Consider the following 286,829-nt stretch of genomic DNA (forward strand, 5'->3'; position numbering starts at 1 on the left):
CCACATCAATAAACATTATCTAAAAGCCAAATTCACTTTTTTTTAAGCCTAAACTTTTGGAGAGGCTATGAGACCCATGGTGCATGGCACATGGTAAATTCCCACTGCCAAATAAATATCTACATAAAAATGCCACTTTGTCCCTGCACTGCACAACTTCCACCTCTGAGCTGGCTGGTCTCAGGCTCTGGCTTGAGCCAAGGAAGTCAGACACAAGAGGTTTGGAGGCACCCGTGTAATGAGGGGAGCTGCAGGCACTGATGTTAGAAGTACATGTGCGTTATCCCATCAGCTCACGTGGCCAACCTGTCAAACGGGGCAACGGGTCAGAGATGGCCTATTTTACCCCAGTGCTCCTCCCGCTTCTTCCTTAGCAAAAGGATCCTAATTTTATCTGGACACGTGGCTGCTGCAATAAAGACTGCATTCCTCAGAATTCCTTGTTGCCGAGTGGGGCATGTGACAAATTCTGTCTGAACGTACGTAAGCTCAGGTGTTGTGTGTGGCTTCTTGGAAGTGTTCTTTAAAGAACGTCAGAGAACCCCAGTGTGCTCCTTACTCCTTCCTGCTAACTGAAAACAGGGCATGATGGCTGGAGCTTGGCAGCCATATTGGGCCCCGAGGTAAAAGCTTCATTCTGCAGGTGGCAGAACACTATGAGAGAAGGGGCCTGGGTCCCAGAAGATTATGAAATTACCGTGTCAGCCTGGGTCTACTTACCTGTAGAATTTTAGATGAGAGAGAAATAAATTTCTATCTTGTTAAAAAAACAAAATAGTGTGGCTGGACTTTTGGAGCCCTGGGCTCTCTCCATAGATAACTCCCTACTATTAGGGAATGTTGTTAACATTTATTGAGTGTACCACTTGCCAGGCATATTATATACTTTCTCCAATTAAATTTAATGTAATTTAGCTTAATTTAATTTTCCCAACAAACCTGCAGTGTTAGTATTATTATCACCATTCTATAGACACAGAAACTAAGGCTCAGAGAAGCTGAGGAACTTGTCTAAATCACACAGACAATGATGGAGTCCGATTTCCCAATTTCTGTTCTTCTCACTTTCTGTTACTGCCTCCCAGATTCTTCTGGATTCATTTGATTTTGCTTCTGAAAAGAAGAGCTCCTACCTGAGAAAGTCAAGTTCACTAAGGGTGGCTTTTTCTCCTTGTTTTCTTCCAGCCTCACTTTTTTTTTTAACATCTTTATTGGAGTCTAATTGCTTCACAATACTGTGTTAGTTTCTCTTGTACAACAAAGTGAATCAGCCACATACATCCCCATATCCCCTCCCTCTTTTTTTTTTTTTTTTTTTTTTTTGTGGTACGCAGGCCTCTCACTGTTGTGGCCTCTCCCGTTGCGGAGCACAGGCTCCGGACGCGCAGGCCCAGCGGCCATGGCTCATGGGCCCAGCCGCTCCGCGGCATGTGGGATCTCCCCGGACCGGGACACGAACCAGCGTCCCCTGCATCGGCAGGCGGACTCTCAACCACTGCCCCACCAGGGAAGCCCTATCCCCTCCCTCTTGCGTCTCCCTCCCACCCTCCCTGTCCCACCCCTCTAGGTGGACACAAAGCACCGAGCTGATCTCCCTGTGCTATGCGCCTGCTTCCCACTAGCTATTTTACATTTGGTAGTGTATATATGTCAATGCTATTCTCTCACTTCGTCCCAGCTTACCCATTTGAGATGAAGTTCCAGAAACTGATCTGTTTCTCAGGGGTTTGAAGGAAAACTTAAACCATGTTTTAATATCGGTAAATTATTCTTTTTCTCTACTTAACGAAAAAAAAAAAGTCCGTCATCAGCTATAATAAATCCAACTCAGTTACCCTTATTATAGCGATTACTGTTCATGCCACTCTAATTGGCTTCTCTCCGTTTTCATTAAGAACCCGCATCTTCAAAGGTTTATAACTCAGACTCATTTTTACTTCGAGCTGACATTTGGCTTTGACGGCCAGATTGGGAACCCAGGCGCCGGAGGTGCTGCCACAGAAGGAAGGAAGCCCAGCCTCCGAGCGGCCCTCTGTGCCTCGGAGGGTGCCAGCAGGTCTGCCCGGACAGCCGGTCACTCTGCACACTTGTCTCCACACGGATCTGAGTCTCGTTGGGACAGGCCCCTGGGCTTGTCGGACGGCAGCGTGGCCACAGCCTGGCCAGGCTCCCGCTGGGGTTCTGACAGCCCATCTCCCTATGAAACAGCCCCTCCCCAGGGACCCACCCGGTGTGGTGGAAGCAGGCGGGACGGGGAATCAGAAAACCTGGGTTGCAGTCGTCACTTGGCCCTGCCCCCATCCTGCCTCCATGCCCCTGCCCAGCTGGCCCGTCCGCAGCGCCCATGCATCAGACCCTGCTGGAATGGCCCCCTCACGCCCAGCTCCCAGCACCACCCAGACAAGCCCCCTGATCCCTCCAGGGTGAGCGCGGCTGCCTGACAGGGCCGCTGCACTTCCCCAGCCTCAGCCCTGGCCTCCCTCCAACAACAAAAAATTGCTCCTGGCCGCCTGCCCTGTCACTTTGTTCTCACACCTGCTCCTTTGTTCAAGCAGCCCCTCAGCAACACGTCCTTCACCTCCTGCTTCTGTTTGGCTGACACCTACTCAGCCTTTAGGACTTGGACCAGGAGTGCCTCTCTATCAGGGCCTCGCTGACCCTCCTGCCTTCCCAGGTGCCTCCAGGTATGTCCTTTCAACAGGACAGAGTGCGGGGGAGCCTCAACCAGGTGTTCGTGGCTCTGCACGGCAGGGGCTGGCAGGTCTTGCTCTCCCCCAGTTCCACTGGGCACCATTCAGGGCCGAGCATTGTGTGGTGTCGGGTTCCAAAGCTCACAGGGGCACAGACGTGCCAAAATGACCCCAAAGGCTGCGGTGAGCCCGGGAACCCTGGGGCTCCTAGCAGGTCTCCTTGCCTCCGGTCTCCTCCCTCTCCAGTCCTTCCTTCCCTGGGCCAGGTCTTTCCAAAGTCCTTTAGATGGTGTGACTCCCCTGATCCAATGAGCGGACCAGCTCAAACGAATGGTCCACTGCGCTCCAGGCACAAAGCCCGAGGCTTAGCTTTCAGGGCCCCTTATCATCTGGCTGCCGTCCTGCGCCCCAGCCTTGCCCCCTCACTCTCTGCCGTTGCTCTGTGGGCTGTTTCTCATGCCAGGAGTGCCCTGCCTCACTCCTCTGTCCACTGGGCATTCCTACAGGGCACCCCGGCCCTGGGGTAGGTGGTGAGGATAAAATGATGACCAAAGCATGGCCCTGCGCTGGGGACTCAGAATCCAGGACCGAATGCTCTCCGTTGTATTGTCTGTCTTTATCCAATGAATAAATGAGTGAATCAACTAATAAGGTAAGCAGATGACTGAATTCAAATAAAGTGTCCTGGGAGAACAGGTAGGAAGACATTAAGGGGTGTATAAGTAATGTGCTTTGAGGCATTCCCATAGGGAGGGGGGCAACAATGTAATTTCTGCTCAGAGGAAGGTGTGAAGGCAGGTTGCTACGGACTCAGTGTTGTGTCACCTCCCCACCCACATTCCTATGTTGAAGCTCTACCCACCACCACCTCCGCCGCCCCCCATGTGATGGTATTTGGAGGTGGGGCCTTTGGGGATAATTAGGTTTAGATGATGCCATGAGGGTGGAGCCCCCACGATGGGAAGAGGGACCATCGTTCTGCCTCTACCCTGTGAAGACAGAAGGAAGTTGGCCATCTACAAGCCAGGAAGTGGGCCCCTCACCAGGGCTTGAATTGGCCAGCACCGTGATCTTAAGAATTCCAGCCTCCAGAACTGTGGGAAGTAAGTGTGTGTTGCTCAAGCCACCCGTCTGGTGTATTTTGTTATAACAGTCCATGCAGACTAATACACAGGTGAAATACCACAATCACACCTGCAGTGAATTCTCCTGCTAACAGACAGTGGCCCTACATGAAGCACACCTGCATCGGGTGGACAGTGTGCCCTCAGATACACCTGGGAATGTGCCCGTGATGGATGCTCAGGGCCCCGGGGCTTACCATATAGAAAGACATCCGTGCCCTGGGACCATAGAGTGACCTTTCAAGGCTCCACGCCCTTTGATGAAGCCGTCACACGGGCTCCCAGCTCCCTCCTCCCTCCTCGTTGACCTGATGCAGCTTTGACCATGAGCAAACACATCCCAAGTTTAACTCAAGTCTCCATGTATTCTGTCTATTGAAGGACTTTCATCTTTTGTATTTTGAGAACAAAAATGTACATTACGGAGAATTTGGAAATTACAGAAAGATACAAAAATATTAGAATCACTTGTAGCCACACCATTCAGAATTAATTAAGGTTAACATTTTGCTGTATTTCTTTCCATTTTGCTCCCAGTATTTTCCTATGGGCATTTCCCCCCAAATTGTTTCACATTATAGATATAATTTCATGCCCCTTCATTCACTGGCATGATTCTTTTTTTTAATAAAGTTATTTATTTACGGCTGCGTTGGGTCTTTGTTGCGGTGTACGGGTTTCTCATTGCAGTGGCTTCTCCTTGTTGTGGAGCGTGGGCTCTAGGCACGCAGATTTCAGTAGTTGCGGCACGTGGGCTCTGTAGCTGTGGCTCGCGGGCTCTAGAGCGCAGGCTCAGTAGTTGTGGTGCATGGGCTTAGCTGCTCCGCGACATGTGGGATCTTCCCGGACCAGGGCTGGAACCCGTGTCCCCTGCATTGGCAGGCGGATTCTTATCCACTGCGCCACCAGGGAAGTCCTGGTGTGATTGTTTAGCTTAACATTGTATCATGAGTATCTTCAACGTGTCAGTAACTATTTTTCCATTTGTGGATTTTGATTTTTCATTCTTTCATTCACTCAGCAAATGCAGATTCCGGGCCAGCTGTGCATGTGCCGGACACTGATAACACAGAAGCCATAAAACAGATGTGGTTCCTGCCCCTGAGCAGGTTCCCATCCAGTGGGAAAGTCGAGTGGTAAATAGTCATTTGAAGGGTGACAAGCATTATGAAGGAGAAGTATGATTGCTCTGGGTGACAACGAGAGGAGCGCCCACCTGGTCAGGAGATTCTGTCAGGAGCTGGTGTCGAAACTAAGATCTGAAGGCTGTGGGGAAGTATTTAAATCAGGGTGTGGCTGGGAGGTAACATTTTAGGCAGGTAGCTCAAGGTCTGGGAAGTGCGTGGCATACAGGAGGAATGAGAAGAAAAGCGTGTGGCCAGCATGGAGAAGGCCAGCCCCCTCCTCCCTAAAACATCCTCACAGGGATGGGTTTCTGCTCATCCACACACCCTGCCACCCCCCACCCCAACTCACCAACTTTGGGAGGTCCTGACTGTCACTCACCAGGCCCCCAGGACTGAAGACCAGAGATGTCTTGTCCATGTTGGGATGCGGAAACGGGGTTGGGGGGTGGATTGTTGCGCAATCACCGGTGGGTTCCCAGATTGAGGTCTCCAAGGACAGGCCCAGCTATAAATCCTGTAAAAGACAGGTACTGTATCTACCCAGCAGGGGAAGACAACCACTGATGCCCATCAGACTTCATCTTCAGAGGGCTACGCACCCAGGATGAGTGTGACCAGAAACAAACTTCCCTTCTTCTCCCACTTTAGAGATTACAAGGACCAGTTTCTTGACACTGAGGAGGTCAGGGGAGAAGTTCATCCCTGGGAAGTTGTAACCACATGTTAACCCTTGTGTAGACTGGTAGCCTACATTCACATCATCTGAAGGGGCCAAAAAACTTCAAGAAGAAAGTTTAGAATAAAGTGATCCTGGAGGGGACATGATCCAAGGTCCATGGCAGAAGCAAGTGCAGATCCTTTCTGGAAGAAGTCACATTCATCCCAGTCCTCAAAAAAATTCCCACTAAGTAATTTTTCAGGAATAGTAAGCAGCACTCAGTGAAATATAATGAAATACTCAAGGAAATGAGGCGATAAGAGCAAGAATAAGCAGAAAAAAACACAGCTGAGCTGACCCTCAAATATTTCATATAACAGAATGATAGAAAAAAATTATAAAACTGCTTATTATGTTAAATAAAATATAAGATTAAAAATTGGCAGGAAATAGAGAACTATAAAAAACTGATCTGGCAGATTTTTTTAAAAGAATCAAATAGATCTTTTAAAAATATAAATGTAAAATACAATGACTCACATTTAAAACTCAATAGATGGGTTTACTAGGAAATTAGATATAGACAAAGAGAGAATCAGTGAACTGGAGGGTAGGTAAGAAGAAATTATCCAAATGACAGCACAGAGAGACAAAAAGATAAAAATCATGAAAACGAGATGCAGGGACCAGACAGATAGCGTAAGGATGCCCAAATACATATAACTGAAGTTCTCCAAGGAGAAGTAAGAGAGAAGGGGCAAGGGTATTGTGTGAAGAGGTCATGCCTGAGAACTTTTTGGAACAGTTGAAAGATGCCAATCCATAGATTTAAGAAGCCCCAAAAATGCTAAAGATGAGAAAAAAAGTAAAAAGGAAATTTAGATTTTGAGAGCCCAGGATAGCCCTGTCTGTCTCTTACTGGCAGGGTAGCCCAATGATGTGTCCAATGGGCTTATATTACTTGGTCAGTCCTAAGACATGGAGCTCCTGCCAGGGAATGAGCAAAGCAAGTATAATTGCCTCTGCAAAGCCCTTCCCTTCTTTCTTGGCCTAGGTCTGCTGAGGGCCATGATCAGCATGGCAGCTGAAGTGTGAGTACATGCAGATCCTCTCCCGTTTATTATTTATAACACAGGACAGATGGGAAAAATTGTGGGGACCCCATTCCTCCAAGGCTAGATTTATTTATTTATTTATTTATTTATAAATATATAAATAAATTTATTTATTTATATATTAATATATATATTATTTATAAATATATAAATATTTATATTTATATAAATTTATATATATATTTATATAAATTATATATATAATTATAAATATAAATTATATTTATATAAATTTATATATATATAAATATATATATTTATATAAACATATATATAATATATATATTATTTATAAATATATAAATAAATTTATTTATATAAAAAATAAATTTATTTATTTATTATTAAGACATCTAGCAGGAATCCATTGTTTCCCCCACCCTGCCCTTTAACTTAATTTCCATGTCCACCTCTATAGTGCCATGCACTTAGGATTTGATAGCAAACACTCTGAGAACTGTTGCCTAGCAAAAAGACTCTCATTGAGAAAAGTTTAATATTGTAAATTCTTTGAATGTCAAAGCTTAGGTTTGATTTAGTCCAACATCTCACTTTAAGGTGGAGAAACTGAGGCCAGAGAAGGTAAGCAACACGGGGGCATCTGTGTCAAGGCCAGCCTGGGCTGGGGTCTCCTGACTCCCAGTCCAGGGTGCAATCCACCATTCAGCTGCTCCCTTCTCAGAGAACAAGGAGGCAGGTAATTTCATTCTCAGGGATGGCATTTCAACAATGGTTTGTTATAACCATTGAACCGGTGAATCACTGCCGTGTAATGGAAAAATCAGATTGGTCACTAGGAAAAGTAAAAGGATCACTATGGTGAGTCACTGGGCTCACCCTCCTGTGGAGTCTCTGAAGCACTACACCTACTGGTTGATTCAGAGTCTGGGTTTTGTCTTCCTTTCTTCCACATCGATGTTTCGATATTTCACAACGGAACTTCACAAGTGAAGTAAATTTCCAAAGAAGGTTGGGCCAAAGCTCTACAATGTGTCTCTGGACTATTCTGATGGGTGGGCTCTGCACCTACACCCAAGGGTGATGGTAGTTTAAAATGGAATAATAATAGCTAATGTTATTGGGTGCCTACTGTGTTCCAAAAAGATACATGGACTCTTGAGATTCATCATCCTGATTAGTCCTCATAACAACTCTATGAGATAGGCATTGTCCCCATTTCACAGATGAGACAACTGAGGCTAAGGAAGATGAAGAACCTGCCCAGAATCTCACAGTTAGTAGGAACTGATGGAGGTGGGATTCATCCCAGGCAAATCTATCCTAAGGCCTACGCTTTTCCTACCAGAACAGAAGGACTCCTCCAGTCTTATGACTGCCTTTGTGATGTAGAGAAAGGCAGACCCCCAGGGTGTCATAGGAAAAAAGAGAGAGCAAGTGGAGAGGGCCCTGCCTCCCCCCAACCCCGTACTCCCAAAGGCTATGCAGGAGGGATGGGCTTCCCCTTTGGTAGCTTGGAAGAGTTGAGGTGGGGGAAGAAAACCAGGCACGTCTCTTGGAAGAGGACTTTTTGTTCAGTGGAGAGCAAGGTTTAAACTGATCTGTCAGTCCTTTGGTAGACCATGTTTTAACTTAGCCATCCGAGACCATGTGGAAAGTTCTGGAAGGCAACCTTCAATTCAACACCGATAAGAAGCACTTAGAGGGAGGTCTCCTGGCAACTCCCTGCTCTGGCCTATGCCACGTAGTGGAAACTCACCCAGCATAACATTTTCCAAAGCAGCTGCTCCATTGGTGGGCCTGGTGAGGAGAATTACCTCTTCCTCAGGAATTGCCAGCTAGGCCACATCAAAAACCAGCTATTTTGATGGCTTGAAGGGTGATTCACTTATTTATATACATCACTGGTGTGACCCACTTTCTCAGGCACATCTCTTTTTAATATTCAAATAGTCAACTGAGCACACATCTAACCAATTTCCCAAGAGCCTCAGAGAACTCAGTCTGAAAGGGCTGGACACTCTGCTTCCAGCTGTAGAGAAGTGAGGAGCTGACCCAGTTTCCCTCTGCAGTGGTTTCATCGTGGCCTTGAAGGATCATTGCCAAGCACAGGTCTCATGCAGTCCAATGGTTTTCCCTCAGCTGGCCTGGAGGTGGTTCCATAGGGTACAGGAGAGGAGGAGGGGTCTTTGCCTGCATCCGTTCAACTGTGACCGCCCCTCGCCTCTCTGCTGCCATGGGCACGCCGGCCTCCCTCAGCAGTGTGCCAGACCAAGGCCACCTGTGCCAATGCTTACCTGAGTATCTGGCTCCCAGCCCCTCCCACCTCTTCATAGCCTCCGTCACATTGGGTAGTGGCCAGGTCAACAGCGTAGTCTAGTCGGAGACCCACGCAGAGCTGAAAGAGCTCATGCTGCCCAGCCACACCCGGCCAAGTCCGCTCCCTCCTGGTGGGACCTTGTCTCTCCCACCCTCAGAGGCTCCAGTGATGTTGAACTCCACCTGCCTCACTCCATACATTCACAGAGATCAATTCCAAATGTATAGCAGATCTAGATGTGAAAGGTGAAACAGTAAAGTTTTCAGAAGAAAAAAATAGGAAAACACCCTCACTGTCTTGGGATTAGCAAGGATTTCTTAAACAAAACACAAAAAGCACTCACCATAAGGGAAGAAACCAATAAACTGGACTTTACTAGAAGGAAAAACTGCTCTTCATCAAATGGCACCATTAAGAGAATGAAAAGGTCAGCCACAGAGTAGAAGTTACCTGCCATACATACTTCTTTTTTTTTTAATTAATTCATTTATTTATTTATGGCTGTGTTGGATCTTCGTTTCTGTGCGAGGGCTTTCCCCAGTTGTGGCAAGTGGGGGCCACTCTTCATCGCGGTGCGTGGGCCTCTCACTATCGCGGCCTCTCTTGTTGTGGAGCACAGGCTCTGGATGTGCAGGCTCAGTAATTGTGGCTCAAGGGCCCAGTTGCTCCATGGCATGTGGGATCCTCCCAGACCAGGGCTCGAACCCATGTCCCCTGCATTGGCAGGCAGATTCTCAACCACTGCGCCACCAGGGAAGCCCCCTGCCACACATATTTCTGACAAAGGACGTGTCCTAAGAATATATATATTTTAATTCCCACAAACCAATAACAATCAGGCAAGCCAATAGAAAAATAAGCAAAGGACTTGAACAGGCTCTCCACCAAAGAACAAAGCCAATGGCGAGTAAGCAAGAGAAAATGTGCTTTATTAGCCATCGGGGACATGCAAGTAAAACCACAATGTGGTTCTACTATACCCACCAAAGGGGCTAAAATGAAGACAGACGAAACCATGAGTTGACAAGGACCATTGTCAATACACACACACACACACACACACACACACACACACACACACACACATATATCTGAATCACTTTGCTGTACGCCTGAAACTAACACAACATCTTAAATCAACCGTACTTCAATTAAAAAAATAAATAAATTGAGGTATATTCATACAATGGAACAGGACACAGCAATGAGAATGAACAGTGTGTACAAGACACCAACATAAGGCTGAATAAAAGAAACAGATGCAAGGCTTCCCTGGTGGCGCAGTGGTTGAGAGTCCGCCTGCTGATGCAGGGGATGTGGGTTCGTGCCCCGGTCCGGGAAGATCCCACATGCTGCGGAGCGGCTGGGCCTGTGAGCCACGGCCGCTGGGCCTGCGCGTCCAGAGCCTGTGCTCCGCAACGGGAGAGGCCACAACGGTGAGGGGCCCGTGCAAAAAAAAAAAAGAAGCAGATGCAGAAGAGAATGTGCTGCATGCTTTTATACACATAATGTTCAAAAATGGTGAAACAATTTTTGGTATAAGAAGGGTGGTTTCCCTTGGGAGAGTTAGTGACTGGGAGGGGGCATGAGGTAGCTGCAGGAACATTCTGTATCTTGCTCTGAATGGTAGCTGTACCTTTGGAAAGTTCATGGACTTGTTTGCTCAGAATTTATGTACTTCCTGATGTAGTTTATAGTCAACAAAATTTTTCTTAACAAATATGAAAGGGAAGGAGTCAAGGTCTCCAACTCCTTTCTTCCAGGAGGTTTCTCACTGTTTATGAATTTGCCCACCTTCTCACCCTGCTGTGACCTTGAACTCTGTGTTTCAAGGATTATTTTCCGGAATGGCCTTTGTCCAGACGATGAACACCTGTGACTCTTCCGTGTGCATTGCTATGGAGGCTGACCCTGAGGCCTCTGCCCAGAATAGAGGCATGTCTTTGCTTTTCCTGCTCAAGAAGCATCTGGCAGCTTTAAGACAACAGCTTCTTTCACCAAAGCAAACAACAAACAAGTTTTGCCTCATATCCTGCACACGCACACACACACACACACACACACACACACAAAACAAAAAAAAACCCCACTGTTTTTTGAATATCTAAGAACTGCAGACCCATTGAGAACATTTAGAAAATGTAGAAAAGAATACAGGAGAATATAACAGCGTCCATAATCCTATTACCCAAAGATAAAAGAACTTACTGTTTTGGCATGTTTTCTTCCAGTCTTTTCTACACATATATTTTATGAATATATATATATATATATATATTTTTTTTTTTTTTTTTTTTTTTGCGGTACGCGGGCCTTTCACTGTTGTGGCCTCCCCCGTTGTGGAGCACAGGCTCCGGACGCGCAGGCTCAGCGGCCATGGCTCACGGGCCCAGCTGCTCCGCGGCATGTGGGATCTTCCCGGACTGGGGCACGAACCCGTGTCCCCTGCATCGGCAGGCGGACTCGCAACCACTACGCCACCAGGGAAGCCCTATGAATATATATTTTAACTGCTTTATTGAGGTATAATTTTACGTACATTGAAAGTCACCTGTTTTAAGTGTAAAATTCAACGACTTTCAGTAGATTTACATTTGTAAATTGATGTGCAGCCATCAATCACCACAGTTGACTTTCATTTTTTTTTTTATTTTATTTAATTAATTTATTTTTTTAACATCTTTGTTGGAGTATAATTGCTTTACAATGATGTGTTAATTTCTGCTTTATAACAAAGTGAATCAGCTATACATATACATATATCCCCATATCTCCTCCCTCCTGCGTTTCCCTCCCACCCTCCCTATCCCACCCCTCTAGGTGGTCACAAAGCACGAGCTGATCTCCCTGTGCTATGTGGCCGCTTCCCACTAGCTATCTGTTTTACATTTGGTAGTGTATATATGTCCACGCCACTCTCTCACTTCGTCCCAGCTTACCGTTCCCCCTCCCCGTGTCCTCAAGTCCATTCTCTACATCTGCGTCTTTATTCCTGCCCTTAGGTTCTTCAGAACAATTTTTTTTTTTTTAGATTCCATATATATGTGTTAGCATACGGTATTTGTTTTTCTCTTTCTGACTTACTTCACTCTGTAGGACAGACTCTAGGTCCATCCACCTCACTACAAATAACTTAATTTTGTTTCTTTTTATGGCTGAGGAATATTCTATTGTATATATGTGCCACATCTTCCTTATCCATTCCTCTGTCGATGGACACTTAGGTCACTTCCATGTCCTGGCTATTGTAAATAGAGCTGCAATGAACATTGTGGTACATGACTCTTTTTGAATTGTGGTTTTCTCGGGGTATACGCCCAGGAGTGGGATTGCTGGGTCAGACAGTTGTTCTATTTTTAGCTTTTTAAGGAACCTCCATACTGTTCTCCATAGTGGCTCACAGTTGACTTTTAAAGCATCCACCACCCTCAAAGGATCCCTCGAGAACGTATGACATCTGTCTCCATTCCCACCCCCAGCCCCAGGCAACCACCTATCTGCTCACCGTCTCTGTAACTTTGTCCTTTCTGGATATTTCATATAAATGGGATTATACAGTATGAAGTCTTCTGTGTCTATCTTATCTGACCGTAACATTCCCAGGTTCATCTGTGTTGTATCAGTTGGTTCTTTTACTTGTTGGATATTATCGCAGTGCATGAACAGACCACATTCTGTTTATCCATTTATCAGGTGATGATCAGTTGGATTTCCTCCATTTTTGTCTGTTATGAATAATGCTTCTATGAAAATTTATGTACAACTTTTTGTATGGCCGTATTTTTCATTACTCGGGCAGAGAAAATTCCTGGGTTATATGGTGAAATTATGTTTAACTTTTTAGGAAACTGAAAAACTGGTTTTTTTGAAGTTTCAACATATTTTCCCACCAGCCATGTTGACACTTTGTATTGCAAGTTTTAAAAATGATAGCCGGTGTAAAGTGGTATCTCAATGTGAAATGGTTTTAATTAGCATTTCTCTAATGACTAATGAGCGACTCGTGCATCTTTTTTTTGATGAAATGTCTATTCAGATATTTCGCCTATCTTTTAATTGGCTGTTTGTCTTCTTATTGAGTTATATATTGTGGGTACAAGTACTTTATCAGATATATTGATTGACAAAGAGTTTTCTTCCAGTCTGTGGCTTGTCATTTCATTTTCCTAATGGTGTCTCTTAAAGTACAAAAGATTTTAACTTTTAGATGAAGTCCCATTTATCAGTTCTTTTTCTTTCACAGTTGTATCTAAGAACTGTTTGCTTAGCCCAAGTTCACAAGGATTTTATCCTATGTTTTTTCCTAGAAATATTAAGCTCTTATACATATGTCTAGGATCTATTTTGAGTTAATTTTTGTGTAAGGTGTGAGTTAGGGGTCTAAATTCATCTTTTGGCACATGGATATATAATTATTTCAGCACATTTGCTGAAACACCATTCTTTACTACCATACACATATACATATCCTTATGCCAGTACTATACTGTCTTAATTATTGTAACTTTATAATGAGTTTTGAAACCAGGGAGCATGAGTTCTCCAACTTTGTTCTTCTTCTTCAGAGTTGTTTTGACTAGTTTGGGTTCTTTGCATTTCCATATAAATTTTAGGATCAGCTTGTTAATATCTGCAAAAAAATGCCTGCTGGGGTTTGCTAGGGACTGCACTGTACCTGCAGTTCACTCTGAAGAGGTTTGACATCTATCCAGTATTGAGTCTCCCAATCCATGAATGTGAAGTGTGTTTACATTTATTTAAATCTTTAGTTTCTCTCAGGGAAGTTTTATAGTTTTGGTATATAAGACTTGTGCTTCTTTTTTTTTTTTTTTGTGGTACGCAGGCCTCTCACTCTTGTGGCCTCTCCCGTTGCGGAGCACAGGCTCCGGACACGCAGGCTCAGCGGCCATGGCTCACGGGCCTGCCTCACAGGTGGTGCTAACGGGAGGGGCTGAGCCACACCCCAGGGGGTCAAGGTCCAGGCCCTACATCAGCCCTGGTGCTGAGCCTCCAGGGGGACAGCCAGAGAAGCAGGGATATGACTCAGGTGGGGGCCAAGCAGAGGATGGCCTCCCAGGCGGCCATCAGGCAGAGGCCAGAGCTGGGAGCAGCGCCCTTGGTGCCCCTCACTGACACCCGGCCCTGGGGATAGTGATGCCCTCCATGACTGCTGGGGGCCCAGGGCCCGCCCAGAGCAAGGGCTCCCCAACGGCCGGTTTCTCCCCCTTTCCGCAGTGATGGAGACCCCAGGGACCAACCCGGGAGCACCACACCTCAGAAGACCTACCCTGGCCAGAGCAGGAGGTCAAAAGAGGCAAGGCCAATCCAGGACTCCTGCCACCTTTGTCTGAGCTTGAAATTTATGCAAACCACAAGTGAGGTCAGAGCGCCGGTGATCCTGAGCATTGCCTAGTCCAAAGAGCCCATTTTACAGATAAGCAAGCTGAGGCCAATCAGCTGGATGTGGAACCCCATGGTCCCGAATCAGGGGACCATTTCTGCTCAGCTGTTGTCTGAGGCCAAGGAGTTTTGACTTTGTGCTGGTTTTTCAGTCCCTTTCTTAGGCTGGCCTGTGACTGGATCCTCCTGGGTGTTTATTTCAAGGCACGCGTCAATAAGGAGTTTCTGACGGAGGTTCTGGGGAGAGGGGCTGTGAACGGGGTTTCTCTTGTCTCTTGTAGCCTGGATGAAACTGTGCACGTCACACCACTGACCTCTGCCAGCCTGGAGGGAAGGAAAACAAACATTTATTTACCTGCATTTATCTACCGTGAGGCTGACCTTGGACTGAGGGCTTCTACTCGGGGACAGCAAGGCTCAGAGGTGGGAATCTTTATCTCCTTTCCACAAAGATGGGAAGAGCCCAAAGTCACACAGCCCCTCAGTGAAGGCCTGGGATTTGAACCTTGGCCCTTGGACGTCAGGACAGAGCTCCAGAAAAGGAAGAGAGAAATCCACAATGTTTCAATATGTCAAGTTGAAGGATGAGCCAGCAAGCAAACCCCAGGTCGCATGCTGTGGTCAACAGTTTTCCAGGCGTCTGTACCTAAGTTTCATTTCTTAACCATGACAGTTCTGTGAAGGGGATGTTGCCGTCCCCAAGTGCTGACAAGGAAGCACATGTGCCGCGTGGGGTCACCTGGCTATAAGGATGGAGGCAGTAAGTGTTGGAGCCCGATGCCATTGGCCGCCCCTTCCTGCCCCCGCTCAGAGCCCTCTGGCCAGGGAGCGGGGTCAAGGGCGATGCCAGGGCTCGTGCTGCAGGTGCCTCCTGTCCTATGCTCAGGGAAACGGGGGCTTGGAGCAGAGGCCTGACTTGCCAAAGCTCGCACCACTGGCACAGAGGCTCCCACCAGCCGGTCGGTCCAGGCTCAGCATCTTTTCCTAGACCTCGCCCCCTCCCAACCCCACTCTAAACCTCCGCGCAGCCCTTCCAGATGGATGCAAGGTCGGCTCAGGGGGCCGGCTATGCAGAGAGGGCAGAGGGAGGGGGGCCACGATCACCCCGCAGATGCAGCCATTCAGTACTTTCAGCTTTTTGCAAATCCTGAAATAGCACCTTTTAATTGCTTAATTTTCTGCATTCGTTCATTTTATTTGGACTAGCCTGGGGCTCTCCAGTCTGGCATATTAGAGAACTTCTTACTTTTTCATAATAATACTTAGCATTTATATAGTGTGTTTCATGTTCAAAGCACTTTACAGAGTTCACTAATTAATTGGAACACTAACTACCGCCTTGGGCAGGTCGGACCAAGTTCTCAGGTTCCTAGTTGTGGGGATGGGATTCTTCCTGTGGCCCGACCCCCATTCCCTCTCTGGACCGCCATTGCCATCCGCAGCAGAGACCCTGGGCCGTCGGTCACGGCTTGGCCCCTGTGTGCTGGGCCGTGCCCACGGCTGGGGTCAGGGAGCGGGGTCAGACCGGCTGCCCGCTCCGGGAGCCATCCGCGCGGTGAGCAGAACAGATCGTGCGCACACGACCCTTGTGCTGGAGTGGACGCCATCGAGGAGAGAAGGCGGGAGGCCGGAGGGGGCGTTGGACGGTGGAACAGGCACACAAGACGTGGGCCCGGATGGGCCTCCTGGAGCAGAGCTCCTGGGAAGAGGAGGGTTTGAGGAATGGAGAGGGGCTCCCCAGGCGGGTGAGGCAGGAAGGGCATCCTAGGCAGAGGGAACAGCCAGTGCAAAGAGGCGGCATTGAGAAGTGGGCGTTCAGTGTTTCGACAAGGAGGGAGAAGCAGGAGGGGCCGGAGGCCAGTGCCAGGTGGCAGCAGGCTGAAAGGCCAGCAGAGGACTGAGGAGTGGAGAGGAACTGGGGCAGAGGGACTGAAGGACAGACCCCAGGGTCATTTGGCAGGAGGTGAACAGGACTCGGCGGCCAGTTAGGTGGGAGTGGAGGGGCACGTGGCAGTGGGCAGCTGAGGTGCCCAGTCACTGAGGGAGGGGCCCGGGAGGACGGCGCCTGCAGACTTCCTGCCAACAAGGCCGCAGGGAGATGTTTACTAAACTACTACGAATGGATCTGCGGGTCTAGGGCTTGGAGGAGATTTGGAAAGAAGGTCTAGAAAGAGCAAGACTTGGGCTCCAGGTGGCATGGAGACCTGGAAGTATCTGGGCTCTCTGGGAACATCCGTATTTAAGGAGTGGTTGAGGAAGGGGGCTGAGGCGAGGAGGATAGAGTGGGGCACGGTCGGGCCAAAGTCAGCTCAACAGAAGTTTCCACCGAAGCAGAAGGAGGAGGCTTTCAGGGCAGGAAAGGAGGCCTGGAAGGGCCAATTGCATTTGGTCACCGGGAGGCCAGAGACCAGTGAGAATGATGTCAGAGGGCAGAGCGCATGGGCAAGGGAGGGCCAGCTGACATGTGCGATGGGTGTGCAGGGGAAGAGGTGGTCGGGCGGGAGAGCCAGTGGAGGAAAGGGCAGAAAGACGTTTCAAACATCACGCGTGGGCTTCCCTGGTGGCGCAGAGGTTGGGAGTCCGCCTGCCGATGCAGGGGACGCGGGTTCGGGCCCCGGTCCGGGAAGATCCCACATGCTGCGGAGCGGCTGGGCCCGTGAGCCATGGCCGCTGAGCCTGCGCGTCCGGAGCCTGTGCTCCACAAAGGGGGAGGCTACACGGTGAGAGGCCCGCGTACCACAAAAAAAGAAAACATCACGCGTGACCAAGTCCAGAGGAGAGAAAAGAGATAAGCAGGAAAGAGGAAGGAGCTGGCTCCGTGTGCAGGGGAGGTGCGGAAGAGCCCAGGGGGTCCGCTTTCCGCGCGCTGGGGACATTGGAGGCTGGGCGGGCGGGAGCAGAGGGGGCTCCCACCTGTGGATGCTGGTTGCCCCGGTGGAGGAGGACAGAAACTCTTCTGCGTGGCACAAGGACTAGCCTGGCACCGGAGGCCATGAGCCTGTCCTGGACCTGCCCAGCCCTCTTCCTGTAGAGCCAGTGGGAGCCTGGGGCCATCAGGGTGGAGGGCGGGTTTGTTGCTACGGGAGCTTGTCGTCAACTTCTCAGGGACCAGCCGTGCCCTCGGAGGGCTCCAGCGTTCTTCCTCCTTCCTCCAGTGGGGCGGGGACAATGGCCCAGCTAGCGCTCTCTGCCCTCCCCGAGGTTCCCCTGAGGACGGGGCTCAGCTGTTCTGCTCACTCCATCCCAGCCCGGACCGGCGCCTGGGCTGCTCTCTCAGGAGTCGTTGAGGGAAGCTGACTCAGCTCTGCCCAGTGGACCCTTGGTGTGGGAGCTCAGCCCAGTCGACCCTTGGTGTGGGCCGAGCAGCAGGGCTCAGGCAGCCCGTCCACATTCCAGTTCCCAACTCTCCACCCACCTTCCAGCAAGAGGCTGGAGATTAGGCTTGAAACCCGAGTTGTGGGCCTGGAGTGGGGCAGGGCCTCAGATCCCACTTCCCACTGGTCAGATGCACTCACAGCTGGATGCACCCCAGCCTGAAGCCAGTCCGAGGAGACTGGGAGACAGCAGAGGGACCGAAGAAGGGCTGGAGAGCAGGGCTGGAGAGCAGGGCGGGCCCTCAAGCCGGAGGCTGGATGCAGTGCAGCTCTGTCCTGGCCGGGGGCACCGGCAGCGCCAGCCCCTCCGCCTTGTGACCAGGGCACCAGGGGACATACAGGATGTGGAAAGACAAGGAATACAGAGGAGGAGGGAGCGGTGGGGAAGGAGAGGAAAGGCGCCCGGAGGAGAAGGGGCAAAAGCAGGACAGCTGTCCCGCATCCCCGTCTGATTGTCCGGGACTGGTCAACAACAAAGTAGGGCAGGAGAGGAGGTGCTGACTCCCGCGGGCCGCGGCTCTGACAGGTCTGCGGCGACTGGGGGACGTTGCCGACCCGGAGGGAGGGAGGAGCGCAAGGTTCCCCGTCTCCTCTCAGGGCTCTGACTAAGGGGGTGCTCAGGGCCCAGGCCCAGCAGCCTCCTGGGCTCACGAGTCCCCAGGGCTGGGAAGGAGAGGAAAGTTAACTGAACAGCTAATAGGTAATGGGCCCCGGACCAAATAACAGTAACTAACTTTGACTGAGCAGTGTGCTGGGTGCTCCTCTCAGCCCTTCACATGAATTATCTCATTTAAGGTTCACTGCGGCCCTATGAGAGGGGTGCCACTGGGGTTGCACCCACTTTACAGGTGGGGAAACTGAGGCAGGAGTCTGCGGCCACAGCACCAGGACTGAAACGAGTGCTGCACTTTGGATGCTGCTGTCTACCTGTACAGGCAGGACGCCAAGGCTCAGGACACCCAGAGGATGTGGGTGTGTGGGTGTGAGGGCGTGTGTCCAGAACGACTTACCCCTCACCCAGTCATGGGCTTCCTCACAGGCAAAATGAGCACTTTGGACTAGAAGTGAGTGTTCCAACCTTTTAACCACAAACTCTTACTCAATGGAAATCTTATATGGGATCCCCAAGTTATAAGACAGATCAGCAAGGAGTGTTTCCACGTGTGGGTCAGAGCTGACTGGCCTTCTTCTTTGGCCCCCCTGGACAAGCCCAGACATCTGGGAAGGGATGTAGAGACACGAAAGGCCCCTCACGCTATCAGCCTTTGCCTTGAAGACCCCTGCTATCGCTGAGAAATTTCTAACCTCCATGACTAAGAGTTACCATCTTTGAACATAACGCACGCTTGCAAATCAGAAAGGCAAAGAACCGCAGTATAGGGCTTCCCTGGTGGCGCAGTGGTTGAAAGTCCGCCTGCCGATGCAGGGGACACGGGTTCGTGCCCCGATCCGGGAGGATCCCACATGCCGCGGAGTGACTGCTGTGCTCCGCAACGGGAGAGGCCACAGCAGTGAAAGGCCCACGTACCGCAAAAAAAAAAAAAAAAAGAGCCACAGTATAGAGCTGTATGTGAGCGATTCACAGCCACACAAACTAGATAGGAATAGCCCCAGCACAAAAAGTTCACTTTATTTTCAGTATAAGGACACGCAGGTTATCATGAGATAGTGATTGTTTTACTTATCATTTTGCAGCCTCTCCCTAAAATGTAAATTGAAACCAAAGCCACTTTATAGAAAAAACCAGCACCAGCATATTTGACAAATATTAACCCAGCGATTCTCTCCACGAAGGCCCCAGGGCCCAGCTCCCACCCTCACTGCCGCAGGAGGCTTCAAGGGTGGCCTGGCAGTTCTGAGTGGCTTCAGGATGGAGGAGCCCCAAGGAGCCCAAGGGCATAGTTGTGCGGTGTGTATTTTTCATTCATCCATGATATTTATGCATATAAATTCAACCTACGTACGCTGGGCACAGCCTGTGTTGGACAATCACCATTTGGGGGCCAGGGCGGGAGCAGCTGTGCCAGCTGGCGCAGAAGTGTGTCCCTATTGTAACAGTATAGACGAGCTGGGGTGCTTGGGGTGCACACACACACCCCGTCCCCGCCGCTCTTCCTCTTCTGCTCCAGGCTCTGCTCCCCACGTCCCCCAGGATCCAAGGTGATCGGGAAACAGCTGGGAGAAGAGCCGGCCAGGCCAAGGACCTGCCCAGGTTCCCAGAGCAACACGCAATCAGCTTGGGATGACAGCTGGCTTCCCCAGATGCGCCTGGGGACACACCTCCCTCCAGTCACCCTTCACTTCCTTCTGCAGGGGCCTGGCCCCGTTCAGTGAGGTGATTCTCATTTGCATGGAAAGGAATTTTGAGGCAGTGGCTCAGTACAATAACCTAAATGGGTTTGTTAAATCATAATCCTTGAGTTTCACCACTGGGAAGTCCCCTAACCTTATGCAATCCACGCTCACGTGACTTGAACCGGTGGCCGGCCCACGACAGGGACATCACTGCATTTAAGGCAGCCCCTTCCACTTCTCAATGGATCTTATTAGAAACCGTTTCTTGAACGTTCCCCTTATTATTTTACACCCATACATCCTTAGGGTAGCTCCGACCAACATTTATCCTTTTCCTTGGAACATTTCAAGTGCTAGAAAAACAGGACTCACATGGGCCAACCCAAACTGACATCACTTCCACATGCTCCTCACGTGCCCCACTCCCCACGCGTGCAGGACCAGCGTCCACCTCTGTCCCTTCCATCAGGCGTGATCAGGCCCTTTGCTCCAGCCCCCCAGCCCTGCCAGGTTCTTGGCTTGCCCGCTGTTCCATAAGAACTCTTCCAGTCTCCCTTTTATGACTAGAAACACTGATTTTGGTTTTTAGAGTTTGCCCACAGGTCCATTAAGCTGACGTCCCGCTGTAAGACCTTTGCTGGTAGAGAAAGTTGGTGTCGCGTGGGAAGGAGCACGAGGCTGGCTCCCCAGGGCCCGGCTGTGCCGCCCACTGGCCGTGAGATCTCAGAGGCAGAACAGGGGCGCCTGCCAAGAAAACGCTTCTCGCCAGGTCGTGTCTCCTGGTGGGAGGCTGCATCTTCCCAGAGGTTCAGCCTCTTCTAATTCACACAAAGGCGGCTGTGAGCCCCAGCTCCGGCCTCGCCTGGGGAAGTCAGCTCACCTCTGAGCCTCTTATCTGTAAAACGATGCTAGGAGTGATGTCACCTGGCAGGTGGTCAGAAATATTTAAGTGAATGAATGAATGGATGAATAAATGGACGGATGAATGAACGATACCCATCTCACTGAGCGGCTGTGAAGACTCAGTGAGATCACGCAGGTGTTTACACCGCACCCAGCTCCCAGTAGGAAATCAAAACATGGTGCCCCCTCCCTTCATCTCCTTCTCTAGGTCCAAAGAAGAAAACCCTTCTTCACGCACCGACAGCCTGCTTTCCGGGTCTTGCCCGCTTTGCTTTCTCTTCCCACACGTGCTCTGCGCCAGGACCGACCTAGCAGTCCATCTGGTCCGAGGCTACAGGGGCGGCAGCCGGGAGTGTGGGCTGATCCGTGGCGTGCTTGATGTTCGGTGCCTGGCTGGTGGCCCTGGCTGTGGGCACTGCCACACCCACCCTCTCCAGCCGTGGAGGCCATTAGAGGCTGTTGACAGAGGAGGAAAGTTAGCCAGTCTCCCCGCCAACCAGCCGCTGTAGCAGCTCTGTTACATCACAGCCCACACACCCGGCTGCCTGTCACCCACTCAAACGCGCTGGATGACGCCCCGGCCCGGCCCCGGCCAGTGATCCGTCATGACTGTAGCTCCCTACCGCCTCCCCACACAGCTGCGGCCCCGTCTTGCCTGGATACCGTCAGCTCCTTTTCTTACCGAGATCACTACGGTGAGAGTGGCGTGAGTAGCCTCTCTGCCTCCTGAGGCGAGGCGGATCAGAGCGCTCGCGCAGGGCTCCGTGGCATCCGGGGCTCCCTCCCAACTGGCCCCTGTGACCAGCCACCAGAGACCCAGGGGACAGCTTCAGATGATCGTTGGTTTAAATTATGCAAATGGGTCGGGTGGGGCTGGGGTGTCAGTGGGAGTCAGCTCTGCCACTCACCTGCCGTGACTCGCATTTCTAGAACCTCAAGCCTCAGTTTCATCAGCTGTAAAGTGGGGATGATAGCAGCACCTGCTCTGCACCCTGCTTTAAGTTAAAGGAGATGATGCTTGATGCAGAACCAGGACGTAATCGTAAACGGCTTCCATCAATTGCCGTAATGACGCTTGACTCTTCCTTCCCTTTACTGTGGGTCAAATGGCCAAACGCAAACGCTCAGGCAAGGTCACGCACGTGGAAGACCTCGGCATATGTGAAGCACACATGTGCACAAGGGGAGGGTGAGTCTTACTGGGCAACGCTGGCCCCAGTGCGTGGGATGTTCTGTGGTGCTTCCTCCCTCAGGTAAAGCTTAGTGTGTCAAGGGTCAGTCTCCATGATTCCACCGGCACAGCCTGACATTTGTGAAAGCTGCCATGGTCTGTTTTCCCTTGTCTCTGTCTCCATCTCTGGGGGCCTCATCTGCCGTGTGGGTGTTTCCAGAGCTCGCCCGAGTCCAAGGCACCATCCCACATTCTGCAAAAGTAAACACCGCTCAGCCTTGCTGGTTCCCTGAATGGGTTCTGGGTGAATCAGCCGGACAGCTTACACATCCTGTTAAGTAATCATCCTCTCTCCTGGGGGTTCCCCTCTTTCCAGGAAGTGGCCTGTAGAAAGTCTGCTGTCTTGGGATGTGCTGCCCCAGCCCAGTCACTGCCCAGATTGTGCAAATAGTCAAGCCGGTGAGCAGTGCAAACAAAGGCCGGGCTGCCGAGGTGGATGCTTCCAGTGAAAGGAGCGCAGGGCCTGGTGCAGGTAAAATCCAGGCTCCTGAAACGGCCCCTGGCAGTTCTCACCTCGGGCCCATGTTCTCCAAGGGCCAATTCTCTTTATTTGATTTCTATTTGACTATCAAACTGCTGGCTCTGGGGAAAGACAGACATTGTCTCCAAACCTATGAGGTGGAGTCATTTCCAGAATGGAACACTGGCTTCCTTGTGGTTAAGGGATTCTGTACCTTGAAGGCAGCACAAGACTTAGGGTCTAGGAGGGTAAAATTCATGGCTAAGTCTATTGAGGTACAACTGACAAATAAAATTGTAATATATTTAAAGTATACAACATAACGATTTTTTAAAAATTAAATTTTGATGAAGTTTATTTATTTATTTATTTTTCTTTTTTTTTTTTTTTTGCGGTACGCGGGCCTCTCACTGTTGTTGCCTCTCCCGTTGCGGAGCACAGGCTCCGGACGCGCAGGCTCAGCGGCCATGGCTCACGGGCCCAGCCGCTCCGCGGCATGTGGGATCTTCCTGGACCGGGGCCCGAACCCGCGTCCCCTGCATCGGCAGGTGGACTCGCAACCACTGCGCCACCAGGGAAGCCCGATGAAGTTTATTTTTTTACGTTTGTCCCTCATGCTTTTGGTGTTACGTTTAAGAAACCATTGCCTAATCCAAGGTCACGAAGATTTATATCTAAGAGTTTCATAGTGTTAGCTCTTACATTTAAAACAACCTTTGATCCATTTTGAGATTTTTTTTTTTTTGATATGGTATGTTTGTGGGACGCGTCCAACTTCATCATTTCACGTGTAGCTATCCATCAGTCCCAGCACCATTGAAAAGACTGTTCTTTCCCCCACTGAATTGTCTTGGCGCCATTGTGGAAAATCAATTGCTCATACGTGATTTATTTCTGTATTCCCAATTCTGTTCCACTGATCTACATGTCTGTCCCTATATTACTACCATACTGTTTTGATTGCAGTAGCTTTATAGTCAGTTTTGATATTGAGAAGTGGGAGTCCTCCGGCTTTGTTCTTCTTCATCAGTGTTGTTTTGGCTATTCTGGGTCCCTCGAATTTCCATGTAAATTTGTGGATCAGCTTGTCAATTTCTGCAACGTAGCCACCTGGGTCTTTGATAGGGATTGCATAGACTCTGTAGGTCAATTTGGGAGTGTTACCATCTTAACAATATTATGTCTTCCGATCCATATACTGGAGATGTCTTTCTATTTATTTAGGTCTTTAATTTCTTTCGACAGTGTTCTCCCTCTCCCTCTTACCCCCAACCCCAGCCTTTTCCTTCCAGCCAAAATAGCAGCAATCTCTTCGAGGTAACACATCAGACGCGGTTATAAGCCCCTCAGCCTCCTGGATGGTCCTCTGAGATGTGTTCCTGTTTGTCCGGGTCCCTTTGATGCTGTGGAACCAAGAACCCCTGAGCACAGAGGTCTCACTCCGACCTGCATGGCAGGGGGGAAGAACTGTGCCTTTGGGGGCTCCACAGCACCCTAGGACACCACACTGACCTCCAGTAACCCACATGCTCCTAGGGCCCAGCATGCTGGTCCTGCATTGTTGTCTGCCTGCCCCAGGACGCTATGAACCCATTCGAAGCAGAGACCCAGGCTTGGCCAGCTCTGTGTCTCTAGGGTCTGACTCCACTTTTTCTGTTAATGTTTATGCAGTAAGGCAGCTCCCTGGATCTAAACAACTATTAATTCCACTGAAGAGTACATTTGGGGACGCTCCAGGACAGGATTGATCCTGTGGCACGTCCTGTGAATGAAAGTCCCTCTCTCTTTGGAAACCAAGCATTCTAAGTATGGTTGGAGATTGCCATTCATCCTCTCATCCTCTCATTCCACAGCCTGCTTCCAACTGACAAGACTCAGGGCATTTAGCTCTAACTTAGGTGCTTAAATGGGAGCATTGTTTGCTTTATGAGCACCCAGAGGCTCAGAGATGGAACACTTTAAATGTGATAAATAATAATAATATATATTAATAATAATAATACTCTCTTCTCCTGGGCGCTAAGCCTTTAAATTGAATGTTTCATGTGGCCGGTGCCTTCCAATGCCCGCAGGCAACTTGCAGCACTTTCAGATAGGAATTGCAAACAATGAGAACCATGTGACTAAGTTGCAGGAGAGCCTCGGGAGACCGCCAGGAGTGCTGTTTCTGAGATACAGCATCTCAGGGAACAGAAGTTTCCTGGTAGGGCAGAAGCAGGATCAGTCAGAACAGAAGACACTGGACAGTCTAGGAGAAGAAAGACAAGCAAACTAATGGCCTAAGGCAGGGAGCCCAGTTAGAAACAAACCCCCAAAAAAGCAGTCTAGAAAGAGGAACTGAGAAAACAGGAGAGGAAATAATGGATAACATAATTCAAGAAAAATTTCCCAGGCTAAAGGGTCTGAGTGTCCAGAATGACAAGGCCCCTGAGTTCCAGCACAATGGAGGAAATTTGACCAGTGACCAAGGCTTTCCTGGGAAAGTGGCTTGCTTTTATTTCCCTGAAAACTTGTAAGCAGCCACTTTCCCCCTGAAATGTGGGAGGAAAGAGGCCTCTGGGAGTTGTTGCTAGTTCTGGTAGGTGAGAAGGCTTTGTAGCAGGAACTAAAGGGAGGTTTAGCATGCCCTACCAGCTACCCCACCTCAGCACCAGGGCATACACTCTGGGCCCCCAACACTCCCTCCTTACCACCTTGGGGTCTCCTGATATTTTTCTTTGAAGGACATTTCATGGGATGAAACATTGACTTGAAGGGGGTGTCTAATCAGTGGAGAGGTTTACTAAAGGGGAATGAGGCTCAGCCTGGGTGCAGGAACTTGACCATGGCGGGAGGGTCCAGGCGCCCTGCTGACTGTCCCTGGGGAACTGGGGAAAAGATACCATTTTAGGAACAAAGGCATCAGGAGCTGTGGCAGGAAGGGACCTCTGACAGTTGCCACAGGGTGCACCTGTGTTGGGTGGGGGAGGAGTGCTTTAAACGCATTTTGGCTGAAGGAACAGGTGATGCCATAGCATCATCCTCTGCTTGGCCTTTTTAAAATCCCTCATCCGACGGCACACCTGTCCACGGAGCAGCGTTTCAAGGCTGGATGAGCAATCCATTCATGTTTACTCTGTGGTTGAGTATGAAGAGACCAAAGCAAGGATGACAGCCCTGGCCGCTCGTTTGAATCATGGTAGAAGGAGCCGAGGGCCTTTCTCCAAGCACAGGATTGATCTGTGATCCCTGAGTCACGAGCAGGTGAATGGGAGAGGCTTTCAAACTGGGGCGTTGGAGGGAAGCTCAGGTTAGTAATAGAAGCATAGTGAGCTGTTCTTGATATGACTACTACTCTCAGTAATTATTATTATTATTTGACCTACTCAGATGGATCCAATTAAATAAGAATTGTTTTGCAATCAGGATATTCAGATTATGACAAAGAGCTCTCTCTTTGGAGGCAAGGACAATCCCTTGGGTTTATACTACTCTGGGTGGTTTATAAAGCAGCTCTGCCTGTAGGGTCTCCTTTAGATTTTGATCCACACAACCAAGAAGACCAGACATTATTGCCTCATTTTATGAGCAAGGAGTTATTTTATGCTTCAGAGAGGCCAAGTGACTTGCCAAGGTCACACAGCAGGAAAAAGACAGAGCCAGGGCTGGTCTGTTCTTCTGGCCCCCATTTCAGATTTGCTCCACTACTGTCCTGGGGTGGAGGGGCAGCAAGTGCTGGAAGGAGCAGGGATTTGGGGTTAAATAAACAACTGTAATATAGGTCCTGATAATGGGACCCACTGGGTGGCAGTGGGACCCCGATCCTTCCAGAATCTGTAAGCCTCAATCCTCCACTAGGCCCCAACTAGGCTGTGCTGTGAAAACTCTGGGTGTTGTTTGCATCTGAAGGAGACATAAGATTCTTGTTACTGACATTTCAAAATTAAAATGTGGTTTTCCTCCTGATTATAACAGCATGACAAGTTTATTACAGAAAATCTTGAAAATACATAAGACTATGAGGAACAATAAAAAATCACCCATATCTCTCTTAACACTATATTTCCTTTCTGAGGTCTTTCATGTATAGATAGGTATTTATTTTTTAAAGAATTAGGATCATGCTATCTATGGTTTTGCATTCTATTTTTTTCTCCACTTTAACTTATTTCACCATTCTCTTCTTATGACAATAGTCTTTGAGAATATGTTATTTGAAATGATATTGTATTCCATCATATGCAAATAACTTTTTGCTTGATTTTTGTCTTTGGAAAACCGTAGAGATGAATTAACATAAGAAAGAGAGACAGACTATATGCCTGTGTAAATTTCCAAGCACAAAAGTCTCTTGTTTAAAAACAAAGTTAGAGCAATTTTAAAAAAAAATCACACACACACACACACACACACACACACACACACAATTGAGTTTAAAAGGCATTTGAAAAAAACTTAGCATCCTTTCCTTGAAAGTTCTAAACACTATATTATGGAAACTTTAGAAATAAAGATCATTTACCAAGAACCAACAGAGAATATTTTTCTAAATGGTGAACCTCTAGAATAATGTTCATTTAAATCAGGAACAAATAAAGATGATATAATCACCATCACTATTATTGAACATGATCTTGGTGGTTCCAGCAAATGCAATAAATTTTTTTTAGAAACTATAAAACTGGTTTGAACCTTGGAAAATAAGAGAGAACTTTGTCTATTTTTGTTGATGATATACTTAGAAACCCAAGAAATTAGTAAAAGTGATCAGAATTAATGAGTATTTGGTGACATAGCTAGATACAAGATAAATGTACAAATATTGACAGCTTCTCTCTAGTCCAGCCTTAAGTAACTAGAAGTGGGAAAAAAATTATTCACAGTAGCAACCAAAACTACTGAATATGTAGGAACACAATATAACAAGAAAAAAGTCTTACATAAAAACAATAAAATCTTATCAAATGACATAAACAAAATCCTGAATAAAGGGAAAGCCATACCTTATTCTTGGATGGAAAGGCATAGTATTTATTTAAAGTCATCCCTCCTAGAATTAATATATATATTTAATGCAATTCCAAATAGAATCCTAACAGAGTTTTTTTAAGGGACAGATAATTGGATTAAAATAAATTATAAAGCTTATTTGGAAAAATAAATTCCTAAGAATACCAACTTTTTGAAAAAGAATAGAGGAATTTGCATGATCAGATCAGGACATACCAGAAAGCTACTCTACTCAAATAAATATGGTATTGGCATAGGAAGAGAAACTAGCTCTAGAACCAAACTGAGAAAGCAGAAATAGATCCAGTATGTTTAAGAACCTAATACATGAAAAAGATGGTCTAATACATGAAAAGATGGATTAATTTGTTCTCAGTCTTACAACTTACACAGGGATCAATTCCAAATAAAAACTTAAATATAAAAAGCAAGACAATAGGGATTTCTCTGGTGGTCCAGTGGTTAAGAATCCACCTTCCAATGCAGGAGACACGGTATCAACGCCTGGTCGGGGAACTGAGATCCCACGTGCCGCAGGGCAACTAAGCTCGAGTGCTCTAGAGCCTGTGTGCTCTAGAGCCCGAGCACCATAACTAGAGAGCCCTTGCACTACAAAGAAAGGTCCTGCATGCCGCAACTAAGGTCCCGAGTGCTACAACTAAGATCCAATGCAGCCAAATAAATAAATAAATATTTTTTTAAAAAGCAAGACAAAAATCTCACAGAAAAGATTTTTTTAAGGGGCTACACAATAATTTAGCAGTAGGAAAACCCTTTTATCAACAATGAAAATTTCTAAGCTATTAAAAAATCAGTGACTTCCCTGGTCATCCAGTGGTAAAGAATCCACCTTCCAATGCAGGGGGCCTGAGTTTGATCCCTGGTCGAGGAACTAAGATCCCAAATGCCGCAGGGCAACTAAGCCCTCACGCCACAACTACTGACCTTGCCCGCCTCAACAAGAAAGAGAAGACCCACATGCCGCAACTAGAGAGAAACCTGTGCACCAAAACAAAGAGCTCACGATGCAGCGAAAGATCCTGCATGGCTCAACGAAGATCCTGCGTGCCACAACTAAGACCCGATGCAGCCAAAAAACTAAAGAAGAAACCCCACAAAAACAGAACTAAACAACCATAAAAAAACCAGACAGACATGTTTGTCAATATTAAACCATTTAAAATTTTTTATGGCAAAATATATCTTAAATAAGGTGCCAATTATTTGCAGTTCAGAGGACAGACAGTAGCTTAGTATCCATTATTTACAAAGAGTTCTTAGAAATTGATGAGAGACAATTACCTGATAAAAAATGGACAAGGATATAGAGAAGCAATTTACAGAAGAGAAAATCCAAATGACTAACAAAATTTTTTGTAAGATTCTCAAAACTCTCGAGTATAGGAAAAGTAGTTTATATTAACAGTGAGATAATTCTTCACAGCTATCAAACTAGCAAAATTTAAAAACAGAAATAGTACCTTTTGCTCTTGGGGATATGGTGAAATGGGTACTCAATTACTGGTTACAGCTTAATTGAGAGGCAATCTGGCAACATCCATTAAAATAATACATATATATCCTTCAGCCTAGCAATAACCCCATGTCTGGGTATCTAATGCATAGAAATAAAAGCATCAGCACATAAGACTTTATATTCAAGAACTGCAGCTCTGGAAAAATGTGGGAACAAAGTGAATACCTATCAATAGGATAGGGTTGAATAGAGCATACTAATTCTCACCTTAGAATATTATATAACCATTAATAAGAATAAATTAGGGCTACAACTAATTTAACTTCTTCAAAGTTAAATTCAGGTGGTTAACTTCTTTGAGAAAAGTAGGATGCAAAAACCTGTATAAAGTATGACCTTGTTTTTATAAATAATATTATTAGAACTTTGTATACGCTTGTATATTATTATATACAAGGAGAATATATTTTAGGTTGTTAGCATAGATGTCCAGAGGAGCTGTGGTAAGTGGAGCTAGAAGGGGCATGAAGGGCTGCCAGAAAAAAGGCAAAGGAAAGAATTACTACCCCCAAAAGGAAAATAAACCAAAGGGGATGGTGGAAATTGTGCATTCTGGGCCTTCTTCCTTGGCCTGGGCCCAGGGGAAGTCCAGTGAGATCTGCCATACCTGCCAACAAAGACACAGCATGGAGGTTTTTCTCTAATATTTAGCAAGTAGGAATGAGAGACACAAGCTTATCAGCTTAGCCTACTCTGACCCAGTACTATTCAGTAAAATCATTCTTATTGTATCTTCTTCAGCAACAAGATGGTAGTGAAAAGTCTCACCTTGCCCTGTCCCCGTATGGGTGATGAAACGTAGTCTTTTATTGCCTGTCCCACCACGAGCACTTTCTCGGACAGCCTCCCTCCCCGAAATGCCTGCTTCCCACAGGGGCCACTGGACTCAGGTGTCAACTGCACTCAGGGTACACGTGAGTGGAGAAGAGGCCAGGACCAGTCATTTGGTGATGGTGAGCTCTTGCACTGGAAGGTTGTGTTGAGTTGGGGCTGGGGCGACCATTTGGAGCTGAGGAAGCAGGATTGAGAGAGCGATGGGGGAGAAAGCACAGACTGCAGTGAGAACCACCACACATCCCCAGAGAGAAATCGAGAGAATAGTCACCAAGCTTTCAATGGCTTCCCAGCCCCCAGCTTCCATTCCTATGAACTGGACTTTGTTTCCATGAGCTTGCCCTGTGCACCAGTTATCTACTGCTGTGTAACAAACATCCCCAGGGTGTAGTGGCTTAAAACAACGATTTTATTTAGCTCATGATTCTGTGTGTCAGTGATTCAAGCTGGAGTCTGTGAGGTTGTCCCTCTGGGCTGAGCTGAGCTTGGCTGTGCTAGGCTTGGGGTCACTCACTTGTCTGGGCATCCGTCCATGTGTCTCTCATCCTCCAGCAGGCTAGCTTGGACTTAGTGGAAGGGGATTCCCAGCCCAAGAGCAGAAACTGCAAAACCTCTTCAGGTCCAGGCACGGAACTCTAATGTTGCTTCTGCCAAAGCCAGATTCAAGGGGTGAGGAAGAGGCTCTACCTCTTCATGGAAAGAGCTGTAGCCGTGTTTGCACACCCTGTATCATTTTGGTAACTACATTCATTCCATCATGTGAAAAATTTTCTGACCCCTGAAGCCAGAGAGCTTTGGCTACAACGTGGATAGAGACACAGAGCCCTTAAAAGAGGTCAAATCCTACCTCTCTCTGTACCCTGAACCCTAAAAAATAATAATAGTTCCCATTTGTTGGTCATAGGAGGGAGCAGGCAGTTACAGCGAGTGGACTCTGAGGAGGCTTTGCAGCAGTTGGCCCGGGCCCGGAAGGAAAGGCAGGCGTCCTCCCAACTGAGGTGAGGGGCCAGCAGGGGCCAGTGAGAAGGCAAGGGAGGCACTGGGGAGGATGCTGTGGGAGGAGGGCTGTGTGCCCCAAGACCTCCTGGTCCCCGTCCTGTTCAGGCTAAGGAGGGAGAACCTGACTCCAACCCCCCATGGGTTCTGGAAGAGCAAGGGCCATGTGCCTCTGGCATCTCCATCCTCAGAGAGTATCTTGTGCAGGAACAGGTTCCTCTTGGTGCTGAACCGCCGGGATGACATAGTTGCCTCCATGGAGCTCGCCGTGTGCCAGGCACTGCTCCACCTGCTTTCCCTGGAGCGCGACACGTACGGACTCGGGCGCTAGGTACCCCGAGTGCTTCATTTCACTTCCTCACTTGTTAGCTGATGATGGCACCATACCCCTCACGGTTCTCTGCCAAGGGAGGCATCTCAGTACTTAGCCCAGGGTCTGGCACTTGGGAAGCACCAGGTAAACATTGTAGTTACTGACGACCAAGTCATCGCTCGTTCATTGACCAAACAAGACGATGAACGGGTTTCAGTGGCATTGCATATTTGTGTTTACCTCTCTTTCCTGGCTCCCCAGCTAACTTGCATGGAAGTTGGCAGACTTTAGATCACTTTATGCTACTAAAGGGTGTCATGATACGCCACTGGGTGAGTGTGTGGGTTTTGGCCATCTTGAAACAAAATGGCAGCTGGTAAGTGTTCTTAAATTAGCATATCTATTGAGGCTAAATTGAGTGAGGTTAGAGGCCCCCAAACTGCTAAGTTGTGATTGTTCTTACTCAAAAATGCAGGCATCACCTTTAAATTAAGAAGTGGCTTATTATCTATATGAAGACTTTTTAAGTTACAATTGCTATTAGCTCTAAATCCATTGTAACTTTTAAGTTACAATTGCTATTAGCTCTAAATCCATCTGGCCTATAACCAGAGAAATTTATTTCTACTATCTTGAGAACAAGAGAGTCTCCATTTTTCTGTTCATGAAAAGTTTTAGTGATTTTTTAAAACTGAAACTTCCAGGAGAATATTCCACAGGCACAAAGTTTATGACCTTTAAATAGTGGCAACTATGTTGTTTTATTCTTACAAGAGGGGTACCCGGATTCACATTTGATAAACGTTTTCCCTCTCCGCTCCCCTCTCTGTGCTCCCACCCCTTCTCCAATTTTCTGCCACCACAAAGGTCAGATGAGCGTCAGTGGCTCCCATGAGAAAGGAAAGCTGAGCACTTCTCATCTCTTGTAGCAGGAAGACATAGGCAAACACATGGTGGTTCTGCTGGGGTTGATATATGGGGCACACACCCACACACGACTGTGTGGACTTGCTGTTCCCACAAAGTGAGTCTTTCATGGTGGGAAGGGAATATTCATTTATTTGATTGGATGCCTGTCAGCATTGCTCTGTGGGAAAAATGCCAAAATGGCGCCAGAAAACAGGCTTGACAAAGTATGAGCTGAAAATCACTCCTTTATCCACCTGTTCACTCTTACTTCCTGTTGCCCTTGGCACCTCTTCACTCTTACTTCCTGTTGCCCTTGGGCCTACATCCACACACTTCATTCATTCATTCAGTACTTATCCAGTATCTTCCCTGTGCTGGGGATACACAGACAAAGAACCCAGGGTTCCACCTGAAGGAGCTCACACTTAGGGTTGGGCAGTAGGGGGAGAAAAACAAACAAAGGGCCAGTGGCCCATGTCCTGTTGAGGGAAGCTAAGGGGGCCCGGGCCGCTCAGCGGACAGACGGGTCACCAGCTCAGCTTGGGACAGGGGAGGCTGCCAGGGTGAGTTGACACTGCCGTTGGGTCTGGAAGGATGAGTAGACCTCACCAGGAAAAGAATCAGCAGATGCAAATGTTCAGAAGAGGGGAGAGGGTGGCAGTTCCGATCCCTCCAGCCGTGGGGCGGGGGTGTAGCACACAGGCACACAAAAACACCATAATTATTTGTTCAGTTGTGTCTCTTGCCCACTGGACTGTGAACTTTAGGGCACAGATGGCATTCCCTTCCTCTGTGGCAGCCCCGGCACCTCACAATGGGCTTGATGCTGGTGAGACCACTCAGCCAATGGAGAGTGAGTCAAACAAAGGCCCTCACACAGCTGACCCTGCAGTGGGCTCCATCTTGTCCTGGCCCAGAGGGGACCTGGAGTCCTTTCTCCTTTCATGGAGCTGGGACTTGGGATTCTGATCCCTGAGTGCTTGCTGGGTGCCTCAGAACCCCAAGATTCTTCCCTCTGTACCAAGTTATAGAAACAACAGTGAAAAATGCAATATTTTAAACCTGACTCTGAAATGCCAATGACATCTCCAAAAGTGGGAGGTGCTTCTCCTTTCTGGTCTATAAGTTAATGTCAAAGGAAGACATATGGTTAGAACATCACGTCCTTGGAAAAAAATTAATTATTTGATCAAAGAAGATTGTTTGGTAAACTTGCCCAGAGTTCAATTAATTGGTTTGGGAGCAGATAGAATCTCCCTGAGATGTTCTGCTGCTAGATTAGTACGGGTCAAGATGTTTTGTTTTGTTTTGTTTTGTTTTTAAATTAGTTAATTAATTTATTTTTGGCTGCGTTGGGTCTTTGTTGCTGCGCATGGGCTTTTTCTAGTTGCGATGAGTGGGGGCCACTCTTCGCTGTGGTGCGCAGGCTTCTCATTGTGGTGGCTTCTCTTGTTGTGGAGCACAGGCTCTAGGCACTCGGGCTTCAGTAGTTGTGGCACACAGGCTCAGCAGTTGTGACTCGCGGGCTCTAGAACTCAGGCTCAGTAGTTGTGGCGCACGGGCTTAGCTGCTCCACGGCATGTGGGATCTTCCCAGACCAGGGCTTGAACCCGTGTCTCCTGCATTGGCAGGTGGATTCTTAACCACTGCGCCACCAGGGAAGTCCCTGTTCAAGATGTTTGAAGTTCAGAGGAGAGCAGATTCTCAGAGGAGAAGCCCATTTGAATAATCGGCATCACGTGGGTTCCCAAACACTGTCTCCCAACATGAAACCCTCCTGGAAAGATGAAAGAGACATAACTGAGCTGGCTTTGCTGTCAGTGGAGATGTTCTGGAAACTTTTAAGAACAGGTGGCTTGGACTTCCCTGTTGGCGCAGTGGTTAAGAATCCACCTGCCAATGCAGGGGACACGGGTTCGAGCCCTGGTCCGGGAAGATCCCACATGCCGTGGAGCAACTAAGCCCGTGCACCACAAGTACTGAGCCCGCGCTCCGCAACTACTAAAGCCCGTGCGCTCTAAGGCCCATGCTCTGCAACAAGAGAAGCCACCGCTCGCCGCAACTAGAGAAAGCCCATGTGCGGCAATGAAGACCCAACGCAGCCAAAAATAATAAATAAATAAATAAACCTCCTAAAATAAAAAGAACAGGTGGCTTATGACTTTCTCTTGAAAACTGAGTGTTTGAAGAGCACTAGCAAGTGGGAAGAGAAACAGGTTTGGAGGCGGAGGCCTTCTCCAAAGTCTAGGCCACAGCAGGGTTTCTTAACCTTGGCACTGCTGACTTTTGGGGCCAGACCATTCTTTGTCATCCGGGCTGCTCTGCGCATTGTGAGACATGCGACAGCATCCCTGGCCTCTACCCACAAGATGCCAGGAGTACATACCCCTTCCTTGTCGTGACAACCAAAACTGTCTCTGGACACGGCTGAATGTCCCCTAGGAGGCCAGAATCGTCCCCAGCTGAGACCCACTGGGCTAGACCAATAAAATCTATTCTTTGTCTCTGAACAGAATTAGGTACCTGGAGCTTCAATCCATAAACTTCCTTTGTCAGGGAATGTTTCCCCCTCTAGCTGCTTGCTGTCCTCTTCCTAACCTGTAGAGCGAAGATGGAGATTGAAATTACAATTCTCATGACTGATTTGCAGTATTGCAGGCTAGTCCAGACTTGTGTCTCCTCATTCCTGTGACATTAGCAGGCCATTCATCTCTCAGAGCCTCAGTTTCCCCACCTGTGAAGTACAGAGGATGCCCATTTCATTGGCATGGTGGAGATTCCATTAGCTGACGTAGGTGGTGCCCAGCACACAGCAGGGATTAATACTTGGTAGCTAATCTTGCTGTGTGTACACTTCTCTCTTTAGCCAGGAGAGGATGGGACCATTCCCAGGCCAGAGGATCCGACCTGCTACTAAGCGCTTTGCTGTTGGCTTAACTCGTTTACAGCCTGTCTCACACCTTTAGAAAGAGCCAGGAGACCATTCTCTCCATGACAGGTGCACAGGGCTCAGGGAAGAAGCAGGGCTTTGACGTCAGTCAGGCCACACTCAACCTCTGGCCCACGTGCCCAGCTGGGTCCAGGGCTGGGTCACTTAGCATCCTCACACTTGCCTCTCCTCCCCTGAGAAAACGGGGTTGAGTCCCCTCTTCACAAGGTCTTGGAAGGGACGAAGTGGGCGACACCTGTAACAGTTCCCAACACACAGCAGTTTCCGAGACATTGTAAATGATCACGTCTGGGTCAGTCAGAGTGACAAGCCCAAGCCCCGGAAGGCAAGGACCAGAGCAAGCACCGCCCTTGACCCAGGGGGAGTCGAGCGGGCCGCGCTTTGCTGGAATGTGCGGGAACAGCTTCACCTCAGATGTAGCTTCTATGCAGCGTTAAACTAGGCATGAGCTCGGTGTAAGTCGGCTAGCTGAGCACCTCGGTTTCTAGAACCATGAAACGTCAGCTCTGAAGGGACAGTTAATGGTCAAATCCGTCAGCGGTTCCGGACTCTTGGTTTTCTTTAAGCAAGAAAACGTTCTTCCAAACCAAGCTGTTTGTTCCCCCAGAGACTATAAAACTAGCGAAGACTGTGGCAGAGAGCTAGGGGCAGGTGGGGAGCAGCGGTGGGTGCAATCCTCTGGGGTCTCCCCAGGGGGCCTTCGGGCTCAGAGACACACAAGTCCAGAAGCATTTACTTCACAGTCTAGCTTTGGCACCCAGTTTGCTTCTCCATTCTCTTACTCTGAGAACCTTGGTTCTCAACAGCATAGACATCTATCCTGCTATATACATTCACATACGTAATCATTTCAGAGTCACAGTACCCACATTAGCACCACGAGGACAGCCACTGAGCGCAGTCTTGGTGGGTTCTTTGGAGGCTGTTGTCACTAAGCGGTAACATCTAAGCACTGTTAATGGAAAGAGTCTTCTCCGGGCATTTGCGTCTTCACACTGATATGCAAACGTTTATTTAAGCAGTGTTTTGTTTTTTTGTTTATGGATTGCTTTGCAGTTCTTTTTCACTTTTTTTTTAAAGTTACATGAAATAGATGCACAGTTCCAAAATTAGCACCGTGAAGCAAGGCACATTCAAAGAGGTCCAGCTTCCACGCCTGTGTCCCCTCGCTAGCCCTGCTCTCCCTTCTCCCATGGGCAACCGTTTAAAAATGAACGTTTGGCTATTATATGTAGAATGGATAAACACCAAGGTCCTACTATATAGCACAGGGAGCTATACTCAATCTCTTGTGATAAACCATAATGGAAAAGAATATGAAAAAGAATATATATGTATATATATTTTTGCTGTACAGAAGAAATTAATACAACGTTGTAAATCGACTATACTTCAATAAAATAAAAAAAGAAAGAAGGGCTTCCCTGGTGGCACAGTGGTTGAGAGTCCGCCTGCCGATGCAGGGGACGCGGATTCGTGCCCCGGTCCGGGAGGATCCCACATGCCGCGAAGTGGCTGCGCCCGTGAGCCACGGCCACTGAGCCTGCGCGTCCGGAGCCTGTGCTCCGCAACGGGAGAGGCCACAGCAGTGAGAGGCCCGCGTACCGCCAAAAAAAAAAAAAAAAAAAAGAGAAAAATAAATGTTTGGTTTACTCTAGCATTGTTTCTTTGTGAAAAATAAGCAAATATATCTTTTGAGTCCATATATATGCTGAATATGTGTATATATATATGTCAGTATATAAAGTATGTTATTGAACATATGCATATATAATACAATATATACATGTAATACATACAGAATTTTTAAGTTAGCAGACTGTGTATGCATCATGCTTCTTTCTCTCAATATGTCTTGGAGATGTCTTCCATAGCAGAATATGGAGATTCTTTTCTTATTCCTAAAATCAGCACCTACACCCTTTTCATTCTGACAGGTAAGGACACTGGCCCAGAGAATCTCATCTGTCCTCCATGCCCAGGATGTGTGGGGTCGGAGAGGCCACAGGACGAGCCCAGGCCTCTTTCTACTAATCACACACTAGTCCAGGGCCCCCTGAGACAAGACGTCTTTGCAAGGCTGCAGGCCGGGGTCGTGTCTGCGCAGCTCTGTCCCCTGCCCCCAGACAGAGGGTCAGAGCACCCTGGGGACCTTATCCAGACCACCAGGGCATCCAGCCCCAGGCCCCAGAATGGGGGCTAGAAATGGCTTAGGCAACCCCTAAGTCCAACAGTTCCCTGTGCAGACGAGCAGCCCAAGGCTGGAAGAGGCCCCAGGCTCCCCACACAGGCACCGATCACGTCTCAGGCTCTGCAGGATGCAACGGCTCTTCCCAGAGGGACCGCAGACCATGGGAGTGGAGTCCAGGAGACCTGGCTAGAATCGCGGCTCTGCCCTCCCATGCTGTGTGGCCTTGGGCGAGCCGCCTAACAGCACTGAGCCCCTGTGCCCTCATCTGTCAAACGGGGATCCCACGCGGCAGATTTCGTCGCTGGTCGAGCCAGGTGTGTGAGAATTGGAGATGAGAGTCTCCCGCACACGATGGGCAGCTGTAAACCGCAGCCACGGTGTCTTCCGCCACAGCCCATTTAGGACGTAGCCACAAGAAGCAGCAACGCCAGCCAACCGAAAGCCAGCGCAGGGGGGAGAGTGGGTGCGGGGCGGGGCTGGGAGCAGTGGTCACATCCCCGCCCTGCTTCCCCCTCCCTGACCGGGGCTGGGGCCTCACCCTGATCAGCCCCGGGAATGAACCGAGAGCCTGCGGTAGAGGAGGCGACAGAAAGGTGACAGAAGCTCCGGGGAGCTGCCTGGGTCTGAGAGACCACGACAAGGCCCTGCCAAGGCCCCGGCTGCCCTTCTGTGGCCACTTCTCCAAGAGCAGGCCCAGCAGTGCCGGAGCCCCGAGGCCCTGCCCTCTTGGTCGGTAATTCCCGGTGGCCCTCCAGGCTCCCAAGGGGCTTCCTGCCAGACTTACTATTCTTATGGTCACTTTGGCCTCTCAGTAATCCTGGGGAATAGGCATGGGGCTTTGCAGATGGGAAAACCAAGGCTCAGAGGCCACCAAGATCAGAGAGTTGGTGGGAAATGCAGGAAGGGAAGCTTGACCTTCCCTCTCCAGGGACAGTGTGTTCCCCTGCTTTGGTAACACATTCGGGAAGCCCCCAGGCCTCCCTGGGTCTCAGCTTCTCTTATCTATAAAATTTGACGATCTCATAAGTCCCTCCCAACACTCAACTCCTCAAATTCCAAGAATCAAGGAACATGGATTTCCTTTCTCTCCCCCATCTGTGTCAACCCCTCCTTAGGGGTCTGTCCCTGCAGAGAACCACAGGCCGACTCTGAGGGCCCATATCTGGTGAGAGGACGGCCCCCGCGGCAGGGTCTGCGGGTGTTCGTCCCTCCGCAGCTCTCAGTCACCTGCCCAGGAAAGGCGGCATGCAGGAGAGATGACGAAGCATCGCGGCCCCTCCTGATTGCCAGGTGCTCCCGGCTTCTGCTTCCCACTCAGACCCTTTCCAGGGGGCTGCTCCCTGTGCTTTGGATGTGGAGTGAGGGGTTTCACCTCTGTGTTCCATTATGTCACAGATTTTATCTTTCTCTCTTTCTTCATAGAACAGGGAATTTTGTGGGAAATGATTTTTTTAATTTACTTCATTGAAGTAAAGTTGATTTACAATATTGTGTTAATTTCTACAGTACAGCAAAGTGATTCAGTTACACATATAAATATACATTCTTTTTCATATTCTTTTCCATTATGGTTTCTCCCAGGATATTGAATGTCGTTCTCTGTGCTATACAATAGGACCTTGTTGTTGTGAGAACTGATATCTTGAAGGTAAAATTAAGATCCTAACATTTGGCCTGGTAGATTCCTTGTGGGGAACCAATGAAATAAGTTGGAGAGAACACATTCAGCAAGGAGCTGGCCCAGACCAGGGTATGGACGGTCCTCACAGGACCACGGACCTCTCCGTGGGCACTTAGCCGAGCGCTGACCCGTGGGGTGCTCACCACACTCTGGGGGAGGGGGTCCCAGTTTTCCAGATAAGGAAACACCCAGAGAAATTCAAATCCTCTTGAAGTCACAGAGAGTGAGTGGCAAAGCTGAGGTCTGAAAAAAGGGACTAGAAATTGTTGGCCCTTCACCGTCTGTCACCCAGAGGCAGCGGCTTGGGTAGGCTGGACGCCAGTGCCCACTTCAGGGGTCCGCGCTCCTGGGACCCCATCTTTAGGCTTGCCTTCCTCTCCATCAGCCAGCACCGCCTCCCCAGAAGAGACCCCTCCCCAGACCACAGAATCCTGGAGTGAGCAAAGCAGATACACGTCTTCTTTCTTCTGGGTGCCCATTCATTTCATGTTATAATTTTCAAGTCTAAATGTATTTTTTAAACATGCCAGATAGTTGTGAAATTATATGACTATTCATCCTACCCTGCATCCTCCCATTTTTCTGTGTATCTAGTACACAAAAAAGAATAATAAAAATCACTTTTGGTCAGTATCGGTTGCTTTACATGAATTGACTAAAGGGGCCCAGGTGTTATAGCGTTGACCCCAAATCTCACCCCTAAGGGGCAACGCTAGAGTCAATCCAGGTCTTCTGGGACCCCAAGCTCGTGGTTACCCCACTCTGACTCTGCTTTCCCCAGCAGAAAACCCTCCTAAAGTCCTGGGTTTGTCTCCCTGCCCCCTCACCCCAGGCTCCCCAGCCTGGGACTTAATTACACGTGTGGAAAGGCTTCAAGCAGAGATGAAAGGGATCAGCGCTACGGACTTTTCCACACGTGGGCCTCTCGTCTGAAAGCTCTATCGATCTATTTATCATCTATTAATATTTTTTTAAAGAAGGTGTTTGACTCTCCCAACACAGCTCAGAGGCAGGTGGAGATGGTCTTTCCTTTTTTTCTTACGAAGAAAGGAGCCTAGAGATGTGGGCTGGGCAGCTTTCTTGGGGGATGGGTGTTTGAACAGGGACCATGACGCAGGGTGGCAAGGGCTCATTCTTCCTTCGAACAACCTGGTCCCGGCCTATGCCTCAGCTTCCCCTGTGATTACCTCTCAAAGCTGCCAAGGGGAGTTATCGATAGAATGTCACCCCGGCCCTCCTCAAAGCTTAAGCGTGAAGAATAGTGGCTAAAGCCAGGAGGGGATTCTAGAGTTTGTCCTGGAGTCCTTGCCTCGTGTGTCAAACTGGGGTGATGACATTCACCTCATGGGGTGGTCATGGGACCCCAGGAGATAACTCATGGACAGTCCCTAATCCAGGGCCTGGCACACTTATTAGAGACACATTATTATTTGCTGAAATCTCTAATTATCATGCCGCATTGATTATTGGTAGGGAGAAAACGTTATAAGTTTTAAAAATTATATAAATTATCTTCTAGACCTTTTCCCTCCCACTTTCTATGACGATATCTGCCTTTGTTTCTGCTTGTATAGAAATTAAGTTTTGCCTTTTCCTGCAAAATTATCTTTTATAGCCTACTGGATTATGATAATACTTTATACTTTCACAGAACCTTTTATCCAGGAATCCCAAAGCGCTTCATAAACATTAATTCTTGCAACAAGCCCCGTGAGGTAGGTAAGTATTATTATCCCTATTTTATAGATAAGGAGAGCGAGACATTGAGAAGTTAAGTAATTGGCCAAAGGCCCCAAAGCAGGTAGCAGCTAAGTCTGAACAAGACCGCAAAACGCCTATCTCAGGCCTCGCTTGGCCCACTGGGGCTGCCCTGCTGGTCTCCCCGGGCCCCAGGGCGTGATTGATGGGGAGGCCTCAATCCGTTGCAGTACCCATGTTAAATACATGTTGGATGGCTTACAGGTGTTATGGGGAATTATGTAGGCGACTCATATGCTTTGCCCCTGGGTACTGGCCTATCTTCAGGTGAGCTGAGCAAAACCTGCAAGCCCACTTCTCAGATCAGGGTGCTCGTGCTACACAACTCCCATTTCCCCCAGATCTGGACTTAAGTAAGCATCTGCTCTGTGCCAGGCACTGCGCCAGCGGCTTCTTTCTTTTTTTTTTTTGCCTGTGCCCTCTCCTCTAAAGTTAGTCTTATGGCAAAACTATAAGTGACTACTGTTATCCCCATTGTACAGATGAGGACAGTTGAGGCTCAGAAAATGAAGTGACATATCCAAGGTGACACAGTAGAACTGGGATTGCAACCAAGTTCTGGCTCAAAGATGGGTGATCTTGTCACGCACCTGCTGACACCTGGTGTCCAGTTGTGTGGCAGGAAGGGTTATTGACCCTACAATGGATTTCCAAGGGGCAATGGTAGGTGATCAAGCTAAGAAGTAGCTTCTGTTCTTGGATGCACGAATTAATAAGGAACTCTCCTGGCAAGGTCTGATTGTACGCAAAATTTCAGAAAGGAGCCCGGTTCCTCCAGAGACCCTCTCCAAAGGGTATAGGGCAGAAGGCTCCCATTGTCTTCCCACCCCACCTTATCTCTCCTTACTCAATGGCTTCTCACCACGGGCAGCAAAACTGCTTCCCACAGGCTTGAGACCTGGGAGAGACTCAAGAAGCCTCGCTTGCTTTCCTCCAGAGTGACTACTGAAGTCAGACAAGCCTGGATTTGAAGTGCGGTTCTGTACTCACCCATGGTTAATCTCAGGCAAGTCTCAACCTCTCTGAGCCTCAGTTTCCTCACCTGTAGAGGCACTGTTGCAAGGACTCAATGAGGTAACAAATACCATGGCTCACAGCACAGGGTCTGGTATACAGTAAGTGCTTAGTAAATGTCAATGTTCTACATTCTTCTTCTTGCCTGATCATTGCCCACATCCTATCTGGCTGACTCAGACCAGTGCTGACCAATTCTTTTCTCTGTTGCCTTTGCCAACATCCTGGCTTGGACCCTCGAGGCCCTGCCGTACCTCACCCAGGTCATTGCAACACCAAGAGCGGTCACAAGAGCTGCTCTCTGCAGTCCTACGTGGCAGCCCGCTGGGGGCCACCCAGCTACGCCTCTCACCAATCCTGGATGTCACTCTTGTCTCTTTTGAACCCCTTCTCACTAAAGTGATGTGTTGGACTTAAGGGGCTTCAGGCCCTCAGCCTTCCAGCCCTGGTGCCCCAGGATTCTACTCTGCCCTGACCACTTTAGAACTGCAACCTCAGCCTCAGGAAATGAGGCGGCCCCTCCCCGGGGCCACTAGGCGAGGGGTGGTCATAGAGCCTGAAAGATCAGGCTTCTCTCAGGTAGGGCAAATCCGAGAGAAAAGAACGAGTTTTCTATTGGATTATAGCTTTAAAAAATAAGACTCGTGTGACTTCCCCGGTGGCGCAGTGGTTGAGAATCCGCCTGCCAATGCAGGGGACACAGGTTCAAGCCCTGGTCCGGGAAGATCCCACATGCCGCGGAGCAACTAAGCCCGTGTGCCACAACTACTGAGCCTGTGCTCTAGAGCCCGTGAGCCACAACTACTGAAGCCCGCATGCCTAGAGCCCGTGCTCTGCAACAAGAGAAGCCACCGCAATGAGAAGCCCACGCACCTCAACGAAGAGTAGCCCCCGCTCGCCGCAACTAGAGAAAGCCCGCGCGCAGCAACAAAGACCCAACGCAGCCAAAAATAAATAAATAATTTATAAAAAAAAAGAATGGTTACACAACAGCATTTAAGCTTTAAACAAGTTCTAAAATGTCAGCCCCAACCTTTCTCTCTCTTCTCCTGTGGGCTTCCCTTTGCTCTTTTCTGCTCCTCAGGCCGTACCTCCTTTCTGCCTCAACTGGTGAATCTTAGTTTATTGTGAGAATCCCTTCCCCAGACACACTCAGGGTCTTGGTCAGCTTGGTATTAAAGGTTCCTCTTGGACCTGCCTTTTCTCTGCTCCAGCCACAAGCAGGCTGGGTGGCCTGGCCTGCCTTCCCCCACGGGGAGCACAGCCTGCCTAACCCCTTAGAAGCCGGCAAGGCCAGGCGGCCGAGAGCCTGTGAGGGGCCTCGAGGAAGTGGAGGGCCGGTGGGTGGGAGATGAGGGTCTGGCAGCAGAAGCAGGGAGCCCTTGAGGAGAGGGGGATCCTGGGGCCTGGCCGGCCCCCATTCTGGGCCAGCATTGCCAGAGGCGCCCTAAGAATGGCCCTCAAGAGGGCCACTGAGGCAGGGGTGTCAGAGCCTCAGGAAGCTGGGCCACCGGGCCCCTTAGACCAGGCATCCTGGGCCACTGCCTGCAGGACAGGCCCTGAGGCCCCTTTCCTCCCCCTGACTAGACGATGGGCACGACAAGGTCAGGGACTAGAAGGGCATGTCCTGTGCACCCAACCTTGCCCAGGGATGGCCTGCCCAGCGACAGAGGCATGGAGGCTCTAGATGACCAGCCCTCAGAGGAAAAGGACAACACAGCTACCGTGCTGGCCCCAGGCAGCCTCTGACCCGCGATGCCCGCAGCCTAGGAGAGCTGGGGCTGGCCACCTGCTTGGCACCCCAGCATGCCCACAGCCACCTGGGGTCTTTGGCTCCCCGATGGGTCTGCTCTCTCCTCGGCCTCCCTACCTGGGCTGGCCTGAGCCGGTCCCTCAAGCCTTGACCAGTGAGGGGTATCTGGGCCTGCAAAGGCAATGACCTGGCCATGGCCAACCCCATCCAAGTCCGGCCCCCTGAGGGCCCTGTGTACTCCCGCTCTCTGAGCTGTCTGCCTTTCTTACTTAAAGAGTTGCAGAATTAAACAAATGTTTGCTAAGTTCATGTGCCTAGACAGCCTCAAGAACTCCCACACTCGGGTCATGTAATCCTCCCGCTAAAGGAAAGTAGATTTCTTCACTGCAGTGGGTCCTTCTAGAAGTTTCTGGGCTATCACAAAGAATGCAACTGTAAAAGAACAAGGATGGTGTGTGTGCATGCACGTACGTGTGTGTGTGTGTGTGTGTGTACACGTGCACCTGTGGGCAGCCCCTGGGTCCAATGGGAACTATTGAATTCAAACCAGAGTACATAAATGACCAGAGACACCCGAGCTCAGCCAGCTGCGGGGCCTCTGCTCTCCAATGAAGGGAGTGAGCGGAGAGGTGGGCTCATCCTTGATCTGGCTTAGAAGAGCAGACCCCCCAAAGCAATGCTGTTTTCTCTCATTTTAAAAAATCACATTTATTATTTATGATCATAAAAGCCAAAACTTGCTTATTATAGAAAATTTGGAAAATACAGAGAAAAATTAAGATCATCTGAAATCCCACTATCTCTGGGAGAAGTCATATCTCCTGAGCTCTCAGGGGGTGGCAGACACACGGTCCCGTGAGCGGGCACCCAGCTGGGCTGAGGGACTGGCACACACGGAGGTTCAGTGGAGGGCTTCGGTCAGACCATCAGGGGCGTCAGTCCAGCCTGGACTCCAACCCCACCAAAACGATTTATATTTTAGGCTTTTTCTTCCGATGTAAACTACCTCCCTCCCCCGCTTTCAACAAAACTGGGCTCAAATTGCATCCATCTGTAGTCTGCTTCCTGTGTTTAAACCCTGTATTGTAAACATCTTCCCTGGTTGTGAAGCATTCTTTGAGAACACCATTTTGGTCCCTGTGTAAGTTTCCAGCCTATGACAACCTACCCACGATTTATTTAATTGTCCCGTTTATTAGCCTTTAGGGTCAGCCACATAAGTGACAGAGGAAGCTGCCCCTCTTGAAAAACTGACCCCGCCGGCCACCCCTTCCCGGGGCCCCCGAGCTGGGGCTGCGATGGGCAGGGAGGGGTGATTGGTCAGGGGTCCAGGGCTCCCCTACTCCTTTTTGTCAAAGAGGGTTCTCCTCATTGAGACTGCCAGCTTGCTTGGTGGCTCTGAGGTTTCCTTTGGGGACATGAAAAAGCTCTGGGAGTAGATGGGGGTGCTGGTCACACCATCCTGTGAATGGACTGAATGCTGCTGAATTGTCCACTTCAAAACGGGATATGTTATGTTATGTGGATTTTACCACAGTTTTTTACAAAAACTGTCAAACTGAACCCATCACTTTGTGGCAGGACCAGGTTTGCTTCCCTGGTTGCCTCATTCTAACCAGGCGCAGAACAGGAGGAAGGCTTATACCATCACAGAAAGTTGCATGCCGCAACTGAAGATCTCACATGCCGCAATGAAGACCCCATGTACCACAAGTAAGACCTGGTGCAGCCAGAATAAATAAATAAATAATTTTTAAAAATAGTAATAATAGGGAAATGGGGTGGGTGGAGGAGTGGGAATAGGAAAACTGTATATTTTCTGCTCGATTTTTCTATAATGCAAGAACTGCTCTGAAAAAATTAAGTCTATTAATTAAAAAAAAAAATGATACCACACAGACCCTGGCCAACATGATGTAAAAAGAGTCCCACAGGCCTCCTGAGGGACGGGCAGCATCTTCTTCTTTGCTGAATCATGCAGGGAGGCTGGGAGGGAGGAACGGTCCCAACATGGGAGTGGGGGGCAGCAGTCACAGGGCTGAGGAATTATTTCAATATGTAAACAACTGGTGTGGCCCTAGCATCTGAATATCAACTCTGACTAGTACTAAGATTATCTTGTCATTTTATATAAGTTAAAGGCAAAAATGAAGCAAGCAAAGATGTGACAGCCCTGTAAGCTAGGTATTTTTACCCCGTTTTACACATGAAAAAACCGAGGTCCAGAGAAGTTGTGATTGTTGTTCAACAGAGAACGGTCCAGATCTTGGGATCTGAACCCAAGATTTTCTAGCTCAAAACCCAGCTCTTCTCAGAGGAGAGAGGGCTCTCTGGCTAACACTGCTGGTGATTGGCTAACCAGTCACTGGTTTACTTCTTGGTGAAGGTGGGTCACAAAGCTGCTGGCATTTGCAAAGAGCCCAAAGGACAGCTGTGCTCGTGCACAAGACGAGAGCTTCTGCCCGACTGGCTGCTCCCTCAACAGGCACATCGTTTCCTTCCCTTTGCTTCACTTTAAATCTGGAGAAAGTCAGCATTGTGAAGACGCTGAGATCTCACTGGGTCAGTCATCCCACCCTCCCATTTTATAGATGGGAAAAGTGAGGTTCAGAACAGGGAAACGACTTGTCTAAAGAAACAACCAGAACGTGGCAAGGCCAGGGCTAGAAACCAGGCCTTCGGATACCCAGCACGCTGCCTGCTTTCTTGGAAGGGTGCAGGTCAGGGCATAGTCATTCTCACTCCCCAGGTCCCAGTGCACACATGCAATTAAGCCACAAGGAGCCGTTTCCCCCTGCGGTCAGCAGGCACGGCCACAAGGCCGCTCTGTGAGATGCACTCAGTGGTGTTACTGGGAGTTGTCCACATGTGACTTCACGAAGGTGCGACGGTGTAGCATCCACCTCCCCTGTGTTTCAAATCTGCAGCTCAGCATCTTCCGGATCCTTCTTTCACTCTTGTGAAGTGTGTGTTTCACAAAAGTAATGCTTAGCTGTGAGTCCACTTTGTGTAATAAGGGGTTTGGTTTTATGACTGGAAGAACTTCCTTTGTCCAGCAGCATGAAAAAATGGTTTTAAAGTTAAAATTATGTCATGGGGCGGCTCTCAGACTCTGGCAATGTATGACACCTCACAGGGGTGCTTTCTTCCAAGGGGAGGTCAGAGCTGAGGGGGCACAGCCTGTGGCTTAGGGAGCCATTCCCACTTGCTTCTGAAGTGCTGAGTTAACAGACTTTCTGTCCCAGGCCAGAGTCCTCCCTCAAGGGCACAGCTCTTGAAGGGCCAAGTTGAAAGGGGAACATGGTTCCAGCAAATTCAGATGGTCTTCAAAATGCAAATGCTGGGACTTCCCTTGTGGTCCAGTGGTTAAGACTGCACGCTTCCAGTGCAGTGGGCATGGGTTCGATCCCTGGTTGGGGAACCATCATCCCCCATTATGTGTTGCACAGCCAAAAAAAAAGCAAATGCTGTTGGGTGTGCCACTATTTGTATGTCTAATATCAACGTTTATAGCTTTGGCCTAGAACTGCAGTCTCTAACATGGCAACCACCAGCCAGGCATGGCTATTTAAACGAATTAAAATTAAGTACAATTACAAATTTGATTTCTTGGTCACTCTAGCTGCATTTCAAGTGTCCAGAAGCCATATTAGTAGCTGCCATTCTGGACAGCAAAAATAGAGAACACTCCAGGGTTGCAGAATTGGATGGCATTGGCCTGGGAAGTGAGGACCGCTGGCAGGAGTGGGTGAAAAGAGTATTTAGTACAGATCCAGGGAACCACCCTGAAAGGCCTGAGCCACAGAGCACGTGAGCGAGTCTGCACGTCTAGATGTAGTGAGAAAATCTAGACCTGGGGGCAGTGCACATCATTCTACAGGGAGGAATTTGCTGGCTGCACCATGGTGTCAAATCGGTTCTGCCCAGAACAAGTTCCAGAATGAACCCCACTTAGTGGGGGACTCACTGGAGACACAGAGGAACCATAGACAGTCTCTGGTTTTTCACTCTGCATGTATTTTTAGTCCTGGATATCCAATCGTGAAGCAATTATTATAAATCGAATCATATTCTTCCAGAAAAATGTTCCTCTTTATTCCAAGGGCATGTTTGTTTTCAAGGAGCCAAAGTGACCTAGATTAAGGAAAGGGAGATTTCTTCTAAGGAGTTAGGAAATCTCATGACACCTGAGGAAGGCAGCTCTCCCCTGGCAGGGCTGGAAGTGGCCCCTCGCAGGCCCTGGGTGGCCACGTCACCTGCCCCTCTGCATTCCCTTTTCCTGTTCTCTCGGCCACAGGCCATGGGGTCATTCTCCTCTGTGCACGTACCTTACGTGATTCCCTCTGCTGCCTGCTCTCAGCTGATCCTGGCTGACCGACCCCCAAGCATTTTGGCTCCAGGGTGCCAGCACTCACGTCAGCAGTTCAGGCCAAGCATATCTGGCCCGCTGGAATTCGGCCCTGCAAGTCCGGGTCAGGTATCTCTTTGATATCCAGCCGCTTGAGACTGAGGGTACATTTATCCCAAGACTGTGGAAGGCACATGTGCTCTAGGACAGGTGGAGAAAGAGGAAAGAATGGCTGCCTCTCTGGTACAAACTGGTGTGAGATCAATCAGAACATCCTCAATAGTGGGGTCAGAAAAGAGAAAACAAAACAATGGAAATCTCTATGGTCATTTACAATGATCAGATTCGACTGGAAATTCAAGAATGTGAACCTAGATTTTCAGTGTCCGAGTGTCTAGAACACAGCCTGCTCAATGAATATTTGTACAAAGAACGAATGAACAGCCTCATTGAACTATAAGAGATCCACAGAGTACAGGAATTTTATTTCATATATTTGATTTTTTAAAATTAATTTATTTATGGCTTTATTGGGTCTTTGTTGCTGCGTACAGGCTTTCTCTAGTTGCGGCGAGCGGGGGCTACTCTTCGTTGCGGTGCGCGGGCTTCTCATTGCAGTGCCTTCTCTTGTTATGGAGCACGGGCTCTAGGAGCACGGGCTTCAGTAGTTGTGGCACATGGGCTCAGTAGTTGTGGCTCGTGGGCTCTAGAGCGCAGGCTCAGTAGTTGTGGCGCATGGGCTTAGTTGTTCCGCGGCATGTGGGATCTTCCCAGACCAGTGCTCGAACCCGTGTCCCCTGCATTGGCAGGCAGATTCTTAACCCCTGCGCCACCAGGGAAATCCCCAAATATTTGATTTTAAAAGGGAAGAAAAATCCTTTTGTGCCTAAATAGACACAAAGTTTTTAATACCTTTCTTTCAGCAGACATTTACTGAAAATTCACCCTGCACAGCACAATGAGAACCCTTAGCAATGAAAAAGACATGGAACCGGCTCTCAGAGCTCCATCCCTGAGCTCCGTCTCATGGGGAAGACACAAGTTAAATAAGTTTGTATGTACACATATTCCAATGATGAAGGAAAACTGAACGTACACTTCCTGACTCTCTTGATAAATTTCACTGTAGCAAAAACAAGTATCCAAAATCATTCCGAAGTATTGGAGGTGGCAATTAAAAATGTTATTTTGAAGACAAAGCTGGTGTTTCTCCCATGAGACAGCATTTTAAATATGACTTAAATCAACAAAGAAATTTGCTTGTCAATTAAAAGTTAGGTAATACAGGACAGCATAAAAAGAGAGAGTAAAAATTTTGTCCATTCATATACATTTACAGTATATAAAGTCCCACTGTTTTGTTTGGGGTGATGAACAAATTCTGGAAATGGATACTAGTGATGGCTGTATAACCTCGTGAATGCACTTAATGCCACTGGATTGTATACTTAAGAAATGGTTAGGGACTTCCCTGGTGGCAGCAGTGGTTAAGAATCCACCTGCCAATGCAGGAGACACTGAGCCTGCGCTCTAGAGCCCACGAGCCACAACTACTGAGCCCGTGCACCGCAACTATTGAAGCCCGTGCTCCCTAGAGCCCGTGCTCTGCAACAAGAGAAGTCACCGTAATGAGAAGCCCGTGCACCGCAATGAAGAGTAGCCTCTGCTCGCCGCAACTAGAGAAAGCCCGCACACAGCAAAGAACACCCAATGCAGCCATAAATAAATAAATAAATAAATAAATCTATTTTTTAAAAAAAAGCAATGGTTACAATGCTAGATTTTAGGATCTGTATATTTTACCACAATAAAAATGAAGGAAAAAACTCTCACCAGACACACAATTTTATAAATGTTTTCTTTTTACAATATAGCACAATATTTCTCCATATCGTTAGAAAGCATTCATAAATATGATTTTACAGATTGAATACTATTTCATCCTATGGCTGCAGCATTTTTTTTTTTTTTTTTTTTTTTTTTTTTGCGGTATGTGGGCCTCTCACTGTTGTGGCCTCTCCCGTTGCGGAGCACAGGCCTCAGACACGCAGGCTCAGCGGCCATGGCTCACGGGCCCAGCCGCTCCGCGGCATGTGGGATCTTCCCGGACCAGGGCACGAACCGGTGTCCCCCGCATCGGCAGGCGGACTCCCAACCACTGCGCCACCAGGGAAGCCCTGAAGTCTCTTCTTTTAAACCCAAAGAACAAATCAAGGAAATAATGATTACTGCTGTTTTTTTACATAAGTTACTGAAGGAGACAATGTTGTACCAAGGAGGGGGTATGAAAGCTTTTCTGTTTCGGGGTCAAGTCCAGTAGGTACAACATTGGTGCTGTGTATAAATTATCTCATTTAATCCCCATGGCAACCTTATGAGGTGGCTTCTTTATTTTCCCCTTTTAGAGATGAGGAAACTGAGACTCAGGGAAATGAATTAACTTGCCAGGGAGGGCTGGGATTCAGACCCAGGCCCTCTGTCCCCAGAGCCTGCTCTCTTGACTACTCTACTGGGATATATTTAACCCGAACGCTGGGCTCTTCCAGAGACCAATTCTGGCTTGGGTGTGAAGGCCTGGCTACAAATTTTTTGGTGAGAATATTACAGCTGCTTCTTTCAGTTTTACGTGGCTGCATAACAAACACCCCAAACTTTAGTGGGTAAAACATCTATCTATTATGTGCACAGATTGTGTGCGTCAGGCACGGTGGTGCCGGGTTTATCTCTGCTCTGTGACATCTGGGGCCTCAGCTGGGAGGATTTGGTGGCCGAGAGACTCCCCGGCTTGGGGCTGGGTGTTATCTGTTGGTGTCCTAGCTCACATGCCTCGGTTGGTGTTGGCTATCAGCTGGCAGCTCAGAGCTCCTGCACATAGGTTCACGTGGCCTGCAGTTTCTCCCCGCCTGGTGGCCTCAGGGTAGCCTCACTCTTACAAGGTGACAGTTCCAAAGCTGAACATCCCGGTTAGCAAGGCAGAAGCTGCATCGCCTTTGTCACATTCTCTAGGTTTAAACAAGTCACAGGCCTGCCCAGATTCCACTTCGCTTCTCGATGGGGTCGGCAGCTGTCTTTGCAAGCTCCGATTCGCCTCTCTCTTCTTGTTTCCTGCCCAGCTGCTCCTGAATCTTCTAGCTCCGTCAGTGCTCAGCTGGGCCCTTCCTGGGACTTGCAGCCTCCTCCATTCCCTGGTCTATCACAGATCTGTCAGGCGGTCCCAACCCAGAAAGAATTTTGGTGTGGGGCTCTAGGAGAAGCGGCAGATAAGAGGAGACCTTTGATGTATATGGTATCTGCTGAGTTTTGAAGGCATTTACCAATCACCAGGCAGTAGCTACCTCCCCGGACTGTCGGTGAAAACGTTTATTCAGACTCTGAAATTCCAGACCCTTACATTTTTTAAAGTAGCCCCTCTCTAACCGATTCACTGAATACTTTTTGAACACTTTTGTCTCATCCGAATACCCACCGTTTCCCTCCCTCCAGGAAGGCGGTGTCTTCTTTGCTCCTCTGCCCTCCCGAGCTCTGGCATGAGAAAAGAGGGCAGAATGGAGACCAGGGACTGTGTCAGGAGGGCAGGAGGGCTGTGGGAAGCACGGTTGTCAGGGTAGTGCCCCAGCAGGGCAAGGCCATCATAGGAGCACAGGTGGGGCAGTCTGCCAAGGAAGGGAGGGAAGGTTCTTCCAGGGAGGGGAGTAAGCAGGTCCCAGGGGTTTCCCTTGCCGGAGACAGAGTGATGGAGACAGTTTCCTGAGGCACTGGACCCTCCCTCAATGTTGGAGAAGAAGCAAGGGAAGACAGGAATTTCTGTTTGGACTGTCTTGCAACCCAACACCCCACGGGGGCTGAGCTCTGGGGATCACAGCCTTGTAAGCTTTCTGTTAACTCATCTTGAGCTTTGACGACGAGCCCCTGCACACACACACACACACACACACACACACACACACACGATCTCTATTCTTCACAGCAAGCTCGGGAGTCCTGGAGAAATCTGAGGTTCTCCCAAGTGGCTTATCCTACACTGTTGTCCCCTGCTTTCTTCTGGCAGTGGAACCCTCGTTTTGACAGATAGTGGATTTGTTTGTTAGGGCTGGTGTAACAAACTACCACAGACTCAGGGGCTTAGACAACAGAAATGTGTTCTCGCACAGCTCTGGAGGCTGGAAGTCCAAGATCTCTGGAGGCTGGAAGTCCGAGATCAAGGTGTCAGCAGAGTTCACGCCTTCTGAGGGCTGTGAGCGAGAATCTCTTCCAGGCCTCTCCCCCAGCTTCCAGGGGCTTCCTGGCAATCCTTGGTGTTTCCTGACACGTAAAAGCATCACCTTGATCTCTGTCTTTTTCTTCTCCTGGACTTCTCCCTGTGTCTTCCGCCTGTGCTTGTCTGTCTCTGCGTCTAAATTTCCCCTTTTTACAAGGACACCAGACATGTTGGATTCGGGTCCATCCGAACAATCTCTTTAACTTGATTACGTCTGCAAAAACCCTACCTCCACATAAGATCCCGTTCTGAGGTACTGGGGCTTAGGATTTTAATGTATGAATTTGCGGGGCAGCCGGGGGCACAATTTAAGCCCTAACAGACAGCATCTTCCAGGGAGCCATGCTCTTCATGGGAGGCCCAAGCCCACACCCAGTGCTGGGGAGTGAATCGTAATCAGCTTATGTCAACCACAGAGGCCCTACTCTCCCAGGTATGAAGAAGGCAAGAGGATATGGTATGTTCCACCCAATGAGACAGGAAGGGAAGTCTGCTGAAGAAAATCATCTCTTAGATACAGAGAGACATAGAGGAAGAGATGCCCTTTCCTTTGTCTTATCTGTACCTGATGCCTAGAACTGGGGCCATCTTGGAACCACAAGGGGAGTTGGGCTCACCTTCTGGGCCTGGAAATGACAAAAGTGGAAAGGCCTGGGTCTCTGGTGTTGTTCTTGAGGTTCTAAGTGGATGATACTGGAGCCTCCCTTCCTTGAGACTTCTTGTCATCGGAGATGATTAATTTCCCCTGTTGCTTAAGCCAGCGTGTAATGTAACAGTGTGCTTACCAGACTCTCCTTGGGAAGTGTCCTCTGAGTGGGCAGGAAGAGGCTGACAAGCCTTTGGAAAGGGAGCTGTGCCCGTCGCTGGCTTGTTGGATCTCAGGCCCATTCCCCACCCCACCAGGCCCTGCTCTGTCTCTTGGGAGGAGTGGAGACGGGCACTGACCCCTGGAAATCACGCTTGCTAGCTCTCTGGCCAATAGATTCCAAGTGGGAGGCCCCGGCAGGAGCCTGAGGAAGGTAGAAGTGGACCTTTTCCCTCCCACCTCTCTACTTCGGGCAGGGTCCACAGCAGTGGCCGCTTCCCCTCAGTTCTAGCACATCTGGTCGGCACCTCTCCCTGTGGTTCCGGCCCCCACTGGACAGCCCCCGGGTCCTCTGCAGGTGGGCCTCGCTCCCGTTTACACCCAGCCCTATGGGTGGTGGTGCTTCCTGCAGCGGTTAGATATTCTGTTATCTCTGTAGCTAGTTCCCGTCCTAGTTAAACTCCCTTTGCTGACCTGCCTTACCTGCTCTGGCCTGAGCGATACAGGGCACGACCTGCCGAAGGGGAAGGTTTTGTACCTGTGGGTGGTGGCCTCCCCGCCTTCTAAGGTCACCAGGTCCTGCTGTCAGTGAGGATTTGGTGGGACTGGTGGGAAATGCAGGTTGAGGCCAGAGCTGAGTCGTCTGCTCAATGAAGGAAAAGACCCCGGGGGTCGGATGCTGCCCCCAGAACGGCCCCACCCACAGACCTCGGTCCTCTCGCCAAATGAGGCTGGGCCTGTGGAGGGCTGCCTCTGTGTGTGCCCCGGTCTGGTTCTTGCCCTGCGTGCCACGGGCCCCTCGCTGACTCAGCCCAGCCCTGGACAAGCCTTTCCAAGCCCAGAGCTCTCCTCCAGCTCTCCGAATACTCATAGCAGAGCTCACACCTTTGCCCTCGGGCCCCATGGTGGTACCTCGTGACCACCGTCCCAGGGACCAGGACACCGGAGCGCAAGCCCGGGGATCAGCGGCCCCTCCGGACTGTGAGCTCCTTGAGAGCAGGGGCCTCCTTCGCTCGCCTTCTCCCTGGTGGCTGGAGCGGCCCTGGGCTAGGCCGAGGGCTCACAGGCTGTGCGAAGGGAAGCAACGCGCATCCCCTTCAGTTGCTCCCGCAGCCTGTCCTTGGGAGCCCAGACCCACGGCTGCCTTGTGTCCAGGGGCCCCCGCGGCTCTGTCCGCCATGATGCCGCAGGCCGTTTGGAACTCAGCTCTGACTTGGCAGGAAAGGGATGCTAACACCGCTCCTGGGAAGAGCACGTTCCAGAAGGTCTGGGTTGTGCAACGGCCCTCCACATGCTGTTCCCTGCCAGGGAGAGAAGTCTTGCAGGCTCTGGGGATTCCCAGAGGTGGGGCCCCGCTAGGGTGGGCCCCCGGCAAAAATGGGGCAGTGGCAAAACCTAGCAGAGGTGCTACAGCATGTCGGGTCAGAGGTAGTCACCAGGAGTTTAAGAGACAGTTTTCTTTTAGCGCCGGGGAGAAGGTCAGGTTTCACTGGGCCCCCGTCAGCTCCTCACTGGTCCCCAAGAACCCCGCCCCCAGCTGCATACAAAGGGGGGGGTGCCTCCCTTGCCCAGCACATCACTTGCATGTAGCAGACATTCAATATAAACATGTATTGCACGAATGAATGAATAAACGACCAAAGGAAAATATTCCAAATCTTTTATCCCCCAAACTTTAGATAGCACACGGGGAGAAATTCCCACAAGTTAATCAGTCATGTAGCAAATACAACTCACAGATCTCTCAGGACAGCCCTAGTTTCCATTTAACAAGGTTGAGCGACTTCTGTGGACCAGGTACTCGGCTAGACACTTACGAAGACCAGCAAATCATGGTCCTAACTTCAAAGGGAGTGGGAGTGGGGGAGGCCCAAGGTGCCCGGACGGCGTGATCCATGCTGTGATGTCAGGCGTGTGGGGCCTGCAGAGCAGAGCAGTTTCGGGTGGCTAGAGCGGCAGGAGATGGGTGAGGCTGGGAAGGTGAGCAGAGCAGACCTCGGAGGCTCCTGGGTGCTAGGCTGAGGCATTTGGACTTTACCCTGTGGACCAAGGGCCACCAGCAAAGGGCTTTAACTAAACAAGTGGTCAGATCTGAGACCTTCTGTCCTGAGGTCAGCCCACGCGTTAGGAAGGTGGCATGTCTGAAGCTGGCCTGGGCACACACTTCCTGGGACTCTGTCTTCAGTCCACTGAAAAGGCAGGCTGTGGGAAGCAAAGCATCGCTAAAATCAATGCGCCAGGCAAGTGAGCTACTGCTTCTCAACCTCTGGACAGAGGCCACCTCTTCTCTGCAATGTACTGTGTGGCCATTGACGTGCCACAGGGCCTTGCTGGGCTCCCAGAGGCCTGGCCCACTTCCTGCCAGATGGCCTTTGCCCCAACAACTCCCAGGGAGCCACACCAGGGCGGAGGCCGGGTGGGGCGGTGATGCAACAGCACTTCATAATACAAACGTCCCGGGACTTCCACCGACACTGGTGTCTTTGGCTCTTCCAACAGGTACTTCTGGAGATGCTCTACTTCTCTGATGACACCTGGGTTGCTCAGAGCAAGGAGGGCCTCCACGGAAGTTCCCTGTGCCCAGAGCACATCACTTGGATATTGGCAAAGATGGTACACTTTCTGCCTCATAGGGTGGATTGGATTTTGGGAAACACCTAAAACAATTTAAGGGCAAGCCTGGAGTATCAGTGAGTGACTGAGCTTCCAAACATTATTTTTGGTCCAGCATCCACATGTGACTAGCAGTGTCCCGTGACTAATTCCTATTTCCCTGAGTTGTGGCACCCTTGCAGGACAGGTCCTAACCCCCCAAAGTCCTCCCGTGGCTGGATGTCATGAGCCTCACTCCAGAGTCAACTCTTACTACACTTCTGGGAAGAAATCTGATGCAGAATATATATGACCATGACGTGTGGACAGAACACAAACCCATTTTCCAGAAAGTTCTCAATTTTTTATTGGAATGTTGACTCTTCCTTTACTGAGGACATGGATACATAAATTCTTGCTGACCATTGTCTCTTATGTTACTTCTTCTCAGTAAAGGTGACTCCTTAAATTTGTAATTATCATATACCTTTATAAGCCCTTTCCGGTAAGTAAGTTAAGAAAAGATACCTTCTGTGCCAGACATGTCCTCACTTTTGGTTCAGAAAATGTGATTTGCAGATTCATACAGAGCTCTTTGTAAAAGAAGTCAGAGATTCTTAGAACACCAGAGTGCAAAAGCCTGAGTTTTCATTCAGTCCAGTTCAGCCAGAGTGCATTTTACAGAAAGAGCTTGAGATCCAGAGAGCAGAAGTGATACCCAGGGATGAGCTAGGTGCCGAGGGTAGCCAAAAAAATTAGAGGTGGTCCCAGAACTTAGGTGGGATGACTAAGGGTACAGAACTTATTGCCATGTCCAACGTGGTTTTAGATGTTTTTGTTCACTTCCCTAAGTTACTGCTTCTGCACCAAACACAAAAACCTCATCTCCATGTAAGGGTAACTTCTAGGTGTTGGACTTCACATAGTTTTCAAGGATCTGCTGCTTTTCTCTAAGGAAAAAAGAAAAAGTAAGGGAGAAGATAAACTCTACTGAAAATACACAGAAAGACATGAATGCCATTCATCTGAACAAAGCCAGGTTTAGTCACTGTAGGTTTATCTTTTCAGATCCAGATTGGTAACTGGGTTTAATGACTCAGGCCTGCTGACTCCCAGACCCAAGGCCAAATTCTAAGAGTCTGTCTGCAGCCAGGAGGGCCAGTTCTCAGGGAAGCCACACCTCCTCCTTGCCTTGCTTCTGTTTCCCCATCTGGGTCAAGATGGGTCATCTGGGCAAGGCCAGGCCTCCCCAGGGGAAAGTACAGCACATGGGCAGTTTGGGGTGGGCTAGCAGGAGAGGCAGTGTGTGGAGGTGACCACATGTGAGTAGCACATGTGAGCAGCAGAGGGACGGATCACCTGGCTTCCTGAATCAAGAACTCGCCTCTGGGTTCCAGCTAATACTTCTAATTCTAAAATTCGGTCACAGAACTGAGCTGAAAGGGACTCTAGATCAGGCCCGAACTCTTCCCTTGATGGCTGGAGAGAGGCTCACAGGGGTCAAGGAGATGGTCAAGGTCACACAAGGCAAGCTGCTGGCGGGACGGGGTGGGGGGGGGGGGGGCTGGCTATCCACACCGGGCTCCTACTAGGATCCCACACGCTGAGACATCCGGTTCCCTCTACTGGGAGGAAGCCGAATAGTGGGGACAGTGTTTGCCACGCAAGGACTGGTTGATTGATGTGCCTCGGAGAGCTGGGCAGTGCAGACAATGCTCCCCTCTTGGCCCCGGCTCTGGACATGGGAGACTTCCGGAGTTTGAGGAAAAATCTGCGTGTCACTGGAACAAAATGTTTCTTCTCAGAGCGGGGATAAATACCAGTGTTCACCATGGAATCAAAGCTGTCCCACTTAGTGCCTGGGATTGTAATGGTCTCTGATGGGATTGTTAATTTCATTATTAATCTCATTCCCTCCTAGGAATTAAAATTGCTGAGATGGGGATAACTCCCCTCTCCCCCTCTCTCACTGGTACCCAGTGGTTACTCAAGGACTATGTAAAAATAAGGTTGATCAGGGTGGCCAAGAGAAAAGGGAGCTCTGCCTGTCATATCCCTTCACATATGAAGACTCGTTATTGTTTACTGCTGTCTTCCCTTTTCTTGATTCTGTGGAAGCCATGCATGGTCCAGGGAGAGTTAGATACTCATTCATTCCTGCATTCATCAAACAAGTACTCACTCCTCACAAAGAAGGTTTTTGTAGCTGTAAAGATCCTTGGGTCTTCTAGTCCAGCCTTCTTCTGAGGCCCAGAGAAGGGAGGTACCTTACCCAAGATCCCACAGCAAGTTGGGGCCAAGGTGGGCTACAGTCTTGAGCTCTTCCAGGGTCCCTGCCTGGGGCTAGTTTCAAACTTTTTTACTCCCACCCGCAGCCCTCAGGTCGGTCACACCCTAGGTTGGGACATAATCACCTGTTGGATTTTGTCTACAAGGGAAGGAACGGTAAAAATACAAGGGGCGAAAAGTGCCCCAAATCCCTCCCTGGGGCCGGCAGTGGGGGGCGGGGGTGGCCTGCACCCTGGAAAGGCCAGTTCTCCATCAGAGCCTTGGCTGCACTCCTGGGGACTCCCAATTGATGACAGTTTTTGCCATATGTATTTCTTGAGTAGACACTGGTGGTGTTGGGACTCAACTCTCCCAAAGCGTGCCAATCGCTGCTGCCCTTTAAGAAGTCTTTGATGAGTGCCACCCAATACAACTAAGGGCAGTGGATCGCTCGGTGGCATGCAGACCTGTTACTTCCTACCGCTTCCCCTAATGCCCTGAGACGAGTCTTTGGCTTAGTAAGCGTAACGTGCATCTTCGCTTGTCCACTGCTGTCTGCCACCTAGTTGGAAGACACCGGGATATGTTAGACACGGTTTACAGGCGCAGTGGCTCGGGAGCTGCCCCCAGCTGTGCCGCTAGCTTGCCGGGTGACATTTTTCCCTTCTGCGTCTCTGCCCCCTTCTTCGTTGGGTGGGACTGCGCCAGAATCGCTTCCAGGTCCCTCCCATAGGAATGGAGACGCCGGGCGGAAGGAGCCAGAGTGTGCCAGGTGGGGTCCACGTGGCCCGCTCGCGCCCGCGATTTCCTTTCTCCGCCCGAGGGCACGAGGCATTTAATGCCAGGTGGAAGAACAGTGCTGCTTGGCGCAGGAGCTGAAATTTAGCGGCGGTCGGAGGCTGGTTTCGCAATTCTTCGGCTGCGGCTCTTCGCCCCAGGCGGAGCGCCAGGCGCAGGCGCCTGAGGGTGCGCTATTGGAGCCCAGGGCCCGCGGCGTGTGCGCCTGCGCGGGCCTGCAGCTGGCCCGGGAGGGGCGGGAGCCGCTCGGATGCGCTGACGTCGAACCGCCCGCGCCCCCCGCCCCTCCGCCCGGCTCCGGGTTGGCCGCCGCCGCGCCCCGCCCCCTCCCTGGGAGGACGCCCGGACGGAACCGATCGCGGCTGGTTTGAGCTGGTGCGTTTCCATGACGACACGCGCGGCGCTATAAGTAGCGGAGCTGCGGCGAGTCGGGCTTTGTCAGTCCACTCAGTCTTCCTCAGCCTCCGCCGCCGCCGCTGTCCCTCTGCCAGCGCTCCGGCACCACCTCGGGCCGGCGGTTCTCCGCGGGAGGGAGTGAGGTGGCGGGCGGCCGGGCGGGCGGCTGACGGGGGCGGCGGGGACAGCGGCGGGGCGGCCGGCGGCCCTGCGCGCTCGGCGGCGGCGTCTGGTCTCCATGGGGTCTGCCCGCGGCGCCTGTGCGCTCTAAGGTGAGAGGGGCGCGTCCGGGCGGTTGGAAGGCCGGGGGAGCGGGGGTGACGGCCACGTGTCCCTGCGCCCGGGCCCGGCCTGAGGCCGGAGCAGCTCCCGCGCCGTGGAGCTGCGAGGACACGTGGTCGCAGAGCCGGCCGCCGGCCCCTGACCTCGGTGAGCCGCTGCGCCCCCGGCCCTGGCGTCCCCGGTGAAGCCGGCCCCCGGCGCGCACGGCGGCCGCCCTCCCGGCTCAGGGCAGCCTGGGCTGGAACGGCCCGGGGTTCACCTCCTCCGAACCACGTCAGTGAGGGTTTCTGAGCCGGAAGCTGTTGAAAAGGGTCGGTCGTTCCTTCAACTGCTGTTTTTTTTTAAACCCATGTGGCAGTCCGGTAGCAGGTGCAGGAGAGGTAGGAGGCGAGCCGGCGCAGGTCTCCGGGCTCCCATCGCTCGCACTCACTTCTAGAAGAAAGAGACGTGCCATTCCGCCGTATTGCCCTGGAATTTACTTTTTTTTTTTTTCATTTTAGCTTTTATTTGTGCTATGTGTACAGAGCGAGTGACCCAATATAGAAACCCACTCGGGTCGCTAGAGCTGAGATGAGATAACCTTGTAGTAACAACTGATAATAGTCAGCCGGCCATGGCTTAGAGTTGTTTACGGGATCTTTGAATGACTTGGTGAGTCAAGAAAAACCTATATTATTAAGATCCCAGTTCAGGCTTAGGCATAGGAGCCAGTCCCAAGATCTTCCCCAAAAGGCCACCTGTGTTTGAAAATGCAAAATAATGGGGGAAAGTGGGGAGTAGAACCTCTTAAAATGTCTAGGGAGAACAAAGAATGTGTTGACTTCATTCAAACCTAAAATAGGGCATAATTTAGTTTACTTGTAAATTTTTCAGTTGCTGTTTGAATTAGTACCTGTCTTTTCTAACGTTACCCAGTTTGCAGTAAAGCATTTCATAGCAGAGAGGCGCTATCTTGCGCTAGTCCGAGTCGTTTTAAGTAACTTAGCTATACAGAAAGAACACCAAAAGGTGTTCTTGCGTGAAATGTCTCCATATCAAAAGTTATTGAGATAGGGCTTCCCTGGTGGCGCAGTGGTTGGGAGTCCGCCTGCCGATGCAGGGGACATGGGTTCGTGCCCCGGTCCGGGAGGATGCCACATGCCGCGGAGCGGCTGGGCCCGTGAGCCATGGCCGCTGAGCCTGCGCGTCCGGAGCCTGTGTTCCGCAACGGGAGGGGCCACAGCAGTGAGAGGCCCGCGTGCCGCAAAGAAAAAAAAAAAGTTATTGAGATAAAGCTTTGAAAGATACAAGAAAGCAAAATACTTAGTAGGGGTGTATTTCAGAGAAACAAAAGCGTCCTAAGCTTAAGCCTGAACATTGCCTTAAAAATGTTTAACAAGACTCTAAATAGCCCAATCTGTCACCGGTGAGCATATTTAAATGTTGTTATATAGACAGAATGGGTTTGCCAGCAGTTAGTCTCTTCCCTTCCCCTACGCGCGATTTAGGCAACGTAGGTGGTTGACAATGCCAGCAAGTCACATTAGATCAAGCCTTGCAAGTTCTACCGTGCATGGGTTTGGATTTATGGCAGGCCCGTCCCCCTGGGCCTCTCATAGTGTCCCATGCCAGAGCAACCTGGCCCAGAACCATTGCCTGGCCTCTGCCCGTAGGCTGCAGGCACTGAAGCGGGTTGCACAGTGGAAAAGAAGCCTTCCCTGGCAGAAATTAAATAGGTTAAAATCAGTAATTTTAAGACAACTGTCATTGACCAGTGTCGTATTTCATGAAGGCCAAGGACAGTGGCTCTGATTGTTAAATGAGCTTTATTTTTGCTTATTCATAAATTATTGTTGGCTTATTTTTGTTACAGTTAGCCAAAACTTATTCCCAGGTGATGATCATTCATAGCTAAGCAAGTATTAGAGTGCCGGTAAGGACAGTTGAGGTTCCCAGAGTTGCTAATTTAGTAGGCAGTGCTGGTTTAAGAATACTGATTTCTGATCAGCTACAGCAGCTGTAATACATTATGTTGATTTGAAGATTGCAGTTTTAAAAAACACATGCCTAGCATGAAAATTAGCTCATAAAATTCTCAGGAAACTTAAGAGCACTCAGTAAGTTGAGAGCAGCGATGCCTGTTGGTCACTAAAAGTTGTTCTGTATAAGACTTAGGAAATAGCAAGATGTTTATACAGCAACTTTGAAAAATTGCTGTCATGCTATTTTAAGCTTCTAAAGAGAAACAGATCCGAAATAAAGTAAGCTAACTGTCATGAAACTTTTTCCCTATCAGTGAACTAAGTGCAGGAAAGCTTCTGAAACCTGCATTCAGCAGTTTTTAGCAGGGATATTTGAAATGCTTTCTTTGAGGTGGACAGTACTATATATGGAAGTTCAGTGTGAAAAAATCTGGCGTTGAATCTGTGGTGTCCTCATTCCGTTGAGGTTTGTGGAGTCACGTGACCTAAAGCTAGGAATAATGGGATTCCCAAACCCAGTGAGTGAGGTGTCTGTGGAGGGTGCTTGAGTGGCCCCGCTTCCTGTGCGCGCTGCCAGTAACTGATCTTCCAATTTAATGTGTTCCGAAGGTGGACGGCAGATGGTGCGTTTGTCGGGACATTCTCACTGCTGCAGCTGGGGCACGCACACCTTTCAGTGGGACTTGGAATTCCGAGAGAATTGCCTTTGTGGAAAGCTGGCATAATTTCTTTAAATTTCATCTCTTAGTTTCCCTTGTAAGTATTCATGGTTGTTGCAGGCTTATCTTATTAGGGGTTACTAAGTGTTGCTAAGACTTCTGAGTAAATCCTCTTCCCTGTCTGCAGTTTGTTGTTTCAGAAAGATATCAAGGAACCATGAACAACTTCAGTAATGAAGAGTTTGACTGCCATTTCCTGGATGAAGGCTTTACTGCCAAGGACATTCTGGACCAGAAAATTAATGAAGTTTCTTCTTCTGTAAGTGTATGTTAAGTTCTTGCTGGGAGCGCAGCTTTGAGAATGTTGGGTTGGATGGGAAGCTTCAGTGGGGTCTTGCGGAAATGGAAATGTCTTATTAGGGAATTTAGAATTTAATTGGCTATGGATCGTGCAATAACAATGATATTCATGCCAGGAATTGACTAAATAGAGTAGGATTCATGAGAATGACGGGCAAGGGAAGGGAAGCCTGCGTGTTGGACACATTGTTAGGCCGCTGATGGGTTTCCTGTAACCACTGTCACTGCAGGACGATAAGGATGCCTTCTATGTTGCGGACCTGGGAGACATCCTAAAGAAACATCTGAGATGGTTTAAAGCTCTTCCTCGGGTCACCCCCTTTTATGCAGTCAAATGCAATGATAGCAGAACCATAGTGAAGACCCTAGCTGCCATAGGGACAGGATTTGACTGTGCCAGCAAGGTGAGCAAAAGCCGCAGAACTCAGATGATTGTAATGGCCTCGGTGTTCCCAACAGGGCAGGGGAGGCTAATGAATTGAGTGGGGGTGGTGACAGTTTCCCACGTTTCCTGTTTCTTCCATGTACTAGCTACATGTATTGTAACACCTCTTCTTTTTCAGACTGAAATCCAGTTGGTGCAGAGTCTCGGGGTGCCTCCAGAGAGGATTATCTATGCAAATCCTTGTAAACAAGTGTCTCAGATTAAATACGCTGCCAATAATGGAGTCCAGATGATGACTTTTGATAGTGAAGTTGAGTTGATGAAAGTTGCCAGGGCGCATCCAAAGGCCAAGTAAGTTACTCCTCCATTTGAGGGCAGGGTCAGATGTGGCATCTGTATAATAATGGCAGACAAACTCAAATTTCCAGTTGTTAGATTTCCATACTTTAGTAAATTGTCTGTGTACTGGGTCAGAGACAAAGTAGAAAAAAGCTTAAAGCCTCTTGATTAGTAAAACCAAATTAGACTTAAACCACAGGGTATCAGAGCCCAGGAGTCTCTGTGTTAACCATGGCTGTAGGTGATCTTCTGTTATGGGAAACCTGATACACTTTCCTTGCCTCTAGGTTGGTTTTGCGGATTGCCACTGATGATTCCAAAGCAGTCTGTCGCCTCAGTGTCAAATTTGGTGCCACACTCAAAACCAGCAGGCTTCTTTTGGAACGGGCGAAAGAGCTGGGTATCGACGTCATTGGTGTCAGGTGAGATCTTGGTGATGGCAGAGGTAGAGATTAAGATTACACAAGGCAAGTTTTATAGGTTTCCTCCCACTGTGAATAGTTATTTCCAGAAATAGTAAGAAATAGCATATTCTACTTTTTTTGCCCCAGCTTCCATGTGGGAAGTGGTTGTACTGATCCGGAGACCTTCGTGCAGGCCATCTCTGATGCCCGCTGTGTCTTTGACATGGGAGTGAGTATATGTGAACCCCAAGTGGGAGGAGGGGGCGCAAGGATGACAGTAATAACTAGTCCCAATTCCAGAACTGACCTTTTGTAGAGGTCATCTCATATTACAGACATTTAATCCCATCTGCTGCGTGCATTTGTCGTGCCTTGTTATGAATCTGGCTACTTGGTTGACTTAATTTGACTGAATTAACTTTCTTGACTCTAGGCTGAGGTTGGTTTCGGCATGTATCTGCTTGATATTGGTGGTGGCTTTCCCGGATCTGAGGATGTAAAGCTTAAATTCGAAGAGGTAATTTATAACAAAACTATAATCTGTAGCTCTTAGCAAGTTCTTTTTTGGAATATTTCAAAACTTGTTTTAACAGATAGTAAAGGGACTATACAAACGTGAAAATAAATGTCTTAGTGGGGTAATTTGAATGACTTCTGTGCTATTTAAAATGGTACTTAAGGGACTTCCCTGGTGGCGCAGTGGCTAAGACTCCGAGCTCCCAATGCAGGGGGCCCGGGTTCAATCGCTGGTCACGGAACTAGAAGAAGTTAGGCCATTATATGCTACTCATTTATAAAATAAATCCGTATTCTTTTTTGTTAAAATTATGTGCATAGGCAGAATAGAAAGTTTTGTTCTGTTGGCATGTATTTGCTAGATAAAAACATTTAGGCACTTTGTAAGTCGTAATAAATTTGTATCATTGTTTAATAAAATCATATCCATAACATCTTAAAGAGGGTAGAAAGGGTGTCTGGAGGGGAATCAAAATGAAACCACACGGATGTACAGGCTGGTTTTCAGGGAGATGTTTATCTTTTGCTGTTGTTTGAGGGTAAACCTCTCTGCTGATGACTGCTCTCAGTGTTTTTGATGTGTCATGTCACAAGGTGCTGGTCCGTGTGAGTTCCCCTTGGTGACTAACTGCTCTTTTCTGTCTCACTCTGGTAGATTACCAGTGTAATCAACCCGGCGTTGGACAAGTATTTTCCATCAGACTCTGGAGTTAGAATCATAGCTGAGCCAGGCAGATACTATGTTGCATCAGCTTTCACGCTAGCAGTTAATATCATTGCCAAAAAACGCGTATTAAAGGAACAGACAGGCTCTGATGGTACGTACAAAGGATGATTCATCGCGTGTGTAACGAAGTTGGTACATAAAGTGGTAATTGAGACCGACTCTGCTTTTCTAGATGAAGATGAGTCAAGTGAGCAGACGTTTATGTACTACGTGAATGACGGAGTGTACGGGTCTTTCAACTGCATCCTCTACGATCACGCACACGTGAAGCCTCTTCTGCAGAAGGTACCTTGTGAACACGCTGTAGCCAGCAGTTAAGGTGACTGGTCAGGACAGGTGTCAGCAGGCGTGCTTTTCTCCCTCTCACATGCAGAGACCCAAACCAGATGAGAAGTATTATTCGTCCAGCATCTGGGGACCGACCTGTGATGGCCTGGATCGCATTGTTGAGCGCTGTAACTTGCCCGAGATGCATGTGGGCGATTGGATGCTCTTTGAAAACATGGGTGCTTACACTGTCGCTGCTGCTTCTACCTTCAATGGATTCCAGAGACCAACCATCTACTATGTGATGTCAGGGCCAACATGGTTAGTGACAACAGTGTGTGTGTTTATGTGTCCTGTAAGAAAATAAAACCTTCCAGGGTTTATTATGCTTGCTCTTGTCGAATAAGAAATTGTATTACTTAGGGTTAAATAGTAACTTTTTTTTTTTTTTTTTTTTTGTGGTTCGCGGGCCTCTCACTGTTGTGGCCTCTCCCGTTGCGGAGCACAGCCTCCGGACGCGCAGGCTCAGCAGCCATGGCTCACGGGCTCAGCCGCTCCGCGGCATGTGGGATCTTCCCGGACCAGGGCACGAACCCGTGTCCCCTGCATCGGCATGTGGACTCTCAACCACTGAGCCACCAGGGAAGCCCCAGTAACATTTTTTTAAATTGTTTTTCTCTCCATATTAATGTATGCTTTAGAAATTTTGGAAAATACAATGGAAGGAAAATCCCTTCAATAATTGTGATCTGTATTTTCAGATTTTTAAGGCATAATCATTTTAGAAAAGATTGATCAGGATATTTCTGTGCAGCTAGAATATTTTAATTAGTGTCTGTGACTTGTGCTTTCCTTGTTACCGTAAAGATGGTTCTGAAGAAATGCTTGCTGTAGAGCTACGTTGAATTGCTTCCTGATGACATAGTAACCAAGGACATAAATAGGCTCATGAATAAGTTATTCTCAGTTTCTCGGTGTGGAATTGCTCAGTGAGGGGTGACTCAGGGTTTCTGAGCATGCCACTTCTGTCTCTTTCAGGCAACTGATGCAGCAAATTCAGAACCACGACTTCCCACCCGGAGTAGAGGAGCAGGACATTGGCACTCTGCCTGTGTCCTGTGCTTGGGAGAGTGGAATGAAACGGCACCCAGCAGCCTGCGCTTCAGCTCGTATTAATGTGTAGATACCATTCTTGTAGCTGTTAACTGCGAGTTTAGCTTGATTTAAGGGTTTGGGGGGGACCACTTAACTTAATTACTGCTAGTTTTGAGATGTCTGTGTGAATAGGGTTGGCATAGATGCAGCAACGTGGAAGACTAGGCGATGGGGTCACACTTATCTGTGTTCCTATGGAAACTATTTGAACATTTGTTGTATATGGATTTTTATTCACTTTTCAAGCATGCTACTAAAGCGTGCCCCTCAACTGCTGGGCAAGCGTTTGTAGCTTGTGCATCGGCAGAATGGGCCAGAAGCTCGGTGCTGTGACCTGTTTGAAGTAAAGTACAGGCACTGGGAAATGTCTACAGCGTGTCCATTCCAGATGGCTCACCTTGCGTGTGGTTTACAGGTGGGAAATTGATGCTTTTCCCATAGGCTGAGAAAATTGCCCCAGAGGACTAAGGCGTTGACAGGTTTTTAATATTTTGAAGATCCATGGAATGCCTTTTTCCTGTCTGACATTTTTACTTCAAGTCCACAAGTCCTGTAGGAAGTTTGCTTTGGATTCTCAGAATAGTGAGTGGGTCTAGCCCCATGTGCGGTGGAGGGAAAAGGAGGGGCGAGACAGTGGGCAGTCTCTGCTGTTAACGGCTCAGTCCACCCTGGATGCGACTGTGAGCCTGGAGTGCCCAGGGCCCCTTGTTAACTAGCCGGCCTGCGGCGAGCAGGGCCAGTGCCCAGGCCCCCTGCACCCTGCCTCTCCAGAGGCTAGACACAGGCCCTCCCCGTCTTGACTTCACTAGTTGCATAGTTACAACTAGTTAGGAATGTAGCACAGCTTTTGGTAGTTGTTACACGTGTTGTAGATCTTTACCTTCCGGCCTTGGCCTTTTATATTCTCTTACTCAACTTGTACCCCCAGTCCTCAGAAGAGGTTGGCAGGCTCTCATACTAAATTTCCAAAATGGGAATTGTGAATTCCTGCTGTAGCACAGGGAGGAGGGAGGAAAGGAAGGCCATGTAAAAGCCAGGTGTCACCTTAGTAACTGCCACTTGTCTGTACCAGGCACTGCAGACGCCATTGAGTGTCTCACCAGCTTCGTTAGAGGGACACGGGGAGACAGCATGTGGTACAGATGCAAATGCTGCAGCTTCTTGCATCTCAGGGACTACATTAGCGCTTCTGCTGATGCTGTTAGTACCTTTACCAAGGAGTTGAGGGGAGTGACTTGTGTTTCTAAAAAGCCACCTTCCCCCAAGCCCTGAGTTCCACCTGGACACAGCACATTGCTGTGATCGCTGACGTCACATCTTGGCTGATTAGCCAGACCCCTGAATAGGACTTCTTAGGAGCCACAGAGAAAATAGGTCTGACTGGAGTCTGGGCAGAATAGAGGAAAGAACACGAGTGGACTGTCTGTCCGACTTCCTGTGAGCACATCCTTTTCTGGGACCTCAGTCTGCCCGCTGCTGATGTTCAAAATAAAGGAATTGGTGTTCTGTATGGATTAAGTGCCAAGAAATGCAAGCTAGATGCCATGCCTAAGATTTTGAGAAATGAGATTTTCTACCTTCAGAAGTGAGGAGTAACAGGACGCCCTAGTGACAGCACTGAGCTTGGATTGAAAAGAGGAGAGGTTTTCCACTCAAAAAGTATGCAGTACTGAGGGCTTGGGAACTGCTCTTCTCGCAGCCTGTTAGGTAAAAGTGCAGTCCAGCCAACTGGCCAGTGCTGGTGGGGACAGAAGTGCCCCAGGTAGTCCCATGGCGCCCATACAACAGCCTCTGAACCTGGCTCATGGCAGCTTGGTGAAGCCACTTGTGAGCCCTGGAGCCTGTATGGTGACACGGCCTGGGCTGGGCCAAATCACCTCCCGTGGCCCCTACACCTGGGTGTGGGCGAGTTTGGCAAAAGGATGGAGATCTCATGGCTGGATGTGTGTCGGTCAACACTGTCCTCCAGGACCCTCAAGTTCTAGCTTGTAGTGTGCACTTAGTATGTCCATTACAGATGGTACTGTCTGGTCATTCATAGAAATGACATTTCTAGACCTTGATTTGAAGTGAATATAGCTCTGGCCTCCACCAAGGCTGCGGGTGACTCTTCCTCCTGAGGGTGTTGGAGTCTCCACGCAGGCCCCCATGGGAGGGGCTCCTGGTTCAAGGTAAAGGAAGTGGTTTCCAAGCCCCTGCATTTGGATCACTTGGGGAGCGTCTGAAAATGCAGATTGCCGGGTCCGCCCCAGGACTGGGGACGGAGTGTGGGGCAGCGGGTAACCACCTGGGCAAAGTAAGATGTCACTGATGCTCCTTACACCACAGTAAATCCCAGATGAAAGTTTTCATTGTGACAGGTTAGGCCACAAATGTATTAGAAGAAAACATTTGAAGTCAAAAATGCAAGGGGCAGGGGCTTCCCTGGTGGCGCAGTGGTTGAGAGTCCGCCTGCCGATGCAGGGGACACGGGCTCGTGCCCCGGTCCGGGAAGATCCCACATGCCGCGGAGCGGCTGGGCCCGTGAGCCATGGCCGCTGAGCCTGCCCGTCTGGAGCCTGTGCTCTGCAATGGGAGAGGCCACGTGGAAGGGGCCAATTTCTTTCCTGTTCAAAGAGCTCCAATAAATCCGTAAAAAAGAATTCAATAGAAAGTGGGCAAGCCACTTAGGTTCACAGAAAAGAAAAAACTTTGAACTTGAACAAACTTTAAAACTCAAGTGCATATTAAAACTATGAGAATCTATCACCTGTCAGTTTGACGAACGTAGAAGAGTGCACTGGCTTGCTGGGTAAGCAGGCTGGCTCGCCCAAGGCAGGTGGGAAACAATAAGAATCTCTGGAGGGAATTTGGCAATACCAGAAATAATCCACGTTATCTTTGCCCCGACACGTCTACTTGTAAGAGTTTTCTGATAAGTCGGCGTAAGGCTTTTCATTGTGACGGTGTCTGTACAGCACGTATTAGAAACAACCGTATGTATGCTCGTCGAGAGGCTACTTGCTGATGAGAAGGTCACTGGAACACACGGCTGCTTCAAGACGCAGAGCCCTGCAGGAGCTGGCGGGGGACGCTCTCCAAGCTGGAGAAAGGGGCAGAGGAGCACCGTGCAGTGAGCTATCCCCTGTGTAAAAGGCAAGCCAGGCCTGGTGTGCACGCCTATACCTGCACACGCGTGGAAACTTCTGAAAGGACCGACCGGAAACGCAGCAGGAGGATGGAGGCCTGAGGAGGGGAGTGGAGACTGACTTCATATGCACTTTTACACGTGTCTATTGCTGACCTTAGAGGAATCAAATGTATATGCCTTCTGGGTGAGGAAGGAGAGGCCCAGAGAAAAAGTCCTCAGTCGCGTAACTCCCACGCGCACGAGCGGCTGAACCAGGGCCCGCGGGCTGGGCCGGGGGGCAGGGCGGCGTGGGACAGGGCCGGTCTGCAGGGCTGGCTCGCACCCACCCAGCTCCTGAGGCTGCCGGAAGTAGCGGCCGAGTCTTCGGGGCCGAGTACTCACCCGCCCCCCACACACACACCTCTGCCCCGCAGCCCTGTCCCCCCCCGGGCGGGGCCGTCTGCCCTGTCAGGGCGCAGTCCCCCCGGGGACGGGGTCAGAGCCTGAGCCTGCCCCTGGACCCGTGCGCACCCAGGGTGCCACTGTCCACGCCTTCCACAGCCCTCTCTAGCCTGGCTGACCAGCCTTCGTGCTGCCTCGCAGGCGGCCCGCTGGCCCACGCAGGTCTCACTCAGCCTGTCTCCAGTAGCCCTGTGCTCCCCACAGCCCACGGTGACCCCTGTGATGGTCACCTTGCATCTCTGTGCAGACTCCATCCTTGTTTGTCAGGTGGTCAGGCTGTATTTTATGTGGCAACCCTATCAACCAGGCTTCCGAGTCCCGGGTACCAGGAGCCCGGCCTCAGCTTCTGTGTGCTGTGTGGCCCACGGGAAATCAGGTGCTCCCCCGGGCTTTAGGCTGTCAAATGGGACAGAGGCAGAAAGCTCCTACATGAAGCTCCGAAACCAGGCTGGGGGATCCGCGCTCCCAGGCCCGGACGGCCCTCCCGGCTACGGCCGCCAGGGGGCAGCAGCACCTCGTGCTTGAGACTCCTCGGCCCATCTGGAGCTGCGACCAAGTGGGCAGGTCCTTCAGTCCCTCAGCAAACGATGGCAGAGGCCTGACAGGAGGGCTGTGGGGACTGGAGCGTGGCCTGGCTCGGGGGGAGATCCAAGGGCAGCCAGACCTGGGCAGCTAGGCTTTGAGGCTCCAGACAGCTCGTCCTGGACCAGGCTGCTCCCCCCGAAAATCTTGCCGAGCCCCACAGACGAAGACTCCCCCAGCCCAGCCCTCACCCCCTGCCTCACACGCAGGGAACAGCTGGGGGTCCCCACGGCCTGCATTCTCTGCCCCCTGCCTGTCCGGAGTGGGTGATGCCCCCAGCCTGGGCTCCTGAAGTACCCACACCACACTTGGTGACCTGGCCGGCCACCCCTCAGGCGCTCCCTGGACACACCGCTCGTGCCCGTGCCCCGCCCGGGCCCTGAAGCGTGGGTGGCGTGGGAAGCAGGGGGCACTGCCCTCACAGTCCACCCGCTGACCAGCCCTTGAGGCCTAAGTCCAGGTCCTGCTTATCCCCACACATCGGTCCCCGGGCGCCCAAGGCTGCTGGTGTTACCCCTCCCCAGCTTCGCCTGGCCCGGGGCCATACTCTTCCCACAGCGGGGCCGCCCCACCCTGGGCGCCTGGTGCCAGCCCCGGCTCTGGCGCCCCCTTCTGGAGGAGCCAGGAACCATCTGCAGCCCTCGCTCTGAGGGGGAGGGGCAGAGGGGCAGATCCTGGCCCACGGGCATCCTTGCCCTCCCCCAAGGCTCTGCAGCCTGTCCCTCTTTATGTCACACTTAGTCATTCCACTTGTAGTACCTTACTCTACAGAAGTAATCCCGATGGACACAGAGATGTATATAAAACGTATTCACATTGTTTGTGACAGGGAAAAGCAAACTGTCAATCTAATTGCAAAGAATCGATTAAACTATGGGACATCAATATGATGGAACACTACATGATACCTCATTAAGTGAAAAAAGCAGGAATATGAAATAGCAAGTGTACTACAATTCTATTTTTGTAATCCCTAAGTGTACAAATATATTTATAGAAAAAATAAAAAGACTGAGAATATATACACCAAAATGAACAGTGCGTCTGGGTATTAAATTTATAGGTAATTGTTCTCTTGTTACTCTGTATTTTCTATAAAGAATATATGTAACTCTTAGAGAAAGTTTAAAAGCAATATAAAAGCTATCAGAAAAATGAAGCCTTAAAAAAATCCTATCACAACAGTATCATGCCAAAAGCTAAGCATATATTATATTAAGAATTCAATGTTTTCAATTTTAGATTGAAATCTAAAATTGAATTTTAGATTGTGAGATCAAGGTCAGCACCCTTGGCTCTCTGGGCCCCTGCCTTATGTGCCCAGGGTCACGTGGCTTGTCAGTGGCCAGGCTGAGGCTTGTACCCCCTGCCTCTGTATCTGAGGCCCACTGGGTGCAGTTCCAGGCTGTGGGGTGGACCCCACGCTTCGTTTGTTCACTCACTCATTCTGAGCCTCTAATTTTCTTTTCCCCCCTCTTGTTTTTGGCCATGCCACATGGCTTGCGGGATTCTCAGTTCCCCGACCAGGGATCGAACCCGGGCCGTGGCGGTGAAAGCCTGGAATCCTAACCACTAGGCTGCCAGGGAACTCCCTAATTCTAAGCCTGGCCTGTACCGGCTCTGGGTAGGGGAAGGGGGAAGGCGGCCAGAAGGAAGTGAATTATGAGGTCAGTACAAGGGAAGCAACGCTGTGGGCGAGGGGAGCACGGGGGCCATGGAGAGTATCTGGGGAGGGTGGGGACGGCTTTCTGGAGGAAGGGACGTTTGCATGGCGTCTTGGGAAAGGCAGGTGTGTGGGCGTTTCAGCCCAAGCTGGGGACAGGAGTAGGGTGGGTGCCCTGCTGTGAAAGCCGACTGGGCCAAGCTGAGAGCCAGGGCCAGGGGCTCGGGTCCCGCTCCCACCCACCTGGAAGGAGCTGCAGGGCTGCCACCCAACACAGCCTCGCACACGTCCCCAGAAGACACTCACCTGCTGATATGGGCCCAGGCCAGACGTGCTGGGAGTCTGGTGCCGAGTCTCTGCACGGGTGGTGCCTGGGTGCGCGTCTATGACACTGCCTTGTAGGGCAGACACACACCCCAAACTAGACGCCTGAGTCCCACCAAGCCCTGTCTGCAGAGACCACACCACCTGCCCCTCTACACACACACACACACACACACACACACACACACACACACGATGAAAGGGGCAACTGTCTGGGGGGTAGGATAATCTGACTAGTTCTGATTCTGCCACTGAGTTGCTGGGACCTGAGGGACATGGCCGGTTGCTAGCCAAATCCCCGGAGTGAGTGACGGGCCTGTGGGTCATCCCTGCCCTTCCCTGGGCCGGTTTCCTCATCGCCTGACTCCCTAAGGCACCACCCTGACCCCCAGATCCACATCTTCCACATTTGTGTGGAAGCACTTGGGATGGTTATTTTAGGTCAACTCGCCTGGGTCGTGGGTGTCCTGACAGTTGGTTAAACATTATTCTGGGTGTGTCTGTGAGGGCGTTTCTGGGGGAGCTGAACATTTGGCTTAGCAGACTGAGTAAAGCAGAATGCCCCCCTCCCGCCCCCTGCAACGTGAGCAGCCTCATCCAGAGGGTTGACTAGACAAAAGGCTGAACTGAGCAGGGAGATTTCGTCCTCTGCCTGCCGGGTTTGGGCTGGGATGTCGGTCTCCTGCCTTCAGATCCAGACTGGAACTAGTGCCGTTGGCTCTCCTGGGTCTCCAGCTGGTAGATCTTGTGTTCATTCCGCCTCCGTAATCTTATGAGCCAATTCCTTGCAATGAATCTTTCTCTCTTTCTCCCCCCGCCCCACCCCAGAATACATGTGCGCATACAGAGGGAGACACCCCCTTGGCTCTGTTTCTGGGGCGAACCCTGGCTACAGCAGTCATTCCCATCTGTGCCTGATTCCTGGGCAATGTCCCTGTTAGCAGTACTGCAGCACTCCCCGCCTCTCCTCAACAGGCAACAAGCACTATTGACTGAGCCTTGGCCAGTTCTCCTTACATTTGTAAAATACAAGCCCCTCTCAGGGAGGGGAGATTCCTCCAGGCCAGGCGGAGTTGGCAAGGCACCATCCTGCTTCTCTGTAGCGAGCTGGGTCCACCCCCGGGTCACCCGGCCTCCGCCTCCTACCCCCCCTCCCCCTGGCACCGCCCACGAAGGTCCAGCCTCGGGCAGTGCCACTGGCTGGAAAGTCACTTACAGAAGGGCTCACCGTTTCTATTCAGAGGCCTGGAGTGGTAAAAGGTATTAAGATTACTGAAATCAGCAAAACAGCCAGGGTCCCTGACAGCCTGCTGTGGGTCAGGCTCCGAGCTACACGCTCGGCCCACTTACCTTGATCACCTGTCTCCCGGCTGCACTGCTTCCACAGGTGAGACTCAGCGAGGTCCCGTGGCCCATGGGTGGATGTGCCAGACGCTGGAACCAAAACCCCAATCCTGTTCACGCTTCCTGGCGCCACGCCCTCTGTGGGGAGGGGGCCCTCATCAGCTGGGTGCATCCTGATCGGCCAGTCATGGTCACCTCACACTCCCGGCCAAGGCACTGAGAAGCGGTGGGCAGGGAGCACAGGAGAATTTTGGAAAGTTCTCCTCCCCTTTAAGGGAGAACAGAGGACAGGCTGCTTCTCGTCCTGCCTGTGGAAGGCTCCCGTGTCAGCTGCACTGCCCTGCAGGGTGACAGCCCTGCGGGGACCCCAAGGATTCAAGTGCGCGGACAGAAGCTGCCCGTGAGGCCGGGGGCAGGGCGGTGGGGGAGGCGGAAGGAACCTGGGCATCCTTAGCGACGCCCCCAGCTGCCGCATTAGTCTCGCCACGTGGTGGAAACATCCTTCTGGTTGAAGCCCCCTCTGCTGGGTTTCCTGCTTCTGAGACCAGAAGCAGCCTGATGGCCACAGGCTGAGAAACCAGGCCTGCCCTCACGGCCCCGTGCTGGTACCCCTGATCCCCGCTCTGTCCTCGCTGGGGACGTGCGGTCCTGCTACCTTGCTGATTAAACCATGGGGTTGGCGGGGGAGCCGGGGGAGGGGGTTGGATACAGGCAGAAGCCTGACAGTCAAACCTGCCAAGAACTGTCATCTTTCATTTCCACAAATATTTCTTGGCATTAGGCAGATATTGAAGAACAGTCTGCACAAGATTTATAGACACAGTAATGGCTATGTGGATACAGAAGGGGCCAAGTTTACAAAGAGCAGCAGGACCTGCCGAACGCACCTGTGCTGGAGAGCGCGGAGAGCGCGGAGGCCGAGCACGGAGAACGCGGAGGCCGGGACAGCACAATGGGGCCTCCCGATTCCACACAAAACTCAGACAGTGCCGTTTATTTGATCATTTTAATACAGGAAATGCCAGACCAATCAACAGGGAGGACAAACCTTACAGAGAGGCTGCGTTCACTACGCGGACGGGAGGGTCTCCACGGCCCTGGGCACGCATGCACGTCCTTTTGAAAAGGGCAGGTTGAGGGCATAAATACCACAAAATAACCAGGCTCGGAGGGATCACAGGCCACGAGGGAACCACGCTTCAAAGGCAATCGAGGCATTAAATACAGGACCTACACATTACATTTCACTTCACCATGACTTATATATTAAAAGGAGACCACAGTATATATACGTGCAAGCGGCTTTGGTCAGAGAAAATGAACCGAGCTGGGTGGAGCCATGCACGGGGAGGGCTTGCCCATCTACTCTCCCTCTGTTCTTGTCCCCATTTTTCCTGCGATCACAAAATCAATCAGCTGGCCTTGGCGCGATCTTAGAAAGTCCCACGGGGATCCTCGGGGTGTCCTCTGGGCTCCCTGCGGGCAGGGAGGTGCCCCAGAAGCCAGGACACCGTGAGCCCTGGGAGTAACCACATGCCAGGGAGTTCGCTCTGGAGGGACTGGGGAGGGGTCGGGAGGAGGCCAGGTGAGGAGGGAGGCGTGGCCACCAAGCCGGCAGATGCGTGTTGCCTGGCCGCCCCGGGAGAGCAGGAATGATTGAAGAGGCATCCACTTTTGCAAGCAAAGCTTAAACGGCAAGACAAGCCTGTGTTTCTCTGCACTGTCCAGACGCCGACCCCTTAGAACTGACTGGCGCTGCTGGGGTCACACTGTAACAACCGGACGATGGATGGGTCGCTCTTGGCACCTTTAATGAATTCTTCCAGGGACAATTTGCCTGTGGGATGGAGGACGGGAGAAACGGGAGTTAGCCGGTACTCACAGGTCATCACCCTTAGGAGAGCATGGGGACAGCTCCTGTGTCAGGGACGTCTCCTCCGGTCCAAGTCTTGAGCCCTCCTGAAGCTAGACGCGTCCAGGCTGCACACACTTCCAGAGCATTTCCGGAAAAAGCTTTTTTGCTTTCAGTGCTCATTGCAAAGCACCGGGCACCTCAAAGGATGTACCCAGTATGGTAGCAGACCGTGCCTGGTGGGGCACTTCAAACCCTTGTAGAAATAGCCCCACGCCTTATTTAAGAAAGATGCGCCTTGTCCAGAAAGAACATGACACCTGCCTCTAAACCAGAACTAACCCAGGGTCGAGAGGGCCAGGCCTGGGTGGGGACCTACTGCTTGCCTCTGCGTCTGAGGCTCTGCAGCTGTACAATGAAATAGAGCCATTTACCCCAGAGGACAGCAGTAGAGGGAATGCAGGAGCTTGAGGTCGTGCCCCGCACACAAAGGGCTCACAGCTCACAGCCATGGGCAAGCTACCAACCTCTCCACGTCCCAGGGTCTTCATCTGTGTGGTGGGATCGTGGGAACACCCAATCTCAAAGGGCCACCGGGAGGGTTAATTGGGAGGATGTGTTTGAGGGGTCAGCCCACGCCTGGCCTGCAGGATGCACTCAGTTAGTGAGCTGCCGCCGGGAAGCCAGGCAGGGACCTCCTGCTTGCCCACTGCCGAGAGGGACACGTCCTCCTGTGGGTCCCCAGCAGCGGGGGCAGACAGGCTGGCCCCAAGGGAGACTAAACAACCCCAGGCTAAGGGACGGATTGGGAAGGGAGGGGGCAGCCACCCCCTCGGCAGAAGACAAGACCTCTGGGGCCCTCTGATGATGGACGGGGGTTACTGGGCTTTGTTACTATTCATATGGTCGGTGGGGACTTTGCTCTGACCGCCCAGGGCGAGGAGCTTCTGAAAGCACCAGCCTCTTCTCCGGGCAGAAAGCGAGGCTGGCAAGGCGCTGGGGGTCCCTGAGCACAGTCTGTCCTGCAGCCATCAGGGTGTTCCTGGTGCTTGGCCAGGCTCAGGTCACAGGAGAGGGCTTCAGTGACACCTGTGCTTTCCTAGGGGGGCAGGGAAGGTGTGGGGCAGTCCCCGGAGGACGAGGGCCTAGCTCTGGACCACCCCAGCTTCACTCTTCTCTCTTCCAACATCGCCTCTACCAGCCCTCTCCGAGCTCCAGGGATGCACGGATCCCGGTGTTCACAGGAGAAGCTCTGTCCCGGTGGGCACAGGCCCAAGTTCACAAACACCCTGGGAAGGTGCCCAGAGCGGGCCCTGAGGGGTCGGGGCAGAGGTGGGTGGAGGGAGAGCCAGGCACTGTGCTAAGAGCTCTACTGGCTCTATCTCACTGAATCCTCAAAACCACAAGAGACTGAATTATTATCCCCATTTCACAGAGGCGTAATCCGAGCCTCAGAAAAGCCAAGATTGGTTGGAGCAGGTCTGTCGAACCCAAAGCCTGTGCTGCTACTCTGGAAGGCAGAAGACATGTTTTAAATTGGCCCAAAGGCAATGCCAGGCACGAGGCTGTCTTGTTTTACGTTTGATGGATCATGTTTTGAAAACTGTTTCCTTGCGGAGATGTGCCTGCAGCCATGTTGCCCCCCTCCCCCTGCTGGCCCAGTCCTTGGCGTCATCTGCAAACCACACTTTAGGGTTTAGGAGCACTTTTCTGTACATTAGCTTACTTTTAATCTCCAGCACAGCCCGGGGGTATTTTCTCTTTTTCTTTTCTAAATGCTGCATTTCTTTATCCTCCAAAAGCAAATCAGACCTGACTCTGGGACTGCACTTAACACTGGCAAGAGGTGCGGATCCATCCAGTTTCATAGCTACCTTCCCCGGCAGGGACCCTGCAGAAGCTCACGGCCAATGCAGAAAAGGAAACACAGGGCACGTCCTCACTGTATGGTCGCCATTGCCCCTCCTGGACACGCCACTTCTGCTGCGGTGTGGGCCCAGAGATGCTGGCAGAGCTGCTGCAGGCCAGCACATCCCGACAGAGTCCCTGGGGCCACTGAGGTTTGGGGGAGGGATGACGGGGGGCAAAGGGACCCCCACCACCTGGAAGGCTTGATCCCAACCCCTCCAGGGCCCGGGTGCCAAGGGCACAGCTGCCTCTTCTCCCCAGGACACGCCCACGGGCCTACAGTCTCCCCGTTCTAGAAGCAAGGAGACTATGGCTCATGCGGCAGGATGCTGACCCAGTGCCCCGACTCCGAACTCTGGCTCTCCCCTCAGCGCAGCTGCACTGGCCGGGCAGGGCCAAGGGTGGGCCAGGTGAGGCCTGAGAAGCTACAGAGAAGGAGGAAAGGGTCCCAAACACATCTCTGGTCCCAGCAGTGGGGCATAGACACACAGGGATCCTACCGTCATTGTTGGTGTCCATCTGTCTGAAGATCTTGTCCGTCCGTTTCTCCGGCGTGGACTCATCCTCGGGCATCTTCATCACGGAGGACACCATTTTGTATATAGCCTACAAAGGGGGACACGGACACATGTGCTCAGAGGTTCCAGGGTGTCCCTGGGTGGATGGGGCACAGGCATGAGCTTCTGCCCAGCCCACAGCAGGACAAGAGGTCAGGACGCTCACAGCCTCAGGACCCTTCCCCAGCTGGAAAGTTCCCTGCTACTCCCAATACTGTGGATGCATGTCACAGACAGCATGTGAGCAGAAGGAAGCCCGACTCACTTACGTGACGTTCAAGAACAGGCCAAACAACCCACTCTGACAGCTATGAGCCTGGGGTGTCTGCGGGGGCAGGAGGCGGGACAGTTCCCAGGCCCTCTGGGGCGCTGGGAATGCTCTCTAACTCACAGAGGGTGGTGGTGACACAGGCGCATACGTGCACAGCCCATCACTCAGCACACGTAGCCACAAACATTTGACTATGGGATGGCTGTACCTGAGTTAGAAGCAAAAAAGACAGCCCACAGGGAAAGCCACATAACTAGCCCCAGAAAGGCCAGCGCCAGGACAGATGGGTCTCTCCAGCAGGACCGAGAACCCCAGGACACTGCCATCCAAGGGCTCAGCACCATTGCCAGCCGTTTCTGTGTGTCTCTGTCCAAGTGGCCCGGCCCAGTGTTGTGTTGTGTGTGTGTGTGTGTGTGTGTGTGTGTGTGTGTGTGTGTGTGTGTCCAGGGGGCGTGATGAGCCCAGTGACCAGCAACTCATCAGAATAACTCGCGAGGGGGAGGGGCTGTGCCACTGTGGGTTTCTGTGCGGAGATGGCTTGACTGAGAGTCTCATTTCCTGAAACAACACACTAAGGACAGCAGAAGTCTGAGAGTTGTAGCATGTTAAAAAGCAGGTTTACAGGCTTCCCTGGTGGCACAGTGGTTGAGAGTCCGCCTGCCGACGCAGGGGACACGGGTTCGTGCCCCGGTCCGGGAAGATCCCACATGCCGCAGAGCGGCTGGGCCCGTGAGCCATGGCCGCTGAGCCTGTGCGTCCGGAGCCTGTGCTCCGCAGCGGGAGAGGCCACAACAGTGAGAGGCCCGCGTACCTCAAAAAAAAAAAAAAAGTAGGTTTACAAAACAAAACCAGAAAGGAATGATCCCAAGTGAGGCTTCTGGTATCTGTTATACTCTCTCCTCCTTGGCCCGTCTCCATTTGCCGAGGAGGGTGGAGGTGGCCAGGCCTCACAGCACGGCCAGTGTGTCTTTCAGGGTCTCTTGAGACAGGACCCCCTCCTAAGAGAGGCAGGCCCTTGTTCAAGTGCAGAGGAGGCAAAGACCCTCCCCGGCCTCTGGTGGGCTCTGAAGCACGTAGAACCCAGTCCGTTTTGACGATGGAGTAGCGGCCGGGCGTGCCGCTCAGCAGGCCAAGCCACCTGCGGGAGCCACGGGAAGGGTCTCAGAGTTTGGGAACTTGGTCTGGGGGCCAAGCAGCCAGACCCCGTTTGGGGAAGGCATGGGGCCCCTCGCTGTCCTGCTGTGTCTCTAAGTCTTGGCCGGGCCAGTCTGCCTGGCCAGGGCCAGGGAAGCGCACAGGCCAGCTTGTGGGCCGGGACAGGTGATTCCTGAGATTTCTTCCTTCTACCGCCGCTTGTCACTAAGAGCCAGGAGCGACAGCCGAAGCAGAGTGCCCTGAACCTGTGCTGATTTATTCTCACTGTGCAAAAACCACCTGTTTGGGAAATAGGTTGGTCACTCCTCAGGCCACTGGCTGCTGGTCTAGGCGTTCATGAGTTTGATACCCTCTGTTTGTGGCTTAGCCCGGAAGTTCCTTCCATGTAGAGGACATCTCCTCTGAGGAATTCTAGAACTGAACCTCCCAGGCTCCAGGAGTGGGAGTGCAGGGAGGCACCCAGGCAGCGGCAGCTCTGTGCCTCTCTACCACACACCTAGGAAGCTGGGGAAGTGAACAAAACACGGTTTCTTTCTGGAACACAGCTTCCCCTGCCAGAGCTGCTGACTGTAGTCGAGGCGAAGAGGTCTCTGCAGTGCTTTCTGTACCAGAGCTTATTCTGTGGCCACTAATGTTTCCGTTTTGCTTTACAGCTGCACCTTCCTGGGGACATGACAAACTGTTTGTTCTTTTATTCTCAGACACGGGGACTCGAACAGGTCTTGGCAGGTGGCTTCTGCAAGTGTCAAGGGTCCTCTCAATTACTGTAATTCTCTCTGAATTACTAGAGCTCAGCTCTGTTAACTCTCTGGAAATCACAGTCCCCCACCCAGCCTCAGATTCTGTGAAACGCAGGGAATGACACCTCCATCCCCGGCTCCGCCCACCCCACCCCAGCCCCGCCAGGGTCGGGAAGGCCACAACTCATCAAAGGGCTTAGGCCAGGCCTGACGGGTGGCCAGTGATCAGTAAACTATGGCTCTTCTCATCACTATCTGCAAGGACCCGCCAGTCCGGTAACAACTCGTCACTTTCAAAAGTGCACGAGGGAGGGGGCCTGGCAGCCAGCTAGCTGCGAAGGGCTGAAGGCGCCGGGAGGACAGGAGCGCTGTCCGGAGTGGGTGGGGCCTCGGGGGGGCCCGCCCCCACCCCACCCCCCACCCCGCGGGCGCGCTCCGCCAGCCCCTCCCTCTCCGGGGCGCACCTGCACGATCTCCAGCATCTCGCTGCGGCTGATGTAGCCGTTGCCGTCCAGGTCGTACATGCTGAAGGCCCACTTGAGCTTCTGCTCCAGCTTGCCCCGCGAGGTCACGCTCAGCGCGATGATGAACTCCCGGAAGTCGATGGTGCCGTCGCCGTTGGTGTCGAAGGTGCGGAAGACGTGCTCTGCGAACTTGGAAGCGTCGCCGTAGGGGAAGAAGTTGGCGTAGATCTTCTTGAACTCGTCCACGGTCAGGTGGCCGGTGGGGCAGTCCTTGAGGAAGCCCTTGTACCACTCCTGCAGCTCGTGGTCCGTGAACTCCGTGTTCTCCCGCAGGTCCTGCAGCACCTCGGGCCGCAGCTTGCTGTTCTGCTTGCCCATGGCGGCCGGCGGCGACACCTGCAAGACAGGGAGCCGGGCTGGCGCCATCAGGGCGGGGGAGGGCGCCCCACAGCCTACAGCCACCGAGCGGCGCGGAGAAACGTCCCCCGCGTGTCCCGCACCAAGGGCTGGAGAGGCCCGCCTCCGGCCCTCCCCGCGATGCAGTGCCCCAGCCTTCCTAGGACCCCTGCGGGGAGGCGGGCCCTCGGTCTGTGTACCACCAGGAAGGCCAGGAGGCGCCGGTGGAGTCAGGACAGGCCACCTCGCGCTGCAAGGCACATCCTGACTTCCAGAATGTGGAAAGGTGGAAAAAACTTGAAATCAAGTGCCCAGCAGGGGCTGTACAAGATTGGAGGATGAAACCCTTACTCTCACCACCCTCATCAGCTTCAGGCAAAACTGTCACGCTGACTGCACCCCACACCCTGTGTTCTGAGCAGTTCTTTTCTTGTTCGGGCACGATGTTCTGATTTTATCCTTAGAACAGGCGTCCAGAAGCTTTTAAGGAGTCCCTCTTGTTTGTTTTTGCCTCTGAGAAGCCCTCTGGTTGGGAGTGGGGGGCAGGGGGATCTAGAATTAGCACCAAGAGTACATGAATGTCTCTAAGGTTCGTAGTAAAGTCTCAGGCACCTGCGGGCGTGCAGAAGCGTGCTCCCCAACGAGGTTTTCCATAAGACCCATCCGTTAAGACTGACCCTGGGGTGATACTCTTACTAGACATTAATGCAGCTTTCACCTCGCCACCTCACTTTATTTTCTGATTTTTCACAGTAACACAGTACATGGCTTACTCATTTTTGAAGCATATAGAATAGAAAATAAAAACAAAAGGTTTTCCACCCTCGTCCCAGAGGTAACCACCTTGAACTGCTTCTTAACATTTATGAATGCTAAATGTTAAGTACCGAATCCCCATTACTAAATATAATCAGTGTAGTTCACATATTTTCCCTGGCACCTCCTTTTACTTCTTTGTCTCCTCCCAGGTTTTATTAGTTTCATACATATATGTCATTGTTTTTACTTGTTATCTTTATGACTTGAAATTATATGAAATTTAAATTGATATACATTTAAATTATAGAAAAGTTCCTTTTCTAACCCCCAGGTAGGGGGATTTAGGAATATCTTTCAAAATTACAAACACGTTCCCTTCGACGCAGCAACCCCACTTCTAGGAACAAATCTAAAGATGCTCCCACCCATGCAAATAGCCTGTGTACACGGCCAACTCCTGCACGTTGTCTGTAATAATAAACAACCCAGGTGTCTGTATTACTAACTGATGTGAAATAATCATCAAGATCTGTTTTTAAGTGAAAAGAGAAGGTGTAGAACAGCACATAGAGTTTGCTGCTGTTTGTGGAAGAAAAAAAAAATATATGTGCGTGCTTGTATGTTTGGAATGACTTCTTGGGAAATGATAACACTGGCTACAGAAAGAGAGACGGCTGATAGACAAGGGTCAAACGGAGACTTTTTTTTTTTAGTTTAGTTTAGTTTTCATTGAAGTATAGTTGATTTTTTTTTAATGTTCTTTGGATCATTTATTCTTTTACAACAAACATTTTCTTTGAATAAATATCCCTCTACCATTGCTTTCAGTTTTTATTATTATATATATTTTTTATTTTATTTTTTATACAAACGTAGACTTTTTAGTGTAAATCTTTCTATAATTTCAAATGTTGAACTCTGTGTATTTTTTTAATTCAAAAAAATAAACACACAAGAATCCTCTATTTCTTGCTTGAGCAACTTGACCCGGACCTCTCTCTCTCTGTACGATCAAGCTACTGATTCCCTTCTTCCCTAACCTCTCCACCTTCCTATCACATCAGCTCCTGTCATGCGTGGGAACCACTATTTGTACATCGTCAAGGTTTACAATCTCTACTTTCTGCTTTACCTATAGGTTGATCCTAATAAGTGGAAACCAGCAAATCTCTACGTAACTTGGTTGTCAGTTTCCAATGGCCCCCAGCAGCCCCACTCCCCCGCCCCAGGGCCCCCAGACTTGACTGAAGACACCCCGCAGACCGCACACTTCCACCTCCGCATTTCCTGCACTAAAAAAGGCTAATCTTCAGTCCTTTACTCAGTTCAGCTCCTCTCAAGGCTTTGTATTTTCCACACTCCTCTTAATTGTGAAAGTCTCCTAGCCAGTGTCTGGAGGGTGTGGAGAGGAGTGGTTTGTCGTAGGTGTCTCTCCTTCAACTTCCCATCTCATGCTTCAGAGGCAGCATCCACGAGCAGAAGGGGCTGCAACGTGGAGGGTTTCACCACATCTGCCCCTCCTCGCTCCTCACTCCTTCAGCTGAGACCTGAGGCCCTTTTTCCAGCAGCGTGTGCCCACGTGTCCGTAGGGGTGGGCAGAGCGGGCCAGCTGCTGTCGTGGACTGAACTGTCCCCCCCCCAAATTCACATGCTGAAGTCCTAGCCCTGGGACCTCAGAATGTGGCTGTATTTGGCGACAGGGCCCTTAAAGAGGTAATTAAGATAAATGAGGTCACATGGGTGAGGCCTAATCCAATCTGACTGGTACCCTTGAAAGAGAAGCTCGGGACACAGACACACAGAGGGAAGACCATGTGCGGACACGGGGAGAAGGTGGCCGTCTTCAGGCCAAGGAGAGGCCTCGGAAGGAGCCAAACCAGCCGACACCTTGATCTTGGGCTTGCTGTCTCCAGAAGCGAGAGAGAATAAATTTCTGTTTTTGAAACTGTCCAGTCTGTGGTGCTTTGATGCCTCAGCTCTGGGGCCCTAAGACAGCTGCCCCGAGAGCGGACCTGGTACCGTGTGGCATCAGCGCCCGTGAGGCAGCGCCCCGTGCCAGGCACCGTGAGGTTCCCAAAGCTTTAACTCCTGATCTGCCAGCATCAGGGACAATCAGAAGGTCCACGGACTGTGGGACACTTTTGTTTTTATCAGACACCTTGCCTGTATTAGTCCCACTTCACCAGGGAGGAAACAGACCCGGAGGCTCTGGAGGCAAAGCCAGCCCTCAGACCAGGTCGTCTGGCCCCCTCCCACATCTTGCCGGGGGCAGCCAGGGGAGGCTGGTCCAGGGAAGGGCACCCTGGTCATGAATATGGCCTTCCCGGCCGCCTTCAATAGTTAATGGTACAGCCTTTTCCCGATTAGCATTCCTGCACTTTTCATCGTGGAAACAACCCACCTTCTGTGAAGCTCTGGGCTCTGAGAGCTCAGGGTTGGTCCTTCTACATCTTCTTTTTTTTTTTTTTTTGCTGTGCCGCATGGCTTGCAGGATTTTACTTCCCTGAGCAGGGACCGAGCCCAGGCCCGGGTAGTGAAAGTGCTGAGTCCTAACCACTGGACCACCAGGGAATTCGCACGGTCGGTCCTTTTAGAATGCGTTCACCTCAGTGAAGACCAAACCACCACTCAGAACAATGGCATCAACTGGCCTCAGGATGTGTCTGTGATTTGTGTTGTTTCTGATCCCATGGAAATGCCGACTCCTAACACCTCCTCCACCCAATGTAACGAATGTTTATGGGAAGGAAGGGACCATACCAGGGAGCATGACAACTACGGTCAACACAACCACTGGAAGGTGACAGCCGAGGGCTCCGAGGTCCGCCCGGGAGGCTTCAGCTTTCCCAGCCCTTCTCGCGTGTCCCCGCAGGCGGGCGCGTGGGGCTGCAGAATCCCAGCGGCGCCCTGGGCCCGGCGCACAACAGACATCTGTGTTGGTTGAGTGGGCCTTCCCGCTGCAGTGCTGGTACTGGTTGTGTACACACACATACAGACACCTGCTAACTCTGAGGCAGGGTGGTTTCTGGCAAAGCTGACCTTCCAGCAGAGCCTGGGTGTGCTCCCCTTTGGGGGATGCGATGCAAGGGGTCCTTCCTGAGAGTTCTGGGGGCTCACGGGATGGGGAGAGGGGAGAAGGTAGGACTCTGGGACAGACATATGAGGCCTGGGTCCTGCCTTTGAGAGCTCATCAAGGCCAGAGCATGTAGGATGCAGGCGAGTCACTCACACTGGTCCATCTTAGCATCAAAGCCCCCCACTGCAGCCACAATTCCCCAAGCTGTGCCAGGCACTGTGCAGACCGTTTCACAAATGGTGAAACTGGGGCCCGGGGGTGTCAAGTAACTTTCCCAGGGTCCCACAGCTGCTGGAGCTGGGATGTGACCAGGAGTCCATTTGAGCTTGACCACAGAGCTCTACGGTCAACCCTGAACCCTGCGAGATGGGCAGGGCCGGCCTGGCATTCCCAGCTGTACAGAGAGGAAAAGCCAGGCTGGGAGAAATTGAGGGATGGGTCCAGGAAGCAAAAAAGATAAGTTTTACTTTGGGGGAAAACTGTCAAGAAATCGTGGGTGGAAAAACATGATTTCCTGCCACTGTCTTGAAGGTTGAGTTAGTCAAATCTGGGGCTGTCAAAATCAGGGCTGATGGGAGACCACATGTTTGAGGATGATGTTGCAGGAATCCATCACTGATTTCCCAGTGTCCTTTAGGGAGACCCCACGGCTTTCAAGTAGGGTACCCACCTCTGCTTTGATTTCTTCACCACACCCAGTCAGCTGAATTAAAGGGCTGACTTATAGCATTACCGTTTTAAAAGTCGGTAACATTAATTTTGCTACAGAAAGTTCAAGACAACTCCAAGGATGTCGAAGCCATCCTGGGGCACCAGGGAAGAATCCAGAGTTGGGGACAGGGCTTATGTTTGTAGAAATTCCCTAAGAGCCCAAGCTGAATTTGGAGGAAGAGAGCTCTGGAGAGTATTGGTTGCACAACAGTGCGAATGTACTTAACACAGCTGAACCGTACACTTACAAATGGCTAAGATGGTCAGTTTTATGTTATGTATATTTTACCACAAATTTTAAAACGGGGTGGGGGGGGTGGCAAGCGGTATAAGGTCCACAGTGTTCTTTGGGCCCCTCTGCGGTCTGATGGTCTAGGACCCCTGGGCCTGGAGGTCCCAGGTCGAAGAATCCTGTATCCCTATTGAGATGCAGAAGCCTCTCATCACAAGGACTGACCGCCCCCCCCCACCCCCGCAAGAAAGGCAATGGAGTCAGGGAAGGCGGTACCGCATCCCTTGAGAGAATCCGGAAACTGGCTGTCTACCAGCCCTGTGTGGCTCATCACATCCTGCACCCGCGTAAGTGTGCAAATGCTTGTGGTGCACACGTGCCCACTAGCCGCTGCTCTGCCCCCAGAAACCTCAGCCCAGGAGTGCAGGCCACCCTTGCCCTCGGCGCGTCCTCTGGGTCTGGCTCCAGGCTGCGTGCACAGGCCGTGCGCACTATAGTCCAGTCCACTGGGTCCTCTGAATGCCTGGGGACGAAGGTCCTGGCTCTCACTGCAGGCTGCTTATGGCATACGGATGGGGCATAATAAGTGACACGAAGGAGGGGGAAGGTCCAAGCTCCGAGGAGGAATCCCTCATTCCCACGTGGAGCGGAGGCAGTCTGCCTAGGAAGGTGGCACGCGGAATCCAAACTGAATGACAAGGACTTTAAGAGCCACTGGAGGCTCGACTCCCACCGGCCACCTCTAGGGCGCACACGGCAGGTTCCAGGCCCTGCAGGCGGGGGTCACGCTTGACCGGACTGGGAGCAAGGGCACCTCCGTCATCTCCGACTTAGAGACAAAGAACTGAGGCTTCTGCGAGGCACGAGATTGTCTGTGACAGGCGGGGCTTCCAGCTGGCGACCACCTCCTCTGTCTCCTCGCCATTAAACTTCTCACCAGACAGTTTCACAAGACGGCCTTCCCACTGTGAAGTGGGGCCCGTGAATGTCACATAAAGCCACCCCCCGGCACTCCCCATCACCTCCTGAATCAGCCTGCTTGTGCTTTCCAAAGGCTCGGGTGAAATATTTCTAAAGAACCTCATTTCAGCACCCTGTCCCAGCGGCTCTTGGCCTGAAGCAGGCAGCCTCAAGGGAACATGGTGGATGGAGGAACGCTGCACCCCAGTGACCCCTCTGTTACTAATTAAGCCAATGAACCAACCTTACTGACGACCAGCTGGCTGGAAAGAGGGCTCACAAAATGCAAGCCTTTCTGCAAAGACAAAGCCACCACTCCCACTTCCCGGCCGAAATGGCCCCCTGGCCCTGTCATCAGGCAAACACCCCAGCTTTCATTTACCGGAAAATCTTACTTTCATCTACAGTGAAAGATGGGGTGAAGAACGGATGTGCCAGGGGAGGACGACTGATTCAGGGTCAGAGCCATCTCTTACTGGGCTTAAAAAGCTTCACGACCAAGCAGGGGTTGGATCAGACAAACAACACCCTTCTGAGGGCATCGAAGACGACGTATTAATTCACAGTAATGGAAAAATGGGGGAGGGAGTTAATGTAGTGCTAACGGCCATCTCTGTGGTCCTCAGTTACTCTGTTACTGTTCTTAATGTGTTAAATTGTAAAGAAAAAAAAAAGTAAACATGTAACTGGGGAGCCCTATGAAAATATTTAACCCAAAGTCTGTATTGCCTGCAAATTAAAGCCTTTTTAATGGCATCGTTCCTATCAGCTGCCCGCCTCCTGGAACCGAGGGCGCTCATGTCCCATTAATCACAGCTCAACGCCTGCTGCCGGCGTGGGTAGGCATTTCATCCCATTGCTCTAAAACGCTTTCATCACCTCAGATCTCCAAAGCTTGCTGGGCCAACCAGACTTAGAAACACTTGGGGGGAAGATGATGGGAGAGGTGGGAGGAACCAACTCCTCATAAAAGGGGCGGCTGCAGTGAATTTGCACTTCAAGGGACTGGAGGGCTCATTTGAGACAGAGCTTGCTCTGTCCGGCAGAACAGGACACGGTGGGCGGGGTGGGGTACGGGGGGCGGGAGGGGCAGGAGAAAAACTGGCGGTTTGCGTTGTTTCTCATGCAGCAGCAGCCCTGGGTCTTTCTCCTGATGACTCATGGACAAACGCTCCTCCTGTGGCTGAGCCCGGGTCCTAGAGGGAAAGGAGGCTCACTGCGTTTGTGTCCTTCTTTCCTCCCAGTATGCAGGTGGGAAACAAGCCGCCTGCTGCCTGGGCTTCTAGTGCAGCTGCTCTGAGGAGGGGCCAGTCCTGTCCCGAGAGGTCTGCGACAACTGCCAGGACCCGGTGCAGGGGTGGCTCCGGCTGCAGTGCGGTTGGGTGGACGCTAGAGGGCGCAGTCGGGCAGGCTCCCCAGGACTTGAGCTGGAGACCCCGCCTCCCAGCTTTCTGACCCCGCCCCTGCCACGCCCCCTCCACCTCGCTGGTGCCTCAGTTTTTCCATCTATAAGCTGTATTTGTCCAATATAGTAACCACAGTGGCTACTGAGCACTTAAAATGTGGCCGATCTGGGGCTTCCCTGGTGGCACAGTGGTTGAGGGTCCGCCTGCCGATGCAGGGGACACGGGTTCGTGCCCCGGTCCCGCAAGATCCCACATGCCGCCGTGCGGCTGGGCCCGTGAGCCATGGCCGCTGAGCCTGCGCGTCCGGAGCCTGTGCTCCGCAACGGAAGAGGCCCGCGTACCGCGCAAAAAAAAAAAAAAATGTGGCTGACCTGAATGCATATAAGTGCCCTAGGCATAAAATTCTCACTGGATTTTGAAGACTTAATACAGGGAAAAAATATTAATAATTTTTCGGGACTTCCCTGGTGGCGCAGTGGTTAAGAATCCGCCTGCCAAGGCAGGGGACATGGGTTTGAGCCCTGGTCCGGGAAGATCCCACATGCCACAGAGCAACTAAGCCCATGCGCCACAACTACTGAGCCTGCTCTCTAGAGCCCACGAGCCACAACTACTGAGCAAGCCCGCAGGCCTAGAGCCCGTGCTGCACAACAAGAGAAGCCACGGCAATGAGAAGACCACACACCACAACAAAGAGTAGCCCCTGCTCGCCGCAACTAGAGAAAGCCCGCGCGCAGCAACAAAGACCCAACGCAGCCAAAAATTAATTAATTAATTAAAAATAATTTTTCTATCCTGATTACATGTGAAATGATAAATGATAACATTTGAGATACAGTAGATTAATCATTTTGGTAACATTAATCTCATCTGTTTCTTTTTACCTTTTTAAGGTGGTTACCAGAAAAGTTAAAATTACATATGTAGGTGACTTGCCTTGTCTATCTAGTGGTTGCTCAGCACTGGGTAGATCCTTGGGGCGCGGTTTAGGGGGCTACCAAGTTCCTTAGCGTCCTGTTTACAGACCCACTGCTAACTGCGACCCAGCTGGGAGAGGTGGCCTGTGTTTATTTCACTCCTTGGTGCCCTTGAGTGAAAGATAAGGGTGTTTGCGTTTCATAATTACATGTGAGTCCCACAGGTTTCTATTTTCAGCAGCTTCAAGAACTTTGCCGGAGGCCAGCTGCAATGAAGACCCAGGTCTGGTCCTGGCTAAGGTGTAAGGCCAGGGGGAGGGGCTGCAGAAAGGGGGTGTCCCTCCTCCTCTTCTGAGGGAGAACACAAGAGCCCCAGGTGAGATCTAGGGCAAGAGGGGGTTAGTAACACCTCTGGAGCCGGTGGCTACTGGGTGTACCTGGATCCAAATTCAGCCCATGTACCTCGGGGAGCCACCTGCTGGTTGGGCTCCAGGCAATGACCATAGCTGAGAAAATCCAACTGAAAGTCCTCCTGACTTCTGTATCCACCCCAGCAGTTTAAAACCCCACGACTCCCCAAAGCTTTAAAAATATATAAAAGGATGGAAGGAGGGAGGGAGAGAGGAGAGGAAAAGAGAGAGGAAGGGAGAAGGAAGGAAAGAGGCAGGCTGGCCAAGCAAGGCAGAGAAATCTCCTCCTTATCTTGAGCCATCCTCTCCTTCCACTTTCCTGAGGTTGACATGCCCTAAATGAGGCAGGGGAAAAGGAAGAGGTGGAGAAAAGGAAAGGAAAGTCCCCGAGAGGAGAGGATGTTCTTTCCCTTGCAGAAACCGCTAACACAACAGGAATAGGAACTGTGGGTAGCTTTCCCTGAATACTTTGTGCCTGAAATCACCAGGTCAACCATGTGGCTGCTCCTCTCAGCCACCCAGCAAACTCCTACTCATCCACCAAAGCCCAGCTCAAATGTCACCTACTCACGGATGCATTTCCTAACCCCTCTACAGTTGCTCTTCCTTTTGCATTCCAATACCATTTTTAAACCTATTTCTATTATGACCTCAACTTTTAGTACATCGTTTACTAATGTTTTTCGCTCATTAGACTGTGAGATCCTTTAGGAAAGAGGATACCTCCTCATGCTAGTAGGAGAACCTGCTAGCCTGTTCTACCTCCAAGGCCTTTGCATTTGCAGTTCCCTCCACCTGTCTGCCCTCCCCCTCAGTATCTGCAAAGTGCACTCCCTCAATGTTCACATCTTTGCTCGAGTCTTCTTGGCGGCACCTCCTCCAAAGAGTCCATCTCAAGCAGCGGATGCTGCTTACCCGCCCTTACCCTGCCCCCTTTCCGTGGCCGTTCCTATACTGATACATGGTTGACTCCCTGCTTTTGCTCACCATTACATCCCCACACTGCCCAGAACAGGGCCTGGCACACAACTAGGCTCAGTAAAAATATCTGAATAACGGTTGCGTGTGCAAGGGCTTAGCGCAGTGTCCGAATGAACGAACAGATGAACAAGTGAATGGGTTTCTTCTAGGACCCTCTTGTTCTAACAGTTTGGGGCTCTTCCAGTAACAGGAAAATGGGAAGCAACATCAGGGATTAGGATGACAAAGTGCTCTCTTGCTCAGGTTCGAAGCTCCAGGAAGGGACATTCTGTAATTCAGACTTGGTGTTCTGGAAAGTTCCATGTATCGGCACAGGACCAGCTGCAGCAGAGTAGAGGTCCGTTCACCAAACTGGTGCTATCTCCTCCCTCCTGCGGTGAACACCCCCCCAGCTATGTGGTCCTCCGCCACGGGGGCTCGCTCTGCCCTCCAGCTGGGATCTCATCTCCTCCCTCCTGCGGTGAACAGCCCCCCAGCTATGTGGTCCTCCGCCACGGGGGCTCACTCTGCCCTCCAGCTGGGATCTCATCTCCTCCCTCCTGCGGTGAACACCCCCCCAGCTATGTGGTCCTCCGCCACGGGGGCTCACTCTGCCCTCCAGCTGGGATCTCTCAACTGAGTGGTGCAGCCTCACCCTAGAGCCAAGGTCACTGCTACTGGAATCTTCAGGGGACGAGCGCTCTGAACTGCTTCCCCAGTGGAGGAAGGCAGGTTAGTAGGTCAGACGTAAAGGAGCCTCTGGGGGAAGAACAAGACAGGGAAAGGAAGGGGAACTGCCCGAGAGGATGAGCCTCTCTCGACGGACTCTGATGATGCAACAGGAAAAGGACTCAAGGCAGGACCAAAACCAACGCCACGTGATTTTTCTTAGTGCTGAAATTGCCATGCATGTCCAGCCATAGGTGAGTCCCATGTTTCTACAGAGGGTGCTGGATGCCAGGCCAGGAGCGGGGCCAGCAGCACCTGGCGCGAGGTGGGCCTGAGCGAGCCAGGTGGGCATCCAGGTGTGCAGTCCTGGCCCCAGAGCCTGGGTCTTCCTCTGCCCCACCTGGCGCCTTAGTGCCTTGCTTTGAAGGCAAATTTGACGCTCATGGTGGCACAGCCCCAAATGCCAGGCTGGAGTGGGGAGGGAAATTTGTTCCCTTTTGCCCACAAATGTTCCCGAGGCCCACTCTGTGCTGGGCATGGAAACACCTGGATGAACAAGACGCAGAGACCCTTCCCAGGTGCCCCCAGCACAGCCACGATATGGGTAACGTGCAGAACGAGGCTGACTCACGAGGGTCCAGGAGTGCCGGAGCCGAGCTGGCCTGTGCCCCGTGAGACGGCTGGGAGGTCAGACAGCGCAGGTCTGAGCCAGGCTTAAGGGCTCAAGAGTTCTCCAGGTGGGTGGACAAAGGCGTGTGCCAGGGCAAGGAGGCCCAGAGAGAACCCAGCCAGGGCCACAGAGGCTGGGACGTGAGCACTGAGCATGACTGCAGAAGGACGCCCAAAACGCAACACCGATTGAAGAGGAGATGGTCAAGGGGAGCAACAGGAGGGGCTGACGCCCCCCAACCCTCCCCAGAAAGAGCCCATGCCCCAGGAAAACGCTCAGAATGAATCTAGTCCAGGACTCAGGACTCTATCACTGGTCTATGGAACGATAAAAGCTCCGAGGTTGAAACTAACGAACATGTGAGTCACACAGCATCACCTCAGGGACGCAGAGCCGGCCGCAGGCTGACTGCTCTTTTGAAGGAAACCTAAGAGGCCACGGCAGGCTGGACACCGTGGGCTGAAGACAGGAACCGGTGTGAGATTTCAGAAGCCACTCCCTCCACTCCCAGACCCACCATAGATCTGCTCCCCCTTCGGTCAGCCCTGGGGGACACAGAGCTGGCAGAGGGGCCACCACCTCAGCTGGCTTATTGCGCATGGAGGTTTGGGACACCGGCCCCTGCACATCTTGGAGTAAATTCCTCCTGGCTGCCTGGGCCCGGCTGGCTGCGGAGTGACCCACGCAGACCAAGCCCGCGTGGGAAAGACCCGCAGGCAGGCGGCAGAGTGAGCGGGCAATTCCACTCTGATGCTCCCGGCCGGGATGTGAGCCGCTGTCCTTCCCCGAGGCAACGTCCTCCCAGCAGGAGAGGAACGGAGAAGGAGAGGCCCAGCCGGTGGGCCAGCACCCAGCACGCAGTGGCTGGACAGGCAGCTCTCGGGAGGCATGGGGCGGGGACTACTCGCCGGGCTTCAGTCAGGCAGGCAGTCCCCCGTCTCAAGGCTCCAGACTAAGCCTCTGATGCTCCTCTGTAAAGGGGACCGAATGCCAGCCTCGGGGGCTGCAGTCGGGATGGGGACTGTGTACCGAAGGGACCCCCGCCGGACAGTAAATGGCCTGAGTCTCCTCCCAGGACCCAATTCTCCAGCCCTTTGGTCTTGGCTGTCTCTGGGCCTCTCTGGGCCTCAGTTTCCTTGGCAGTAAATGGGGATAAGGGTCCCAACCCGTTGGTTTCACAGTGCAGTTGTGAGGATAAAGGGAAATGAAGGCTGTGAAAGGGCTTTGACAAATGTAAGCATCAGACAGATATACGGAGGTCATATCACAGCTTTTATGATAAAAGGCATGCGCGATGCACTTGATGGGCTCAATCACAGCATCAGACAGAGCCAGGCTGGGAGGCCGCAGGCTGCAGGCGGTCCCGCACTCTCCGGCCCACCCTCTCCCTTGCATGCCCGACACAGTGGTATTAAACCCTGGGCCACACACCCGGGTGGGCAGAGGGCCTGGGATCCCGGCAGCTCAGTACATCCAGCGGGGGCAGGGCCAGTGGAAATCCAACTCCTGCTCTTCAAAGAGAAAGTGAGGGAAAAGGATGGGAGGAGCCCAGTCCCTCAACAGCGGCAGAGCCTTGGGCTCACACTGCCCAAGGCAAGTCCGGCTCCAGCCCGAGGCCCCGGGGATCAGCGCGACGCGGACACCACGAACCCCCATCCCGAGGAGGTGAAGGGCTCTCTCCAACAGCAAGGTGTCTCCTGGGGCTTCTAACTGGTTCAGGTCCACTTGAACGGGCACGAGGATCCTGTTTACCACGGGACAGGCTCCCTGAAGGACAAGGAACTTCGCAGATACTGAAGGAGAATAAGCCCAGAGCAACCCCTGCGCTCCCGGGAGGCCGGCCGCTCAGATCTGTGCTGGACAGAGCAGCCCTCGGTGGGCCTGTGACACACCTGTGCACAGACACACCATACTGCACGCACCACATACACCTCACACACACACCCCCCCACAATACCCACAGACACACCATCCATATACACCACACACATCACACACACACCACAACATGCCACGTATCACGCCCTACGCACATCACACACACACCATACCCATCCCACACACAGCACACCCCTTTCCTCCGCACTGGGGTGGTCCCCACCACTGACTGTCTGAAAGCCTCAGTCTGTTCTCTGGCTCCTGGTACTGGGACGGAAATCACACTCAGGTCTGGTGGTGGGGCTGGCGGTGCTCTCGGGGTGAAGGCCTTTCCTACACGACAGCGTATGGAATGAGTGGGATTTCACTCCTGGGAATTCAATTATCTCAGAGAAAACACTATGGGCCGTGCTTATCCTTCCTGCACTCGTGCCACCTCTATTTTATACACCAACTAAACTCGCAGGTACTTTATGCACCAGCAGGACCTGAAGACGCGACATGTGAGCCGTGCCGGAGCTGGGCTCTGCGGGGGCAGAGGGGCGAGTGGGCCTCCAAGCTGCCATCCGGGGAACGTCCACCCAGTGGAGAAGGGTCAGAACAGCATTCCAGGAGAAGTCAGCGTTCGAGGCGGCGTGAGGGTGTGAACACGTGCGGTGTGGCTGGAAGAACAATGCCGGGGAGATGGGCGGGGAGCCCAGGCCGCATCCCCACTTCAAACACTCACAGGCCCGAGCTTCTGGGGAGACCACCGCCAGCAAGTACCCGTTCAGGCTGCACAGCTGGGCCTGCTACCTCCCCAGGCACCTTCCTGGGCAATGACTGGCCTAGCAACACAACAGTAGTGAACAGCGTAGAACAGCGTGGAGCAATACAGAGCAGTAGAGGACACTGAGGAACAAAAGGACAAATGCAGGCTGGGGAGGGGAGAGGCAGCTGGGGAAGGAAGGAAAAGGCACCATCAAATGCTAGGAATTCTGACGAATTACAAATCTGAAGTGCGCTTTGGGTAAAGTCTGAGTCAAAAAATACCTGAAAAAATACCCTTTTTCAGGCAAAGGGTAAGGATTGGAATGGCAGAGAGCTGTGAGGTAGATGACGGGCATTTGCAGTGAGCAGAAGGAATCAGGTGTTATTAGCACAGCCACCGACGTTCCCCCCTCAGGGCAGACTCAGGAGGCCTGGGCGAGCTTGGGTAAGTCACAGGTCTCACGGCTTTACTTTCCTCATATCTAAAAAATATGAGTTTGGACAATGTGGCCCCCAGGCACGTCCCACTCTAAAAAACGTCTTGGAGTCTATCCCCAGTGGAGGCCTCCACAGCACTGGAGAAGTCGGCCCACATGGCTGGAGTGTGTGTCCCTCTCCCCGGGATCCCTGGGAAAAGACCCGTTCCCTTTTTTCCCAGCAGGTGGTAGAAAGCTAATTTCTGCCAGGTTCCTGCCTGAGGGATGACTCAATTCTCAAGCCATGGGCCCTAAACTAACCCTTTCCAAATTTTGAATTCCTGTGCCCCAAATGAATGAGGTTTGGTCACATTCTGTGATGTCTTGGGTAGAAACAGAAGAAATGTCATTATAAACATTAGGCTTGAGGTGTTTTCAAGAACCACTTGGCCCCCCTGGGGTTTTGTGCCGGTTGACACAGGGCTCCGACCTCAGGGCAAGGTCCACTCTGCGAGGTGCTGCCCACGGCAGAGCCCCTGGAGGGGTGGCTTCCCCCGAACGCTGCCCGGCTTCACTCAAGTGCACTTCAGCACACCAATCCCCATTTTTTGTGTGTGTTTTTTGAAACTTGGAAGAAAACTTCCAGTGAATCATTTCATCTGCTATTTGATTCATGTTTAATGTCTTTGGAGAGAAATAAAAACAGTAAGTCATTCTTCCTAAAAGTGGCATCAGCCTGGCCAGGACACACAAATGGTGAGGTGCCAGCTGCCCCTTGGTGGGCCCAGGGCTACGGTCTTGAGCTGTCATCAGAGACTGTATTTATAATCAGAGTGAAGACAGCTCACAAATGTTGCCCTTTGCCATTTTTATTCTTTAAATCACAGCACCAGAAGCCGTAGATTCTGCAGGGAGAGCTGGGGCCAAAACACAAACTCACACAGAAAATGTCGATCAACACAGATTAACTGAGCACCTACTGAGTGGGAACCATTGGGATACACAAAAGTACAAGGTGCCCCCAAAGCTCCTCCAGTCTAGCTGGGAAGGAAGGAAGACATGGAAGGCGTGAATTCCTCCTTCCTCTTCTACTCCGAGTTAGTTCCTACTCTAGCCTAACTCTGAGACAGCACGGTGCTGGAGGTGTGTGGGGAGGGAGGGAGGCAGCGGAAGGGGTGCAGAAGGGGGAGGGAAGGAAGGTGGCATTCCAGCCCAGGGCCCAGGGGGTCCCTCCTTGACCCTTTTCCCCAAAGACATAGAGCTGAGTTCCAGTTACTCAGGGCGCAGCTAGGAATAATCCACAGCCAATTAGCACAGTACCTCACACACACACACACACACACACACACACACACACACACACACACACACACGATGGATGCATAATTGGTGAGAGGAAGCAAGGAAGAAGAAGAGATGGCCGGCGACGGGGGCGCCCCTGGCAGCAGCCCCAGCTCCTCCGTGGGCCCAGCAGTTCAGCGCATCTGTAGCCGCGGAGCGCTGTCCAGCGTGCCCGAGAGCCCGCCTTCCTGGCCCTCCAGGTATCGGAATTGTCCATCAGAGGCCGTCTGACACAGATGTTCTGCGACATCAGTGGAAGAGCCAGTTTCCTGGAGACCCTCTGAGGTCCTAGGAACGGCCACCAGAGGAAGCAGCGTGGGCTCGACGGGAGAGGTGGGCGACAGAGGGGGAAGAGCCGAGTGGGCTCAGACCTGGCTCAGGGGCCCCGCCAGCGGCCAGCAGGCAGAGAGACCCCGGGGACATTGCTTGATCCTTCGTCTGTTCATTATGAAGCCTCCCTCTCTGTCCCGCCCCTTGGGCGCTGAGCAAAGACTGACCGGCAGGTGCCCTTCCTTTTACCCCTGCCTTTCTTCTCATGCAGAAACCTACCCAGAGCAGAAGCTCAGGGATGCCGAAGACAGCGATTCCCTTGCCTGGGGCTGGCCGTCCTGCAGACAGGCCAGGACAATGGCCCCCACCCCTCCACTGACTGCGCAGTGGATGAAAACGCTGAGCCAAGTGGAACGTACCACATGTGTGCGTGTGTGTGTGCACGTGTGAGCACACGTTTGCCCACGACGCTCGTCGTGGAGGACCTGCCCCTGCGGTTGAGGGTTGAAGGAGACGCCCATAGGAAGTGATATTACCAAGTCATCGCTAGTTACTCTAAAAATAACCATCAACGTACAAGCTAGGAAGGATTTCCCTTTCCCGGTGCCCCGCCTCAAAACCACAGCAGTTTCCATTCTGCCGGCCACTTCCGGACGGCAGGTGGACAGCACCCAGAGGAGAGGTTAGCCCGGGGTCATGTTTCTCCTGGCCCCTGCAGAACCCCTGGTCTCCATGTCCCTGTTCATCTACCATCTTACACAGCCATGGTTAAATCTCTATGAGCAACTATTATCTTTGAACTGTGTGCAGAGGTCCACCATGCAGTGCGATTTCGGCTACACTGAGATGCTTCTCCTTGTTGGATTATGGTTGCGAGTGTCCCACTCCTCAGGCATGATCTACACCCTCCCACCCGTCCGGCTCATCTCCTAGCCCCCCACTTGTTCATCCCCTCCAGTGACACTGATGTCCTTGCCGCTCCTGAACACCTCAGACATGCTACTGCCACAGGCCCTTTGCACTGGCTCTTCCTCTGATATCAAATTGCTCCCTCGCCTCCATCAGGTCTTGGCTCAGGGCACTTCTCAGTGAAGCCTTCTGTAAGTCCTCTGTCCAAAACTGAAGCCGCAACAAACATTCTTATCCCCTTGCCTACTTTATTTTTTCTCTTTATTTTACTGAATTGTCTCTCTCCCCCCAACTAGAATACAGAGTCCCTGGGGCCAGGTTTTATTCTAGTTCGTTCTCCATGGGAAGTCCAGAGCCTGGAAGCTCTAGTGTGTGTGATCGGTACATGTTTGTCAAGGGAATGAATGCATGATTGCTGGGGGTGGAGGCTGGGACCCGCAGCCATAGCACGCAGGTGCCCCTTCTCCAGTGCCTGGAGCAGGTGGGCCGAGATGGAGGATGCAGGGGACACACTGGCTTGTCCATCACCAAAGGCAGAGGGAAGAGAGAAGGGGTCCCCCATTTCCCATCACTGACCCAGCACATCCTGACCAAGGATGTTCCTGTACCAGAGGTGCCATCTGCCCCCCAGAGCTTCTGATCTCGTGGTGGTAGGGGTGGAGGGGTTACTGAATATTTGCCGTGTGTGCACTGAAATACCCGGGGTCCCGGGATGGGAAGAGACACCACAGACCAGCTCCTCTGCCCCCTTTGGACCCCTGCGTCTGCTTCAGCTCCCGACGCCTCGCTACTATCTTCAGCAGGACTCAACCTGGCCAGGCACCACCCTCACCCCGTGCACCGGTGCCCACCCGCCAGCCTCCAGCTGGGCATCTGTATGCAGGTGATGTCCAGGCAAGGAGACCCAGACCCAGCTCCAACAGGGCTGATGAAAGGAGACTGGACTAATGAAAGCAGCACCTTCCACGTGAAGCTGTGTCTGTTTTCTTTGGGGAGAAAAGCCCAGAGACCCACTCACTAATCTGTCTCCTGAGGCAGGGGCCCCGCCTGAGTCTCTTGTTCCACCCCAGTGAATGCTTTCACTGGGTGAACAGGGAAGATGAGAGAAGGAAGGATGGGGCAGTGGGAGTAACACCCCTCCGTCAGGAAGTCCACACCCCAGTGTCCAAACAAGAGAGGCAGGAAAGCCCCACCCACGGGATGCCGGGAGGAGAGTTTTCGGCTGGTGCCGTGGCATCTGTGCCGGCGTGAAACAAGCTGCACCTGGGGTCTGCGGGGGCCTGTGGGTCTGAGCTGCCAGCTCACATCTGGTGGGAGCCCCCAGATGGAACCGGCAACCTGGCATCTGCCCTCAGACACACCGGTTGTCATGCCAGGCACCCAGCGACCTCGGAAATCAAGGTGGTGACACTTCAGTAGGCTTGGGGTCCAGATCTTAGCCTCATAGCCGAGCGCTAAAGGTGATGCCTTCTGGGTGGGAAGATGAGAATTACAAAGTGGCACCCTCTGCTTCTGAGGGCGAGAAAATTCCAGACATCCCGGGAGGGCTCTGAGGCTGGCTCTCCTGGGCTGGGCATGGCCAGGCAGGGCTGAGCCTCCAACAGCCGCTGCCCCAAGCCCTCCCCCCACTTGGGGAACAGAGCCCACAGCCCTGGCCTCCGTGGGCGCCCACAGCACTGGGGGCGGGCAGGGCAGGGCTGAGGACTTAGAGCAGTCACTGTAGTAACTACTGGGCACCTGGGCGGGAAGGCGGAGGAGCTAAGGGGCCCCCGAGCCTCCTTCTCACCCCAGTGGTACCGGCCCCAGCACCGCACCGGACACTATTCTTAGCTCTAATCTCGTAACCACCCCAGGGAGGGAGGTGTGATTAACCAGCTTATGGGTGAGACTGGGGGGTGGCTAAGTGGCCTAGAGGGATCTGAGTGCACAGATCCAAGTCAAAGGCCTTTGTCCCACCCACCGACTGGTTCCTTCCTTCGGGACAGGACTGAACACTCAGCTCGAGAAGAGCAGCACAGCCGAGCTCTCAGCGCTGCAGCCAGCTGGCTCAGTGCAGCCCGCAGGGCAATAGGGATCACAAGGGAGCAGTACAGAGTGCCTCTGGGCACAGGTGACAGGCACCGGCTCTGCCCAGGGTCAGGAAGGCCTGGGAAGGGATGGGATGTGTGAAACAGATACAAGGGGAAAGGTGGTGCAGGCAGAGGGCAAGGCCGAGCAAAGGCCCAGGGGCTGGATGCCACCTTCAGACCCTGCAGGTGCCCTGCGTTCACAGAGCCTCCCTCACACCCAAAGCTTGACATGAGGCCTGGAGGGTAGCGGATTCAAACAGATGAAGGGCTCACAGGTCATGCTAATTACCTTGCACTTTGCCCCTTGTCTGACAGGAGAGCAGGCGGGGTTCAGTGCTCCAGGTTTGGGGTTCGAACCCGGTTAGGGCCTCGCCATGCAGGAGGACAGGAGGCTGGGGGGCCTCTGGGCGAGGAAGAGATTCCTGTGATCAGTCTGGGGAGACGGGAAGGGCATCAAAGCAGGGGGCTGGAGAGAGACGACTGGGAAGAGGGAGGTGGGTGGGAAAAGGGGGCGTCTGAACCCAAGCTGTCAGAGGTAAACGATGCGGCTGGGGTCCCGGTGTGGCCATGGGAGGGGCTGCGTAGACAGGGCGAGCGGGGAGGGTAGGCTCAGCACTGGGACCCTGTGCCTCTGGGAGGATGGGGTCTGCGTAGAGGATGACAGGAGATGTGGGGGGAGAGGGAAGAGCTCAGTGGCAAGAGCATCAGCGACCAGGGGCCCCTTCTTAGCTAGAGGAGGGAGGACTCTATGTCCATTTCCCACTTTGTCATCAGGGGTGACAGCTGGAGCCAGCTGCAGGGTGCTGCGTCCTTGCACACCATGGTCTGGGGATGGAGCAAAGTCAATTCACCTGGGAGAGGGGCACCAAGCGTCCTGTGGGACGTGGGCTGGGAGCACCGAGGGCCCCGACCACACTCACCCTGCCCTGCTCGGGACTGTCCTCTTCAAAGTCTGCCCCTTGCCCTCAGGGAGGCGCGGGAGAGGAGTGGAGGGCGATTGCGCCACCCGCTCAGGCACCGGGAGGCTGCTGAGCTCCCAGGGCGATCCCCCGCCCTCCAAACCCCCCTCCAGGCCACATGGGCCCTCAGGGGCACAGGAGGGAGGCCGGGGAGATCAGGAGAGGCAGGCGGGAGGGGCCCTCCAGGACCCCAGACCGGAGGAGCAGGAGAGGAGAGGAGGGAGTTTGCCCCGCCCACTCGAGCCCGGGAAGCCTGCCGAGCCCCCAGGTGAGGTCCTCTGCCCTCTGAGACTGGGGTTGGGGGCTCGCCTGGGCCCCTTCTGTTCCTTGAGCCTAAGCCCCACCCCGCACAGCCCCCAGGGCCTTTTCCAGCCCTGGGGGTCCTAAGCATGGGCCCCGCCCCCCCCAAACCTCACCCTTGCTTAGACCCCGCCCTCCACAGCCAAGGCCTTTCCATCCCCCGGCTTTTTTTTCCTTTCCCCCCTCCTCTATTTTACTACTGTGGTACTGATGTACCTTCTGGTTGTCGATTCATCTATATTTTTATTTTTACATTCTTTCTAACATATCCGTTAGTTTCCTAGTCTAATTTTATTTTTTATTTTGTTATTTTTCTCTTTTTTTTTTTTTTTTGCCACCCCATGCAGCTTGCGGGATCTTGATTCGCAAGCCCAGGGTTGGGGGAAACTCCTGATGTGGGAGCTCCAAGTCCAAACCACTGGACTAACAGAGAACCTCAGACCCCAGGGAATATTCATTGGACTGAGCTCTCACAGAGTTCCTCATCTCAGCACCAAGACCCAGCTCTACCCAACAGCCTATGAACTCCAGTGCTGGAAGCCTCAGGTCAAACAACCAGTAAAACAGGAACACAATCCCACTCATAAAAAGAAAGAAAAATGAGACAGCAAAAAAATATGTCTCAGATGAAGGAGCAAGGTAAAAACCTACAAGACCAAATAAATGAAGAGGAAATAGGCAATCTACCTGAAAAAGAATTCAGAGTAATGACAGTAAAGATGATCCAGAATCTCGGAAACAGAATGGAAGCACAGATTGAGAAACTACAAGAAATGTTTAACAAAGATCTAGAATAACTAAAGAACAAAAAAACGGAGATGAACAACACAATAACTGAAATGAAAAATACACTAGAAGGAATCAGTAACAGAATAACTGAGGCAGAAGAATAGATAACTGAGCTGGAAGAAAGAATGGTGGAAATAACTGCCGAGGAGCAGAATAAAGAAAAAAGAATGAAAAGAATTGAAGACAACCTCAGAGACCTCTGGGACAACACTAAATGCACCAACATTCGAATTATAGGGGTCCCAGAGGAAGAAGAGAAAAAGAAACGGTCTGATAAAATATTTGAAGAGATTATAGTGGAAAAATTCCCTAACATGGGAAAGGAAGTAGTCACCCAAGTCCAGGAAGCACAGAGAGTTCCATACAGGATAAACCCTAGGAAAAACATACCAAGACACATATTAATCAAACTAAGAAAAATTAATTCAAAGAAAAATATTAAAGCAGCAAGGGAAAAACAAAAAATAACACACAAAGGAATCCCCATACAGTTATCAGCTGATTTTTCAGTGGAAACTCTGCAGGCCAGAAGGGAGTGGCAGGATATACTTAAAGTGATGAAAGAGAAAAACCTACAACCAGGATTACTCTACCCAGCAAGGATATCATTCAGATTCAATGGAAAAGTCAAAAGCTTTTCAGACAAACAAAAGCTAAGAGAATTCACATCACCAAACCAGCTTTACAACAAATGCTAAAGAAACTTCTCTAAGTGGGAAACACAACAGAAGAAAAAGACCCACAGAAACAAACCCAAAGCAATTAAGAAAATGGTAATAGGAACATACATATCGATAATAACCTTGAATGTAAATGGATTAAATGTCCCAACCAAAAGACACAGACTGGCTGAATGGATACAAAAACAAGACCCATATATATGCTGTCTACAAGAGACACACTTCAGACCTAGGGACACATACAGCCTGAAAGTGAAGGAATGGAAAAAGATATTCCATGCAAATGGAAATCAAAAGAAAGCTAGAGTAGCAATACTTGTATCAGATAAAATAGACTTTAAAATAGACTGTTACAAGAGATAAGGAGGGACACTACATAATGATCAAAGGATCAATCCAAGAAGAAGATATAACAATTATAAATGTTTATGCACCCAACATAGGAGCACCCCAATACATAAGGCAAATGTTAACAACCACAAAAGGAGAAATCGACACTGCACTTACACCAACGGACAGATCATCCAAACAGAAAATAAATAAGGAAACACAAGCTTTAAATGACACAAAAGACCAGATAGATTTAATTGAAATTTATAGAACATTCCACCCAAAAGTGGCAGAATACACTTTCTTCTCAAGTGCACATGGAACATTCTCCAGGATAGATCACATCTTGGGTCACAAATCAAGCCTCTGAAAATTTAAGAAAACTGAAATCATATCAAACATCTTTTCTGACCACAACGCTATGAGATTGGAAATCAATTAGAGGAAAAAAACTAAAAAACACAAATACATGGAGGCTAACCAAGAGATCACTGAAGAAATCAAAGACGAAATAAAAAAATACATAGAAACAAATGACAATGAAACCACAACGACCCAAAACCTATGGGACACAGCAAAAGTAGTTCTAAGAGGGAAGTTTATAGCAATTCAACCTCACCTCAAGAACCAAGAAAAATCTCAAATAAACAATCTAACCCTACACTGAAAACAATTAGAGAAAGAAGAACAGAGAAAACCTAAAGTCAGTAGAAGGAAAGAAATCATAAAGATCAGAGCAGAAATAAAAGAAATAGAAATGAAGAAAACAATAGCAAAGATCAATAAAATGGAAAGCTGGTTCTTTGAGAAGACAAACAAAACTGATAAACCCTTAGCCAGATTCATCAAGAAAAAAAGAGAGAGGATGCAAATCAATAAAATTAGAAACGAAAAAGGAGAAATCACAACTGACACTGCAGGAATACAAAGGATTATAAGAGACTACTACAAACAACAATATGCCAATAACATGGACAACCATGAAGAAGTGGACAAATTCTTGGAAACGTACAAATTTCCAAGACTGAACCAGGAAGAATTAGAAAATATAAACAGACCTATCACAAGTAATGAAATTGAAACCATAATTAAAAATCTTCCAACGAACAAAAGTCCAGGACCAGATGGCTTTACAGGTGAATTCTATCAATCATTTACAGAAGAGCTAACACCCATCCTTCTCAAATGCTTCCAAAAAAATTGCAGAGGGAGAAACACTCCTGTATTCATTCTACAAAGCCACCATCACCCTGATACCAAAACCAGAAAAAGATATCACAAAAAAAGGAAAATTATAGACCAGTATCACTGATGAACATAGATGCAAAAATCCTGAACAGAATCAAACATATTAAAAGGATCATACACTATGATCAAGTGGGATTTACCCCAGGTGTGCAAAGATTCTTCAATATATGCAAATCAATCAATGTGATACACCACATTAACAAATTAAGGAATAAAAACCATATGATCATCTCAATAGATGCAGAAAAAGCTTTTGACAAAATTCAACACCCATTTATCATAAAAACTCTCAAGAAAATGGGCATAGAGGGAACCTACCTCAACATAATAAAGGTTATATACGACAAACCCACAGCAAGCATCATACTCAATGGTGGAAAACTGAAAGCATTTCCACTAGGATCAGGAACAAGGCAAGGATGTCCACTCTCACCACTCTTATTCAACATAGTTTTGGAAGTCCTAGCCATGGCAATCAGAGAAGAAAAAGAAATAAAAGGAATACAAATTGGAGAAGAAGTAAAACTGTCACTATTTGCCGATGACATGATACTATGCATAGAAAATCCTAAAGATGCCACCAGAAAACTACTAGAACTGGTCAATGAATTTGGTAAGGCTGCAGGATACCAAATTAATGCACAGAAATCTCTGGCATTCCTATACACCAATAACGAAAAATCAGAAAGAGAAATTAAGGAAACACTCCCATTTACCACTGCAACAAAAAGAATAAAATACCTAGGAATAAACCTACCTAGGGAGACAAAAGACCTGTATGCAGAAAACTATAAGACACTGATGAAAGAAATTAAAGATGATACCAACAGATGGAGAGATATGCCATGTTCTTGGATTGGAAGAATCAATATTGTGAAAATGACTATACTACCCAAAGCAATCTACAGATTCAATGCAATCCCTATCAAACTACCAATGGCATTCTTCACAGAATTAGAACAAAAAATCTTACAATTCATATGGAAACACAAAAGACCCCAAATAGCCAAAGCAATCTTGAGAAAGAAAAACAGAGCTGGAGGAATCAGGCTCCCTGACTTCAGACTATACTACAAAGCTTCAGTAATCAAGATAGTATGGTACTGGCACAAAAACAGAAATATAGATCAGTGGTACAGGATAGAATGCCCAGAGATAAACCCACGCACATATGGTCACCTAATTTATGACAAAGGATGTAAGAACGTACAATGGAGAAAAGACAGCCTCATCAATAAGTGGTGCTGGGAAAACTGGACAGCTACATGTAATAGAATGAAATTAGAACACTACCTAACACCATACACAAAAATAAACTCCAAATGGATTAAAGACTTAAATGTAAGACCAGACGCTATAAATTCTTTAGAAGAAAACATAGGAAAAACACTCTTTGACATAAACCACAGCAAGATCTTTTTTGAACCCCAGAAATAAAAACAAAAATAACCAAATGGGACTTAATTAAACTTAAAAGCTTTTGCACAGCAAAGGAAACCATAAACAAGACAAAAAGACAGCCCTCAGAATGGGAGAAAATATTTGCAAATGAAGCAACAGACAAAGGATTAATCTCCAAAATATACAAATAGCTCATGGAGCTCAATATCAAAAAAACAAACAATCCAGTTAAAAAATGGGCAGAAGACCTAAATAGACATTTCACCAAGGAAGACATACAGATGGCCAAGAGGCACATGAAAAGATGCTCAACATCACTAATTATTAGAGAAATGCAAATCAAAACTATAATGAGGTATCACCTCACGCCGGTCAGAATGGCCATTATCAAAAAAGCTAGAAACAATAAATGCTGGAAAGGGTGTGGTGAAAAGGGAACCCTCTTGCACTGTCGGTAGGAATGTAAATTGATACAACCACTATGGAAAACAGTATGGAGGTTCCTTAAAAAACTAAAAATAGAACTACCATATGACCCAGCAATCCCACTGCTGGGCACACTGAGAAAACCATAATTCAAAAAGAGACATGCACCACAAGGTTCATCGCAGCTCTATTTACAGTAGCCAGGACATGGAAGCAACCTAGATGTCCATCAACAGATGAATGGATGAAGACGATGTGGCACATATATGCAATGGAATATTACTCAGCCATAAAAAGGAACAAAATTGAGTTATTTGTAGTAAGGTGGATGGACCTAGAGTGAAGTAAGTGAGAAAGAAAAACAAATACCGTATGCTAACGCATACATATGGAATCTTAAAAAAAAAAATGTTACTGATGAACCTAGTTGCAGGGCAGAAATAAAGAGGTAGACATAGAGAACGGACTTGGTGACATGGGGTGGGAGGGCAAAACTGAGGCGAAGTGAGAGTAACATCGACATATATACACTACCAAATGCAAAATAGTTGGCTGGTGGGAAACAGCAGCATAGCACAGGGAGGTCGGCTCGGTGCTTTGCGATGACCCAGAGGGGTGGGACAGGGAGGGTGGGAGGGAGGCTCAAGAGGGAGGGGACACAGGGACATGTGTGTGCATACGGCTGATTCACTTTGTTGTGCAACAGAAGCTAACACGGTATTGTGAAGCAATTAGACTCCAGTAAAGATCTATTCAAAATAAATAACTAGGGCTTCCCTGGTGGCGCAGTGGTTGAGAGTCCGCCTGCCGATGCAGGGGACGCGGGTTCGCGCCCCGGTCCGGGAAGATCCCACATGCCACAGAGCGGCTGGGCCCGTGAGCCGTGGCCACTGAGCCTGTGCTCCGCAACGGGAGAGGCCACAGCAGTGAGAGGCCCAAGTACCACAAAAAAAATAAATAAATTTAAAAACTAGTTTAAAGAAAAATTCTGCCCCTTGTATTTCTTTTTTTCTTTTTTGGCCTTGCTGCATGGCTTGCAGGATCTTAGTTCCCTGACCAGGGATCAAACCTAGGCCCTCGGCAGTGAAAGTGCCGAGTCCTAACCACTGGACCGCCAGGGAATTCCCTGCCCCTTATATTCTGATTCGCTAATTCTCCTCAATGGACGCATCCCACAACCAAAGCACCCAGGCCAAATGACTTACCCACAAAAACCCGGCCAATTTAGGACAAGAAACCTAGATTACTGTAGGACCTGGGTGGTTCTTTTTGTCTCCAGGCCTCAGTTTCCTGACCCATCTCATGGGAGTGCTGGGCAGGCTGTCCCCGCAAAGCCCGGTCTTCCCTGTTTGTTCCGCTGAGCTGGGTCAAGTCCGTGCACACCGGCACGTGGTCGGGATCCCATAGAGTGGTAGAGGCCCCTCAGCTCTCCATCCTCACCTGCCCCCAGGCCCGTCTGGTCTCCAGGAACACTTACCCAAGGCCAAGTGGAGGCGGAGAGGGAGCAGGGATCAGAACCTCGGAGGCCGGTTCCACGTCCTGGCCCGGGCTGCTAGACCATGCCCTGCAAGAGAGGACAGACCAGTCATGTGGGGTGGGGACACCCCAGCTCAGAGCAACTGACTTTCTCCCCGGTCGGTTCCGTGCAATCTACGCATATTTCCCCGTTATCTTCTCGCAATACAAGGTTCTCTCCCCCCACAGCAATGATGATGGTTTACATGCACTCACTGGAGCGGTCCTGAGGACGGGAACAGAGTAGCTCACCCACCGGGAAAGCCCAGGCCCCCACAGTGTGAGGGCCCCCAGGGCGCCCCTTGCTGCTGCAGGCTGAGGGGCTGCAGCTCCCCCGAACTGACTGTGAGCTCCACAAGGGCAGGGAGGCGGCGTCTGTTTCTGTGCAGCAGGCTCCTGGCCCAGAGCCTGTATGCAGCAGGTGCTCAATAAATAATCCGTGTTTGACAAACGAGTGCCCCAAAATGCATCACACGGACATGACTGCAGGCAGAGCGCGCTTTGCTCAGAGTTGAAATTCGACCCTGCTTCACCAATACAGAGCTTCATATGCCAGTTACATTACTTAGACGCACTGCTAGGATTCCAGACGTGGAGCAGAAAAGCCACACATCTTCCCACCAGAAATTCTCACTGGAGGTCACTTACAGATTTTATACATATACAGACACACACATATATATCTATATGTAACATTTTTAATAGACTTTATTTTTTAGAGCAGTTTTGTGTTCACGGCAAAGCAGAGCAGAAAGCACAGAGATCCCACAGACCCCCTGTCCCCCAGACACAACTTTCCCCACCTTCAGCATCCCCTCCACACACCGGGGTATATGTGTTACAATTGGTGGACCTACAATGATACATAGTATCACCCCAAATCCATAGTTCACATGAGAGTTCATTCTTGGTGTTTTACATTCTGTGGGTTTGGACAAATGTTTAATGTCCTGTATCCACCATCATAGTATCATACAGAGCAGTTTCACTGCCCTAAAATTCCTCTGTGCTCGCCTCGTCTCATATTTTGAAAAGGCGCTTTCACGTCAATGATCTCAGCGAATTCATCTCACGACTCTGTGATCTCTGCTTTGACACTCAGGGAAATCAAGGTCCGGACAGGGTCAAGGGCCCTCCACAAGGTCACCCTCGTGAAAACCAGTAACAAGAGTCGGTGGCAGAATGTGCTAGAAGCATTGTGTCTGGTGGTCATTTTATCATCCTAACAGCCTCCTAACAGCCCTGGCGGGGAAGGTCCATTCTAACCCCCGGTTTACAGAGGAGCAAACAGACTTGGGGACACTTGCCAAGGTCACACGTGGCTAAGTGGGATGTTCAAAATGCAAATCCCTAAACCCACTTCTGCTCTTTCCAGATGCACTTGTTAGTTACAGGGGCTTATAGGAGGCATGAGAGTGCAGGGGGAAGGCACCGCCTCGGGTTAGGGGGGCCTTTGCTTTCCCGGAGCTGGAGCAGGTGGGTCCCAGGGCTTCAGCCCTCCTGCGGGGACCCCGCCCTCCAGCCATACTGCACAATTAATACCTAGGGGCCTCGCCTGGCTGCAGGTCAGTCCAACATCCGGCCACAGAGGCCCCACCATTCCCAGCCTCATGGGGGCAGCCCTGCAGGAACATCGAGCTCAGGGATCAGCTCAGGGATGGATGAAAGCATCCCTAGTCCACATGGACACCGTCCTGTCTCACCAGACACACCCCAGCTCTCACGGGGCAAGCTCTGTGCAGTGGGGAGAGCAGAGAGGTGCACCTGTGCTGAGCGGCCCTGTGATCTCTGGCATCCTTAGTTTCCCCATCTGTGACAAAGCGGAGGGGCTGGATCCCTGGGAGGCTGGGCCAGCTCTGACACCAGGCTTCCTAGCAGGAGGGGCCATCATTCCAGAGGCTTCTGGCTCCCAGGCTGCTTGGGAACACTCCATTAACTCAAATTGCAAATTTCCTCCTGGCTCTATCGCTGAGCCACAGGGGCTCCCCCAGCCACCAGCTTTCCTGTGACAGATAAAGATTACAGTCATTGCTCGAGATGGAATCGAGGAGCAGAAGTCATTATGCAGAAATAATTATGTCGAGTTATGTCTGGTTGCTCCTGATTTCTGCCTCACAATTGTCTTACAAATGGTCCTGCCTCTTCCTCTCCGGGACAGCAAACTGCGGAGGCCTGGGTGATTCAGACAGACCTCCTGGGCCCAATTGTACTGCTCCAAACTCCTCCTGCTGGATGGGGCATCAGCATCGTAGGGCAAGGTTCTCTGTGACACCCTTTCCTTTCTCTGGGCACTTGGGACAGAGGAGAGGTAGAAGACAAAAGCCCTGGGGAGGGGGCACACTCACTGACTCACCCACATGCCCCACTGCATTGAACCCTCCTAGGAGGCCCTCTTCACCCATCACTTTCTCCTGGGGCCCTGCCTGACCTCTCAGCCCTTCGTTCACGTTAGGCCTAAGGCACCTCCCTCTCTTAGGTCTGGGGTCTCTGAGGAGTGACTCAGGCAGTGACTAGGATTGATTCATTCTTGTACTCCCAGCTCCTAGCACAGAGCAAGGCCTCGGGAGAACAGAGAGGGCTGTGTGGCTGGACTGCTTGGGCTCAAATCCTAGCTCTCCTATTCCCTAGCTGTGTGACCCTGGCCCATTATTTAACTTCTCTCTGCCTCAGTTTTCCAGGCTGTAAAATGGAGACGATAATAATCCGACCTAGTTCTCAAGCTCTTATAAAGATTAAATGAGCTAATGTACACACACACAAAAGACTTGCTCATAGGAAGAACGCACTAAATGTCAACACTGACTAAAAGAGCAGAGAGGTCTTGAAAACATTCTTGTAAGACTCTAAGCCAACTAGAAAGACACAAACTATCGAAACTGACTCAAGAAGAAATATGTCTGAAATACCTATAACAAAGCAAGAGATTGAATTAATAATCAAAAAATTACTCACAAAGAAAAGCCCAGATGGTTTCACTGCTGAGTTCTGTAAACACTTAAAGAATTAATAACAATTCTTCACAAACTCTTCCAAAAAATAGAAGAGGAGGGAACACTTCCCAACTGGTTCTATGAGGCTAGTACTACCCTGATACCAAAACCAGATAAAGTCTTCACAAGCGAAGAAAGCTACAGACGAATGTCCTAATGGGCATGGATGAAAAGAAAAAGAAACCAACCCTCAACAAAATACTAGCAGACCAAATCCAGCAACATAAAGGATAAAAAGAATTATACATCACACCAAGTGGGATTTATCTCAGGAATGCAAGGTTGGTTTACCATTTGAAAATCAATTAATGTAGTATATCATACAATAAAATAAAAAGCAAAATCACATGCTCGTCTCAATTGATGCAGAAAAAGCATTTGACAAATCCAACATCCCTTCATGATAAAAACACTCAAACTAGGCATAGAAGGAAACTTCTTCAGTCTGACAAAGGGTAGTTGTGAAAAACTCACAGCCAACATCATGCTTCATGGTGAAAAGACCGGATGCTTTTTCCCTAAGATCAGGAATGAGACAAGGATGCCCACTCTTGCCACTTCTATTCAACATTATACTAGAGGTTCTAACCAGGACAACTAGGCAAGAAAAAGAATACAAGCCATCCGAATTGGAAAGAAGAAGTGAAATTATTTCTATTTGCAGATGACATGATCTTATATATAGAAAATCCTAAGGAATCCACACACACAAAAAAACCCACCTAAATAGAATTAATAACATAAGTTAAGCAAGGTTGCTGGATACAAGATCAACATACAAAAATTAACTGTATTTCTGTACACTCGCGATGAAAAATCCGAACACGAAATTAAGAAAACAATTCCATTAGTGATAGCAACACATATAGTTGTAAATGTACTAAAAACCATCGCGCTGTATACGTTCTAAGCGTGAATTGTATGGAACGTGGATTCTACCTCAATAAAGCTGTTTTTAAAAAAACAGAATCCAGGCCGGCGCTCTTGTGCTTCTCTACCTCAGAGGACAGAACGGCAAAGGCGCAGGGAGACAAACTACAGGGCTTCCCAGTGCTACAGCCCGGGGACCCAACGGGGCTCAGAGCTCGTCAATGTGGCCGACCTTGAGAACCTGGCAGACTCAAGTCCAGGCTGAGCTGCAAAACTGCCTTGAAACACCCGTCTCTCCCCACAGCATGCACTCCAGAAACATGCTGAGTGCCTGCAGTGTGTATTAGGTGCAGGGACACTGGCCCAACTTTTGAGGAGCCCACAGCCCAGTGGGGTACCCGCAGGCCTGTGCCAGATGTTAGGGGTGGGCAGCCAAACACAAGCTCTAAGGATGGCTCTGCATTCAAGGAGGTGATCTGGTCCACTGGTGGGGCAGGGAGGGAGGAGTCCCCTCAGGATACACCCTCGGTCCAGGCTGAAAGAGCTCAGTTCCCGAAACCACACACGCTGCCCCGCAGGGCACTCACTGTGAATTGCCACCTAAGAAGCAACAGTTCTAGGGCCATTTCTGGGGCCAGTTCCTCCTCTAGTTGCCCAGGCCTGGAGGGCTCAGTGCCCATCGTCCTTGCTGCCCAGCCCTTGGGAAACGCGGCTACACAAGCTTTTTCCTGCCAGGGCTCGACGCCTCCTCTCGCCCAGACACAGGCCTCCTGGGCTGCCCCTGATCTGCCCACTCATACCAGGGTGGATGTGTGCTCAAGAGATGACAAATTATTTTAATATATCCTGAAGTCCAACTTAATTCAGCAGCAAAGTCCCGGTGGGAGAAAAATATAGTGGGTCTGGAGTCAAAGACGGATGGATTTTGGATTATGACTATTTCTGAGGTGACTGTGGTTTTGGGATGACTAATCCCCGCATGGTCCCCAGGTAATGAGGGCAGTGGCTCGCAGAATACTTTCACACAGACGTTTGGCACAAGACAGAGGCATTTTCTTCTACTGCTCAATTCAAGAACTGAGTTAGAGGGGCTGCATGTCCTGCAGGTGTCCCCGGGGGCGGGAAAGACCACAGAACATACCATGGAAGCCAAGACGTGCTGGTGAGACCACACAGGATGCAAGCTTCACAAAGGGGAGCAGGACTGGAAAGGACATCAACGCGATAGCGAGCTAAACCCTGAGCCCTGCGTGGCCATGACCAGTACCCAGCACTAGCCCTCCGGTCACCTGGGGCCCTGGCGGCTGGCCAGCTGCATTCCCAGCTTCCAGTGGGCACTCACAACGTCTTATTGTAGCTCCTGTGTCCACTCCCATTACTTGGGTATTTGAGCTCCTGTCACAGAACAAAAGGAACCTACAATCTCCAACCATTTTGAAAAACTGTCATATTTACTAAAGATGACTACACACACGCCATGAACCAGAAATCCAACTTCTTGATGTGTTCCCGACAGAAAGTTGGACCTACGTCCACCGAGAAGGCTCACAGCTGCACGACTTGTAAAAGTCCCTGCTGGAAACTGTCCCTGTGTCTATCCACCATCAATGAATGAGAAACTGTAACGCGTTGGTACAGCGGAGGACCACAGAGCAATCAAAACGAGCCTCAGTGACACACGGCACAGAGATGAAGCCCTAAGCATGACGCTGAGTGAAACGGAAGACACAGAAGAGCACACGCTGCGTGAGTCCATTTACAAAACGGACGCACGGTGGTTAGCATCAAGCTAGCGGCTGCTCCTGGTGGGGGGCGATGACCAGAAATGGTCATGAGGGAGCTTCCGGGCGCTGGTGACACGGATTTGTTCACCTTGTGGAAACTGACCAAGCTGTCCACTTAATGCACACAAGTTAAATTTCAGTAAAAAGTTAAAGAAAGGAAGCAAGGCACCCGCTGTCATTCCTGCATCCATCCCAGCCCACCCGGCAGAACTGCGGGCTTCCCGGGAGGCCCACCCAGGCTGAGGACTGGTGGTAACTGTTCTCATAGCCCATGGGCATCTCCCAAGATAGGTCCACTTATGAAATGGTGGGAAGAGAGAGCTCTGAAGTCGGGCAGGCTGGGTTCAGGCCCTGACCTCCTCCAGGGGCCCCAGTTTCCCCACATCCGTCCAGGGAGGCTGCTAGAGATGTGAGTTTTCACGAAGTGAGACCCCTGTGGACCCAGCGCCCAGCCTGCACTTCCTGAAATGTCAGCCATCCGTTTATTGGACAGAAATTTACCGACGAACTACTGTATGTGCCAGGCGTCAGGGGTACTGAGTACTGACCAGCACCCCGCTTCTCAGAGGGCTGGCTTTCCAGTAACAAGACCCCAAAAGAGAAAGCACGCGCAGATCACAAACTGCTAGGAAAAAAATAAAGTGAAGCGATCTGACAAAGATTACCAGGCGGCTAGGTAACTCTAGCTTGGATGCTCAGGGAAATCCTGAGTCAGGGACACACATGAGGAGGAAGGGACAGACTTAGGAGGACAGCTCAGAGCAGAGTGAACAGCAAGTGCAAAGGCCCTGAGGTAGGAGTGTGCTTGGCATTGTCAAGGAGCAGCAAGAAGGTGAGTGTGGCCAAAGCACGGCAAACAAGGCCAGGGGAGGGGGGTAAGAGATGGGGTCAGCAGTGAGCAGGGGCTCAGAGGACGGGGCAGGGAGTTCACATTTTTATTTTAAGCACAATTGTTGTAGAAGAGCTCTGGGAAACCAGAGAGTGCTACAAAAATACCAGGCATTGGGGAATGGGATTATAAGATTCCCTGGAACTGAGGGCAGCAGAAAGTGGGACCTTCTTGCGACCCTCCAGGCCTCCCCCAGTGGTGGGGGGTTGGGGGTAGGGGCAGGTGACTTCTAACGGTCCTGCACTTCCTTGAGACGTAACATTCGAGTTTGTTCACTCTTGATCCTCCGTGGGCAGGAAAGAACATAAAATGGCTCACTGCCCACTAATGAATTCCTAGAGCCTCCGGAGGCCCAGCCACTGCTCCCACTCGACAGGCGCCCGATGCCAAAGACCAGGGGCCATAAAAACCCTGCCTAGCGTTCTTCTCAGGCGGCGTCTGAGGCACCTCCTGTTCCCGACAGAGGAGGAAAAAGCAAACCTTTGCCAACAGAGAACAATGAGGCAGCCACAGGGGAAACACCGGTAGGCCCGGGGAAGGGGGAGCGAGAGATGCAAACCCGAGCCGGTAATTTCTATCTGGGGGCACATTCTGCCCACAGAGACGCCCACCGTCAGCTGTCAGTCTCGGCCAGAGAACGAGCCTCACGCTTTTGCAGTTGAGGGGACCCTAGAGACCTCAGGCTGGTGCCGGGAAGTGGCCAGGCCTCCCCCACCCCCGTGAGGCCACCTCACCTGCCATGTACATGGACCCCCACCATGACTTCACTTGGGAGGAAAAGGTTCCGCTGCAAATAATAACAAAGAAAAACCACCCACGTTGTCCCACCCTTTCTCTCACTTTGCAGTTGAGCAGACAAACATCCCCGAGAGAAGGGTCTCACCCAGGACCACAGAGCCAGGTCCAAGCCCGACACGGTCCTGGAGGGATGCAGGCGCTTTCAATCTGCTGCGCAGAGATGCGAAGATTCAGGCCCCTTCCAGGTGCTCAGATTGCATGTCACCTGTCCCCGCTGGTCACTTGTCCCATGAGCTGGGCCACAGGCCTCTCTCTTAAATGTTCTGAGAATTTTATGAGTAACGGTGTTGGAGAAGAGAGGGGAAGGGTTTCGAACGAGCTGTCAACATTGCTCTTTTCCTCGAAAGCCCGTGGGCAGGAGAGGACAGGAATGATGCACCCCGTGAACGGCAGCAAGGGTCACATCCGTGACCCCAGCTGACTTCATGACAGCGGGGGACACGCTGGATTCAGTCTCACCCCCACTTCATGGATGAGAACACGGAGGCCCAGAAGTTCAGGGTCTCTCCTGGAGCCACAGGCCCAGAGAAAGGAAGAGACTGTGGGCTTCTGACTCCCACTCAGGTCACTCAGGGGAGGTGTCAGCACTCCCAAAGGGGCTACTTGATGTCCAACCAGTTCTTCCCCTGCAGAACAGCTGTCCCTTCGAGGAAGGAGGCTCTCTGCCGGCCCGGGACGTGCCCGGTCTGGTCCCAGGCTTGAGGTGGGAGCTAGCTCTGGCCAGCCCACCTGCTTCTCTGCCCTATGTGCCTCCATCCACTGACACAGAGAGCACACAGACCCAGAGCCCTGCCCTCTTGGGGCTTAAGTTCTGGTTACGTATGGTTCATGCCACACATTATAAGTCCTGAGGGGGGAGAGGGAGGGGTTTGCAATTCTAAACAGGAGCCAAGGAAGGGGTCACCAGGTGACAGTGGCCATGCCTTGTGGACAGGCGCCCCGTGGCCTCTGTTCTCTGGCTGCAGGCCCAGGTGGGGTCCCTCACTGTGGACGTCTGGAGTAAGTAACGACGAAGAAAGAGAGCACGGGGGTGCCCTTACCGCACCTGACATCCCAAAGTCCCCTCCCTTCACAGACAGTGCGGCCACAGCTGGTCAACAAAGGACAGGAAGGCCGCTCCTCGACAAGGTGTCCCTGGGCCCACCCTGGATGCCCCGGACAGCAGGTACTAGAGCATCAGGAATGGGGCTGGGTACCAAGCACCCCCTTCACATGGAAACGGCCCGAAGCGCATCAGATTTGGACTCTGACATGTCACCATGTGGCTCTGGGCAAGTCACCTGTCCTTCGTGACTGCTTCCACCCTGTGAGCTCCCGCAGGGGACTGCAAGGACCAGAGGAGGCGACACATTCACGTGGAGGCCCTTGAAGCTCCCAGCGTTTAAGGCTCTACCTCAGGACCACTGGGCACACTCACACACCGCCCCAGTCTCAGGATCATCACCCACCTGTAGATGGGGAAATGGAGGCTCAGAGACATTAAGCCACTTTCCCGAGGTCACACAGCCGGACGGTGCTATGCCAGCTGAGCCTGCCGGGCCCTGCAGGCCATATGACCTGCACAGTGGAGGCTGCCAGAGACTACACCTTGCCTTCGAGGAGCGACAGATAAAGGGGCGAGGAAAGCGGCGCTAATTAAGCACTGAAGTGTAATTAAGCGAGACGTGCAAGGCAGCGCAGAGGGTAGTGAGGTGGGGTCTGTGTGGAGGGGCCTCTGGCCAGACTGCCCGCAGAGCAGTCTCCTCAGGCCAGGCTCCAGATGCCTGCCCCGTGCCCTGACTGAAGCCCTGGTGGTCCCCCAGGCCCCAGCACTGAGCGTTTGAGGACTCTGACAATCCAGCCCCAGTCCAGGTACCCCTGGGGCCTCAGGCTGAGGATGTGGAAAATTCCGAGACTCCTTCCCACACAGCCTCCCCCCATTCCCGGGGCGCTGGGAGTCTGTGAGGCCTGCCTGGAAGCCGCCTGCTGGGGCTCCTGGCCCTTGAGACTGAGCGCTGGGAGGGCTGGGTCTTGTTCCTACATCTGTCACGCACGGCGCCTGGAGGGCGGCGGAGCGGATCCTCAGTCGGCGTTTAATGAATGAATCGGCAACCAGGCCGCTCCGAGGAAGAGGAGATTCGAGATGAGGCTGCTGAGAACGACACAGCCATACCATGGAGGGCTTTGAGCACTGGGGTCCAGGTCGCTTTTGGCAATATGGAGCCACGGTGGGCTCTTAAGCAAGGGATTAGGAGGAAGACCCGCGTGGCAGCCTGGGCAGGAAGGAAGGACAGCGGTGCCGAGGCTGGTGTCAGGGAGACCATCGGAGGAGTGGGGGTGAGCGACGAGGGCACTGACACTCGTGAATATCGGGGATTTTTAAGGGTGACTGCGATCACATGTGGCTTTCAGCTGGTCACACACAGAAATGGGAAACAACCCCGCCCCCCAAGACAGAACTCTAGTGCATTGTTGGCGTTAATGTCCTAGTTGCTGGTCCACCCTGAAACCCCCAGGCCAGCTTGTGCTCCGGGCTGTGCTTCCCAAAGCAGGTAACCGGGAGGAAAAGCATAACTTCCCCACAAAGAAAGGAAAGCGCCTAGAGAGCATCTGGGCTCCCCTGAAACGCAGCAGCCTGCAAAGCAGCCCGCCAACGGACAGCCAGGGCCGTGGAGCATTAAAGCAAGTTCTCCTGCGAAGCCACTTATCCAGCCTCTTATTCAGCACAGAGCTCGCGCAGCCGATGTGCCGTATCCGTGATGAAGGGGATAGTCATCTGAAAACACATATAAATTATTCATTCCCCGCAAACCAGCAGCCTCTGGGTTCCTGCGGCAGCTGAAAGGCTCTGCGAATCCTATTAGAGACAGCGCTCAGCCGAGCAGACGCTGGATCCCGCCGCCGCCCGGTGTAGGCGGCTCTAGCCGGGACCCACACTGCGGTTCCGCGTCCGCGGGTTAAAGAAGCCCGGCGCCACGTGGAGAATCACAGCCCTGCCGGCCTGACCCGGGCGGCACGGGGCCCCTGGGCAGAGCATTTACACCGGAGGACCGGGTCCCAAGGAGCTGCCTTCCACACAGAGCCTCCCCAGGCCCCCACTCCGGGGTCTGCAACGCCCTACCACCACCCATCAGGACCCAAGCCTGGGGTCGGCCCGCTTGCTCGAATGCAGAGTCCCAGGCCCTGCCCCAGACACCCTCTGGGGCTCAGTCCGCAGCACCGCATTTCCCACACACGCTGGAGCCGAGGTCACCAGGAGAAAGTGCTGGGGTCCCCGAGTCACCCCCGGATCAACGGCAGCTCAGCCGGCCTCGCAGCCCTGGACAGCCCTAGGTCAGGTTCTGGGCCTCTCAGGGCCCCAGGTGCTCTGGGGGGCTCTTGGGAGGATGACAAGAAAGAACCTTTGCAAAGCAACTGTCACACATGGGTCTCTGCCCTCTCGGTGTCTGTATCTTTGATTCCAGCCTCTCAGCTCACTTCACAGCTGGGAAGGAAAGCCTCAGGGGTTTTGACTGCCAAGGCGGGGCTCCGCGCCACTATTTCCTCCGCCGGGAACACGCCCTCCGTCCCCACGGCCCGTTCCCCGGGGAGGACTCCCACCTCCCCGCAACGCTCCCCTCACTTTGAACGCACTTTGCCGGGGTGCCGCTCGGCGTCTGTAGCACAGGGGAGGGGCTGTGGACGGGACGCCCACAGGCGGGCACAGAGCCGCGGGTCAGCGTGGCGGTGAAGCGATGACCGCGTGAGAGGGGCGCCCGCGGCCCACGGCGCTCGTTCAGCTGAAAGCTGTCTCTCTGCAGACTTGTTGCACGTGATGTGGGCGCGCGGGCTCTGTCCCTCCATCCCCGTCCTTGCAATGAGGCATCTTCTGCAAGAGCGACACTTCTCACCTCTCTCCTTGGCGGGGAGGAAGGAGGGGGCTTATCTGACCTGAAAGAAACGACCTTCCAACTTCATTCCCCCAGCCCCGCTCCCGTCTCCCCTACTCTTGTCCCGACAGCGGACGCTGGCAGTGGGTCTGCTGTCTGCCTACGACTGGGAAACATTTTTAAGGGTGAGAGCAAGTAGCAGGAAGATGATTCTGGCCACAGAGCAAGCTTGCCAATCCAGAACTACCGGCAAAAATAGCGTGTGTGTGTGTGTGTGTGTGTGTGTCTGGAGACATTTCTGGTCATTATAACTGGGGCGGGGGAGGGATCGGCAGTGGGGGAGTCATCTACTGGCACCTGATGGGTAAACGCTCCTAACACCCCAGTGCACAGGTCGCCCCACCACAAACAGTCATGCAGCCCAAGCTGTCCACAGTGCCAAGGGTGAGATCCTGACATAAACGCTGTCCCCTGTTGCTCATCACTTGGGTCCACCTCTCCACTGGTTTCAGAATCTAGTGGCCTGGGGTGTGCTGATGGAACCACACCCTCATCTCCAAATGCCAGGTCAAAGGTCCTGCAGGGCGCAGAGCCACTGCTCTGCCCGCACCCACTGCTCTGGATTCGTGGCGACCACAGCCACGTTGTACACTCACCCCACTCGGGGGCAGCGGGCAATGTTTTAGGAAGCCCAGCCCTCGGGGTAGTATGAGCCCCCATGAAGACCTGGGGGCTGCCTCTGTCCTGCACCAGCGGTGACCCAGGCCAACCAAGATGCCCAGGGGTTCCCACATTTGACCCTTCTCACAGGAGTGATGGGCTGGTCTCTGAGATGGAACAGAAGTCTCATATATGCATCCTTTCACTCATTCAAAACACATTTAATTGAACACCTACTATGTGCCAGGCACTTTCCCAGGTGTTACCGATGCAACAGGGAACATGCGCAAATCTTGCTTTCAAGGAGCTCACTTAAGTGTCCCAGGAGATTATGGGGCAAAGTGACAAGTGCCATAAGGATAGTGAGTATGAAATTCGAGGGGGGCCGTGGTGAGACGTACAGCCCTACCTAAGGATCTGGGAAGGCTTCTTGGAGGAGGTGACATCTAAATGGCAACCTGAAAGATGACTAAGAGTTAGCCATGCAGAGAAAGAGGAAATGCAGAGGGGTGGGGTCTAGGGAGAAGCTTTTCCAAGGATTCCCAAGATGCTCCCTCACCCAGGCAGGGGCAGTTGACACACCACAGGGTGGTGGGCGGCTGCAGTCAGGACCCCCAGCTCCCAGGTTAAAGGGGCCTGAGAGGATCAGGTGGGGAAGCCTTTGCCAGGAGCCCACAGGCTTGTGTCCAGCAGGGCTGGCCTGGGTGTTAGAAGCCCAGGGGCCAGTCATATTGAAGACACAAACAGCAGACACACATCCACCCCCGCCCAGACCACAGCAGTGGCCCTGCATAAATACTCTCTGGCCCCCTGAGGAGGCAGGCTGACCTCTGCTGGCCTGCCCACCACCTTCTCACCATCCCCAGGGCGCAGGACCCTGGTGTCCCTAGACCAAGCCAGCCTCGTGCACTTCCTGACTGAGAGCTGGATTCTTTTTTTTTTTAATTATAAATTTACTTTGGCAAAGGGAAACGCAGCCCACAGTTTCACAACCAGCTCTGCCTACACCTCTTCGGTGCTGTAGACATTTGTGCCGTTAAAATTGTGCCAAGGTTTTCTGCAGTGATGACAATTCCTGTCTGGACCTCCAGGTAGACCCGGCGCAGGGAGCCCACCCTCCCTTACAAGAGGGCCCCCTGGCTCCCAGAAGCTTCGCCCAGAGGACGCACAGCCGGGCCTGCTCCGGACTCCAGCTCGGAGGCTGCAGTGCAGCCTGCGTGGACCAACCGGGAAGAGTCAGGATCCGCATGTGCGCAGAAGCCTCCCACGTCTTTCCATTTTTTCTCAAACCTGCACGCTCATGAATGAATGAATCTGTACTAAACCAAAGTGCACAGCTTGCCTTTAACCCTGTTAAATTCGTCTTATGTTCCGCTCGTCCTTTCAACCTACCAGAGCTTCTGGAATTTCACAGCTCTCCAGTTTTGTACCCTCAGCCAATCTGATACACAGGCCACATCTTATAAAGCGGCGGCTGAAAACACAGACGCGGTCGGCAACCACCATCCCGTCACTCAAGGCGTCGGGGGGTCGGGTCATTCGGCTGCCTGTGAGGCCACCTAACCACTGATCTTCAGCGCCCGTCACCAGAGGCCCAGCTGCACCATGCGTGAAGGGCTGGGCCCCCAGCTGTCCTCTGACAGCCCAGCCCATCAAAAAGCAGGCGGAGTTGCGTGTCCTCACGTATGGCCACCCTCAGACCTGCCTCCCAGAGCCATCGACACCTTGCCTTCAAATTAACTCCCGCTGGGAAGCTGGGACGTCAGGTCTCATCTCTAGAATCGCTCGTTTGCTCGGGTGGACAATCACAGGCCTGTGGGCTGGAGACCCAAACACTCTTCCAGTGGAGGGAGCAGAGTGGTACGGGGGGCAGGTCACAGGGTCGCATCCAGTGCCAACTCCCCACTCCGTCCTGATGCCCCTGGGAGGGTGCCAGGGGCACGAGGACCACCTTCCATGGAATGAGAAGGCTGGGCTGAACCACGTCCAAGTCCAAAACTTCGTGACTCTCCATTAAATTTTACAAAAACTTTTGCTGTAGTTGCCGTTGTTTCATTTTGTTTTGTGTGTGGCCATGCGGCACGGCACGCGGGATCTCAGTTCCCCGACCAGAGATCGAACCTGCGCCCCCTGCATTGGAAGCGTGGAGTCTCAACCACTGGATCGCCAGGGAAGTCCCTACAAAAACTTTTTAATGACACAGGAAAATGGGCTGAAATGAGAGTAAATGGAAAAGGTGCGACGTGACACGAATGTTACATGACGTCAAGGAAAACATACTGCTATGTCTCTTCACCTCTCTGTAAATAAATACTGACCAGAAGAGATGGCCCCAAAGGTTAGCTGTGATTATCTCTGAACTGTCGGCCTGCAGGTTATATTTGCTTTCTTCTTTTGATCGTTACCCGCCTTTTTTACAATGAGCATTTGACATATATAACCAGGGCAAAAATATTTTGAAGGACATGCTTCTCCACGACAGACGCCCAAAGGACAGCAAGCTCCCCCTGGCCCCGCGCCCAGCACCGTGCAGCACCCCCCTCTGGGGACAGGAGGTAAAACTGACAGCTGCAACCACATCTCTCTGGCCCCCGTGGGCCTCGGAAATGTTAACGCTTCCTGCAAAGGAGTCCCACACCTCCCTTCAAGGCAGCCTTTTAAAAAAACCAAGCGTGAGACTATACTTCCTCCATTTTGCCTTGGGCAAGGCAGCTGCAGAGTCTTGACACTGGAACATGCCAGAGAATTCAGACAGCTGAAGGCATCCTCAAGATCCTACTATGTCAGAAATCCCACCGAGAGCCCGAATCCAAACAAGTTCCCCCAAAAGGGCCAGTGTCATCCTGTCCTCTAACACCCAGGCTGACAGGAGGACACGAGCCTGGAAATTACCACCTTGCCTCAACTAAGGCCTTCAGTCCAAAGGGAAGAGGCCTTCCCAGCCCCATGCCTTCTGGCTCCGGCAGCCCTCCCTTCTCTGCACCTGCTTCGATGCCCTACCCACGTGCTGCCTTCCCTGCCCCTCGGCAGCTCGTGCCCCCGGGACAACTCTGAATGTTCATATACGTTTACGTGTTTACTTTTCCACACTGGGCCAGCAGTTCTCCAGGACAGAGCTCCCTAAGAACCTGTGTGTCTCAGTGCCAAACCCAGCGCTTGGGTTGAATGGAAGACAGGAGAGAAGGAGAAAGCAGGTGGTTCTGTGTTTTGGTGAATAACCTTGGCCCCGGGCACCGCCCAGGGAGCTGCTCATCTGCTGGGGAGACAATGTGAGCAGAGAGGGAGGAGGGAGGACCTAGGGGTGGGCTTGGAGGCAGACGGGGAGGAGTGGAGGGAACCGCGCCCAGGTGGGAGGGCGTCCTATGTGGCCAGGCACTCGGGTGCCAGCCAGGTAGTGGGTGAGGCCACTTAACTATCCCGGAGTCCACGATTGGGAGACAAACTTATCAGCAAGCAGTATGGCAGTGACCCTCCACACACCTGTCCAGGTGACCCCCTCTGCATCTAAAGCAATGGAAAAACAGAATAAATCCAGAGCGTCCAGCAACTCTGGACACACAAGGTACTTCAGTACATTTAGTACCAAGGGCTTTAGCTGGGGCTCAGTTCAGCCACCTCCCACTCGGCCATTCAGGGTGGACTCGGCCCCCGCTGCCCAGCTTCCCTCACGCCTCTTGGTGGCGCCTTCTAGAAGGACCAAGCACTGAACAGCAGTGTGTTAGTTTAACAAATCGTAGTGCACGCCGAGGAGTGAAATAGTAACAAAGCCTGCAAAGTCTGGCCACACAGGGTGATTTTAATAAACAGAGTAACATTTTTCAGTAAGTTATGACGTTAGGTCACAACACAGTATGTAAAAAATAGAGGCCCGTTATGGTAAACTTGAATGAAACATGCATTTTGTGACATTCACGAGAGTAGGAACTCTAAGACAGTGTGAGCCGGGGCGGCCCTGCCCGGTGAGGAGGGTTTATTTCCCCACTCAGACTTTTAAGGTTGCCCCAAATTGCTCTCCACTCTCCCCCACGGGCTCTGGCACTGGCTCGGCCTGGACCACCCTCCTCGGCAGTGGTCCCCATACTTTGCTCACCTATCACCTTCTTAATGAGGTCTGCCATCACGACTTACCTAAAACTGCAAGACCCCCGCCAGCTTGTCTCCACTCTCCATCACCCTGCTCGATCAATGCCTTCCCGTGGCGTGTAGCACCTGACACGTGATACGATTTACTCACCACGTTTATTATTGGTACCCCCCAAGAAATGTGCACCTCTTGAGGCAGGAAGCTTGTCATTTTATTTTTCAGGTGGATCCCCAGAGCCTAAAACGGTGCCTGGCACATAGCAGGCACTCAATAAACACCTGTTGAATGAGGAACGAACATGTATAACTTTTGTAACAAGGAAAAAATAACAGAATATTTAAATCCTTTTTCTTCTTCATCTAGGTCAGTCATATTTCTCCTTAATGCTAGACCTGGGTATTTTCATATGCTTTGTCGGCATTAAGAATGGGGTCTTTTTTTTTTTTTTTTGCAGTCAAGCCCTTTAAGGTATAACTCACATACTGTAAAATTCACTCATTTTAGGTATACGGTTCAGTGGGTTTTACAAATGTGTATGGCTGTATAACCACCAACGTAATATTTTCAGCACAAGAATGGGATCTTTGAATATTATATGATAATAAGTGGGCGTGGCTTACATGAATATTTATCATCTCTCCAACTACTCTTCTGATTAGTTTACTAATCGATAGGTTTCCAGTTGATTCCTTCATATTTTACCAGATACAGAAGAAGGGCAGAAAGACATCCAGCACATGCTCAGTGCCCCGTGTGCACAAGGGGTTGCTGTAGAGACTTTTTTGGGGTTTCATTTTCCCCTCCAACTCTCAGAGGGAGGCACTGTCCCCACCATACATGGGGCAGCTAACTCATCCAAGGTCACCCGGTTGCTAAGAAGACGATCTGGGGCTTAAATCCAGGTCAATTCTGATTTCAGAATTCACGCTCGTCCCAACAAATAACGGTACAGTTAACGTGACCGCCACCACCAAGCATGCAGCTGTAATTTGTGTTCTTACTTCTGCGTCTTGTCTGACAGCTTCGTCTTGAGTTTCCTAAATGATATGAAACAGGAGTAGGGGTCATTCCCAGTCTCTCTGCCGTTGTGCTTTACCCGGACGGCTGTGACACACAACTCTGGGACTAAGAAAAGCCCCCCAAGACCCCCTAAGACCAGCCCCAAGATGAGTAACAGGGTGTCCGGGCAGGAGAGGTTTCTTTTTTTTTTTTTTTTTTTTTTTTTTGCGGTACGGGGGCCTCTCACTGTCGTGGCCTCTCCCGTTGCGGAGCACAGGCTCCGGACGCGCAGGCTCAGCGGCCATGGCTCTCGGGCCCAGCCGCTCCGCGGCATGTGGGATCCTCCCGGACCGGGGCACGAACCCGTGTCCCCTGCATCGGCAGGCGGACTCTCAACCACTGCACCACCAGGGAAGCCCAGGAGAGGTTTCTTGTCAATACGGTGCTGCCTGGTGAATTCTACAGAGAACGAAACGTCGCTAAGTGAACAAAAACAGGCGTTCAAACAGTAGATGCGGGCTGATCCGCCGTATGAAATCCTATCTGTAGGGTTACGGACCCATGCAACAGCATCCCAGGGTAGGATGTACACCGAAGTGTTACCTCTGTGCTGGGATTAAGGGCAGGAATTCTCTCCCTCCCCACATGGCTTTGTTCGTCTATGATTTTCTCATTTTTCTTCTCCAAAGACAGCTAATTAGGAAAGATACTCCAGACCCCCTCTGGGCTCAGATCTCCCTGCAAAGACCACCCTTCTGCGGCCAGCCCATGGATTCTTCCACTGCACAGACATCAGCCTACCACCCCTCCCCCCCCATCCCTCCAGTCCGTACTTTAAGGTGTCTATTCTGTGTGGCGAGTAGGCCAACGAAGCCCTGTCCCCTGGGCGTTCCCCCCAACCCATCCCGCCAGACTGGTCCTCACCGGGGATGACGGGGTTAGGACACCATCTCTACGCCACTTGGTGGGGGGGAACGTCTGCCTGCCTCCTCTCTGTCCCAGCTTGGCTCCCAGGCCTTTCCAAGAGGCCGTCACGGAACCTCTCAGTCAAAAGCACTCTCTCCTTTCCACCCAACACCCCCATCTCCAGACCCCGCTCCTGCCTCACTTGGATCCCATCACATGTTTCATCTCTGAACTAGATGCACCCATGTCTGTCTCCCTGCACGCTCCTAGGAGCCAGGCCTCACCCGCACCCAGCACGGGCCTGGCAGTCACGGGACCCTGGGAAGGCCAGCTCAGTTCAAACCGTGCCTCCGGTCTAGAGCGTCAGCCCCTCCGAGGGCAGGACAGGGCCCCATCTCTGCATCCTGTGCTCTATAAGACCTTGAAGAGACAGCAGTACATGAAGAGCAAGGGTACAAATGAACTTATTTACAAAACAGAAGTCGAGTCACAGATGCAGAAAACAAACTTATGGTTACCAAGGGATAAGCGGGGGAGGGATAAATTGGGAGATTGGGATTGACATATACAGACTACTATATATAACATAGATAACTAATAAGGACCTGCTGTATAGCACAGGGAGCTCTACTCAACACTCTGTAGTGGCCTATATGGGAAAAGAATCTTAAAAAAAAAAAAAGAGTGGATATGTGTATAACTGATTCACTTTGCTGTACACCTGAAACACAACATTGTAAAAAAAAGAAAAAATTTCAAAACAAAAACATGAAGAGAAACAGCTCCCCAGGGCAATCTGCAAAGACCTCAAGAACCATCAGATGGGGGGCAACAGGCAACCCTGGAAGGTAGGTGCCGATATTGCAATGAAAACAAAGACCAGAAGGGGATACACAGAGGAGAGGGAGCCTGCTTTGGGAAGCCACCATCCGTGATTTCTTTTTTTTTGCCCTGTACTCTGCCAACTAGCTGATAGGTTGTTACATAACTCTTCTAATTAAAGTAAGTGTGTTACGCGGTCCGCTGTCCCCTGGGCTCCGGCGTTCTGCCCCAGTGACCTGAAGGTCGTGGCCCAGTGGCTCAGGGGAAGATCTAGGACACCCAGAAGGAAAGAAAGGAGGCGCAGGACCGTGGGGACGGGCACAGACGGGGGCGGGGTGGGGGGCTGCGAGCTAAGCCAGCCAGGTCACCACAAGCGCCGGGCAGGGAAGCAAGGATGCAGCCAGCTGGATTTTCCTTGAGGCCCAGGGGGAAAACAGACTAAAATGCATCAGAAAGGCAGCCATGCCGGAGCCCAGGTGAGGCAGGGTGGGCGGTCTGGATTAGGAGCCCCAGAGCCCTCTGGTTAGGAATGGAAACATCCGAATCTACCGGGGTCGGGGCGCCACTGGGCCACGCCAGGGCGCCCAGCTTCCCAAGGGCCTGTGCCTGCCCGGCCTGGGGGCCTTCCTGGTTCCAGAAGCTGGGGGCCAGGTGGGAGGAGAGTCTGCTTCCCAAGGCTGGTGGGAGATCTGAATGAGAAGGAGGTCTCAGATCCGAGGGGGTCAGCTCTGGTCCCCTGCAGGCAGGAGCCACCCCAGGACCACAGAGGCTGCACCCGGACACAAAGCTGTGACATGTGACTCAGCCAGAGCCCGGGACTCAGAGCGCTGAAGACGGGGACACGCTCCAGCCGCCCCAGAATCAAGGGACCTTTCGTCCTTGTGTTAGGATTCTGAAACATTAAAAACCCGCCAAATCCAGGGGCTTTTGTGTCTGGTATCATCTGTCCTGAGATCTGCTCTGCCACCCAATCTCCGGTTTCGAGGAACATTGCTGTCACTTGTCGCTTTAGATCACTTTAAATTTTAATTTTTCTATTATCAAGTCAAACGGTAACGATGCCACGTCGAGGCCTCCGCCCACCTCATGTCTTATTCACGGAGAAGCAGCAGTGTCTTCAGGGAGAACGTGCGGGAGGCCCGGTTCCGCCCCTCCCAGGACAAGCCCCGCTGCTCTGGGCCTCAGTTTCCCGCCTGCCTCCCATCCAGTCCGGGAATCTTGCCCACCCGCCTGCCCCGGCCCACAGGCCATTCTCTTTCCTGGAGCATCATCGGCGCTCAGACCTGCTAGCCTCACCGGCCTGGAACATGTCTGTGGCTCTGAGCCACCTGTGGGATGAGGCCAGCATGGCGACAGTGAGGCAGGGGGGCCCTGAGTGCTGATCTGCTCACTCGGGAGGGCGCTGAAGGATGAGAGGTGGGGAGAGGGGTCCAGGAAGCTTCCAGAGGCCACAGGGGGCTGGCCGCCTTCTCCAGGATCAGCCTCAGCTTCCGGGCCAGGGAGTGTGGGCCCCCGCTGCCCCAGTGGCAGTGCCTGTGACACTGTGTCACATCTATGCTCCCCTGCCCATCTCCCCACCCAACCGGGGTCTCCCGGCATCACGCCTCACCCAGCGGGTATCCCCCGCATGGAACACAGCATCTGGAACACAATAGGGGCTTAGTAATTGAAGGAGGGTGGGAAGTGGGCGCTCGACACACTCAGGCAGAACCAAACTGTGCCCCAAAGAAGCACCTCTCGGGAGATTCTGCTCCCTCACCTGAGCCGCGCAACCCACAGCGCCACCCGGCTCCCTTCCGCGGCTCGTGCCACAGAAAGGCAACCTTTCAGATCTTCAGCCCCAGCTGAAGAACGGTCAGAAACAGAGATGAAGCCAAAGTGAGAGCAGAACCAGCTGACCTGGTTCTGACCTCCGTTCACCCAACACCCAACAGTCGAGCAACGCAGTTCTTGGGCTTTTATGCTAGAGAGAGAAGGCCCTCGAGGTCTATTCTGTCATCTTCAAACTCACCAGGCAGAGGAAACGAGGGATGTGAAGCCGCCTTCCGAGGACGAGAGAGCCGTCCAAAGTGCAGCAGACCCAGTCAGGACCCGGGGAGAGGGCGGCCAGGCCCGCGGACCGTAGTCTCCCCGCCACCCACACTGGCTTCCTGAACAGGACCGGGGCCAACCCGGCCCGGAGCCCCGGGACAGCCAAGTGTGCGGGACCCCGCTCGGCTCAGACGCGATCCCTCCCGTCCCGAGGCTAGCACTTCCTCTTCCTGCCAGCATCCATCTAACTGTTCCTCGGAGAGACAGTCCGGTTCTGCACACAAAGGCCTAGCTAGAGCTTCCCCAGCTGGGGACAAACTCACAAAACAGGCCAAAATCCTAACCCCAAAGTCCCCTGTGCGTGCGCGCACGCACACACACGCAGACCAAATTCCGTGCACGCAGCCATGGACACACCGGGTGCACACGCACACGTGCTGCTTCTCGGTCCTCCACCCCATGCCCCACCTCCTCTAGGACTGCTGGGAACTGGGTTGGAAGAAAATTAAGCTGGGGGCGTTGGGGTGGGGAAGTAGTGGCTAGTAAGGGGAAGGGGAGATTCAAGAGACAAAGAAGAAAAGGGCTCCCAGATTTATTTAGCTACCTCCACTGGGGCCCCCCACCAAGGACAAGCTTGGGCTGCCCTGGGCAGGATGCCAAACACAATACCTGAGTCCCCACCAGCCCTGGGGCCTAAGCCCGTCATTTCTTGAAGGTAAGTGGACCAGGTACGGCCTGCACGTAGAGATAAGGGCTGTATACAGAAGGAGAAAGTTGGTTTCTCCTGAATGTTAAGAAGCGTATTTCAAGCGGTGGAAAGGGTTCAAAGGACACACTGGAGCGGCCTAGTGAGGCCAGAGCCTTTCCCTTGTTCAGATTCCTAAGCTGAACTTCTTAAAGTATAACGAATTCCGGTCCGCTTGGACTCACGCTGCTTTTCAGCTCAGTGCAGCTTTCCCTGTTGGATCCAAACACAACGTATAGTATTTGATTAAGAGGGAATCAAGGGACCTCCCTGGCAGTCCAGTGGTTAAGATTCCACCACGCGCTCCCACTGCAGGGGCTTCCTGGTCGGGGAACAAAGATCCCGCGAGCCACACAGCGCAGCCAAAACAAAAACCAAAACAACAAACGATAAAAGAGGGAATCAAATAGGGGACAGCTGCCAACAAAGCTGGCAGGCTTAACTGCCACCTCCTCCAGGGATCCCACCCAGCGCTCCCACTGCACCCGCCGTCATGGGAGCTGTATCAGGGCCACCGTGAGAACACCTCCCTCTGTCCAGAGAGCCCCTGGGGGCAGGAGCGGTCCTGCCGTACTTGGACTTGCACCTCATCAAAAGGAACTGAACCAGAAAGCACCAGGAGGCCCACAGGCACTGCTGGTTAAAACGACCGACCGCAGCAAAGCATGTTTTATCAACCAGCTCCCTGCCTTGCGGCTGGCCCCATTCTCATTGCTTAGGCAGGGCTCGGTTACATTCCCTCGGGCCTACTCCCGGCCCTGGGCCCGGGGCCCTACGTGGGAGATGAAAACGGAGGCCCAGCTATGGGCCTGGATCCCATGCAGCCTAACACTACACCCAAGGTCACCCAGAGGACGTCCACACATCAACGGCACGGAGAGAAGGACCAGGTCAGAGCAGAGGGGAAGGAGGGGACGGGAGCTGGCAGCAGGCTGAGGGCTGTCCTTTCTGGATCCGAGACTCTCTCCTCTGAAGTTCCTTAGGAAAACTCACTTCTTCCTGGACACACCAGGGTCTAAATCTGCCTCCTGTCTCACTGCTGGGAGGGCCTCCGCGGCTCCCACCTCTCTGCAGTAGCAGACACCTCTGGACTCACACCCTGGATGGGGGCCGGCCAGGGCCCAGCTCCACTCCACGCAGAACCCAGACAGGCGCACGGGGCAAGTGTCTACACTCGCCCGGCCCCCAGACTCCCGGCCAGGAGGCAGGAAGGCAGATGCCCCTGCAAGGCCGAGAAGGGCACCCCAAGACCTCTACAGGGTCTCCTGATACCGTGAGGCCGGAAAACCCCAGAGAGAATTTCCCAAGGGGTGAAGGAAAGGACAGCCAGCCACGAGGGCTGCCGGGGCCCGTGGGACGTGTGACCCCGAGGAAACAGCCCCAAAGAGGCAAGATGGGGCACAGAAATCAGGCCACAGCTATTCTGTGACTCTCCAGGGCACAGGGGGACGTCTCCCTCTCCCTGATCCCACAGAGCTGGAGGGACATCCCTCTGCTGTTGCCGCCACCCTGAAGCGGCATCTGTAGCTGGCTGGGTGCTAGGCAAGTTCGGCCACGTGGGCCAGGCGGGGCAGCCGGGCGCCGGGCGGCACGCTGGGCGGGTCTGGGTCCTACCTGGAGGTGGCCTCACGCTTTCCCCAACCCCCAGAAAAGGCCACAGGCCACCACCAGCTTGGGAGACGCGCTTTGGGGAAAATGCAGTCCTTGTGGCATTCCTCTGCTGTCTCTCCCCACTCGGGATGGACGATGGCTAAGAAAACGAAGCCAGTTGTGGCCATGACTTCCAACAGATGTAATCAAATTATCTATTACTGGATTCTGCAAGTACTGAAACGTTGTAATTCAATTCCTGAAGTGTCATTTGGAGCTGCTGGTGCAGGTGACGGGGAAGCTCGGGAATCGCGCATCGTTCAGGCCCAAACACACCTCCGTGACCCGGAGCTCCGGTGCCCGGCGCCTGTGCTGGGGGCCGGCCGAGGATGCCACAGGGGCGGGGGGCAGGTGGCGGTGACTGAGAGTCTGGGAGGTGTGCTGCAGAGCAACGAGGACGTGACACACTGAGCTTGAGGACAGATGCACCCACCGCACCGGGGGAGTCGGAAGGCTCCCGAGGGAGGTCCCTGGCGGTCAGCAAAGCTCCACTGACCGCAGGATTAAATGCTAGGCCAGCACTGGGGACAGAGAGGAGAGGGACCTGCCCTGCCCTCAGGGGCCTCCAGTCCAGTGACTGCGGATGCACACCTGTGGGCACACCCAAGCTGACACCCACGCACACACATGCACTCGCAAAGTCCCAGGGCAGGCAGTAAGGACCACATGACAAAATGAGGACCCCAGGCAGCGTGGGGGTCCAGGACAGACCTACGCCCAGCACCAGGCCCACTGTGACAATTCCAAGGTTCCCATGGGGGCTGTGGACTGTGAAATGGGACGAGAGTTTTTCTGGCGCTTTGACAAACTGACGCTGAGAAGCCTAAAAAATATATATCTAAAGCAACATGTGGGACTATAGCGATTATTATTTCACATATCTACTGGTTTCCTTCGAAAGTTTATGAATTTTCCACAGGAGGGTATGAAAATTTTAGTTTAGGGGCTTCCCTGGTGGCGCAGTTGTTGAGAGTCCGTCTGCCGATGCAGGGGACACGGGTTCGTGCCCCGGTCCGGGAGGATCCTACATGCCGCAGAGAGGCTGGGCCCGTGAACCATGGCCGCTGAGCCTGCGCGTCCGGAGCCTGTGCTCCGCAACGGGAGAGTCCACAACAGTGAGAGGCCCGTGTACTGCAAATAAATAAATAAAATTTTAGTTTAAAAAATGCCAACAAAGTGCCCCCAGATACAGCGCCACCATCTGCCCACCTCCTCAGATTAAATCTCATATAAGTGCCAGCATGTGCAGGGACAGAGCTCTCCTCAAGGACCAGGCAGGTGACAAGAAACTGGAGAAACAACTGGAAATAGCAAGACAGAAACATCTCCTTCCACCCAACGCGACTCGGGGGCCGTGCTCCTGACGGGCTCCTCCCACAAGAGGCAGGCCCAGAACGACTGCGTGTGGCTCCAGGCCCCTCTCGCCTGGTAAAAGCCCCCATCCTCACACTGAGGGTCCAGCGTCTGCCCTGCAGCATTGTCCCCCAAAAGTCCTGACTCCGTCCCCTGCGTGAGATCCACTGGGGCTCCTGCAGCTCTAGCATCCTTGATCTAACAGCCAAACCACTGATGCTTTCACCGAGTGCCAAGCGCTCCCTGTGCCCATGGCTAGAGGCTCAGAGATGCACAGGCAGAGTGTCTACACCAGGGGGTAGAAACCAGGACGGCACATAGTTCGGTGGATGGGAGGGGCGGGCATCAGAGGCTTCCAGAGGTAATGGTGGAGCCACTGAGGTGGGAGGCTGAGGCTACAGATGGGCCGGGGAGGCGGGAGGCGTCAGACCAGGAGGGACCAGGTGCCGTGAGCTAGGCATGCTGGTTCCCCCGGCGCCAGACAGATGTGCTCTGGGAAAACCAGATCTTTAACTGAATTTGAGATTTTGCTATTTATAGGAATGCAGCAGTGAGCGCCTCTGGTGCACAAAGCATCCCTCCGTGGCAGGCGAGGCACTTCCTCCGAAAGACGGTGAGAGGAGTGGGTTCCAGAAAGCAGAAGAGCCAGGTCTGGTCCAGACCGACGGCTCGGTGTGCTGCTCACCCTTCATTTTCCCGGAGCCGCATGAGGTCAGCACAGACAGCCCCTTACTCAGATGAGCGTGTGTGAGCTTCAGGCCTGGCATCTGTGTTAGTGGCTGTCATGACTGTCCCACCTCAGCAGCTAAGGCAGGCAGAGGCGACTGTGGGGTTGCGACGGGCACATCGCGATGCAGGAGGGGTGAGGGGGAGCCATGCCTGACCAAGCGGGAAGGCAAGCCATGGCTCCTGGTTGCCGCCTCCAGAAACAGCCATCTCTGGGGAAGACCTGCTGTCTCTCCCAGGCCAGAGTCCAGTTCCACTCCACCCCCTTCCACCTCCGGGCTGGCGGTCCACACGGCAGACACACTACTCACCCGCCTCGCTGCTGGAAGGTGCACTTGTTTCCAAGAACATGTCTAGAGTTGGGGCTCCGGCCCTGGAAAGTACCCTCAACACACACACACACACCCACACACACACACACGCACACACACACGAGGGCCTGGAGCAGGTGCACGGTGAGGGTGTCCACTGAAATAACCAAGATCTTACTGTCCTAGAACATCATTCCAGAGGAGCAAAAGCAGGGTCAGAGGATCTGAGTTCTAGTCCCAAAGGCCACTCTCCTCCAGGAGGCCCATCACGACCAGGTACCTTCCCTGCGGGGATGTCCCACCGCCCAGTGCCTGCACCCCCTCTGCACCCCAAGTCACCCTGCCCTGCTTACCACTTAGCAGGCCCACTGAAGGCCACCACCCCCTGGGCGCTGAACGCCTTCTACACGGCAGGCAATCGTGACCTAGAATGGCGGTGCGGTATCTCCACCTTACAGAATAAATCCCAAGGCTCAGGAATGGGGAATTGCTGACCCAAGGGCACAGCCACATCTGAACCACATCCTGGCTCCGGGCCAGGGGCGCTCACACCTTGGCTGACCTAGGAACCACCCAAGGAGCTGGTTTAACATGTGGATTCCTGGCCCCGCCCTGGAGATTCTGATCAGTAGCTCTGGGAGGACCCAGGAGTCTCACCTTCCCCTGCCAGCTCCCCGGTGGTTCTGAGGGAAAGTGGGTCACACCTTCCAGAAACACAGTGATGGCCCAGAACCTCTCATAGAACTGAAATGCCACACATAAAACTTATGGGAGTACGTATTGACACGGCTAAGTTTGGGGGCAGCAGAAATGGAGGTGATGGAGGGGAAACCTCCACCCACCCACACTGGAGGGTGCATCTGCTCGCTTCACATTGCCGAGCTCTCTGAGTCAAACGCTCTCCCTCCTCGCCATGGCGTCACGGTGACCTCAGAAAAATGGCTATCCTGCTGCTCTGCTCTTTACTGCATTTGTTTAAAAACAAAAACCAAAAAAACCCCAAAACCCCCTCATCTTCAAGTCCACTTCAAAAAAAAAAACAGCATGGGCTAGAGAGAACGGTGCTGCAAGGCTGTGTGACTCTGGGAAAACCACTTTCCCTCTCTGGGCTGGAGATTCCCAGCCATACGGGAATCCCTAAGATCCCTAAGATCCGTCTCTGCTCAGGAATCACCTGACCTCATCCTTTCTATAATACAGGCCAGGGTTGTCCTAAAGCCACCGTTCAAAGGAGCCCCTTTATGGGGTGCTTCTATCTGACAGAGGACAAGTGTAGGCTGCGTCCCCCTTCAGCGTGGGTGCTGGGGAAAGGCCAGGGCAGGTGCCATGTGGGTCCCCACCCCCAGCCCCGGGCATAAACAAGCGTGCATTTTGCACAGCCTCGGGGCCTGCAGCAGCAGAATGGGATCCCGTGTCTGCAGATAAGCACTGCTATGTCCCCCCCACAGGCTGTCAATTAGCAGAAGCCTACAATAGCACATTGTGAAGGCCTGGGCCTCCTTCCGTCTCGGCGGCTCACCTTTCTTTCCAGAAGGAATGAAGGCTCACCTTAATGAGGAAGTAGAGGGACGAGCAGAAATGTTCCTTCTCTGTTCTCGCCACACTTCCCGGATGTCTCTCTGCAGAAATAAACCCCCAAGAATGCCTGCCTGACCTGTCAGGGGAGCAGGACCCAGAGGCATTCGAAGTTCTGCCTGCTGTTACACTAGCCTCCCACAGGTACTGTCCTCACCTGAGGTCCAGGTGCCACCCATACACCTGCCCCGGGCTCTTCCCCCCCGCCCGAGGCCGCGCCAGCCTGAGACTGCCACCCTCCCCCGACGCCACCACTCAAGCCCTGACTGCTACTGCCTGCTCGTGCCTGTGCTCCACTCTCCCCCATAATGCTGCATACAGCAAGTGCTCAATACAGATTGGCTGCTTGAGAAACCCATATTCAAGGACAGCAGAGTCAAGTCGAACCAGCACTGAGGCCCTGCTCGACCACGTATTAGCTGCGTGACCTTGGGCGCGTCACTTAACCTCTCTGAGTCTCAGTTTCCTCATTATGAAAGAGAGATGATAGAACTCCAGTTCCTGGTGCTACTGTGAGAATCAAATTAGCTGATGTATATGAAAGCACTCAGCAAGCTCTCAAGAGCCATGGAAATGTTATTAATGTTATTCTCAAAGGACACAGTCACCATAACAGAGCCCAACCTTCTGATGAAGAGAGTAACATTGACCACATAAGAAGGGCTGGAAGCATAAAGTTAGCATTGCTGTCCACAGCTTAGGCATCAGCTACAAAGTAATTGACGAATCGACCATCTCAAGTCCCTAAATGTGACTGGTTTCCCAAAACCAAATGAGGAGACAGAAGTAAGATCCAGACAGCTGGGGTTGGCCAAGATCCTTTGCTGGGAGTTCTCCCTTCAAGTAGGGTAACTGATTCAAATTTCAGAGACAGAACAAAATGTGAGTTATTGTGTACACTTTCCTCACGAGATAATGGATGGAAAGTGAAACCAGCTTCTCTCTCTGATCCCCCCACCCATCCACCACTGACTGAACTCCCCCATCACCTGGGAGCCTGTGACCATCAGATGCCCTGGGTGGCCACTCACACCAGGGTTTCCAGGGTACTCTCGCCCATCCCGATCTAATATTTATAGAAATAGAGGCCCCGGCCAACAGGCCAGACAATGAGCTCCTTGAGAGCAGGGCCCACGTCTGCCCATCTTGTTCTCACACGGTCCCAGCACCTTGCAGCCGCACAGCACATGCAGGAGACAGGCTGTCGGCTAAGTAATGAAACGTGTGATGGAAGGAAGAGAGAGAGAGAGAGAGAGCGAAGAGGGAATGGAGGGAGAGGCGAGCTCCACTCTGGACCGCGCACAAGGCTCAGCCCTCATACTAGGAAGATGGCTGTTTTCCTATCACAGGGGATTCATTGTCCAAAGGAAATTTTGATGAGATTTAGTTTTATTTTGTTTTTGCTTTCCATTTTTCAGTCTTTCATCAACAGCACCGTCAGATAAAGCCTCAGCTACCCTTCCTGGAAGCCTAAGGATCTTCTCAATTTCTTGGACAAGGCGTCACGTGCCTGGAATCCCCTCCCTGCTCAGCGCGCTCTCCCCTGGCAGCCCCTTCCAGGGACGCCTCCCCGACACCCTGTACCCTAGGGGAGTCGGGCCTCCCCGCCTTTAGCCCGTGCCCCCTCCATCCATGTGCTTGTGGGGTCTGACTGCCCTCGCGAGACTGGGAGCCTTTGCTAGTGACCAGCAGCCCCAGCGCAAGGTCAGACAGGATGCCAGCGGACAAACAAAGAGCAAGTGAGCAAAGGTGCCATTCAGCCCTGACGCCAAACCGGAGGGCGAGGCACAAGGAGGTGGGAAGCAAACTCAGGGTCTCTCAAGCTGGGGGAAGAAAGAGGACCCCGGCCTCCTCTGAAAGGGGTTTTCCGTGTGCACTACTGCATCCCTAAATACGGAAATAAAATCGCCCACCACTGCTGGGAGCACTGGACTCTGCTGGGGGGCGGGGGCAGGGGGGCACCTCAGGGTGGAGAGGAGCTGGCCTGACGCCAAGCCACGGTGTCACTGAAGTCAGGGTCCCGGGAGGAAGGGAACCGGGTGCTGTGGTTGGTCTGGGTTTGGAGAGTGAGGCCACCAACCACCCACCACGCAGCAGACCTGGAAACCCAGCGTGTTCATGGTTCAGAGACATGGCTTTCTTGCCTCCGAGGCCCAGGTCTAGCTGGGAGGCTCCACCTGCAGAGAGAGCCAGAGAGACAAGGCCCCATTCGCCGTGGCTCAGGGCTCCCTTCGGGGCAGAGGGTGGGAGAAGGGCCTCCAGGCCAACTCTCTGACCTCGGTGCTGCCACACAGGCCACGAGGATGGGGCAGGAGTGGGGACGTCTGGGAACAAAGGCGCCTCGTTTCAGCTCCTTAGCTGCTGGCTGGCAGTCCCATGCCTGCGGGGACTACAAAGGAAAACAGATGTGGAGAAACCAGGTAAAATGCAGGCCCACGGACGCCTGCAAAAGCACCACACCGGGGGTGCCCACATCACCTGTGAGGCTCGACTCCAGCCGGAGGGCTGGGGCTGGGGGCGCCCTCGCTGGGCCCACCGTATGGCCACTGCTGTGGTCGCCAGGAATTTCTGAAGTAGAAGGAGGCTCTTCAGACAGTTACACTACAGATTTATTCTTGTTTCCCTCCTCAGACTTTCTGTTAAAAAGGTAGGGCTTGACCCAGCTATCCTGACAACCCGACATTACACCTGTCCGTTTATCAAGGGGGACCAGAGTCATCGCAAGCAGGGCCATGTCTAGCCAGAAAGGCTCTTCCTTCTGCCGGCAATTCACAAAGGCTCCTGGGCCACGTGGAAGGAAGCAGGCTGGGAGGAAGATGATGGGCGGGTGGTCAGAGCTAGCAGCAGCCCTGGGGGGTGGGTACACCTGGGGAGGTGTGGCCGCTCCCCCCTCAGCCCCCACTGCTCCTTATGATTTCTCATCCCTGGTAAGAAAACGTCCTTTCTGGGCTTCCCTGGTGGCGAAATGGTTAAGAATCTGCCTGCCAATGCAGGGGACATGGGTTCGAGACCTGGTCCAGGAAGATCCCACGTGCCGCGGAGCAGCTAAGACCATGTTCCAAAACTACTGAGCCTGCGCTCTAGAGCCCACGAGCCACAACTACTGAGCCCGCGCGCCACAGCTGCTGAAGCCCATGCGCCTAGAGTCCGTGCTCCGCAACAAGAGAAGCCATCCCAATGAGAAGCCTGCGCACCTCAACAAAGAGTAGCCCCCGCTTGCCGCAACTAGAGGAAGCCCGCGCACGGCGACCAAGATCTAATACAGCCAAAAATAAATAAAATAAAATAAATTAATTAAAAAATAAATAAATAAAGACTATGTGGTTAAAAAAATCACATTGGTTATTAAAAGAAAGAAAGAAAGAAAAGAAAAGAAAAGATCCTTTCTGCCCAAAGAAGTTGCTGTGATTTCGTAACAGGATGACAGTCTCCTTACTGTTGCTGTCGGGGATGGGATTGTTCGGGGGAAAGAAACATGATTTCTTGATTTTCTTCTCTAAACTGCAAATGGGGAAAACAACAGGAGTAAATAACATTGTTCTGAAAACACCTCGTGGGGAGGGAAGGTCGTGATGTTTAAAAGAACATTCTGGTTCGATGCTCAATTTAGGGTAATCTAATCATTGATGCAAGTGGCATTTCTGCTCTTTCTAATACACTCCTTGGGGGAAACGCATCACCAGCGATGGTGGGAAACCAATCAGGATAGAATTCTGCCGGTGTCAAGCCCCACAAGGGCCCGCTCCCTCCCGCATTTCATCTGGGGTTTACCGTGACGTGCTGCCGCCTCTCTGCCCACATCAGCGCCACAGAAGGTATGAGACTTGGGCCTTGCATCACACAGCTCACACCATGGATGAAGGAGTAAGATAAGGAAGCGCTGAGAATTAATAAGGAAAATGCTCACATGGGAAAGAAGGAAACCTGAGATGGGGTACGCGGGACTCCGGGCTAGGCCAGGGTGTGGGAACTTGGTCACCTGCGCGGCTCTCCCTCCTCCCCAGCCCCAGCCACCCCCCAGCTGCGTGGACCCAGCACTCCTCCTCTATCCCACTCGGCCATCCGGACCTTTTATAAAAGGATGCAGCTGCCTGAATGGACAGTGTGGGTTCGTGGGAGGAACACCTGGCCCACAGGTGGAGAGCATGGCCCACAGGTGGAGAGCACGGCCGTCTCAAACTGCTTTTTTGTCTGGCCACGTCGCGCGGTTTGTAGGATCTTAGTTCCCCAGCCAGGGACTGAACCCAGGCCACGGCAGTGAAAGCACCAAGTCCGAACCTCTGTACCGCCAGGGAATTTCCTTAAACGGCTTCATAGATGAGGATTTACAGCTAGGATTTGGGGGATGGGTAGCCAGTGAAGGTGTGAGCCCCCAAACACGGTCAGGCCTGAGGAGCTCACAGGAGCCCAGGGCAGGAGCTGGACCTGGGGGAGGCCGGGGCCAGGGCCCAGGACCCCACGGGAGGTACCTGGAGAATTAAGCTGAGGGCTTCTCAGTACATCGGCCGCTCACTTAGTGCCACCAACGCTGGAATGCTAACTGGGGTGCTCTTTCCTGCCAGCCAAGCCCCGGGTGGTGGGGTGATGGGGGCACGGGCTTGCTGTGAGGCCAGACTGACCTGGGTCCCCATCCTATCCAGTTACTTAGCCTTTCTGAGTGGCTGCAGGACGAAGGGGACAGTGTATGTGACACCCGCACTGGGGCGCCCAGCACCGAGCAGCCTGTCTCCACCCCCTCCCCCAGTGTCTGCACCACCTGTCCCACCTCGAGCTTCCCCCTCAGCCTGTCCTTCGAGGTCTAATTCAAAGCCACCTCCCAGACCCTCAGGCTAGAACGGGTCTCCGGCCTGGACTTGGGAGCTGTGTGTCCTTAAGCAGGTTACCTAACCTTGCTGGGTATCCATTTACGGGTAAAACAGACACAATAAAAATACCTGGCTCACAGGGTTATTGCTGGAATCAGAAAACAAATGATTTGAACGAGTGAGTGAATAAGCACGGGGGCGGGACGGGGAAGTATCCCCACCAGGCTCCTCCCACGGGGGGCTCTGTCCCTTCACAGGCACGAGGCAATGAGGGGGGCACCAGGCAGCTCAGAAACCATGCTTCCCAAGGAGGCGAAAGGCCAGGGCATGAGTGAACCCAACGACACCAGCCTCTCCCCTGACCCTTCTCTGGACCTGCATCTCCACGTGTCTCTCCCACGACCTTGTCTCTGCATGTCTTCCTCTGTGCATATCTTTCTCTCCCTATCTCTCCATCTCTGCCCAGAGTGTCTCTGCATCTCTCTCCCAGTCTGTTCGCCCTTCCTGTGTCTTTCTCCATCTCCCTGTCTCCCTCCCCCATGTCTCTCTCCCACTGTGCACATCTCTTTCTTTCTTTCATTCCGTGTGTCCGTGTGTGTGTCTCTCTCCATCTCTCCCCTCCTCTTGGTCCCCTTGCCTTCTTCTCTCTGCAGATCTGTATGTGTGCGTGTGTGTGTGTATGTGCGTCTGTGTCTGTCCGTCTGTCTGTCTGCACCCCACCGCCATCATCTCTCTCTCTCCACCTGTCTCTCCCGACGTGTGGAGAGCAGGGCAGGACCTCACCTGTGACCATGGACTCAGGCTTTGCACGGCATGTCTTCAGGCTGGTCTCTTGCCAGATAGGAACAAGTATGTTTTGCCAAAAGGCTCACAAATCAGTACCATCCCACTCTGTACAAGTCCTGGGGTAAATTACTGTTACATGACTAATGTTCCCTGGGACAAGAACACACTTTCCAAGACAGAGCCCATTGCCTCAGCCAGGGACCCCCATGTCCAGATAAGAGAAAATAGGTACTGATTTCTGAGACTCTCATAGCAAGGCTTTGTGGGCCCCCTATACAGAGCCAAAAGAAACCTTAATAAGTTCTTTCTTTACCTATCTAGAAAAAAGTGTGTATGTCTACGTGGAGTTTTTTCTTCCAATGCCTTTGTAAAACTGCCTTCTCACTCTCCTTGACCCCTGGGCAGTAAGCAGATAAAGGAGGTCAAACAGTTATTGATCTTCCCAGCCATTTCTAGGGTGTCACCGCAAAAACCAACACAGACAGTCTCCAGGAAAGGTTGTCAGGACTGAACACCATTGTTGCTCCTCACTTACTGTTTAGCAATCAGTTGATTGTATGGCTGTCCTGGAAAACTCTTATGCGCCCTTCAAAGCCCAATTCAAAAGTCCTCTCTCTTTGCTGCCACTGCTCAGCCCAGGAACATCCCACCCATTGTTCCCAGGGAGCCTTCAGAAGGCTGGGTGCACGTGCCCCCTTTGCCTCCTGACCTTCTGCTAGTCTGTGAGCTCCCAGGGCACAAGGTCACCATCTCCCTCATCGTCTCCCAGCAGCTAACACAGGGCCTGGCACCTGGAGGAAGCTCAGTGGACCTGTTCATCGAAGGACCTATGAGGAGGTGACCATAGTTTGTAAAACAAAGGTTGCTCCACAAGTTTTCACAGTAGACCCTCCCATGGGGCTGCATGCTTAGGATCAGATGCTTTTGGAAAAGCTGGGGCACTTGTACAATAAGCCCCCATCCATATCTTCCACCCCTGGAGTTTCTGGAAGAACCCAGAAAGAAGCAAAAAGGAGCCTTAAGTAGTTAGAACCCTGGTCCCTGCCTTGACAGTGCAGCACGATGGAAAGAACGTGAGATTCAAAGCCAAGAGACCTGGCCTTGAGTTCACGCCTCGGCCTCGGGCTGAGCAATGAGCCTGGGAGCCTGGTTCACGCCTCCGTACAAGGACAAGGGTGCTTGTGGGACGCCTGGGAAGTGAACGTGTAAGGTAGCTGGCCCTGACCCTGACCCTGGCCAGGCGGGCCCTGATTTCAGCCCAGAATTTCTGAGAAGAGATCGGCGGTTCTGTTTAAGTGAGCTGCGGAGCAAAGTGGCCTCTTACCCTGACAGGGAAAACGAAGGCACGGGGCTGAGAGGATTGGGGAGTGGCTCCCAGAGGCCTTTTAGCTGCCTGACAGGTAGGAGGTCCTTAGAAACATTTGTGGAGAGAGGGAGTGGACATAGGGAACTCACCTAGTGCACTTCGGTAACCTAAACGGGAGGGAAGTCCCAAAGGGAGGGGATAACTGTACGGGTACGGCAGTGTACGGTACTGTTGTGCAGTGGAGGCTAACACAACATTGTAAAGCAACCATACTCCAACAACAATTAAGCAAAAAAAAAAGGAGTGGAAGTGCGGGGCTGAAGGGCTGTGCACAGGGAAGAGGGAGCCAACCTCCGCTGGGCCTGGAGGGGCAGAAAAGGAAGATCTGTGAGTCAGACAAAGACAAATATTATATGATATCACTTATATGGGGAATCTAAAAACTAATACACATAAACTTATTTACAAAACAGAAACAGACTCACAGACATAGAAAACAAACTTAGGGTTACCAAAGGGGAAAGGTGGGGGGGGGATAAAGTAGGAATCTGGGATTAACAGATATATACTGCTATATATAAAATAAACAACAAGGTCCTACTGTATAGCACAGGGAACCATATTCAATTTATCTTGGAATAACCTATAATGGAAAACAGTCTGAAAAAATATATATATTATGTATATGTATATATAAAACTGAATCACTTTGCTGTACACCCAAAACTAACACAGCACTGTAAATCAACAATACTTCAATAAAAATAAATAAAGAATAAAATAAAATAAAATGCCCCTTCTATTATCAAAGAATAATAACAGGAGTTGAGAATGTTTTATGTTCTTATTTGACAAAATTTAAAGTTAGAAACCCTATCTTGGCCCTAACTTAAAAAAAATTTTTTTTTAACCAGTTCATAGAATCCTAAAGTCTGGGAGCCACCGCCCCTTCCTTGGGTCCTAAAAACTGACTTTCCCTCAGGCTTCTCTTGACCCCCAGAGCCTCGCCTCTCCAAGACTCACGTGAAGCACCTGTGTGACGCCCTGACCCCCTGCCAGCGCTGAGGGCAAAGCTGAGGTGGCTGCAGCCTCAGGCAGAGAGTGGCAGAGGCTGGGGGTACAGGGGACCTGCCTCACCGTGGATGTCACCCTGACCTCATCGTCCCAGGTCCCACACGCCTGCATAGGCCCTTGCTGCTTCTCAAATCAGTCTTCGAGGCCAACAGGGCAGACATACTCCCCATTTGACAGATGAGGAAACTGAGGTGCAGAAAGGCCAAGTGACCTCTCCAGGGTGCCCCAGCAAATGAACGGCAAGTCCTCACTGACTGACCACCAGCCCAGGGCAGTGGGGATTATCTCTGCCCTCATCTTAACCTGGTCAAGCAAACAACCTCCAACCACCCTGTGTCTAAAGAGCTAACAAACCATAATTTTCATGAAAAGTCTTCGTTTTCAGTGACCAATTCAAATCAAAAAGCATTACGTGTCTAACCAGCTCAGAATTTTTTAATGTCAAGAATGGAACCCGCCATCTGCCTACAAGAAAGAGCCTTGCAGTCTTCCTGACCAGCCAGTAAGCTCTGTAAAGGCGGGTTCCATTCTTGACATTAAAAAAAAACCCCACGTCTCCTTCCCCACCTCTCCCTGGAGGCCTGTGATGGCTGCTGTGAACTCTCCTGACCCCTTGGCAGGAGACCAGACCAGATCCCAGACGTCCCCAGAGGGCTACAGGGGAAGAGACAAGCCTGGGTCTTGCCCCAGCACACAGGACCTGTGCCAATGGAACCAAGTGATGGGGGATGGAGTCAATTGCTTCCCGGATAATTAATTTAGGTCCAGACAGCCCATTAAGAGAAAGAGAGATTCAAGACTAGAATGGAAAAGTTTTAGCTAATATGTGGGTGGGGATAAAGGTATATTCTACCTTCTAAGAAGGGGCTTAAAGGGATTACGGGCGGGGAAAGAGGAGGGTCCCAATACCTCAAAAGGAACAGGATGCAGAAGAACCTCCCTCTGCTAGAAATCTGAGATGGGAAAAGAGGGAGGGGTCAGGCAGGGGTGAGTACGGAGAGGCAGCAGTGCTCCTGGTGTTTTGTTTTGTTTTTAAAATAACAGCTTGTTGAGATATAATCTACACACCACACAACTCACACATTTCAAGCGTATAATTGAACAGCGGCACAGAGGCGTGCAACCATCACTGCAACCAGTTTTAGAACATTATAAGAAATCCCTTACCTGTTAGCAGTCACGCCCCGTTTCCCCCCACCTCCCAACCCCAGCCCTAGGCAACCAGGAGTCTACTTTCTGTCTCCATATGTTTGCCATTCTGGATATTTCACATAAATGAAATCACACAATATGCGGTCTTTCGTGACTCACTTCATTCACTCAGTAGACTGTTTTCAAACTCCGTCTGTGTTGTCGCATGAGTAGTACTTCACTCCCTGGACCGGGAAGATCCCACATGCAGCAGAACAACTAAGCCCGTGTGCCACAACTACTGAGCCTGCGCTCTGGAGCCCGCGAGCCACCACTACCGAGCCCGCGAGCCACAACTACCGAGCCCGTGCGCCACAGCTACTGAAGCCTGCGCGCCCTAGAGCCCGTGCTTCACAACAAGAGAAGCCACCGTAATGAGAAGCCCGCGCACCGCAATGAAGAGTAGCCCCCGCTCACCACCACTAGAGAAAGCCCGCGCACAGCAACGAAGACCCAACGCAGCCAAAAAAAAATAAATTTATTTTTTTTAAAAAAAGAGCATAGATAGAAAAAAAGACCAGAAAGAAAAAAAAACAGAGCTTCGTTAACTTCGTCCCCTGAGCTGCCCCTGGGTTGTGGGAGGTGCTCACCTCCCTCTGTGAGGCACAGGGCCTGTGGGACCCTCTCAGGCAGGCTGCATTCTGAGCTCGCCAAGACTCAGCTGTGTCTGTCCTCAGACCTGCTTATTCCAGTTGTACTTATTACACTACTTAATTAAATTTTACAAAAACCATTGGAATAGGTGTTAAAAAGGAATTGCTTCTATGAAATAAGAGTTGAACTATCTGGGGAAGACTGCTGTTAACTCAGGCACAGACAAAATAGCTGTATAATATTAGGGATGTATAAAAATCTGCAAGGATTGGGCACTTAGTTCCTGCTTCACTTGACAGAAACCAAGAATCACAGAAAATGTATTAAAGGATACTACAGGGCTTCCCTGGTGGCGCAGTGGTTGAGAGTCTGCCTGCCAATGCAGGGAACATGGGTTCGAGCCCTGGTCTGGGAGGATCCCACGTGCCACGGAGCAACTAGGCCCGTGAGCCACAACTACTGAGCCTGCGCGTCTGGAGCCTGTGCTCCGCAACAAGAGAGGCCGCGATAGTGAGAGGCCCGCGCACCGCGATGAAGAGTGGCCCCCGCTTGCCACAACTGGAGAGAGCCCTCGCACAGAAACGAAGACCCCAAATGAAGACCCTAGTCAAAATTAATTAATTAATTTTTTTTTAAAAAAAGATAACGTAGACACCACCCAGTGGTAATCCGAGAAAGGCCTGGGCCTTAAATCAGATGATGGCAGAACGAACACACGTCTTATGTTAAAATGAAATGTTCTACATTAAAATCAAATGCTCTAGGTATGCCTGTATTCTTTTTTCTTTCATTTTTATGATCCCCTCTTTAATACTCTTTCTCATTAAGCAACTTGTTGTCAGGGCTGATGGTAGCAGAAGAGGGCTTTTTCTGGACACAAATATACAATGGTTACCTGGGCAGGTGTGACAAGATGTCATTTTTTCCTCTCTCCTTTTTATCATCTAGTATTTTCAAGATGTTCTAATGAGTATGTAGAGAGTATGTAGCTTTTATAGTAGAGGAAAATGTGTGATAAATTTTCCTTTTTAAGATTCAGATTCTATTACTTCCAGCTAGCAATGGGGAGAAATTCAGGACTGCCACACGGTCCGGGCCAGCACTGTCGCCGGTGGTGCCAACAAAGTACCCCGGGGCTACACAGGTAAATAAGGAGGAGAAACAGAAAGGGAGCAGCATAGAACCAACCCGGACTCCCGACAGGAGTATGCTGCTACTTTCACTGAGAGGTAATAAACACCGAAATAGAGTCCTTACTTTGGTGGAAACTAAGACAGGCCCCTCCACTAAGCATTTTGGGTCAGCAGTCGGAGAGGCAGCCTAGCTTTTGGAAATGAGACAAGGCTGCCAGATCAAACAGGTTTGAGTAACATCACGCCACGCAAATCTGGATTTCCTGGGAGAAGGCCAGAATCCAGAGTATTTCTAAAGAAACACAAGGCTTCTGCTTTGATACGTGCAAAATAAGGCAGTTAAGAGGCCCGTCTCACTGCACCTAAACTTCTCCACTGCTGATCAGCTTCTGCGCCCCCAGCACCATGCTGGGTTTCCAGCGGGCATCTAACAATGGGATGAAAGAATGCGTGATGCAGTGCAGAGTGGCTTATCAGGACACTGATCCTTCTGCTGCAGACCAGGGCTTCTGAAATGGGGGCCCTGGAAACATGCCTCCCATCCTTCTGCTGTACAGCCACTCCTCACGTTCTCATAACTAGGCTTTCTTATGTTTGAAATACAGTCTGCTAAGCCAGGACCCCGACTGAATCCACAAAGACATGGAAATGAAGGGACTGGGGAACTGAAAGCAAGCCGATCGGCCCGTGCTCTGTGCCAGGAACACGGTGCATCCCAGGGATGTGAGGGAGGCCTCCGGGAATTCCCACCCTCACCCGGAGAGAGGCGATAACCCACGGTGTTTAAATCCGTAGGGGACCAGGGGCCGGCAGAAGGACCCAGAGTCTCTGAGCTGGACTTGAAGGAAGGGACTGACACCCCCAAATCAGATCCTGGAACCCCAGGGTAGCAAGAGGCACTTCCGAACGAGGAGTGGAAAGTGTGGCCATTTGAAAACTGTTTTCCTCCCCCCACCTCTACCCCCCGCCCCGTCCCCACTGCCCCCCCATAGGTCACTACACCCGTGACTGGAGCTCAGCCGGAACGACCATTATCAGGCACTGGGAGGCACAGTTTTTACCGAACATGAAACCACCGTGATCCAAGTCGGCCACCAGCTCGGGAGGAAGCTTCCCCTGGATGTGCTGGATCCCGGACCCCGTGAGGTTCGGCCACGGCCGGGCCTGGCGCCGAGGAGGTGCTCAGAGGGGAAGGCTAGTGGGTCAAAGACCAAACCAGTGACCGTGTGAGCAAGTCCTCCCAAAGATCAGGGCCCACCGCTCGGACCCCAGAGGCCACGTGGTCAGACACACTCCCTCTCGTGAGCTTGGCCCGCACGGCAGGCTGAGCTCATGTGACCAGCTTCCACCACCAGCCAGCACCTGGGGCAGGTGATCCAGAGACGACTTCTGAAAGTGAATTCCAGCCGCACAACACTCGGGCTTGTCTGTGAGCGTCGTGTCCCTTCGAGGATGAGAATGGCTCGCAGCACCCCCTTCCCCCCGGCCCCCTCGCCCCAAGCAAGTAAATACAAATCCCTCAGAAACTAGTGTGGGCAGTAGACAGGGTGTCGACAGGGAGAGAGAAGGGGGAGGGAGGGGGAGGGCCAGCATCTGTGTAGTGGGGTACGGGGGCTTTAACAGACATGGAAAACAAAAGGGGAGGGAGAGAGAGAGTGACAGACTGGGTCATGTTCTCATTTTTATACCGTCGTCCTGCAGGTACAGAACTTTTAGTTCGCTTGCCGGTGACCACGCTGAACGCTCTCCCGGCACCTAATCAATGTAACTAAACACCTGTCTTGGGTCTGGGGTCCTCAGTTCAGTTGCCCAGTCAAAGGCGGGGAGGGGGGGCACTCAACAGATCGTTTACACCACCTGGTTTGAGACTTAAGACACAAACACCCTCAAAAGTATCTGGAGATGTGTTTTGGTTAACAGTCTCTAGAAGACAGAATTGCTTCCCTACCCAAAGAGGAAAAAAGCCTCTTCGTGGAGCAGGGTGGTGAACCAGTCAGACAAAGTGTGCACCGGGGGCTCCAAAGGCCGGTCCTAAATGAGGCACGAGGGCTGGGATGGGGTCGAGGACCGGTCAGGTGGGGCATCCCGGGACCAGGATTCCTCTGCCACATCCCAGAGCTTCCCGGCCCGGCCTCTGCGGGGCCGGACCAGCTCCTCGGCAGCACTGCTGGAAAAAAAAACAGAGGAGGCCAGCAGTGCACCTTCACACCCCCGTGCCACCAGCACCCCGCCTCCTCTCAGAGAAAGGCACCCATGGAACAGAGCTGGTGCCCCACCAGGGGACCTGTGGGCCCCTGCTCGGACCAAGGCAGGCCCAAAGACCCCAAGGCATCATGCACACGTGAGCACACACTCACACATACACGCACAGATACATGCCCCCTCAGGAGCACACTCAGACGTGCCCAGAGACTCACGCTCCATTTATAAACTCAATTACTCCCCCTGGTTTGCGTACATAGACCATCTGTGTGCTCGAGCTACTTAGAAAATCTTCCCCCAAATGGCCAAATGTTCTCAGTGGTTGCCCCTTTGCAGGGAGGGGTATTACACATTATTAATCTGTTTTCTAGTTTCTTTATATTTTCTGAATATTCTACAGTGAACACGCACGTATCACATTTACATTCAGAAAAAGTTCAAGTATACAATTTTTAAAAGTCTTTCTAAGGCAAGTAGTAAGTAGCATCCAAGTAGGACACACTCAGATATCTCATTTTGATTCACATATAACAGCACTGAGCGTCTCCATGTACAAAGGAACAAACCGAGGATGGGAAAATGCACAGAGCTGCCCAAGGTCACCCAGCTAGTAGATGGTGTCTTACGGCTGGGAACAGGCTTCTCTGGTGTTTCCCAAAGACAGCAGAGTGAGCGAGCGAGACAGAGAGACAGAGACAGACAAAGGGAAAGAGAGAGAGAGAGAGAGAGACAGGGAGAGACAGCACATCGAGAGGGGAGGGTGGAGGGTGGAGGGGACTGTGGCGTGCAAGAAACCCGTCTTACTCATTTGATTATAAAATATTTCTGAGCCACCAGATGGTATAATAGAGGCTGCAGATGCCTGATAGCTTTTCTTCATTTCTCTGCACCAGGCTCCATTTCAGGGCCCTGCAGAGTGATATCCAAGAAGTTATTGTGGACGCCATAAAGACAATAACTGTACAATTTAAGAAACACTGCTCAGTGCATCCGAGGAACAGATGTGCCTTCATTCCTGCTTCCCAGATAAATGGGCCTTTGGCTACCCCTCAGGCAACTGGGGGCCCTCGGGCAGGGGTGGCCCCTTCGTGGCATGGCCGCCCGCCCAGGGATCTGGGCTCTGTTACATAATTAATCCTTGGCTCAGAGGATCAGTACAGCCTCCACAGACAGCCCAACTCAGCGGTGATAGCCCCGGGGAGAGCGCGCATCAAAGGCCGTGCCTTCCTCTCCTCCAAGATCAAAGCAGGGTTGGTGAGGTCACCATAGCACGCACTCAGTCTTCCCAGTGGCTTGTTCTGCTTTTCTTGTCTAGTTTTAATAAGGGACCCTGCATCTCCGGTCCTTCAATAGCTCGAGAACCTAGTTTAAAAGCAACAGGTCAGGGCCCCATGCAGACGGGCTACACAGCCCTCTGCTCCGCGCTGCTCGGCCTGCCCTTCAAAGAGCTGGTGCGCTAAGGTTCTCAATAACCCAGGAAAAGCGAGATCCTCCTGGGGCGCGGGCCTGCCCGAGGCTCGCTCCGTAATTGCTTGCCTAGGAAGAGCTCGGCCGTGGGCCGTCTGTCCAGCCTCCAGGCTGAGCCCTCTGTCCTTCTTCTCTGGTCACTCTTTACCCCGCCTCCCCACCCCGAACAAGAGGCGGGCAGAAGGACTCTATACGCCATCGCCATCGGTGGCCCATCTAAACACCCCTCTGCAAGGACGTGCTTTGCGTCTGCCCTTCAAACTCAGTTTTAGTCGGTTCCAGTGGGGTGACTCTGAGCCGCCACTGGCCACGCGCAATCCAAGGTCTGCAGTCAAAGGCAGCTGCGCCGTACCAGAGGCCCCACCCTAAGCCCTTCCTCACCCTGAAAATGCTGCAGACTTCAAGGAGCCTCCAAATTCAGAAACGAAAGGAAGGATGACCCTGAGAACGGGAAGCGCTTACATGAAAGTCTGTGGGCAGATGCTAGGCTGGCTCACCTGCCCGCCCCCCGAGCATGGCCCACCATCCAAACACCCCCTACACACACACACACACACACACACACACATACAAGTCCTGGGGGAGATATTGTGCCATCAGTCCTTCACACCCTAGTGTGAATTACCACCAGGTTGCATTCATCCTGCCCCAGAAGGGAGCCACTACTCAGAGCACGGACCCTCTTAGCAGAGGGGTAGGGGAAGAGGGGATAAGTAATGAGTGAGGTGTGTTTTAAGGGGGTTGCCTTAGGGGAGAACAGGGGCAGGATGGGCGCAGGAGGGGTGCAAAGAGGAATGGAAAGGACTGAATGTTTCCCTTGTCTTAAAACTCTGCCAACCTCAACTTGACTTTAGTTAGAAGGAAACAGTCCTCCTCCCTGGGGTCCCACGCAAGGCCCTAAGCAGGAGCTGGCAGCCTCCAAAGCCCGTGTTTCCACCGCGTGGCTCAGCCGCGCCCTGGCTGGTGCGTCGGCCTCCCCGTGAGGGGGACAGGGGACACTGCGGGGAGAGATGCAAACGGCCACTAACACGCCACAGCCTTGGATTCAGGCCACAGGACAGACAGACAGAGAGAATCCTCAAAGGCCAGGCTGGAACATTCTGGCCAGCCTGGAGGGCAGCCAGCCCACCCCAGGAACAGAGTGTGCCTCTCCTTGCCCTGAGACAGAACCAAACTCAACCAGAGAGAGAACTGGAGGCACAGAAAGAGCTTAAACACATCTGGCTCTTTACGGCCCAGATGCCTTAGCACATGCTGTTCCTGATGCCTGGAATGCACTCGCCCCAAATTCTTCCCAAGCCAAAGTCTAGCAACCCTAAAAGCCCAGGCTAGCAAATCTCGCCCCGCCTCCCGCCTCTCTCAACCACTAGGCCCTGCAGGGTCAATCAGTCCCTCCTGGAGCTCTCTGGGCACTCGTCCCCTGGGGCTATATTATTTATGTTCCTCCTCCCTATCAGGCTGGAGGCCAGGGACTGCAGCGCTTTATCACGGTATCCCAGGAGCCGGAGCTGCCCGGCCTTGCACTCCAGGCGCCTGCGCAGAGAAGGCGGGGTGCCCCTTGGAGCCGAGCAGTGCAGCGTCCCCACCCCCAAGCTCATTCAATGACGAGCCACTGACTACTCACCAGCGATAAAACATCTGCCTTCAATCCTATAAAATCCCTATCTAAATGAAACAGCGCAACTCCACAAGGAAGGACCCCTGAAACTCCAAACTCCTGGATCTTTTCAAAATATTTGAATTTTCCCCAGGGTAATCAAAAAGGCGTTGCTTTAACACAGTCACATCCTTGCGGAAGCACTGGGCCATACCAGCTTCTGCTCTATCTGCGCTTCTCCCACGTCTCCCGGGCGGTCTTACAACACAGCCTGAGCAGCCCTGGAATCACTTCCCAATTTTGTAAGGGCCAACAGTTCCCCATTAGGTTTCCGAAGTCTGTGGGCAGCTTCCATGACTCTAGGGGAGAGTTTTGCTTAAAGACCCAGCCCACACCCTGTGGTCACAGCTGAACCTAATAGAGAAGCACCCCCGTAGTTCAGTTTCTGCCACAATTTCCATTTTACATCTAGACCCTTGGGTTCAGCCTAGGCTTTAAGAAACTTTGCCCGGGACAGCCAATTTAAAGCACAGCTCCGCTGAAAAACCTCCCTCTAGATGCATTATATGGAGCATAGGTTAGTGGGCCGCCACGTAATTTATTTGGAATTTACTGCATATCCAATACAGTACGTGGAATTTATGACAGATGTTCCGAGGGGAGGGGGAGGGATGGGATGATTTAGCCCAGAGAAGAGAAGTCTGAGGGTTAACTGAATGAAATCATCTTGATTATAAGAGCTCTTTCTTACCCAGAGGAAAGTCAACAGGACAGGGACGCAGGGACGGGGGAGGGGAGCGCTGGGCACTGAAGCCAGCCAGACAGAAACCTGCAGGGCCTGTAGGCTGCAGAGTTTCTTCTCAGAGGCTCTTCAGAGATCAGACTAAGTGCCAAAGGAAACTCCCCTGGTATCCAAAGTGACAGTAGAAAAGCAAAGCTTTGGGAGTGACAAGCTTGGGGCTGGAACCCAGTTCTGCCACTTACAGACCTGGTGGCCCAGCCAGTTCAGCCCCCTGTGAGCCTGCATCCCCGTGGGACAAACGATGTCACCCCTCCGGGGGCATTGCCACACCCACTTACAGGTGGCCTCGCAAAGTCACCACCTCTACTGTTGTAAGTGACATTCTGAGTTATCCAACATTAAAGAAGCAATAATAACTAGAACATTTCTCTGACAACCCTTGGCAGGATTGTGGTGCAGTTTTTAGCAACAGGCCCTATAACATAATCGCCCCTATAACATAATCGCTATGCCTTACGTGGTCAGAGCAGCCTGAAGCCCACAGGAGGAGCTCCAGGAATCAGTAAAGGAAGCATTAACAGCCTTCCTGTTCAGGTGAAGCAACTGGGCTCAGAGAGGTTAAGCCACTTCTCCAAGGCCACACAGCTGGTTGGAGGGCTACATTTCACACTCAGGTCTGTGTCTTATTTCTGTTCTGGGGGTGGCGAGGTGGGGATGGGGCCAGAAAGCAGGGCAGGCGCACATGCCCCGCCGCCTACCATTTGATTCCCAAATTTCTGAGAGGTCACAGTATGAGAAATAAAGAGATGTCTGTGCCCACAGACTTTACCAGATCAACATAATCAAGTGAAACAACTTCATCCCAATGTCATGAAGCCCAGATTATCCAAGAATCCCCTGCATTTAGGGGCAGAAGGAAAATGTCTTCCTTCTTTAATCCCCAGCCTTTAATCTCCCACCTGTCAAGTCTGGATCTCTCGGGATAAGGAAAGGGGAGGGTATCAGCCAGGGTTGGGCGACGCAGGAGCCCCAGGCCCTCGACAGCTCTGGCAGTAGGAAGAACTGGTGTCAAGTAACCCCAGGAGGCCCACTGGCCCAGGGGACCCGTTCGCCAGTCTGGTTGCTAAGCCCCAGTATCCAGAAGACTGTAGCGAGCTGTCTCGGAGTCTTGCCGTGTAACCTTGTACGCTCCGTACCACGATTTCCCTATCTGTAGCACACAGATAACAGCGCCTACCTCACGGTGTTATTGGTCTGTAAACGTTTTATTGTTAAAAAAAGAATTCCAATATGGACAAGACAGAGAGACTAGTGTAATGAATGGTGGGTACCCATCACCCAGCTTCAGATGCCCAACTCGTGGCACATCTTGTCCCCTCTGTGCCACCACCACCGCCCCCCCCCCCACCCCGCCGGTGCTTCCTGGGAAACATCCCTGTCCATCGCTATCTCAGTAGGCCACTGGGGCAGGGGCCCTGACCTTTAGACACCAGGAGGGGGCACACAGTAAGAACTCAATAAACACTAGCTTGCACTTCTCCCCATTATTACGTCAATGAGCCCACATGACCGCACTGCCACGGCTGGCACAATGAACCGGGCACGGAGAAGCTGGCCAAACAATCACAGCCACCACTCTGTGAGCATCTGCCAGTGCCAAGCGAGACAAACGTCACCTTGCTGAGTCTGCCTTCAACCCTACGAAGCGGGAATTATCCCCACTTCCCAGCTGGGGAGACTGAGGCTCAAAAAGATTAAGCCATCTATTTTTTTTTTTTTTTTTTTTTTTTTTTTATGCGTTACGCGGGCCTCTCACTGTTGTGGCCTCTCCCGTTGCGGAGGACAGGCTCCGGACGCGCAGGCTCAGCGGCCATGGCTCACGGGCCCAGCCGCTCCGCGGCATGTGGGATCTTCCCAGACCGGGGCACGAACCCGTGTCCCCTGCATCGGCAGGCGGACTCTCAACCACTGCGCCACCAGGGAAGCCCAAGCCATCTATTTTTTAAAATCACACAACTAACATCCAGGCCTGTCTGGTTCAAAAGTTCACACTCTGTTCCCTTACGTTGCCTCCCAGTAATTTGTCAAAATACTGTCCATTAATATCTGCTTGGTTTTGTTTTTAAAGTATACAATTCAGTGGTTTCTAGCATATCCATAAGGTCGTACAGCCATCACCACTGTCTAGTTCATCACATTTCCATCGTCCCTTCAAAGAAGCCCCACACTGTGGCAGTCACTTCCTAAGGCCCCTCACTCCCAGCCCCGGCAACCACTAATCTACTTTCTGTCTCTTTAGATTCGCCTATTCCGGCCATTTCATATAAATAGAGCCGTACAATAATTGGCTTTTTGTGTCCGGCGTCCTTCACTGAGCATAATGTTTTCAAGGTTCACCCGCGTTGAAGCATGTGTCAATACTTCATTCCTTTTTATGACTGAATAATATTCCACTGCGTGGATATATCATGTTCTGTTTATCCAGTCATCAGTTGAGGGACCTTTGAGTTGTTTCCACATTCGGGCTATTATGAATAACGCTGCTATGAACATTTGCGTACACGTTTTTGTGTGAACATGTGTTTTCGATCCTCTGGGAATGCAACTGCTATGTCATATGGTAACTCTATGTCTAATTGTTTGAGGAAAGCCAATTTGGTTTTCCAAAGCGCTGCACCATTTTATACCCCTACCGGCAATGCTTCTATTTCTCCACATCTTCACCAACACTTGTTATTGTCCAGCTTTTTGATTCTAGCCATCGCGGCGGCGGCATCCGTTTATATATATGCATTTATAGTTCGTCCTAAACTTCTGTGAAATCTCACGGGCTCCTCAAGGCAACCACACAAGGTAGGCAGAGAAGACTTTTGCATCTTACAGATGAGTAAACTGTAGGCTCAGAGGAAATGAATAACCTGACTGAAAGACGATAGAAGGTCACCTCCATCTCAAAGAAATAAGAAGTATGATTCTGAGCTCAGTTTCTCCTCTGCTCTAGAGACCGGCCAGACACTGGCAACTCCACGAGGAAGAAGGACTCCCGCCGTTTATTGTGACCGCGCTGTGAGGTTTACATAGATGTCAGCACCTCAACATCACTCAAACCAGTCCCCTTGGTCTAAAATGCACCACTCCTAAGAAAAAGCAACCCTCCCCAGTAAAGAATCATGTCTCTTCAGTTCTGCCCACTAAAAGGATTTATAATGCTCCTTTAACTTTTTCTAAAAATAGTAAATCCCCTCCCCAAATCCAAAGATGGTCAGTGACACAGATTAAGCCAGTGCCGCAGGGGCGGCTCGTCCTCAGAGGGCAGGCTCTACAGCGTCACCGGGGACACCACCAGGGCCTTCCTAAGCCCGGGTCTGGCCCAGGTGCTTCCTTCCCAGGGGACTGCACACCCAGCCACTGAGCGTGCTTGGAAAGGGAGGTGGGGAGGAAAAGGCAGGCTGTGGGAGGAAGGGAGCAAGGGGATGGGTGGCAAGATCCTACTCACAGCTTCCAAAGGCCATAATGGCAGAGAAAGGGCCCAGGACGGGGCTGGAATCAGGGCCTCTCCTTATCACCAGCTGTGCAGCCCTGAGCACATTTCTCAACCTCTCTGAGCCTCAGGCACCTCGTCTGTAAATAGCGATGAAACACCTGTAACACCAAACCTCCCAAGGCGGCTGTGAGAAGTAAATAAAATATGAAAGCAATTTGACAACTATCAAGCTAGATGAGCTGTTATAGTCATGAGGGGGGAGGGGTGCAGTGACGTATTTCCATGTATTGTTTTCTTCTAAAAATGGTCATCAGGGGACTTCCCTGGTGGTCCAGTGGGTAAGACTCTGCGCTCCCAATGCAGGGGGCCTGGGTTCGATCCCTGGTCGGGGAACTAGATCCCACACACCACAACTAAGAGTTGGCATGCTGCAACGAAGATCCCATGTGCTGTAACTAAGACCCAGTGCAGCCTAAATAAATGTAGTATTTTTTTTAATAAATAAATTTTAAAAAATAAAAATGGGGGCTTCCCCGGTGGCGCAGTGGTTGAGAGTCCACCTGCCGATGCAGGGGACACGGGTTCGTGCCCCCGTCCGGGAAGATCCCACATGCCGCGGAGCGGCTGGGCCCGTGAGCCATGGCCGCTGAGCCTGTGCGTCCGGAGCCTGTGCTCCGCAACGGGAGAGGCCACAACAGTGAGAGGCCCACGTACCGCAAAAAAATAAAAATAAAAATGGTCATCAGAACTGATAATTACTTGTAATTTCACAGCAGACCTGCAGCAACAGATGAAACCTAGTAAACATAATAAATGGCAAAATCTTTACAAATGTGCATATTTCTAACCTAGCAACTCTACTTCTAAGAATCTATCCTCAGGCATAAACACACAAATTGGGGGAGGGAGGTACAGGAATGTTCGTTATACCATGTGGTAAATTGTAATGTTCAAAATGCTCACTGCCCCTCCCCCACAGCGAGGGGAGGGGGTACGGTGAGGTAGGCCACCCCACTGACATCAGGCCTGGCCATATGGTTTGCTTTAGCCAATGAAGTGTGAGGGGAACTGACACGTGGTACACATCAATTCTCGATTCTGAGCAGAAGCTTAAAGAACCATCGTGTTCCACCATCTTTTCTTCTTTGCCATGAGACCAGCAATGTCTCACATGAGGCTGCCCTGTCCGCCTGGGTTCCAGAGGGACGAGGGCATCAAGCAGAGCCATAGCCAACAGGGATAGTCATGTAACTTGAGCAAGAAAGAAACCTACGATGCTGTAAACCATGGAGATTCGGGGGGGTCATTTGTTACCAGAACATAACTTAGCTGACTGACACACAGCCCTGTTCCTATTAATACAGAACTGCAAACAACCTAAATGGCCAGCTAAACAAATTCTATCTATCTATCTATCTATCTATCTATCTATCTATCTATCTCCACAACGGAAGGCCAATAAAATGATGTAGACATTGGCATGGAAAAACGTTCTCAATATGTTAACTTTAAAAAAGCAGAATTTTAAAAAAAGCAGAATATAAAATAACAGTACTGACAAAGGATTAGTCTCTGAAATACAAACATGTCTATAAATCAATACGAAAAAGATAATTACCCAAAAAGAAATTGAGCAAAGGAAATGAACACACAATTCACAGCAGAGGAAACCAAAAAGGAAAATAAACATACTGAAGTGTTCAGCCTCACTAGAACTCAAGAACATACAATTTAAAACAACCGTGTGATACTGTTTTACGCCCATCTGTCATGTTTACAGGTCTTTACAGAACCATCAATCAAAATAAGTGAAAATATGATCTTATTTTTGCTAAAGATATACATTTCTATTACAAGTATATACAGGGCATCTATAAAGTCTGGACAAAGAAGACATTCTTTTGTTCCCTCACAGGTTGAAGATGTTCTTGACGATGCTGTGTCTACCTGGCAATGTTTCCAGACCTCACGGATTCCTCTATGTAGACAGGAATAACTCTTGAGGGGTACACGACAGCATGCTAGCAAGAGTTGTGGGGGATTTTTTCTTTCTTCTTTGCTTTTCTGTGTTTCCCAATCTTACCCAGGAATTTTTGTGTGAAAAAAACAATTTCTTCAAAAATCAAGTCAAGCTCAAAAGCAAAACGGCCACAGGTGAACCCTGGACGTGTCAGCTTCGGGAGCACGAAGGAATTCCAGTTTACAGGGAAGGTCTGGGGCAGAGGAAGGAATACACCTGCCTCCTCGAGAACACAGACTCTAGAAGCTCGTCCTAGGTGGTGCCTCGCCCCTGGGCATGGCCAGGTGAAGGCGCACCTGACGTCAGGACCCTGGGGAGCTGCCTGGGAGGCTGCAGTGGCTCCTAGCCCCGGAGGGAAGGCTTCTCGCTACCTGTGCTGAGGCCAGGAGGCTACTGAGACCATCGTGCTGGCTCCCCTGATCTCCAAGGCAGAACCTTTCCCCCAGAGGGTTCACAGAGAGTGAAGGAGAGTCAGAAGGAGAAACGCCAAAGCCCCAAGCACAGGCACAAGTGTCTACATGTAATTACGACCACCTGATTTACACTCTGCTCTGCTTCCCGAGCCTCAACAGTAAAAACACATTGCTTGTACCAGAGGGGAAAAAATAATCTTTAAAAAGAGAAGTAGCGGGCTTCCCTGGTGGCGCAGTGGTTGAGAGTCCGCCTGCCGAGGCAGGGGACGCGGGTTCTTGCCCCGGTCCGGGAAGATCCCACATGCCGCAGAGCGGCTGGGCCCGTGAGCCATGGCCGCTGAGCCTGCGCGTCCGGAGCCTGTGCTCCGCAGTGGGAGAGGCCACAAGAGTGAGAGGCCCGCGTACCGCAAAAAAATAAAATAAAATAAAGAGAAGTAGCTTTGTCTGCTTCTGCCCAAAAGGCTGATTAAAGACCAAGCCCACCAGGACCCAGCTCATACCTGGACCTCTGCACCCCACCTCTCCACCCCCAATTCACACCCCACCCGGCCCCTCCTGGCTTCCCCTGCCTGGCCCAGTCATCTTAAGGAGAATCCCCCCACCCTTGATATCTGATACCCCCAATCCCTGATCACATTCCTCATCCCCCACCTTTGAGGTCCAAGTCCTCAACCTGCCTGAGGCAACAATCCCGTTAGGCCAGCTTAGCAAGATTCCCCCAATACTTGATGTGTCCTCTTTGTAATTTTCCATCCACTGACCCCTCGACCCTGCTCCTTGGCTATGAATTCCCACTTGTCATCGCTGTATTCTCCCCCCCCACCCCCCGTTTAGCAGGGTCAACCCTTTTTCAATGGTCCTGGATAAAGTCTCCCTACCGTTTAGCAAATGTCAGGATAATTTGTAACAGCCCTCGGCCTGGCAGGGAGTACAGGGGCCACCCTGGGCAGAAGCTGCCCAAAGAAGGGGTGGTAGGATCAAAAAGGGACTTGCAGAGAACCACCGGATGGTGGGGATGGGACAGTGGCTGGAGGGAAGGAGGGCAGTTCCAGAGAAAACAGGGACTTAAACACACATTAAAAAAAAAAGTCAGAGAACATGATGAACTTCATGGTCCTGTAACAGAGTCTTTACTGGAATGAGATGGTAGATGCTTAGGCCAGAGGAAATGAGAAGGGAAGGGAGGTGGGCTGGGGACGCAGTGAGAGGACGCGGGCTCTGGTCCAGCACTGCCTCCAAATGGGTGACCTTCGGCAAGTCACTTCCCCCTGGAACCACCCTCTGTCAGCTTCCACAGAAGTAAGAAGGGAGGCAGATGAGATAAGCAAACGAGTGTTTAGGAACCATGTCTCTGCGAGTCTGCAAAACAAGTAATTCTGCTCTCACGTCAGGGAGGAGGGGCTTTCAGCAGCCCCGGGGGCGTGGGACCCACTCCAGTTTGATGCCAGCGGCAGGACAAGGAAAATCCTCCGACTGCAGCCTGTCTCCACGCACCACCGCAATGCAAATCAACACTCAGAGCTACGCGGAGTTCAACAAGGCTAAAAGCCTCAAGGCCCTTCTTCAGAAAGCTCGTTACCGCTCGTCCGCAGGCTGCCATCTCTCAGGTCTTGTGACGGGATGACAGTGGTGTCCTTGTCTCCCACCCGGTTAGCTGGGAACCCTGCGCCCCAAAGCTGTGTTCAGCCCCCTAAAGTGCAGGCCACATCCGCCAGGTGGCAGGGAGGGGACAGCTGCGGCTCAAGGGTCGGTTATGCGGCCTGGAGCACGGCTATGCAGTGACCGGCGGGGGATGCTGAGGGCCAGGACAGATGCTCACACGCAGGGGTCCCACCGGCCACGTCCCAAGCTGCCTTTCCTCTCAGCCATCCTCACCCACCCGGTCTAGGCAGCCACAACAGTTCATAGGAACAGTGGGGACAGGCGCCCTCACCTTAGTGACCTCCAGTGAACGCACCTACAGCTTTTGATAGGATATGCTTTACGAGCCAAAGAAGGTGCGCACTGGGGAGGCCTCGGAGATTGCCTAGGTTAGTGTTTTCAAACATTCTGGCTAAGAATTTAAAAATGAAATCTTACCCAGAACCTCGATAAAATGCAGGTGCGGGGTGAGGGGGGGTGGCAGGGCAGGCGGGGCGCTCAGCAGGGCTCAGGCCCCCCCGTCCACCCTCCTGCACCCCCAGCTGCAGAGCAGGTAACTGCGACGGCTCAGTCCAACCCCCTACCTGGTGCCGCGAGCGCAGGTGTGCACCAGGTTACAGCCCAGCCAGCAATCGCAGGGCATGACACGATAACAGGCAACACGGGGCTCCCCCCAAGATGACAAGAGGTGACACGGCCTCCCAAGTGAAATGACCACAGGTGACACGAGCCCCCCCCAAGGGAAATGACAACAGGTGACAAGAGCCTTCCAAGTGAAAGGACAACAGGTGGCACAGGGCTCCCAGGGAAACAATGGCAGATGACACAGGACTCCTAGTGAAATGATGACAGGTGACATGGGGCTCCTAGTGAGATGATGACAGCAGGTGACACAAGCCCTGCCAAGGGCACGTCACCAGCACAGGCAGTAGCTCAGCCAGGGGCCACCACGGCATGGCCAATGTGGCCGACCAAGTGATGGCGCCTTATTTGTTTCCAAGTCCAAGAAGATCAGAAACACCACGCCAGATGGGGAGGAAGGAGTAGCCGGAGAGGACACAGAGCCTGGAACAAGCGAGGAGACAGACAGGGCACAAAACACGCGAACTCACAAGGTGAACGGTTTTCCGCTCCCCAAGGACACGCCTAGCAAGGAAGGATGTCCAAGCCAGCCTTGAAAAGTTCCTGGGAGTTCACTTCCTACCCTGGAAAATCACTTCCTGCGTCCATTTGGCCAACAAAGATTTCCTGAGTGTCCCTGGGTTTGGGACACTGCTCCGTGCCCCAAAGGACATAAAGGAGGCCTAGCCCAGTGCTTGAGGACTTGGACAGGAGGAAACGCAGGAGGAGGGTGAAGGGAAGGATCCCCCGGACCACAGGAAGGGCACGCGCAAAGCCTAGGAAGCAGGAGAGGCTGCCGGTTCCACAGACGGCAGCCGCTCCTGAAGTCTGGGGCCAGGGCCACCTGGGGAGTGGCGGAGGGGTGGGCAGGCGCCCAGGAAGGACAAACCTGGACGCCAGGCAGTCCCCAGAGCTGGAGCTGCTCTCTGCAGATGACTGACCCGTCCCCAAAGTGCGACTCAAGAAGGCGGAGCAGTCGCGTGTGGCTTCTTTTCTGTCACTACTGCAGCTGGGAGGCTAGGCAAGAGGCACGGATGGGCGTGGGGGCGACCGGGGACGTGGGACCGCCTGGCCCACGGGAGGGACGAGGGACAGGCCAAGACAGCGGACTAGAGGGCGTGGACGGGAACGCGCTGGTGAGGAAGAATCCACAGGGCTTCGAGCAGCGGTTCTCAAACTGCGGTTCCTGTATTGAAAACGCAGATTCGCAGGCCCGACAGAGCAGCTTCGGACTCCGCAAGGCTGGCGTGTGGTCCACGAATCTGCATCCCCAGGTAGAGGGTCAGGGTCCGCGCTTTGAGGAACAGGCGTGGAAAGCGGCTGCTCTGCACATCAGTAAGAGAAGAGGGTCCAGCAAGAACCTAGGCCTGGCATATAAGAGGCACTAAAGAAAGAGTCCTTTTCCGTTTCCACGGTTAGCGCTGGCCACCACCTGCTGAGTGTGCTAAGCCCTTAAGTGCATCATCCGTGAGATTAACCCCTTACCAACGGTATTAGGTGAACACTATCATCCCCATGTGCTGTAGGCTGAGTTATGTCCCCCAAAGTCATACGCTGACAACCTCACCCCCAGGACCTCAGAATGTGACTGTATCCGGAGACAGGCTCTTTAAAGAGGTGATGAAGTTAGAAAGAGGTCATACGGGTGGACGTAATCCAATCTGACTAGTGTCCTTAGAAGAAGAGGTGATCAGGACGCAGACACGCACAGAGGGGTGACCACATGAGGATGCAGTATGGAGGTGGTCGTCCACAAGCCAAGGAGAGAGCCCTCAGATGGAACCAACCCTGCTGACACCCTGATCTCAGACTTCCAGAAGTGTGAGGCCATCGATCTCTGTTACTTAAGCCTCCCACTCAGAGGAAACACTGAGAGTGGCATGGTTAAGAAACTGACCCAGGACTTCCCTGGCGGTCCAGTGGTTAAGACTCCACGCTTCCACCGCAGGGGGGCATGGGTTCGATCCCTAGTCGGGGAACATTTATCATCTTTCCTCCTCAGCAGAAGGATCTACACTGGGACCATCAAGGCCTCACCGAGGCCCATTACAAGGCCCTCATCACACACTCAAAGATCACGGGACCACTATGAACAGGAAAACACCTCTGGCTCTCCACAGAAACTGCACAAAGTCTTTAGTTTAAAAAGCAAAAGAACCAAGATTTAAATAACAGGAAATGTTCTGAGGGTGGGAGACCCTGCATGGCTCGGCTAATCCTGGAGCCAGACTCTTGGGACCGTCCACCGATCGGTGCAGCCACAGCCTGTGCCCCCGTGCACACCAGCGGGGCAGGGCCTATCGCCGCTGCTTTATCAGAAAAAGCGTGGCAAATCTGAGGCCCAGCTGATGGGGCCAGCGTCACCTCAAACACACTTTGTTAGAGGAATCTTCATCTCGGAGGAATTTCATGGTTCCTGCAGCTGGGAACCACGCCAGCCCAGCACCTACCTGGAGGCCAGGAATCGGGCCTGGGTGGGTAGGGGGTGGGTGGGTAGGGGGGTGGAAGCAGTGGGCCAGGATGGTGGGACGGGGGCTGTGCCTGGGGGGAAAGTGTTAAGTGATGCAGGAGAGACGGGTCTCACTGGGAGGCAGATGTCGCCGGGCCACGTCCGTGCTGGAGGCTCTAAGGGAGAATCTGTTTCCCTGCTTTTTCCAGCTTCTACCAGCCACCCACACCTCTTGGCTCCTGGTCCCTTCCCCCATCTGCCAGCAGCGGCGCTGCATTGCATCGCTGCCCATTCTTAAGTCACACTGCCATGGGACTGACTACAGCTGGGAAAGGCTCCTCCCTTTTAAGGGCTCGGCCCTGGTGGCACCGGGTCCACCCTGGTCATCCAGGACACTCTCCCCGTGGCAAGATCCTCCATCGTAACCACATCGCAAAGCCCTTTAGCATGTAAGGAAGGTAACACATTGTAATCCAGGGATTAAAATGTGGACCCCTTTCAGGGCCATTATCCTGATGACCACAGGACTGCCAAGGGGCTGGATTCCACAAAGCTGGAGCCAAGGGTTTCTACCTTCTGGGTGCGTGAACCCCCCCCCGGGCAGCTCACAGGCATTCCGAGGCTCACCCCTGGTGCCCCTGATGGAGGAGAGGTGGGATGAGGCCAGGAAGCTGCATTTAACAATCTTCCCTGACAACCCCTCACAGGCCAGAACATCTGTAGCAGACAGTATTCAGGTGGGGGAGTCACCCAGATGGTGGTAAACAAATCTTACCGAGCACCTGCTCCATGCCAGGCCCTGCTGCAGGCTGGACTCAGACACCCCTGAGTTCCCATGCAGAGCTGTGGCCCCCTCGGAGAAGTTACTTAACCTCTCTGGGCCTCTCAGTGTCCCCTTCTGTGAAATGGGAGCCTCCCCAGCACCCGCCTACTGCACAGGGTGCCTGAGGAGACAAAGGAGGCCACGCGTGGAGGCAAGTGCGGGCGCCCCTGGGCTGTCCCACCCATTACACCGGGCCAGGCTGCCTCAGAACCACACAAGCAAACGGCCTGAGGACAGAAATGGCCTCAGCTGAAGTCTTTTTACACTTACTAAATGCAACAGGCCATTGCAAATGAAGCTTCTGCTACCATCAGTCAGGAAATGAAAAGTTACGGGTCTGGTGTAACCATAAATCTCCCACTTGTGAATACATATATAGTAAGTCGTTAGCGTTAATGCCATCTGCAGAGAACGCTACCTAGAGAACCAAGCCCCGCGCAGTTCGGCTCTGAATAATATCATTCTCTCCCGGAATAAGACAGAGCTCGGGGCCAAAATTAAGTCCTGGCTGAAGGTTGAGAGTACTCACACCCAGATGACTCTGGTAAATTGGTTCCTGTCCAATCCCAAAACAAAAAAATAAATCAGAAAAAACCTACTTGAGCCCCAACATTACCAAAATAACGAACAAGAATACAATAGCACTTTAATGAACACTAGCTCATAGAATCCTCGAGACAGCCTTCCCCGGTCAGGATAATTCACACGTGAGGAAACGGAGGCTCAGAGCAGTTAAGGGACTTGCTTGGGGCTCACAGCGCCAAGAAGCAAAGAGCCGGCATCTAACCCATCACTGGCCATCGCGTGGGCTCGAGAGAAGCAACTGACCCAGTCCCCCTGCCACCGGTGAGCGGCTTCACACATTCTGGGGTAACAGAACGGCTGTGCAAGAAACGCACATTTGGAAATTCTGTCTCACGTGATCTAGAAGAATACCAAAATATTTCCCCAACTCTTAGCCGTAGTTGCCAATCCCAGGAGTAGTGGGGAAGGCGAAGCCAGATTCCAGGTGGACGCGAGTGACAGGAGCCATTCCACAAGCTGCACGGGGCTCTGGACCACAGGGAAGAAGGGCCCTGGCTCACATCCCAGATGCGCTCATCTCCTTGGAAGAGGCTGCGGTGGAGAGGCTCTCGCTCTCTCTGCCTCTAAGATGTGGGGTCCACACGTCGAAGCAGGGGACAGTCCCGTGTGCTCTGGCCATCCAGACAGAGAGCTGGCTCCAGCTTGGGGAAGGAGGGCTTCCCAGAGGAGCTGACACCTGCCGTTGAGCCAAAGGGACAGCAAAGACAGACAGCTGGAGGCCGGAAGGGGACGCGTTTGGGGGATGGTGACGGTCCAATGCAGCTGGACCCCAGGGTGGATCTGGGGCGAGAGGCCTCGGTAGCCAGCAGCCCAGGCTGGAAGCCGGGAGCATCTGTCAGAAAGCCCCGGCCAACCTCAAGGTGCATGGGGAGAGGGGAAGGGGGGGCAAGGGCTCTATAAAAGACAGAAGATGTCTAGTGACACCACCCCAAATCCTCCAAAGGGAGAAACCACGTCTCATAAATTTACCAGCGCTGCCGCTGAGAAGGAAAGTAAGTCCCTCACGCAGGGCTCCACAGACTTCAAGCCAGCCTCTCTCACACTCTCCCCTCTCATTCTCACCCTGACAGCAAGCTGGCCAGGCCTTACCTAACCTCATAGGTGGTGACACTGAGGCTCCGGAGGCAGGGAGGCCGCGCACACCAGGCCGCTAACTCCCGGGCCAAGTGTCCCACCAGCACGACCTGACCCCCACCTTCACCCCCAAAGAGTAGCCGGTCAAGGTCTTGTTTGTTTGATTGTTTAAATTTATTTATTTATTTATTTTTGTCTGCGTTGGGTCTTCGTTGCTGCGCGTGGGCTTTTCTCCAGTTGCGGCGAGTAGGGGCTACTGTTAGTCGCGGAGCGTGGGCTTCTCATGGCGGTGGCTTCTCCTGTTGCAGAGCACAGGCTCTAGGCACGCGGGCTTCAGTAGTTGTGGCACATGGGCTCAGTAGTTGTGGCTCACTGGCTTAGTTGCTCTGCGTCATGTGGGATCTTCCCAGACCAGGGCTTGAACCCGTGTCCCCTGCACCGGCAGGACGATTCTTAACCACTGCACCCCCAGGGAAGTCCCCAGACAAGGTTTTGAAAGCAGGATGAACCACAGGGCTCCCACCATCTGCTTTAAGAGACCAAGGATGCCAGACGGGGATGACGTGCCAGCCTCCTTCAACCCACACTGAAACCAGCACCCTCCCTTCCCAGTGACGTGCTGGGGCCGACTGGGCAGCATTCGCTCAGGCCCCATGGCCAGCAGCCTGAGAGGCAGGGAGACCCCCGCTGCACTTTGAGACCTCCAAAGCAGCCCCAAGATTACATGGCTACGTTAATTCACCCATACACCCCCCAACAGGCCTGGGATCGAGGCTGTCCAGTGCCCCTGCTGCCTCTGCACTTATTCTGTCCAGGATGCATTTGGGGAGCTCCCAGCAGGCCATGGGTGCAGGCACCGAGGTGGAGTCGGGCCACCGCAGGCCCGTGGCAAAAGTCCAATCTCACCCCCTCTGAGTTCTCTGGGTCCTCACCTCACTTTCAGGCGGCTCTGCAGCAGGTTAAACGTTAGTGCAACAACCTGTCTCCTGCACAGAGTTTTAAACAAACCCCAACTGCAGACGCAGAGAACAAACGTATGGATACCAAGGGGGAGGGGGGTGAACTGGGAAATTGGGATGGACTCATATATACTATTGATACTATGTATAAATAGATAACTATGAGAACGTACTGTATAGCACAGGGAACTCTACCCAGTGCTCTGTGGTGACCTAAATGAGAAGGAAATCCAAAAAAGAGGGGATGTATGTATACGTATAGCTGATTCACTTTGCTGTACAGCAGAAACTAACACAACATTGTAAAGCAACTACTCCAATAAAAAACCAAACCCAAGGGTCTTCCCTGGTGGCGCAGTGGTTGAGAGTCCTCCTGCCGAGGCAGGGGACACAGGTTCGTGCCCCGGTCCGGGAAGATCCCACGTGCCACTGAGCGGCTGGGCCCGTGAGCCATGGCTGCTGAGCCTGCATGTCCGGAGCCTGTGCTCCGCAACGGGAGAGGCCACAGCAGTGAGAGGCCCGCGTACCGAAAAAAAAAAAAAGAAGAAAAACAAACACAACTGCTTCGTCATTTCCCAACAACCGCCCCCCAAGAGTGGGAAAAGGCCAGTCGGATCTCATTCAACAAGGACCCGGGGTGCAGCCCCAAGAAGGCACTAATTAGCCCTGATTTAGCCAGAGAGCAGGACCACAGGGCAGGGACAGTGAGTCAGGCCAGCGGCACCTGAGCAATGGCTCCTGGGCCCTCCTCCAGCCAGGAGAGCAGATGTTTAATGCGCACTTTTCTGACTCGTGACGTCCTAAAACCACACAGCACGAGGAAGCTTCTCTGCAGGACACCCCAAAAGAAACATCATGGCAGCTCTGGGCCTGGAGCTGGGGACTGAGGCCTGGTCAGCCTGATGCTGACGAGGGAGGCTCCTTGGGACCCACTCCGAGCCACTCTCTGCAGAAACGGGTGCAGGGAAAGGCCGAGTAGCCTGGGCCTCCGGGGCTCCATGGGGACAGCCCATCCCAGCACCTGGGAGCCTGCACCAATCCTGGCCCAGCCACCTGGAGCCTGAGAGCTTGGACAAGCCACCCACCAAGTCCCGGTGTCCTCATCTAGAAAACAACGGTGGCCCCAGAGAAAACCCCCTGAGAAAATGTGATTATCGCAGGCGATGGATTAAAAGCACTGAGTTCAACCCAACAACCGCCCTCACCCTCCACACACACACACACACACACACACACACACACACACAGAAGAACAAACAAGAGGCCAGCTATTCACTGGCCACTGGCCACGATGATAGAGAACTCCATTTTCACCAAAGGTCAGACAGGTGAGGCAGGAGCAGAGCGGTGTTTTCACCTTCCCTCGCCTCTGTTATTCACGTTTCCCCAAAAGGGAGGCTGAAAAGCAGCAGGGCCAACGAGAAATCCCAAAACTTAATGCGGTGGTTTCTGAGAAGCGCTGAATGGCTGTGTTACACTCAAAGCTGTGGAGGGGCCGTCCCTACAGCGAGGAAACTGAAGCAGAGAGATGGTGACTTTCTTCCCAAGGTCACGAAACAGGTAGCCTGGCTGAACCCAGACCTGACTGCAGGAAGCTCCAACCCTGCCCGGAGACACGCAGTCACTGCCAGAGCCCGAACCTGAATACCAGACCTGGAGAGACAGAGTGCTGTCGTCATGGCAACCAAAGTCTTAACAACTTTGGCATTTCCACAACCTTTGATTGATCCAGCTCTCGAAATTAACATCACAATGAAACAGTATTTGCATTTATTTTAATTGGCTTTTACATAACTCAACGTCTCGGTTTCACCCTTAATGACAACAGGGTGAATGAGTTCTTAATGGTGGGACCCTTAAAACAGCAAGATGAAAGTTCATAATTTAAAATTTTCGTGTTTGGAAAAATTCTTCACTGACCTGCTGGAAGCACATTTTTGCTTAATTCTCCTCATTTTTTCTGAGAAGACAGCAGGACCTTTTGCACGTTGAAATTCATCAACTGAAATTCATAGACTTCCTGCATCGCACTTAAAAATTAATAATTAGAATGCTTTTGGTGCTTTAGTGCAAGACGTGTGAAGTAGCAACAGTGGAAGTGTATGTGAGTTCCATGAGGACACAGGGGAGGTTTTTTCTTTTTTTTTGGTGGGGGGGGGGGTTTTTTTTTTTTTTTTCCATTGATGTGTCCCTTGTGCCTAGAAGAATCCCTGGTAGGTCCTCGATAACCATTTGTTGAATGAGTAAAGGTGGGCCACTTCTCATTACCTGCGATAAAGCATGTACAACACTTAGCATGGTGTCAGTTACTTGAGCTTTTACTATTTTCATTATCATTATAAGTGAGGTGAGGCTCCTGCCTGGAGAAGGCACTTCTGGGCCTGTAAGGATATGGGTGCAGGTGAGAGGGAAGGGACCTCACCTGGGGGCCAACACCTGTAACTGCCTCAGTCACCCACCACCCCCAGCAATTCCCCAACACAGGCTAGAGTCTCTAGACCACACGTGTTTGATCTCTGTTCTCCGGGGAATTCTGTCTACTGGGAAGAAAGATGTATTTTTTTAAATGCCATTTCCCCCCCTCCAAGAGGTGCTCTAACACGGACAATACAGTCGCGTGCACAGGAAAAGGGATCAACTGGTATGGAAAGCCCTGCTCGATTCTTGAAGGATGTGTGGGTGCTTGTTGGGGGAGGGGGTGCGGTCAGGGATTCCCAGAAGGAACAGCACGTGCAAAGGCCCAGAGGAGTGAATGGGTGATAAGGAACTGCCAGTCAGTGGAATTCAAGACATGATGTAGGGGATGAAGGGTCGGTCGAGAGGTCAGGCAGGGTCGAGGGTCACAAGGAGGGCTTTTCAGGCCACGCTTAGCATTTGGACTTTGCTCTGCAAGCAAGGATTTGAGAGCGTGGAGCAGCGCAACCGACTTTAGAGAAGGCTCATGCAGGGCTGGGGCTGGGGCTGTGTGTGGGCAACCGGTCTGGTGGGTGTGGGAAGAGGCGGGGTCAGGAAACCAGCTAGAAACACAATCACGCAAAAAGGTGGTGTCACTGCAGCACAGGAGCGGTGAAGTTGGAGAGACTGGGATGGATCTGGGGGATCTAGATCTTGATGACTAACTTAAGAGACCAGCTTGATAGGATGGAGGGAAAGAAAAGCTGAGAAGGGGCTAGAATGTCTCCTGGGCCTGCCTCCACATCTGAGCAGGCAGTGGTCTATATGGGGGACTTGGGAATAGCAGGTTCTGTTTCGGACACTCCATCAAACAACCTAAAACCCAGCAAACCATGGCTTTGACAAGAAAGGGTTTTCTTTGTGTCCAGGGCTTGGGCAGCGGTTCAAGAATGCCATCAAGGACCTACAGTCTCTTTCTGTTCTACCATCCTTAGCACATGGATCTCAGCCTCGTGATCAAAGGATGGCTACCCTATTTCCACAAATTGCGTCTGCTTTCCAGGCAGGAGAAGATGGATGGGTCAAAATCCTTCTGTCTTAGGACTCTGGCTTTTTATTCAGGAAGGGAGCAGAGACAGGAGAGCATGCCAGCAGCCTTGAAGTGACATCTCACTGGCCAAAACTCACTGGGTTCTCCAGGCTGGAAGGTTGCGCCTTTAGTTGTCCAGCCTCTGAGCAGAGGGGCCCTCGCACTTGCTGTTCCCTGTGCCTGCCGTCCTGCCCAGCTTCCACGTGACCAGCTCCCTCATTTTTTCCAGTCTTTGCTCAAATATCACCTTCTAATGAGGCCTTCTCTGACCACTCTTTTAAAATTTCATTTCTCACCCACCCCCCTATCCAATACCTCTGGACCTTCACTAACATTTTTTCCACAGCTTCTTTTTTTTGTCTGCGCCTTGCAGCTTGGAATCTTAGTTCCCCGACCAGGGATCGAACCCAGGTCCTCAGCAGTGAAAGCCTGGAGTCCTAGCCACTGGACCACCAGGGAATTCCCTTTTCCTCCCCCCCCCCCCACCCCGCCGCCCCGCATCTTCTAAGTATTACTGTATTATACTACAAATTGACTAATTTAGCTTCCTGATTGTTGCTCCCAGCTAGAAACATCAGCTCTGAGAGGGCAGGATTTCTGCCGGATATTCTCCTAGAGCAGAGTCTGGCACACAGTGGGAGCTATGTGAATGAATGAATGAATGAATGCAGGGCCGGTTCATGAGAGAGCACCTTTCCCTACCTAGGGATTCTTCCCAAGCCCGGTCTCTACTGAAAGGGAGACTACTCAGTACATGGTCCCTGCCCTTAGGAGCCCCTGGCCTGGAGGAAAGATGAGACCCACGTTCGGAGGTGACTGGCCAGGACCAGAGCCTTGCAGATGGCAGGGCCGTGGGAGCCGGAGCAGCAGTGCCCCAGGAAGAGCAGGGCACCTGAGCAGGGCACCTGAGCAGGCCCAGAAGGCTTCTTGGAAGAGGCAACCCCTGAGAAGGCTGGCAGTTGTGAGAGTGATTTGGGAGGGTGCAAGGGGCAAGCAGAAGGGTGTAGCAAATGTTCCTCTCCTCAAAGGATGGCGCTGGGAATCATAACCCAAGCCCAAGGCCGTGATGGGGAGTCCCCAGGACCAGCTCCCCGAGCAAGGAGAAGGTCAGATGTGAAACAAGTCCCTTAAAAAAAGAAAAAGAAAAAAGTCTCCGAGAGTTTCATGGCAAGTCCCCACCCCATCCTGGCCCTCTGTCCCCGACAAAGGTGACCACACAGCTGGCTGTAATCCAGAAGCAGGTTTAAGGGAGCTGCTTGCTCAATCTATGATCTGATCTGAGCCAAGCTGACTGCCCTCATTTCAACAGATGTCTTTAATCTGAGCAGTAAATTCCCAGGCTGCCCAGCACGCAAATCATCATTCCCTGCGGGGCAGAGACAGAAAGACAGAGCAGGTCTGACGTTCCAGGAAGATGGAGAAGCAGATACATATGTCCACGTCCTTTGTAAGGCTCAGTCAGTACACTCCCTGGACCTCTTCTGTGGGCTAACATCTTGCAGGAGGAAAATGAAAACCACAGGTTGACTCCAGACCAGAGAAGGGAAAAGGGCAGAAGACTGGGAACTCAAATTCCACAAAGGAAACCAGAAAGACCCTGCTGTTTTAGGCAATCACGTGTCAGGGGCAGCAGGACGTGAATAAGAAGACTGGTGATGAGGATTGAGGATGGTGATAATGATGGTGACGGTGACGGTCCTTACATCCATATAGCACTTTAGAGTTTACAGGAGGTCTAATGGCTATTTGTACAACAATCCTGGGAGCTTCTATAACTCCCATTTCACAGATGAGGAAACAGATGCTCCAGGGCAGTGCTTTGCAGACCCAAGGGACTTGCGGGGAGAAGGTGAAGGTGGGAGGTGTTTGAGCCTTGGGGAGGAAAGGAGGATCGGGACAAAGTGATAGAGGTGACTTTTTCCTTTAAAAAGAATGGTCTTGGGGTGGGGGAATGAATTGGGAGACTGGGATTGACATATATATACTACCATGTATAAAACAGATAACTAATGAGAACCTACTCAATGCTCTGTGGTGACCTAAATGGGAAGGAAATCCAAAAAGGAGGGGATATATGTATACATATAGCTGATTCACTTTGCTTTACAACAGAAACTAACACAACACTGTAAAGCAGCTATACTCCAAGAAAAATTATTTCAAAAAAAAAAAAAGAATGGTCTGTTCCCTATCCATTAGACGGTAAGGAAGTCAGGACAGCATCAGGAAGACATCTCCAGTGTGCAATTACCTCCAAACTGGAACCCAACCAGGCAGGATGTCCCTAAGCCCAGGCCACTTGGGGTCTGAAGGTTGTTTTCTTGTTCAGAGCGCAGCATCCCCTGTAGCTGCGAGACCAAGCTCTCCGGTCAAATCACAGAGCACACAGAGGCCGGTGTCTGCCACTTTCTCAATGTCGCTGAAAGCCAACACAGCCACCAGCTCTGTTCCACACCCACGTACAGCCTCTGCAGGCTGTGACGAGCCCACTCGAGGTCCCCACCAATTAACGAGTTTGTGCAAAACGGGCCGTCCAGCGGGGGGGCCGAAGGAGGCCTTTGCTCATGACCACCAACCCGCAGAAGGGAAGGAAAAGAGTGGATGTACCTTTGCTGATGAAGTGACTGCAAAGAAGCAGAGGGCGGGAGAGCGAGGCAGGGATGCCCACCGCGGGCCTCCAGCTGCTCATGTTGTGGGCGGGGGAGGCGGTCTGTTTCCACGGGGTTGGAGGATGCTGACGCCGAACTGGATGAAGGGAGATAGGAAGCTGCCAGGCGTTCAACAAGACGCAGGAAGCACCAAGAGCTTTCTACACAGCTAACCATCAAGGGATTGCCTTTAGAAACTATTAGATGGAGAGGGACCCAAGCATAGGCACGAGTAGGATTTTTTCCGTGTATAAAATCATAAGCAGACTGATAAAAGCAAGGTTCTACACTCTGGAAAATGCCTGTGAATAAGAACAGCTCAAATGAATCAGTTGCTGTGTCATCCCTCCAACAAGGCCCGGGGGCCGTCACCCCACGGGACAGTGAGAGGGGTTCAAGGCCCCGTTGTGTGGCAGTGGCCAGCAGCGTAAGCCAGGGGAGGTCAGCCCAGGGTCCCCCTCCTTGGCTTCCCGCTGTCTTGGGTCACAGTCATAATATGAGCTCCCCAAGGGCAGGTCCTCCAACACCTTGTTCATCGTTGTATCCCCGGGCCCAGAGCCGGACTTGGCATACAATATAGAACTATTGAACTAATTTGTTGAACTGTACAGGGTAATCATCGTTCACACTAAAGAGAGCATTCCTGGCTTTATTCAAAGATTTTGTTCCAGTTGTTGTCTTGGGGTAGGTGTTCCTTCGATTCATTTTAAGCATTTTGGCAGGAAAGGTAGGGTTATGCATGTTAAAAATTAAGCAAACAGAACGGAGGGCAAAATTCTGTCAGAAATCCCTGTGTAAGTCAATTTAACAGAGGACCTTTGTTTAGAAAAATTTAATTCACATACACAGTTTCAGAAATATCACAGAAAGTGAGGTTTATTCCTTCTCCAGGACAACTGGGATACCCAGGAAACCAGTGGGACACACCCGGTCTCCATGGTAACCTACCTGTTTCCAGTGACAGGAGAGCTTCCTTCCCGCCTCCAATGTGGAATCCCGCAATAAGCTAAGGACCCAGCTTTCAAAAATAACAATTTCTGAACACAGGGGCCATACTAATTTTTTTAAAATATGGTTTCCTCATAGTGAAGATCCTGAAATAATTAACCAGATGTGTATGTAATTTTGCTGACAATTATATTTTCTTTCACAAAATCATAAATACAGACACTAGACTATAAAGATATGATTTTTTTTAAATTTCTAATTCAAGAAACTATGAGCAGGCACTGAGCTAGTAGCAAAGGCAACCTCTGATTTATCACATTTTATAGCAATGTTATTTGCCTGGAGAGACAGCCCAGCCCCCAAGCATCCCTCTCCTTCATTCACTCTGAAATTAATCTTTCCTATTAGCCAATTTCTCTTATGGCTGGCTTTGCCTTCATAACTTTCCACTGCTGACTCAATATCCTGGACTCAGACAGATTAAACCTCTGCAAAACGACAGTAATAACAGCCTAAGAAGCCTTTGGAGGGATGCCACCGAAAGTCAGGCACGGCCCTGACAAGGGCTGAGATGGCCCTGCTCACCAGCCGGTAAATAAAGACGGTCAACCCGACGTAAGCCCAAGATCAACGCAAGGTCAACCCAAGTCAACCCAACATCAACCCAAGTTCAAGGCAGGAGCAGCACAGGCAGGGGGGAAGGATCACCCTCAGAAGCCCTTCAATTTGCAGGAGCTGAAGACCAGCAGTTCCACTCTGGGGGAGTCAGGAAGGAAGGGCTGGGATGGGATGGGAAACCCAAAAAGATATTTTCAAAAAGGGAGCTAAAAAACATCATCCTGAGAGACAAACAGTAAGGAGATTATTCCTGGAAGAGGGCCACTGCGCGATCACTCGGTGAGGAGAATACAGAAGGAAAAGCTGGGGTAGGTGGTCCGAGGACATCAAACCACCTCATTAAAAGACCCAATGTCAACACAGCAGGAGCCGCGAAGCCTCCTTACAGGGCAAGAAACAAAGTGAACGCCCAGATTGAAGCAAACAAAACGGAACAAGCACATCCTAGATCATAAACAAACTCTACCCCTGCCATGTTGAAATGGTGAATTTCTTGGAAGACTTGGAACACTTTTTTTTAATATCCAAGTTAATAGAGTTACTCAGTATTGAATTTAGATGAGATTAACAAATTCTAACAATGTAGCATGATAAATTTCCATTAATTCAAATCATCACAAGTATGGAATTTACGGGTTCCAGCCAGTCTGACTATAAAAAGAAAGTTCGCTAAGCAAATTAAGAGGATAAACAAGGTTATCAGAGGAATGCGTTCTTCGGGTTCCTTTCTAAAACCTTCTTTTTTTCCTAATTGCAAAACTAATACATTCCCGTGGATGAAAATTTAGAATGTAGAGAAATGTGAAAAAGCAGAAAAGAGAAACCACTCATGATCCCATCAGACTCAACTGCTAACAGTTCGGTATATGTCCTTCCCATCTATTTTCTCTGAGCTTTTTTTCCCTCCCTATCTAGTTGTACATCTTGCTTTTCAGCCCCATATTTAAGAGACACGTTTAAATTGCTTGTTTTCAACCCCTTTAGCAAATACTTACTAGCTTACTAACAGAAATATGTTCATTTCAAAGAATTCTTAGTAACTCATTAAAAAGACCAATTTGAGGTGAAAGCTGGTCAGGAGTTTGCATCAATACATATACTTTTGTCTGAAAATAATACAATTATTTACCTTCTACAATACTCCCTAATTCTGACTTTTCTCTGGTTCACAATTAGTCAAAACAAGAAGTTCAGTCCACCGGTTTCTTAGATTGTGAGCAGCATGACCTCCCGGGAAAACAGAAGTGCCCCATTACACCGAGGAGGGCAACATCTACATCCTCTACACTGGCTTTTCTTGCCCTATTGTCCTCTTAAAGGAATTGTAAACATGGGACTTCCCTGGTGGCACAGTGGCTAAGACTCCGCGCTTCCAATACAGGGGGCCCGGGTTCGATCCCTGGTCAGGGAACTAGATCCCACACGCATGCTGCAACTAAGCGTTCACGTGCCGCAACTAAGTGTTCACATGCCGCAACTAAGGAGCTGGCGAGCCGCAACTAAGGAGCCCACGTGCTGTAACTAATGAGCCGGCGAGCCGCAACTAAGGATCTCGCCTGCCGCAACTAAGACCCAGTGCAACCAAATAAATAAATAAACGATTTTTTTTAAAAAAAGGAATCGTAAACAGCTTCTAAGTAAGGCTCTTGGATCTAGAGCATAAGACCTCAGCTCAACTGCCAACCTGCTTCCGTGCTCTCACAGCGAATACCCCAATGAAATCACACTCTTCCTTGGTACCAGGAGTCCCTGTCTTCTTAATCTCAGCTTCCTTAAGACATAGCACCATCCCTGGCACAGGAAGTTATAAGAAGGCACTGAATGGACGGATGGGTGGATGAAACACACAAAGGTCGTCTCCCTAAGTTCAGTACCCTCTGCCCTACCCCTTCCTTCTAGTCTGTGCTCCACAAATCTGTTCCTCAGTATTGTCACTCTCTTCTGAATTGTGATGCCAGCTCTTCAGAGGGCGGTTGCATCTGTGTTTCGTAAGAGGTTCATTTTTTTGTTGCAGTCAGTTTAGCTATGAAAATTCTCTCCATACTTTATGTTGGATGTACCCTACAACTCAAATTTACTCTTTTTTTGGCCACTCTGCACGGCATGCGGGATCTTAGTTCCCCAGCCAGGGATCAAACCTGCACCCCCTGCAGTGGAGGCGAAGAGTCTTAACCACTGGACCGCCAGGGAAGCCCCTCAAGTTTACAATTTTAAGCATTTTTCCTGGCTTGTAGAGCTGACAGAGAATTTACAGGTTATCGAGCCCCGAGCTGCATTTGACAAATGAGGAAACTGAGATCTGGGGAGGAAAAGCCGCCCATGCCAAGTGAAACCAGACATTCATAACAGGAGGGCAGTCACTCCACCAGCCCAGAAGGTCGTGATGCTTTCCAGGCCACTGTCCTGCAGTTTTCATGAGCGCGTGAAGCACTCACCACCAGCGACAGCACAGGAAACAGCATTAGTGCACTGAACAGCACAGTCGCACATTCAGGCATGCAAAGCAAGCCCCTTAGCTGAGGTGCTAAGTTTTAAATAATTCAATTCACTCACCATCCTACAGCTGAGAGAAGAGGATGGTGGTTTGGCCACACATCTGGACATCCACTGAGTCCCAGGCTCAGTGCCAGGAATGCGGGGCCATGGAGGAGAAATCCACAGGGGCCCCGTATGCAAAGAGGCCCACTGCCCTGGGAGAGGCAGAGAAGCTCAGTCCCCAACCTGCTAGGTCAGGTCCTAGAGAGGCGCATCAGCAAAGGGCCTGGAGAATACGGCCAGGAGCCCAATCCGTCCTCCCTGGGGGGACAAAGGTGACAGTGGCTACCCCTTGGGCCTGAAAGAACGGGTGGTGAATTAGCCAGGGTTCTCCAGATAAACAGACATATGCAAATACAGGATATGCATATATCTTATATCTTGTGTGTGTGTGTGTGTACACACACACACACACATATATATATATACATACACACACACACATACAGTAGTCCCCCCTTATCCGAGGGGGATATGTTCCAAGACCCCCAGTGGATGCCTAAAACCACAGACAGTACTGAACCCTATACTGCTATTTTCTTTTTCCTGTACATACATACCTATGATAAAGTTTAAACTATAAATTAGGCACAGTAAGAGATTAACAACGATAATAAAACAGAACAATTATAACAATTTACTGTAATAAAAGTTATGTGAATATGGTCTCTCTCTCAAAATAGCATACTGTACCATTCTCATCCTTCTTGTGATGACATGAGATGATAAATGCCTACATGATGAGATGAAGTGCGGTGAATGACGCACGCACTGCGATGTGATGTTAGGCCTCTACTGACCTTCTGATGATACGTCAGAAGGAGGACCATCTGCTTTGGGGATCCTGGATCACTTGAGCCATCAAGATGTTGACGGCTGGATGTCAGGAGCAGATGATGTTGACGGTTGGATGTCAGGAGCAGATGATGTTGACGGTTGGGGATCCCAGAGGGATGAGGTGGGACAGTGTGATATTTCGTTATGCTACTCAGAACATCACAAGATTTTATTTTATTTTATTTTTTCTTTTTTTAACATCTTTATTGGAGTATAACTGCTTTACAACGGTGTGTCAGTTGCTGCTGTATAACAAAGCGAATCAGCTATACATATACATATGTCCCCATATCCCCGCCATCTTGCATCTCCCTCCACCCTCCCTATGCCACCCCTCTAGGTGGTCACAGAGCACCGAGCTGATCTCCCTGTGCTATGCGGCTGCTTCCCACTAGCCATCCATTTTACATTTGGTAGTGTACATATGTCCATGCCACTCTCTCACTTCGTCCCAGCTTACCCTTCCCTCTCCCCATGCCCTCAAGTCCATTCTCTACGTCTGTGCCTTTATTCCTGTCCTGCCCCTAGGTTCTTCAGAATCTTTTTTTTTTTTTTTAAGATTCCATATATATGGGTTAGCACATGGTATTTGTTTTTCTCTTGCTGACTTACTTCACTCTGTATGACAGACTCTAGTTCCGTCCACCTCACTACAAATAACTCAATTTCGTTTCTTTTTATGGCTGAGTAATACCCCATTGTATATATGTGTCACATCTTCTTTATCCATTCATCTGTTGATGGACACTTAGGTTGCTTCCCTGTCCTGGCTATTGTAAATAGTGCTGCAACGAACACTGTGACTCTTTTTGAATTATGGTTTTCTCAGGGTTTATGCCCAGTAGTGGGATTGCTGGGTCGTATGCTAGTTCTATTTTCAGTTTTTTGAGGAACCTCCATACTGTTCTCCCATCACAAAATTCTAAACTTAGGAATTATTTCTAGAATTTTCCATTTAACACTTTTGGACCACAGTTGAGCACAGGTCATTGAAATCCTGGAAAGTGAAACCACCGATAAGGGGGAACTACTGTATATACAGATAGACTTATTACAGAAATTGGCTCAATTTGAGGCCAAGAAGTCCTACAATCTGCCAAGTACAAGCTGGAGAACCAAGAAAGCCAGCGGTGTAAGTCCCAGTTCACACCCAAAGGCCCAAGAACCAGGAACACTGAAGTCCAAGGACAGGAGAAGATGCCTGTCCGAGCTCAAGAGAAAGAGCCAATTTCTCCTTCCTCTGCCTTTCTGTTCTACTCAGGCCCTCAGTGGATTAGATGACACCCATCCACAATGGTGAGGGCAATCTTCTTTACTCTGCCTACTGAACCAAATGCTAATTTCTTTCAGAGACACCCTCACAGACATACCTATACATCCCACACATAATGGTTTACCAGCTACCTGGGCATCCCTTAGCCCTGTCACATAAAATTTAAAAATAAAATTTAATCTGACACATAAAATTAATCATCGCAGGTGAGATTTTTTCCAAGAATCTTACAGATTAGTTATTCTCATGAGGCCACTTGCAGAGTGACATTCCATCATCCACCCATTCGGGTCCTCTGTGCCTACCACTATCCTGTCGTAACCCCCCTCATTACCCCCCTAACACTAGGGGGCATCCCCCCAAGGAACAGCTAATTCAGCAGAAATGGGCTATGTGATGCAGTAGCCAAAGTTTGGGAAGCAATGCTGAGACTGAATGATGATGACGTGGTCGTGATGATGGTTATAGCGATGCTACTGATGGCGATGGTGATGATAGTGGCGATGGTGGTACCAGTGATGGGCGATGATATGGCTGTACTGGAAAGCCAGCAACTGGCCCAGGACAACACCCAGGGGGAAGGAGTTACAGTGGAAGGAACACGGTAAGACCTTTACACTGCTTGAGGGTCCCTGGCCCTGAGGACCTAGAGTCCCTTACCTGCGCTACACCTCCCCTGCCCCACCACCACCACCACCACCACCACCACCCCCCCCCCGCCACCAACAATGTTGAAACTAATTCCCAAATGCACAAGTTTTCACTTTACAGCTAGCTCTGGGAACAATGAGGCAGGCCATGTTGTCTTTAGGTAAAAGCACATCACCAGGAACGTAGGCTAATAAGGCAGTAATCCTTTGTCCTGTCTTTAGAGAGAAAGGAGAGAGAAAAAGCCATCCCCAGAGAACAAGAATGCCAAAGTTCTGGCATGAAGGAAAGCCGGGGCTTAGCGTCTGTCCAAGGCCTGCTTCTGCCTTTACTCACCAGGAAGGAGAAGCACACCCAAACGAGCCGCAGCAGCCAGCACGGCCGGGCTCCCACCCCTGGAAGCTGAGCCAGGCCGTCCAGGCTGCGTCACAAAGCGTGGCACTGGCACCGCACGACTGAGGGATTTTTAATAAAGCCTCATCCCTGCCACTGCCGCCCCACGCTCCGGGGAGGGCTGAGAGCGAGAGAGTGGGCGAGCCCGCCACCAATCCTGCCCCTCAGGGGACCCCCCACTGGCTCCACTCAGCCACGCCCGTAAATACAGAAAATGGCACGACATTGGAAACGACTGTCTTTAAACCCAGGTAATTGATTTGGAGAGGTTCTCACTTCCCTCCAAAAGTGGATTACAGCACAGCAGAGAGAAAGGATGGGAGTGACAGCGAAGGGTGGGGAGCTGTCGTCAATTCTGTTTTCTGGAAACGTCTGTTAAATGCACAGGAAGGAAGCAGAGACCTGAGCATTTTGCTGCTGGAGGGAAAACAGCGCTGTGATCCACACATACGGCTGCTCAGAACCATAACTCTGCCGGTGTTGCCAGGAGTCCCCCTTCAGCCCATTGGCACCCACGCGCCCAAACTAATAAACGCTTTCCAAGTGCCCAAGGTGGGAGGGGATTAGGGGGTCTGGGCCTCCTAATGTCTGAGAAATAACCCACAGGTCTCTCTCTATGTGCCACCCCCCGCCCCAAGTTCAGGGTCACTGTGGCTGCATCAGGGACCCTGTGCGACACTTTGCAGGAGATGAAAGCTGGGGCAATGCAACACGGCAGTTCCCCAAACTCCAAGTCACGACCCTCCCGGCTCCCTTCCAGGACCCTTGGCACACACACATTCACAGGCTCTCATGTCATGTGTCTTGCTGCTACAGTCTGGGTCAATATATGCCTAATAATCCTGAATTTGAAAAGGAACATTGATTGCTAGGGAAGCCCTGCAGCAGCCTCCATCTCCGCAGACGTGTGACCAGCCAGACTCAACCGGGTCCTCTACATCCAGGTTTCATGAGATTGTCTGATGGGGGCCCAGAACCCCTTTTCTCACATGAGCAAACTCAGAAAGGGTCACTCAGCCAATAAACAACAGAGCAGAGACTGACTGGAACCCCGGTCTGCCTGACCCCATCCCTGGTCTTTCTCCTGGGATATTCTGAAAAATAGGGTCTAACAACCCCAATCCTTCAGGAAGAAACAAGACACTCTCAGTGTCCACGGTGAAAGTTCTCTGCGTCAGTGAGTGGACCATTTGTGACCTGGTGGTCTACACACCAGACCCAGATCGATCTACATACACAGGGTATACAATTTCTGTGACTCAGGCTGCACATTTGTAAAATGGGATCTCCTCCCCTGCTACTTTCCTCAAAGAACAAAACTGACACAAGAGGGGACTTCCCTGGTAGCGCAGGGGTTAGGAATCAGTCTGCCAGGGCAGGGGACACGGGTTCGAGCCCTGGTCTGGGAAGATCCCACACACCGCGGAGCAACTAAGCCTGTGCGCCACAACTCCTGAGCCTGCGCTCTAGAGCCCACGAGCCACAAAACTACTGAGCCTGCGTGGCCTAGTGCCCGTGCTCCGAAAAAAGAGAAGCCACTGCTATGACAAGCCCGCACACCGTGATGAAGAGCAGCCCCCGCTCGCCACAACTAGAGAAAACCTGCGCGCAGCAACGGAGACCCAACACAGCCAAAAATAAATAAAATTAATTAATATTTTAAAAATGACACAGGAAGAGACTTCTGAGCGCACAATGTATGGAGGCGCATGCACCCCTCCCTCCCCCAGGGCCTTCCTCCACATCTATTCAGCAAGAAACTTCTCTGCATGTCCACACACTGAAACTGAGTCACTCCTACCCGGCCAAGTACTGGGGCAAAGGAAGCTGCGCCCTGTACCACTCGTGCCCTTGAAGGAATTTACATTGTCTGGGAGGTGATGGCAGGAAAAGCCACAGAAGGGCATCTCCTCACTACCTAATAGGCCTGGAAGAGAAGGTTTAATTCTTGCTGCTTCTACTATCTACCAATGGCTTTGGGCTACTTATTTTGCCCTGGGCATCCTCCACGTTTTCATTTTAAAAAATGGGTTTCATCCCATTTGCCTCACATGTTCCTGCTGAAACAAGATAATGTAGCAGGGCCTCCCAACACAAGTACACACTCTGTACTTTAAATTCCAACACTGTGCTGGATACTCAGGAGTTCACAAAAGAAACGTGAGGGAGGCAACTTCAGTTAGTCCAGCCAACATGCTCTGGGCAACCCAGGTGCCCGGCGCTGTGCTAGGTGACAGATGAGGGGCCAGTAAGACCTGAGGCTCCTTCAGAGAGCTCCCCGACCCACAGGGAGACAGCACTGGCTACTTCAGCAGCCTGAGGGAGAAGCCAATTCTAACTGGAAGACTCCAGGAAGGCCTCCCAGAGGGGACCCTTGAGCCAAATCTATAAAAGGAACCATAGGAAGAAAAGGCAAATCTAGAGACAGAAAACCGGAGGGTAGTTACCCGGGGCCAGGAGTGGGAACAGGGAGTGACAGCTAATGGGCATGAGGGAGCCTTCTGGCGCGAGGGAAACGCTCTAAAACTGGATTGTGGTGACAGTTGCACAACTCTGTAAGTTTACTGAAAAGTATCGAATAATACTTTTTTTTTTTTTTGGCCACGCCATGCAGCATGCGGGATCTTAGTTCCCCATCAGAGATAGAACCTTCACCCGCGGCAGTGAAAGCTCAGAGTCCTAACCACTGGACCACCAGGGAATTCCCATCTAACGATACACTTTTTTCTTTTTGGCTGCGGCGGGTCTTCATTGCTGCGCGCGGGCTTTCTCTAGTTGCGGCGAGCTGGGGCTACTCTTCGTTGTGGTGCACAGGCTTCTCATTGCAGTGGCTTCTCTTGTTGCGGAGCACGGGCTCTAGGCACACAGGCTTCAGTAGTTGTGGCACACTGGCTCAGTAGTCGTGGCTCGTGGGCTCTAGAGCGCAGGCTCAGGAGTTGTGGCGCACGGGCTTAGTTGCTCCGCGGCATGTGGGATCTTCCCAGACCAGGGCTCGAAGCCGTGTCCCCTGCATTGGCAGGCGGATTCTCAACCACTGTGCCATCAGGGAAGTCCTACTAATACACTTTAAATGGGTACACTCTGTGGTATATAAATTATACCTCAATAAAGCTGTTAATTGAAAAAAAAATTTTTAAAGATCGAGTAGGAGTTTAGTGGATCAAGTGTGGCTGGGAGAGAAGAAAGACGCTGTGCCCACCTGCCTGGCCTCACCCTCACTGTCCCACCTCCCTGCAGACACCTCCTCCCGAGGCTTTTCCCCAGGCCCGGGCCTGGGGCGGGAGCTGCCCTCCCAGCACCTGTCAATTCCACCAGCTCACTAGATGTTCTCCCCAAGACCAAGCTCTCAGGGGCAGGGATGGAGCCCGTGGCCAGCTTTCGGAGCCCAGCTTGAAGCAAGACCACAGTAGGTGTTCAGAAGAAGTTAGTGGGGAAGAGACTGAACTGGGGGGTTGGGGGGAGTGGAAAGGGACAGGATGAAATGGAAGCCGAGCTCCAGGCTAAGGGATGAGGCTTTGCTGGGCGTTGGGCCGAAGAGGCATGGGTATGGGGAGGAGGGCGGGGCAGCAGAGGTCTGACCCGCTAGATGGGTGGGGAAATGGGGGAAGGGCAGGGCGCGGTGGGCTCTGGGCTCTGCTGTGACATGTAGTAGCACGGAGCACACACGCAGCACGGGGTCAGGGCGGTGGGAGAGCTCCCTGTCAGTGCACAGACGTGACGGCAGGTGCCTGACCAAGGGGACACCTCCCTTGCTGAAGGGGACACACAGCAAGGGGAGACTTCGTTTGGGCAACAGCGTATTCAGGCAACCAGGGAAGACTTTCAAGAGGGGAACTGCATACCTCCAAAAGCTTTTTTCCTGTGTCCAGGACCATGGCTGCTTTATCCAAAGAGTCAGAATTTAACAATCCTGAGTATTTCTTAACCAAGGGTCAGAAACCCATCACTAGCTCCTCAAAGAAGACTTCTCGCCTAATGAGGCTGGTGAGGCGGATGCCAGCACCCCTACTCCAGTCTTCTGGCTTCCTGCCAGCCTGTGTTGTACTAAGACTCTAAAGAGAAACCAATATCCAGAAAACACAGCTACTGCATTAGCGAGCAGGGGTCTAGGGGTAGAGGGTACACTAGGCTGATAAAGGAAAATGCAAAGGTCAAAGAAGCCATTTTGCTGCCCTGATGCAGGCAGGGGAGGGAGCCTGAGGCCTCTCAGAAAGTGTCTTTAGTTAGTCACGTGTCATGAACGCAAAGATATGAAGCACTGCCTCTGAAATTCAATTCGACTTGAAATGACATGGCCGAGGCAAGGCTCTCTTAAAGGATTCACTGAGCTTTTCAGATGATTTTTTTTCTTTTTAATTCTTTAGACTTGCACCTTGCTCAGTGCCTAAGAAATGTTCCACCTATCAAACTGTATTGATTACCTGAAGTTACATTAAACCCACACCAGTAGATTCCAATGAATTTTTTTTTTCTTTTTGGTGGAAAGTGATTTGAAAGAGTTCTTTCCATGGGGCAAGTGGTACCGAGAGGCCCTAAGCTCGCTCTGCTATCTCCATATACAATTACCCTCTGTCACCCTTGATGAGAAACTCAACCCAAAGGGAAGAGGACAGGAGCCACGTGAGGTGCACAGATGCGCAGACTTGCGTGTGGGCATGAAAACACGAAAGGAACCCAGCGAGACTGTGGGATAATGGTGAGTCTTAAAGTAGAGCATGATTAAGTCTCCAAGTGCCCTCCTTCCCCAAGCACAATGACATCAAGGGCTGACAAACTAGCAAAACACACATAATCCCCCATCAAGTCTGGGCTGGCAGCTCATAAATTGGAAGCATTATCCTGCAACAAACCAGCACGGGTTTAGGGCTTGGTGGAATGCTAAATTCTAATACAAACCCAATCCCCAACCTAGATAAAATTTTGGCTGCCAAGAAGCTTGCTATCTGATGCCAAATAAAGTCTGGGGCTCCTTATTATTACCCTGGATTATCAGACCTTGGCACTCTACCACTTCCAAGTGGCAATGCAAGGTCTTAGAGTAAGTCTAGGGGAGGCCTGTGGGAATAAGGGGAATACAGACTACCCTGAGGGACGAACACTCACTATGGTATTTTTTGTTTTTAAAGACTTTTTTGATGTGGACCATTTTTAAAGTCTTCATTGAATTTGTTGCAATACTGCTTCTGTTTTATGTTTTGGTTTTCTGGCCACGAGAAAACCGCGGGATCTTAGCTCCCCGACCAGGGATCAAACCCGCACCCCCTGCGTTGGAAGGCAAGGCCTTAACCACTGGACCACCAGGGAAGTCCCTCACCATGCTGTTTTATGTGAATGGTGACCTTGGAATTGTGCCCACAGAGCCCTGAAAAGAGGGGGGTGCCAGCCCCAGATGATAGCACTACCTCTTTACCAGATGAAACTTCACAGCAGCTCCAAGTAGAAATGGGGCTTGCTGAGTGCAAGGCCCAGGCTGGGGAGTGTGGGCCTACGGGGGCCCACTCCCTGCCCTTCTGTCGCTTGTATTTCTAATTCTGCACAGCCCTGAGGTCAGAAAGGGACATTAGGACAAATTCTGAAGCAATTCGTCCAAGCTTTTTATTTCTCTAGAGTCTCTCTCTAGAAGGGCTTATTGGAAATGAATGGGTCATTGACTAGAGTTGGGGCAAATCTTTGTTCTTCTGGGGTTTTGACTTATTCTTGTTTCTCCACAAGAAGATGACCTTCCGGACATCTGATTCCCAAAGCCAGGTCTCCCAAATTATTATCGCACGTTGACATCTATTTCCCAACTTACAAAAATCGGAATGCAAATGGAGCAGGCAAGGCGAGAACACGGCACCACGACCCCCCGGCAAGCAGGAGGCAGAGCCCCTGGCCCTTCCCTCTGGCACATTATCCAATAGAACCTCAAGAGCTCAGTAATTACAGGCCTTTCAAAAGTGAAACAGAAATAGATCTAGGGCCAAAACAGTGGTTTCCTTAAGGCAAAGGGCTGGTTTTAACTAAGGGGGAAAAAATCCCAGCTTTTGGTTTGTCTTCTGAGCAGAGAAAGTCAGACTGATTTTTTTTGAATATTATTATTGAGTTGGATTACGGGGAAGAGAATAGGATTCAGATCAAGAGCCTAGGATATAAAATCATTTTACGAAACACGAAAAGCAGGTTCCATTCTAAGTGTGCTCCTGACACCAAGTCAGGATAACAAATGAGCTCATTCGTTCCCCTGACACGCGATCACTGCTGAGATCTCAGGGCTTCGGTCCGGGTGGAAGACAAACCAGAGGTTTCTGCTACTGTGTCATAAAAGCCTGAACAAGCTTCCTTGAGAACACCAGCCGGGAGCATCCGATACTTGGAAAGGCACCCAGAGCCAGACGCAGGCCCTGCCCACTCCCTGCCAGCGCTTCATTTTAACAACCTCATGTACCATGAGGTCAGCTGCTCCCTTGGCAAAGGGTATTTTTTTTTCCCTACCGGGAAGGGTCCTGAGAGGAAGAAACCAGAGATGGAGGGAAGGAATCACTGGCTGTGGCAGAAAGCGTCCGAGCAGCCCTGGCCAGCTCACCCTGCTGGGCCTGAGCAACCGCTGTGGTGCTGCTGGCAGGACTCCGCCAGAGAGAATCATGGTTAGAGCTGTGTGCATTCACTGCAGTTCAACGAGTAGTAGGTTTGAAACTAAGCAATCTAAAAATTAAGGCGTGGGACTAGGATGCAGACCCTCAGACTCCTGCGTAAGGCTGATCAAAGGGAGAGGGGATTGCCGTTGACGGGGGCCGGTACCCAGAGGGTGTTCAATGCCAGGGTCTAAGGCAGGAACTCATGCTCCGGCAATCATGCTCCTCTAGGGGGAATCGGTGTTGGCGGGGAGGAAAAGGGGGCAGCCTTCGGCGTGACCAGGCCTGGCCAGGGTGCCCTGGGAGCCCGAGATCCGTCTCTGCGGGGAGCGCCGCTTCACACCGGGGCTCTCAGATTGCAGATGTGCACGCCCCGGGGACTAGGCACTTGTTGAACAAAAGGGCTCCTGACTTCCTCAGCCTCTGCCTTCGGCCAGGAGAGGGACCCCCGCTCGGGCGCCAGAGCCTTCGCAGCTGGAGAAGGGCCGGCGCCCCGCGAGGCGCGCTACTGCACCTTCGAGGCGGCGCCGCCCGGGAGCTGCGGCGGGGAGGCGGCGCAGCAGGCAGCCTAAACTTTCTCGAATCTCGGAGCTTCATGGTTAAGTTAGGACGGCGAGTGAGGCACAAAACACGCGCGGGGTGGCGGGGGGGGTGTAAGAGTCCCACCCACGATAAAGAAAACAAAAGGATTTTTTAAAAGAGAGACGCTAATGCAATTAACATTAACACCTACTATGTGCCAGGCACTGGGCCGAGAGCTATCTTTAGTGGTTCTCATTTTAACCGTCACGACAGACCCCGAGGGAGGAACTGTCCCCACTTGATAAGAAAACCGAGACCCGGGAAGGTGGCGTGTCGGGCCCAGGTCGCAGTGCGAGTCACGGCGATGCCAGGGCTCCTAACTCCGCAGCAGGGCTCTGTACGTTGCCCCTCCGCCTGGGGAAGAGGGAGCAGATGGCCGCCGCGAGGGCCCCCTCCCCTGGCCAGAGCACACAGGCGACTCACGTGGGCCGCGCGGACCTGTCCCCGGGCAGGGCTAGCCAGGGCTGCCCCCTAAGCCCGGGCTAGCCCCCTCGGATTCCAGCTATCCTCCGGGGCTCTGTACTCCGTCCGCACTGGGCCGGCCGGCTGGGACCCCGGGCTCCGCGCTCGGGGTGGACCGCCCACGCCCACCCTGCCACACGCGCCTCACGCACGGCCGCTCACACATGACACGCTCCCCGCCCCGGTCCCCACCAGCAACTGCGCCCCGACACACAATTCCACAAACGCAGCCGCAAATGTGCACATCCAACTGCACACACGGATCCGCACGAGGACACGCCATTCCAGGGACACACCACCGTACTCAGTCACCCACAACTCCACTGCGCAAAGAAACACAATCACCCCTCAACACACACACGCACACACACACGCTGAGAGCCCGATCGCAGCGCACGCCGGTACACACGCCCGTACTCCCCGCAGCCCCGCAGCCCGCCCCTTTCCTACCTGCTCCGTCGCAGTACGCGATCCGCCGGCTCCCCAAGCCCAAGTTCCGAGCCACCGGCGCTGGGGCGGGCGCGGGCCGCTACGAGGGGCGAGCGCGCCGAGGCCGGAAAGGGTGCCTAGGAACGCGGGCCTCCGTGCGCCCGCAGCCGCCGCGCCGGCCCTGCGCTCATCTCCTCGCAGAAAGACAAAAGGAAGCCGGCAGTGAGGGAGAGAGCGAAGTGGAGGTGCCCGCCAGTCCGCCGATCCGCCAGTCCGCCGTCTGCAGTCGCCGCGGCCCGCCTGCCAGACAGGGAAAGGAAGGGACGCGAAGGCGGGGCCCGGAGGCGGGGCGCCCGGCCGGGGTGGGAGCTCAAGTTTCCTGCGGACCCGCCCCCGCCTCGACCACGCCCCAATTTAGCCCCCGCCCGTCAACCCACTCAGGTCACGCCCCCGTCCCTAACCACGCCCCCCTTATGGCCCTGCAGCTCCCGGCCTCCGCTCTTCCAACGCCGGCCCCTCGCTACTCTCTAGCGCACGCTCTGCCCGGCTGAGGCCTTGACCCGGTCTTAGCCCCGCTTGGATCTCGGAGCAGGGGCGGAGCCAAGCACCGGCTCCGCCTCCCTAACCTTTGGCCTCTGGCCTGAGGGTGTGGGAGAGGCCTGGAGGCGGCACGCGGGAGGGGCCGACCCCGAGTCCTCTTCCGGAAGTGCGGCCCGGGTGGCCCAGAAGGGAAAAAGGCTTCAGTCGCCGCAGGCTGCCTACCTGGTCCCTCTGGTCCGTTTCACCACCCGTCCCGTGAGCAGATGCCACAAGCATTCACGCGCCTGGTTCAGGGAAGGAGACCGGGGCCGGGAGAACGGAGGCCTGGGTTCCAGTTCTGGTTGCCTTTGCTGACTCTAGGCCATTTTGACAAATCCCCTGGACTCCCTCGGCCTCGGTCTCCCCACCCATAAAATGGACGGGACGAGGAGCGGGCTTCCTCGGGCCCTTCCCTCCTTGACATGCTGTGGGGGGTCAGTCTCTGCTCAGGAAAGGGCTTGGTTGCCATCTTAGTCCCAGGAACTGAGAATCCCTGGGCCTCGGGGAGGTGGACAGGTGTCTCCTGCAGACGTTCCCGTCTGCCTGCCATGGCACGCGTGAGCAACTAGCAGACAAACATCAGGGTCTGTGCTTCCCAAGACCCCTTACCAGCAGCCCCAGAAAATCTGGGTCGTAGAAGAGCAAATATGTCCACACCCCCACCACTACCATCACCACCCCCTCCACTACCATCACCACCACCACCACCACTACCATCACCACCACCACCACCACTACCATCACCACCACCCCCTCCACTACCATTACCACCACCACTACCATCACCACCACCACCACCACTACCATCACCACCACCACCACTACCATCACCACCATCCCCTCCACTACCATCACCACCACCCCCACCACTACCACCACCCCCTCCACTACCATCACCACCATACCCTCCACAACCATCACCACCACTCTACCATCACCCCCACCACACCATCACCACCACCCCCTCCACTACCATCACCACCACCCCAAAGATCCCCAAAGAAATGTAACCACAGAAACAGCCATAAATGTGGAGCTTGGAGTTAGTGTTAGGCTGAGACAAACTGTCTTTCTAGCGTCTCCAGGGGAGAACTCAAATCCTCCCTCAAATCCTCCCCCACAAAAGCACAGTAAGTGAATTCCCACTACACAGGAGGCTGCACAGAGAAATGGTGATGGGCAGCTTTGGGGGGAATTGGCTGGGAGCTGGCAGAGAAGGTGGTCTGATCCCAGACCCCTCTCTCTGCAGACAAATGATGGAACTAAACCTGCAGGGAGTTCGTCTCCTAGGGCCCTGCTTCAAGCCTTAAATGCGGTAATGACCGTCAGCAGGGGCAGTGCCGGGCTGTGGTGATGTCATCGGGATCCAGCTCTGGCACCCAAGGGCTCCGTCTTTCCTTCTCAGCAGAGACCAGTGGCCAAGGTCATTGCCTAGGCTTCTGGTAGCATATCCACGCAGAGGGTAGGGTTACAGCTGAGCTGCCCTGACTCAGATGCCTATCAGCCTGGGGTGGTGGGGGCAGGTTATGTTCTGCTGTGGTCACACTTAGGACCCTATTTCTCACTCGGGCTGCAGTTCAGTGCAGGTCGGGGGCATGGAGAAGAGTCCATACAGGCACTCAGGAACCCCAGCCCTTCCATCTAGAGAGTCCACCACCCTCCTTCAGGGCTTCTGAGGCCTCCACTGGCCCCTCGGCTACCAGCCAGCAATGAGAGAAGAGAGAGTGCCAGCCGGGGGTCTCAGGGGTCCTCAGGAGCCAGCCCTGGAGGAGGCACACAGCACATCCGCCTCATTCACTGATCGGAATTAACCACCTGGTCCCACCTGAATGCACGGGGTCTGGGAATTACAGTCTCCTGTGTGCCCAGAAGAAAAACAGTCACTTTGGTGAGCTCATTGCAAAGTCTCTGCTACAAAATCGGAACACAATTTGAAGCTCAGTTACAGGGCCACAGATGTCCACCAGAGCACGGTAATCACTGTCATCAAGGTCTGAGCTGTGACCACCTATGACGACACACAAAACCCTCTCAGAAGAGGCTCACAGAGCAGGTGACATTCTTGCTGGGTCTGGAAAGATGAGGAGGGGAGAAGCAGAGGCTGGAGGATGAAAAAGCCCTGGGAAGGCACAGAAGCAGACGGGGCGCGTTCCTGGACTCCCCCGCCTTTGCCCAGGCTCTTCTCTCCCACAGCATGGCTTCCCCTTTTCTCCCCACCAATCTGGCACCTACCCGTCCCTTGAGACTCAGTTCAGCTCCCACCTGGCCCTCCATCCCTCAGCTCAGATGTACTTCTCCCTTCTCTGAACTTCTAAGGAATGCATGTTCTCCCTCAGGTGAGATACAACCGAGAATCTTCCTTTCTGTGTCTGCAGCTCCTTCAATACCCCTTATGAAGCTTCGTGGAGAGCATGCAGTGGTCACTCAATAAGCACATGTGGGGCTTCCCTGGTGGTGCTGTGGTTAAGAATCCGCCTGCCAATGCAGGGGACACGGGTTCGTGCCCTGGTCCCACATGCCGCAGAGCAACTAAGCCCGGGAGCCACAACTACTGAGCCTGTGCTCTAGAACCCGCGAGCCACAACTACTGAAGCCCACGCGCCTAGAGCCCGTGGTGCTCTGCAACAAGAGAAGCCACCGCAATGAGAAGCCTGCGTACCACCACGAAGAGTAGCCCCCGCTCACCGCAACTAGAGAAAGCCCGCGCGCAGCAACAAAGACCCAACACAGGCAAAAATAAATAAATTAAATAAATAAATTTTAAAGAATAATAAATAAGCACATGTGGATTTAATCAATAGAGCAAGAAAGCAAGGAAATTCAGAGTAGCGTGTTACATTAGTTTCCTGGGGCTTCGGTAACAAAGTACCACAAACTGGGTGGCTTAAACTACAGATATTTATTGTCTCGTAGTCTGGAGGCTGAGTGTCCAAGATCAAGGTGTCGGCTGGGTCGGTTCCTTCTGAGGGCTGTGAGGGAGAGTCTTTTCAGGCCACTCCCCAAGCTTCTGTAGCCTCGGGTATTTCTTGGCTCACAGATGGCTGTCTTCTCCTTGTATCTTCATGTCAGCTTTCCTCTGTGTGTGTCTGTCTCTGTGTCCAAATTCCCCCTTTTCATAACGACACCAGTCATTGAATTAGAGCCCACCTTCATGACCCCACTTTAATCAACTGCAAAGACCCTATTTCCAAATAAGGTCACGTTCACAGGTACCAGAGGTGAGGACATCAACATCTTTACAGGGGAACAATTCAACGCATAACGGGTGTCATACGACTTGTTTTCCATATGATAGCTGTGCAAAGTTAAAGGCGGGAATGACTCTGATTATTCTTAGTAATAGCTGACTTTTATGATTTTTTTTAATTGAAGGGTAGTTGATTTACAATGCTGTGTTTCAGGTACACAGGATAGGGATTCAGATATACATACATATTCTTCTTCAGATTCTTTTCCCTTATAGGTTATTACAAAATATTGAGTAGAGTTCCCTGTGCTATAGGTAAGGGTTAGGGTTAGGGTTAGGGTTAGGGAACGGGTACTGTTTAGGGTACAGGTTAGGGTACGACAACGGGTACTTTGTCCCTTTGGTCCTTGTTGGTTGTCTATTTTACGTATAGTAGTGAGCATATGTTAATCCCAAACTCCTAATCTATCCCTCCCCACCCCCTCTCCCCTTTGGTAACCGTAAGTTTGTTTTCTATGTCTGGGGTATGATGTTTTGGAAGCACTTTTACATAGACCACATCTAACATTCTTGAGATTATTTCCCCCCCATTTTACAGGTGAGGACACTTCTGCTTGGAGAAACGAGGTATGTAAGGTTGCATATTAGAATCAGTGACAGCCAGGTTTAAAGCCAGACTCAGTGTCACTGTGCTGGGTCCACACAGCCATCAGAAAAAATACTATTTAAAAACACTATCTGTACTGCTTTGCTGAACTTGGGTGCGCATCTTACTAGGGAGGTCCTTTCAAATAGATGAAGTTCTAGCTCACAAACCCCTGCTCCGGAATGTTTGAGAAGGTGGAGGCCCGCTTGTTTCCAGATCCTCTTTTTATTCTGTCACTGTTTCATTCGTAATTACGGTGTGGCTGCCAGGAATAGAGCAGGTGATGGTGGCCCTTCTGGCTGCCCGCCCTTCTCCTGACCCCAGAAGCCCAAGGCAAAGGAAACAGGCAGAGAGAACTGGCTGGCAGCACCGGCAGTAAGAATCACTGGACCTGCCTCTGGTCAGTGGATGCTCAGAAGTGGGGAAATTGAACCATTAGCCCATCTTGCTTAGCCCTGAGGTCCACCAGTGTTTGTGGCGGCCCCCAAAGGTGATGCTGTGGTCCATGGGTCACCCAGGGAATGTGACTCAGGGGCACGTTCTGATGGATCCCCCTTTCCCCATCATCCTTGCAAGCTCCGGGGGGTCAAGATAAACCAGGTTTCTGATTTCCTAATTTGTAAAATGTGGATATTAATGTCTCCCCTGCACTAAGAGAGGCAAATGTGTGTACGAGGGCCTATGGTATGAGAGAAACTCAATAAATGATCAGTACGTTACCTTCATCAGCACCAACATCATCATCACATCAAAGGCTAGCTGACTCAGAACAAAGGTATAAAGAAAATCATCGCAGTGAATCCGTCAGGAGACCTGGGTTCTGGTCCCAGCTCCGACAGGTTTTAACTGTGCTGCTTGGACAAGAACAGCTACCCTCTCTGAGCTGTTTCCTCACGAGTGCTCTGCCTTCAGGTGGCTACAGGGAGAGGTGCATTGAGATGCACCTCGGAATAGGAAATGCCTTTGTCCCCTGTTGCAGTGCAGACCAAGGACCGAGGGTGTTGATCTTAAAGCAGTGGCTCCACAAGGATAGGTGGGTGGGTTGCTCTAGAGCCCCCAGGGCAGATGCATGTCGTTGATTTGCAGAGCAAGGTGGGCCAGGGCGTGTGTCCATGCACAACATGGCTGTGGATAACGTGGTTACCCAGTGCAGGAGGAGGCATCGGGGCAGCAGCCTGCCAGCCCCCGCAAGCCGAAGCCCCCAGCCCAGGGCTCTGCCCGCCAGGCCTGACATCGTTTCCATGTCAATGAATGAAGTGGCGAGCAGCCCAGAGTCTGTCTGGCTGCATAAGGCTCCCTCAAAAGGACAAAACTCAAAGCCAAACACAAACAGTGGCTTGACCACTGTTTCAAACCAGTTCATACTGGAAAAGGCTGCTTGCCTTTCCAGCTCTGCTCCTGATGGCTTCTTTTCTGGGAAACAGAGCTCCTGGTGCCTGAGAAATTGGTACATGCCCTGAGCAGGACAATAGGCAGGTGCCTGCGACAGTTCCACAGCTACTGTGGGGTGCAAGGAACAGCCTGCAGTCCTGTACCTTCTTGCAGCCAACAGTGTCCAAATTCCAACAGAAAGACAGCACAACCCACATACGCAGGCACAATTATAAAGGAAAACCACACAGATGAAATTAATTTTAATGATACATTTTATTTAATCCAATCTATAAAAACTATTACTTCAACATGTAATCAATCTAAAAATTATGAATGAGATATTTTGCATTCTTTTTATTTCATACTAAGTCTTTGAAATTCAGCGTATGTTCTGTACTTACAGCACATCTCAGTTCGGATTAGACGCGATTCAAGTGCTTAATAGTCTTTTCGACAAATGGTACTGGAACAACTAGATAGTCACTTGAAAAAGAATGAAGTTGGGCCCCTACCTCACACCAGTTACAAAAATTTAACTCAGAATGGATCAAAGACTTAAACGTAAGAGCTAAAACTATAAAACTCTTAGAAGGAAATTAAGCATAACTCTTTTGGACTGTGGATCAGGCAATGGTTTCTTAGCTATGACCCCAAAACACAGGCAACCAAAGAAAAAACTGACAAGTCAGACATCAAAATTAAAAACTTTTGTGCTTCACTGGCAAGCTGCAACTAAGGAGCCCACCTTCCGCAACTAAGACCCGGCGCAACCAAACAGACAAATAAATAAATAGAACTTTTGTGCTTCAAAGGACACTCTCAATAACGTGAAAAGACAACCCGCAAAATGGGAGAAGATATTTGCAATTTAAATATCTAAGGAACTTTTATTTAGGATATATAAAGAACACTTACAGCTCAACAATAAAAAGACAACCCAATTTAAAAATGGAAAAGGACTTGAATGGACATTTCTCCAAGGAAGATATATGCAGGGCCAATAAGCACACACCAGGAAAAGATGATCAAGGGATTTCCCTGGTGGTCCAGTGGCTAAGACTCCACGATCCCAATGCAGGGGGACTGGGTTCGATCCCTGGTCAGGGAACTAGATCCCACGTGCTGCAACTAAAGGTCCCACATGCCACAACTAAGACACAGCACAGCCAAATAAATAAATATTAAAAAAAAAAAAGATGATCAACATCATTAGTCATCAGAGAAATACAAATCAACACCTTGGTGAGATTATTCCACACCCAGTAGGGTTGCTATTGTCAAAAAGATGGACAATAGCAAGTGTTGGTGGGATGGGGAGAAACTGGAATCTCCGTCCACTGCTGGTTGGTGGGGAGCAGATATAAAATGGTGTGATGGCTGTGGCGTCCGGCACTTTTTCAAAAAGTTAAACATAGAGTTACCATATGACCCAGCAATTCTACCCCTGGGTATATACGCAAGAGAATTGAAAACATATGTCTACCCCAAAACTTGTGCATGAATGTTCGTAGCAACACTATTCATAACATCTACAAAGTAGAAATAACCCAAAGTCCACCTACTGAGGAATGGATAAACGAAATGTGGTCTTGGGAATTCCCTCGTGGTCCAGTGGTTAGGATTCTTCGGTCTCACTGCTGAGGTCCCGGGTTCAATCCCTGGTCAGGGAACTAAGATCCCACAAGCCATGCAGTGCAGCACGGCCAAAAAGAGGAAAAAAGAAAAATGTGGTCTATCCATAATCGTGGAATATTATTCAGCCCTACAGAGAGATGAAGTACTGATACATGCTACAGCGTACTGAACCTTGAGAGCATCATACTGAGTGAAAGGAGCTACACAAAGTGTCCAGAACAAGCAAATCCATAGAGACTGACAGTAGATTAGTGGTTGCCAGAGTCTGAGACTTGAGGAAAATGGAGGAAGACTGACTGCCAGTGCGCGCAGGGTTTCTTTCTGGAATTAGACAGGGAAGATGGCTGTGTAGCCTTGTGAATATACTTACAACCACTGAACTGTACACTTGAAAAATAAACTTTTAAAAATCAGAGAGGAAGATATTTGCCCCAAATCATATAGATAATAACATCGAGGTGGGAGCTAGGCTCTGCCCTGGACTCCTACATAAGAGTTTTTCCCTGAAGCTTCACATGACCTGTGGGGCTACATTTTTTTTTTTTTAGTATTGCAAGAACATGACATTAAAAGAAACCTGAAGGGCAAAATCCTTTTATAAAGTGAAAAAGGAATTGCACAGAAGACATAATCCGAGTGGCCAATAAGCATGAAAGATGTCCAGCCACCTCAGCAGCTGAGACAAAATAAAGCAACCACGAGAGAGAAAGGTTACTCCTTACCAGTACCAAGTAGTGAAGAGGATGTGAGTAAGTAAGGGACGCGAGTACATGGAGGGGAAATTGCGACAATCGCTTTGGAGGGCAATTTGGCAACATCTAGTAAGGCAGAGAGGCAAATACCCTTCCGTCCAGCAATTGTCGCCCCCACCGGTTATCCACCCCAAGAAAACCTCTGTGCAGAGGCCAGAAGTCCATGTGCAAGAACATCACCGCAACAAAGGAGGAGTGAAAATTGAAAGCAGCCTCAATGTCCCACAGTCAGCGAATGAGTAAATAAATCACGTTATAGTCACACGATGGACTCCTATAAACCACAGTTAAAATCAACCAACTAGATGTATCTGAATTAACGTAGACAGATCTAAAACACAGCACTGAATTTTTTAAAAAGGCAAGGAATGGAAACTCTATGGTATGTTACTGTTTAGGTTTATTTAAAACATACGATACAATGTGTATCTGTGTAAATATATACAAATATAGCAAAAGTATCGAAATGGACTGAAAAAGAATGTCACTAATTCATGTTAAGCATTGTTTCTGGAACAGGGCAGGGTGGGAAAAAGACTGGAGTGATGGAAGGGGGCCTCACTGATACCTGACGTACATTATTTCTAAAAATATGAAGGGAATCCTCTGGCGGTCCAGTGGTTAGGGCTCTGCACTTCCACTGCAGGGGGCACGGGTTTGATCTTAGTCGGGGAACTAAGATCCCTCAGGCTTTGCAGCATGGCCAAAAAAAAAAAAAAGAAGCCACTATGTCCTGACAGCCACATATGCATTGTGGATGCATATGTATCTGATATTCTCTGTACTTACCTGTTTATTTTTTTGCCACGCCACGTGGCATGCAGGATCTTAGTTGAACCTGTGCCCCCTGCAGTGGAAGCACGGAGTCTTAACCACTGGAGCGCCAGGGAAGTCCCAGTACTTACCTGTATTTTAAATAGTTCTCATTAAAAAGTAACATGAATAGTATCCCTTGACCCACATTTTATTTGATGTTAAGTCTCCAGTTCTGATCTGTGGTAAAGTCCGGCTAATCTAAAAGTCAAAGTGCCAGGAACCTCAACTTTTTGGAATGCAACCCTCAAACCAAGGGAAGGGCCCTTGGCGCGGTGGAGACAGTTGTTATGAAGCCCAGGTGCCGAATTCTATAGAAGCTTCAGCCTTAGTTGGTAAAATAAAGCAGGATATTGGAAACAATTCTCACAACAGAGGAATGTGAGTAGTTCAGAAGGATGTTAAAATTTCATGTCTTTCGAGCAGGGTCAAAATCACCGTAAAGCTCAAAATTAAGGAAGGGCCGGGACAGGAGGAGGCACTGCCAAAGTCAGGGTGTGCAAAGACAGCCCCTATGAGGGGAAGCTTAAGAGACAGTGAGAGAAGGCATCTGATGCCACAGCCTCCCCGGTGAGGGGGTGTAGGAGGGGCTGTCCAGAGGGATCCAGGAGGAGAAGCACATGGAAGGTCCAGCAGAAGCAGAGCAGACAGCTTCCTTGACAACTCATGGCCCTGCCCCCAAGATCAGGCCTCTGCTGTTCTGAGAGCTTCAGGGCCCACAGAGCCAGGCATCTGCCCCAAGAGGGACGTAAGATCTTGCCAGGCAAGTGCAAGCCGCTCCCACGCCCCTGAGTTGCCCTGAGGATACCACCCAGAACTCGCGGTATCATGGATGCTGTGATGCATCTCCCAGACTCCCCATCAGTCCCAAGACGTGCACGCCTCAGCTGCTGGGAGTGTTGGCTACTAATGGCCCTTGGCTCATCCTTCCCTGGGAACTGCCTTAGTGACAAGAGCTGCTTGGCCTAAGGTTCACCGCTCCCCAGGGACAGCCCACATCCAGTAACTGTTAGCTTGGGGACCCAGCTCAGGACGTCTCTGAAGGTCTACCCAGCCTCAGAGCTCCCTGTGAGGATGGCTGAGGCTCTGTTGTAGCTGCCTCATTCTGTGTCTCTTGCTTACTGCAGAGGTGTGTCCCCAAGGGCACTCCCTAATAAACCTCCTGCCTGAAAATCTCACCTCCAAATCTGTTTCCCAGGGAACAATCAAAGACACAGGATATCTAACAATGGTCTGAAGTTATCAAAAACATGTCACATACAATGTGTTTAGGAGCCTCTATCTGAGACTGTGTAATATATCTATATTCAATTCTGCATTAGAATCAGCTGTAAATAATAAAGGCCCAAGAAATACTGGCTTCAGCAAAGTAAACATTTAGTTTTTCCTCTTATAAAAGTAGACCAGGGCAAAATTAATCTATAGGACAGAAAAGAGATAGAGTAGGTATATGGAGGAAGGGGGTGGGGATTGACTACAAAAAGGTACAAGGAAACTTTTGGGGGTAACGGGGATATATATATATATCTTGATTGGGATGGTGGTTGCATGGGTATATACATACATCAAACCTCATTGAACGGTACACTTAAAATGGGTGCAATTTGTTTTATGTAAATTATAACTCAATAAAGTTGAGAAACCCAGAGACAGGAAATAGCCCAAAGACAGGAAGTCTGGGATTAAAATTGTCCAGGTGACTGGGACTTGGTCTTCTATTTTTGTGTTTTTCCTCCTTGCATCATCTTTAGTCCCAAAGTCCCCTCATGGCCCAGAATGGCTGCAAAAGCTCCAACACTTACATACTTTTTCTAGGCAGAAGGATGGAAAAAGGGAAAAGAGGCATCTCCCTCCTTTCTAAAGAGAAAGTAAGTGCCACGCAACACTTCTGCTCACATCTCACTGGCCAGAACTTTGTTATGTAGCTACACCTTCCAATAAGGAAGCTGGAAAATGTGTAGTCCTTCAATGGGATCTTTGCAGCTCCAAATAAATTTGAGATCCTGTAGTTAAGGAACAGGAAGAGGATGACTGTTGGGGCAATTCTCACAATATCTTAGAAAGATTTCCATGAAAAAGTAGTTGAAATAAAAAATACTTTGTATACTTTAAAGGGAGAGCGTCAAGATGGAATATTGACTGGGGGCAGGGGGTGGGGGTCTTAGGGCTTTTCCAGTGAAAGGAAATGTCAAAGAAAAAAAAAGAAAGAAAAGAAATGTCAATGTCAGCACAGGGAACTCCCTGGTGGTCCAGTGGTTAGGACTCTGCACTCTCAGTGCCAATGGCCCAGGTTCAACCCCTGGTCAGGGAACTAAGATCCCACAAGCCGTGCGGCATGGCAGAAAAAAAGGAAAAAAAGAAAGAAAAAGTCAGCATACATTCGTATCTACACTGTTAAGACAGGTATAGGATCTGCAAAGATCTAACCTCCAGTGTAAAAGCATCTTATTTTCTTGGTAGATTCGTGGTTTCCTAGGGCTGGAGGCTGTGTTGGAGTGAAATGGGCAGGTGTCTGCTAAAGGGTTTCTTCTTGGGGTGATAAAAATGTTCTAAAATTGGTCCTGGTGATGGGCTAACCCAGGCTGACTGGGTAGCGTCCTGTCCTGACTTGGGGAGAATATGGCTCCTTCTCTGTCCGCTGTCTCTGGAGTTCAGACCAGCTGCCTACAGAACCCCCAGCATTACCCCCAGCCTCTCAGGCGCATGGTCTAGAGGCTCACGGGAGGCTCCAGGGGTACAGGGTCTGAAATAATCCCCCCACCAACGCCCCCGTGTGTCAGTTACAGGTGTGGGGAGGTGGAGGCAGGCCTCGGCCATGCCCTGAGCCTCGGGCAGCTCCAGAACCTGGGTCTCCGGACCCACCCAGCCCTCCGTTGGTCCGACACGCACTGCGCCTTCCAGAGCAGGAGCTCTCAGCATCACTGTCTTCAGGTGGAGGGGGGCCAGGACCTCAGCGAGCAAAGGAAGCTGAAAGCGCTTTGCGGACGGTAAAGCACCTGGCTTTGTTGTTTCTCTTTCAGGGTTGAGGCTGCAGTGGTGCTGGGCATTGCTTTGGGAGGGGGGGATTTGCTGGATTGCTTCAGGGGCTCGTCTCACCTCCTCCACCCTTCCAGGAGGCTGTCCAGATTTGCCAGAAAAGACCGTCAGCTCAGAGGGAGCAGAGCACTGAGCTCACCGACCCTCTGCAGCCCCGGCCGAGGGCAGAGGCAAGCAAGGACCGGGCCTGCCTGTGCGGAAGTCAGGTGAGGCCCTGACAGGCCTGCTCTCGGAAGGGGCTCCCCGTCAGAGATGTGCGTTTGGTAAGAATATACAGGGTAGGGACCTTCCCCACAGGGTTTGTGCCCAAGACCTCCATCTTCTGATCTCAGTGAAGACATGAGACACTGAGCCCTTCAAGCCGTCCTCACCACCGGCTGCTCCTGAGGCAGGACCCCTCGGCCAGCCCGGCCAGCCTTCCCTGCCCAAGAGTCCACCCAGCGCCTGATCAAAGTGGAGACAGCTGAGGAATCGGGGCCCACCGCAAGTCGGCAGGCCCCTAACAGCAGAAGTCGGCTTCCCCTCTCCCTGGCCTCCCCCGATCGGCCAGTCTGCACGGGCCACCCTGGGATCCCTCCTGCATCCCCACAGGCAACCTTGCCCACGCCACCCCGGCTGGGAAGGCCCTTCTCACCTTCTCCACTTATCTTACGCACTTTTCACCCTTCAGGCTCATCTCAAAGCTCAACTGTGGCCTCCCTGAGCGCCCTCCGGCCCTGTACTGCTGCCTCACAGCACTGTGGCGGGGCTTCAGGAGCACGCTGAGGGGCATGGGGCAGCCCCAGCCCAGTAAACACGCAGTGACAAGTGAGGGTTGGGGCCTCGCCAGGCCCTGCAGGGGTCGGTGGGTTAGCTTGTCCGCAGCTGGCAAGGCCACGTGAACCCAGGCTGCTGGGAACCCTGGGGAGCAAAGGGCCAAGCGGTCACCACAGCCCGGGCAGCCACCTTCCTCCTGCCCACACCAGCCAGGGCCCAGAGTGACTCAGCACTGGAGGCAGGCTTCCTACCGAGAGCACCACCGCTTCTGCTGGCTGGGCAGCCAGCAGGGAGCTTGGTGCCTGCCAGCGCTTGGGGCTGGTGTTTCTGAGGTGCCCTCCCCGGACCAGAGGTCAGACCTTGGGACTTGGGCTTCTGATAATCCATTTGCAGCTGTGTAGCCTTGGGCATGTCACACAACCTCTCTGAGTCTGGGTTTCTTCATCTCTGAGAAGCAGGGATTGGAACTCAGCGTTCCTCCCTCCGAAGCTGATTCAAGAATTAAATAAGTGACCCTGTGCTTTGTGTCCACCTAGAGGGGTGGGATAAGGAGGGTGGGAGGGAGACGCAAGAGGGAGGAGATATGGAGATATATGTATATGTATGGCTGATTCACTTTGTTGTAAAGCAGAAACTAACACACCGTTGTGTGTTATACTTTATACTCCAATAAAGATGTTAAAAAAATGTAGTATTCATGATTAATGATAAAAAGGAAAAAAAAGATAAAGCAATATCACTTGTCAAAATAAATAAATAAATAAAATTTAAAAAAAATAAAGTGACCCTGAAAGTCCCGCCCCTTGTCTGCAGGCCCTGCCCTTTCTTACCTCTCTGGGCTGTTCCTGCTCTTAGCTGAGCAGACACCTCCTCCCAGCTCAATGTCCCTGCAGGAGGTCTGGCCCTGCAGCTCCCCTCTCCGTGTTGGCAGTCGAGGCACACATGGTGGCTCTCTGTGTGCCCCCCACTCTCTGCCCTGTGAGGTCCTTGCAGGGTTCCCCGGGGACAGCCCAGAGAGGTGCTCGGCAAGTTTTCCTTCTTGCAAGAGAAGCACAGTAGTGACGACAGAAAAGCAACGGACCACAGGTCCCCGCTTGAAGCCCAGACACGAACACACATTTCTGCCCATGCTGTGTGCCCCGAGGCAGCTCCCTCACTCCTCGGGATGCCAGTCTCCAGCCTCAGAAGGCAGGTTGTCTGTCTGGGCTTCACCGCAGGCTGTCAAGTGGAGTGAATGAGTCCGCCCGCGGGAAGTGCCCCGTATGACGGAAGCTTCCAGATGTTAGCGCAGCTGGGATGGGACAGGTCATGAAGGTCACACGTGATCTGCTTCCCTGCAGACGTCTTGGGGTACAATCTGCTGTGGATGGTGGTCATATTTTCCAAAAATCAGGACACCCAGACTGACGGTGGGGAAGGATGCTCATCCAGGAGGACCTGGGTCCCGGGGCTGCCGCGGATGTGTCAGCCAGGAGTGCAGGTTGGGAGGGAGGCTGCACAGCCCCCCATGGAGCCTGGGGAGGCATCATCCACAGGGTGCCAGGTCCCCTCAGAGCTGCGCCTGTTTTCAGCTGGCTGCCTAGGGTCAGTTAACATATGTCAGAGGACACGGTGTGTCCTTGTGCTCAGCCTGGCACCTGCACCAGCCTCTGACAGAGAAACGTCACAGGCCACAGGTCCCCACACCCTGATGGCAGAGAGCCTGGAGAATTGGGTGGGGAGTCTCCACTCAGCCCCCTGTGTCTCAGAGCTCCAGAGGTATGGGAGCCCTGGGGCTTCCTGAAGGAGCTGCCTCGGGGCATCTTCTATCTCCAAGCTCTCCCTTTTCCCTGGAGTGCTGAACCACGCCCCCTCCTGCCACCCCGCTCTGTGCCTCAACACCTGGGTGATGGAGAGGTGCCTGGGGACCCTTCCCCCCTTCTCTGCAGGGCCAGCTGCCACCCTTGCCCTGGAGTCACTGGGGCCCTGAGCACCCTTCTAGCCAGCACTACCTCTGCTCTGTGACTTGGGTCTTTTGCTCAGACTCCCCCACAAGGAGTGCTGAGGGCAGGAACCATCTTATTCCCCGCTGCATCCCAGGTTTATTTGGGGGGCCCAGACAACAAATGTCTGTGTGACGTGAGACAGGAAATAAACGTACAGCTTGGTTTGAAATGGAAACTACAATTTTTTTTCCTCTTAGTTTTCTTTGTTGCTTAAAAAGGATCCAGCATTAAACGCACCTCCCAGGAGAAAAATGCAAATATTTTCCTTTACACCCAGGAAGTATATGGAAGATAAGCTAGGCTGGCCTTTGCAGAAAGGATCTAACTGAAAGAAAAAGAGAGAGCACTTTGGGGGTGGAAGAATAAAGAGGGTGAGGGTGAAAGAGGAGAGAAGGAGTGCCATGCCCCCAGCTTCTCAGGCTGGGAGCTGGTCCTACCAGGAAGGTTCCATTTTGGAGGGGTGAGAAGGGATGAACAGCTGCTTGGGAGGGGCTGTGAGTGGGCCTTGAGAAAGGCCACTTGGGGGGCAAAATTGGGGGCGGGGTGTCCAGCAGCTGGCCATGGAGTGAACCCTCATTGAACAAACCTCTCCCCACAGGCTGGTACTTACAGAAGCCTCCCCGTGATGCCCAGGATACCAGCAGCCAAAGAGGGGGCCTGGCGGCCAGCAGGGCTGGGCCGATGATGGGAAGCCTCTGAGCTGGGTGGTGCTTGGTGACACCCTTTAATAACTGAATCAATGGGGAAAAGGTGGATTCCCTGGCAGTCCAGAGGTTAGGACTCTGAGCTTTCACTGCCGTGGCCCCTGTTCAATCCCTGGTTGGGGAACTAAGATGCTATAAGCAACACAGCGTGGCCAAAAAAAAAAAAAAAAAATAGGGCAAGGGTGGTGCAGAGGGTTGGACATGCAAGCCCTTGGGAGGCAGCCCAAGGCTCTGTTTGCTTCAAGGTCATGGCCATGACACCCCGTCTTCCCCTACCTTTCCCAGCTCCTCTGCCAGACCCATCTGGGCCCGAGGACCTCCCCCACCGGGTGTGAGGCTGAGAACCCACAGAGAGAGGGGGCCATGAGCCCTCGCTGCCCTCACTGTACATGGATAGCTCCCTCCTCCCCTGCTGCTCCCTCCCTGCGGGAGGCTGCGGCCCGGACTCCCTCGTCCCCTCCCGGGGATGCTCACACTGTGGGCTTTGGGGCCAGGCACCCAGTCAGCGGCTGTGCGGGAAGCAAAGGTGAATTCGACTTGCTGCTCAGAGTTTGGGGCACAAAGCTGGCCTGTCAGTCTGCTCTAACTGCATCTAGGAAAAGCGCCTGTGTTCTCTCTACTCACAGACTATCCTGAAGTGCACATACGTTGGTTTTCCCATCAAGTAACTCTACAACCCCGGCTGGGTGCCCTCCAACTCAATTCTGACACTGTCCTCCTGAAGAGAGGGACGGATCCCACAGGGGAGGGCCCAGCCTGACGAGACTACGCCCCACCCTCTTCAGATGCCAATCGCAAGTCCAGTTTGTCATCTGTGCTTCTGGGCCAACTGGCTGTAGATTGGAGGTTCCCATGACCCCTCCTCAGCTTTGATTAATTTGCTAGAGTGGCTCACAGAGCTCAGGAAAACCGTTTCCTTACTAGATCACCAGTTCATTAGCAAAGGATATAACTCCGGAGCAGCCAGGGCAACCTGGGCATCGGGCAGGAGCTTCCCTGCCCCTTCCAGAGGTGCCACCCTCTGGAAGCTCCACTACGAAGCTCTCCAAACCCTGTACTTTGAGGATTTTTATGGAGCTTCATGACTGATTAAATCATTGGCCATTGGTGATTGAACTCACTCTCCAGCCCCGCCCCCCTCAGGTCTCCCCTGGGGGCTTTCCAAAGTCACTTCCTTAACATAAACTCAGCGCTTGAAAGGGGCTTGTTATGAATAACAAAAGATACCTTTATCTCTCCCACGTTTAGGAAGTTCCAAAGGCTTCAGGAGCTCTGTGGCAGGAAGTGGGAGGCGGGGCTGAAGATGAAATATACTTTTCTTATTCAAAATCACAAGCTGCCATAACAAAATACCCCAGGCTGGGTGACTTAAACGACAGACATTAATTTCTCACGGTGCTGGGGGCTCGAAGTCTGAGATCAGGGTGCTGGGAGATTTGGTTTCAGTGAGGAAGTTCTCCCTAAAGCTCCCCAAGGGACCAGAGCATACACCCTGGGTCAGGGAGCTCCCTGCTGACGGATCTGCACCAATGGGAGGTGAGGGGCTTTGCAGATGCATCGCCTTCCTTTGTCTCCGGGCCCTGCCCGGCACCTGGGGAGCCACTGCTGTCTCCGTACTGCCCCTTGGGGAAGAACGGTCCTCTCATTTCTGGTGTTTCCTCACCCTCACAGCCCTGGGCTTTCACTTCCCAAATAAAGAGGCAGCTCTTCAATCTTTGCCCCATGCCCTGACTCCTAGAGCCTGCGGCTAAGGCACCTGCTGCCCCTGTTCCTGCATCCAAAGGCAGGAGGGAATCGGGAGGTGGTGGTGATTCTGAGCCGTGTGTGTGTGAGGCACAGAAAGTGCCCAGGAGACTTTCCCGGCAGGAGGGCAGACGTGAGGGGGCCACTGTCACTCCCACCCTGGATGGCCGACCTCTAAACTTTCCTGACAGAACAAGCACACCCTGTGGTCGGTGTCAGAAGTAGTCACCTCGGGCTGCTGTCACAAAATACCATGGCATGGGTGGTTTACACCACAGACATCTGTTTCTCACACTTCTGGAGGCTGGGAAGTCCAAGGTCGTTATGTCAGCAGGTTTGGCTCTTGGTGAGAGCCCTCTTCCTGGCTTGCAGATGGTCACCTTCTCCCTGTGTCCTCACATGGTGGAGGGAGAGAGGGTGGCAGAGGAGAAGGGAGAGGAAGAGGACTTGGGTCTCTCTTCCTCTTCTTATAAGGCACTAATTCCCTTCTTGAGGGCTCCACCCTCATGACCTAATCAACTCCCAACCCCATCCCCCACCCCCCACCCCCCGCCAGATACCATCACAGTGGAGACTGAGGCTTCAACATACGAAGTTCAGGGGACCAGGCATTCAGTCCATAACAAGCTCACAGCAAACCCAATTGTAATGGATAAGCACCCTCTACTATCCGCGATCTGAAAATAAAACGATAACAACAAATGCTTTCTAGAATTCCATGCTCCTCTCCATTTACTGCCCTCCTTCTCTTTCATTTCTGTTTCAAATGTGTTGTAATTTGAAAGGACTCATGGTCTCCACCCATGCACTCATGCATCTCCATTTCCTTTTGCTCCTGGTTCAAGGTGGCATTGACCTCCACCTGAGGCCTCATGCCCAAACGTGGCCGTCATCTGTGATCCATCCCTCTCTCTTACCTCCTCTATCCAGTCCACCACCAAGTCTCCATGGTCCAGCTTCCAGAATATTCCTTGCATCTGTCTGCCTCTCTCCATCCCCATGACCACTGCCAGCATCTCCCACTTGGCCTTCAGGAAGAGCTTCTTCTCCATAGAAACACACTCTCTCCAAGCTTTCTGGAGCAGTGTTGTTTTAGTTAATCAAAAAGTGGGCTCAGGGGCTTCCCTGGTGGCGCAGTGGTTGAGGGTCCGCCTGCCGATGCAGGGGACGCGGGTTCGTGCCCCGGTCCAGGAAGATCCCACATGCCGCGGAGCGGCTGGGCCCGTGAGCCATGGCCGCTGAGCCTGTGCGTCCAGAGCCTGTGCTCCACAACGGGAGAGGCCACAACAGTGAGAGGCCCGCATACAGCAAAAAAAAAAAAAAAAAAGATAATAGTAATAAATACCTGCTATTTTTTTCTTCCTAGAATCTACCCTATCCAACTGGCAACAGTATCTGAAATTTTCCTAGGGAAGATGAATCCTTTATAACTATGTGGAACATGACCCTGCCCAGGTTCGATGCATCACACTTTCCCCGCCCAGAGAGACTGGTTCCGAGGTTGGTGCCTGAACCGGATCAGGCCAATTAGTGAATGTACTGGAACCCTTCAGAAAGAGAAGCTATTTGTCTCAGAGTTACTGCTGGTAGGATTTAAACTTAGAGCTGCTGAATGGCACTTTTATTACCACGTGTGGAGCGTCTGTATGAAAGTGAACCCTAGAGGGAAGGGAGCTAGACCAACGGATGGAGGGAGTCGGAATCCTGACAGCATCATCTGAGTCTTGGAATCTAGCCATGCTTGGGCTTTTCAGTTATGTGTATCAGTCAGTACTAATCCTTTTTCTTGATACATTATTAGTTCTTGATTATTTTCATTATTATATATTATGTCTTATTAAGTCTTAATAAATAAAAGTTGTTCTTCAGCCTAAAAAAAAAATTCAAACATATCTTAACATTTTTAACTTAAATCATATAGAAGTACATTCATCAGTCAACTGTGATGACGGGGCAAAGCCTCCTCTGAGCCTGGGTCACGTGGTTGGAGCACGAGTGGCTCTTCTCACACAGGCGGCGCCCACACCGCACTACTCATGACTCCTACTTCCTGTTTCTTTAAAATCTGAAAAACACTGAAAAGCATTTGTGAAACAACCTGAGTGCAGGCTCCGTTTAGATTGTTCTTCTTTTTTCTGTGGTTCTTTTCCCTGTGTGTGCTGGTTATCTACTGCTATGTAAAAAATCCCTTCAGTACTTAGTGCTTGGAAGCAAAGAGAATCGTTCATTCTGTCTCAGTGTCTGCGACCAGCAATTCAGGAGCAACTGGATTATTCACGTGTTGACTGGAAAAAAAAAAAAAACCTGAAAGTTTCAACTTATGTTTTATTTGGGGAACTGACTAAGGACCATAGCCCGGGAGACAGCCTCTCAGAGAATTCTGAAGGATGGTGCCAAAGAGGTAAGGAAGGAGCCAGGACATATAAGAGATTTTTATTGTAAAAAAAAAGAAAAGAAAAGAAAAGAAAAAAGTAATCAAAAGATTGCTGCTAATTGCAAAAAAACCAAACATCTCGTGTTAATGATTGTAGTGCTTTTCTATGTATGGGCAGGTGCAAGAGTCAGGGCTCATCGAAATTATTCCTTTCATATACATCTGAACTATCTAGGGCCAGTATCCTATTTTTCTCCATCCCGAATTCCCACCAGCGTGCACCATCGGCTGATGGCTTGATGGAAGGTAATGTTCTTTTTATTTTTAATTTAATTTATTTATTTATGGCTGCGTTGGGTCTTCGTTTCTGCGCACGGGCTTTCTCTGGTTGCGGCGAACGGGGGCTACTCTTCGTTGCGGTGTGTGGGCTTCTCATTGTCATGGCTTCTCTTGTTGCGGTGCACGGGCTCTAGGCGCGTGGGCTTCAGTAGTTGTGGCACACAGGCTCAGTAGTTGTGGCACACGGGCTTAGTTGCTCCACGGCATGTGGGATCTTCCCAGACCAGGGCTTGAACCTGTGTCCCCTGCATTGGCAGGCGGATTCTTAACCACTGAGCCACCAGGGAAGTCCCAAAGTAACACTCTTTGTTAACTGAAATGGCAGGCAACGTGTTTTTCATCCGCACAGGTCTGCTCAAGTTTTCTCATGAGGCTGCTCCCAGACGGCGGCCAGGGCTGCCCTCACGAGAAGGTTCAGGGTGCTGCAGGGTCCACGTCCGCACCTGCTCCCTCACGGGGCTGGTGCCGGCTGGCGGTAGGAGGCCTCACCTCCTCTCCGTGTGGGCCTCTCCAAGAGGCTTGCGTGTCCTTATGGTGTGACGGCTTCCTCCAGAGCAACTGACCCCAGGGAACCAGGCAGAAGCTGCAATACCTCTGTGACCTCACCTCAGAAGGCACTGAGTGTCACACCGTCATCTCTCGGCCTCATGCAGCAGTCTTGATTCAGTGTGGGAGAGGCTTACACAAGGTGTGAACCCCAAGGGGGCCCTCCTGGAGACTGGCTATGACACCAAGCTTAATTCGACAGCAATCTATTTAAAGCAGCTCACCTAGAATTAACCATTTTCAAAGCATCTAATTTAGCATTCAGAGAAACAACTCTTTAAATCCACATTTTATCGTTTTACGTATGCTTAATAACAAGCATAACTGACACAAGCGGATTTGGGGATGTAACAGACTGACAGGGGGACAGGTGCAAACGGCCGTAGCAGCCCGATGACGCAGGCACACCAGGGAGGTGCTGCAGTCAAGAACTGGCAGCACCAGCGGGCATCACCTGGAGCTGCAGAGCATCAGTTAAATGGAGGCTAATGTACTGTCAGGTGCCCCCGGAACCTTCGAGAGGGTTGAAGAGTCTGTGTGCCCAGGCCCACTCTTCATTTCTTCCATGAACCTAGGAGCTGTAGAAAGTGTGTATTTGGTTTAAGAAAAGTTTAGTTCCCTCCAATAAGCATTCCCTGAATACCTAGACATCCAGACACTGATGGTGAGATGAATTCCTCTGCAGGGAAGTCACCATCCACAGCAGGAGAGGTCAAGGTAAAGAAAGCATTTCAACATGGTGCTCGCTGGCACGGAGGGAATCGGGGAGGCGGGAGAGCATAGGGGGTATATTAGTCTCCTGGGGCGGCCATGGCAAATGGGGGGGGGGGGAGCCTAATCAACAGAATTGGAGGCCAGAGGTCTGAGATGAAGGTGTCGGTGGGGCTGCATTCTCCTGAGTGCCCCCCTTTGGCTTGTAGTTGGCCGTCTTCTCCCCGTGTCCTCATGGGGTCGTCCCTCTGTCTGAGTTCTCTGTGACCTCATCTTCTCTTCTTATAAGGACACCAATCATGTTGGATTGGGGCCCATTCACACAACCTCATTTCACCCTAATTACCTCTTTCAGGCCCTTTCTCCAAATACAGTCACGTTCTGAGTTACTGGGGACTAGGACTTGACAGTATGAATTTGGAAGGGACACGATTCAACCCTACCAGGGAGGGAAGGGCATCCACTCCAAACTGGGAGCCTCAAATGGGCTTTGAGAGCAGGCACTGCCTCAGCTGTGTCCTGACAGATGCGTAGGGGTTTTCCTTGCAAAGAGGGGGCGGGCTGGGGACATGAGCTCTGCGTGGACAGTAGGAGGGGAGGGGGGCCACAGCCATTCAGTGGGGAGTGTGGGGTTGAGCAGGAGAAGCCCTCTTTATTTTATTTTATTTTTTTTATATTATTTTTTTGGGCCGCATCCCGTGGCACACGGAACTTCCCCGACCAGGGATCGAACCCACCGCCCCTGTGGAGTCTTAACCATTGGACCGCCAGGGAAGTCCGTTTTTTTTTTGGTGTTGTTGTTGGTTTTAAGCCCTCCTTATTTTAGACTGGGTCCCTGGGCCCCCTCCCCCCAGCCCTACCTTCTCCTTCTCGGGGCTCAGCTCTGGGGAAAGAGGGCTGAGGGTCCCCCGCTCAGAGCCCAGCCTGAACCAGTGCTGCCACTGTTGCCTGGAGGGAGTCTCTGGTGTGTAATGTGGCCTTGAGCGTGGAAAGTTAACTCAGTTCGAAAGAGTAAAAGGAAGTTGGAAAAAAAAATGTTAACTCAACCACAGGCATGATAAAGAGATGGTGAGGTCACTAAGGCTTTTGGAAAATATGAATTGGCCAGACAGTCTGAAGGAAAAAGAGAAAAGCAGGGCCAGGCGAGTCCCTCCCCGGCCCGGTGTGCAGGCCAAGGGGCGTGTGTGGTCTGGCCCTGCGGGACGCTGTCCTCCTTGGAAGGAACCTTCCCCATCCGGCTGTGGTCTCCTCGGGCCAGCTTTGCTGCAGTTGGGCGTTTGACTCCAATTCCTGGGAAGGAGAAGGCGGGTCACACATGATCCTTCTGACCTAAGTCTCACAACGGAAGGAAGTGCTCCCAGGAAGCAGAGGGAGTGTAGGGACACACACACACACACACACACACACACACACACGCTTCCCACTCAGCGGGATACCAGGTTTGCAATATCTGGTTTGGGGTGTTTTGGGCAGGGCTGGCCCGATAAGGCTCCTGGCTAGCCTGAGGAAGGGGAGTGGTACCAGGTGGAGCCAGGCAGCCTTGAGGGCTTGGTCCCTGGGCACCTTCCTCAGGCAGAAGCCCTTAGAAACCTGGGTGAGTTCCCCCCGTGGGAGGCTTCAGACCCCACAGCAGACTCCAGCCCTCTCATTTCACAGCTGGTGGACTGAGGCCCTGGAAGAAGAAAGGACGTGCCCAAGGTCACCCAGCCGGTCAGCCACAGCACCTTCCATCCTCGGCCCTCCATGCCCGTGTGTCCAGCCCTGCGTGCCCAAGGACCCTGGGGGTACAGAGTGGCTGGCACAGGCTGGGCTCAACCACCCCAGGAGCTGACAGGGTGGGATCCTTCTCGCTGCCAGACCTGACCCAGCTCCACCTGCTTGGGAACAGGACTGAGGACCAGCAGAGAGGAACGCCTCTGGCCTGCCTTCTGCCCTCACTCCCTCTCCACCTTTCAAAGTCAGAAAACCTGGCTCATCTGACTTATGCCAGAGCTGGGGGCCAGAAAGAGGCCGGCACCTGGGCGCTTCCCGCAATGGGTGTGCGAGTGCGTGTGCGTGTGCAAGAAACCACTCCCTGCCTGCCAGTGACACAGCTTCTGTAGTTTTGGCTTCTCGTTGGTGACACGCCCCTGGTGCCCAGGGAGCCATGTGAACGGTGATGAAGCCGGTATTCGCAGTGCTTACAGCTTCGAAGCCACGCTCCCCTCCCCACGTTTGGCCTCCTCTTGGGTCCTGCTGCCTCTGGAGCGGGCTGGATTTCCCTTTCCCCCCAGCAGGGAGGGGAGATGGGAGTCCAGAAGAACCATGTGATTTGCCCAGAGCCACGTGGGCCTGGCGCTGCAGAGCCTGCCACGAGCCCTGTCTCCTGCTCCAAGTTCAGAGCTGTCTGCAGCGTCCCCACCTGACACCTCAGTAGCTTCCATGCTCTGCAGGGCTGGCTCTAGACCAGCATTCTCAAACTTTGTGGTCTTAGGACCCCTTCCACTCTTAAAAATTATAGAGGACGCCAGAGATACTCTGTGTATGGGGGTTATATTTATCAATATATTGTAATCAAAATTAAAACTTCCAAATTTCAGAGGTATTTTTATTAACTTAAAAATAATAAGTCCTTTACATCATAACATTTTACATGAAAAAAAAAACCCTTATATTTTCTAAAATAAAGCAAATTTAGTGAGAAGAGTGGCAGGCATTCTTTTACATTGTTTGCAAATATTTTTAACATCTGGCTTGATCGAGGATTTACATACCTGCTTCTGCATTTATTATAATAGTGCCCACATCTGGAAAACTCCGCTGTACCTTCAGGAGCAAACTAGAACAGTGAAAGCAAATAATGTCTTACTATTATTACGGAAATAGTTTTGATCTGCAGATCCTTTGGAAAGGTCTTGGGGAACCCCTGGGGTGCCCTTGGATCACACTTTGAGAACTGCTGCATTGCACACTGAGGTACGGTTTGCCTCATGCGTCATCTTCATTCACCACATCTCCTTGATTCTAAGCTGCCCCCCAACCCCCAGCCACACACACACGATAATATGTGTGAAATTCTAATGAATCTTGTCATTGCATCTGGTCTATCCCTTCCCCTCATGCTTTTTTGCAATTGCAGGTACATCTTTTAGCAGGTGGCCTCCTTGAATCAGGGGCGTGTATTATCATAATCATTGGCGGGAGACTCTGCAGAGACTGCTCTCAGCACAAGGGCTGGCACACTTAGCTGGCACGCAAACGGAGCCCAGGCTGGGGTGCAGGCACTGGGGCAGAGGTGGAGGTGGAGTCCTGACCCGGTCAGTGTGCACACCGGCAGCGGGAGCCGTCCGGCCGCAGCCTGGCTTCACCGCCTGCCCAGGACGCCTCTGCCCCCACCGCCCCTCCGGGGTGTGTGTTCTTTCCGGGGACCAGGCTGCTGCACTAAGTGTCGAGGAGTCTGCCTTCCCACCTGGCCGGGGGCATCTGGAGGGAGGCGGAGTATCTTTTCCATCCTCAGAGCTCAGGTCCTGGCACCGAGCCTCCTCTCAGACGTAGGAGAAAGGAGGCTGCCAGGTTCCGCCCCGACAGCTAGGGAAACTTTAGTTCCCACACACCCATTCCCGGGAGCAGATGGAGGGCAGAGGCAGGAGAGGGATTGGTTCACGCAGGGCAGCTGTTAAAGGGCAAAGCCAGGGTGTAACCCGACACAGAGGGGAGCTCTCTTCTGGCAGCTCCTCCAGCCTCTAGAGATAAGCTGATGGCAGGGAGCCTCGCTCCACACAGAGGGGCTGTTTGGAAATCTTGCCGAGTTTAGGCAAGTCAGGAAGCTGATGGCTCCAGGGACATGCAGGGGTGTCCTCCACCAGGTGAGTGCCCTTGGGTCGCGCTGAACGGGCCCCTCCCTGCCTTGGATGCAGCCCCGCCTTCTCAGAGTCACTGGGGAGTTCTCCTCATGGGTGCGGTCTCCGGGGCCCCAGCTCGGTGCCCAACACAGCGCTTGGCACCTAATAAGGGTTTGTGGAACTGAATATTTCAAATGCACCAGGAGACGTGTATTGAAAGGATCTGCAAGGTGACTTAGCTGCCAAGCGACTGTTTCATCTGGACCAGGAATAGCGGCAAGGGCGCTGACACACGTGGGGTTTTCTATCCTGGGTTTTCTTCAAATGGAGCCCACTGGGTACTTGTAGCAGAGGCAGCTAGAATGTTCAGGGATTCTCGGCAAATCTGAGCTGAATTCTTCCTCCAGAGGAGGTGACCGAGTGAGGAAGGCCCTGAAAGCCCAGAGGACCAAGTCCTGGACAAGGCTGGCACCTCTAGTGTGTGTATGTGCAGGGGGTGGGGGGATTAGGGGCAACCCCAGCTCTTCTGAGCCTGTCAGGCTTTTGTGTGGCCCAGGACCCCACAAGCATCCGTGTCTTAATCCCTGAAACCTACAAACGTTATCTTCTATGAAGAAACGGTTCTGTGTAGGTCACCCTCACTCCCCACTGTCCCCAGAATAAAGGTCACATTCTCTGGACTTGAAATCTCAGACTACTGTACAAAGTCTCTCCTCTGTTCAGAGCCTCCTGAGAGGTCTTCCCCAGGTTTGTCACCTCTGCTCTTTGTACCACTAATGGCCTCAACTCTCGCCAATGCATCCACGTAGACACAAGCTGAGATGTCCCTAAGGCCACCCAGACCATCCCTTCACACGTTTCCTCCCCCTCCAGTCTTCCCTGCCTGGGTTCCCCCAAGCCCCAAACCTGGTGTGGGACAGGCCAAAAACCAAGTCTGTTGCCTCTTCTTCCTGGACACACAGTTTGGACTGTGTTTCCCAGGCTCCCTTGCAGCTAGGTGTGGACATGCGATGGAGACGGAGCCCAGGGAACTTGGGTGGAAGTGATCTATGGATCTTCTAGTCCTGGCCCATAAAACCCTCCCCCTCCTCTTCCTCCTTTTTCTTCTAGTGGGTAGAGGGCAGGGCAAGCCCCAGGGTGATCCTGGGGAGCCACGTGTCATACAGGGTGGCTCTACAAGAGGGAAGAAGCCTGGATTCCTAAGTCTCTGCTTGCAGCTAGCTGCCTAGGACACCCAGACTGAACCCCTGCTTGAGCGGGATGTAAGCTTTGCCGTGTTGAACTGATGAGATGTGTGAGCTGACTTTCCTTATCTGGGCACCTGGCTTCCTTCTGGACACTCCCTCTGCCTCATCTCCGATCAGAGAGAAACCAATCCTTATCCTTTTAAAGTGCTAGATGTCTCCTGATTTACTCTCTGTGTGTCCCCTTTTTACTGGTTCCAGCCTCAGTGACTCCATCCCCAACGGTCTCCAGTTTTGACACGAGAGCCCCCACTCCCACTTTTCCCCGTGTTGCTATCAGTGCCACCTGCCCATCTGCTGGGGGGATCACGTCACACCCCTCCTTAAAGCCCATGAGGGATTTCCATTGCCTTTGGGACAAACTCCAGACCCCTCCTCCTGGCCTGAGGCCCCTCTGTGATCTGCAGGCTGCCTGCCTCTCCTGTCTGTCTCCTGCTTCATTGCCTCACCACTCCCCCAACCCTGGGCTGCAGGCACTCACCTCCCTGAGCAGAGGTCTGCCTCACGCTTGCGGACAGCTGGTTCCCTCTGCCTGAAATGCCCCTCCACCCACACTCGAGGCTCAGTTTGTGTGCCTCACTCCAGAAAGGCCTTTCCTGGCCACTCCAGGCTGCACTGTCTCCTCTGAGCTCCACAGCCCGTGTTCACGCCCCTTGGTGGCCTTTGTCCCATGGGAGCCATTAGTTGCCTTCCTGTCTGTAGAGGATGTCTGTGGGGTTTTGTCTGCCCAGCACCCTTTTCCAGCTGGGGAGGTACCCGTTTTCCTGATATTCCAATTAGTTCTGGGGTGTGTCTATCAGAGTGTCTGAGCCTCTCCCTGGCCCTGGGATGGGTTTGTCACCTAGACCTGACCCATCACAGTGGGATGGCTGTGTCCACATGGTCAGTGCATGATTGGCCCCAACCCTACCCCTCCTACATTCATGCTTTTGCCATATGACTTCGTGGTTTCTCCCATCACATGAATCCTTTGGGTTTGGCCGTGTGTCTTAGTCTGTTTGTGCTGCTATAACAGAGATACTGTAGACCAGTGGCTTATAGATAACAGAAATTTATTTCTCACAGCTCTGTAACCTCACATGGAGGAAGGGATCTCTCTGGGCACTAGCCCCATTCATGAGGACTCCACCTTCATGACCTAAGCACCTCCCAAAGATCCCACCTCCTACTACCATCACCCTGAAGGTTAGAACTAGTGGTGGTGGCCAGGGTTACTTTCTTCCTGCCACCTTTCCCCTCCATTAGGACGGAGACCTCTGCCTTGTCCAGAGGGACCCACGGTCCCAGTTTGCGTGGGACTGTCCCAGTTTGAGCATTAAAAGTCTTGAGTCCCGCTGAATCCCTCAGTCCCGGGCAAACCAGGATGGTTGGTTGCTTTGGTCAGCCCGTGACACATACATATATCGATATAGTAGACACTCAACAAATATTTATTGCATGAATAAATAAATGCCATTAAGTTAAATTTAATACCATCTGATTTAACAGACTCAGACAGATACATAACAATGTGGCCTGAGTTGCAGTCTGCAAAACTCCTTTCTGTTAACGGTCGTGACCTGATTCTCCTGTTCCTGGAAGGTGGTTTCGGGGATGGAGAGGTAGGTATCCCTCATAAGGAAACCAAGGCCACTGATGTCTACTTCCCAGCTCAGAGAAGCTAAAAGTCAAAGCGGTTCCCCGAGGCCAGCATGGTGGTGGCGGCCCCAGGAGGAGGGTGAGGTCTCGACGGAAGTGTGAATCTCCCAGTCCAGGCTCTTCCTCTCTTCCTGTGCAGTTGCCTCTCCCAGGGCCTGCTCAGACCTCTGCTGTCCTTTTTCACACGAAGGTACATGTTAGTTACATTTCGTCCTCACGTTTCTTGAAAGCATTTTGACAGAGCGTGAGGTGGGAGTGGGTGCCAGAGAAAACGGCAGCCCTGCACGCTGGAGGGGAGCCAGGGGGGAGTTCAAAGTGCCGAGGGAGGTGGCGGGAACACGCATCTCACAAGTGTGAACATGATTTGTTCCCAGCCATGTGTGCTCGTGCGCCAGGAATGTAAGTTCTGTTTGGTTTTGGTTTGGTTTTTCGTAAGTTCTGGTTTTGATGCCAAGAGAGCTCCAAGTACAGCCCGGCCAACTCAGCTTTCAGCAGAGACTAAACTGCTTCCCCTCCCTGCAAACTATGAACTCACTCACTGTGATGACGAAACCGTAGGGGCAGCAACTGTAGTCATCCCGTTGGACGGAGCCTCCCTCGTTTCCAGAAGAGCAGACAAAACCTCCCTGACCACATATCAGTCCTTCCTGGTTTGCAGAGAAGTCAGCCCCAGGTAGCAAGAGGGTCACCATCTTCCTAGACACAGAGGAAAGTAAGATCCATCTTTGTACTCTGGGGGGAATATTCCGGATATGCCCCGCAGGCTGTGACGTTCTGTGAGTCCATTACACCAGCGCACACCCGACACAAGCTTCTAAGAAGCTATTATTGGCTGGGTGTCTGGGGGCCCTGGCTCAGCACAGAAACATCGTGAGGGACTCTGGGAAGCAGTGGGACGACCCAGAGGGCGTGAGAACAGGGTGGCCACTGAAAGGGTCTGCAGCAGAATTCTGCCCTCCCTTCTGTGCCCCTCCCCCACTGCCTCCTTCAGGCCTTGGGTAGCCAGGCTCATTTCACCGTCGTCCTTCCCTCTCTGTTGTCACTCCATGATGTCCCCATGCGGCGTGCATCCGGTAAGGCTACAGTTGTATTGTGTGTCACTGGCCATATCTTTTCACTGTTGTGCTTTTTTTTTTTTTTTGCTTCGGCCACACCTGATAAGATGTGCTTGCTGATGGGAGGGTACAAGGCAGGACCCAGCAAATAAGGAATAAGAAGTGGAAGGTGGCAGAAGTGTTGGCGAGGACCATGGGGTGGGGAGCGCAGGGAGGGATGGAGGAGATGATGCGGGTGGTGACGATAATGCTCAGGGCTCAGGGAGTTCTAGCTCAGCCAGCAGATGGAGTCAAACAGGTCTGCCCTTGGTTTTGCGGATCTGGGCCTGTGATGACGTGTCCATTGCAGACTCTAGCACATTTATGTACCCCAGCTACAGTATCAGTCACTGCCCAACCCACAGCCTGGCTCAGTCCATCCCTTGTCAAATGCTACACGTGATCATAAAACATCTTCTAGGAAGAACATGTTTCCACGTGGGGCCTTTGGAACGACAGAGTGAGGGGAGCCTAGCTTCAGAGCCTGGGAGCTTGTTGCCTTGGCGGTTAGGGGTGTGGGCACGGAGGAGAGTGAGCGCCGGGCGCGCAGAGCCCACCCCGGGAGACATCGCAGATCAGACCGCCCTCCTGCCGTTCATTTCCTGGTAATGGCCCAAGGCTGGCGGGTCCCCAAGGGCTCCTCGCCTTGGAACCCACTGTGTGCTCACCCCTTGGAGAGCCACGTCTGGGGAGAACGGGCTGAATGTTGAGCTGCCACAAAGCACACCTCTGTGATAGGGCTCCGGAGGCGCTGCCCCGCAAGCTGCTGGCAGAGCTCAGAGTGCTGGCCCATGACGGCGGGTCGCCATGGCAACCTTGTCCCACACCTGGGAGCTGCCCTGTGGTCCCAGCCACGGCATGGAGTGATGGGGCAAACCCTGCAGGGGCGAGGACAGCAGATCCCCTAGGATGGGGTACAGGGGCAAGGACCCGTCTGAGGAGCGGGAAGGGCCACCTCTGCGTCTTCACCAGGCCCCGGCTCCAGCCCAGCTGCCTTGAGAGCCATGTGCCTCTCCTGGAACCCAGAGGCTGATGGGGGAGTCTGCTCTACCAGGGTAGGGCCAGTTTTACAGAGGGAATGTGGGCTCTGGTCCTGTGATGGGGGTGCTGACAGGTGCTTCTGAACTCCTGTGTGTAACTACGGTGTGACCCCCTGCTGGGGGGCTGTGGCCAGCTCTGTCACTAATTCCCAAGAAACGTGCTCACCTGGCTAGGGTGAAGGTTTCTTCTTTTTCCTTAGAAACAAAACAAGCTAGCACCATATGCAGAAGAATTTATCCTTTCTAGTGACATCTCTGACTCATCCCCCCGTCCCCTGCACACCCCAACAGGGCCTGGGTGCCCTGGAACACCCGCTCCTCCCGGCACTTACCTGGCAGAGCCCACACAGCTGTGGGCCTCTCCCACCCCATCAGCCTCCACCCATCCCGACACAATCCATCCTCCCACGAGCACCTGGTCCAGAGGACCTTGAAGGGGGCCAGACTGAGAGTCAGACAGCCCCGGGCTACATCCTGCTTCCTAGCGTGGTCACTGGAAGAGATCCCTTAGTTTCCTCAGCCTCAGTTTTCTCATCCATGAAGTGGGCTAACAGTAACAAGGCCTTGGTGCCAGGTGCACAGTGGGTGATGGTCAGCTGAGCAGGAATCTCGGTTCTGAAGCCGTGACAAGAGGGAAGGGCCAGTTCCCTCAGCCACCCCGCCTCCACCTACCTTCCCTGAGCCTCTGTTTCCCTGTCAGCAGACAAAGGTTACATGCCAGCGTCTGTGTCCAGGGTGACCAGGGGACCACAAGAGACAATTCACAGAACCCTGAGCCAGCCAGCACTCGGGAGGGGCTGCCATGTGTCAGAGAACGGCATTCTCTGCCCAAGCACCCCCGTCATATACCTCTCAGAACTCAGCTAACGTTCCCAGCCCACATCCGCTCAGGCTTCAGGGGAGAGGAGACTCAAGGGGTCCGCTCCAAAGAGCCCCCGAACCCCTGACCTGGGAGCCCTTCCAGGCAGTGGCCTCCGTGCTGCCACCTCCATTTCTCCTGCCGCCCAGGGTGGGGAGACATCCGAGAGAGTAGAAGTGGCTGTAGGATCGGCCTCAGGGATGGGGGGACAGGGCAGATACCAGGTATGACCTGGCTGTCTCCTGCTGGGGTGGCCGTGATGAACATGAGGGTGTCAAGGACAGAGGTCGGGAGCAAGGGCACAGAACCTGCAGCACCCAGGGGGAGTCCCTGGCTTGTCCCACCAGCACAGAACCTCATTCCCCACCCCGGGCGCCGCAGGACTACATGGGCACGCAGGCAAAACTCCCACCCGCAGGTGCACACCACACACACAACACCACATCGTGCACACACACACACATCACACACCGCACACACACACCATACACGTACACGTCACACACACATCACACAAAACACCTCATCGTGCACACACACACACACACACCACACACGTACACGTCACACACACATCACACAAAACACCTCATCGTGCACACACACACATCACACACCGCACACACACACACATCACACACACATCACACACAGCCCAGCAAACAGCTCCCTGCTGGAGAATTTTTCAAGAAAAACCTGACAGTTCCCCACTCTCCTCCCGGGTCTGATCGGCGCCGCAGCCCAGCTGGTGTTAGGGCTGTTGGCAGGTGGCTGGTGGATGCCCGGCTCCCCGCGGGCTGGCTGTAACTCATCCATTGCAGTTGGCAACGGCCCTGCCCGTTAAGAGAGAGGAAAGCCATCCTGGAGGCCGGCTGCAGAGTTGGCATGGCCGGGATGGGGGGTACGGGGTGTCCAGAGGCCACTCTGAGCCCACGCCCCACCCTTCCGGGACAGCGGCCCCCTGCCCGGGGAGGCTCCAGCCAAGTGCTCATCAGGCCTCAGGGGCTCTGCTAAGGCCCGGCTGAGCCGGCAAGGGGCCCAGAAAGCAGAGGCTTTCCAAGGGATTCAAAACTCAGGCTGGCACCAGGGAGGGAGGAAGCAGGCTCCCTTCAGACCGGGGTGGCCACGGGAGGGCAGGTGGGGGTGTCAGGACCGCCTCTTCCTGGGACTTGCGGTACAGATGCCGGGCGCCCCCCGCAGCCCTCTCTTTCCTTGTTCTAGACGCCACATTCTCATGAGGGCTTCCCCGACCGACCCCACCTGACGCACCCAACTGCTCCCTCACCCCACCCTGTCCATCGCCTCGTAGCTACAGTCACAGTGGGTGCCATCAGGCAGAGCGCTTAGACCCTACCAGGCCCTCAGTGAACATCTGTGGGAGCTGGGGGAAGGAATGGGGGAAAAAATGGGTGAGAAAACAAAGGAAGAAGAAAACCACCTGTCCAGCCCCTTCCTGCGTCTGGAAGCTGCTGGGGCTCCTCAACGAGCATCTGGTCACAAGTGTGGGAGAAACGGCGCTAGTCCTTCTGGAGCCCGAGGCTGCTGTCGGTGGGGACAGGGCCCAGTCCTTGGAGCGGTAACGGAGGTGCCCCGCCCCCTTTCCTTGTCACGGGGACAGTGACACCTCTCACTCAGAGCAAGCAGCTTTCAGACAACCCTTTCTTCCCACTGCCAACAGGCACTGCCCCCAAGTCCCTGACCTTTACTGACTTCTGGAGCTCAGTGAGGAAGGAGGGCAGGCAGCTCCCTGGCAGCGCTGAACCCACGTCTGGCCACCTGTAAAGGGTGCACAGGCTGAACAGGCAAGGCAGGTCCTGTCGCTCCTTTGCTTGAAACCCTCTGGCGGCTCCCATCTTGCTCAGACCAAATTCCCTGCCATGGCCAACACGGCCGGCCAGGCTCGGTCCCTGCTTGGACTTCACCCCTAACACCCGCCCCCTGCTCGCGCGGCTCCAGGCTCTCTGTGCCTCGAACTCTCCCAGCACGGCCTCCTCAGGGCCTTCGCACATGCTCTTCCTTCTGCGGCAGTGCCTCTCCCAGATGTGCTCACCTCTGGCCTGTCTCTACTCAGAGGACCTCCTTCCACCCCACATAGGTTAGCAACAAAGCCCACCCCACCCCCCCTTAGCCTGCTTTATTTTCTACTTAGCGCTTTTATCACCTGACATTATATTGTTATTTGTTTATGTACTTTCTGTCCCCTCCCTCAAATGCGAGTGCTAAGGGGGCAGGGTTTATGTCTGTTTTGCTCACTGCGGAATCCCTATCTCCCACTAGAACTGTCCTGGCGTGTACCAGGTGCCCAATCAATGTCTATTAATAGAACAAAGAGCAGAAACTGTCTACTCAGCAGCGCACTTGGCATATCAAGGTGATCAATAGATGCGCTGGCTGGGACCTGCACATACGGTTGCCAGATACAGCAAAAAACCCCACAGAATCCAGCATCACTTGGGACACATACAAAAAAATTATGTGGTGTTTATCTGAAATTCAGATTGAACTGGATGTCCTCTATTTTATCTGGCCACCCAACCCGCATAGCCCCCTGCTCTGACCCTGTCTCCTTGCCTTTCTCTCCCTGGGGCCAGTGACCCGCGGTGCCCGTGACCCAGCGCTGAGAGGCTCTGAATTTCCCCACCGGGACAACCGCACATGAAGAGCAGCGTCCGCAGAGGAGGTGCTGGGAATCGCGGTGTCGGGCCTGCTCTCTGGGGCCTCACGCCCGGTGGGCTTATGTCCTGCAGCCAGCCCCGCGGCTGTCGCCAGCATTGTCACCCTGCTTGGAATGTGGGATGCCAGATACTCGGTCAGAGCCTTCGAGATCAGAGTGTGATGAAGCCACTGGTAGGAAAATCCTGGAAGTTGACCTGGAAGGGACCCCTCAGCCCTCCTCCCTGGGGAGCCGAACGTGGTGGCCACCCTGGAAACCTCGCAAGGCCTTTGAGGGGACTGTCCCCACGTTACGCTCCCTCCCTGCCCTCGCCATCACCAGGGACTGAGGTCTCCACGTCATCAAGGATGATGTGCTTCTCCACTAAGGATGGACACCAGACCTCTTCTCCCTCCACGAGTCCCCCGCCCCCCACCATGGGCTGTTTCTCTGAGACCGGGACCACCCCGTGGGCCTCAGGGCTCTGACACCCTCTCCCAGGCCTCTGCAGCAGCCGGGACTGCGCAGAAAGACTCAGAAGACCTGACTCAAAGCCCACTTGCACCGGGCTCACCTTTAAGCCAGTTAAGCCTGCAGAGGCCTGGGCCCCCGCAGAATTCCTGGATCTGAATCCCTGGGGCTGGGGCCCAGAATGCCCCAGGGACGGTCACGCACACTAGGGTCGGAGAACCTCCAAGCACGGGAATAGTAGCCAAAGGTAACATGTGGATAAGGTGCCCAAGGCTAAGGCCACTTCCTCTGAGAAGCCCTCCAGGGCCCTCCCTGGAGAGACCTCCCTCCTGGTTACCAGAGCCCTCGGGGCCTCTCCTCCCATGACTCTGCCTTGAGTCTGGCTCATTGCTGAGCTTGTCTTTCTCCACTAGACTGTGATCCCTGGCCGGGGTCTGTCTGGCTTCTGCCTCTCCTTGGCACCAGCGTGGAGTCAGATAGTTGGCTTGTGGGATCAACAAATGGGCCAAGCATCTCAGCAGCCTGTCAGTCACTCTCCCCAGGTCCCAGGTGGGAGAACAGCTTTGGGCACCAAGAGTGGCCAAGCTCGAGTGTATTCACCACTACGGGAACAGCAGGACCAGTACTTCCCGTATCTTCTCGGAGCCAAGCGGGCAAAGCCCGGCCTTGGAGCTCAGCCCAGCTTCCATCAGCCTGTCCAAGCCTGGCGGGGCTGTCCTAGGCCCATGGGACACCTCTCACCAGGGCTCTGCCCCAAATCAGGGTTGGGAAAGCCCTTCTGTCCCCAGAGGGCGGGTGAGGACGTGTTCTCTCCAGCAGCTGAGAGCAGCCCTCTTGTGCCAGCACATAGGGAGGGCAACGCCCCAGAGACCTGCAGAGAAATAGCCGGAACCCCTCCAACCAGTCCTGAAATGGCTACACCTAGGCTTTTATTACATCTCCTTGTTTGTTCTATGAAATGGCTCTCTCCTTTAGCATTCATTTTTGTATTTGAATTTGTATTAAGAAATATTTCAAATAGAGACCAGTACAGTGAACTGACTTTATCATGAAACTCAGCGTTGTTTTGTTACTTTCAGTGAAAATCACCCCAATACAGCTCCATATCGTACAGCCCAGAGGGGGAAAGAGAGCTCCCCTCCATCTTCCCCCCCTTTTCTCTTCTCTCCTCCACCTCCCTGCCCCTCCCCCGGAGCCCCGGAGCCGGGCTTTCTGGTGGGTCTGAGCCCACGGGGTCTGGGGTCCTAGGCGGGTGCTCGGGGCCCACAGGAGTCCTCTCCACTCGTCTCCTGGTCTCTCCCATGTGTAGTTCCCGGGGGCAGGGCCCCAGCCGCAGGAGGAGGACATCACACAGGGCTCAGAGCCTGCACCAGACCTGGGGAGTCTCCCTGGAGACTCCTGGGCTTGTTCCCCAGCAGCAGCATTTAGGGAGTGTTCGGTGGGCTCGTGTCCCAGATAAGGAAGCCGAGGCCCAGCCCCGAGGCCTGACGCCCAGCCCTCTCCCCTGCCAGGTGAACTGTTCACCAAGGCCGGGCCCACGTGGGCTCCTGAAGAGGGGCCGACTCAGGAGGTTTTGCGGACAAAGCAGGAGGTGAAAGACCGAGGCTGGGGCTTCAGCTAGAGGGGCGAGGCCATCTGGGCTCAGATCCAGAGACAGCAGTCGTGTGAGGAGGGCAGGGAGGGAGCTCCAGGGCGCAGCTCGATGCTCGGGAAGAAGGAGGACCACTGAGCCCAGCGCAGGCCTGACCCCCAGTCAGGATGCTGTCTGTGAAATGGGGCTGCTAACTGGGCTGTTGTGAGGACTGTAGGATACTCAAGCCAAAGCCCAGCCCGGTACAGCATGTAGTAAGTGCTTAATAAGAGGCACTCGCACGGCCGTGGTGGCCGTGTGTCTGAGAACCCCACGCACCCCTCGGCCTCCCCCACGCCCCCCCCATTGCCCACTCCACGCCCTCCCACCCCTCCCACACGCTCGGGCCTCCCCTGGAGGGTCCAGCCCGGTTTTTCTCTCTCCTCATCTGCAAACATGGCTCTCACGTCACTCCACGCACTGGTCAATATTAATAAGGAAAGTAACAAACGAGGTTTATGAGACGCCTCATATGCCAAGCTACGTGAACTCTGTAACCATGAGGCACCGAGGGGGCGACCCCTCCATGCCCCACACAGCCCCTCTCCTTCAGGGGGTAGTGAGGGGTGGCCCGGCCCCGGGGGTCCTTCCTACCGGTGGGCTTCTTGGAGGGTCAGTTGGGCCCACACTGTTGTCGCGGCTCGGGTACTGCCCTGTGCGTTGCCTTGGACACGTCACCGCCCACTGTGGGCAGTTTTCCTGTCTGTAGGATGAGGGATGTGGTGGAACAAGTGCTCCTTGGGGCCCCTCCAGGCCCACACCATCTGATTCTGCGACTAAAATAATGACAATCGCACAAGTGCTTCCCTTGTCTATTGGAGCCTCGTTTTCACCACTTCCATTAAGACGTGCTCATATTTTTAACATCCTCCAATGCCCTCAATTTGCTTTCTCATTTTCATCCTCATTTCTATTGCCCCCTGGGACTTGGGACCTAATTTTAGTGAAGGCCAAATGCAGTTTCTCAGGCTGCCCCTCTGGACACCCACCTCTGCAAAGCAGGCCTTCCTGCTGCCTGGCTCTGCGGCAGGGGCATCCAGGCTTGGCCGGGCGGGGGCTGGGTGCTGTCTGCCTGGGAAGGAGTCGCTCAGCTCACTGCCACACGGAGGCCTGGCTGGCGAACGCTGGCCTCAGCGTCCTTCAAAAGGCTCAGAGCTGCGCGAGGCCCGAGTGGTCTCTGCTTCAACCTTCTCCCCTGCGGCGGGGGACCCAAGGCTCGGGGAGCGGCTTGTATAACCAGGCGAGGATTCAGCTAAAATCCATCCCACAGTTCAGCACCAAGGAGAGAGAAAGGCTCGTGGGGTCACTCCCTGTACGCATATGACAGCGATCAATGGCAACGCGTCAGATCTGCCGCTGGTAATGCTGCACTTGAATCTGGGTCTCTCAGATACCCAAGGTCGAGTCAGAGGTGCCCTTGGTTGCCCTTGTGGCTGGCAAGATCCCTGTGCCCCAAGAAGAGGCCACCTGAGTGGATGCGAAGACGCTTGCGGGGGCGGAGGGTTAAGCGGCTGGCTGGGGGAGGGTTTTGAGGGCACTGGTTGCATCAAGTGGCCAGTTGAGCTTGAATGTGGATTTGCTCGCCCACCGTCTACGCTCCCCCCGGTGCCCCTGTGAGCTCCAAAGCACCCAGCTCCAGGCTCACGGGTCCCGGGGCTTTCCCCACCCTCCTCCCAGCCCTGTTCTGGCATCTCTAGCGGCTGCGGGCCAGAGCCCCTTCCTTCTGCTCTCGCGCCTCTGCCGCCTTCCCTCTGCTTTGCCAGCAGCGTGGCTGATACCCGACATGAGCACAAGTAGGCCGTGTTTGCAGGTAATGACTGATCTCCAAGGCCAGGGCTCTGGAAAGTAAAAACTGCAGGCCTCTCACTGGGGCTTGTAATTACCGGGGACATTAAAGAGGGAGGAAGCAGCCATTCCCAGGAGACACCCTGAGCTCAGGACCCCGTCCCTGAGGCCTGTCGCCCCCTCACCCCGTGCTGGGTGTGTAGGGGTCTCCCCGGGGTCTGTAAGGGTAGGACATTCCCAGGCACGGCCTTGAAGAGAGCGCTCAGAGCCCTAGGGGACCAGACGGCAGGGTGGAGGGGCCCAGATTCCCCTGAAGGGACTGGCCTCCACTGGCGCCGCCGTGCGCCACCCCAGTCGGCTGTCCTCGGAAGCTGCCTCCTGGGAGGTGGGGAGGGCCTGGCGCTGAGGACAGCTCGTTTACTGCTCCCTCCACACCTGGACCAGGGCGGGAGGGCAGCTGCTCCGGGGTAGCCAAGGGGCCAGGGACACACAGCAGCCGGCGGGCTCGGAGGGAGGCCTGGGGCCACACAGCTTCAGCTCGGCCGGAGCCCCCCTGCTCTCTTTCCAGGCTCCAGCCCCGCCCTCCCGGGTCCCCAGGGGCATGCTCAGTTCATTGTCCCTGCCACACCTCTGCTCAGCCCTCTGAGCAGACACAGATGTTTTTAATGTGCGTGCATGTGAGTAGATGTGTGTAGATACGTGGACATGTGTGTAGGTGTGAGTACACGGGTGAACGTGGTGCCCACGGGTACGCGTGTGTGTGCCTGTATGCATAGGTGTGTGCACGTGTGTAGACGTGTGTGAGAGCAATAGTTACCCTCTCCAGCTTCTTTTGGCCAGCCCTCACCCCTTCCGGCTGCACACGTGGGCCTGGACTTCCCAGGGTGGTGGCACGACCACCTTGTTTGCTGCGACGACACCGAGGCTCAGGGAAGTTAGGGGAACGTGCTGCAGGCCTCTGGCCTCACCTGGCCGCAAGGTGTAGGTTAGGGGCATGTGGGTGAGGGTGGGTGTGCGTGTGTGCTGTTCTCAGCCAGGCCCAGTGCTGCCTGGGTCCCTACAGGGCTGTGGAACCTGCCTGCGTGTGAGTCGAGGGCACCCAAGGGGGGGCTATTCCTCAAGGGTGGGCTTTCTGTCTCTGTTAGCTACTTCCCCCCAGAAAGGCCATCCTCAGGGCAGGGCACGCTGCCACCTCTGACCCCTCCTTCCTGCAGACCCCCGACAACTTGGGGGTGAGTCTAGGCATGTGGGTGCCTGCCCGGCCCCCAGCATCGAGCCCGGCCCACCTCTGATTCGCCCTCCGTGTCGGGGTCCCCTTGCCTCCCCAGTAGGGGCAGGGCACCCAGTAGGTGGTCAGGGATTCGCATGAAAGGAAACAGAAGGAGGCTCCGAAGGGTTCCCCCCACCAGCTGGGCCCAGGGCCATCACGCCCAGGCACCTGCAGAAAGGGCCGAGAGAGCCCCCCTCCCAGGGCACCCCTCACATGGACTCACACACATGGCGGGAGGAGAGCGCAATGGAGAATTCTGCCTGTGACTCCTCATCCCCGATCACCTCCTCCCGGAGCTCTGGCCATTTCTCACAGCTCAGCCGCCTGATTGCTCAAGGCCTGTGAAAGCCTCTTAGATCTTCTGGGACCTCCCCTTTGCTACTGCTTCCTTTCCATCTGAAGGAGAATTAGGTTGGTGTGGAAAATGCAGCCTGAGCACCTTGTGGGGGTGGTGGTGGGGAAGCTCTGGAGGCACTGCCTCTCCCTTCCTCCCCCCCCCGCCCCACCCCCCAGCGTGGCCCAGGAGGCCACACCCTGCTTCCTGGGGTTGACTGGACACCCTGCACAGGGCGAGGCCAAGGAGGACGTGGGCTCTATGGGGCTTTATGGGAACAGACCAGAGATGTCTCATCAGGCAGCTCCACTGTCCAGCAAACTGTGCCCCAGTGGAGGGCTATAGAAAGCCCTGGTCCCAAGGCCTGGGTGGGGCTGCCACAGGAGCTGGGGCTCCGTCCTGCCTCACCTTGCTCCAGGCCTCCCACTGGTCCAGAGCACCAGGCCGTTTGACCTTCCTCTGCAAGACAGGCGATGGAAGAGGCCGGCACAGCAGCCCTGAGGAAATCCGGACGCTCAGGCCTCTCTCGGGCTCAGGGCCGATGAGGGAGCCTTGGGAAAACCAAGGCCAACAATGCAGTCCAAGCTGGGAGGATGCCAGGGCGGACACGGCCATTAACTCAACACCCACCAGAGCCCATCTCCATTACTGACCCAGCCACAGACATACATGTCCAAGATGGCAAAACTTCTCGATGGCTCTGCCACCAAGTCTGGGAGACCCCGGGCAAGTAATCAGCTACCTGAGCCTCAATTCTCTCACCAGCAGAGAGGGGGGGTGGCATTAGATGACCTCAAACGTCTGAGATGCCACAGCTCTCACCCACTGTGTTCACACGGAGATGGGAGAGAGGAGCTCTCATTTCCGGGGAGGCCAGTGGGCTTGGCTCCCACGTCTGGTCTCACTGCTTCACCCGGTGTTCGTGTACAGCTCTACCTCCTGGCAGCATGGGTGAAGAAGAGCCGATGAATGAGGCAGTGTGTGGCCAGGCTTTGTCCACCTGCCGTGCTGTCCAGGGGGATAGAGAGCTTTGCCACTGGTGCCATTTAGAGTTCTCCTTCTAAGGACTGGCCTCCTGCCTCTCCCAGAACATTGAGAGATGCTACAGCTGCAGGAACTGGAGCCATTAGGATCTAGAGACCACCTTGACCTCTCTGTGCCCTTCCCATAGAGGGGCCCAGAGAAGGAGATACCTTCCCGAATGTCAGGGGCAAGGTATGTGAGAGCCGAGTCTCAGACAGGATGGTTTCCTCCATCCCGATATCCTGCCAAGGGCCCTTGAACTTGTTCTGAGAACCAGGGGCAGCCTTGAGAGGAGCCCAGCCAAGGGGGCGGGCAGCAGAGTAGCCCCTGTGTACACAGAGGAAGAGCAGGCATAAAAACATCAAGGTCGGGACTTCCCTGGCGGCCCAGTGATTAAGAATCCGCCTGCCAATGCAGGGGACACGGGTTCGAGCCTTGGTCCGGGAAGATCCCACGTGCCGCGGAGCAACTAAGCCCGTGCGCCACAACTACTGAGCCTGAGCTCTAGAGCCCGTGAGCCACAACTACTGAGCCCACGAGCCACAACTACTGAATCTCATGTGCCTAGAGCCCGTGCTTCACACAAGGCAAGCCACCGCAATGAGAAGCCCGAGCACCGCAACGAAGAGTAGCCCTCGCCGGCCACAACTAGAGAAAAGCCCACACTCAGAAACAAAGACCCAACGTAGCCAAAACTAAATAAATAAATAAATTTATATTAAAAAAAAAAATCAGGGCTTCCCTGGTGGCGCAGCGGCTGAGAGTCCACCTGCCGATGCAGGGGACGCAGGTTCGTGCCCCGGTCCAGGAAGATCCCACATGCCACGGAGCGGCTGGGCCCATGAGCCATGGCCGCTGAGCCTGCGCGTCCGGAGCCTATGCTCCGCAACGGAAGAGGCCACAACAGTGAGAGGCCCATGTATCGAAAAAAAAAATCAGGGTCAAGTGCTCGGCACAGGCTGATGGAGGAGGGATGCAGCCCCAGCTCTGCCCAGCACCAGGTGGGTGACCTTGGGCAAGGAAACACTCTCACTTGTAACATGGGAGGAGACCAAAATCTTTAAACAGTACAACCGTATAAAGCCTGGCACAGGGCCTGGCACACAGACAGAGTGCAGTAAACACTTCTGTCGTGTCAATCAGGGACTGTGCCCGGGGCCTGAGAGGGCAGCCAGCCGGTTCCCGAACATCCACTGTAGCCAGCTCTTCCTCCAAAAGGCGGCGAGGGAGGGTGACCTCTGGGTGGGGTCACAGGGCTGACCGCTCCTCGTGCTGCTGTGGGCGCCTAGCAGCACTTTATGCCGGGGAAGCTGCAGCCCACACATCCCAGCACCTCCCAGCCTGGTGTCCAGCGCGCGGGGATGGCTGCAGGAAGGCACGCGGAGGCCTGGGTGTTTTCAGAGATCTGTGTGCAACGCCCACGCCCATCACCTGGTGCTGCAGCCCATGGAAACGGAGAAAAAGGCGGAAGAGGACGGGCTGGATCCACTGTTACATCACACAAGGTCTCCAGCGCCCTCGCCGTTCCTTTCCTTCTGGAGGCAGGAGATACGACATCTTCTGCAATCAGATCAGTCAGCTACACAGGCCCTGGCGGGCTGGCAACATTATCTACGAAGAGAATTGTCTACGTATTTGGGGAATAGAACTAAAAAGCACTTGATTTGATAAATGTCACCCACCGGAGGCATTTTCGGAAATGTGTGCAGCCGCAGCAGCTTTCCAACCACAAACGATGCTGGAGAAAGCCGGCGTCCTGCTGCCTTGTAAATAATGGCTTGTACTTTTCCAGAACACTCCTGGGGATCTGTCCCAGAGCCATGTGTGACTCACCCGCACCCACGTCAGCCCATCATCTGAGCTCAGCCAGGGGCCAAGCCATCCACAGGACTCTTCCTGTTTGTGAACCTTGTTCTCTGTGGATTTGGGACCAACCACTTTCCACAACAGACAGAGTCTTGGGTTCCATTACACCCCCAACAGGCTTGGGCTGCAACCTGAGGGGCTCCCCCCTCCTTTCCCCAGCACCCCCTGGACCTAGAACATCTGTCTGGTGGTCCATCAGTGCTATGGGACCATGAGTGAGTTGGACATGACTGCAAAGGTGGGAGGAGAGTGGCACCTGGTGATGTCTGGCTGACTTGGCTGGGGGTCCTAGAGCTTGGCATCTGGATGAAGATGGGTCCCCAGTGGTGAGGGATGGAGGGTGAAGACGGATTCCCCTTACTGGTAAGGGTTGGGGATGGATGGAGATGCGTCCCCAGGGGTGAGGGATTGGAAGGGGGGGGTGAGGACATATCCCTCCAACAGTGAGGGATGGGGGTGGTGCAGATGGGTCCCCAGTGGTGAGGGATGAGGGCAGGTCAGGACCAGATGGACTATATTGATATCTTTAGACAGAGCTGTCCCTGGAGAATGCCCAGTGAGGAGCATTTGCTGAGATGCCTGCCTATGGACTCTGGGGTAGCTGTGGGAAGCAGGTGGCCAGAGCTGCAGGAAGCCTGGTGGGGGGAGGGGGGAGGAGAAAAGGAAGGGGTAGAGGGGAGGGTGGTGGTAAGAGCCGTGCACATCCAGTACTGGAAAAGGCCAGACTGAGAGCAACCCAGCTGAAGGAGAGCCAGGGGCAGCTGACCACCTGGGAAGAGAACCCCTCTTCCCCTTTCCCACCCCCCCAATTCTACAGGGTGACTGTGATGCCCCGTTTAGGCTGAACCCTTTCAAATCAGGTGGGATGTAGTAGAAACTGTCATGACCCTCGTTTCAGACCGTGAAATTTAGAATCCAGCGGGATATGTTTGAGAGCAAATGAGCAAGCTCTTTTTTTTTTTTTTAATTTATTAAATTTATTTATTTTTGGCTGCGTTGGGTCTTCGTTGCTGCACACGGGCTTTCTCTAGTTGCGGTGAGCAAGGACCACTCCTCGCTGCGGTGCGCGGGCCTCTCCTTGCGGTGGCTTCTTTTGTTGCAGAGCACAGGGTCTAGGCACACGGGCTTCGGTAGTTGTGGCTCGCGAGCTCTAGAGCACAGGCTCAGTAGTTGTGGCGCACGGGCTTAGTTGCTCCATGGCATGTGGGATCTTCCCTGATCAGGGCTCGAACCCGAGTCTCCTGCATTGGCAGGCGGATTCTTAACCACTGTGCCACTAGGGAAGACCCAAAGAGGGTGCTCTTAATTGTTGTCCTGGGTGACAGACATACACCAGAATGTTCAAGACAGCAGGTATGTGCCTGCCCTGTTCTAGAAGACCTGGTCTAACACCGACATGGCAATGGCCGGCTGTGTGTACCTGAGCACAGCACCTGATCGCTCCAGACCTCAGTCTTCTCGTGTGTGAAATAGGTACAGTAGGACGTCATTCATGGGTGTCTGAGGGCAAAATGAGAGAACAGATGTGGCTTTAACCTGGAAACATTACAGCTCTAATCAGACGTCCCAAGGCACTGCCATGTCCTCATGAGCAGGTGCTCCCAGGTGGTAAGGATTGGAAGGTGATTATGGGGCGATTTTCCTACCCTTTCAGGAACGGTCCTGGGATGAAAGGGGAGGACATTTCTGAGGACAGGGGGGCCGTGAGGAGCCCTTTGGAAAATGTTCACGTTCCCCTGAGGAACCCCATCCCATCACAGCTCTCAGGACACCCCCAACAGTCCTGCTGGGTGGAGCTGGCACCTCCCCACTGCAGACAAGGAAACTCAGCCCCAAAGAGATCACAAGGCTGGCCTGCAGCCCCACAGCTGGAATGCAGACCTTCAGAGGCGCTTCGAGGCCTACAAACTCCACCCACGACCCCCGACACTGGGAATTACCGAGCAATTCCTGCAAGCCAGCCACTGGCTAAATGTCTCAGCGACTGGCCCATTTGACCCTAAGAGGAGGCATCACATTCTCCATTTTCAGAGGGGGAATCAAAGGCTCCCCCAGAGTTGACTCCCAGCTCCAGGGTCCAGTGGAATTAGAACCCTCTTCCACCAGACTCCACAGCCCACAGCCTCCTGCTAGGACATTTCCAGGAATGTTGACCGGGCCTGGCCTGGAGCCCAGCTGACAGGAAGCAGCCAGAGGGACGCCTGCGTGGATCGGAGTTTGATAAAATGAAGTCTGCAGGCCCTGCTGGCTGGGTTGGAGAATCCCTCCCCTTCCCTGGGGAGACCTGGGGGCCTGGCTCCTACCTGCAAGGGTGTGGCTCAGTTGGATCCATCAGGGAAAGGTGTCTCTCATCCTGACACAGCTGACCTTGACCCTCCTGTGGTAAGAGCCCCCTTCCCACCCCCATCTCTGCTCGTCCAGGTGGTTCCTGAGCTCACTCGCATGAGGGGAGGGGCCCCATGACTGGGTGCAGCGGCTGCGGGCTCCCCAGGGCGGCAACCCCAGCTCCACTCAGAAGCTTGGATTCCGACTCTGCCTTTCACACCGTCGTGTTATTGCTGCAACTCCTTTTCCTTGGGGTGAGTGTTCAGCCCCCCACGCACACTCGCTCAGTTGCCTTTATCGTGTCCCACCTTTTTCCATAACACTGATCACCTTATGTGTTTATAACGCCCCTTGTTCAGTCTCCGTCCCGCTCTCTATGGCGCTGTGAGCCCCTGGGGTTGGGGAGCCCATCCCTGGCATTTTGTAGGGATCTGAAGACGCTCGTCAGAGGCCTGTGTAGAGCTCCAGTCAAGGGCACCCCACCATCTGCACACAGGCGGGCACACCCCTTCTCGGCCAGGGGCGGGTGGGGGAGGCGTGATTCTATCTCCCTCCACACACCCTCCCTCCCTGGCACCCCACTTTAGTCACGATGCTGCCTTCGCCCATGGCCCTTGCAGTTTCCTGGGCTGAGCATGGTCATATCTGTTTAATGTGCTGCTCTTTGCAAAGAAAGCTCCACCCCAATTACCCTCATTTGATCTCCTGCAAGGAAGGCCTCAGCACCCCTTCTGGACAGACGAGAATGCTGGGCCTGGGAGACCCGTTGGCCGGCCTGGTCCGGGCAGAGCCACGATGCGGGTCCCACCCCAGGTTCCTGGCTCCCACTGCAGGGTCCCCATGCAAGCTGCGCATCCTCAGAGCCCCAGCGCTGCTCACCACCCCGAGGCAGCCCTTCCAGCACCAGGCCCTGGCGTGCCACAGGAGCTCCTCAGTTAGAGTGAAAGCCGCCCCCTGGGCCCGTCCTGCCTCTCCCTTCCAGAATCACACGGCACACGGACAGGGCCCCCTTCGGCAGAGCCTGAAGACGGCTCTCATGACCTCCTCAAGCATCCCTTCTCCAACCTGAAATTTGCCCAGTTCCTTTAGCATATTCCGTGTGATCTGGTTTTCCATTTGGCTTGCCTGCAGGACGCGAATAAGCGGGTATTTCTGGTCTTTTAGGAAGGGCCCAGAGACTTCAGTAAAACTGCCTCATGACAAGAGTGACAGAGTCTCAATCCATGCAGCCAAATGTATGATACTCAAGATTCAGACACCTACCTCCAAACTGCCATATTTGGAGAGAGACAGTTTCTTCTGAGCTGGGGTGTGGTGTGGCGGTGGGACTGCTGGGGACCGTCTCGCCCCCCCTCACGTGAGAACTCTTGTGCAGAGTAACCCGCAACTGAGGGACGAGTTCTCTGAGGCATCTTCTGAGTGCTGGATACAGCCATACCTGCATGACACATTGTGAGCCCATCGATCACTATTGGTGTGTTCTCTGATTGGTCAACCACTGATTTTGCTTCAGCCGGTGAAAGGGTTTTCTGTCACTTGCAACCCGAAGCTCCTTGACTAGGACGGCTTTGTGAGCACAAAGTATCTTATGGTGGTACCTTAAAAACTGGGTTCCTAACAACGCCGAAGCTTGTGGTACTTATAAAATAATTATAATCGTGTATATTATAATTCATATTAATTAATAATATCAATTTAAAACAAGCTAAGCCACCAATCCAGAGTCATAGAAAAGGTCTGAGCCCATGTTTATCCACATGCTTGGAAACAATTAATATTAATTAGGAAAGAAAGAAACTGACATCTAGTAAGGACCCCCACTTTCTGTGTTCCAGGTACTGGGCCAGGCCCTTTCACATGCTTTATTTCATCTCCCCAACAGCTGTGAGGCAGTGTGTTACTTAAGATAACTCTAGCTGCCGTGACAAATAGACCGCAAATGAATGATGGCTCAATAACCACAGAGGTCTGCAAAGAGGCTGGGAAGTGTATCCAGGAAGACGAGGACAGGGGCCTGGGAACAGCCTGCAGTGTCTCCTACGACAGTGTCACCTGCTCCAACATGAACAATGAGAGACTTGGCTGGTGAGGGACTGAGTCAGGCTCTGGACTCGAGTCTGTCTGACCCTATGGGTCACTCACTCGCCCTTCCCCCTGCTGCCCGAATCGGTGATCGGGAGAGCAGCGGTGGTCTTCTTGTGGGGCTTACAGTCCCATGGGGAAACCCTAAACACTGGAAGGACGATTCCCAATGGAATATAACAGAGTGCGACGGGTCAAACAACGAGAGGTCAGAGGGTGAGGCCGTGCTGGGCTGGTTGGCCAGTGCTGCATGGAGGAGGGACGGCAGCCTCGAGCTCATGCGGGCTTGAAATAAGCACCCAGCAGGTGCCTAAGCTGGGCTCTTAAGGGATAACCTCCGTCTTACATCTTGGAATAATTCCAGAGGTAGGAAGTAGGAAGGAGGATTGGCCTTGATATTAATGGGGGTGCAGCTCTTTCCTGGGAGCGACTGCCTGTTAATGGTCAGGACTCCATTTCCCCAGCAAAGTCTCCCACCTCGATCAATCAGGTCACTGCAAAGAGGGAGATGGAGCTGGTCCCACCCAGACCTTTGAGGTTCTGCCAATGAGAAGAGGCAAAAGCATCCTAAATGGTGGGCTCCTGAATTGCTCCCCGAATCCTCCCACCCTCAGAGCCCCCCATCCTTCCTGTGCATATTGCCCCTCCGAGCCTACAGTCACAGCCTTGGGGCTTCCTTGCAGGAAGCCTGAGACAGGGACCCTGGAGCCCACACTTCAGAGGCAGCGTGGTGTCCAGATCCAGCCCAGCCCTACTTCCCACTGTTTGGGATGCTAGCAATCTCCTCCCCTCTCTGAGTGCATCTGCTGGAAAGGAAAACGTGTGATTCCAGCCTGAGCTGTCGGCAGGGGCCAAGTTGGAACCGCAGCCCTTCCCCCCCCCCCCCACCCCCGCCACCAAGGGCAGAGCCCCAGGGAGGGGCAGGGCTCGCCCAAGGTCAGCAGGGAGGTTAACAAACAAGTGTGTTTGTGCTTCCCAAAGGTGTGCCCCCCCAGCTGCCCGGCGGGAGTTTCCATGGCGCTTTCTATCGACCGGGAGATAAGAGCCAGTTAAGTCTTGGTAAACACCCGGCTTGGAGTCAGGGCTGGTCTGTGGCACGAACACACTTTCTTCAGCGAAGGAGCAGCCTCTTCTGCTCCCCAGACAGACCCCAGCGCTGCTCTGGGCAGCGAGCCGGGCCTGGACTGGACGGAGTTGGTCCATCCACCTGGTCCCCTGGGAGTGAGCGGCTCTCAAAAGAAGGTTCCAGTCTTGGCTCTCAGCCTTGGCTGTGCATTAAAATCTCCGGGGAATTATCTGTAGAGGTGTCGATGCACAGGCCCTGGTCCCAGAGATTTTGATTTAGTTGGTTTGTAGTGCGGCCCAGGCAACTGACTTAAAAGACCCCAGGCAACTCCACCTGTGAGCCCGGGCCGAGCCCCTCTGAGCTAGATGAGGAAGGCCCCAGGCTGCCGGAGCCCCGTCGCTGTAAACGGGCCAGACACCCCACGTGCAGTGCTCCCGATATCCGCGGTGTCGACGCTCCCACCCAGGTACCACATTTGAACAACCAGTTCGCAAAACCCCTCCAATCAAACGGGGCTCTGCCGCACGGTCTCTTCACCCCAGGGCACTTGTACAGCGACCTCTCCTGGCCGGCACGCGGCACAACAAGAAGGGAAACTTCCAGGCTGTCAAAACAGAAAGTCAGAAAGCCTGTGTCCTAAAGTGAGATCCGATTTTTAAAAAAAGGGAGACAGAAAGTAAAAAGTTTCCTGACAACGGAAGACAAGAGGACAAACCAGGGGACGCGTCGGGGTCGTCTAGTGCTGGGGCAAAGCGGCTCAGCTGGAAAGCAGGTGGACGGCTTAGCACAGCCAGTGACATCCCCGATGGTGCCTGGGGTCGCGGGAGGAGGGGGGCAAGTTAAGATGATGGGTTTTGGGGTTTTTATTGGAATTTTTGAATTTTATTTTATTTATTATTTATACAGCTGGTTCTTATTAGTTATCCATTTTATACATATTAGTGTCTACATGTCAATCCCAATCTCCCAGTTCATCGCAACACCACCACCACTCTCCCCGCTTGGTGTCCATACGTTTGTTCTCTACATCTGTGTCTCTATTTCTGCCCTGCAAACCAATTCTAAGATGATGGGTTTAAGGAAAGAGCCTCAGGAGACAAAACAGCTACGTTCTGGAAGGCACTCACGATGCCTGCAGGCTCCCCGGCCAGCGGAGGTCACGGGGGTGGGGGGGCCGATACCCAGCACACACGTGCTGTGTCTTCAAGTCCTGTTCCTCCCCATAGTCAGATTAACAGTTCCTGATGGGTTTCTGGCTGTTAAAATTGGCACCTTGACTGGATTTTTGCTGGGAGGGAGCAACTGAACCTGCGGGTGAGGGGACGGGAGAGGCAGGAGAGGACGAGGCAGGAGCTGGGGCTGGTTGGGCGATGCCGCCAGGAAGCTTGATCTCAGAGTCCTGCTGCAACCCTCTGGAAGAGGAGCTTTGGTGGCCTGTCTGTGACAAAGCGACAACAGTGTTTGTGGGGTGAGTCTCCTAAAGCCAAGTGTGTCCGATGGAAAGTTCTGGCCTTTGTGCTGAGATGTATAAATGTGTCCTTTCTTTCACGAAACGATGGGAGACTGGATTGCTGTTGCTTGTTTTTTAAACGTCTTCCCTTGATGTAGTGAGAAATGGGTACCTCTCTGTGGGTCCTACCTGGCTGGGAGGGCGGATATCATGGTTGGGAATTCCAGAATCTCAAAACGCTGGATATGGATCAACTCCCTCATCTACCGGCAGGATGACTGAAGGGTAGAGGAGAGGGAGTGGCTTGCTCAAGGTCACACAAAGAAGCCCTCGCAGTCTGGAATTCGGGGTCAAGAACATAGGGCGACCCCAGGCTCTGGCTCCTCCAGCCCTGAGACCTCCCTGGTGCCTGGGCATTGTATCAGATTCCACAGGCTGCTGTGACAAATGACCACCGACAGAGTGGCTTAAGACAACACACGTTTCTTCCGTGAGGGCTCTGGAAGGTGGGAATCTGAAGTCGGTTGGCAGGCTGTGCCCCTCCTGGGGGCTCTAAGGAAAAATCCACTTCCTGGCCTCCAGCTTCCAGTGTTTGTCCTGATCTTGGCTTACACCCCTGCATCACTCTGACCTCTGCTTCCGTCCTCACATCTCTGTCTCTGGCTCTGACCCTCCTGCCCTCTCTTTTCTGTAAGATCCTCGTTATTACTTTGGACCCACCTGGATAATCCAAGGTAATCCTCCCCCCCCCCCCCCTTAATTTAATCACACCTGCAAAGTCCCTTTCACCATGTCAGGTAACATTTGCAGGTTTTAAGGATGTTGATGTGGATATGTTTGGGGGGGTGTTATGGGTTGAATTATATCTCCCCCAAAGATACATTCATCCTACAGTGATAGTTGGAGACTTCAATATCCTACTCTCGATAAAGAATAGAAAAACCATACAGAAGATAAGTAAGGAAACAGGGGACTTGAACAATCAAATAAACCAAATAGGTCTAACAGACATATATAAAGGACTGTACCCAACAACAGTAGAACACACATTCTTCTCAAGGGCATACGGGACATTCTCCAGGATAGACCATAGGCCAGGCCACTTATTAAGTCTCAGTAGATTTTAAAAGATAAATATCGTACAAAGTATCTTCTCTGACCACAACAGGATGAAGTTAGAAGTCAAAAACACAAAGAAAACTGGAAAATTCATGAATTTGTGGAAATTAAATAACACAGTCTTAAACAACTAATGAGTCAAACAAGAAATCATAAAGGCAATTAGAAAATACTTAGAGACAAATGAAAACAAAAACACAACATATCAAAACTTACAGAACACAGTGAAAACAGTGCTAAGGGAGATATTTGTAGCTATAAACACTTACTGTAAAGAAGAAGAAAGATCTCAAATCAACAACCTGAATTTACAACTTAAGGAACTAGAAAAAAGAAGAACCAACTAAACCCAAAGCTAGCAAAAGGAAGAAATAATAAAGATCAGAGCAGAGATAAGCCAAGTAGAGAATAGAAAAAAATAGGGAAAAACAATGAAATCAAAAGGTGATTCTTCGAAAATATCGATAAAATTGACAAACCTTTAGGTAGATTGATTTTTAAAAAAAAAGAGTGAGAAAGAGAAGTCTCAAATTACTAAAATAAACAAAATAAAATAAATGAAATAAAATAAAAGTGGAATATTACTACTAAATTCTACAGAAATGAAAACAGTTATGAGAGAATACTATGAACAAAGGTATACACATTGGATAGCCTGGACAAGACGTACAAATGTCTAGAAACACAAAACCTGCTAAGACTCAGTAACAAAGAAAACATGAATAGATCTATAAGTAGCAAGGAGATTGAATCAGTAAGTGAAAATTTAAAATCCAACCAAAAAAGCCCTGGACCTGATGGCTTCCCTGGTGAATTCTATCAAATACTTAGAGAACACCAATCTTTCTCGAACTTTCCTCAAAAATTGAAGAGGAGGGAACACTGTGGCCAGCATTGCCCTGATACCAAAGCCAGACAAAAACAATACAAGAAAAGATATCCCTTATGAACACTGATGCAAAAATCCTCCACAAAATGCCAGAAAACAGAATTGAGCAGTATATTAAAAGGACCACAAGTGGGATTTATCCTAGAATGCAAGGATTGTTCAACGTACAAAAATCCATCAATGTGACATCTCACATTAACAGAATGAAGGGGAAAAAAAACGTGTGACCATCTCAATGGATGCAGAGAAAGCATTTGACAAAATTCAACACTCAGTAAATGCTCAGTAAACCAGGAATAGAAGTTTCATGATAAAAATGCTTAATAAACTAGGAATAGAAGAAAACTACTTCAGCATAATAAAAGCCATATATGGAAAATCCACAGCAAACACCATGCTCAATAGTGGAAGATGGAAAGCTTTTCCTGTAAGGTCAGGAACAGAGCAAGGAACTTTTACCACTTCTATTAAATATAGTACTAGAAGTTCTATCCAGAGAGACTAGGCAAAAAAAAAAAAAGAAAGGAAAGGCCTCTAAAATGGAAAGGAAGAAGTAAAATTATCTCTGTTTGATGAGATGATCTTATATGTATAAAACTCTAAATATTTCACAAAAAACTGTTAGAACGATTTAAACAAATTCAGCAAAGTAGCAAGACACAAAATCAACACATAAAACAGTTGTGTTTCTATACACTAACAGTGTACAGTCCAAAGAGGAAATTAAGAAAACAGGTGTGTGTGCCTAACTCTGTGACGAGGGCCCAGCTTCTGGGGGACACCCACACCCTGAGGTCAGAGGCAACAAGGACTGAAGTGTGTTTCAGTCCATCCTCATGGACTCCAGCTGTGTTCCAGGGTTCCAGCTTCTTCGTGTCCTCTCTGCCTGACATCACACTTCCCTTAACCACCTTCCACAGTTGCACAAGGTCAGATCCTTACGATGAATCTCTTCGTATACTTACACACACATGCACGCCCACCACATGCACACATACTACCTACATAGCCCCCCGCATGCTTCTTACACACAGGCATACATACTGCATATCTACTACCCCTACCTATATGCACGTATGCATACCACATGCATAGGTGGTTCTGCCTCTCCCATTGACCCTGACTGATACACCTGGGGATATTTTTAAAATTCCAAGCCCAGGTATCACCCCAGACCAATTAAACCCCAACCTCTGAGGTGAGACCCAGACATCAGTATCCTTGAAGCCCCACAGATGATTCCAGTATGTAGAAACCACTGGCTAATCTACAGAGACCCCAGGCTACAGCCCCAGAGCCTTCTGGGAGCTCAGATTGGGCCCAGGAAGGTAGAACCCCTCCCCTTACTGAAAGTTCACAAGGTTGGGTTCACTGGGCAGACTCAGAGGACAAAGCCTCAGGCATCCCGGGCCTGCTCTCCTGTGGCTTCTGTTTTCATTGTAACAACTTTTGTTATTAATCTGTAATCAAAATCTCAATTCCCTCATCACCTTGGTGGGTTAGTTCACCCACTGAAACAGTAGTGACCAGGGTCCTGGGCGGCAGACAGCCCTGTTTACCCAGAGGCCGCCCAAGCCAGGTGTAGAATAGCTGGGGTTTCTCCGAAGGGTCTTGGGGTCGAGGTGAAGGGTGGTCTTGGGGTGTGGCCCAGTGGTGCTCTGCCTGCTCTCACACCTGCTGGGGCTTCCAGCATCGCCCCAGAACCAGGTGATTCATCTTTACGGATCCTGCAAGAGCCTTCTGAAATATATGCCTACCTATGCCCCAGTTAGCTCCTATGTACAACAGACATATGTACATTTGTGTACCAAAATTATGCACTGGGATGTTCTTAGCAGCACTATTTGTATTGGCAAGAAGTGAAATGACCCAAATGCCCATCAGAAATAGAACAGAAGAATGGATGAATAAACAGCAGTCCAATCAAGCAATACAACGAAATACTCTACAGAGATGAGACAGAGTAAACTGCAGCCATATGCAACGAAATAGAGGAATCCCGCAAACGCATGCTGGTGAAAGAGTCCAGACACAGGAGATAAACACGTAGAAAGAATACACACCGTGTGATTCCATTTAAGTTTGAAAAACAGGTAAAACTAAGCTAATGCGCTAGAAGTAAGGATAGTGGCTACTTCTGCCCACCTGAAAAAGAAGAAAAGAAAAAGTCCATGGTGAAAGAACTTGAAGAGCGGTCCAGAGGCCTGGGATTAAGGAAAGAGAGAGAGGCAGAGGGCCAGGACAAGACACACACCATTATTTCCCCAGCAGAGGCACCAATGATGGCTATCGCAGGAGGGGCATGAGAGGCCAGAGGCTGTCCTGGAGAGTCACCTTGTGCTCAAGCTCACCTTCCACAGAGTATGCCTGTCTCGTCCCAAATCCCTCCAAGCATCTCTTTCACCAGTTTCCACTTTGCTCGTTGGAATATGTGCTCTGGAAGCCTTAGCCACCAATAAGCTGCTGGTCTACCATGAGGCCGCCATGTTGTAAGGAAGCCCAAACTCACCTGTGTGGAGGGACCCTGGGACTTCAAGAAAAGAGAGAGATGCCTGGTCAGCCCCAAAGGCCTTCAGCCCCTCAGCATGTCTGACTGTAGCCACATGAGAGCCTTTCAGCTGGACTCTTCCCAAATTCCTAACACATGGAAACCACGAGAGATAATAAAATGATTGGTGGTGCTTTGGGCCACTACGTTTTGGGGTGATTTCTTACGGAGCAGTAAATAACTGGAATACCTTGTTGAGTGACTTGTAGAATGCTGGCAGAAACCCCAAGTCAGAGGGCTTTGGGCAAGAGAACACTGGGGTGTGAGCCCTCTAGGGGCCGGACCCCACTGATGAAGGTCGGGGGTCAGAGCTGTGCTGTCGTGGGGGTCACTGCTGCTCCAGAACTGTCTGCCAGGCAAGGTGGCCCAGTGAGCAGTGAGCTGCCTCAGGGGAGGGCCCCGCGAGTCCTCACTGGGCAGAGGGGACGAGGCAGTAGCCAAGGGCTGAGGGCAGGTGATGGAGTCCGAGAGGGGCACCTGCACACAGCCCCACTCACTCTGTAAAGGGAGGTGAACTGCCACGGTCCAAAATCGACCCATGAAACCGCAGGAAGTCAGTGGACTCTGCAGTCCTGGAGAAGCTCAGGAGCAGATGAGATTTTAATATTTCAGAAGTTTCTGGGTCACAGCTGAAATGTTGTACCGGAGGCCTGCAAAACGCAGGGCCATACCGAACATCACCCAGCCATGTATTCCAGAGGCACAGATGAGGCCTTCATGGGGGGATGCCCAGGGGGTGACCCAGGGTCTGGCAAACCTGATTGGGTACCGGCCATCCTCACCTGGAGTGGAGCAGTGGCGATGGGAGTGGGGGGCTGCAGCCTCATCCCGGGGCCTCCCGGCAAGACGGCTGGGCTGCGGACAAGGGGGGTTTGGCCTTGGAACAAAACAGCGGCCGGCAACCGCAGGGAGAGGCGAGGGGCGCAGGAGAGGTGGATCAAGTTCCTGGGGACCAGGCCTGCCACGTTATGCTATGTTCAGACACTTAGGCTTCAAAACAGAAAATGGACTTAAAAACAAAAAAACAACCTCTTAATGTAGCACAGAGAGAGAAGAAGAGAAGAGGCCACAATGCAATGAAGTCGGACAGGCCCCCAGGGCATCTCAGGAGGAGGCACGGAAGATTCCAGGCGTCCTCCTTCACTCCCACTCCTTGAGGGAAGGCGCTCACAGTGAGAGAACTGAGAGACCGCGGGCCCCTAACACCACCCAGGGGCCAGGGGCCAAGCTTTGGGGTCAGGCAGGCTGTGCATGCATCTGACCAATCTGGACTCCGTCCTTTAAGCTTTGCCCAAGTTACTTAACCTCTCTGGGTGCAGTGTAGGGAGGGGGGTGGTGAGCGCTCCCCCAGAGTTCTGAAAACTGAGTGGCCCTGATGGGGTGGGTGTGGCCACAGCCCCGACACGGGGAAAGACTCACAGCTCGGTGGGCATCCACTTTGGAAATTCAAAGCTAAGGGAAATTTCTTTCTTTCCTTCCCTTTCTTTCTCTCTTTCTTTCTGTCTTTTTCTTTCTTTCTTTCTTTTTGGCTGCATTGGGCCGTGCGCAGGCTTTCTCTAGTTGCTGCGAGCAGGGGCTGCTCTTTGTTGCGGTGCTCGGGCTTCTCACTGTGGTGGCTTCTCCTGTGGAGCACAGGCTCTAGGCGGGTGGGCTCCAGTAGTCGCAGCACTCAGACTCAGTAGTTGTGGCTCATGAGCTCAGCAGTTGTGGTTCGCGGGCCCTAGAGCACAGGCCTCAGTAGTTGTGGCTCACGGGCTCAGTAGTTGTGGCTCGCGGGCTCTAGAGCGCAGGCTCAGGAGTTGTGGCGCAGTTAGTTGCTCCGTGGTATGTGGGATCTTCCCGGACCAGAGCTCGAACCCATGTCCCCCGCATTGGCAGACGGATTCTCGACCACTGCACTACCAGGGAAGTCCCTAAGGGAAATTATCTTTTAATTCAGACCACATTCTGGATTTTAGACACCACTTGTCTAGTCATCATGCGTGTTCTTCCCTCTTTGCTGAGTCAGACAAAGCTGAGGTCCGACTTACCATGTGACTCGTGTGGCCTGAGCCTGCACCTCACCTGGCCTGGGGTCAGAGCTCCCCCCTGGACCGGAGCCCCTGCTCTCTCCCCCCAGCCTAGAACCTGCGATGGTGACACATTGTCTGTCTCCCCGGTGGCATCCCGAAGGGTCTGAGGTCAGACATGGGCACAGAGCTTAGCACAGGGAATGCAGAGAAAGTGTTCGTAGAAGGAAGGAAAGAGGGGAGAGAAAAGAAGGAAGAAGGAGGGAGCTGAGGGGGTCTCAGTCATGGCTTCTTCATTCCCCTGCTGTCTTCTGGCGACTCGCCATCAGCCTGGCTGCCCCCCAGCCGCACCCCAGGATGCTGTCAGCCGGCGTCCAGAGCCCTGAGAGGCTGTGCCTGGTTTTCTCTTTTCTTCTTTATTTTTTTGGCCACCGCCGCAAGGAGCGCAGGATCGCAGTCCCCCGACAAGCTATCAAACCCGCGCCCCTGGCAGTGGAAGTGCAGAGTCCTAACCACTGGACCGCCAGGGAAGTCCCTGGTCCCAGATGTTTTCCAAGCCCAGCACAGCCCCTCTCAGACCCAGCTACCCCTCCTTGCTCTGACCCTTCACCCACTCTTGACCTACTCTCAAGGCCTTCAGAATCCCTCACACAGGGTCTGGGGAAGGAAACCCACCGAGAAGGCGTCTTGGAACAACAGACAGGCCTGGGTGAGCATCTCACTCGGCCGTTTACCAGCTGCCACGCCTGCCTCCGGGTGCGTGGTGCCCAGAGCCCGGCCTGGGCCCTCAGACCGTCACCTGTCCTCTCTGGGCCTCAGTGGGCTTATCTGTAAAGTGAGGATAACATTCCCTGCCTGTACCCACCTTGGAGGGGCCTCAAAGATCACTATCAGTAGTTGCCCCTCCCCATTACCCAGGACGTCCAAAGTTTACGGCACGGTTATGAACGGGGAACTGCACTGATTCTCACCTCGTCTCCAGTGCGTGGCCTCTCAAATGTGCAGAGCTGGTTAAATGCAGATTCCGGTTCAGCAGGTCTGGGGTGGGGCCTGAGTGGCTGCATTTCTCACAGCATCCAGTGATGCTACGAGAGCTCTTTGCATGCAAAGCTGTAGAGAGAGGTCGTCCTGGCCCCATTTCCCCGGGGAGGGGCCTCTGTCTCCCTGACACGTGCCCTGTGCCCCTTGGCGCGTTTGCTTGGGGTGCAAACTAGCCTTAAATTCAGTCCTTACTGCCCGACCACTCCCCTGGCAGCCACGTGCACGGGCGTCTGCTTAATGAACACTTGGGTATTTCTTGGGGTCACAACCTCCCACCTCTGATGAATGAACATTTGAGTATTTCTTGGGGTGACAACCTCCAACTTCTGAAAGGATGCCTGAGCTTCTGGCTCCCCAGCACTGCAGCTGGGACACATCATTTCCCAATTCAAGGGCCAGCTGGGAAAGGCGCCGCCAGGGCTCTGGGCTGGCCACAGCAGGAACAGGCAGCGGGCAGCTGGTGATCACGTCTTCCTCAATGGACTGAGGTCACCTCCACTCAGCAGCTGAAGGACTTCACGAAGATCAGAGGAGATGACGGTGTCAATGAAAGGGGGTAGACAGATGGGGCTCAAGTTCCTACTTGGCCACTGACTAGCTGAAGACATCAATGGGGTCCGACCTTCTGGTTCTCGGTAGCTAGACAAGGACAATAACACCTACTTGAAGCCTAGCTGTTGAGCATGAAAATACCCAGTGAATCTAAGGGGCCCAGCATGGTACCTGACCCAGGAGGATGCTTGAGACACAGAGCTGAGCCCATTCCTTCCTCCCTGCTGGACCAGGACCACCTACCCTACAGCCCCCTGCACGGGCTTCCATCATCCTTGGTACTTTGCCATCACCAGCCTTGTGAGGTTGGCCACCCAAGGGTGCTTTATTTCCCCACAGGCACTGTGATGACTACAAGAGGGGCTGGCAAAGCCTTCTTCTTCACGAGCTAGGCCTCCCCGGGGCATGCCACAGCAAAGCCACCTTTATTAGATGCTTCTCCACTCAATTAGGGTTTTCTATGGAGCGGAACATTTTATTAAAAGACCTGAAGGTAAATTATTACCAACCACTAATGATTATATTTAAAAGAGCAATACATAATTTAGAACAAGGTTTAAAGAAGTTAAAATACCTAGTGTATTTTTAGTTGGAGCACTTTTGGTTGCTAACAACAGGAGCCCAGCTGCATCTAGTTACAGCAGAAAAGGGAATTTATTGGCTCAGGAAGGGAGGGGGGCAGGGGGGCCCTGGGATTCAGACTCAGCTGGATCAGGGGCTCAAATGAGCGACATGTTTAGGTTGGTCTTCCTCTGTCAACTGCTCTCCTGACAGCTGCTTCCGTTCTTTGTGATGGCAAAGGTATTGCCAGCCCTTCACTCAGCACCTCAGCCACCCCAAGGGAGAGACGGGCCTCGGTCCCGCCAGCCCCACATTGGGTCCCTGCCATCCTGACCCAGGAAGCGGAGGCTCTCGGTGGCCAGACCTGCTTCCGTGCCCACTTCTGGAACACCTCAGGGCCAGGGGGAATGGGGTCCACTCGGAACAGGAACAGGACATAAGGACTTCGAGTGGGTGAGGGACCGGTCCCTAAAGAAGAGCGGGTTCTGGTACGGTCGAGCCAGGACGCTTTTAGCAGCTCTCCCCTCTCCTCGCCCCAGCCTGGGATCTGTGTCGGGCATGAGTCAATGCAGTGGCTTGTTCGTACTCAACCCAATTCCTGGAAGCCGAGGGAACGTGTGAAACCTCTCCAGGTCTCCCTGGTTTGTGAAGACAAGGTCATCAGCTCTGCTGACCCCAGCCCTGGAGGATGGCGCAGGCCGGGCTGGCGGCCAGTCGTCCCTCGGCCAGCTTGTCAACACTCTCCATCCAGCCTCTTCCCCAAGAGCCTCAATCTGTGTCACCAGCGCTGGCTCCGCTCAGCCCCCCTCTGTGACACCGGCTTCTACTGGAAACTTGCTTGACTGTGTCTCAGGAGGAGTCATTTGTTTTCATCCCTTTAGAGCCAATGAGAATTGACCCACCACTATTGTACTCCTGGGCCCCGAGCCGCATTTCCCTGAGTGAGATGATTCCCAGCACAGGGATCTGTCCTGAAGCAGAGGTGGAGGGAGTGACCCACGCCACCCTGACCTTTCTCCCATACTCAGGGCCCTTCACAGTTTGCAGCCCCGTCCCGTCCCATCCACCGTATCTCTAGTTCCCCTCGTCATGCCTGTCTGTGTCCCGCCATTTTATGGAGGGTGAAAGGCGCATCATTGAGCCACAAAGTCTCTAAACCCCAGAGCCGTGGGCGGGGTGATCTCCGCCCTGGAATCAGTCTCATTGGGGTAGGGGTGTAGTCTGTACTGGCGACCAACTGGGTGATGGGTTTCTTGACCCTCTCTGAGCCTCACGTGGAAAATCAGGACATTCCTGTGTGGCTATGAAGATGAAATTGAGTTATTGACTGGGAACGTGTGGCATAAACTGTAAAGAGCTGTGCCCCTGAAAGCGGTCATCACCATCTTTGATGTCATCGTCCTGATTAACGGACCCCCCCCCCCTCAGAGGGAGGCCACAGGTGACAGCCAGCCAGCCTCTGACCTGCCAGCGAAGCCAGTGTCTCCGGAGACAGAATGCACGACGGGCCCCGATTCACCCCGAGCTGACTGTTAAATTCCTGTGGGAAAAGGCCTGAGCCGTGACCCCAGGAGCAAAACCAACACAGCCTGCCGGCAGCTGTTCTTGAGTTCACGAAAATAAGTGCTTCAGGGCACCTCGCAGCAAGAGAAGAACACAGTCATTACTGGAAATGACAGACGCCGGCTGATTGAGTGCATTCTTCTCAGCCAAACCTGAAATTACTGCGCTATTAATGGGGGCCTAATGGGAAAGGCACAAATACCCCGCAGAGAGCCCCACCGTGGCCCCAACGGCAGGCAGAGCCCGCCGGACCGCACGGCCTGGTGCATCCTTGCCTGCACTGTCTCCTGGGGTCTGGGGTCGCCCAGAGAGGGCCGTGTCCTGGGTCTCACAGGCAGCAAATGCGAGATCAGGTGCCGTCAATGCCTGCTGGATTATTAATGAATTAATCCGTCCTCACTACCAAATTTGTTACTAGGACCTGTGGTCCCCTGCTCCCACCCCCACATGTGGCTTCGGGGGAAATGGGCTACTGCCTAGTTGCTGTGTTTCCACAGCAGGTCTGTGCTCTCAGATCCCCACCTAGGCACTGTTGTATTTGTGCGTGTGTGCTAAAATATATCTAACATAAAACAGACTATTTTTAAGTGCACATTTCAGTGGCATTAAGTGCATTCACATTGTTGTACCATCACCACCATCTATTTCCAGAATTTCTTTTAAAATAAATTTATTTATTTATTTTTGGCCGCATCAGGTCTTCGTTGCTGCACGTGGGCTTTCTCCAGTCGCGGCGAGCGGGAGCTACTCTTCGTTGCGGTGCACGGGCTTCTCATTGCGGTGGCTTCTCTTGTTGCGGAGCACAGGCTCTAGGCTCGCGAGCTCAGTAGTTATGGTTCGCCAGCTCAGTAGTTGTGGCTCGCGGGCTCTAGAGCACAGGCTCAGTAATTGTGGCGCACGGGCTTAGTTGCTCCGCAGCACGTGGGATCCTCCCGGACCAGGGATCAAACCCACGTCCCCTGCACTGGCAGGCGGGTTCTTAACCACTGTGCCACCAGGGAAACCCCTATTTCCAGGATTTTATCTTCCCAAACAGAAATTCTGCGCATTAAACAACTCCCCATCTTCCCCTCGCTCTGGCCCCTGGCAACCTCCTTTCTACTTTCTGTCTCTATTGAAGACGACTACTCTAGGTTCCCCACAGAAGTAGAATCATACAGTATTTGTGTTTTCGTAACTGGCTTATTTCACTGAGCATGATGTCCTCGAGGTTCATCCAAGCTGTAGCAAGTGTCAGGATTTCCTTCCTTTTTATCACTGAATAATATTCCACGTTTACTGTTCACCCCTTCATCCACTGATGGACATCGGTGCTGCTTCTACCTTTTGACTATTGTGAATGATGCTATGAACACAGGTGTACGAATATCCATCCCAGTCTCTGCTTTCATTTCTTCGAGGTACATATTCAGAAGTGGAATGGTTGGATCCTTTGCTAGCTCTCTATTTAACTTTTTGAGGACCCACCCTACTCTTTTCCACAGCAGCTGCACCCGTTTACATTCCCATCAGCACAAAGGTTCTGGATTCTCCACATCCTGGCCAACGCTCATTATTTTCCCTTGTTTGATGATAGCCATCCTAGAGGGTGTGAGATGGTATTTCACTGTTTTAAGACCTGCCTACATGCCTTTCTTCTGCTGGACCAAAATCCCGGGGCAAGACCCCTCCACACCCAGTGGGGCACCTGCCACGGGGGTGGCCGTCTGTGGCAGTGAGGGTCCATGCTGAGTCCAGCTCTGCCGCTACCGCCTCTTCCCCACCGGCCCCCGCCTCTGACTCCAGACACTGGCTTTCTTCCCCAGCGTTTCCAGAGGAGCAGCCTGGCATTCCCCCGGCTCATACAAGCCACAATTTGCTCTTCAAATTGCCAAACTGTTTACCAACAGCAGACCTTCCTTTGTACTCTGCTGATCTGCAAAACCAGTAATTATCCCGAGCCCGGCTGCCTCACCCTGATGTGAACAATGGCTTAATAGGAAAATCAGCACAAACAGCTCAGAGGCCCAATAACTGTCCTCCGCTGAAGCCCACACCTGACCCAGCGTGGCCTCAGCCCTGCCACAGGGAGGCAGGAGGCTGTGCTCAAGGTTCATCGAGGAGAGGCTTGGCTCCTTGCGGCGAGGACAGGGGCTCCCTCTGAAGGAAAATGCAGCTCATCACGTGGTACTAAGTCCGTCCAAAGGCTGGAGCTCAGGCCTTCTAAAGGCTGGTGCCCTGACGACAATGCCTATAGGCCCCTCTGCTGGCTGGAAGCGCAGGGAGCATGGCCAGAGTCCCAGCCAGACGGACTGGGATGGGGTCCTATCCACGTTCCTTCTCAGCTGCGTGACCTTAAACGAGTCACTTGGCCTCTCAGAGTTTCAATTTCCTCACCTATGAAACAGAGACAGTAAGTGTACCTCTCTCCTAGGCTTTCGTGAGATCTCATCAGAGAGATTATCCACAAATAGCTTCTGCTGGAGCGGACACGTGCGTCAAGCAGGAGACAGATGGAGGTGGGTTTGAACCCCAGCTTTGCCACCCACTGGCTCTGGGATGCTGGGTCCTAAACGTCTCTGTGCCTCAATTTCCTCTTCTGGAAACAGGAAGACAACACCCATTTCACCGCATTTGTGCAAGGATTACATGAGTTGCTGGGCACGAAGGCCAAGTACACGGTGGCTGTGCAGCACCCCTGAGGGGTCGTTCTGGGAGATGCCTCAGCCCCCAACACCCTCACGGAAGAGGGTCAGTGCTCAGCAAGGCTCACCTCCTAAGTAGGAGCCCCTGGGGTGATGGCAGGCGGATGTCCAAGGCCGCGCCCAGTGCCGGCACTCCTCAGTGTGACCGTCCTGCAAGTTGCCGCGAGGCCCGGGTCCTCGGAGAAGCGTTGCTGAAGGAGAGGCTGCCTGGGGCCAGCAGGCGGGGCTGGGATCCCGCACAGAGGGGCCAGCACGGCAGGTACAGCCGGCTCCAGCCCACACAGCCAGAGCCACCCTTCCCATCAGGACGGCCTCCTCCTGCACTGCAGGGTCCTTTCGCCTCACCCTGGCAGGGGGTGGCACTCCCAGGGGAGAGAAGCTGGATCTGGAAGAACCATGCTGACGTGGGTGCCCAGCTTCAGACCTGGAAGGCACGGGGCTGACTTGTTAGGGCCTGAGGCACAGGGCGGGTGAAAGTAAGAGACGGTCCCCCTAGCGAGCTCCCAGTCTAGCTGGGGAGGCAAACCCAGACTGATGATGACAGGAAAGGATAATTTGGGGTCTGATGGGACAGGGGAGCAGAGGGGACAGGGAGAGCCTTGCCCCAGCCTAGCGCTCCGAGGGGCTTCCTGGGGGAGGATGTGGAAGGAACTAAAAGCAAATTAAAAGAAGGGCCAGGGCTTCCCTGGTGGCGAAGTGGTTGAGGGTCTGCCTGCCGATGCAGGGGACGCGGGTTCGTGCCCCGGTCCAGGAAGATCCCACATGCCGCGGAGCGGCTGGGCCCGTGAGCCATGGCCGCTGAGCCTGCGCGTCCGGAGCCTGTGCTCTGCAGCGAGAGAGGCCACAACAGTGAGAGGCCCGCGTACCGCAAAAAAAAAAAAAAAAAAGGAAGGGCCAGAGCGCGAGGGGTATTTCATGGGATGGTCAGGCATTTGATGAGTTTTTCTCAGACCCAGTCAGTGTCCAGCCAAGGCCCAGAGAGACTCAGAGACTGCTGGGCCCTCGGCCTGCCTCGTGGACTCTCCAGGTCGCCAGATGGAGGCTGTGGACGTGTAAGGAACCTAGGATTCCTGGGGAAGCTGCCCTAGCACCGCGGGGCCGAAAGTTGAGGGGACTGGGGTTGAGTTGTGTGAAGGTCAAACCTTCCCGGAGAGTCGCATCACGGCTCTGGGCCCCGGGGTGGAACTGGGCGGTCACAGGCCAGATGCGTGGCTGCAGCTGGGCTCTTCCTTCTGGCGCACCCGTCTCTCGGCGTCACCGGGCTCAAAGCACAGCCATGCTGATTTACTCTTGGTCCTAGCTGCCATGGAGACCCGAGCAGAGGGACGCTCTGTTTTCCTGCAGAATTGTGTCGCGATTCGATCGTTTGTCTGCTATGTGGGGATTAGCCTGCTTGCAGGCCTGGGAGACAACAATTCCAGAACTTCCCTTTCATCTGCATTTCCACCCCTTGCAGGGCTCCTGATGGGCAGTGCCAGCCCCCCACTGCAACCCCATGCCCAGGGGTCCAGCTTCAAAGAAGGGTGAGCAGTAGAGGGAGCAGGGCCCCTCTCTGGGAGGCAGGGGCTCAAAGAACTACCATGATTCATCACGCCCTAACATGAACCATCATAAATAATGGAACACATTCGGACGTGGTGATTCAGTGTCAAAAAATAGAAAGGCCATTTAGTATTGGTGACAAAATTAGATGAAAGGCTTCACTCCTTCAGATGAAGCAGCAGACCGAATGGTGCCAAGAAAGAACGCAGAGCTGCACCTCCAAATGCTCTAAATGAAAATGTGAGTTTCCCCAACAACCCAACGGGGTGACCATCCCAGTCTGCTCTGCTCTCACACGGGGTAGTAGACGGGCACGCACCCAGGAAACCTCCCATGATCGAAATGTACATTAGAAGAGCAACTGTTTCTCCAGGAAATAGTTGAAGCTGGAGGACTTCCCTGGTGGTGCAGTGGTTAAGAATCCGCCTGCCAATGCAGGGGACACGTGTTTGAGCCCTGGTCCGCGTGCCGCGGAGCAACTAAGCCCATGCGCCACAACTACTGAGCCTGCGCTCTAGAGCCCGTGAGCCACAACTACTGAAGCCCGTGCGCCTAGAGCCCGCGCTCCGCAGCAAGAGAAGCCACCGCAATGGAAGCTCACACACCACAATGAAGAGCAGCCCCCGCTCGCCACAACTAGAGAAAGCCCACTCACAGCAATGAAGACCCAATGCAGCCAAAAAAAATTTAATTAATTAATTAAGTTTTTAAAAAAAGAGTTAAGGGACTTCCCTGGTGGCGCAGTGGTTGAGAATCTGCCTGCGAATGCGGGGGACGTGGGTTCGAGCCCTGGTCTGGGAGGATCCCACATGCCGCGGAGCAACTAGGCCCGTGAGCCACAACTACTGAGCCTGCGCGTCTGGAGCCTGTGCTCTACAACAAGAGAGCCCGCGATAGTGAGAGGCCCGCGCACCGCAATGAAGAGTGGCCCCTGCTTGCCACAACTAGAGAAAGCCCTCGCACAGAAATGAAGACCCAACACAGCAAAAATAAATAAAATAAATTAATAAACTCCTACCCCCAACATCTAAAAAAAAAAAAAAAAAAAAAAAAAGAGTTAAGAGCTGGAGTGTTTTACAATAGCCAAGACATGGAAACAATCTAAATGTCCATCGACAGACGAATGGGTAAAGATGTGGTACAGATATACAATGGAGTACCACTCAGCCATAAAAATGCATGAAATAATGCCATTTGCAGCAACACGGGTGCAGCTAGAGATTATCATTCTAAGTTGAAGTAAGTCAGAAAGAGAAAAATACCATAAGATATCACATATGTGGAATCAAAAATATGACACAAATGAACTTATCTATGAAACAGAAACAGAATCATGGACATAGGGAACAGAATGGTGGTTGCCAAGGGAGAGGGCGCTGGGGGAGGGATTGAGTGGGAGGCTGGGGTCAGCAGATGTAAGCTTTTATATATAGAATGGATAAACAACAAAGTCCTCCTGTATAGCACAGAGAACTGTATTCAATATCCTATGATAAACTGTAATAGAAAAAATATTTTTAAGAAGCACGCACATATATATATATACAACTGAATCACTTTGCTGTACAGGAATAATTAACACAACATTGTAAATCAAATATACTTCAAAAAAACTAATAATATAAAACAAAAAAGAGCTGGAGTGTTTCAGAGTCTCAATACCACACGCTTTTCCTTGCAGGAATTTAAATAATTTAAATGTTTTCTATAAAAGTATTTTAAAATCACATTCTAGAAAAAGTAAACTGACTGATCAAAACTCACCAAAAACAAAACAAACCCCAAAACTCACCAAAACAGACCTGCCTCTCATCTGCACGTTAAAGCCACAAGCCTAAAGCCACAAGCCGAGGAGCCTCTATCACTTTTGGCCTCGTGTTGCAATGTTGCTCTAAGATAAGCAGGGTTTAAGCAAAAGAAGTACTACCCCACCCCCAAGCCCTCTGAGCTAAAGCATCCTCAAAGCAGCCATGCCTCTGGATGCTTTGTGAGCCACAGCCTTCCTCATCATCCGGGCAGCGTGTGTGCAGTTACTGTCAGAACAGACCAGTGCACGGTCCCGAAACGAGGGTTTTATCCTATTCAGTTTGCACTGGGAAATTTGCACTGGGAAAGAAACGCTGGTATTCACCTCAGAACAGCATTCTCTTTTTTAAAAAAATTTTTATTTATTTTATTATTTATTTGGCTGTGCCAGGTCTTAGTTGCGGCACCCAGCCCTACCCTGGGTACTCAGGGTTGAACTCCACACATGAACAAAGACTAAGGCAGGTCTTAGTTGTGGCATATGAACTCTTAGTTGCAGCACGCATGTTGGATCTAGTTCCCTGACCAGGGATCGAACCTGGGCCTCCTGCATTGGGAGCATGGAGTCTTAACCACTGCGCCACCAGGGAAGTCCCGGAACCGGTTTCTTCACCACAAGATTTCTCTGAGCTAATCCCATGAGATTTAACACCCACACGTGTGCATGCACAGTCATGCACGTGCACACGCGCACGCACACACACACACACACATACACACACGGATAAATATACCTGAGATATACCACATAGAATACCTCTCTCCTGGCAATTTACAATGCATATTAACATTTTAAAGGCCCTGAAATGTCCTGCAATTAAGAAACGTGATTAACTTTGCTTAACCTAACGTTTCATGAACTTAATTAACCAAGGAAACCTTTTTTTTTTAATTATCAAGACCTATTAATATATGGAGACCCCCACATGTCACAGAACACATTCGGAAGTGCTCATATATAGATAAGGAAAATCGTGTCTTTGCATTGGCTGTTTTTTTTTTCCCCCCAGAGAACTTTCCCAGTAACACTTGAGGGAGGTGGCGAGGTCTTACAACCTTCCTCTGACAGATGAGGAAACCAAAACTCAAAGAAAATAAGTCTGTTATCCCAGGTTGCTCAGAAATAGATGACTTCTTAGAGAATTTAACAGAGGTTTTGATTATATACGCATGTACTGTCCGGCACGAAATTGTCCCCCAGCTCACAGGACTACATGGAAATGTCCTGCTGGCCAGTCTGGGTCTCTGTTCTCTTCTCTCCTCTCTTCCCGTGTGGTTCCTTGTCTCCCTGACTTGTGGTGTCTCTGGGGGATCATTATCTGTGCACCGAAAGGGCCCTGGCCTGTTCCCACACAGCGAGGGGCTCTCTTTCCCCTTGGGGCCCAAATGCAAAGTGCATCTTCTCACCAAGAGGAACTGCATTTTCTCACCAAGAGGAACCGCATCTTCCTGGGCCTCTTGGCAAAGAGGCCTCGTGGGAACCAGCCCTACCCTGGGTACTCAGGGTTGAACTCCACACATGAGCAAAGACTAAGAAGTTTCTGTGTTGAGTGATAAGGACCTGAAGCTCAAGCTGTGTGTCCTGGTGAGCAGAGAGCCGTGGAGACATGTCCTGGACCAGGATACCACCTTCTACCACAAAGGTCATGGGTGTTCTTCGGTCTTCAAGACAGGACGAGCCAGGACGGCCGCCAGCATGCCTGCATTTAGATGCACAGTCCCTCCCAAGAATGCCAAACTCATGGCTAGAATTCCTCAAGGGAGGTGCTGCCTCCCTGTTCTATGCCCTCCTTTCGGGGACCCACCCTCTAGGAAATAGGAATTAGTGCCTGCACCCTCCCCAGGCCAGCATCCCAGGTCGCCAGCCTGGGGTCCCTCACCAGAACCACTCACCAGATCAAGAAATAAAACCTGAACCAGAACCCCCAGGACTCCCCTTGTGCCCCTTTCCGAGGGTAACGAATGCTCTCCTTATCTCTAATATGACAGATCAGTGTGGCCCGTTTTTGAACTTGAATGCAATCATCCACATCGTTGCATGCAGCTGTAGTTCACTGGTTCTCATTCTGTGGAGTGTTCCATGATATGAATACACAACTTACCTGTTCACCTGTTGGTGAACACTGGATCACTTCCAGTCCTGGGCTATCATGAATACTGCTGCTGTGAGCATTCCTGCACACGTGTTTTGGTGAACTTGGGTATGCATAGTTGTTGAATGTATACCCAGGAGTCGCCTCGTAGTGGGTGTTTATATCCAGCTAGACTTATGTTGCCAGAAACTCCCACCAGCAATTCAGGAGAGTTGCAATTGCTCCACATCTTTTCTGCACTTGGAATTGTCGGCTTTTTAACTTCAGCCATTCTCACGGGTGTGTAGCAGTATCTCACTGTGGTTTTAATTTATATTTCCCTGTGACTAACAAAGTTGAGTGCACTTATAGGTTTATTACACATGTGGATATGCTCTTTTGTAAAGTGTTCAAATTTTTCTATTGGGTTGTCTGTCTTATTTATTTGAAGGAGTTCTTCATGTATTCTAAATTCAAGTCTTAGGTTAAACATACGTATGGTAAATTTCTTCTTCCATTCTGTGGTTTGCTTTGTGTCTTTTGTTCAACAGATATTCTTAAATTTAATGGAGTCCAATTTGGGACTTCTCTGGTGGTCTAGTGGGTAAGACCCTGCACTCCCAATGCAGGGGGCCCGTGTTCGATCTCTGGTCGGGGAACTAGATCCCACGTGCATGCTGCGACTAGGAAGCCCGCATGCCACGACTAATAGTCCGTGTACTGCAACTAAGACCCAGCACAGCCAAAATAAATAAATGAATATTTTTTTAAAAATTTAACGTAATCCAATTTATCACCGTTTTTTTTATGGTTAGTGATTTTTGTGTCAAGATATTTGCCTACCCCAAGACCATGAAGATATTCTCCTATATTCTTTTCTAGAAACGTTGTTTTGCTTTGAAAATGTATATCTATTGATACAACCCTTCTGGAATTGGCATTTGTGTATGGCAAGAAGTAGTGATCAAAATTCACTTTTTCCTGTATGGATATCCAATTACCCCGACACCTTTTATTGAAAAGATCATCCTTACTTCCCACTGCACGAGGCTTTCATCTTTGTGAAAAATCAAGTTGACACTATGTGTGTAAGTCTGTGTTCGGATTCTCTTTTCTGCCCCATTGATCTATTTGTCTCTCCTTGGCAATTACCACACTACCTTAATTGCTGTGGCATAATAATAAATCTTGGAGTCTGGTAGTATAAATCCTCTGGTTTTGTTTTTCCTCTCTAAGATTGTCTAATTTTTCTTGGTCCATTGCATTTAGAACCAACACACACACACAGCCCCCCACACACACCCCTTCCTCAGCTCTGTGCTTTAGATCTATTCCCGTTGCTTTGTGAACATCATGTCTGTAACCTGTAACTGTTGCACGGTGTACGTGTCAATCACTGGCCAGCCAGGGAAGAGAAACCTCACTAAATATTTCAAGCAAAGAGGAAATTAATTGAAGAAGCTCATGACAAAGGTGTGGGAACCGAGAAAAGGGGAGGGGATGTGATCTAGAGATCAGGGAGCTGCTACTACTTCTAGGCTGGAAGCGCAGAGCAGGCAGGGGTGCTACATAGAGACAAAGCGAGAGAGTGACATGGACATATATACACTACCAAACGTAAAATAGAGAGCGAGTGGGAAGCAGCCGCAGAGCACAGGGAGATCAGCTCGGTGCTTTGTGACCACCTGGAGGGGTGGGATAGGGAGGGTGGGAGGGAGGGAGATGCAAGAGGGAGGGGATATGGGAACATATGTATATGTATAACTGATTCACTTTGTTATACAGCAGAAACTAACACACCATTGTAAAGCAATTATACTCCAATAAAGATGTAAAAAAAAAAAAAAAAAGGAAACGTCAGCCCCGGGCTAGGGTCATGGCCAAGATCGTCCTGCTGCTGCTGGACCCCAGCGACTACTGCCCCAGATCCACGAACAGGAGCAGATGGGCTTACACCGTTGCCACTGTCACAGTTGCGTGTGTACCCACAAAATGTGTGGAAATCCTAACCCCCAGTCCCTGAGAATGTGACCTTATTTGGAAATAGGGTCATCACAGATGTGATTAGTTAGGGTGCGGTCAGGTTGGAGTCAGGTGGTGCTATTCCCATAGGAGAAACTTGGACACAGACACACACGCTGGGAGAGTGCCATGTGAAGATGAAGGTCGAGATTGGGGTGATGCTTCTACAAGTCAAAGACCACCAAAGATGGCAGCAAACCCCCAGATGTCAGGGGGAGCCCTGAAGCAGATTCTCCTTCACATCCCCAGGAGGCACCAACCCTGCCTCGACTTCCCACCTGCAGAGCTATGAGACAGTAAATGTTGTGTAAGCCACCCAGTCTGTGGTACTCTGTTACGGCAGCCCCAGCTAACTAATACACCCACCTTCTAATCTGGTGCCAGGGCCTCCTGTTGGCTGACTCTTGTCGGAGCCCAGCTGGCCAGGGAGCCTACGACATGTGGCTGACAGGCTTCCAGCCCCGTGGCACAGAAAGGGAAGAAAGCCAAGTGCAACAGACGAATATCTAGCCAAGTGTGCATCCTCCAGGTGTCGCCTGGCCATCTACCACTGTGACGGACACCAGGTGGCCACCACCAGCACTGTGATGGACACCCTCCGACACGAGGGTCTCTGTAAGGACTTGGGGATTTATGTCAAGGTGCAGAATATCTGTAATGCTGCTTCTGCAAGGCGGCCTTCGAAGCCGCTCCTGACCTGGCCCCTGCTTCTCCCTGGCCTCCTCTGCTCCCACTCTCAGCTTCAGCCATGCTCACCCTCCTTCCCTGTCTCAGGGCCTTTGCACTTGCTGTTCCTTCTCCCAACTAAAGGGACCACCTCACTATGCATCTAAAACACCTCCCTCCTTGTTCATTCTCCCACCCTGCTTTGCTTTCTTCATCCCAATTACCAATATCCAAAATGACAATAGATTTACTCACTGATTCTAGGATCAAGCATGACAGAATCTTGTCTGACTGGTTCGTTGCTGTGTCCCCAGACCCCAGAATATAGGTCCTGGAACATATAGCAGGTGCTCAATAAATATTTGTTGAATGAATAAACACTGTGTCTTTCCCATACCATGAAACAGGGCAGGTTCACCCAGGTATGGACTGAAGGATAAAGCTGGCTCTGAGCAGGCCTGGCCTTGGGGGTCACCAGGCCGCCCCAGAGCTTGCCAGCCTTCCCTGGGCCTCTGATCTCCTACTCAAAGCAGCTCTGCCCACCGCCCCTGCCTATCCTCCCAGTGGATGGGGCGAGACCAGAGCTGGGGAGACCAGGCTGGCAATCAGGCCAGAGAAGAGACAGGTCTGAGTCGACAAGATACAGTGGGTGGGAGAGAAGGTCTCAGGTGGGAGAGGTGTCAGGGGGCTTGAATGCCCCGCATCAAGTATGATGTTTGGGTTTCTGGCCTGGCACCAGGGGGGCTAGATCCTGAGATGGGGCTGCAGCAGGAGGCACAGTTGGCTGGAGGTGAGCTGAGTTTGGGGGCCTGGGGAACTCTGATGCAAAGACACCAAACAGGTCGTTGGAAATACAGCTCTGCAGCTCAGGGAAGATTAAGGTTGCAGGTGAACCTACGAAAACCATATTTTTGTTTCACCAAAATTAAATATTAAAGCAGCTCATGAAACAGTGAATCAACCACCCTTTACACATCTTAAATTAACGAAGACAAGTACCGCGTAATTACCTTCCATTTCAGACTCCCTCTCCCCAAGAGGGTCAGTGAGAATCTTGTGAAAAGAATTAGGCTTGGTTGCAAGTAACATGTGTACAGGAAGCATATTTTTTGTGTGTCTGTCCGTCTACCCAGATGTTCACTGACTTAATGATTTTATGGCTCAGAATTGTTTATTCCTGCCTCCTGGGTCTCACCACAGTCCCAGCAACATCAAGAATGTACACCTTCCAAATGGGAAAGGCTTCTGTTGATCTTTATTTAACCTGCCTGGCAGGGCTGAGCACCTCCCTTTCCCAGTCCTGTAGGGGCTGGGTGCTCTCTGCTCTGCTTGGATAACCTCAAAACCCAAACCCCTGCCATCCACCCACTTACTCTCCCCGTGACATCCTTTATCTCCCCCAGGCTTCGTTGCAGAAGGCCACGACTCCGGCTCTGCTAAGTTCTGCGCCCTTTCTTTTCGTAGTTCCCAATTCTTTCGTTTTCCAATTATTTCCTTCCACACCGACTCACAGTTCACTTATACAAGAATGGATGGATGTGAAGAAGAACCTGCATATTCTCGAATTTCACATAAGGGAGATTGCAGGATGGAATTCTTAAATTCAACAATTATTTGGGGAATGTTTACTATGTGTCCATTGTTGCATTCGTCCTAGAGATATACTGATGGGCAAAAAAGAGGGAGCTTTTTACCTACTGGAACTTAAAGTCCAGTGGGGAAACCAGACCATAATTAATTACACAAACAAGTATGAAGTTGCTCCTGGGACAAGTGTCATAGACGACGGTACTGTGCTTCTACGAGTGCATTCAGTGCTGGAGAGTGGACCTCATCAGGGAGATCAAGGCAGACTTCCTGGAGGAAGTGCCAACTGAACAGAGATCTGAAGGATGAGTGTCATTAACTAGGCAGGAAAGGAAGCGAAGGACCCTCTTTGTAGTGGGAACACAGTGGCAACAGCCCATGTGGGCAAAACAGAGGTCACACATGAGGGACCCCCGAGAGAGTCCAGAGGGGCTCAGGCAGAGGCAGGGGGAAGGCAGGGGTGAGTCTGAGAAGCAGGCAGGCACCAGACTACACAGACCTTCTCTCACCTGTTAAAAACTTTTGCTTTTATCTCAAGAGTAACAGGACGCCCATCAGAAAAGCTACAAACAACAAATGCTGGAGAGGGTGCGGAGAAAAGGGAATCCTCTTGCACTGTTGGTGGGAATGTAAATTGATACAGCCACTATGGAGAACAGTATGGAGGTTCCTTAAACAACTAAAAATAGAATTACTATATGACCCAGAATTCCCACTGCTGGTCACACTGAGAAAACCATAATTCAAAAAGACACATGCACCCCAGTGTTCATTGCAGCACTATTTACAGTAGCCAGGTCATGGAAGCAACGTAAATGCCATTGACAGACGAATGGATAAAGAAGATATGGCACCACGCCGTCTATTTTTGCGGTTGAGAAGTCAGCTGATCTACGTGTCATCCTCTGAAGGCAATCTGCTTTGTTACACTGCTTTTAAAATCTCTGTTGTCTTTGGTGTTCTGTAGTTTCATTGTGATGTATCTAGGTGTGGATTTCTGTTTATTTATTCTCTTTGGAAATTGTTTTTGTTTTGTTTTCTTTGCCTGGGCTTTGCAAAGTTTAAAAATCCCCAGGTATTTCTAACCTGCAGGTGTGTTTAGTAAACACTGGAGTAGAAAAAGCCATCCTCCAACCCAAATGTGGCAGAGAAAAAATTGGGGAATTGTTATAGCTCGTGAATCTGATGACTGGTGTCCTTCTCTGAGAACTGCTTCTCCCCCATTCTCTGTGTTATCTCCTGCTGGAATTCCAGTTAGTGATTTATGAGACCTTCTCACTTTACCAGTCACCATGTCTTTTTACCTCTCTTTTGTATTTTTCATGTACTACATTCTAACTCTCCCCTTTCACGTATCTTTTATGGCTGAGTAGCATTCCGATCTATTCCAATCCAGGTCTATTCTTTCACATATTAATAGATGTTCAGGTTGTTTATATTTTTAATTATCACGAATAAAACTGTTATGAACAATCTTACGTAAGTCGTTTTTATGAACATGTTTTCATTTCTTGTGGATAAATTTCTAGAAGTAGGATTTTTGGGTCAACGGGTTGGATGTGTGCTTAATTTTATAGGACTCTCCCAAACTGTTGTTTGGTTTTCATCCAACATCTGGGCCATAAGCTTTCTTCAGACATCCAAACTCCCAGTTCCTAAAAATGGAAGGTACATGTCTCTCTTCCCATTCCCCAGAAAGCTAGGACAAAAAAAGTAAAGTAACAGACCCCTCCCCTCACCTTCACGTCCCCCAAAGTCCATGTGCACAGGAAGAAGAGGAAAGATAAGCACTAAGGTCCGTGCAATATCTCAGTGAGCTGGACTTTTGTGTCTGCAAGTGATGAGAAAACTCTGGGTTTGCCCAAAATGCGGTTCAGAGCTGGGAAAGGCAGATTAAACAGAACGTATGGGGCAGTGACGGCAGATACCACAAACCCGATTTCATGTTCACTCCTCTGGTTTAGACTGTCAGATGCTCCTTAGGACAGAGCCTCCTCCTCCATGCTCTCTCCTCACTTCCCTCCCCTGCCATCTAGGCCTCTGATGCCTGGCTACCAGCCTGAACTTGTTGGGACAAAAGCCAAGACTGAGGAGAAGCAGAGAGACCAGAAGGGAAGGCAGAGCAAAGGAGCCGTGGAGAGGGGGTCTGATTAAAGAAGTTGACTGGTCTACAAGCAGCGGGCACGGGGCTGCTTCTAACCGCTAGATCTGCCCTGGCTCAGGCTATACCTCAACGCTGTCAGCTGAAAAAAAATGCGCAACTTAAAAGTTGAGAATTATGTTTTATTCGGTGGACAAAACTGAGGACTTAATCCCGGGACACAGCATCTCAGATAGCTCTGAGGGACAGCTCCGAAGAGGTAAGGGAGAAGCCAGGATACAGAGGAGTTTTTGCAACAAAGACCAGGTAGCCGGAGGGATATCAGGAGTTAACAGATTACTGTTAATTAAAGGAAACCAGACATCTCAAGTTAAGGAAGTTAGCACTTTTCCGTGTGTGGGAAGATGCAGGAGCCTGGGCTCATTGAAATCACTCCTTTGGTGTGCACCTCGGCTATCCGGGGCCAGTGTCCTTGTGTTTTCTCATCCTGAGTTCCGTCAGGGCTCACCATTGGGCCGGCTGTAGTGGCTGATGGCTGCAACATCCTTTGTTTACTGGTATGGCAGGTGGCATTTTTAGTTCACAACTCCCAGGACCGTTCCTCTGTCTCTAGGACACCACGGGGTCCTCGCAAGGTCTGCAACTGTTGGTCTCGCAATGCCTGTGGACGTTAGTGGCACATGTGACATCTCTGAGCTCATCAGGAGAGGCCGTGGGCTCCGTTTCCAGTGCCATCTGCCCTGGAGGAGGAAAGATTCAGGGTCTGACTTCCTGCCACAGATGGAGTATCTGCATTACAACTCAGGACCATTGCATCAATGGTAATTAAGCAAATTAGCCGTTGCAGGCATGTTCACAAAGCCAGCAGACTCAATGGGGCGTGATCCATTAGCATCCTGTCCCTAATGGCCCCTGCGGCTCCTCAGAGAACGAATCCCTGCACCCAGACCAAGTTGGGAATGGTGCGCACAGGGGCTGGCGGGGAGCCTGCAAGCTGCCCAGGCATCTGCCGGAGCCTTGGCTGGCTACCTCGCTTACCAGCCAGTTCCTCTCGCTCTGCCCTATTGTTTTCTGTGTGCTTCTACCTGGAGTCTCCTACAATGTTCTCTTCACCTGGCTAATGCCTTTTTATCCTTTAACACTTGCCCAGGAATCACCTCCTCCAGGAAGCCTTCTCTGATTCTGCAGGCTAGATGAGGGCCCCTCTTGCATCCATCACTGGTCAGTCTCCCCTATAGAGGCTGGGCTCTGTTGCCAGAGGAGGAGGCCAAATCCCAGATGGAAGACATCCACCCCCGCTTGTCTCGGCCACTGGAGGTTGTATCAGGGTTCTAGGTGTGCAAGCACACAGAAACCCACTCTGGCTACCTTTAGAATCCCTGGAAGGGTGAGCAGCGTCAGCTATGACAGGAACAGAGTGCTCCGGGCATCCAGATGGGGACACTAATGCCTGGTCTCTCAGGACGCACCTGAAGGGAGAGAGCATCCCCTGTTTGGAGTCTTTGTGTCCCTGGAGGACCAGCCTAACTGGTCTGACCTGGGCCACGTACTCCACGCCCTTGACCAGGGCTGAGCAGGGCTCCATGGCTGGCAGACCCTTATATGTATTATTGATGCTTCATTCACTCCTCACAAACAATCTGTGAGTAGATACCACTGTTGTCCCCCATGTTACAGTCGGGGAAACTGAGGCAGGGGCCAGTGGTGGCCATCAGGAAAGGAGAGTTGCCAGGCTGGTCCCCCGGCCACCAGGCTTATGGAGTAAGTACATGTGTGTTGAATGAGTGAGCGACTGCTTTAGAAAACCACACGGAGTTGGCTTCTCCAGAGCCAACCCGCTTCCCCAGCCAGGTGTGGGCGGGCGTTTGGCCCTTTCTGATGGATGGGTGATATTTTCTGGGGCAGCGACAGGATGCACACCTGTCATCGCTGAGGTAATTACTTCTCCCTCGCTGGCCTTTCGGCCAAGCTGCCGCCCTGAAAAGCCATCGCTCTTTCTCGGGCATTCTCAGCAAGAGGCAAAGGAAAGCTTAGGCAAAGAGGAGGTGGAAAATCTGTGCCGCTTTGCAGCGTCGGGAAGGGAGACCGAAGCTTCAGAAAACGGGACAGAGACTGAGGCCAGAGGCTGCGTTACGCAGACGTGGACCTCAGAGGCCGGAAGAGAGGCATTGGGTCCAGAGCACAGGTCGGGCGGACCTGGAGCAGAGCCAGAGCGGAAGGCAGAGCCCCCTGGGCGGGGAGGGCCCTCCCTCCCCACCTTCTCTTTATTTCTGGAGCTCGCTGAGCTGTTCCCCTGCATCCCGAGCTTCTTCTCAGGCAGCTGAAAGGCCGATGGCGGGTCAGTGCTGGAGAGAGTGGGTGGGGGTGGAGGTCCTGCGGAGTGTGGTCATGGAGCACGTGCTTTCCTGGGGATCCCAGTTCTGTCAGTATCACTCTATCAGCCCGTGGCCTCGGTGGGACCCTGGCCTTGGATCCCATTCGGGCCCCCAGCCCTGGTCGGTCCTCCCTGCTCCGGGCATCTTTCACTCCTCCCGGCCTCCTGGCTCTGTAGTCCAGCCCGGCTCGTCCCCCTGTGTGGTCATTGCCAAGTACTTGTCTGCTCAACCTCTGCCCCGGCCTGTGAACATCTCGGGCCAAGGCTGTGGTCTGTTCATTCGTGGACCCTCAGCACCCGCACGAGGCTCGGCCCAGTGAGGCCTTGCTGGGTGGGATAATGGTCGGTTCCGGATTCCTCAAACCCCACTTGGCAGCCAAGGTACCATGGCGGGGGTCCTGGGCTGGCCGTCTTACCTCTGGTCAAGGATTCCTGAGTTTCCACCCCCAGGAACGGCTCCAGGCCCCTCTCCCCCAGTGGCTGGCTGCCGCAGAAAAGGCCTCACAGAGGGGCCCTGGGGCTCCTGTCTGTCTGTGTCGATCACTGACATGGCTGCTTCCCGGGAATAAACCCAGTTCTTTGCAAGGAGCCAGGAGAAACACGGAAGGAAGGAAAGGGGCTGCTCAGAGACCCCATCTTACTGACAACGCCAGAGGCTGGCCATCCACGGGGGACCGCGACCCACCCAGGCCCCCTCCTGGCCGCCTCTCCCAACCCCAGCCCTCTGCCCTCTCGAGGGTCTGTCTGCGGGCCCTACTGCTTGTGCCTCGGTTGAGGACACGGGTCCAGACGCAGCAAGGGTCCTGCCCAGGCGATGTGGTGTTAGAGGAAAAGCCTCAGGGCGATGTCTGTAGCAGGAATTTGCATTTTACAAGGGACTTTTAAAAATTGAAAAGAACTTAAAATTCTAAGAAATTAACCTCCAGTGGTTACCTTCCAAGGGGAAGGCAGGGGAGGGCCCTCAACACCTGTGAGAACACAGCCATTTCTGGCTCGCCCTTTCCTGAACCCGTCCATATACACACCAGCTTCTGGTCACTGGTGCAGGCTACACACAGTCATTGTCACTGGTGGTGCCCTCTGACCTGTCCCTCCCCCACTGACCCTGGCTCCGGAAAGGCACCTCTGATCACACTGTTGAGGAAGCAGAATCCAAGGCGTGTGCCTCCCTAGACTTCTCCCTCTCCTTCACTCTGCAGAGCCCTCCATCACCACTTCCTGCTGATCTCATTTCCAGTATCTCTCAGATCCACCCTTTTTCCCCACGTGCACCCCCAGCACGGCCATTCTGGTCCACATGTACCTTCAGCTTTCAGCCGGGCTTCTCCTCCTGGACTCCTCACATCCTCTCTGGCTCCCTTTTAATCTATTCTCCAGGCTCTGGCTACAGCCTGTTGACTGGGATTGTGTTGAATATATAGACCACTTTGGAAAGAATGGATACCATAAAAATATTGTTTTCCAATTCATGAACACAATATGGTCCTCCATCTATTTAGGTCTTCTTTAATTTTGTTCATGAGTGTTTTATAGCTTCCAACATACAAATCCTACTCATTCTTTGTTAGATTTACACCCAATTATTGATATTTCATGTTTTGGGAAACTATTGTAAATAGTGTTTTATTCAATTTTTAATTATTCATGGCTAGTACATTGAAATAGAAATGATTTAAAATTTTTATTTTAAAATAATTATAGATTCATAAAAATTTGCAAAGATAGTACAGAGAGGTCCCGTGGACCATTCACCCACTTTTCTCCAATGACTACGTCTTATATAACTAGAGTGCACTATCAAAACTAGGAAACTGACACTGGTACAACTTGTGTGTCTAGGTCTATGGCATTTTATCACATATGTAGAGTCATATAGTTACCACTCTCAAGATACAGAATGAAACACAATTGATTCTTGTATATTGACTTTCTATCTTGCAACTTTGTTAAACTCACTTATTAGTTCTAGTCAAAGGCACTTTTTGTAGATTACTTAGGATTTTTTACAAAGATAATCATGTCATCTGTGAATAGAAAGTTTTATTTTGTCCTTTCCAGTATGGATGATGTTTTTCTTGCCCTATTGCATTGGCTAGGACCTCCAGTTTAATGCTGAACAGGAGTGATGAGAGCCAGCATCCTAGTCTTGTCTTGCTCTTGATCCTGGAGCAAAGCAGTCAGTCTTTCATCATTAAGTATCATGTTAGCTGTGGGGTTTTTGTAGGTGCTCTTTATCAGATTGTGGAAGTTCCCTTCTATTCCTAATTTGCTGAGAGTATTTATCATGAATTATTGTTGAATTTTGCCAGATACTTCTTCTGCATCTATGGGATGATCATATGGTTTTCTTCTTTAGTCTGATGATATCACAGATTAAACTGAACTATTTTCAGTCATATTGAGAAAGCACAAATATAATCATGGCATGGCCCTCTTTAAGTGTTCAAACCATCTAATAGCTTCCCATTGCTCCTAGGATAAAATCAAAATCCTTAACGCAATGAATCAATTACAAATATATGTGCCTATGAGAAGCACATATCTAACTAATTGTTTAAATAATATAGCCATTTAACAATAGCACATAATAGGTCTGTAGTTCCAGGGCTGGTTCAGCCACTCAACAACAGCAGTTCACCAGGTTGGCATCTCTGTCTTGCCCTCATGGTTGCAAGATGGTTGCAGCAGCTCCAAGCATCACTTTCTAGCACAGTTATGTCCAAAACTGGAAGGAAGGATGGAAACAAAAGGATTTTCCTCATATCATCTCTGTTTTGATCAATCAAGAAAATTATTTTTTACAACTTCCTTAGCAGATTTTCCCTAATATCTCATTGGCCAGACCAGGTCACCTACTTATCTCTAAACCAATCACCTGGCACAGGACTACCATGATGGCCTTAGACCAACCACAGTTCATCCCCTGGACCTGAGTATGTTGCTATTAGACAAAGTCAAGGAGAAAGGAGATTGTGTTTGGGGAGTGGCCAATGTGTCCACCATACTAGTCCACCCAAGTCTCTGCACGACATGGCTTCTCCCTCACTTCACATCCTCCGTCTCCAGATAAATATGATTCCTTCTGGAATACTCTTCCTCTCACACCCGTTCACCCAGCTGAAGGTAACTCACCCTCTAGGTCTTACCCAAGGTGCCTCTGCTCCCATTGACTTCCCAGCTGAGTCAAGTTCTCCCCCCAAATCGCCTCTGCCAGCCCTCCTACATTCACAGCACCCACCGAAGCCTGGACTCAGCATTCCCTTGGACTCCTCCTGTCCTATCCCCTCTCAGAGTCCCTGCTCACCCTCTTACTTCCCCCCATACCCAACCTTCCACCTCCAAATCCCACCCATCCTTCTAGGACCATCTGCACGCTGCCTCTTCCATGCAGACCTCCTCAACCCTTGCAGCTACAGTTCCTATCTTCCTCCTTCATGCCCACCTGGCAAATGTCCCTTGAATTGCAGCTATTTTAGTGAAGGCCTGTCATACTGGCAAGTTCCCTGGGAGCCCATACCATGTCTCATTCTTCTCTGTAGCCCCCGCCATTGCCACAAGCGCCTTTCCCACTGTTGGCCTCAGCAGGTGGGTGGAGGCTGAAGGATTAGAAATAGATTGCATCCCCTTGTGAGGGTTTCTGGTGGACCACAGGCTTCACAGACATCAGCTCTAATCCTCCCCACGGACAGTGGTGTAAGGGGCAATGTTATCCCCACCCCAATGTTGAAGACCGATGCCAAGAGGTTAAATAAATAACTCTCCCAGAGGCACACATGGGGTAGAACCAGAACGTGAACTCAGGTGTTTTGCCCTGACTCTAAGGCCGGGGTTTTCCCCACCACTCCAGGGAGGCAGGGAGGAAAGTGAGGAGGTGGGTCTGTGACTGAGGCAGACAGAGGAGGGCACCGGGTTGCGGGGGGGGACAAAAAGACCAGAGTCTGGACATCAGCCCCAGCCCCTGAGCAGGAGCCCTTGCTGTCCCTCCTCCAGATGGAGGTGATCAGGAGAGAAAACACTTGGGCCACAAGTATGAGCTCGGGCCAGAGCCACGCTGGGCATGGGGAGAAAGCCGTGGTCTTCACCTACAAAGGTCCGTGGTTGGATGGGGACCTGAATCCAAAACTATAAACGATGAAGCAGGACAAAGAGGTGTGCTGCTCGCTCCAGGAGCTGCGGGAGGACGTGGCTCCCTGGACGTCACTGGAAGCGGCTGCTCTGCGTGCGGCAGTGTCCACCCTCATCCACGCACACCTGCCGGGCCAGCCTCACAGCACCCAGGAGCAGCAATCGTCGTTTCTGTTCCACAGGTGAGCAAGCTGAGGCCCAGGCAGGATGAGGACTTTGCCCCAAGACTCAAGGAGTTGGACTCAGGTCTGCCTTTCCCTCAGAGACCTCTCTGCCCCTTCCCCAGGCAGACTTACTCCAGACTGATTCTAGAAGCTGGCCCCGGGCCATGTCCATCCAGGGAGCTGGCAGCCTCCTCTTTGTAGCTTTTCCAGCTCTCTTGGTTACAATCCCAAGTGATTGGCCACCATACATCTCTCTCTTCTTTTCTTTTCAAAGATGACTCATAAGATGAAATGAGGCATTTTGGAGTAAATGATGAAGGGACTGAATTATTCAAACTCCTCCAGACTCTGAAATGACTTTAATGTGTTTATGTTTTGCATTAAGCATTGAAATGGGCTGAGGGGTTCACAGGATTTATCTTAATTTGGGAAATGCCTCTTGGTTGCACCCTCCAGTGCAGGACCAGCTGTGAGATAAATGTCTAGAGGACATCGGAAGCAGTGCCCACTTCCCTGCTAATTGTCCCTGTGCCTTTCTTCCCGATTGGGTTGACAACTCTGGCTTTGTTGTTGCAATTCCATGTTTGCCCTGATAAAACCCAGCTCTGTCCCTCTGTCGGAAAGGGGGTGCTTTGCAACTGCTGACTGCTTTGCTGAGATCGTGAAGTCCCAGGTCTGTTGCTGCCCACCCGGAACTGCCCACTGAGGGTGCATGACTTGTGTAACCTGAATGTGGGTATAAAGAAGAAGACAGAACTGTTGTGTCCATGACTCACAGGGCCCTCGAGGTCCCTGGCACGTAGTAGGCACTCAGTAATGTCTGCTGGAAGAATAGTCTTGGAGCTGGACAGAGTTTCCCCGCCCCGAGTGGGGAGGACAGGTGTGCTCAGCCTGCGTTCTGAAGAGCCTACATGAGGGGAGCAGCAGAGAGCAGGGAGCCACGAGGCATGTTGGGGTGCCCGGCGTCTAGCCCTGTGGGGAGCTGGCACCACCCCAGACCAACAGGAGGGAGAAGCCCCTGCCTGGAAGCAGCTCTGAGTAGGAGGGAGCATGGAACATTCCAGCCTCTGTCCCCTGAACTTGCATCTCTGACCAGGGCTTCCCACCAGCCCAGTCCAATGGGCGCTGGGGGACAGGTGAGTCATTACCAAGTCCATTCAGTCCAGCCTCCAAGACCCAGACCGGCAGAGAAGAGCAGAGAATGGACGGGAGAGAGCTGGCTAAAGAAGAAAGGGGCCTGGGCGAGTCCAAAACCTGACACCTCTGGCTGGACCTCCACTGGAGCCTCTGGAAGTCTAAGGGCTGCCAGAGCAGAGAAGGGAGTCCAGGGCAGGTCTGCATAAGAGGGACAGCACTGCGGGTATGGGGAGCACAGGGACAGAGGCCAAGAGGCTGTTCCCCCTCACGCAGGAGGACGCAGGCCGTCGGTGGGAGGGGTCTTTGAGTTGGAAGTAAGTCATAGAGGAAGGACCAGGGACTGTGAATTTGGATTCGGGGTCTGAATGCACCACCTCTGGGCACTTCCTGCCAGGGTGGAAGCAACTACCACAGGACGGACCCCAGACAGGCTCCATCACCCTCTCAGGCTTCCCCTACTGAGCAGGTAGAACTGGGGAGACCAGCTCCCAGGGGCCAGAGGAGGGGGCCCAGCTCTTTGGGTCTCTCCCACTTCGGCTTGGGCTTCCTCAGGTTGCTCCTACACGGGAAAGGCTAAAACCCTTGGCCACGAGTGGGCAATCGTAGGGGCCAGACAAGGACACCTCCACCCCAAGTGGTAGGGTTTCCCAAAGCGTGTTCCCCAGACCTGCAGTACCACATGTTGCTGTAGGGAGAGAGGATTCTGCAGTCACGTAAGTTTGAGAAGCACCACCTACTCTACTGCTGCCTGAGTGTCACAAATTTCCCGGCCCACTAAAGGTTGTGATAAGTCCTGCAAGGGGCGGGGGGCAGGGGGGCCCATTAAACTGAGTTGAGCCCAGGTTTTCACAGACATATTTGGCCACAGAAACTTTTCATCACAGAGCATCTGTGGATACTTTGGGCACTGCTGCTTGAAGGAGTCCTGGGCTAAAGAGGAGCCACTACGCCTTTGAGCATTTAAATCCTTATTGCCCTGGCATTTATCTCCCTTGTGTCATCCCTGAGCCTTTAGCAAAGACCCACTTACAGAATCTGGCCAGACTTGGCCTCGCAGTGAGGCTTATGGGGAGGAGATGTCTCCGTGCCTGCGTACTGGCTAAAGGGCTACCGAGGCCAGATTATAGGCAACAGCATTTGTCAAGGCGTGGGGAAGGTGAATCTCCAGGGAATGATTAGAAAGGAGACAAGAAGCCAGCTGCCCCTCCCACGTGGACAGCTTCCCTCCTCCACAAGCCCAGCGTCTGGGTTACTTGTACTGCACAAGGAGGGTGTCATCCTGGAGGGTGGTCCATGGTCTGACTGGAGGGAATGTCACTCTGGCTTCTTCTAGGGTCCTGCTCCCCCATTTTCATCAAGGGGTCCACCCAGACTGGCCCACCACCTGGGCAGGGATGAGGAGTCAGCCCCTGAGCCAGGCCCCGTTAAGGCCTTCTGGGACAGGGGCCCCAAAGCCATCTTTGTGGGCTCTGCCTCTTTGCCCCCCAGCTGGCAGATGGGCCAGGGTGGGATGGGAAGCAACCCTGGGGTCCTGGGAAGGAGCAGTGACTTGGGGTCTGGGCTCCAGCCACTGAGATTGTAGAGAAAGGGGGGTACCGTTCCCCAGTCTGGAATTCCCTATCCTCCCCTCCCCCTGCAGTAGGAATGGCACCTGCTTTGTGCTTCTCACTCCTTCCTCCCAAGGACCCCCATTAGAGATGGAGGGAGGGATCGTGTACCAAGTGGCATGCTGGTTCCAGCTCAGGCGCATGTAGCTCCAGAGATGGAGCTCTTCTCCGTGGCACTCCCTGCCCCCCTTCACCCAGTCAGGGCTTCGGTCAGCCCACTGCCTGCCCACTCTGCCTGGGGCATCCACAGGATGGGACAAATGAGAGAAGCTCCGCTGAACAGCTCATCCTAGCCTCCCACCCTCCCTTCTTCTGAGCGGTTTCAGGGAGCTGCAGCTTCAGGGAGCTCTGTTTCACATAGACGCCTGCCTATTCCATCCTGTTCTCTTGGGGTCCACCTCCAGGTGTGTCCCCTCTGGCCTTAATGAGATCCTCCAAGGATGCAGTTTTCAGGCCTGACAGTGATATGCAGATTCCTCAGGGGTCAGGGGGTCATAAAAGGTCATTTCTGCCATTCTCCTGCCTCTGCATTGTGGGGCCTCCACGCTAAGGGTGTGTCCTGCCTGCCCCTCCTCTGTCAGCACTAAGGTCCCCATCCCACACGCAGTCCCGCCCGCCGACAGTAGCCAGGCCCTGGAAGTTCCGGAAGGTCCCACACCCAGGCCTGGGGAGAGCCATGGCCTCCTATTTATCCCCAAGTGCCCTGGCTTCCTGCTTGCCTTCCAGACCTGCCATAGACGCCTGGTCAGTGGGACCAGGGCTGGACACTGGTTCTAAGCCCCAGCTGTGGGCTGCTCCTTGCACAGTGTATGTGACCTGGGTCTCCCCAGTGCTCAGATGCCCCGAAGCCAAGGAGGCCCCATTCCCTCTCTCCTGGCCCCCTGCACAGTGTGAGAATCAGCCTTCCCTTTGTGGGCAGTGACCCCACCTCTGCCCATGCACGCAGCCAACAGCACCCCTCCCTGCTCTGCTCAGGCCACCTCAGGCTCAGCCTGTCTGGGTCTAGCTCACTGTCTACCCAATGCCACCAGCATGTCACAGGCCATGACGCTAAGCCCCCATCACTGACAATGATTGCTCTGGCACTAAGACCTCTTACAGATATGATCTTATTAATCTTCCACAGCGGCATGGGAGGTTCAGAGAGGTTAAGGAATATGCCTGAGGTCACACAGCTCATAAATGGTAGAACCCAAGGTTCAGCTTTGATCAAGGTGACTCTGCCCTGGAGAGCCTCAGCGCTCTGTTGAGAGCTTACCCTGCAGGGCTGACAAACATAGGCAGCGTCTCAACTGATGGAAATCCAGCCATGGTACTGCCTCCTTTGCCCTCAAGCACAGCTAGGAAAGAACGCGGAGGGCAATGCCAGGGTCCTATGAGGCAGACTGCTCACCTCACAATGCCTTGTGTACAAGGGAAACCCAGTGGTTTGTTCTTTGCAAAGAAATGTCAGAATTACTTTCTCTCCACTTAGAAACAGCCCTCATGGTCATGGGTGGGTGGCCACAGTGCTGCTCTACATCAGCCCTACTGATGCTGTCTGAAGACTTGGAGGTGCTTGTCTCCTGAAGCCCCTCGAAAGGTAAGGGGCTGGGGGCGTGGACATTTATTAGACCCAGTCCTGCCTTCAGGAAGCCCCTGTGGTGTTCCCAAGCCTCAAGCCAGATGTTTAAAATCATCTCATTTAATCCTCACCCTGGGAAGTCAGCACCTGCATTCTCTGGACACAAGTGAGAAAATGGAATCAGAGAGGGTGAGGGCCTGCCCAGGGTCACACAGCCTGGGACTGCTCTTCTCACACTGCTGCCTCCGAGTGGGGAGGGCGGACGGCAGGGGCTGCGCTGTGCTGGGGGCTGCACAGCAGCCCCAAGGATGCTTGTCACCAGCCACCAAGGTTGCGCTTGCAGGCTCCTGCTCCAACAGGGGTCATGGGCCCCCAGCCAATCTAAGCGGAGGCTGAAGTCCTGGGACATGACAGATTCATAGCGGGCACTCTTGTCCCTCCTTGCCCTTCCTGACATGGTCACCTTCAGCCTCTGGTCTCCCGTTTACTGGCTGAGTCATTCCTCCCTCCTCCGGGACTGCCCCTCACACCCCTCTCCCGTCTCAGCCCGCTCTTCCGCCTGACCTTTCCAGCCTGCGGAATCCAGCCATCTGACCATCCCGGGGGTGGGCACTGCGGTCGGAGGGGGCCGCCCGCTTGTGCCCACCTTGGGAGACACCCCAAAGCAGCACTCTCACACAGAGAGTAAGGGGCGTGCGCCCCAGAGCGGTGCCTGGGTTTGAGTCTCGTCCCATCGCCTTGGGCACCGCTTCCTCATGTGAGGAGTGGGCCTGTCCCCTGTGGACCCTCCCTCAGCTCAGACGAGAGCAGACAGTGTCCGGGGTGGGAGCAGTCCTCAGGGACAGAGGAGTAGATCCCCAGATCAGTGGTTCTCACACTTGAGGGGGCACCGTATCCCCTAGAAGAAGCATCAGAACAGACCACTGGGTGCCGCCACGCCGGAGTTTCTGACTCAGTGGGTCTGGGGTGAGGCCTGAGAAGTTTCATTTCTAACAAGATCCCAGGGGCTGAGATGCTGCTCCAGGAACCCTGCTTTGAGAACCGCTGCAACAGGGAGTGGTGAGTCAAAAGGTCAAAGTCAGAGGCAGGGAGCAGGGGGCCCCCTGTCCCTTCTCCATCCCCGAGTGTCTTCATGGAGCCGGGAGAGCAATGAGGTGGGCAGGGGGCTGACATTTGTCAAGCCCCTGTGATGTGGCTGGCCCACAATTCAGCCCATTTAATCTTCAGGAGAAACTGAGGAGGTGGGTGTTACCATCCCCATTTTACAGACAGAAACCGCTCAGAGAGGTGAAGTGGCTCGCCTGAGGTCACACAGACACACAGGGGTCCAGAGCCCCTGCTTTTCCCGCCCTTCCAGTGACCCTCCACCCCTGCGACCTGGGACACACAGAGACAGCCTCGGGGCACCCGTGTCTCCCCAGACACAGATCCAGCTTCAGAGAAAGCCTTTCTCTTCGACCACTTTAGGCTCTGTTGTTTCCTGCAAGTTTCAAATGACTTGAGAGATTGAGGGATTGAGAGGAATCTATGGCTGCATTTTACTCTCTCCTCTGAGGATTGTCGAAACCCAGGCAGGAAGGGAAGAAAGTGTCCATGCCCGGCTGCAGCCGCCAGGTCGAGGAGCTGCGGTCCCAAAGACGGAGCTGTGCACGGCGGGTTTCTATGACAACCAAGCTGCAGTTGTCCATAATTATAATTACCTTCGGAGTTGATCATTCTCCTGGACCCTTCCTGGGAAGGGAAGAGGCCGCACTCAACAGCAGTGGGAAGCAGGGAACGTTGATTATCTGAGCCTCTGGGTCACTCCTGGTTTGGGAGCCTTCAGGGAACGGGACTCCAGGGGGACAAGCCATGCAAGACCGGGGAGCACCACTGAGCTGGGTAAGGACCTCCCAGGGGTGGGCTGCCCGCGGGCCTTGTCAGAGGCCCTGCCACCCAGCACCACATCTACCCCTCCGAGCTCCCCTCAGGGGTTCTGGGAGCTGGGGGCAGAGTTGTGGGCTCTGGAGCCCCTGGGTCCTTGCTCTGGGCCTGCCTGACCTGGTGTCAGAGCACAGCCTCGCTGGGACCTGAGAACACGGAGCACAGGAAACGGGTCCCCAAGCCCCTGAGGAGGTGGGGTGGCCCAAGGTGAGGAGAGGGGTAGCGGCCAAGGTCAGCCAATCTCCCTGACCCTATCCTGCCTCATTCAGGGCACAAGAAATAAAAATGAAGGCTGGGGACTTCCCTGGCAGTCCAGTGGTTAAGACCCTGTGCTTTCACTGCAGGGGGTGCGGATTTGATCCCCGGTCAGGGAGCTAAGATCCCACCTACCACGCAGCGTGGCCAAAAAACAAACAAACAAAACAACAACAAAAATGTATTTGAAGAGGGCTTCCCTGGTGGCGCAGCAGTTGAGAGTCCGCCTGCCGATGCAGGGGACGCGGGTTCGTGCCCCGGTCCGGGAAGATCGCACATACCGCGGAGCGGCTGGGCCCGTGAGCCATGGCCGCTGAGCCTGCGCGTCCGGAGCCTGTGCTCCGCAACGGGAGAGGCCGCAACAGTGAGAGGCCCGCGTACCGCAAAACAAAAACGAACAAACAAAAAATGTACTTGAAGAAAATGTGTTACCAAAAGAGAGGAAATCATACGCTATGTTCAGCAGCAGGTACAGCTGAGCAGAAGGCGGTGACACATTAAAAGAAAAAAAAATGAAGGCCGGTGTTTGTTGAGCCAGGCCGCAGGCTGAGCCCCTCAGGTGTATCTGACCCCAGGAAACCTCTCAACTGTCATCAGACCCACTGGGCAGGTGAGCAACTGAGGCCCGAGTGTGGGAGTGGATCTCAGTGCCTGCTCCCCTGGACCCTGAGCCCCCCTTTAACTGTCATACACATTGGGGTTCACCCTGGCTGCAGTTAGGAAAAAAGACTCTGCTTCCAAAAACAATTGGAAAACCACTGTTATGGTCCAACGTCCCTACTTTACAGAGAGGGAAACTGAGGCTCTGGGAGGGGAAGTGACCTGTCCAAGATCACACGGTGCTGGTTGATACATCAAAAGGCCAGTCATCGATTCTAACGACTTACACCTTTACAGTGATTCATGACCAATAGGATTTTTTAATTTAATATTTTAGTGAAGTATAGTTGCTACATACAATATTATATGTTACAGGTGTACACTATAGTGATTCATAGTTTTTAAAGGTTATACTCCATTTATAGTTATTATAAAATATAGGCTATATTCCCCATGTTGTACAAATATCCTTGTAGCTTATTTTATACCTAAGAGTTTGTACCTCTTAATCCTCTACCCCTCCATGGCTCCCCCTTCCCTCTCCCCACTGGTAACCACTAGTTTGTTCTCTGTATCTGTGAGTCTGCTTTTTGTTTGTTATATTCACTATATGTTGTATTTTTAATTGTAGGAGTTGTTTTGTTTTGTTTTGTTTTGTTTTTGGCCGCCCTGCCATGCAGGATACCAGTTCCCAGACCGGGGAGCGAACCCTCGCCCTCTGCCGTGGAAGCGCTGAGTCCCAACCACTAGACCACAAGGGAAGTCCCCTAACTGTAGGATTTTTAAATATAAGGTTATGAAGATTTCTGCCAAGTTTAGGCTGACTCTTCTTCACTTGACTTCATAACAACAGTCAGCGTGTGTTGAACTTGTCTCTGTCCAGCTCCCCACGGCTTCAGCTCGAGGGAACTTAATCCGAGACAGAGGATGGAAGGAAGAGTCAGCTCGGCACCGGCTGGGCTGCCCGCCCCCCAAGAAGGTGGCACTGAGAGTCAGGGTGGAGGAAGACAGGTTAGGGGAGACTGGGGAGGACCGACAGGGGAGGTCGAGGGGTGAGGGAGAGGAGACAAAGAGACAGAGAGAAGAGGTCGAAAGGCAAGGAAGGGAGGCTCAAGGACATAGAAACTGTATTTGTAGGAATTTCTCATCCTCAAGAAAATAGCCAAGGATAGTTTTTTAATGTATCCAGTCTACTCGAGAATATCGTCAATCATATTCACAGATGAAATGATAGCAGTGGAACGACTTCACGATAACCCAGATTTGGGAGAGGAGAGAACGGACGGATGGGGTACAGATGAGACGGGACTGGTCATCGCTGAGCCCTGTTGAAATGCACACGGTGCGTTGGGCTCATCATACTATCCTCTCTATTGGCGCGTGTGTTTGAAATTTCCCATGATAAAAAAAAGCTTTTTAAATGTAGTCAATATAGTGCAAACTTTTTTTCATGAATAGATTTTTGCATATAGTTTTCTTTATAAGAGTAGATTAATAAACTGGTGCTCTCAGCTGTCCCCACTCAGCTTCTCCTCTGTCCCTCCCCGAGTTTTCCCCTCCTTCCTGTCTCTCTCTCTCCTTCCCTCTCTCCCGCTCTCTCCGTCTCTGTCTCTCTCTCTCGTCCAGGAGACGTCTCCTCTCCTCTTTCCTCCAAAATACTTATTAAAATACTGGCACGAAGGAAAAATAAAAATTAGTCAAACAGAACGCCACAGGAACCTTCCAAATCCATGCTATCCTGGCCGATTTGCTACAAACATTCCAAGTTTGACGACTTGGCCATTTGTCCAGTGGGTTCAGATGAGCCCCCTCGGGGCACACTGGCCACTCCAGTGCCGGTTCTTACGGCAGAGACAGGGCTGACCCTGAGCTTCTTTCTGGAGGCCTGTGCTATCCTGACAACCACAGATGCTACGAAGCAAAGTCGAGTTGCCATTAATTAATATTACTTGGGAACGTCTCCTCCCTTCCTGGCTTGGTTTCCGCATCCGTCAGAGAAGTGGGAGATGGTCACTAAGCCCCTCCCAGCCCCGGGATGTGACGCCACCCGGGCTAACCTTCTTGCAGGGATAGTTGGCGTTACTTGGCTGGTGGTCCATTCTGGGAGACAGAGAGCTCAGGGCTCCCCTTCTGGTCCTTCCCAGCCCACTGCACGGAGCCACGGAGAGAAATGGGGGGCTGGAGGGGCTGCACAGAGGCCTCAGCCCTCGCCGGGCTGCAAGACCAACCCTCCTTTCAACTCAGCCCTTCTGTCTGGGTCCCTCTCACTCCCATCGGCCTTGCGCCACAGAAGCAACAGAACATTCCCGAGTGTGAGCCTCTGAGGTGGGGTGACCAGCTGTCCCAGTTTGCCCAGACTGAGGGGTTACCACGACACTGGACTTTCAGTGCTAAAACCAGGACAGTCCCGGTCAACCTAGGCAAGCTGGTCACCCCACAGCAGGTAAGTTGGCTATGAAATTGTTAGTAAAGAGGAATATTGGAAGGGAAGGAAGTTTAAGTTTTGTCGTGACTGTCCAGGTTTGGGAGATGAGGAAAGTGGAGGTTGTTTATGAACTGCAAGTCCTGTGATGAAAATAGCAAAACACCAGGCCTGTGCTGGTCAGCGAGACCCAATCACAAGAAGGTTTGCATTCCTGTTGTTGCTAAACGTTGTCTGAGCCAGAAAAGGCAGCAGAGCCAATAGGAAGAATCCTGCTTCTCTGAGTCAAGCAGCCAGTGAGAACCAGGGTCCTTCTCCGCCTGTGGAACAAGAAAAGTGACTTAACCAGGGCCGGGCGAGAGCAAGGGGACCCTGGCCCAGAGGCGGCTGCCACCGTCGACTCTGCCTGGATGCCCGCCTCTGCCCCTCCAGCTTCCAGAGGCCACAGTCTGAGGCCACATTAGCCCCATCCATCCCAAGGGCACCCGCCAGGACTTGAAATCCTTGGGCCCAGACATGGAATGACAAGGTGGTGGGGAGCTGGCACTGTGCCCTTCTCTGCCCACTATACTCAAAACACAGCCCTCGCTCACTTTTTTTTTGGCAGTATGCGGGCCTCTCACTGCTGTGGCCTCTGCCGTTGCAGAGCACAGACTCCGGACGCGCAGGCTCAGCGGCCATGGCTCACGGGCCCAGCCGCTCCGCGGCATGTGGGATCTTCCTGGACCAGGGCGCGAACCCGTGTCCCCTGCATCAGCAGGCGGACTCTCAACCGCTGCGCCACCAGGGACGCCCCCCTCGCTCACTTTTGAAAGAACCTGCATTTGAGTGGTTACATGAAGGTCTATCTTCATAAAGACTGGGTAATTCATACAGTTCCCTCCAATTCTTTGTTATCACCACTTCCTTTTTCCCCTGGAAAACAGGAATGCATAGGTGGTGAGCTGCTTGATCTTCTCAAATTAAGTGGACCCTGGGCAAAATGTGTGACCAATGATGACCAAAACACCAAACTTATGAATTGCTTATTTTTGTGGTAGATTAAAACACACTCCATGGCATCCCTGTAGTAACACTGCCCACCCAGATGTCGTTGTGACTTCGGGGTGGGAAAGAAGTTGCAGGTGGCACAGAGGCCACCAACTGTACCTATAAGGGTGGAGTCTGGCGACTGGGAGCCATGGTGGGACTGGGAAAAAACCTAAACCATGGATCCAGAGGGAGGGACAGACATGAAAATGAATCACTCGATGCCAAAAAAAGATCTCATGGAAAGCAAGCTGTGGCACCCATCAAACGTGAGCACAAACCCAGCTCAAATCACAGTGAAAATTAGAAAATATTTTAAATGGAATAATAGACTCCTACAGAGCAAAATGTGTGGGATGTATCTACGGCAGCACTCAGAGGGAAATTCCTAGCCTTAAATGCAGAAAGGCAGAAGGATCGAAAAGTAATGAACTCAGATCCATCCCTAGAAGTTACAAAAGGAAGAGAAAAATAAATCCAAATAAAGTAGAAGAAAAGAATAAAAATAGGGCTTCCCTGGTGGTGCAGTGGTTAAGAATCCGCCTGCCAATGCAGGGGACACGAGTTCAAGCCCTGGTCCAGGAGGATCCCACGTGCCATGGAGCAACTAAGCCCGTGCGCCACAACTGCTGAGCCTGCGCTCTAGAGCCCGCAAGCCACAACTACTGAGCCCACATGCCACAGCTACTGAAGCTTGCGTGCCTACAGCCCATGCTCTGCAGCAGGAGAAGCCACCACAATGAGAAGTCCAAGGATAGCAATGAAGAGCAGCCCCCTCTCGCCCTAACCAGAGAAAGCCCGTGCACAGCAACGAAGACCCAATGCAGCCAAAAATAAAAATAAATAAATAAGTAAATAAATCTTAAATAAATTAATTAAATAAAATTAAAAGAATAAAAACACAAATTAACAAACTAAGAAATAAACAGAATCAACGAAACTTAAAGTTGGTTTCTTGAAAAGACTGAACAAATGAAGAAACTCTGGCTGAGAATGATCAGGAAGAAAAGGAATGATAGCTCCTGCCATCCAGCAGGCAAGTTGCAAGTCTGCCTCTTACTAGCTATGTGTCTTTGGGTGAGTTAATTAACCTCTCTAAGCCTGCTTCTTCATTTTAAAATTGAGAAATATAATACCTGCCTCACCAGCTACTATGAGAGTTCAAGGTGATAATGTGTCCAAGTGTCCTGCAGGTATTAGAAAGTAAATAAATCATAGTAGTTATTGTCATGGTGGTGATGGTGGCGGTAAAAGTTCTATCGGAGCCCCAAAGTGCTGCAGGGAGATGGTGGATGGAGGACCACTTCCTGTTCTGTGAGGAGTCAGAGAGGAGGGATTTCCAGGCTAAGCCTCTGAGGATAGGAGTTTAGTAGAAGAGGGAGGCCTATCCAGGCTAAGAGCACAGTGGGCAGGACGCAGGAGGCCTCGAGGCCTGAGGCTGGTCACTTCCCCTTAAAATCCAGTTGGAGGGGAGGAAGGGCCACGCAACAGGGCCAAATCACTTCCGAGGACGCTGCGTGAAGCACTGGGCTGACATTTGAGGCCAATGTTGGAAACACAAATGGGCCTGGCTCACGGGCTTCATGCATTATACAGCAAGGGTAAATAATGAATGACTTGGAATTTTCTTGTTAACCATTTGGTTACTGATGTCTCTCCAGGACATTGAAAATGATCTTACCCAGCCTGTCTCTAGAGTTAAGAGAATGATTTCATCATAATTCTCTCAGGCTAACTGAGACATTCTCATGTCTCATGTCTCCACTGAGACATTTTCTGCTAGAAGCAAGGGGGCAAGTTTTCAACAGACCAAGGCAGCTTCTCCCAGAGGAAAGTTCTTATGGGAGTCTGTTCGCTTTCTCAAAGGGCTTCGTCTGTACAACAGGTGACACACACGCTACATTCTCCCAGGTCAAGAGAACTGGGTGAGTCTGGAGCTGGACATGTTAGCCTGTAAACCTCATGGGTCCTGCCTCTGGGAGAAAAAGAAATCAACACACTGTGTCCTCTGCCCGAGGAGGGTCATCAGTGGGGACCCTCTCAGAGGGAGGCTGAGGGGGTGAAGCACCTCCCTCGTCTGAAGAGATGTCTCCAGACCCGGATTAGACAGAGAGAGGCTCTGATCCCCCAAAATGAGGGATTGGGGGGGTGGTCCCCGGAGGTCTCATAATAAAGACTTCAGGGTCACAGAAAAATTTCGCGTTCGAATATGTTCTCAGCAGAGTCACCTATGTACCCTGGGCTCCTCTAAAAGTAGTCACGAGGAGACAGCCATCTGACCCAGCAATTGTACCCCTGTGTGAATTTACGTTCACACAAAAATCTGCACCCAGATGTTCACAGAAGCTTCATTTGCAACAAGCAAACACTGGAAATAACTGGATGTCCTTTAAAGGGTTAATGGTAAGCACACCGCGCGGCAGATCCCTGCCACCAACACCCAACGGATGCAGCAATCTGGGCGGATCCCCAGAGAGCCATGCTGGGTGCAAAAAGCAGATCCCAAAAAGTTTCCTACTGCTTCAGTCCATTTACATACATTCTTATGATGACAGAAGTGTGAAGATGGAGAACAGATTAGTGGTTGTCAGAGAGGTGGGGGGAGGGGACTGGTGGGGGGGAGGGGCATGAGGTTATGAAAGCACAGCTGGAGGGATCCAGGGTCGTAACTGTGGTGCTGGAGCCACAAACCTACACAGGTGGTAAAAATTCATAGAACTAAAGAAACACGCACACACACAAGTACAGATAAAACTGGGGAAATCAGGGCTTCCCTGGTGGCGCAGTGGTTGAGAGTCCGCCTGCCGATTCAGGGGACGCGGGTTCGTGCCCTGGTCCGGGAGGATCCCACATACCGCGGAGCGGCTGGGCCCGTGAGCCATGGCCTCTGAGCCTGCGCGTCCGGAGCCTGTGCTCCGCGGAGGGAGAGGCCGCAGCAGTGAGAGGCCCGCGTACTGTAACACAGTCTAGTGCTGTACACACATGAGTGAGTCTTCCTGATGGGATGATGAGCAAAAGAAGCCAAACACAAAGCCCACAGACAGTAGGTTCGTTTAACTGAAGTTCAAGAACAGGCGAAACTCTTCTACGGTGACGCGTGACAATAGTGTTGGAGGCAGTGGAAGGATTTGCCTAGGCAGGGCCTGCGGGGCCTCTGAGCACGCGCAGTGTTCTATGTCCTGGTCAGGGTTGGGGATACACGGATGTGTATGTTTATAAAACTTTATCGAGCTACACACAAGATTTGTGCACTCCGCTGTGTGTTACACTTCAAATATACACTTTTAAATAAGAGAAAAACACTTACGCCTTGATTAAAGAACAGAAGGCAGCGCTACGGACGCTGGCGGAGCTCTGTGTTTATGTGTGGATTACGGGCATATTTTCCTCTGTACCTAATTCTCTCTCCTCCCACAGTAGGGGTGCTCGGGGGCCTCCATCACCTCCCTCCTCACTCTCCTTCTCTACCTGAGATTCTGGGTGAAAATCCAAGGTGCCCCAGGGGCTTGAGCCCTGTGCTGGTGGGAGGGGCTGCGCCCCTTGAGTGAGGGGCCTGCGCTGGGCGTGGCCTCTGCCCAAAGGAGGAGGGGAGGGCGGGGGCTTCAGAGTGGAGCGCTGGAGCTGGGCCACCCTGCACACAGAGGGAAGGGCTCAGGGTGCTCCCAGGGGACTCGCTGACCCGGGTACCAGCTTTCGGCAGCAAGGACAGGTCAGCATTAGCCACTAGCGAGCATGTTGGGGATGCAGAGGGGAGAAGCGGACCCTCGAAAGAGGAAGGAAGTAAAGGAAGGGGATCAAAGGGGAGGGAGAGAGTGGGGAGGAAGGATTGGAGTCACACACAGCCTCACCCCTAGAGCCCAGGTGGCTCTCCCCGAGCCCCTGGAGGGGGAGAGCCTGCTACTATTGTTCTCCCTGTTTCACAGATGAGGAAACTGAGCACAGAGGGTTTAAGTCATCAGACTCAGGACTTAACTCTAGTAAGTGGTAGAGCTGGCTTTAAACCCAGGCAGCCCTAAGGGCTCTGCACCTGCTTTAACGCTTGCTGTCGCCATCTTGAAATCCTTAATAATTTTTGAACACGGGGCCGCACATTTCATTTGGCAAACTACGTCTCCAGTCCTGGGTGCAGTCACGAAGCAAACACCCCAAGTGCCTCCTTGTCACGGGATGACATTCTAGAGGCCGTGCCGGCGACTCAGAAGAAAGAAGGCAGGGGTCCTGACCTCAGCACAGGGAGTGAGCATCTGCTGGTCTGGCCGGAAGGACCAGGGAAAGGGCACAGATTGTCCTTTAAAGCTCGAGAGGCATAACTCAATTCTTTCTACAATTTCATTACTGGAAAAGTCTATCGGCCCCAGGAGCATTCCACTCACAAAACTGAACTAAAAACAAAAGGACGTTCCCCGTGTCTTCCTCAGGCTCCGGGTTGAGCCGGGTTCCCATCTGTCGCTGACAGGCAGGGGAAGCAGAGCCTCTCTCCTGCTCTCGCCCACCCTGGCCCCTCCGGTCCTGGAAGACGCTAGAGGAGGGGGGAAAGCAGGGCCCCAAGGGGACCCGAGTGGTGATGGCCTGCGTCCCTCACCTCTGACCCTCCAGAATGGCATGACGGAGGGGTCGGCTTCCCCACCTAGAGCAGAGAGACTGTAAGCCACTTGTCCAAGGCCACACGGCCAGTGAGTGGTCGCATCAGGGTCTAACCCAGGTTCGTCTGGCTCCGGAACTCAGGCCCCATTAGCTTGCCCCTCTCTCAACGTAGTCACACTGGAGGACATTTTCATCCCTCAAAGGAGTCCTGATGCTTAGCTTCGGGCCTCGGCGCCTAACCTGGAGCAGTGTGGCTCCCCGTACCCTCAGCCGGTCCTCCTCCAGGCCTCCTTCCGAGCCGGCAGACACCCTGCAGCAGGAATTTCTCCCGAGCCCTCCAGGCCCAGCAGGATGGGGACACCCTCGGAGCCTCCTGTACCCTCCTCTCATCTGAAGTCCATAGGGCCCGGACTTCTGTCTGTTCTGTTTGCCACCAAGAGTCCGTGTGCGGTCGGAGCCTGACACGCAGGTGACACAACTTTCTTTAATGAGGAAAACTGGTTGAGTGTTGGTGGCCTTGGGGAAGGGTCCGTGACCGCTCCTGCCTCTGACTAGCTGACCTGCTCCGATCCCCAGGCGATGGGAATGTCCTCCAGGGACCCGGGACGTCATGACATGGTTCCGGACAAGATGCCCAGGATGGCTCCTCCGTGGCTCCCAAATCGCCCCTCTGCTCAGGCCTGTCAGCGTCACAGGCCACATCTGGAGAGCCTCGGTGCCAGCCTGTGCCTGCTGAGCCCCTGCCCACTTCACGGACAGGCGCATCTTTAAGACCATTTGTAAAAATGCCAAATCCGGCAAAAGGGGCTTGGGGGCTAGACTGGAAGCGAGACCACGGAGGCCACAGAGCACACGGATGGCAGCTTCCCCATTCAGAGTCACCAGGCCAGCCGGTTTCCGTTCCCGCTTCAGTGCATCTTCCCTGTTTTTGCATGAAGCTCAATAGAGAGCTGTTTCCACTCTTTCCCAAGCTCTATTCTGTACTGCCTCCCTTGGTCCCTTCCACAGCCCTGGGGGAGACAGGACTGAGGTTCTCTGTGGGGAAGGCCAGTCAGGCACGTGTGAGCTGTGGAGAGGTTGGGCCTCATGCCCCACTGCAGCCCCTGCAGACTCTCCGCCCGGGCTCTGAGCCCGCTGGAGGCCCACACAGGTCTGCTCAGGACACAGGGTGCTCTAGGTGACCTCTTTTCCCCTGATGAGGCCTGGGCCCCGCATCTCAGAGCAGCCTGTGGTCCTTAGGTACAGCCTGCGGCTAGGGGGACTCTTGAATGGAGGCTGTCTCTCCTGGTCTCTCACTTTGCACTGGCTTTTGGGAACAGCTTCCTTCTGGCATCTGGTTTCTTATCAGGCATTCATCTCCTGTGCTTTCAAGGGGCCATAGATGGGAGGGAGCAGAGGCTGAGTCTCACAGTCTCTCTGCTTCTCAGAGGCACGTGGCAGACTCACTATTCCTTCCAGCAGGAAGGCAGGTTGGAGGGAAGGAGAAGGGAGAGAAGAGAGAGAGACCCAGGCCTTAAATGACCCACCTCACAGCAGGGCCTGCGTCTGTCCCAATTACAGGCCCAAATTGACTGCAGCCACTGAGGGTAGCTGAGCTAATCAACCACCCAGACGTCTCCTTGCATCTCTCTCTCTCTCTCTCTCTCTCTCTCTCTCTCTCTCTCACACACACACACACACACACACACACACACACACACACACACACCCCAGACAGGGAAACAAGACTGACAACACAGCCCATCCAACTCCCCCTTCCGGCATCAGTGACTCATACTGAAACTCCCCCTCTGGTTCCAGCGCCCACGGGCTGGGCTGGGGGCTGCCTGCTTCCCCTCCCGGCTGAGATCAAAGTCAGTGAAGGAAGTATTCAGCAAGCTGGCCACGAGGCCCCTTCTTGGGAGGGAGGGCGTGTGTTTCCGATCAGCCACCGACTCCCTGATCATGATATATTCACATGCTCTAGGTCTCAGCCACCTGCTTGGCCTCAAAAACAAATTCCAGGTCCCAGCCAAGCAGGAAATGTGATCGCTAACTGGGAAAAGTGCAGATGGGTCATTCCGGAAGGTGGAAAGAGTGACAAGGGGTCCCGGCAGGCGCAGGAGATCCCAGCCGGGGAGTCTGGGGGGTTCCTGAGCCCCCCTTAGAGCCGGGAAGCCTGCGGAGAAAGGCAGTCCTCACCCCTTCCCGCCCGGAATTCTGTCTGAGCCTGGGACTCAGGGCGCTCACCTCCTGAGGGATCAGGGGGGCTCCCGTGTCCCGTGGGAGAGAGCTGGGCTGGCAGCCTGTAGGGCGGGGCTGAGGCCGCTCCCCTGGTCTCACTTACTTTGGGTTACACTCAGCAGGGGTGGGGGGGCACCCAATCTCTGTCAACTGGATGTTAGCCAAGGCCCCGAGGGGACTCAGGAGCTGGGAAAAACTGACTCGCATCTCTCTCTTCTCCCGAAGTTCAAGGCTTCAGACCCCCGGGACCTCCAGGATCCTGCTTCCATCTCTCAGGAATCCAGGTGCGAAACTCAGCTCAGAGGACTTGAACTTCAAGTTCATCTACACAGCCTTCAGGAGCCACTGGACATCAAGGGCACTCTGGAAAAGGGCATGTGCACCAGGGCCATGCCAGCAAGGTTCAAACAGCAGCACACAGCGCCAGTCTCAGCATGTCCTCTGCTGGGAAGGCCTTGGTCTCCGCTCTACCTCACCCCAGCCTGGACCACCCACAGTGTGCTACTGTCTCTGCCACAAAAACCAGACCTGTCACATGCAGAGCATTTTTCCGTCTTCTCTCTTGAGAAGGGACATTAGGCCTCCACAGGGCATATGAGGGCATCCTTGGGAACAAAGACAGTGCCTTTCTTAAGAGGAATTCTGCACCCAGTAGTTAATCTAATACATCTTTCCCTCTTGTTGCATATGTGTAATTATGCCTAAAAAGGGGGCTTCGACTTGAGAATTTATGAAGAGAATTCAGTGCCATGGGCCCGGAAGGCTGACTGCTTACTAGAATGAAACAGATAAACAGGTACCGAAAGAAGTCTTTTCTTCGGAGTTTCCGTTACCTGACTAAAGACAGATGCTTCTGGGAGGGATGCTGCCATAAATCCCTTCCCTGGGGGAGTTCTCCCTCCAGAAGAAGACAGGAGACCACCTGTATAAACAAACATCACCGCTGTCTTATCTCTTAAAGCCTGTAGGTCTTTCCTAAATAAACTCATTTTTCCTTTCTGCCCCTCCCCTTCCCCTAATCAGTTAGGTGTATAAACCCCTATCTCCAGTTAGTAAGCCACTTCTTTTGTGCGCTTATATGCCTGTGAATATAGCTTTCTTTTCTCCTGTTCATCTGTCCATTGTCAGTTCAATTCGCAGGCCCCAACCACTGAACCCAAATCCATAGAGTGCAAGTTTTTCCTCCCAACAGTTCGATGTGTTGCTTTAAGAGCTGTCTCCAAGAAAACCCCAGAGACAGTTCCTCTGGGCGAGCAGACGTTTGGCCAAGGGGCTTAGTAAATGCGCAGAAACAGGGCCTTGGGTGGGAAGAGAAATCAGAACAGCCACAATCATCTTCAATTTGGAAAATGGGAGTGGACAGGCCATAAACATAGTACACTGGGAGGAAGCACACTGCCTCTGGGGCCGGGACGCTGGCCCTGATCCCGCCTCTCCCATCTCTGTCCAGCCTCACGCAGCAGCCAGACAGCCTGCCTTCTCCTGTCCCAGCCAGCACGGCTGGGCCCTGCCTTCCCCCACAATGCACAGCCGGCCTTGCTCTGCTGTGGCCTGGGGACCCGGCCTCAGGGCCATCGGGTGGACTCTGGTGGCAGCCATGTCTCCCCTGACCACCAGCCCCGCCCTGTCGCGCTCCACCAGCCTCCCGCCCAAGCTCTCGGCTTCCATTTTGCATCCAATTCCTCCAAGAGGCAGGAAAAGCCAAGGGAAAGAGGACCTCCGCAGCGGCTGGGTCTTGTGTCGGCAGCTGCTGGGGGCTACGTACAGCTCGTCAGTGGAGGAGATCAGCAAGGCGGGACCACTGCCTTCGCGGCCTGGTTTGCACCCCATCCCCTGAACACAAGCCCACAGACACACACCGCTGGCCAGGAGGACTCCACACCCTGCCCTGCCCGGTCTTGCGACCACCTGTGCAGGGCGCGTGCACTTACTTTTTGGGGCCTGGGTACGGAGGAGGTGTCTGTCCGGCCCCTTGGAGCCAGCAGGGCCAGTAGGTATCTGGCAGCTGGGGTCCAGGAGCAAAGGGGAGCGGGGATGCCTAGGGAAGACTCCTCCCAACCCAGCTGAAGGATCCATTCACAGCCAGTCATTCGTTTCTCACTCACTTGCTAATTCATTCCTTAATTTGTCTACTCTTTCCTCTAACGATCATTTGCTGAGCGCATACGACTGGGGCAGACCCAAGGCAAGTGAGGCTCAGTGGGGATGGGCACAGTGGAGGGACCTGCCCGTAACCAAGTTCACAGCCAGGGAGATGCTCCAGAGCAGCTGAGGGCAAGGCCGGAGAGCAGAGACTTCACAGGGGAGGTGGCACCTGAGCCCTGCTTGAAAGAGGCTGTGACAGGCCTCCCTGACAGGTGTCAATACATGTGCATCAGACAGAATTTTACAGCCGGCTCGTGGAGGCACAGCTCTCATTCCTGCTGACCTCGGCCCCCAGCAAAGGGAGAGGCGTTCCTCGTGCAGTCCCGGGTAAGCCGTCCTCCCCCAGGGATCCAGGCCTCATGGGTGGGAAAGGCCTGGACTCTGGGCAAACAGGCTCCTCCTAACCGAGTGCGCGTGGGAAACGCTCGGAGCGCTACGGGGTGCAGCGCGCACTCTGCCAGGGTTTGGAAGATAACACACAACAGCAAGGTACGTCTCCCAGCCCCACAGGGCAGGAGTGTGGCGGTGAACAGGCCTGGGCTCCAGCTCAGCAGGGTGAGCCTTGGTCCTCAGCACCTCCTAGCAGGCTTCAGTTACTTCAGCTGTAAAATGGGATCATAATTATCTA

The 286,829-nt window shown here is 52.1% G+C and overlaps 2 protein-coding genes and 1 non-coding gene across 3 annotated transcripts; 2 read left to right on the forward strand and 1 right to left on the reverse strand.

Moving 5' to 3' along the window:
• The first annotated feature begins 60,877 nt into the window (after positions 1-60,877).
• Positions 60,878-61,009, forward strand: LOC136134251 (small nucleolar RNA SNORA42/SNORA80 family). The gene has a single exon (XR_010656535.1). It is a non-coding gene; the product is annotated as a small nucleolar RNA SNORA42/SNORA80 family (small nucleolar RNA).
• Positions 61,010-61,900: 891 nt separating this feature from the next.
• Positions 61,901-66,446, forward strand: ODC1 (ornithine decarboxylase 1). Its single transcript, XM_065891685.1, has 11 exons — positions 61,901-62,048; positions 62,135-62,266; positions 62,538-62,711; positions 62,871-63,043; positions 63,319-63,453; positions 63,583-63,664; positions 63,869-63,952; positions 64,607-64,769; positions 64,851-64,963; positions 65,052-65,266; positions 65,984-66,446. The coding sequence occupies exons 2-11, from the start codon at positions 62,165-62,167 to the stop codon at positions 66,126-66,128; spliced, it is 1,386 nt and encodes a 461-aa protein (XP_065747757.1). The 5' UTR covers positions 61,901-62,048; positions 62,135-62,164; the 3' UTR covers positions 66,129-66,446.
• An 8,130-nt stretch (positions 66,447-74,576) lies between these two features.
• HPCAL1 (hippocalcin like 1) lies at positions 74,577-186,763 on the reverse strand. The gene is made up of 5 exons (XM_065890779.1): positions 186,478-186,763; positions 106,941-107,027; positions 80,532-80,927; positions 77,845-77,950; positions 74,577-75,421 (listed from the first exon to the last, which is right to left on the reverse strand). The coding sequence occupies exons 3-5, from the start codon at positions 80,907-80,909 to the stop codon at positions 75,324-75,326; spliced, it is 582 nt and encodes a 193-aa protein (XP_065746851.1). The 5' UTR covers positions 80,910-80,927; positions 106,941-107,027; positions 186,478-186,763; the 3' UTR covers positions 74,577-75,323.
• Between the last annotated feature and the right edge of the window lie 100,066 nt (positions 186,764-286,829).

The sequence above is a fragment of the Phocoena phocoena genome, chromosome 14 (genome assembly GCF_963924675.1).
Source record: "Phocoena phocoena chromosome 14, mPhoPho1.1, whole genome shotgun sequence".
Classification (NCBI taxonomy): domain Eukaryota; kingdom Metazoa; phylum Chordata; class Mammalia; order Artiodactyla; family Phocoenidae; genus Phocoena; species Phocoena phocoena.

Bases quoted from the DNA above. Each gene is read 5' to 3' on its own strand.
- ODC1 (XM_065891685.1), top strand. From the start codon at position 62,165: ATGAACAACTTCAGTAATGAAGAGTTTGACTGCCATTTCCTGGATGAA. The intron at 63,665-63,868 runs GTGAGTATATGT...TCTTGACTCTAG, and splicing joins GCTGTGTCTTTGACATGGGA to GCTGAGGTTGGTTTCGGCAT. The intron at 65,267-65,983 runs GTTAGTGACAAC...TGTCTCTTTCAG, and splicing joins GTGATGTCAGGGCCAACATG to GCAACTGATGCAGCAAATTC.
- HPCAL1 (XM_065890779.1), bottom strand. From the start codon at position 80,909: ATGGGCAAGCAGAACAGCAAGCTGCGGCCCGAGGTGCTGCAGGACCTG. The intron at 77,951-80,531 runs GTGCGCCCCGGA...CCCCCTTTGTAG, and splicing joins AGATGCTGGAGATCGTGCAG to GCTATATACAAAATGGTGTC. The intron at 75,422-77,844 runs GTAGGATCCCTG...TCCATCCCACAG, and splicing joins GATGGACACCAACAATGACG to GCAAATTGTCCCTGGAAGAA.